Source organism: Protopterus annectens, chromosome 3.part0 (genome assembly GCF_019279795.1).
Source record: "Protopterus annectens isolate FY-2018-M chromosome 3.part0, PAN1.0, whole genome shotgun sequence".
Classification (NCBI taxonomy): domain Eukaryota; kingdom Metazoa; phylum Chordata; order Ceratodontiformes; family Protopteridae; genus Protopterus; species Protopterus annectens.
In genome coordinates, this window is record NC_056731.1 from 1,460,892,407 (window position 1) to 1,461,180,764 (window position 288,358).

The window sequence follows — 288,358 nt, forward strand, 5'->3', positions numbered from 1 at the left end:
AATCTATTTCTATCACTCCAAAGCAGCAATAATGTAAATAGCTCTCCTGTGAGCCATACAAAAGATATCTGGCCCTCTGGAGCATTTCTGACAAAAAGTGCTAATGAAAATAATTTCATTTTGCATCAGAGATTTAGTGTTATCCCTTTGGCACAACTCAACTTGAAAATTAAGAGTACAGCTCCACAAGGAAAATATTCAAAATTAAATGTAGCAATGTAGCTTTGACTCACTTATTTCCTGAAAAAGAATGGGGGTTCTGTGGTTAGGACTGGTAAACAAAACAGAAGTACTCTTAAGAGAAGTACAAGAAAATATACATTTGCCAAATGTTGTTTTTTTTTTCCAGAGACAGAGGCATATGTGCTATTTCTATGTAATGCATCAAAACATATGGTACTGTCATGGTCCTTAATGCCACCTGAACTCTTCTATATGAAAGCTTTTAGGTATTTCTAAATACCTCAAACAAAAAATTATGCATGATCATTATAAAATAAGACTGGTCATTTATTTTTGGGGGGGGGGGGTAAAAAAATTCAAAGTGAAGACTTTTTTTCAGAAAAGAAAATAATTACAAAAGATAATGTGATTATCCTGATGGAAATGTGGAAAATGTTCCTCTTAAAACTGAAAAGGTTTATATGGCAAAAAATAAAAGAAACGCAAACAAGAGAGTGAGAAATAAAGCACTGTTAATGGTTATTACATAAAGAATAAATTCAGTGTTTCATAATGATTAATAGTAAGATTAACATACTTAGTGATGGGTAATCTAATACAGATGTTGCTGCTTCAGAAAAAGGAGCCACAGTTAAGTAAAATTATGGAGACCCAAAGAAATATAAACAGTAAAACAGAACAAGGCATTGCTAAATGTACACTGTATAAAGAAGGTATTTTGTAGCATGCACATTTTTCAGGACTAGAACAATCTAAATGTTGATCTTGTAATGGTACAATGCTGCCTTCACTATTGTGGCATGGTTGATTTATCTTCATTTGGCAGCAATAATATCCTGTAACAACATTTTTTTGCTTTGTTTTGCTATCATACAGACAACGGTTGTATATGCCCCCTATGCAAAAGAATAAAAACATTAAAGGAGATACTTGCAAACTGATTAATGACAAAAATAGCAAAGTGGCCATTACTGAGTATTGTATCAATGTTAAGTGTTGGCTTTAACATCCACTCTCAGCAATGATACAAAACATCTCTGTCCACCTGTCATGTTAAAATATAAGCTCTTCCACCCATGTTTCAGCAGTCCTTGCTGCAGTTCTTCCATGTATGGTGGGATGAAGCCCAAACACTGAGCGCCAATAATCTTTGGTGCAGTTCTCATCTGAGCTGTTGGGAATGGGGTTACTAGTCTCCTTAGTGATGATTATTTTCTGATCAGTTCTGTTTTTTTGTTCTGAAATAAAGAGGTCTTTCATTATCTGTACACTCAATCTTTCTAACCTTAAAAGGTTCTGCCAGAAATTGTATCTTTTGGGAATTTATGTTGAGTTATTTCAGCACAGGTAGACTTAGAAAAAAAAAGCATTCACCTATGTCGTTAAAGTACACTGATGTGATTTAGTCATAATCAAGCAAAAGTAATCTACATTCCTTTGGTATTGAGGTAATCTGTAGATGAGGGTGACTGATGCCTATTGTCACTTGATCAGTTAAGCAGCCATTGATCTGTCCTAATGGTCTTGTGAGTATCATAGTGTATGTGTGTGTGTGTGTGTGTGGGGGTAGATCACTGTGAATAAACTATCATCATGGCTTTTGCTCAGGAACATTTTATGTCACCTGTTCAGTGCCAAAAGAGGTATAACCTGTCAGAATGTGCATATTTAACTGTGACAGAGTTTGGGCACAGAGGACTGAAACCAGTATCTGTGATGGTTTATGAACATTGTTGAGATACAGCCCATATTTTGACTTTTCAGGCATTATTTAATTGTTATAATTTCACATCATCCTGACTGCAAATACCTTTAGATTCATTTCATAATGTACATTATCTTCCTTCTTTTTACACAAACAAATAAGTTAACACATAAAATTCTAAATATATTGTCACCATATACAATTCTAGATTACATTGTAAGGGCTAATTCTTACATGCATGCTGATTGGAAAACCCAATCAGTGTGCCCATCACAAATCATACACAAATGTAAAAAACAGTCCAGTCATTCAAGCACTGCTGAGCTGAAAGACTTTGCACTAGTATCCTCCTGATAAACTTTTATAGCTCATTTTACAGAGTATACTACAAATATGTCAAAAAAACAAAACACTCTACAAACTGCAAAAAGTTGGCAAGTATACAATAACATAACCATACCTTTTAACTATCAACAAATTTGCAAAATGTCCACAATTTTATTTACATCTCTGCCATGTACCTTGTAAATATATAAAGCACTAAAGATTTCCGTTATCAGTATTGCCAGACATTAGAGACTGTTCTTCTTATTTGTGAAATAACACAGCTGGCACATAGTACAACAAACAAAAAGAGAGAGAGAGAAAGAGAGAGAGAGAGAGAGAGAGAGAGAGAGCTCTATACTTTTTCCTAAACATGTCCTATACAAGCATGTGGACAAATATGCCATATGTGAGTGCAGTACATTGCTTTTCAAAGGCAGGAAAGCACCACAGTTCCATTATAGAATCACATTATTTAAGAAAGGTAATCAATTTCTTTCTTAAATAATGTTATTGTATAATAGCAATAGATGTGGGTATCACAATTTACCAATGTTTGGCTTTGTTTGGTCACTTGGGATTTACCCTCATGATCAAACCACACCAGCTGTGGTAAATCCTATGATATCCACACCCAGCTGGGACTTATTAATAAACTATACCACCCTTCCACTAGGAGAATGCAATATGACTTGCCTTCACTTTGGAAATGAGATTGCTGTCTCCTCTCTCTCTCTCTCTCTCTCTCTATATATATATATATATATATATATATATATATATATATATATATATATATATGTATATATTATATATATTTATTTCCTAGTTTATTATTAGACTGGAGTTAAACTTCCTATCCTTCTTTTTAATGGAAATGATTGTTTGAGGTATTTGATTTAAGCTTGACTCTACTCCAGTTCAGACTCATGCAGTTTACAAATGTTTCATAAAGATAAAGGCATGTGTGTGTGTGTGTTTGTGTGTGTGTGTGTGTGTGTGTGTGTGTGTGTGTGTGTGTGTGTCTGCGTCTGTGTAGTCTGTGTGTCTATGTACAGGGACATGCACATATAGAATACGCGTGCATGTGTGCTCTTACATATCTGAAATCAAATAAGTCGAAGCTGTAGGCAAGCATCTTGACATACTTTTTGAGAAGCTCATTAGAAAATGTCAGATAGTTTCAGGCATGAGCAAGACTCCTAGATAATACCCGAAGGACTACATGGCCTTTTAGTTGGACGATTTATTGTCATTTAGTTTAAAACACATGTATGCAGTATTAGACTTATCAGGCTGATATATATATATATATATATATATATATATATATATATATATATACATGTGCGTGTGTGTGTAGATATATATATATATATATATATATATATATATATATATATATATATATATATATATATATATGTGTGTGTGTGTGTGTGTGTGTGTGATATTATTAGCATGTTTTTCATAAAATCCTAACTACTAATACTATGAAGAAAAAATAATTTTTGTGATTATAGATATTATAGCAAAATTTACTTTTATTGAAAGCAGTGAAACATCCAGAAGTTTGATATGCTGTCATCTCCTTATCTATAACGCTATTCACCTGACTTGTCCTGAAAATGTGTGTGTGTTTGTGTGTGTGTGTGTGTGTGTGTGTGTGTGTGTGTGTGTGTGTGTGTGTGTGTGTGTGTGTGTGTATGCACCTTGAAGGAATCTTTGCCTAGCTCTCTTGTTTACATAAGATGGACCCTGCATAAACATCCTGGAATTCAAACAAAACCGGTTTTATTAGGAAAATTTAATTACCGAGATATCAACTAGCCCTCCTACGCATATAGCAATAATTATTCTAAAGTTTTTCTCAGGGCGGCCACGGTGGTACAGCGGTTAGCACTGCCGCCTCACAGCAAGAGGTTCTCCAGTTCGATCCTCAGCTGGGGCGTCTTTTGTGTGAAGTCTGCATGTCCTCCCTGTGGTCGCGTGGGTTTCCTCTGGGTGCTCCGGTTTCCTCCCACATCCCAAAGACATGCTGTAGGTGGATCGGGCACTCTAAATTGGCCCTAGGTGTGAGTGTGTGCCTTCTGTGGAAGGTTGGATGTCGGGCTGGCAACTTTACACCGTAAAACACCACTGCCAATCATGAGCGGACAGGTGATCCGTTGTGGTGACCCCTAACTGTGAAAAGCCGAAAGAAGAAGAAGAAGAATAAAGATTCTAAAGTTTTTCTCAATATCATCAACAGCAAATCCTCAGAACAAATAGTTACTCTCTTACCTACAGGCCCCAAAGTCCTAGATTTGTCTTAACTAATTTCTCTGCTCTCTGTTCAGCCCCACATATATCTCTTTGCATTTCTAAAGAAGACCAGAAGGTCCCCTTCAATAAACACAACACACCAAATGACATTTGATGACCTTTATTAAAACTTCCATAACATAACTTTGATTACCAAAATGTGTTAAATACAACTGGACATAGTGTAGTTGATCCTAAACACAGCATAAACATATTTGCAATGTTAATCAGGGCAGTGTACCTGCTCATCCTGTCCCAGTAAGCAGCGTCCATACCTTTGCTGACTTACTTCTCATACTGTCCAGTAAGCAGCGTCCATACCTTTGCTGACTTACTTTACTTATAAACTTCCTTATAATATTAATCAGGACAGCATACCCACCAATCCGACCCAAAATGTGATTACTTACCCAGCTACACTCATCTAAATCCCTTAAGCTCCTCCCACCCTTATCTCATTTCCTTCCAATCAACCCTCCCAGCGTTTAACCCTTTCACCTCCCCAACCCATTAAACTCCCGTTAATATCAACCTAACACCCCCTTGAAGATGTCCCAGGACAACTTGGCTTGTTGCCAAGCATCATTTGTCCCGGTCTCCTTCAATAAACACAACACACGAATGACATTTGACGACCTTTATTAAAACTTCCATAACATAACTTTGATTACCAAAATTTGTTAAATACAACTGGACATAGTGTAGTCGATTCTAAACACAGCATAAATATCTTTGCAATGTTAATCAGGACAGCGTACCTGCTTATCCTGCCCCAGTAAGCAGCGCCCATACCTTTGCTCACTTACTTTACTTATAAACATCTTTATAATGTTAACCATGGCAGCATACTTGCTCATCCTGTCCAGTAAGCAGCGTCCATACCTTTGCTCACTTACTTTACTTATAAACATCCACATAATGTTAATCAGGACAGCGTACCTGCTCATACTGTCCAGTAAGCAGTGTCCATACCTTTGCTCACTTACTTTACTTATAAACTTCCTTATAATATTAATCAAGACAGCATACCTGCCAATCTGTCCCAGTAAGCAGCGTCCATACCTTTGCTCACTTACTTTACTTATAAACATCCTTATAATATTAATCAGGACAGTGTACCTGCTCATCTGACCCAGTAAGCAGCATCCATACCTTTGCTCACTTACTTTACTTATGAAGCTTCATAAACCATTCACTGAATTACCCTCAAACCAAATAAGCAGCATCCCTACCTCTGCTTGCTTATCTATTCAACAAAACCCCCTTGAAATGCACCACCAGGCACCAGAGGGGGGACAGAAGAGGGCAAGCCTGTCCCTCTTCTCTGAGGGCAAGCCTGTCCCTCTTCTCTGTCACCAGCCTGCCCAGGCTGTTCCCGCTCACCACCAACTTCCATCAGCTAGCCACCCTTAGGGGATAAGGCCAAACATCATTTGGTGTACAGTAATTACCAGGACATTACCAGCCCCTGGCAATTACCTAATGCTTACCAAAGCATCACCTGCCACTGGAGCAAGAATACTCAACCCCAACCACCAAATTAAAGCAATTGCACATTACCCTTCCCGAACAATTCATTTTACTTGCCCAGTGACATGCAGGACCTGAAGAACTTCAAAATGCCATTTAACAACCGCCTTGCCAACATCAGCTACCCATATGAAAAGTAAGGCACCTAAACCCCATGATGGCTTTAGCAGTCTGACCCCTCTTTACTCTATCAATACTCTTAAATGCCACCAACAATATACCAAACTGAAAATGCCCTATGCCACAGGTCAAAACCAGATTATACCAGAATGAAAATACCCTATGCCACCTGGTCAACACAAGATTAGTGACATGCCAACCCCATCCCACATGTAGAAATTAAACTACATCAACTATTAACCCTACCAAAGTAACCCACTCAAATTGGCCAAATAAACATGTTCTACATCTGCAAGAAATTACCACTGTTCCAACTGTAATGTGCCTTAATGACCATTGAATAAAATTACCTAATACCCTATAGCCTCTTCAGCACTCAAAACATCCACAAAACAAAAAACATTACCTTTCAAGTCCATTTCCATCAGGTCATTGACTGTTACTCACTCAGCACTCCATCTGTAACCTCAATGTGCCCACCCAAATGATCAGTACTTTCATTGAAACATGCATTCAGATTTAAAACATGCAGCAAAACCATTCGCACTATGACGACCATCTAATGTATGTGATCTATATGTCTTCCCATACAAATATATCCAATATTCAGTAACTAGCAACTTAGCAGCATGGAAGAAAACTCAGGAGTACCCAACGAAACCCACACAAACACAAGGAGGGCACACAAGGCCCACAAGACTGGCCGAGAATCAAACTGGAGAACCTTTAGCTGTGAAATGACACAAACTGCTGCACCACTGCATCCCATAATATTTAAATATTAAAACACTTAATTCTACCATGGATTGTACATTATCCTGTAACACAAATCAAATGAGGCCATAAAACATAATACTTATTCTAGAGTTAAACAAAAATTTGGTTGTGCTTCTTTCTTCTTCTTTCTTCTTCTTTCGAATCACTGTGCTTGCCTTTTAACCTATTCATTTCTGATTACTCACCCAATGATCCCACCGCTTATTCAACACCAAAGCATGATCATCTGTGAACTCACTGTATCTCACAACTGGAACTCAGCACACGATCGTCTACAAAGAAAAAGACAAAATTAAACCTTCAAATAGGAACAAGAAGGCTCCACCTTATACCCACCTATTCCAAACTACAGCCACAGTGTTCCAAGACCCCATCCGCAAGAAAGAAAAGACATGTAAAACATCCAAAATACATAACACATTCCAAGACATCTTCGAGGACAACCTATCCTACCAACCTGGGAAGGAATGTACCACCGACACTCCAATCTATGACAAAGTAGCCATAACTGAAGCAATGCTTCCTATGAACCTATCAAATATGCCAAGATAAAGTTAACTACCAGTGGAATATATTAAAAGTATCAGAGCCACATGCTCCAGGATCTAAACCTTGTCATCAACATGAACAAACCATGCTGGAGCGATAGGTTCCTAACCCAGAGACTCCCCAGACACTGGAATAGACTGCCCGTGTATGTCAAGCCCCTTGGCCCTCTTTAAAGGAACCTTGATGATTGGATGGGAGATAGAAAATTGACCCTGGGGATCATGTCAATGTATGAAGTGTGAAACTCAAATGTCTGTCAATATTTGAACTTCCGTCCTCAAAGATTTGCCAGTGATTTGTGAGAAACTACCATTTTGAGAATGAGATCTGACTCTGACAGTATTCTTACCTAAACACACAAATACCATGAAGTCTGAACCTCAATTGCCTGTCATTGTTACAAACTTCAGCCTGTAATGGTTTGCCCCTAAACCTGGTAACATATGCTAAACCAATATACACAATTTCTGCAGAATAAAACTAATAATTCTGCATTAATGAGCCAAGGAATGATTACCAATACAGCAGGAGCTGCTGGCCAGACAACTTTGCCTTACTGTGCTTGCAGAACACATTGACCTCATTTTGACCTCCCTTAGTTATCTCTATCACCAAGAATGCCTCTCTCCTCTGATCTCACTGAGTACAGTTCTGACCCACATGAATGACTAAGAATGTTGTGCTGTTGTGGCATATACCTCCAGAATACACAAAATCCACTAAAACCCCCACCACCAACAAAACAGCGGCCGAAACCAGAACACCAGCCTCCATCCAATGGGCCAGTCCAAAGCCAACCACCAAACTGCCACAGAGAATTCACCTACAGAACAACTAACTTGCAGCTGTTCATAAAATGCAGCAGTGACAGGACACATAGGCCCCATGCATTGAGGCCCGCAAGACCACACTACATTTCACAAAATTCTGCAAATTCCATTGTGAATACTTTTTATTTAAAGCAGATCTCACTCTAAGAGGCCTCAGCCATCCAACTTGTATCCACATCCTCCAATTCTGGCAACTGAGCACTTTACAACGCATATGCTTTCTTCGTGAGACTACCAACAATTTAGAAGAAAGACAGAAAACAGACTACATAAGTGATTCTGAAGAATTCTGTTTTCTCTTATTGGCTTAGAAATGTACTTTTTGAGGCATGCCTTTTCAGTATTATTTTGGTATCTACCCATATTTTATAAGCCTAACCTCTTGAAGAAAGGATGCCTAGTAATACAACTTAAAATTCAGTGTTTTAGAGGTGAGTTAAATTCCCTAAGATTCAAAGAAACTTGAACTAGTATAGAAATGTTACAACGTGTGGACAACACTACTGTGCATTTGCCCCTCAGCTGCACGCCTTACCTGTTTCACAACAAAATGCAAAGGCTGAACAAGCCTCCCACAGCAATTAAACAAGGTCTTGACGATAAACTTGGCCATAACCACTCAAGCTATCAACTAGCTAAACTAACTAAAAAAACAAGCTAGGTTTTGTTTTTTTTTATAAACCATTTAGGTAGCATTAAGCATTTCCCAGTAGAAGAACAACTGACTGACCCTGACCACCCAACCTGTATAAAAGACGAGAACACTGCCCAATCTGTTGTCACCCCTCCACACCAATGGACTGACCAAGGTAAGAGCAACCAGAAAATCCGCAGTAGTGGGAATCCAAAACTGAATATTCCCAAACCAGTAGTCAAACTGTAAAATAGCCAACATCACAAAATAAACAACCAAGTTTAGGAAATACCACCACTCAAACGGCATCTGGAATATGTACATATCTCTGCTTTTACTTCCCTCTTTCTTATTCTCCCTTCCTGAAATAAGCACCAGTCAATTACAATCCAAAACAAGCCTGATCCACTAAGCATAGCATATCTCGCAAGCTAAATGGATTTTGAGGCATTCCATGTACTTTGCGTAAGACTAATTCACTACCTTTATTTCCTGACTGCTGAAACTGTGGCTGAGCAACCAAGTGGAGCCATCGAAAATCAATGCAGACTCTCAAAAGAAGTCTTCAGCCTTGTCTCCCTTTAGTGTAATTCAACTTTTCTTTTTTTTTTAATATAACATTCTCTTTCTTTAATCTTTACCCAATGATTCTACCACAGTATCTACAAAACTGTCCGCAACTAGCACATGAGGTTTAAAGTTCACTGCACCACACTTTGTAAACTTCATTTGCTTCTTCATTATTACCAGACTTTCTCCCTGTGTTTCATTTTCACTTCATTATTTAAATCATATTTCATCTATAACATTTGCATTCCTCAATTAATTCCCTTCTACATATACCCATAATTTTGTTAGTTCTGCAAACCTATAATGCTGTAAATGAAGGCAAGTTGCTCATTTCTTGTAGCACAGTTGATCTTTCTTATAACAAAGCAATGCTACATACCACATTTACCAATTTTGCGTTTATTATTTATTTATTTATTTATTTAAATTTGTTTAAATTTGTTGACAGGGAGTGTCCAACTGGACGTAGGTCCATTTTCAGCGGAGGCCTGGGGAGAAAAGCTCCACAGTTAAAATAAACAGACAGTAGTTACATTGGATTACATAGCGATTAACAATTTAACATAGCAATTACTTACAACATATTTACAGATGAAGAACATAGTACATCAGTAGACAACTAGAATCTTTATCTGTGAAGTACATAACAGACATTAACAAATGTTACAATGAGAAGTTCCTGCTGTATGATAAGTACTAGGCTTATGAGCATCTGAGCTTGCTATAATCAAGGTAGTTAGTGAAGTGGAAAGAAAGGTAGTTGTTGGATGGGGTGGGTGATATTAGAGTGGGAGTTGCAAGGGCATAGCCAGCATGTTTTTAGGTGCGCTTTTAGTAAAGTTTTGAAGTGGGTGCATGATTGTACGTCGGTAATTGTGGGTGGAAGGGAGTTCCATAATTTGGCTATGTTGCAAGAGAATAGTGCTTCACCAGCAGAGTTATTGGCTTTAGTGATCTGCAAGTGATTTTTGTTGCTGGATCTTAGTGGTCTGGTGGTGCGATAGGGTTGGAGTAGATTCTGGAGGGATGGGACATTTAGTGGATGGTTTACTTTATATTACCCTATCATACGATTTAAATAGCAAACGCTATTTCATTGTACCTAAAATATCTAAACCACAAAATATCAAACATACAGAACAGCGAATTTTTTCCCAGGGAAAAAATTCACTGTTCTGAAGTACATACAAACAACACAAGCACACCAAAGTAAATAAACCACATACATACACTTAACAAAACCATAATTCAAACCCTACACTACTACCTATCCACTCACCTTAACCCAACCCTACCCCTAAAGTCCCTAACTACCACACACTCACTTTACCCGCTCCCTAACCCTAAAGTCTCTAACTACTGCACACTCACCTTACCCGCTCCTTAACCCTAAAGTCTTTAACTACCGCACACTCACCTTACCTGATGCATAACCCTAAAGTCCCTAAATATTGCAAACTCACCTTACCCGCTCCCTAACCCTAATGTCCCTAACTACCGGACACTCACCTTACCCCAATCCTTTCCCACACTTACCTTAACCCAGTCCGTAACCTTCGTTTGCATACTTACCTGACCCTGGTCTGTAATCTTCCCACCACAGTAGAGTAAATAGCGAAGCCATGGAATGGACAACTGAAATCTTACCCTAGGTAAGATTTCAAAGTTCTGTGGCTTCCCTATTTTGAGTTTTCGACAAAAACAGGTCAATATTATAGCATTCGAAGTTTAAAATCTTTGATACTATAATATACACAGCCAATTTCAGATGTATACTCTAAACGAGCCTGCTTCACACACTGTTACCGCTACACCACGCATGTGCAATGAGCGGCCCATATGCAGATTACCTCTTAACCCACAAAAACATTTTGTCAGAAGACTCGTCCATTAATTCGCTCCATAATAATGCAACAACAAGCCACAATGATGCATTCAGCCGGCAGCTACCCCTAGAACACAAGCGTTTACTTTTACCCTTTTCCCGGCATCAAGCACTATACCTTTACCATTTTTTTTTTTTTTTTTATAAATTCCAAAAACATTAGCTGTCCCAGTTCAAATGATCTGGTCAGGTATGCACCTCGCCACTTGCAAACACATGCCATAATGCATGCAATGCCTCCAGCAGACCTGGGAATCATCCCTGCAACGGTAACCACTCAGTCACTCAACATGCTTACTGAGGCAGAACAAGTGTATATCCGATAACCAAACAAAATTGTAACCAAGGAGTGGAACCCAAGCAAAATAGCCAAATCCAACAACATTCCCCAAAGAAAAGTAAAGCAAATCTTTACATCCATGAGAAGAAGGCAGAGAGCACTCCCTTGCACCAACTCATCAGAACTGAGAAATCCGTACTCTCAAGTGCCCGTTGCCATTTCCTGACCTCAGTCATCCAAGACTTGCCAATTTCTTGCCAGAAAGCCACAGCTCCACAACCATAACCTCCTAGCCTCCTGTAACAGCTGTATATTTAAAATACACTCCATGCTCCACTTTGTTTTTTGTGACTACTAGAGCCACACTGCACATGCACAGCACCATCATACTGACTCATCTGAATGCCCATAAAACGCAGCTTCCATCATAGCAATACCTCAAAAAATAGGCATGGCAGACCACCACCACCAATGGATCCCAACTCAATTGTGAGCGCCTGAAAAACGGAGCTCCACACTAAAAGAAACAGTTCAAACCCCCACCAGCAATAATGAGAGTTATACTTGGCTTGTACAACCAGGACAGAACTTAATCACCAATGTAAATCCTGGTCACTCCCTAGCAATCCGGTCACTAAAATTACATTATTATGTGATCAATGCCATTAAAGGCCTCACCAAGAAATATTCCGGACACTCCTCCCAGCAAAAGAGGAAGAGAAAAAAAAAAAACTAATTTACTACTAAGCCTCCCCGACATATCCAAGCATACTGTAAACCCTTGTGAGAATTACCCACCTCTTCTGCAGCTAACCATTCTAAGGCATACCTGGCCACACCATTACCTACAGGTCATCTCGGACGTAGAACCTGACCTTAGCAAGTTCACGCCAAAATGTGATTACTTACCCAGCTACACTCATCTAAATCCCTTAAGCACCTCCCACCCTTATCTCATTTCCTTCCAATCAACCCTCCCACCGTTTAACCCTTTCACCTCCCCAACCCATTGAACTCCCATTAATATCAACCTAACACCCCCTTGAAGATCCCAGGACAACTTGGCTTGTTGCCAAGCCTCATTTAGCCATCATCTTCTGCCTTAACACCAGCATCCTACTCCTAGTAATCCATCTACATTAGCAACCTCAGCAAAACTAAACTATTTGATTTAACTGAGCTTTTTGAAAAAAAAAACATAAATGATCTACTCACCTAAATCCTAGAATATTCAAACTACATCCCTAATCATCGAATTTTAATGACTTATCAAATGACTGTAAATGGAAAAATGCCCCCTTCCACCAAAAGCCAAACAATAAATTGAGCAAACATCCACTTAAGTAGAACAGAAACATAAACTACCAGCCTTATAAATCGTGCCTCCTTCCAGCTCATAAAACAAAAAACAAATTAGTAAGGATCTTACAAATGCTGAGAGGAACATCAAGGCTATCTATCAGCACAAGTTACCTATTAGCTAGACAACCATTAGGCCATTTCTTTGTGTTTGTACATAAAGTTTGTAATAATATCTTGACATGTTCTGAACTCATTTGACAAAGTACTAGCAATATCAATCTAGAATTAATAGGCTACAACTTGGCTAATAAATTCTGCTCTAATTTCACTCCTCCTACTATACCATGAGCCCTCTCCCCCCATAACAGTTCAGACCAAGCCTCTAGTTATCAAAATTGAAAAGCTTCAGCTACCATCTTCAGAACATAAAGTAACACCTTAGTGGGGAAGGGTAATATACCCAAATGCTAAAAGGAAGACTAAAGCCTCAGTTTGCCAATCATCTGCTTAATGTCCTCAAACAGTCATGCCACAGGAAATGTACCTGAAGAATGGAAAAACACTATATATTTCCCATCCATAATGGTGACCTCCACTGAACTAGGTAATTATAGGCTTATCAGTTTTGCTTGCCTTATCTATAAAGGCATGTAATGAATTATTGTTGAACTAATCAATAATGATATACAAGGTTTGGAGACTCTTGACCCTTTGCTGTTCAGATTAGTTTCAGTAGATTGTGCTTTCTTAGTCTCATAAGTTACTTAAAAACATCACTAAAGCCTGTAATGAAAGACTACCTGTCCACATGGCTATATGGGCACAGGCAAAGCATTTGATACTTTTCACTGCTGTGAGATCATACACAAATGGGCTGTCCTTAAATCAGCATATCGCCAATACTGTCAGAAAATCTACATTTCTCACCTTACCTGCTGTGAATTCTCATCCAGATCAGAATCACTGCCAACTGCCCTTAACTCTATCCCCATTCACCCAATCATAGACTACAATGCTCATAGAATTATATAGCTACAAGGAATTCTCCCAATTAGAAAGACTGCGTCATTTATAACTAAAAGAATCCAGTGTTAAAGAACAATTCTTAATCAGACAGATTAAAAACCTGTCCATATTTCTTTTGCCTATAGACTCCTGGAAGCTAATCTGTAACTTACCTTACCTGCTATGCCAAACCATGCTCTGTACAATCTTCCTTTTCTCAAAAAGCAGAACTCATCAGTTAACACCCATTCCAAAGATCTATTTCTGTGACAGAATATCAGGAAGTCCTGATTATGGGATAAATTCAGCACTTAGTACATATTGTACCTATTAGACAGTGTAAACCCCTAGCATTACTGAAACTTCAATAAAATTAATGGGTGGGATCCCATAAATTCATCCCAAAAGCTCACTGGCAAAAATCTTCTATAATGCCAAACTAAACATGATAATATATCAATCCTTACCATTCCTTCTTTGGTTCTGTTCCATCCCTTTTTTCCAATCATATCTATTTCCATTCACTTTAGTATAACCTAAACAGAAAATATTGCCTACATCTCCAACATTAACTGTACTTCCTGCCATCATCTTCAGCTCATATCCAATAGTTATTTTTTCTCTAGCATTGTTGACTAAGCTTACGATTGCCATTCTTCTTAGAATACACCCATGAACCTATGAAACTCTGCTCACCTCTACTCTACAAAAGCATTGGTCCTCAGTTATAACGTGTCATTCAACTGAATGTTTTCAGTTATGTAGTTTAAGGTCTGTAGTTTGGAGTTTGCAACTGTATATTTGCTTATACTGAGAAATGTTATCTGTAGTCCTGTTATTTTCTGTCACGTGTTTTAAAGTATTCGTACTATTCATTATAGGCATTGATATACTGCATATATTTCTACTAATTCTGAAGTTTTAGTTATTTTTTTCCCTTGGACAGAATCTAACATAGGTACATAGGGATCAATATTTTATCCTGACCAAGAATTCAAGTAAATGAAATAAATACATATATACATACACAACAATGTCTACCTTTTTAGTTCTCCCATGCCTGCATAGGGTTGATGAATTAATATATGTTAAAAATTTTTTTTTTTTTTGCTTGGAGAATAGCAGGTAAAAGCTAATCTCTTTGTAGACATATGCTCAGCAAAACATTGCTTCTTCTGACAGAGGTGGTAATACCCATTTTATTCTATACATTTCAAATTTATGACCAATTGAAGTTTACGTGTTTAAGAAATAGCAGCATGGGAGGTGTGTACTTTATTAACTCTGCCAGACATAAATTTGACTTTTTGACTTATAATCACCTTTTGGTTACAAAGGATGAACTGGTATGGCATTTTTGTTATTGCCTCACCAGTACATATTTACCTCTAAGTATAACTGCTTTCTTTTACAAACTACTGAAAATATAATGTATTCATTTCTTTCTGACAAAAACAATTTTCTGTTTTCCAGTACCAAGGTGGGATTTCTCAAAACAATATAGTTTTTGAGAAGATCATTTTCTGCCTATATGTGCTGTAAGTTGATATGGTTACCTGTGTCTGCTCTTATGACTTAAAGAGGCCCACTTTCAATTTAACACGCCAAGCACTTTTCTCCTATTATGTCAGTTACTATATGAAACATAATCTGTACCTGATTTGCTGTGTCACTGTGTAATTAGTCTGAGACTAATGGACAAAAGTGTAGCATGTAGAAGTAATCCAAACTCATTAATTATTCCTGACATCAGTGTATTTTAGGATATCTTGTAGAGTTTTAGAAAGACAGAGGAATGGGCTTGATAAAGTTTGCTGTAAAGTTTGATCTGGAGGAGTATGAGACAACTTATTGTTGACTTTGGTGGTCAGTAGAAGGACAGGATGTATCAGGTATGCCTGAACCTTTGGTAACTTTACGCATCATTTATTAGAGGTTTTGCTAATGAGTCTCAAGCAGGTGTAAGATAACACTAATTGAAGAGAGATGCTGATTTCATTAGGAAAATGTATGGTGCAAAATCTCAAACTTATTTAATTTTCATTTTATGCTTACTGATAATATTATGATACTAGGAAAATAGTTCTTGGATATTTTTAGCCGTGGAATGGATTTTGATTTTCATCAATAAGTGTTATAGCACTGTCTGGTCATTTTATTTGTTTATGTACTGAGATTTCATTTGCCTTATTGAAGATTTGTAATCTGTGAAATGACTCTTGCTAGGTGAGTAGTGTCTGCAGCTGAATTATATGTATACATCTGCACTGTAAATCCTTCTTTCTGGTAGTATATAGAGTAATAGGTCCCTATTTAAATGCTGACACTCGAAATGCAGAGTGCCAACAATTTGAAAAAGAAGAACAAAAACACAGGAGCAGAGTGAATCTCGAATATTGCTCTTCTCCTTTAAACTTATTTTTGCTAGGGGCAAACTACCTTGCTCCCTCCCATGTTGGGGACAAATCCCCCACAGCCTCTTATATATACCAACTCTAAGATTGCCATACCTCTGAGAAATGGGAATATTCCAAGAAATGGCATCTCAGACTTGATATATACAAGCATAATCTTTCTTCCATCTAGTCTCTATATTTCGGTCTCAATCTAGTGGGTCCCAACATTTCAAATGGTTGCCGAGTAATACTCTATTTTAGTTTTCATTATCGTAGTCTGCTTCAGATTCAAACCACCAGAAGCATTGGTGTGAGTAATATTTTGACAGGTTAACAAGCAATGGTTGCTGATATCACTTCACTTACTCTGTTACTATGTCTGGGCTTTTTGATAATATTGTTTAGCATCTTATTTACATATAGGTTGGAGAAGGGGGAACATGCTTTAACACAGGTATGTTGATGTCCATTAATGCTGCTGCTTTCTAAGATAGATGTCTCTTGGATATTTAAATGTTATCATTGTTCTATGACATTTATTTGTTAAGCATCCTTGAATATAATATTCCAGATAAAGCAAGCAATTGTGAACCAATCTGTAATCAGACAGATGATATAGTAATAGTTGGTTTCTTATATGTTCATTGGTTCAAAGGTAAGTACTAAGCTAGCTGCCCTTGCAGGCCATTTTAAGCCTAGACAGTTTCCCTGTTTGTGCTCAAAATAATCTATCCCACTTGGTTACAGATTGACCTTACAACGCCTATGGTCATTTATTATATATTACCCCTAATGTGAATTACCAGGATCATACCATAGATAATTTGAGGGAACCCATGCATGTGATAACGCATTTAGGAGCTGCCTCTACCCATTAGTAGCACAGGTGGCAGTCCTGTGGTAAATTTTCTGTTTCCCATCCACAGATCTAGGTTGTGTTTGAACATGGACAGGGATGAACGATGTTTCATGTGAATGGAGAGTCTCTACCACAGTAGTGGTATCTTCTGCGAGATATACCTGTCCTTCCAAACTGTTCTGCTGATGTTGCAATAAGACAGAGTATTTCTGATGCCATTGGACTTGCTGATGTGCAGTAAATCCATCAGTAAATGGTCAGAGGATGCTTTGTATGCTGGACATGTGTCATATCTTAGCAGTCTACCAGGTATAGTGACAGAGACTTGCAATGATCCATGCAGGACATGTTGTTAAGGCCTTATATCCTTTTAGTAAGGTGTCTCTATGGTTGTTCTAGTTGTTGCATGTGTCTGAACAGATACATGCCAAAGGGGGCATTATATTTAATGACTGGCCTAAGGAGGGCTAAGTAAATGGGAATGATGACTTCCTTAGATCTAGACACAATCCCTTTGTTTATAAGCCGTGCAATATAGAAGTATGTTCTTACAACAACAGACATGTCTTATAAGACTGCATTTTCAAAATGCATGCTCAGTGGTTGCTTTTATTATTTAGTAACTAACAAAGAGCTTGCTACTGAAATATTTCTTCTTTTTCTTTCATTTTCTTGAGTTACCTAAGATCTAGGGAGGATTGTATGCCCCACTGATTTGTCTGAAGAGGTATTGTAAATTATTGTTTTTATTACTCAAATAATTTTTTTATTTTGATTTAAAACATAATAATGATTGTTTGCAATTAATATTCAACTATATACAATATTTACATTTAGCCTGACAAATAGATTAAGATAACAACAGATCTTTGTAAAAACAATGATGTTGATACATTATATTTAAATTATTAAGAAGAGTCTAATTCCAATTGTAAGGTGTCAATCAATGTCAAAACTTTTCTCCGTGGGTGAGTGACAAATGGCTTAGGATGGATTCTCAGTTCTTTAGTTTTGATCTCCATTAAATTAAACTTCTTCAGTAGACATAAAAATTCCTTCATGGTGGGCTCTGTGTTAGATTTCCATCTTCTGGTTATACATTTTCAAGCTATTGCTAGTATAGTCCATATTAAATACAAACCCAATTTCTTCAAGTGAGGATTATTGATTACATTCAGTAAAATTAGAGATTTTGTCAAAATAAATTTATCTCTATAAACAGCTTGTAAAAAATATTAATCTCATTCCAATATGTTCTAACACTAACACAGTCAAAGAAAACATGGGACCAGTCTGTGTTTGCTGATTCTTGGCATCTCCAGCATGCATTATTACTTGAGGGGTTTATCTTTGAAATTTTCTCAAGTGCTAAGAAGGATCTATGTAGATATTTCCATTGAAATATTTTCCAATATTGTGAATGAGATGTTAATTTAACTGAGAGTAAGATATTTGTCTTATCTTCTATTGATAGGGGAGTCTGTATACCTTTAGTTAAATATTGTCAATATGATACTTTAGGAGCTGTCCTATAAGCAATTAGTACATTATATAAGTATGATAACTCATTTTTTTTCTATTAGTGTTGTTACAGATAATTTCAAACAACCAAGATATAAATTTAGGGGGTACTTTTAAATGATGAATTGTTTAGAATATGTTAAAACACTCTTCAACATTAGCCAATCATTAGGTGTGTATTGTACATTATTGTGAAGCTTCATTGAGGCAAGTTGTTAGTAATGAGAGGAGACAATTTTTAGCAGGACAGTGGAGATGGCACAAGTTACAATTCAGGATTTAGGGTCAAGTGTGCTAATATACCTAATAATTATCATATGGTGACAACAAAATTAAAGAACTCATGGTCACTATTTGGAGTTCAAAAGGTTCCTCCTTTATAACTTTTAGATTAATTGTATGATGGGCTTTCTGCTACATGGAAAAATTAAGTTCATGACATCAGATTTTACACAGGTCTTATATTCAGAAATTAAGTAATCAGAATTGTATGGTATGCTAATAATCAAGTGTCATTTAATGTTTGTTTGGCTGGGGCATTTCTACTGTACTTGGGAGACTTAATGGAAATTATATGGGTCACTGTTCCACTAAGACCTTCCAGTTTCTCAATATACACAGCCTATATCTGGGATTAGTGTTCAGATGCTATTTTATAGGAAATCATTGTCTTTATGATTAGAATTAACTAACCGCATGTTTGATATGTCATTCATATTTAAATTTATATTGTTTATAGTTTCAGCTGGTTACAGGGGAAGACAGTCTCTGTGATATAATATAGTTCATTCATATGCCATTGTATAGTTTATCTCCATTTAAATATGTGTGAGGTATAGATAATGTTTCCATAAATGCATGCAATCTATTGTTAAAGTAGTTATCAACTTTTACATAAGTTAGCTATGCAAGACTGTTTGATGTAATTAATATTAATAACTAACTTAATACCTACGAAACCTTATCAGCACTTTCACAGTCATTATTTATGACACAAAATAATGGAAGGGTTTATAGCTTGGCTAACTGTTGCTTAGATTTGGGTGGATCTAACATGTTCACTTCAGCTGTAAGTCAAATGTAACAGATCACTCTGTTGAGTACCCCAGCTTGGGGGACATCTCAAGAACATTAGTTGTGGATGAGGAAGGGAAAGCTACTAAATTAACATATTCTACAGTTCTTCGATTTCTGTTATGGTGTGTGTGTGTGTTTGTGTGTGTGTGTGTGTGTGTGTGTGTGTGTGTGTGTGTGTGTGTGTGTGTGTGTGTGTGTGTGTGTGTGCACTCAAGAAAGAGAGTGTGCATGTATATGTGTGTGTGAGAGAGAGAAAGAGAGTGTGTATGTGTGTGTGTGTGTGCAAATGAGTGTGTGTTTCTGTATATATGAGTCTGTGTGTGCGTGTTTGTGTGTGTGTGTGTGTGTGTGTGTGTGTGTGTGTGTGTGTGTGTGTGTGTGTGTGTGTGTTTGAATATGTGTGTGTTTGTGTATATATGAGTTTGTGTGTGTGTGTGTGTGTGTGTGTGTGTGTGTGCGTGTGTGTGTGTATAACAACTTAACAGAAAGGTGGAAGATTTTCCAGAAACATAAAAGGATATGCAATGCAATGGTACTTTTACAGAAACAAAGTTTACCAGTAAAAACTCACATATTCTACAGTCTAAGCATTGCTATCATATAGTGCCAGATTATAAGCCAGGAGTCGGCATAAGAGAAGAAGCTATTTTAATGATTAAAAGGTTTGGAACAATCAATGGAGATATATAGTGGTAAAGGATGAGAGAACTAATTTGGGTTGTGAAGATCATTGGATGGACTCAGAAAGTTATAATCTATATGGTTCTAAGTGTGACAAGCCTGACTTTTTTAGATAGTTGGATACCTTAGGGGGTAATAGGGATTTGAGTTCAATATTACATTTGACTATTCTCTAGACAAGTCTATGACTGCACACAATTATTTCAGTTATGCATTTGACTATGCTGTAGATTGACTGTATATAAAGAAGAATTATATGTAAGAAGACTGGACAGTCTGAAAACCACTGTGAAGATAGTTGGTTAGACTTACAGAGATATAGGCATCTAGCTGTCTTATACAATTACTTTTTCTTAGATCAGTTGTAAGGCAGGCTTGCAGGATAAGCTATAATCCTTCAGAAACATCATTTCTTAAAATTGGAAAACTATCTGGTAATGAAGGTCAGATACTTATCAGACCATTCTCTAGTCTATGTACATATTTAGTTTGTGAGGGAATGAGTGGCCTTAATAAAGGGTGGAGGTAGACCTAATATGCAAATAGAAAGGTGAAACCAAGCCAGGACATTTGGGAGGGCTGATTAAAATGCTTATCCAGGAATTACCCTGCAAAACAGGAAGTGAAGATTTGCTGGTGAACATGGGGGGAAACCAACACTTAGAGCTCTTAGAGCAAATCTGTTTAATGACGGACAAAAAGAAAGCCAAACATAAAATTAAGAAAAGTTAGAGACAACTTGAATTAGCTGTATTACAAGGATACACGGAATGCCATATCTGTAACCTTGAACATAACATGGGTATATAATGAATAGTGAAGGAGTCAGCTATCATGCATAAGTCAGAATAATTAATAAGTTACTCAGTAGACATGAAGGGTAATGCAGAGGAGACTTTTGGTGAGCTTCACCCATCTTTGAGAGTTTCTGCTGACTGAACATGAAACAATATTTCTAGATGCTGATATCGTCTCACTGAAAGTTCAAATGACTTCAAAAGTATAACACGTTGAAAGCTGGAAGGGACGAATTTATTTCCCTATTGATTTTTTGTAAATGGATTGGTGCAACTTTCACCCCTACTCTGGCTGAGGTATACAGTTGTACTCCTCAAAGCAAAGATGGTGACAAATATGAATCTGATTTCTCTCAAAGGTTAGGTTATTCAAATAAGGCCAGGCAGCTTCATTAAGGGCAGACAAAATTGTCAGAACAGATAATAACTAGTGGCATTCATTAGAGGGGCTTTCTCTGAGGAGTCCGTATACTGAAACAGTCATTTCTTGCATGAAAAAGGTAACTTTCTTCTGTGAAATTCTTCTTTTCTTTGCAAATAGACAGTGGACAGTTGGAGAAGGGATTTTATCTTTTTTGAAAGCCATATATATAGCTCTATCTCACTTGCTTTACCCTTTAATGGGGTAATATAGGTAGAAGTAGGCATATTTTGAGGTACTTGACTAGATTGTCATCTGTGTCCTCCTGTACTTTTTATTATTCTAAATGAGAAGCTTGCATTTAAAATGTACCAAGATCTGGACACTAAAGAGAATCAAACATGCTCCTTCAGGCTTAATTTCTAGCTGCTGAAAATATTGGCGGGATGTATTTGCTGAAGTTTTGAAAAATTTTAGAGTATGGGAGTATTTCAAAGCATCTTTGTAAACGCAACAAAATGGTCTTGGTTCTGCCTGGTCTAACAGCCAGTAAAGGACTGCGCACATAAATAAGAGATGTGGCTTTCCACAAATTCTAAGGCCTCAGGTACGGCATGTTTGACTAGAACCACCTACAGTCTTCTAAAAGACATTTCACATAGGAAAGGCTGCAGTATCATCAAATGGCCCCAGACTGATCAGATTAGGTGGCTTGATGAGCCAGCTGAGCATATAACACTTGCATCAGGTTCACATTACAGACCAATAATACAGAGGAATTGAAAAAGAACTCAGAACATGTATGTCAAGTGGATCAATAGGGCTAGGTAATAAATGAAGGAGTCTTTGAAAAGGAGATACTGCCTAAATATGACAGACAACAGAATTTAGGCAAGGTTGCCGATGATTTATAAATCTTGGGAACATAAGGAGTGTCGCTTTCTAAATTCATAGGACTGGAAAAGATTTTGACAGATGGTGAGTGGTATTAAGAAATGGCTCCTTATCAGGGTCCAGTCTATAAAACTTTGCATAGTTGATACCTCACTCTACCTCACCTCTAGGCACACTGTAAGAGTGATACCAGTAGGAGAAGTTATGTCTCAGAGGGAGCTAAATTGCAACACTTATTTTGAGCCTGTTTAAAAGTTTGAACTAACTAGTATGGACAGTTGTGAAAGATTTTTTTTTTAGCTGGAAGTCCTCTCTATAAGGCATTAGAGATGAAAAGCTCTAATGGTCCACAGTGGAGCTGAAAGTCAAGGTTATACTTCATTTGCACCGCAATGGAAGTCTAGAGTGGGGGACGATCCCAATTATGAGATCTACAACGCCTAAGCTGTTTAGGTTCATAGGTTCATAGGTTCATAGGTTCATACTAGGCTATCTGCCCTAGGGCATTTATAAGCCTAGCCAGAGTGTGTATGGCTTTCGCCACCCATTTTAAATTAATTTTGCTATGCCCTTTTTCGAGGTTAGTATACTGCGCTTCTGTCTAACAGTGACACAGAAGTGATACCCGGGGTAAACCTACGATCTCCCATCCACTCATCAAGATTCCTCTTGAAGAGAGTCAATGAGGGACTCTGCCTAACCTGGACTGGGATTTTATTCCAGAGTAAAGGGAGCCTCTGGGTTATGAATCTGTCCCTCCAGCATGTCCTATTTATTTCAGTGCTGAGGTTTAAGTCCCTCGAGCGCGTAGCTTGATGGGATTTGGATTTTCTGAGGTGCAACATGTCCATTAATTCAGGGTTGGACATGGCTTTATAAGTCAGGCACAGATCGCCTCTGAGCAGGCGGTATGCCACTGAGTAGAGCTGGAGTTTCTTTAACTGGGCAGCATACGGCATCTGTTTGAGCCCCTTGATCCTCTTGGTGAGGTACTTTTGGGGTCTTTCCAGTTGCTGCAGGTGTCTGGTAAGGTACATCCCAAAAGGGGCATTGTACTCAATTATGGGCCTGATGAGGGATGAGTAAAGAGGCACGATGACCTCCCCTGATCTAGATGTGAATCCCTTCATGATTAGGTGGGCTATATAAAATGTTTTTCTAACCACTTTGGCCACGTGGTTGTCAAATGAGAGATTGCTATCAACTTGGGTCCCCAGGTCCCTAATTACTTCTTCTGTACTTAATGGATTACCACCTATGTGGTAATTTGTGGGCACTTTGTTTTTGCCAAAGGGGATGACTATACACTTTTTGCGTTTAGCTTGAGGCCATGGCTCTGGCACCAGTTGTCTGTTTCTATGAGGCCCTTTTGGAGGATGCTTGTGTCAGCTGGAGAGTCTATTATGGTGCCCAGTTTGCAGTCATCTGCGAACTTGGTCAGCCACAGTCCTTCCATGTTGGCCTGTACCTCCGAGAAATATATACCGAACAAGAAAGGTCCCAAGACTGAGGCTTGTGGGACGCCACTTTTAACTGGTTTGGAGTCTGACAGGGCTCCAGCTATTCTAACCATGTGGGTTCTGTCCTTGAGCCAGTTTGCAACCCATCTAGTGACATAGGGGTTTATATTTAAGCTGGTGAGCTTATCTATAATGCCCGAGTGGGGTATTGTATCGAAGGCTTTTGCGAGGTCCAGGTAGGCTGTGTGGACCACCTTCCCCTTGTCAATGGCCTTGGTGACTGTTTCAAAGAAATTGACCAGGTTTAAGAGGCAGGATCTGCCCTTAACAAAGCCAAACTGGGTAGGATCCAGTGTCTGTAGGTCCCCAATATCTTTATTTATAAGGTCCATGATGATCCTTTCCATAGCTTTGCAGACCAAGCTAGTGAGACTTATGGGGCGATAGTTTCCAGGATCCGTTGAGGCACCACCTTTGTGGAGAGGGACCACTGTTGCTGTACGCCACTCTTTGGGTACATATCCTGTAGTAAGGCTGAGATTGAACAGTAGTTTTAGGTTTGGGTTTAGCTCTTCTTGGAGTTCATGTAGGATGCAGCCCGGGACACCGTCTGGTCCCATTGATGCTGTGTTTCTTGCTTTGGAGAGGGCAGCTCTTACCTGAGCATCTGAGATGTCAGGGGCAGCACTCTGCTGGGATAGATATTAGCCCTTTTGGTGGGGAGGGGGGGGACTTTGCGCTGAACCTGTCAGCTAGGATGTTGGCAATGTCTGTGGGTTCGGTGTATTTTTTGTCATTTTGGACTAAATCTGAGCATATCTGGGAATTCCCACCCAGGTTCCTAACATAACTAAAGAAAGCCTTGTGATTATCCTTAGTGTCCTGTGCAATTTTTCTCTCGAAGCTGGCCTTAGACGATTTTATGAGTGCCCGTAGTTTTTGCTAATACTGATCAGAGATGCCTTCCCTTTTTGGGATTTTGCTCTGTCATGTAGTAGCTTCCTCCTTCTATTGTATAGTTTGTTTATGGCTGGGGTCCACCAGACAGGATGTCTGCCTTTGGAGGACTGGGTCTTGGTTTTATTTGGGATTGCATGATCCATGCATTCCTGAAGGTGTTCATAGAATGCGTTTATAAAGGATTTTGTGGTCTGGGCATTATCCAGAGGCCGGGGCTTTGAAGGATTCCACCTCGGTTTTGAGGAGTGTGAAATTTGCTTTAGAGAAGTTTTTCACTGTGGTTTTCTGGGCATGGGGTGGGGTCGGGATGTGAATATCCAGTGAGATTAGTTTATGGTCTGATCTTACCAGTGAGGGATACACTTCTGGTCTGGAGCATAGAGTCCCCATGTTGGTGATGATCAGGTCCAGTATGTTTTCCCCTCTTGTGGGAGTGGTAACAAGTTGTTCCATAGCATTTGAGTTTATAAATTCTAGGAACCTTTGGGCTAGGGTGTTGGAGCTAGAGTAATGCTCCCAGTCTATGGTTGGGTAGTTGAAGTCACCCAATATAATGGTGTTTGGAGAGACCTTCATATTTTCCAGTGTTCTCAGGAAGGCCGAGTGGGGTTCCTGGGTTTGGGAGGGTGGTCTGTAGCAGGCTATAAACTGGAAGGCAGTTTTACCCACTGTTAGTTGCACATGGATAGTCTCTGATGCTTCGTGCTGTGCCACCAACCTGGAGGTGTAGGTATCTTTGGCGAATATTGATACTCCCACTCCTTTTGTGGTTCGGTCCAAGTTTTGGGGCGAAAAGCATGGTATGAGGTATAACCTGGTAGTGCTGGGGTGCTCTCGAGAGCCTTGAACCAGGTTTCTGTTACTGCACAGATATCGATGTTCTCCATGCTAAGGAGAGTTTCGAGTGCGTGCATCTTGAGGTTTAGACTTCTGGCGTTGAGTAGCATTACTCTTAGTTTCTTATCCCTTGTGATACCTATGGAGGTGGGTTTGTCTTTTGAGCCTTGCCTAAAAAGGCTCTATGGGGTAGCAAGAGCCTTTGCCAATATCCGAAAGCCCAGGGGTGACAGGTGCAAGCCGTCCCTAGCGAAGCATTGTGGCTTGTCGAGCATGTCATCCCAGGCTGACAGGCATTGGATCCCCTTTGAATGACACCAATACTTAAGCCAATTGTTGAAATTGATAATCTTGTCTTCATACTGTGGCATCATTCTTGGTGAGGGTAAGATGCTACTCTATGTCTCTTTTCATGTAGTCCGGGGAGGTACGTCTCAGGTCATTCACACCAGCATGGACAATGACTGAGTCATATTTGTACTTGCCTTGGAGTGACCTGAGTGCTTGTGTTATGTGGCGGATCCTAGCACCCGATTGGCAGCTCACCGTGACCTTCTCCTTGTTCAGCCTGGTGAGCGGGACGTCAGTGTGCCTGATGATAGAGTCACCTATTACAAGTGTATCAGGTATGCTGTTTAGCCTTAAGGGCTGTGACTGTTCGGCACACTGGCTTTGTGAGCTATGTGTTGCATGTGTTTTGTTTTGGGGTAGCGGTTGCTTGGGTGTCTGCTTTGGAGGTCTCTGCTGCTTAGGCAGATTTTTATTTAGAGCCTCCAAGTATGTTTTTGTGTGTTTATGTGTTTGGTTTGCTGTCGTGGTAGGTCTGTGTGAGACTGGAATTGTAGTGAGTGTGGTTTCCTTCTCCTCCTGACTGGTTACGCCAGTACTGAGTTGAGAGAGCTTAGCCTCCAGTTTGGCTATATGGTTGCATCTCTCACATGTGTTGGAATTTGTTGGGAGGAGGAGAGGGTTGTCTGTGTACATTAGGCAGTTGTAACATTGCCTCAAGATTCCCAGGTTCACCAGCTGGACTGGAGAGGAGATTGACAACTGACCTTTGGACATGCTAGAATAGTATTGGGAATTCCTTTATAATTGAAAAAAAGGGCCAATGGGGAACAAGTTACTCAAGGGGAGTTTGTGAGGGTGTAGTGCTTTTAATTTTTTTAGTGCTGACTTATATAATTGCTTTAGTGAGCAAGTGCTAGGCTTTAGTATAGGAATAGGGTGTTTATTATGAGAACTAGATCAGTTCCAAGGCTCAAACCCAAATAAGCGGCACTGCTCGATGAAGCGCTATGCACAAAAGATAATTCAATGGGACATACTTGAAAGCTGAAGCAATATGCCTAAAAAGGATTGGAAAATAATCTTAAGAGCTCTATAAATTACTAGTCTATAAACATTGAGTGCTTTTATGTATGTAGTATTCATACCTGTTTTACTTATTACATTGCAATTATTATCTTAATCTTTCCTTCTTCACTGCAAATTTTACGTGGTTGGAAAATAGAAATAAAATTATTCACAACTAGATTATGTAAAACTTTCCATAAAAAATGGAAGTACATTGTTCAGAAGATCTTTCAGTACCAGAAATTATGGAAAACTGCTAGCTGCCTCCAGATTTTAATCACCTGGAGAATGATTATCGCTTTCTGTCCTCAGTCTGTGTTCACTGAACAAACCCACAGTGATCCATATGAAGTAATGACAGATGCATTGGGTTGACCCTAAAAAAAATAATTATCATTCAGATTTTACACTCCGTATAAATGTAACTGGGCAATTAGAATAACATTCTTTTGTGGATTTCTTTTTGCTTGAGAAGAAATAGTACTAGGCGACAATTTCTAGAATACAGAGACGGGCCCAGGCTGTACTAATGAGATGAACACCTTTATTTTATTTTTATTTTGAATTTGTTAACCAAAGTACAGCACTGATCCCACTGGACTCATTTTTCATTTCTAGCTTGGGTAAAACACAACCGTTACATGGCATTATATACAGAGTGAATGATAAATGCAACTTATACATATATTTTATAAAAGTGAATATCAAAGTTGGCTTGAGGGAATAAAGGCAATAGATAAAACACATTATATACCAGTGAGTGAAAAAAAAAACATAACATATACATGCTATAATATATATATGTGTATATATATATATATATATATATATATATATATATATATATATATATATGTGTATATACACATATGGGTCCCCTTCAGTAGATCGAACGTTTACAAGTTCGAACCACATATGGCTGAGACCATATGTTTGAACTTGTAAAAGTCCAATCGGACTGAATGGAGATCTCCGTATAGTGCAGAAAGGGAAGATTTCCCATTTCTGCAATGTAGTGCGATCTTGGAGTTGGTATATTTAAGTAAGGGGGTGTGAGTGGCGAAGGCCCCCATGTGGGGGTGCAGGGGGGCATAGCTCCCCTGCTATAGATGTTTAGTTTTGTGTTTTGTTTTTTATTTGTTTTTACTATAGTGTTCGAACTTTTACGAGTTCGAACATATGGTCTCAGCCATATGTGGTTCGAACTTGTAAAAGTTAGATCTACTGAAGTAGATCCATATATATATATATATATATATATATATATATATATATATACATATATATATATATATATATATATATATATATATATATATATATATATATATATATATATATACATTATATATATATATATATATATATATATATATATATATATATATATATATATATGTATGTATGTATTTATAATCGAAATTACAGAATTATAGTTGGCATGCTGATAGTTATTAAATCTAACATGATGTTGATTGATATAGTTTTACTTAAATCATCAAGTGATCTCTCTAAATCTGGAACCTTTCTAATTTTCAGACTTAAAATATTCTTGCCGTGCTGTTAAAGTAACTGGCTTTCAGATATGATCACTGAACACTGGTTAATTCAGGATTTTTAAAGGCATCGGATACCAAGTGTTTAGTGTTACTAATTTTATGATCATTAAAATAAAACCATCTGGAAGCTATACTACATGTAACATTTAAGAATGCATAACTGGTTATTTGTGGTGATACATTTCCATATCATGCCCAAACGTCAAGTTGTCTGGTTAACTATTTATGTGACATTTGTATCACTGGATAATACTGTAAATTAAAGATTTGTCTGTTTGTTTAATATGTGTTAGCTAGTTGAGTAGGCTAGTGAAAATGATCTTTTTCATCCACAACCTGAGACAAAGATATACAATGCAAATATATAGGGCTCAATTCCAAATGACTTACTATCAGTGACCACTTACACTGAGAGCAGGTTCACAGCAGTTCTTTTGAAATCTGGCCCCCCTGTGTAGGCCTATTTATAGACAGGCCTTATACTAAAGTAGGTTACTTACCCTGAGAGCAAGTCTTTCAGAATCAGGGCAGACTTACAGTGAGAACAGCTATCTTGGAATTTGGCCCATAGTATTTACGTTTGTTTAAAATATATGACCAGATAAAGTATTTACAGGATTTACCAGGAAATGCAGTGTTTACAGAGAAACACATATTTAAGTAGGATGATAGATACTAAGGCTGTGCATAGCTGTTCACAGGTTTTGTATACTGTATATATCTATATCTATATGTATGCCTATATCTCTTTGTGGTTGATGTTCAGTTGGTCAAATGCTCTTTCAGGAAAAAAAAAGCTACATTGAGTTATCAAAAGCAGCTGATCGCACAGGATGGTCTTTTTATATGCAAGACTGTGCTACAGCAGAAGTTGGGGACTTTGCACTTTTTCCACTATAGTGCAGTCTCAGAGTTGGTATATGTAATTAGTGGGGGTAGTGTTGTCGCTCATCTTGTGTAACTAGTTAAGAAGAAGAGGATCTGCTGTTCGTTTATATACTTTATTACATATGAACACATCAGGATTCATAGCAGCAACATAAAATATAAACAAACTGACTGACTACTACACATACAAACATGCTTATACCTCTGCAGCTCACTACAAAATGACAGTCTTGTTTGCACGTGCTCAGTATTTATACACATGTGCTAGCTCACTGGAAAGCTTCTTAAAGGTACATGCACATTCTGATTTACATCCTCTCGCTTTACTGAGCTGTCTTGTAATGATAATGACATTTGAATAGGCATGCAAATTACACAGATGATAATGAATAAACAACATTTGTGTCCAAGTTGCCTTGCATCTGGAACATGGTCTGGAAATGCAACCTGATCTAGTAATGTAGCAGTACTTAGGACTGGGTTTAGCAACAAGGACAGTCATTGGTGAATAACCTGGTTTAGGATTCTCAGGGATATTCTCAGGAACAGGGATATTTGCTGGAATGTCCTCTGGAACTGAAACATTGGATAAGTCTCTCTGAGAACTAGAGTCTTTATCACAGGCAAGATGCTACAATACTGGCTCGAACACTGGTAATAAATGTTTCCAATTCCATCTAAATTCTACTTCTTGTGATTCCACAATGTACTATCTCGGTTTTGACATAAACCTTTCATGACTCGAACCTGATCAAAACATTTTGCTGTCTGCATTTTCACCATTTCCCCTTCTTGTAATGGATTGAGTGGTTTGCTGGTCTTATCATAATAGGACTTCTGGGGCAAATGCATTTTCATGAGTTGACTTTTCCCTGCTTTGTTGTTCTTAGCACATGGAACCAACAAATTGTTACTGATTGGTAGTGTGATTCTAGTTTGTCTCAACATAAGTCTCTGGGCAGGCGGACCAAGATGTTTATTGTGAGGAATGTTTCTAAGATTCAGGAGATTCAGAAAAGCATCAGTATTGCCTCATTTTGACTTCTCTAGCAACTGCTTTGCACTTTGAACTGCATGTTATGCTAAACCATTTGACTGTGGGTACTCAGTACTACTCGAAACATGAATAAAGTCCCACTCTTCAGCAAATCTCTTGAACTGCTGGCTTGTAAACTATACCATTGTCAGAAATAGCTTTGTGTGGACTACCATGGACAGAAAAATGTCTCTTCAACTTAGTAATGACAGTACTGGACATGAGATTAGGAACCTTGAACCAATTTGAATAGGAGGCTACTAATACCAAGTAATGTTGACCATTCTATTTGGAAATGTCCATAGCTACTGTCAGCCAAGGTAGTTCAGAAATCTGATTGTGCTGAAGGGGTTCTTTCTGTTGATGTGACTTAGTACTCTTACAAACAGAACAAGATGAAAGTACTCTCTCAATATCACTTGACATAGAAGGCCAAAATACTAGTCCTCTTACCCTTTGTTTGGTAGAATCAGTTCCTGGGTGGCCACGGTGCAAGATATTAATATACTCTCATTGCAAGGATTTTGGAACGATTACTTTTGGACTTTTCATGATGGTACCAATGTCAGACAAAACCTCATCTCTGTAGGGAAAATATTGTTGCACTTAAACAAATTGCTTTGATGGCCATCCTCGACTGATAAAGTGGTTGAGCTTCTGAAAACTGGATCTGAAGCTGTATGAGTGCTAAGTTCATCAAGACGTGTGGAAGAATTATTTCTTATTTGTTTCTCAATTTCATGCTGTTCAGTGTTTTTTCTGGGTGATCTGGATAAAGTATCAGCAAGATAAAGAAGTTTGCCTTTTGTGTAGACAAGACTGAAATTATACTTTTGCAATTTCAACTTCATGCCTTGCAATCTTGCAGGAGCTGTGTGTATAGGCTTTCTCAAAATAGTGACTAGAGGTTGGCGGTTAGTCTCTATATGATACGTCGGCCATAAATATAATCATGGAACTTGGAACATGCAAACACAATTGCCAAGAGTTCTTTCTCTATCTGAGCATACTGCATCATGGCTTGGGTTAGAGTTCTTAAAGCATACTGGTTTACCGTCTTGAAGAATGACTACACCAAAACCAAACTTAGAGGCATTACAAGAAAGAGTTACTGGTTTGCGAGAATCATAGTATCTTAAAGTAGCTGGATGGGCAATTCTCTGTTTCAGGACATCAACTGTTCTTTCGTGTTTTTCTAACCAGGGCCAGGTTACAACTTTGCATGTGAGTTCTCTGAGTGGTTCTGGAAGTTGGCTCAAATCTGGAATGAACTTGCCAAGATAATTATGCATGCCAAGAAAATGATGTAGAGCTTGAACATTGTTTGGAGCTGGCATCTCAAGAATTGCTGTTTGGTTGGAAGGATCTGGTGCTTTGAAGGATCTGGTGGTAAACCTGAAGTGGTAAACAAATGACCAACATAAGTAACTTCTTGTAGCCTGAATTTGCACTTCTGAGGATTCAGCTTAAGAGTCACTTCATGGGCTCTTTCTAGAACTGTTCTGAAGTTTCTATCATGTTCAGCTTCACCATTATCTCCTACGAGAATATCATCTACTATAATAGCACATTGATAGCCTGAAAAAGTTTGCTCCATTGCATAGTGAAAGACTTCACTGGCAGAATTTATCCCAAATGACAATCTCAAAAATCAGTACCTGCCAAAAGGAGTACTGAAAGTGGTTAGCAATAAAGATTTTCCATCACGCAAAGTTTGCCAAAATGAACTTTTTGCAGCTAAGACAGAAAAAACAGTGGCATTTGGCATAAGAACAGCAACTTCTTTGACTGTACGATTTGGATGATGATGAGGTCATTTTGGTGCTTTGTTCAAGTCTTGTGGATCAATACATATTCTGATATCATCTGAGCTTTTCTTATGAGCTACTACCATGGAGGATACTCATTCAGTTGGTTCATCTACTGCATAAATCACTCCTTGCTGCACCATTCTGTCTAGATCAGCTTTGACTCTACCCTGCATAGCTACTGGAACTTTCTGTGCTGCTCTGACTACTGGGCTGACTTCAGGGTCTAACTTCATGGAGTACACAACTGGGAGTTTGCCTAGTTTGTTTTCAAAAAGATCAACATAGGTAGAAAAAAGTCTGGGAAAAATTAGAACAAACGTCTTTTAAGCTTACATGGCAGACCTTCTCATTAAATAAAAGCAGTATCATTTTCAAACAGTCTCTGAGGCCTAATAATGACTGTACTTACCATTTGACTACATACATTGCAAGTCATAGCTGTTCCCAGCAGAGTAACATGAAAGCACTATTGAGCCTTTGGTATGAATTTCTTTACCAACATAAGCAACAAGCTTCACACACTTCAGTAAATCAAGCTTCTCACCAGCTCTTACTCTAGCAAATGTTTCTGCTGACATAACATTGCACTTTGAACCAGCATCAACTTTGAGCTCTATGGGTCTTCTATTAATCCACACAGTACAAAATACTTCATTGTTTGCCAACAAATCTACTGCATTGACTGTTTCACCAAGCACAGATACACCATTAACATAAAAGGTAGGGTCACAGCTTTCTAATTGATCAAATTGTTTCCTGGAATGTTCTGTTTTAATAAAAGAATGGACCTCTTTTGATTTACAAAACCTTTGAAAATGATTCCACTTTTTACATCTGTGGCATTGCTGATCAAAAGCTAAGCACTTTCCTCTTTTAGACTCATGATTTCCACCACAGTTACAACAGCTGGCTAGGTGAGCTACATGCTTTGAGTTTGCTGACTCACCCTTGTGCTTCACTGAGCATGTCTGCTTTACAGAGCTACAGAGTACACCTTGGAATTTGCTTGAAAGGTTCTGGGTTTCTCTGACTTAACCATACCCTTAGGCTTATGTCTGTTAACCATGTGCTGCATACTATCAACATTAGCTTTGTTGCAGCTCCTTCCAAAGCTATTCTCATTTGTAAACATATTTGTGTGCTTTTCTGTGAACTAGTATATTTGACAATTCTCTATGGCCTTATTCAAAGTTAAATCACTGTTTGAAACAAAATCTTTCTCACTGCATCATCTTTAATGCCACACAGAAGCCTTTCTTTTAAGAAATCATCCCTTAATTCATTAAATCTGCACATTTTAGCCTTATTTCTCAAGTCAGTTATATATGCTGCAAAAGTTTCATAAGGCTTTTAATCTCTTGTGCAAAATAAGTGCTTTTCCATTGTAATATTCATTTGAGGGTTACATATTTCTCTAAACTTATGTTTTAAGCACTCTGAGCCTACCCTTGTTTTAGCATGTACCACTATATTGTGGTTTTCCCCTCCCCTGCATACACAGCAGGTGCATACACAAATGAATATTCTCTTTCAATAGTTTCTGAACCAGTTAAATTAAGCAGACTAAATGCCTTTGCATATGCATTTTGGTCAGAAAATGCAGCCTGCATGAAAATATCATACTCTTGCTCAAACACTCTCCAGTTTTCTGCATTGTTATCAAATACAAGTGGAGCGGGTCTGCGGAATACTTCTGCCATGCCAACAAACTATTCTTAAGCACAATGCAAAATATGGACCCTGTAATTATGTAGAACATGCACACACACACCAGGTGCTTGTAACAACATTCAAATCTACAATAAACTGTTTGAAAGATTGTACATTGCGAAATATTCTTTGAAATGGCTGTATTTTGTGAAATAACTGCACTGTAATACTAGACAAACTTGTGAATACTTTGTACACTTTGGATATTTTGAATATTTTATTTATTTATATATTTTACATTTGTTGACCGGGAAAGTCCGACTGGATACATGTCCATTTTCAGTGGAGGCCTGGGGAGAAAAGCTCCAAAGGAAATTACACAAACATCTTTACAAAGTACACATTAACTCAGTTTACAAAGTCTGTGGATAGATATAAGTCATACATGAAACACTTATTAAAGAACAACAAAACAAAGGGGTTCCAAAAAAAATGTATAAGTATATAATTGAAGCCTAATAATCAGTCAGGTTTGGAGCATGGACATAACAACTGAGACTTGAAATACTGTTTTCTGAATAGCTTTAATTAATACAATACAAAAGTAGTGCATAGCAAAAAAAATGGTGGTTTTCCTTGTTTTATACATTTTATGCGATTTGGATATTATTTCAAACACTTTAGTAAGTATTTCAAATATCTTTTTATCAATATGTCACAGTTTTGGACATTTCTTTTAACTAAAAAGTAAATTTGAACATACCGAGTGCTTCATTTTATATTTGTTGAGTAAGAAGTCATTTAAGAGAGAATTAGCACCTGGAATTTGTTTCTGAACTGTTTTATGAGTCGTTTCAGCAGTAGGGATAATCCACTCCTATATATTCCTCCAACTTTAAATGTGTGCCTCATGGTCTTGATTCTGGATCCCACTTCTGACACCATGTTGCTCATCTTGTGTAGTTAGTTAAGATGAAGAGGCTTGGGTGTTCATTTATATACTTTATTATATACAAACACATCAGGATTCATAGCAGCAACATAAAATATAAACAAACTGACTATTACACATACATACATACATGCTTATACCTCTGCAGCTCACTACAAAACGGCAGTCTTGCTTGCATGTGCTCAGTATATATACATACTTGCTAGCTCACTGGAAAGCTTCTTAAAGGTGCATACACACTCTGATCTACAGGTGTGAGGATCACAACTTCCCACACGGGTGGTACAGGGGGCTTGCCCACCTGTAAAAAAATGTTTAATATAGTTTTGGCTATTTTTTTTTGGTAGGTTTCAATGTTTTCTACTTTTGATGAAAGAACATATGCCATTATCTATCTATCTACACATGTATATATATATATATATATATATATATATATATATATATATATATATATATATATATATATATATATATATATATATATATATATATATATATATATATATATATATATATATATATATATATATATATATATATATATATATATATATATATATATATATATATATATATACACATATATATATATATATATATATATATATATATACACACACACACACACACACACACACACACACACACACACACACACACACACACACACACACACACACACACATACAGTGGACATAAAAATTGTGCACACCCCTGTTGAAATTCCAGGTTTTTGTCATATTAAAAAATGAGACCACAATAAATAATTTCAAAACTTTTCCCACCTTTAATGTGACCTATAACCTGTACAATTCAATTGAAAAACAAACAAATCTGTTACGGGAAAAAATATAAAAAATAAAAAATGTACAATAAGCTGTTTGTATAAGTGTGCACATCCTTAAACTAATACTTTGTTGAAACACCTTTTGATTTAATTACAACATTTAGTCTTCTTGGGTAGGAGTCTATCAGCATGGTACATCTTAACTTGGCAATATTTGTCCCCTCTTCCTTGCAAAAGCACTCCAAATCTGTCAGATTGTGATAGTATTTGTTGTGCACAGCCCTCATCAGGTTACCCCACAGAATTTCTAATGGATTTAGGTCTGGGCTCTGGCTGGGCTATTCCAAAACTTAAAATTTCCTTTGGTGAAGCCATTCTTTTGTGATTTAGATGCATGCTTAGGGTCATTGTGGCTTTAGTCAAGGTGGATGGAATTATGAACATTTCCAAATACCAGTCACTTTTGGCCCAATACCTTCAGGTATGCACACAACTGGTCCCCCCCATTCTCTCTTTTTGTAGTACTCCTAGGGCAATTACTTAAAACTACTTTCTCTTGGAAAAAGTTTACCTATGTACCTGCAGCCCATACATCTTTTGTTTTTCCTGCAGAAGTGGTGGTCCTTTTCACCACTCTGTACTAGATTAGTAGTATAACATTTGTAGTTATTAGGTAAATACAGCACCACACTGACCTGCAATTTACTTAGCTTGGTTTTCCTGTTTTCTTTTTAGCAGCTGGCTTAGTCCAGTTTTTCTGACTCTCAAACTTGCATTGCTTTGTGTCTATCCCTTCCCCCACCTTGAACCTGCACCCTCCCCACCCACTTCTGCTTAATTACAGAGGTATCAAAAAGCCTGATGTAGAAAGACACCATCATACTCCTAAAGTTTTTGTACATTTAAGTGCATCCAGGTGTTTCCCTCCTTGCTGAAAAGTTAAAAGATAACCTCCTGCTAACCTGAAGATGCCTCTGAAGCTGACTCCTTGCCTGGCTTCATAAAGCTTGCACTCCTAAAGTTTTTCTATTTGTATGTTGCAAAATACCTTTTTACTACCTTTCTGTAGTGCTTATAACTGCTTGTTAACCCTCCAGTGTGAGATTTAGTAGCCTACCACAGACCCAAAGCCACTTCCTCCCTCCACCCTTTTGTCCCCTCATCCTATATCTTAAACCTTTGGAATAGCTTCTTGCCTACCTCCCCAAAGCCACTTCTGCCCTCCACTCTTTTCTCCCCTCATCCTATATTTTATCCCTTTGGAATAGCTTCTTGCCTACCTCCCCCAGCTGCTATTACTCCCCTGACCTCTAGATGGCAGTCTTTACTTCCACTATATTCTACTATTAAAACTAACTATCCCTCAGATCCTACACCCATTCTTTGTCATTTCAGTACAATTCTAATCCCCCTCTCTGCACATGAGAACCTCACTCTCACTTTACTAAATCATCTACACATATCTGATAAGCTTATATACTCTGCTCCTCAGTTTTCACTTTAGTTACTTCTGTATTACACCAAACACGAAAGACAGCTGATTGTCTTTTGGCTGAACTTACCTTACTGCTCTTGCCTGCTCCGTTCGCCCTGCGGGCTCACTCTGCTCCCCTACCCTGCCCCCAATTCTCACCCACCCCCAGGGCACCTATCCTTATACTGCTAGAAGCCACACCCCCACCCCACATCAACCAATAGCTAGACATATTGTGTTACATACTCAACCATCTGTTACTAATTTACTCACACCTTCCACTATCTATACTTTCCTCATTAAACAAACCCACCTAATATTTGCCCTTCTATAACCCCTAATTTTCTCATTACTTACATTCCCACATTCTCATTATGTCAACCCCTGGCTTACTAAAACTTTCTACTTTTCTCCTCTTGCCCATTATTCTTTCCACTCTACTTCTATCTCATAGCCTCACAGACTATGAATTACTTAGCTCCTTTCAATTTCAAAACTCCTTTAAACAAACTTCCCCTTTCTATCTATCAGCCTCATAAACCCACAGTAACAGTACATCCTCATCAGCCTACCTTCTCCCACAGTTTCACAGGTTAAACCATATTAAGTATTTCCAAACCAGAAAAATAGACCCTATTTTATGTAAACTAGCAAAACTTCCACACAATCCTCAGTGCCTACTACTACACGGCGGCATTCAGCCAAACCCAGGGCCTGCTAATACCTTCCCTGACTCCCATTATTCCTTCACCTCTATTTTCCATACCCCCTCTTCTTCTTGAACTCTCTTATCATTGCCCACCTCAATATTCTTAGTTTAAATAACAACATTACCCAACTTCATGCCCTACTAGACTTACATTCCTTTGACATCCTATGTCTCACAGAAACCTGGCTCAAACCAGTTACTAAAGACAATGATATCATCCCTCCAGGTTATAACATCCTTAGAATTGACTGTCCTAACAAAAAGGGTGTGGGGGGGGTAGCGATATTGTTTAAATCTGAACTACAGGTAACCTTACTAAACACTCAACCTCCCTCACCTAGCAATGCTGACATCTTAATATCTAAGCTCCAAATTAATGCTAATAAATCTATATACATAATTTGCTCTTACATCCCCCCAGGCAACAACATAAGTACTCTTGAAAATATCCTTAACTGGCTTTCCACATCATTCCCACAAGAAACCATTCTCCTTGGAGACTTTAATATTGACTAGTACTGTTGTACATCTCACATTAATCTCTATGGCTTCTATCAAACTATCACTGATCCTACCAGAACCCATAAACCTAGCAACAAACAAACTACCTTAGACTGGATACTAGTCAACAATAACCCCCAATCTTACAAAACAGGTATACATCCTGATATTAGTGACCACTCTCTTACCTTTATAAATAGAAAACAGATCACCATTCCCACTCAACTAAACTTTAGAACCACACGGGACAAAAAGAACCTGAACCTAGGTAACTTTCACACAGAGTTAAAAGCCTGCAACTGGTCACCCCTAAAATATCTACCTCTCAATGAAGCAGTCTCTTTTTTTAAAAATACATTCCTAAAATTCCTTGAGCACCATGTCCTCTCTCGTACTATTAAAATTAGGAACAAACATGCTTCCTGGCTCTCAAATGAGACAAGGCAAAAAATAAGACTGAGAAATAAAATCTGGAATACATGGAGAAGTACCAAAGACCCTGTTGATCATTTAAAATTTAGACAGCTCAGGAATGCCACTAAAAATCAATATTCCTCGATAAAAAATGATTACCTTAAATTCTAACAAACCCAGTATCTAAACCCACAAAAATTCTGGTGAGGATTAAATAAATTAATCCATCCTGGACAAGCCAAAACACCTACCCCCTCTAACTTGACTCATAATTCTCCCAACCAAATTGCTGATATTTTTAACAATTTATTTTCAGAAACTGTTCGGTCTTTAGCAAATACCTTACCACCTGTTACCACCACTGACTCATCCATGCCAGCCACTGACTCATACTTGCCAACCACCCTACCCCAAGTATTACAACTGCAGCCTGTCCCAACATCTCTCATATACTCCCTATTTCTTAAGCTTAAACCATGCACTCCATCAGCTGACCTCGTCCCAGCTGAATACCTTCAAATGGCAGCTGGAGTGCTTGTCTACCCTGTTTCCATCTTAATTAAAAGAACCATTTCAGAAAGTTCCATCCCATCCCTCTGGAAAGTCTCATATATTATCCCACTGCATAAGGGTGGGAACTCAAATGAACTCTCAAACTTCCGCCCCATAGCCCTACTTTCCCCCTTAGCAAAAATTATGGAGAGATGTATTCACCATCAGCTACTTGATCATCTCCTCCAAAACCACCTGCTAGTTGACTGCCAGCATAGTTTTAGGCCTTTCCATAGTGCTACAACTGCTCTACTATCCTTTTCTGACTGCATTAATAAAAATCGTAACAACAGCTTACTGTCCTCAGCCCTCTTTATTGACCTCTCAAAAGCATTTGATATGGTTAATCATCAATTACTGTTAAACTCACTCAAATCACTTTCACTAGATACCCAGACAGTTAATTGGTTCAAGTCCTATCTAGGAAATAGACAACAAGCATTCCTCTGGGAAAATAAACTATCTACTCTTCTCCATATAACTCTTGGAGTCCCACAAGGGTCTATTCTGGGACCCCTCCTCTTCACTATTTTCATAAATGATCTGAAAATCTCCCTTCCACAAACCACCTGCATACAATATGCCGATGACTCGACATTAATATGTTCAGCCTCCTCGCCTGCTGGACTTCATTCGAGTACCCAAGCAGTATTTACCTTAATTGAAAACTGGTTCCATCAACGCTGTCTCCTCCTTAACCCCAAAAAAACTAAATTGGTACTATTCTCTCCAACTCAGACATCTCCTTCTATCAACTACACAATTACATCTAATAATGGCACTGTAATAACTCCAGACACAACCACCAAACTTTTAAGTGTAACAATTGATCATAATCTAAACTTTGACACACACATCAACCTAACCATTAAATCAGTTAATAAAAACTTGGTTTCCTCTACAGACTTAAACCCTATCTCACACCTTTAGCTAGGACTGCTATTGCCCAAACTCACTTAATCTCCACCCTTCTCTATGCATCCACAATCTATACCAACTTATCCAGAAATAATCTTCATAAGTTGGAAACAGCCTATAATAACATAGCTAGATTTGCCACTGGTGCCCCTTTTCGAATCCACCACTGCCAAAATCTTAAATTGCTAGGATGGCTGGAATTGCAAAGCCAGATTCTTTTCCAGCAACTTACTACTATACACAAGATCTTACACCATCCCACAGATACACCCATACTCTCTACCCTTATTTGCCCATATAAAAGTCTAACAACCCTTCGATCAGCTAATAAGGTACTAGTAGCTACCCTGAAGTCCAACAACAAATCTGGAGATAGCTTGTTCTCAAACTCTATTGGTAACTGTTGGAACACTCTTCCAAATGAACTAACAGCTCTTTCTTCTACCCCACTTTTCAAGAAGCAATTAAGAATCTTCTTTAAAGCCCAATGGCTTTGCCCATGCACAAATCCTGACTGACACTTTCTCCTCTAGCAGTACCATTCTTTACTATCTATCTTTATCATGCTATTTCAGGTGCTCTGATATTCTCTCTTAATTCCTACTGTAGTAGCTCACCTCCTAAGGTTTGGTAAACATTATAAGCAATGCTACCCTCAAAAAAAAAAAATGTTTTATTAATCCTTTTACTCAAAATTTTTAACTTATTTAGTCGGGTATGTTGGTATGTTACTGTAACAGTACTATATAAATGTTCCTGTATTTTAAATGTTTTACCTGTCTGACATTATCTTTATCGTATATGGTCAAGTTTTCTGTCTTGTAAATTGTCTTAATGTGGAGCTTTTCTCCCCAGGCCTCCGCTGAAAATGGATATACATCCCGTCGGACTGTCTTGGTCAACAAATGTAAAATAAATAAATAAATAAATTGTCATGTTGAAAGGTGAAATTCTTCTTCATCTTCAGCTTTCTAGCAGACGTCTGAAGGTTTTGGGCCAAAAGTGACTGGTATTTGGAAATGTTCATAATTCCATCCACCTTGACTAAAGTATTTGGAAATGTTCATAATTCCATCCTCCTTGACTAAAGCCACAGTTCCAGCTGAAGAAAAGCATCCCCAAAGCATGATACTACCACCACCATGCTTCACTGTGGGGATGGTGTTCTTTTGGTGATGTGAAGTGTGTTTTTTGTGCCAAATGTACCTTTTGGAATTGTGGCCAGAAAGTTCAACCTTGGTCTTAACACACCATAACACATTTTCCCACATGCGTTTTGGAGACCTGGTGCATTGATATGCAAATTTTAGCTAGGCCTGGATGTTTTTCTGTGTAAGAAATGGCTTCCATCTTGAAACCCTACCCCATAGTCCAGACATATGGAGAATATGGGAGATTGTTGTTACATATAATACACAGCCAGTACTTGCCAGAAACTTCTGCAGTTCCTTCAGTGTTGCTGTAGGTCTCTTGGCAGCCTCCCTGACCAGTTTTCATATAGTCTTTTCATCAATTATGGAGGAATGGCTAGTTCTTTGCAACGTCAGTGTTGTCCCATATTTTCTCCACTTTTTGATGACTGTCTTCACTGTGTTTCACGGTATATCCAGTGCTGTGGAAATTTATTGTACCCTTCTCCTGACTGATACCTTCAACAATGAGATCCCTTTGATGCTTTGTAAGCTCTCTGTGAACCATGGCTTTTGCAGTAGCAGGAAACTGAGTAAACATCAGGAAAATCCGAATAGGACAACTGAACTTTATTTGGGGTTTAATTGATGGCAGATGTATATCCAAGAAGACTGAATGCTGTAATTAAATCAAAAGGAGCTTAAACAAAGTATTAGTTTAAGGGTGTGCACACTTATGCAACCATCTTATTGTATGTTTTTATTTTTTATATTTTTTCCCTAACAGATTTGTTTGTTTTTCAATTGAATTGTACAGGTTATTGGTCACATTAAAGGTGGGAAAAGTTTTGAAATGATTTATTGTGGTCTCATTTTTTTATATCACAAAAAACCTGGCATTTTAACATGGTTGTGTACACTTTTTATATCCACTGTACATATTATATATATTATATACATATATGTTGTAAAATAATTCTGTTTGCACAAAACTCATATAGTATAAAGCCATTCTATTGTGGAAAGAAATGCACTGTTAAAACTGTATCATTAACTTGTATGACACATACTGAACAAAGTTAATGCTATCATCACTACATGAAGTATTTAGATTTTAAAGATTTGAATATGTGAAATTTTGGGAATTCTTAAAGGTACCTAATTATGCCTATTACTTAAACTACCTTGTGAAAGACCTTTCAGTCATTCTGAGAGGGAAGGATATATGCGAAAGGAAATATTACACAACGCATAAGAAGTACTGCTAACACTCATCAGAAGCATGAGTGTAAGATAAAAGTTTAGAACACAAAAGTTCATAAAATGTGGTGAGAGAGGGGAGAGCTGCCCTTAAACTGGAATGGAGGGTATTAGTTGAGACAAAAAAGTTGCAGTATGTTGATGTTTCTGGAAATTTGTAAGGATGTTAAAAGCAGAATTTACACAACTTTGAAGCCTATGACAATGGAGTATCTGGTGTTAGATGAGAGAATTTTGGCTATATAATATAAAAGTCTGAGCTACTGATGAATTTTAAAGAGGGTAGTGCCAATATGTAGGATAAAACTTAGAGAGGGTTCCAGTACTAGTGAAATATCTGAAGAAGTCTTCTGAAGTGTTAGGAATATCAAGTTGATCAAAGAAAGATAAACAGGAGTTACTGCAGAGCCTTTGAGGGATCCAAAAAATAGTTTTAGTTTTACAATAATTTATTGTCAGACTATATTTGAAGAGCCAGGAGAAAATGATAGGGGTTAATGTCTTTGTTACAGGATTCTGTGAGGAGGAGACAATTAGCTTACTCTATCATAGCTAAGCAGCAAGGATCAGCCGAAGAAAATTACCCCATAATGTACCTCAGTGGTAAATGCGGTTAATAAAAAGTGAATGTTGTTATACTTAAACTAAAATGGTCAATTATGGAGGTAATTGGTGAACCATATTCTAAAGCTAGTGGCAAAGCCAATATGGGTCCCAAGCCATTCACCTAAAAGCCTTTCAAAATCTTACCAAACTATCAGCCTTCCTCATATTAAGTCATAGACTATTCCATTGTAAAGCAGTGGAATCTGGAATAGTTTGTCTGGAATAGTGATAGACTATTTCAGATTCCACTGCTTTATAATGGAAGAAAGTCTTTCTTAGAATGGCCTTGGTACTGTTAAAACAACTAAGATGCTTTGAATTAATTCCACACCCAGTGTGCAGGCTATGTTTTCACTGTTATGTCATATGCAGCTAAGAATAAGATCACTCCAAAATAGTCTTTCACCTCTAGAAAATAAAGATAGCTGTTTAAGCCTGGTCCTATACCTAAAATGATTTAGTTTTAGTATTTGCCTTGAAAATGTTTTCTGCATTCTTTCAATCTTATTTTTCTTAATCCTTTTTTAAGTCTTTGTCTACACACACACACACACACACACACACACACACACACACACACACACACACACACACACACACACACACACATATGGAAGCACCAAAACATTGATGTCACTAATATTACATGAACATCAATAGGCTACTACACATGCCCTGAAAAACAACTTCAGTGCATGCAAAATTTATAATAAAAAAACAACATAAGACATTGGTGCAGATTCAATAAAGCCTACATGGTTCGCTAAAACTGTGTGCACTTCGTGGTGTGATGCGTACACAATAGCTCACCAATTTGTATTCGGTACGTGGTACAAAGCCACGCAAACATGGTCAACATTGTGGCATGCTAGCTACAGCATAAGTAGCTGAATTGTATGCTAATCAACCAATCCAAGATGGAGGAGCTATTCAACAAGCTACAAAGCAACTATGTAGACTCAATGCTGGTTTTCCCTGTAAATTCCAAAAACCTGTTGGAATACAGCCACAGAAACTAGGCTACACAGAATGTTATGGGCTCCTGTTGCTCTTATTCATGTATATGAGCAGCAAGCCTAAGTCTATGCTGCTGCTAATGGACCATGGCCAAGAAAGAGCAGGGTGTTTAGACCCCTTTTAAATTTTCGAAATCTGCATGAGGTGGAAACTATAGAGAACTGCAGGATGGATAACGACACACTACAGGAACTCTGCAACCTGTGCTGCCCTGAACTGACAACAAGGGCAAACTGAGGGGAACCAATTCCAGTGGAGACCAACATATTTGTAAAACTTAGATTTTTAGCCACAGGAACCTTCCAGAAACCAACAGGGGACATGTTGGGGTTGTCATAGGCATCAGCATCCATGATCCTCCAGCAATTCCTGAATGCTATGCCAAAACATGCCAGTGAGTACATATATTTTCCCAGTACACCTGAGAACAGAACCAGAATTCTGCAGGAATTCTACCCTGTAACACACTACCCTGATGTCCTAGGTGCCATGTAGAAATCAAAACACCACCAGGGGAACAGGGAAGACCATACATTAATAGAAAGGGCTACCATTCCATTAATTGTCTGATCATATGTAATGCTAATTGAATCATCCTGAATGTGTGTAATGGCAAACCAGACAATTTCCATGACTCACATATTTGGCATAACTGTCAACTGTATGAGATGTTTACTAAGGGGGATATCTCACAGGGTCATTTACTGGGAGATGCAGGTTATGCACTGAAACCATGGTTGATGACACCCATCAGAAATGAACACACACAAAATGAAAATGCTATAATGAGGCAGATGCTCAAACAAGAAATATCATATAGCATGTGTTTGGGCTGATGAAGTCATGGCTCCAGTGCCTAGATACATCTGGGGGAGCCTTGCAGTAGAATCCCTGTACATGTGCTAAAATATTCATCATCGATGCCATGCTTCACATCATTTTCCTGAGAAAACGGCTTTCAGGGTGAACCACAAGAGGAATGGCCACACATCCCACCCCAACTGGCAAGGTCACCACAGCCACACACAGGTGAGGAGTCAGAGGGGGGAACCATCAACTGCTGTGGATGTAGGCAGATATAGGCATGCACAATACTTCCTTGCACTGTCCAAGAGGCAAAGGATAGCACACTTACCCACCACCTAAGGGGCTAAAACCTTCATCCTATACACATACATATAGTAACATTGATATCCGGCAATGCTCACAGCCTTTACCTACCCATGTAATGGCTGTGTACTCCTAGCATCAGACAGAGACGGCCTCAAACTAAAACTCTTGCGGCTGACAGATTTCCAAGGAAAGTGTTGAATCTGGAGTAGAAAAATAAATGTCTCAGAATACAAAGGAATGGCATATCCTTGAATACTGTGACTTGGTAATGTAACTAAGTATAAGGTGGGTGATTTTTACAGCAATTACGTCAAGATGTGACATCGCTGACTTATGTGAATACATGTATCCTCTGTCAACTAATAGGCCCCATGTATCAATGATTCACACATTTATATGTCTAAAATGTATGTTTTCACTAAATGTCCACAGCTTGGCCTCATACTTTTGTACTGGCAAATCATTAAAGAGTGAACTTAGAAAATAATGACACACATTTCAGTTTCAGACTTCATGTGCCTCAGTAAAACAAAATAGTAATGCAAAACCTGCTACTGTATCAATTGTCTAAGTTTGTAAGACCACCGTTTTTAAAAACTCTCCCCATTGTTGGGTTTTTGTCACACTTTTATTTATGGCTTGGTCCAGCTTTGTTGATTTAAGAGTTTGGGAGTGATGTACACATTAGAAAAACCTGCAAGAAAGCAGTACAATTTGCAAAACAGCATCATAAACACAGATATACAGCCATGTCAACTAGCATTAGATCATGTTGCTGACCTATGTTCATATGAATGCTGTCCCCATCCCAGCAGATGTTCCATCAGAGACACTGCCCTCTCCAATATGTCATTCATCCAATCCACTGAATTAGCAACAAGGTGAAAGCAGTCATGCATGTCAGCCTGTGCCACATCTACAACCCTAAGCATTTCCTCCGAGGCCCTATTGGAACATGCCTGCACCTCTATGATGGCTCTAAACATATATGGAGTGGCACAGAAAGATACACCAGGATCAGATGGAGGATGGACAGCAGGCTTCCTCTGAGCACCCCCACCAACCATCCTGCATGACACCTCACCCATACTTATCTACAGACAGAGTCAATAGGGACTGAAGCTGCAGTAACCACACTACCCTGATCAAGTGTCTCACCTTTCACCTGTCCAATATCAGAGGGATAATTAGAATGGGTTTGCATTGGCCTACTGGCTATGTCTGATGGATTACAGGAGATGGTGGAATGTCAGCCTCAGTGTCAGATTTAACCTTTGTATCCCCGGAATATATCTGTGTTTGGCCACCATTGTCATCAGAGTCTGCCGATACTCTGACATTAGGTGGTAAGCATCCTACACTTCCACTGCTAGGACCGCCTGTGATAATAAGCAACAAACAAAGGAAAGAAACACTACAATAATTTAATCTAGGCAAACATTCTAACACTGGTGCCACTATCACAGATGGCACAGCAGTATACACACAATCCTGGCACCAACCTCACACATAAGGATACATGCATATTTCAGTCAAATGCTCATCAGTACTGAAATAAAAATGTTTGGTTTATCATGTGCAGATGACTCCACACTTGCCAGGGAGGATGGTCCTGGAAGAAGATAAGCAAAATGTAAGGAAACCATCACCGCAATAACAATAACACAGGGGGAATTTTTTTTTGCCTTTATATATCCATTAACAATACATTAACAATACATTTAAATGCAACTTAAGTGACATGTTCATTCCAAGCCCATGTGTAATGAACCAGAATGTGTTGTTAACTGTATCAATCTATAAATACTTCCACCCCCAAAAAAGTTATTAAACTGACTTAAGTATCACTTTCAACATTTTACTGTACATGAAATCTTTAAAAATTGACATATGTAAGCCTATATGGAAGCTCCTCCTGGGACATACTTGGCCTCCTTGAAACTGCAGCACCAACGTCAATCACATGCTTTTGTGCACTTTTCACTGAGCTCTCTGGATCCCTGACAGTGGATAGGAGCTTTTCATTTGGTGTCAGAGATGGTTCTGTAGCAAGCCCCCACATAGCCAGCTGTTTAAGGACCATTGCAGCTGCAGTCCTTAGGTCAATGAAATCATGTCAGTGGCTCTATGATGCGCCTGATCATATGTCCTAATATACCCCCCAACATCCACAAGCACAAAATACCAACCGATAAAAAAACAAAAATGCTGTTCCAGGTATCAATAAAGGCTGTCCTCCATGCACTTGTACTGCTCAAAGACCACCAGTACAGTTCCACTTCAAATAGTTCTGCAAAACAAATTTCACCAAAAAAAATATGAATTTATTTGACTTGTATGAACATATATAAAATTAGACAGATTAAGCGCTTTCATCTCCTATCAGGAGACTTCATACCACCCAACATATTGATGCTGTTCACTATCTGGCTCCAAATTTGCATTCTTCCTCACATATCTCCACATCCTCTCTCAAGCAGAAAGGCACCATATTAATGAAAGTCTTGTATAATCACACAGCTCTCTGAGTCACAGTACGGAGGTTTGCAGGGGTTGGGATGCTTGGGTGCCAAAGTCCTAGGTGACATAAAATACTAAAGAAGAATAATACACATAAATATCAAATAAATAAAAGTCCTGCTTAAATGTAACACATATCATTAGTTTTCCAATATTTCCCCCTGGAGAAACAAAAAAACTTTAGTTATTCAAATATAAAAAGGGTTATGTGGTTGTAACATATCACAGTTGCACACAAACCAAGGTTTGCTCCAAAACAATGACTAACAATAGAAAAGTAAACCTCTGTAAAACATTTTTGGATTAAGACAATACAAAAATGGGACTTGGCTCACCCACCCCCAAAACAACAGGCAAATGACATTTTGTACTAAACAATGAATAACACATCAGTCAATTTTTATAAGTGATTCCAAACAAACTGTCCCAAAAACATGTGTACACATTTACCATAGGACAGTCATTTTTTATGCAATTTCCAGTCACCTCTGCCTATGCCTAGCACTACCCAAACAGTGTCTATGGGCCATCGTAGAAGGGTAATGCCCCTGTGTCATTGATAATATAGGACATTTACATTTCACTGAAATAACAGAAGAGTGTAAAGAGAAACAGTTGCAAAAGAAACACTTGTGATGAAAGTTAATAAGGCTGTGAATCTTAGAAAGGAAAATGCCCTGACAAAAATGCCTGTGTCATCAGTAAACTTCTAAGAAGAGGATACAGATGAAAGTCGCATTTGCTAATATATATATATATATATATATATATATATATATATATATATATATATATATATATATATATATATCTACATAGATTTACTATCATTTCCAAAAAGTGACATCCATTGAATGCTGACATTGCTGGACCAGAATGCTGAAAATCAAAACATCATTCTACCCCCTTGTCGAACCATGTTAATAGCAATGGTTTGACATTTGCGGTTTTGGAAATGTGAACATTGGAGTACATGCACCATTTGATCTGTGATGTTGTGGTTCACTGAATTTATGTTCAAGGTCTAGACCTTGGAAAACTGCCTTTGGATGTTACCATCTACAATGTAAGTCACTAAGTGGAAATGATAGTAAAAATATAAAAAAAAAAATATATATATATATATATATATATATATATATATATTCCCTAGTACACTGGGTGGCCACGGTGGTGCAGCAGTTAGCATTGTCACCTCACAGCAAGAGGTTCTCTGGTTCGATCCTTGGCTATGGTGCCTTCTGTGCAGAGACTGCATGTCCTCCCTGTGGTCGTGTGGGTTTCCTCCAGATGTTCCAGTTTCATCCCACATCCCAAAGACATTCTGCAGGAGGATTGGACACTCTAAATTGGCCATAGACATGAGTGCGTGCATGTGAGTGTCTTCTGTGAAAGGTTGGGTGCTGGGCTGGCAACTTGGCACTGTAAAACTCCACTGCCAATCATGAGTGGACAGGTGATCTGCTGTGGCGACCCCTAACCAGGAAAAGCCGAAAGAAGAAGATATTTCCTAGTTATATGTGAGCAAATCCAGTATATAATTGAAAATTTCAATCACGCCTTATCAAGATCAGTGGTCTCCTGTGCAGATAAATCAAAAGTAATAGCAAACTTCTTCTGTGTTATCTACATACACAACTCTCCTCACCTTCAGGTTCCCTATATATACAGTACCTTTTTATGGTATAAATTCAGGCCTGTGAGTACTGTGAAGATACAAATGAGGTGTGACCTCATTAGAATTGATGAATCCCAATTCTTGGCTCTGTGTAGCAAGTGTAAACATAGTGCAGGCACTCCCTCAGTGTTTGCTGTTAATGGAATGGAACTGTGAAAGATTAGTGGTAGGGAGAAGGAAAACATGACAGCAATTCAAACTCTCTTACCTCCAATGGGTGTGTTAACCAGATTGCTCTTACAAAGTATACAATTAATTGTATTAAGGTTATAAATGTAAGTAAGCAGCGTACATCTGTCAATTTCTGTTCAATAATATCCAAACTTCCCTGCCTTTGTTGAAAACTGCATATTATTGCCATTTAATATTCTCATAGAATTTAAGGACAATGATATAAAATGTCTTGCAGACTGCGTGTCTCAGATTACTAGTCAGATAAGAGAAGAATGAACACCATACAAAGATAAGACAGAGCTGCATTACTGCAAACAATAATAATAAATAGTTGTGTGATCACTCATTGTACGACATCTGAAATTAACATGTGTACACACAAATGAGAGTGTACAATTTATTTATTTAATATTTGTTAACCAGGAAAGTCCAACCTGGAATGAGCCAATTTTCAGTGGAGGCCCAGGGAGAAACGCTCCAGACGCATATCTTTGTAACTTGGGAGGTAACCGGAGCACCTGGGGAAAACCCACACAAACACAGGGAGGACATGCATACTCCACACAGAAGGCACTCCAGCTGAGACTCAAACTGGAGAACCTCTTGCTGTGAGGCGACAATGCTACCGCTACACCACTGCACCATCCAAAGTGCCATATATCTTGTTAATATTGTGGATTATTTGAGACTTGCTTATATGCACAGTGATTTTCATACCTGAAGCAAAGCCGTTTCTCTGGCAAAAAGAGATATGACCCCTAAATCCTGACTTTTGTAAAATCTTTCATGTGTATTAACATTTTTTTTGTAATGTTGTTTATTTTATATATATATATATATATATATATATATATATATATATATATATATATATATACATATACATAAATATATATTTTTAAAATACTATTTCCACTGCTTAGCCCAAATACAGGAAATGGATAAATACAATAAGTGTCAATACATACGTAAACTACACCTGTGAATCGTATGTGTGCAGCACATCTCCTAAACAGGGTGATCCATGCAGTATATACTATCTGCAGATAGTATATACTATCTGCAGATAGTATATACTATCTGCAGATCATGGTTCAAGTCCCACATTTGTCTTTTAAAGACAGACACAAGCACTCTACAAATAATGCTTCCTGTGGAGAACACAATACACATAATAGCTCATGCACCAGTGTCTCACCTGTCATGTCCTTAAGGCAAACCACAAAACCAAACATATTAGTCATAGGTGATTCCATCATGAGACTCACACATATGTCCCGCTCACCAGGATGGGTAAAGAAAAGGTCACGGTCATCTGTCTATCAGGTGCCAGGATACACCATATCACCCATGAACTCAAGTCTCTCAACAACAGGTACTGTTATGACTCCATCACAATCCATGTTGGTGTGAATGACTTGAGACATACCACTCTGGACTATATGTAGAGAGACATAGCTGAGCTCTTGGACTATGTGTCTCAGGCAGGTATGTCCCTAGCATTAAGCAGCATTTTACCTTCACCTAGGATGATGCCACAATGCAAACAGAAAATGACTGACTTCAATATTTGGCTTAGTTTCTGGTGCCATTCTAAGGGGAGCCAGTATCTGTCAGCCTTGGATGTCATAATTGACAGATCTTGATGCTTTGCCAGAGATGGTCTTCATCTGTCACTCCTGGGATTTTGGCTACTGGCTAAAGCTCTTGCCACCCCCATTGTGCCTTTTTAGGCAGTGTCTCAAGGACAAGATTCCCAGTGTAAAATCTCCATCTGAAAACAACCTCAAGGTTATTCTGCTAAATGCTAGGAGTTTAACATGAAACTGCACTCACTGGAAGCGGTCCTCACCTTGGAAGACACAGACATTTGTGCAGTCATGAGTCACGGAGACCTAGTTCAAGGCTGTGGAGAGTACCCCAGCAATACTGGGTTACACCTCCTTCCACATATTCAGACCAAAAATTGAAGGCATGAAAACTAAAGAAGGTGGCATATCAATATTCATTAAAGATAAATGCATCTCCAGATTGGTTAAACAGCATGATTCACTGGAGATACTTCAGGTGAAATTAAGTGTTGGCAGGAGACGTATTCAAATCATTGCCAGCTACAGGAACCCCTCCATGAATCAGGATACCCACTCTGCCTATTTGGATCTACTTGAGTCTAGCAAGATACATCCAAACACCATGGCTTTGGGTGACTTTAACTACCCATCAATTGACTGGGTTCAGACTACCTTGCCCAAAATTTCCTTGACTTAGTTAACTCCAATGTTCTGGACCAGCTGGCTGACATCTCCACAAGGGGTGCCAACATCTGGTGCTTACCAACATGGAGGATCACTGAAGCACTCCCACTTTGAGGTCTTGCGTAGTGAGATCTGACCACAAATCAGTCTTATTTGAATTAAGTATTACACCTGACCCCCCCCCAGCAACAACTAAACTAAAAAAACTTCTCCAAAGCAGATTATAATCTCTTACCGGATGGTATGAATAATTTCACTGCACCTCTCCCTCATGGAACTGCAGCTATGCCAAGTTCTACACCAATGCTTTATACAAACACCTGTATAACTGCATTGACTTGGCCACACCTGATAGGACAAAAACAAGCTCATCAAGGAAGAGCAAACCTGCCTGCTGGACAACTGCCATTAACAGGCTTTACAGCAATAAGAGGAAGAAATTTCTATCTAAGAGTAAGAGGGAGTAAGCCCTAAACAGGAAACCCTCCTCAGCTTGAACAAATGAATAAGACTTCTTGCAAAGTCCTCCATGTGAAGAAATGTGAAAGCTGCCAGCCTAGCCAGATAGAATTTTGTAGATAATTCTGTCATTTGTAAATATTGGTGTAAGCCACATGCTTGTTCTCTTTGTTAAATGTTGAACTTCAAAAATGTAACCACATTGCCCTCTGCTGGAGGAAACCTGCTAAGTAAAGCATTGTATAATTCTTTGATCTCAAACTCGGAGCTGAGATGTCTGGATGAAGGAATTCTTGCTATTGTTTTGAGACCAAAGTTAATTGCTAGAATTTGCATGTATACTATCTTTTATTGCTGTAGCTTCATGACCAGGTGCAAAATCAAAAGGGCTGTTACACTCTGGTTTTCTGTTAGCTTGGGAACCAGAGAGAAATTATGTAATTTGAAATGAGTCAGTAGTTCTGTGTTATCAATTTAAGGACAGAAAGACTCAGACCATTTGTATTTGTCTTGAGAACATCCAAATCACCAGCACTCTGCCTGTGCTCTATATGTAAGTTTATTTTAGAACTGTGTTTTCTCTTAGATATAGCTAGGAAATAGGAAGGTTAGACTAAGTGTTTTTCTGTATTGATGCCAGAACTATTCTACTGTATTATATTAAGCATTTTCCTGTGCCCTCCGAACTTTTAACTAGCACTGTGTAGTAAGAAGTATTGTCTTGTGTTCTTATCATTTATTATTACATATTTTTGAACCTTTCAACTGTGGTTGTTTTATGTAGAGATAATTTAAGTTCAAGAGTACACTGCATGTATATAGTGATACTGTCCAAGCCACCCCAAATAAGCCTTGCTGTTCAGCCACACTTACCAGTTGGATAATAATATTGCACAGTAATATTTGGACACCCTTTGATAAGGGGCTTATTGATAGTTGATATTAATGGTTGTTGGTGGTGATTACTACTTTATAGCCTGGACAAAATGGGCATAGCTGGAGAACCTGTGCCAGCCTTCTCCAGGAGTGTCTGTTTGTTTGTATATAACTCATATCCCAAAGTGTGTGTGTGTGTGTGTGTGTGTGTGTGTGTGTGTGTGTGTGTGTGTGTGTGTGTGTGTGTGTGTGTGTGTGTGTGTGTGTGTGTGTGTGTGTGTGTGTCAGCTACTTGGGCAGGGACACGAAGCACTGGTTGGACAGAGAGGGTGCTGGAGGTTTTAGCTTGACCACTAGGCTGGGATCTGGACCCTATAGCTGTACCAGTGGGGAGTCTTATTGGGGATCTGGAGAGAAAGGGAGAAACCAGCCCCAGAATGACTGTCATCTCTATGCGCTCTTAAGGGAAATTGTACTTTAATGTGTGTGTATTTGTTATCCTCCCCTATTTGGACACCCCTCACTGGTGTTAGTGGTGAGGACTGAGGCTCCTTGACACTCCAAAACAAACTATGAATCCAAATTAGCTTCCTCAACTAAGGACAACCATAAGGCATTCTCTAGTTACATCCGTAACTTAAAAGGAAAAGGAACCTAAAAGGAAAGGCCCAGATTTGTGCCAAAATGGTAATTAATGATACCACATATACTGAATCTATGATCATAGCTAACCCGTTGGCTGACAGGTTCTGTGAAAACTTCACTCCCCTGTCCCCACCAAATGTACCTCATGACATCCATAACACCTGTCCTCTACCTTGAACCTCTAAAGAGCAGGTCATTAACACCCTCTTTAAGGCCAAAAACACAGCATCTATGGGACCTGATAACATCCCAGGTTGCATCTTACATGGACTCCAACAAGAATTAGCAACACCATTGAGTACTCTTTTCAATCATAGTCTAAGTATCGGTTTCATCCCAGCTGAATGGAAAATGGCCACTGTTATTCCCTTGTACAAAAGTGGTGCTTCCACTGATGCCAGGTACTATAGACCTATTAGCCTGACTACCCTTATCTGCAAGACCATGGAGTGAATCATCATGGACCTTATCAACAAGATATAGATAACCTCCAAAAACTTGACTCTACTCAGTTTGGATTTGTCAAAGGAAAATCATGCCTGTTAAACCTGGTGGACTTCTTCAAGACAGTCACTAAGGCCCTGGATGAGGGGAAAGTCTGTGCACACAGCCTACCTAGACTTAGCAAAGGCATTTGACACTATCCCCAACCCAGGCATCATTGACAAACTCAACCCTTATATCATTAGACGGGTCTCTAACTGGCACAATAATAGAACCCATATATTCAAAATAGGGGAATTCACCTCCAAGAGCAGATCTGTAACCAGTGTTGCCCCACAAGGAAGTCCTGGGACCTCTACTGTCTGGAATCTATTTCTCCAATGTACAAGCAAAAAATAAAGGTCTGTGGCTGACAAAGTTTGCTGATGACTGCAAACTGGGAGTGGTCATAGAATCTCCAAATTATGTCAACATCCTACAAGAGGGTCTTACACAAACAAATAATTGGAACCAAAGTCATGGCCTTAAACTCAATGCAAAAAAATGTATTAGCATCCCTTTCATTAAGGGCAATGTTCCAGCTAACTACCACATCAATAGGAACTCCTTAAGTATGGACTCAGTGGTGAGAGACCTGGGCACACAGGTTGACTGCAACCTAACCTTTGACTACCATGGCTCCACAGTGGTAAGAAGGGCATTTCTGTATTGCTCATCTTGTAGGTAAAGGCACTGCATCAAGAAAGAAGGACATTATAACCTCCGCGTACTCTTCCTACATCAGGCCAATAACTGAGTACAACTGCCCTTTTGGTATGTACAGTTCCAAGCACCTGCAAGAGTTGGAGAGAACACAAAGGTTCCTCACAAGGAAAATTCAAGGTCTTCAGCATCTGTTCTATGTGTATTATCAGTAAATATTGTCACTTTATTCGGCTTCATACAGACTATGCAGAGGTGATGTCTGCCTTGCATACAAGGCAATCTCTGACCCTGCTTTATTGGAAATGCTTCATCTCAATAAGTCAAACGGTACATGGGTTACTCACTCTAAAGTCCTTAACCTGGTATGTGACATAAATAGAATCTGCTAGAGGGACAGATTTGTCTCCCAGAGGTTACTGCATCTTTGGAACAGACTCACACTTCATGTCAAACACAGCACCTCAATGGCCCTCTTCAAACACAATCTGGACGATTGGATGGGTAACCATAAATTCACTCCAGGGTTCCACCTGTGTCTGTCTTGGACAGATGCTGATTGTGGAAATAGGAGTAGAACTTGGCTAGGCTTGTAAGGGCCCTAGGGCCATTAGGCTATTAACTTCCTATGATCCTATGTTCCTATGAAACTTAATATACACTCTTCACAAAGATAAAACAATGTGAGCTATGCTTGTCACGTATCTTCTCACAAACTTGCCTTAATGGCTCACACACGAAGCAGACAGGATGCAGGCATTCTCAATTTCAAAAAGGATACATTGCTACATCTTTTGCCTTTCATAGAGCAAACCTACTAAGCGGTGTTTCACAGCAGTTAGCATCCTTCCCCAACACCTGCAGGTCTAGAACACATGCAGACAAGAAGCAGACAGTAGACAATTTCAGAATTAATACATTATATCCTGTATGGTTTGGTGCTAAGAAGCACTCCATAGCATTTAACACACATAACAGTGAATATGAAAATATACAACTGTTTCTTAACTGTTCCTGTGGCAGCAGGTGTAAGTGTAGGGCTACAGTACAGGTAAGCCTGGATTCTAACCTAGCAGACTATCAATGTTTGTTAATGCTTGTCCATTCAATTTTAAAAAAACAAATAAAAAATCCAAACATAATTATAAATAGCAATATGTATGTATAGCAGTGGAGCTCATATGAATTATCAGCTACAAAATATAAGTATTTTTTGATTATTTTAACAGATTACTGTTTTTATAATTTAATATATATAAAGCACTTTGTCTATTCAGAATCTTCAGAAATCTTTTTCTGTTTAAAAACTGTCATAGCTTGTTGTCTTAGGCTATTGTATAAACTGAAACATTTACTCTGTGTAATTATCTCTTGGCTAGTGGGGGCTGGTTCTTTTGTGTTCTTGTAAAAAAAAGTTGTTCTGGTCTTTGGTGCAGGCTGGAGAAGTTGTTTGACCGCAACTGAGCTACAAAATATAAGTATTTTTTGATTATTTTAACAGATTACTGTTTTATAATTTAATATATATAAAGCACTTTGTCTATTCAGAATCTTCAGAAATCTTTTTCTGTTTAAAACTGTCATAGCTTGTTGTCTTAGGCTATTGTATAAACTGAAACATTTACTCTGTGTAATTATCTCTTGGCTAGTGGGGGCTGGTTCTTTTGTGTTCTTGTAAAAAGTTATTGTTCTGGTCTTTGGTGCAGGCTGGAGAAGTTGTTTGACCGCAACTGAGCTACAAAATATAAGTATTTTTGATTATTTTAACAGATTACTGTTTTATAATTTAATATATATAAAGCACTTTGTCTATTCAGAATCTTCAGAAATCTTTTTCTGTTTAAAAACTGTCATAGCTTGTTGTCTTAGGCTATTGTATAAACTGAAACATTTACTCTGTGTAATTATCTCTTGGCTAGTGGGGGCTGGTTCTTTTGTGTTCTTGTAAAAAAAAGTTGTTCTGGTCTTTGGTGCAGGCTGGAGAAGTTGTTTGACCGCAACTGAGCTACAAAATATAAGTATTTTTTGATTATTTTAACAGATTACTGTTTTTATAATTTAATATATATAAAGCACTTTGTCTATTCAGAATCTTCAGAAATCTTTTTCTGTTTAAAAACTGTCATAGCTTGTTGTCTTAGGCTATTGTATAAACTGAAACATTTACTCTGTGTAATTATCTCTTGGCTAGTGGGGGCTGGTTCTTTTGTGTTCTTGTAAAAAAGTTGTTGTTCTGGTCTTTGGTGCAGGCTGGAGAAGTTGTTTGAACTGAGCTACAAAATATAAGTATTTTTGATTATTTTAACAGATTACTGTTTTTATAATTTAATATATATAAAGCACTTTGTCTATTCAGAATCTTTCAGAAATCTTTTTCTGTTTAAAACTGTCATAGCTTGTTGTCTTAGGCTATTTTGTCCCACCCTCCCTCCCTGTTGGTGTCTTGCTCTTATACTTGGTGGCTTTGCAGTTGCCGCCCCTACTGTGACACACCTCCCAGTCTAGTGTCATTAGCTCATTCTTCTTAATACAGAGAGAACATTTGATAAGGCCTTCTGTTCCTCCTTTTATCTCTTCAAAAAGTAAAACAAAACTTTTTTTCTTCTTCGCCTGAACCTTCTTGTGTTCTGACTGTCCTTCTCAAACATATTGGAAATATACAGTATATTTCAGAGCATTTGTTATAACTGTATTTGCTATAACCGATTTAAGTATTTTTCTGGCTTTTTGAATATTTACTGCTTAGCGACTGCATCTTAGCCTGTTTATACAGCTCTGCATTCTATTTAAACTGTTTTTGTGTTGATTAACTGTTTTGCACTCTTAAAAAGTTATTTGTTGCTTAATTTTACCTGTAGGCTAACACACTCAAGTGTGCTAGCCACTTAAAAGCATTTATAGCATTTACTGTCTGTTTTTTTTTCTGTTTTTTTTTCCTTGTCTCTGTAAAAAAAAAAAAAAAAATCTCTTGTTTTCCCACCTTACTGAACTAGAGTAGTCCAGTTTCAGAGTTGCTGATCCCTGGGCTTTGTTTTTAGTTCCTGTTACTGATCCATTGCCTTATTAGGAAGGAGGGAAGTTTCTTTGCTTACCAGTGGGAGTGGGAAGCACTGAGCAGCCTTTCTGTCCGATTTGGTGAAGTTTCAGCCAGAAACTAGTAGTCCATTGGTCGTTTTGGGCCAATTCCTAGCTCCCTTCAGCCCCCTGCTATAAAACACGCTAAACTGTACTGCTGATCTAACCAGCATATCCTATAACTGAAAAGTTCATCTCTACTTGATTCCCAAGTAGACTATTCTCTATCTGTAAAGCCTAGCACTTACTCCTACAGTACTTGCACCTTGATAAAGCACTCTTATTATAGATAGTACCCCACCAGCCCAAAACCCACTTCCCCGGAGTCCTTTGAAAGTTCTTTATCTACTACTTCTAGTATGTCGAGGGATCAGTTGCTAGTGTCCTCTCCAGCTCAACTGGTGAACCTGGGAATATTGAGGCAATGTTACAATTGCCTCATGTACACAGACAATCCTCTCCTTCTCCCACAAAACACAAATACATGCGAGAGATGCAACTATACGGCCAAACTGGAGGCTGAGCTCTCTCAACATAGGACTGGCAAGACCAGACAGGAGGAGAAGGCAACCACACACAATACATACCCAGTCACACATGGTACCATCACAACTTCAAATCATACACATACTCACACAAAGACATACTCAGAGGCTCTGGTCAAAATTTACCAAAACAGCAGAGGCCACCAAAGCAGACACCCAAACAACTACCACCTCACGACCCAACACATGCAACACATAGACCACACAGTCAGAGTGTCAAACAGTCACAGCCCTTAAGGCCAAACAAAATGCCAGACACACTTGTCATTGGTGATTCCATAGTCAGACACACTGACGTCCGCTCACCAGACTGAGTAAGGAGAAGGTCACAGTAAGCTGCCTGTCGGGCGCTAGAACCCGCCACATAACGCAAGCACTCAGGTCTCTCAACAGCAGGTACAAGTACGACTCAGTCATTGTCCACGCTGGTGTCAACGACCTGAGACGTACCTCCTTGGACTACATGAAAAGGGACATCGAGGAGCTCTCTGATTATGTAGCCCAGGCAGGTATGACCCTGACCTTGAGCAGTATCCTACCTTCACCTAGAATGATGCCACAATACAGTGATAAGATGATCAGCTTTAATAATTGGCTTAAATTCTGGTGTCATTCAAAGGGGATCAATGTCTGTCTGCCTGGGATGACATGCTGGACAAGCCACGCTGCCGCAAGGGACGGCTTGCACCTGTCACCCTGGGCTTCCGGATATTGGCAAAGGCTCTTGCCACCCCATAGTGCCTTTTTAGGCAAGGCTCAAATTCTAAACCTACCACCCTAGAACACCAAAAGGAAAAAACTAAGGGTAATGCTGCTCAATGCCAGAAGTCTCAATCTCAAGATGCACGCACTCGAGGCCCTTCTCAATATGGAGAACATCGATGTCTGTGCTGCGACAGAAACCTGGTTCAAGGCTCCTGAGAGCACCCCAGCACTAACAGGTTTCACCTCATATCATACGTTCCGGCCCAAAATCCGGACAACACCAAGAAAGGAGGGTGTCCATATTCATAAAGGACACCCACACCTCAAGGTTGGTGGCAACGCACGATGCATCTGAGACCATCCAGGTGCAATTAACCATAGGCAAGACTGCTCTGCAATTTGTAGCATGTTACAGGCCACCCTCTTAAACTCAGGAACCTCACATGGCCTTCCTGAAAACATTGGAGGGATAAATGTATCTCCAAACACCATCATACTAGGTGACTTCAACTACCCTAATATAGACTGGGAACACTACTCAAGCCCGAACACTCTAACCCAAAGATTCCTGGAGTTCATAAACTCAAATGCCATGGAACAACTAGTCACCATCCCCACAAGAGGTGAAAACATACTTGATCTCATCATCACGAACATGGGATCAAAATGTTCAACACCGAAGTATACCCTCACTGGTGAGATCAGATCATAAACTAATCTCGCTGGAGGTCCTCATCCCCCCACCTGAAACAAAAAGACCACAGTGAAAAACTTCTCAAAAGCCGATTTCACACTTCTAAAAACTAGTGTGGTCTCCTTTAAGGCCCCTGAGCCAGTGGTAAACATTACTCAAACCGCTGAATCACTTACAAATGCCTTCTACCAGCACCTACAGGACTGCATGGATCAGGCAATCCCAAACAAAACTAAGACTCTCTGTACCAAAGGCAAGCGTCCAGTCTGGTGGACCCCAGCCATAAACAAGCTCTACAACAAAAGGAGGAAGCTACTACAAGATAGAGCAAAATCCTTGAAAGGTAAGACACCTTTGATCATTATAAGTAAAAACTAAGAGCTCTCATAAAATCATCCAAGGCAAATTTTGAGAGAAAAATCGCCAAGGACTCTAAAGACAATCATAAGGCCTTCTTTAGCTATGTTAGAAACCTAGGAGGTAACTCCCAGATATGCTCAGAATTAGTTCAAAATGATGTGAAAATTACTGAACCTACACACATTGCTAACATACTGGCTGACAGGTTCAGTGCAAACTTCTCCCCCCCAAAAGGAGAGATATCTATTCCAGAGGATTGTAGCCCCCAAACATCTCCAACGCCCAGGTGAGAACTGCCCTCACTAAGGCAAAAACACAGCATCCATGGGACCGGATGGTGTCCCCGGCTGTGTGCTTCATGAACTCAACGAGGAATTAAACCCACAGTTAGGACAGCTGTTTAATCTTAGCCTCACCTCAGGATACGCACCCAAGGAGTGGCGACGGTGACTGTGGTCCCACTTCATAAGGGCGGTGCCTCCACAGACCCTGGAAATTACCGCCCCATTAGCTTGACAAGCCTTATCTGCAAAGCCATGGAGAGGATCATAATGGAACTCATAAATAAAGACATAGGGAACTTGCAGACTTTGGATCCAACCCAGTTTGGCTTTGTCAAAGGCAGATCCTGCCTCTTAAACTTGGTTGACTTTTTCGAGACAGTCACCAAGGCCATTGATGAGGGAAAGGCAGTCCATACAGCCTACCTCGACCTGGCAAAGGCCTTCGACACAATACCCCACTCAGGTATCATCGAAAAACTCATCAGCTTGAATGTAAACCCATACATCACAAGATGGGTTGCAAACTGGCTAGCGACAGAACCCACAGGGTCAGAGTTGCTGGAGCCATGTCAGACTCAAAGCCTGTCACAAGTGGTGTCCCACAGGGCTCAGTCCTGGGTCCACTCTTGTTCGGCATCTACTTTTCTGAAGTACAAGCAAACACAGGAGGGTTATGGCTGACAAAGTTTGCAGATGACTGCAAACTGGGCGCCATAGTCGAAAACACATCTGACACAGATATCCTCCAGAAGGGCCTCACAGAAATGGATAACTGGTGCCAGAGCCATGGCCTGAAGTTAAACGCCAAAAATGCATAGTCATACCCTTCGGGAAAAACAAGGTTACCCTAGCTACCATATAGGTGACAATCCACTGAGCACAGAAAAAGTCATCAGGGATCTGGGGACCCAAGTTGACAGTAGTCTTCGTTTGACACTCATGTTGCTAAAGTAGTTAGGAAAACCTTCTATATCGCCCACCTGATCATGAAGGGATTCACATCTAGATCAAGGGAGGTCATCGTCCCCTGTACTCATCACTCATTAGACCTATGATTGATTACAATGCCTCGCTCGGAATGTATCTGACCAGACACCTGATGCAGCTTGAAAGGCCCCAAAAGTTCCTCACCAAAAGGATAAAGGGTCTCAAAAATATGTCTTATGCTGCCCGACTGAAAGAACTCCAGCTTTATTCAGTCTCATACCGCTTGCTCAGAGGTGACCTGTGCCTGACATATAAGGCCATGTCAAACCCAGATTTGATGAATATGCTTCACCTCAAAAAATCTAGATCCCTCAGAACCACAAGGGCGGAGACTTAAACCTTGACACGGTTATAAATAGAACGTGCTGGAGGGACAGATTCATCACCCAGAGACTCCCTATGCTGTGGAACAAAATCCCGGTACATGTGAGGCAGAGCACCTCGCTGGCCTTGTTCAAGAGGAATCTTGACCAATGGATGGGAGATCGCAGATATACCCCAGGGATTACTTCAGTGTCACTGCTTGACAGAGGCACAGAAAAATGATAGGCATAGTTTTTATTCAAACTAAAGGGGTGGCGAAAGCCACATAACTATGGGCTAGGCTTATAAATACCCTTGGGCAGATAGCCTAGTATGAACCTATGAACCTATGAACCTATATGTGTGACAGATGGTATGCTTCTGTAATTAAAGTTGTCTTCTCTAGCCTTGGATGGCCTTCAGACCTCAATGATACTCATACACACATGAATGTATATCAGGACCTTGTCAGGTCACATATATCTGGTTATCTCCTCACTTTTTTAAGTGTGTGTGTGTGTGTGTGTGTGTGTGTGTGTGTGTGTGTATATATATATATATATATATATATATATGTATATATATATATATAGATATATATATATATATATATATATATATATGTATATATATATATATATACATATATATATATATATATATATATATATATATATATATATATATATATATATATATATATATATATATATATATATATATATATATATATATAGTTTCATAGGTTCATAGGTCCATCCATACACAATTAATGATCGTGTTTAACAAAAGTTTCTGTGGCAAGGATGAAAAATCACCTTTGTCGAGAAATATGTTTTGTTTCTAATGCATAGGTTTGAATCCCACATTGTACAAGTTAATTTTATCAGTGTGTAAAGCCAGACCAAAATGTGTCAGGTCATATATTTTATACCCCCAATACATGTCTGCAAAGTTAAATCAAGTAACAGGTACAGCAGCATCCGAACCAAAAACTAACACCAGTTGCCACATTACCCTTCTTAGTTCATAAACTGCTTTCCTGTCTGTTTGGCACTGTTTTTCTGCTTAATGTCTTGCAAACTCAGTTGCCATGGTTGTTCAGGTTTGCATGCTAGTAGTTAATGCAATAACATGCATTGCGGGAAAATCATTCTTAACTATTGCTGTTTTCCGTGGTCAGACATATCTTGTGGTAGAAGTGAAGGTGCCCAGTTTTTGGCATAGAGGTTGGGTAATGAGGAGTCCAGAGTCTTCATTGGACTCCTTGTAAAGAGCCACAGCTGAAGGCTCTTGCAGGGGGACTATACTGGCTACCAGTACAAATCTGAGGTATGCAATAGTCAGGCCAAGGCTGTCTCCAGTGCATCTAGCATTTCACACAGTGGAGAACAGTGTAGGCATCACTCTAAAAAATATAATGGACTCCACTCAAGACTGTGCCCCTAGATAATCCTGCAGAACATTTTAACAGTACTTTCTTTAACATACTTAATAGCATGGCTCCTCCCAGAACAATCCAACCAAAGACTAATTATACTCCTTGGCTGACTAAAGAAACAAAAAGCCTCCTAAAACTAAGAGATAAGACATTGGTCTTATGGCAAAATAACAAAATCCAACCCAACCATTTAGCAAATCAACAAATTTGGAATAAAACCAAACACCACATCAAACTAGATAAGCAAAATTATTACACTAATATACAGCAAAAACATGAAAGAAATCCACAAACATTTTGGACCACAATCAAACATATTCTACACCCTGGACACACCACAGCTCCCACTCCCAATATAACAAACAGTTCATAGACCATAGCTGAACACTTCAACAAATACTTTACTGAAAGTATTTTATCTCTAACCAAAAACAATCAACAATATCAAGAGTTCTTACCCAGGCCATCCAATAATAACAATAATAGCACTTTCTCATTCCAACTCATCTCCACCAAAACCATTGAAAAACATACAAAAAAACTAAAATCTACCACTATAGCTGCTGATAACCTGACAACTGAATTTCTAAAAATAGCAACCAAAGGAATGGCTGGCTAACTCACAACTCATACTTAATCCCAACAAAACCAAACTTGTGATTGTTCAACCCACCAGAACCACAGAACCTCCCCTCCCATATTCTACATCACTGCTTCAGACAATACAATAATAACCCCAGAATCACAGACACAAGTACTAGGAGTTCTAATCGATAATAAACTGAGATTTGATTTACATATATCACAAACAGTTAAGAAAGTACATAAAAGATGGGAATTGTTTGTGTCTTTCGGCTTTTCCCGGTTAGGGGTCACCACAGCGGAACTCCGGTCGGCTAATGATTGGCAGTAGAGTTTTACGTGCTGGCTTGCCAGACCTAACGCATAACCTTCCACAAAGGAACACCCGTTCACGCATGTCACCACACAGAAGATGCTCTAACTGAGGACTGAACGGGCAACGATTAACTGTGAGGTGACAATGCTACCGCAGCACCACCACCACAGTACATAAAAAATGGGAATGCTAATATGCTATACAGAAATAAAAATTTCTAACAGCAAGTTCTAGACTAGCCGTAGCCAGAACACATCTCCTATTAACTCTTTTCTCTGCCTCTTCCATTCTTATTAACCTAAGAAAGAAAGACCTAGACAAACTAGAAACATATTATAAAAAAACAAAATTTGCCATAGGCTCTACGTAGGACACACCACTGCCTTCCCCTAAAAAAACTATCCTGACTAGAACTCCCACATCTCTTGACTTATAACCAGTCAGCCATGGCTCACAAACTACTCAATCACCCAAATAAAATCCCATTGCTCCTAAATTCAGTTCAACCTTATTCCAAGAAATGTATGCTTCGATCAACAAATTAATCATTATTACAAATTATCAAATCTACCAACACTGCAAAGGAATCTCTCTATTCAAGCCATGTTGCAAAAATCTGGAATACACTTCCTCACTCTATTAGAGGCACTAGCAACATAACTCAGATTAAAAAACAGCTCAAACATTATTTATCAGACTCCTGGCTATGCTCATATAATACTCAAGGTTAATATTGAATAGCAATGATCTCATTCCCATTACTCAAAATAACTATCATACATATATGCCACTATATTACTTGTTCATCCTTCTTACCACCCTTACACATATCTAGTGCCTATCTCTCCCTTATCTCAATTTCACATCAAAGCTCCTCTCTTCCTCTACTTTTCTCATTCAGGCACCCTTTCTCATCCTCCATTCTACCTATCTTACCTCTACTTTATCTCATCTTCACCTTCTCTGCTTCAACTTAGCTAAACATAAAATGAGTGTAATGTAATTCCTGCTTCATATTGTAAATAGCATTTATAATTAATAGTTAACATTCTACTGTAATGTATATCATGTGTAACAAGTTCCTCTGAACAAGTCCTTATGTAACACTGAATAACTATACTGTTACAATACCGTATAAAACTCAGCCAATTCCACCCAATTCTTGACATACATTAGTTTTTGAAATAACATTTGTCATGGTTTTCACCACTGTATAAAACTTTCACAGTGTGTATGTTGTTATGAGTTGTTAATATGCTGGGGCTTTTCACTCCAGGCCTATGCTGAAAATGGGCCCTGCCCAGTTGGACTTTCCTGGTCAACAAATATAGAATAAACATACATACAAACAAACAAACAAACAAGCAAACAAACAAACAAACAAATAAATAAATAAAATAATGATCTCAAAAGGCACAAGCAGGATACTTTCAACCAGTGGCTGGATGAATTTAAGACTGCTGACATCCCACAGTTGTGTAAGTATACAAATACAGGGAATTAAAACTAGACAGGCAGCTGCATATATGCAAGACAGGTATGCTTAATGTTCTTCTCTTGTTCTTTTCTTGCACAGCCAACCAAGAGAGTATGGCGAACAGGTACACTCATGCTGCGTGTTTAGAGAGGCTGAGGAAGTAAGGGGTATGTATGCAGCATAACATAATTATTATTTTAGTTAAAGTACTACTGTTATATATAGTAGTAGCAAATTAAGCAAGCATATCCTAACTGTAAAAACAAGCATGCATGCTTCATTCTGTAGCACAAGCCAACTAGGAGTCAAGTCTAATAGTGTAGTCAGACATTGTGGGTTCAAATACTACAAGTAACAAATATTAGTAAAATTCTTTAAAAATAATACATAATTTAATTTCAACTGAAGTGGTATAAATGCCCTGCTGTTAAATTAATCTGTATAATTTGATCAAGCATATGTACTTGGATTACTTTGAGCAATCATAACTTATAGTTTGTAGTTGATCATAAGTATACTCAAATATAAAAGTAGAGATAATTACTTTATTATTGTGATAATGCATTGATATCACCCTTATCTCACTTTTTTATTATTCTATGTGTCATCAAAATGACACCATGTCATCCATCTCTGACAAATCATGAAATTCTTTACAGCAAAGGGAGGTTGGCCAACCCCCGTGGCTCAGCCTGCCCCACCTCCACCGTCTCTTGCAACAGTGCCCAGTGCATCTGGGACCCAACCTGACAGTACTACCTCCAATGCCCCTGCACTACCTGAGCCCTCCACATCAGGTAGCATTACCACGGCAGCTGGTGGTGTGGCACCCTCTAGGAGTACTGGCAGATGTGTGGATTTTATCACCTGCCAGGAGTTGCCAGGCTTGGTGCGTAGGGTTATGCACAGCACCACTGGTGCACATGTATGCCGGATGGAAAGAATGCTCTCTTTTATAGTCTGTAGGAGTAGACATCAAGCACTTCAACAGGCAGCAGAGGAAGGGGGCAGAGATGACAATGTTGCAGGTGAATATTAGCTAGATTCTCACTCTCCCCATGTTTGATGGGCATGGGCATCCATTGTTTCCTCCCTATCCCCAATCATGGTGTCACCCAACCTGTCATGTCCTTCATTATACTTGTGTCTTGACTTGTTTCTCATGTTTGTTTTCATCTGCTTCCTCGCTTACCTTCTATACCTAATCTAGAAATACCTAAGTCCCTTACCCAACATTTCTCTCTTAATGTAGTTAAAAAAAATGGACAACTGTTGCACAAAAAAATATTGTCCCATGCATAGCTCTCCACTTCACACACATGCCTTCTTGACACACTTGGTTTGGTTCAATTGGCTATACAACATGATTGCATTGTTGTCATCCCTCTTTGTTGATGTGGCACTCCAAATTCAACTATTATTCTGTACATATTTTCACTTTACACTATGTTGAAGAAGTGGATAGCTGTTGTACTTTCCTACCTCCCTCCTACACATTACTATATTGCTTCAACTTTGTTCTTCCCCCTGCTTGCCCCTCATTTCATCACTTTTCTGTCTACCCCATTTTAACACCTTTAATCTGGTGAAAAAATAAAATCACATACCATGCACATAAGTGAAAAAACTCCAAAAAGCCCTTTACATTTTGCCATCTGTGTTTGCTCAGACTTTGGCATCCCACACCAATGCTGAGTGATGGTGAACAGCTCTGTAATGGTGTGGTTACTTCCACACAATACTGCTTAAACATGCTGCACCAAGATAACAGGCAGAGAAAGAAGAATAAAGAAGTATTTCATTCCATTATAAATGGATATTTAAAACTATTAGATACAACCTGGATTTGAACCCTGTATCATCTGGGCTTAAAAAAATCTCTTACTGCATTTACACCTGCTTTCATCCTTTATCAGAACTTCATCAGAATATATGATATTCTGATGAAGTTCCAATAAGGGAAGAAAGCACTTACTATACATATATATATATATATATATATATATATATATATATATGTATTTTTTTTTTTTGGTTATAAGTGGCTTACCAAATAAAACAGTTGCTGCTCATGACCTTCTGCCTTGGATTTGTTTTGATTTTGGAGTCTTTGGGATTTTGTGTTTTACCCGTTTACATTTACACCTGCTGTCATAGAGTCAGCTAAGCAGCAGGTATGATTTTTACAATCAGTACTATCCACACTGCTGACTGCCATGCCTCTCTACTTAACGTGATTGCCCTGAGGCAAGAAAACCAACAGAACTCGCATAATTTTATCAGTGAAGCAGAGCCTTGCTTTTGTTCGTCACTTATCTGTGTGCAAATGGGGAAAGCAGTATAAATGCATATCTTGCATGCCTACTTTGCCATTGATTGCTGAACCCAGCTGCACGGCAGTGCAATATGGAATGTGCACATTAGCATGTATTACTTATGTTAACTGTCCATTTAGTCTTCATCCCATGAAAGTACATGTAAAAATACAAACAAAGGGAACACACTTTTTAAGGAAAGAATACATAGTTACACTGTAGTCATCTGTTACCTCCACCCATGCACTTGAAACTTGTTCTCTCAGTACTTGTTCTGAAACATATCAATTACACCACAGAAATAAATAAAACATATTTTCTTAATATACCATATCCATCTTTATACTAGCAATACACATTTAGATTTTCCAATACTTGTAATGTGGACAGCTGTTTGCATATGATTTGCAAAGCTGTCTTTTAAGGTATACCTGCACACTGGAAACACAACTGCAAATGTTACAATTCGCACACTCATCAATCTGGGAACATCCAAATTCTTAATATCTTGACAGTTGTACATGGCTAACCATTCATTTCATTCAAGCCACCCAACATCTTTTCTCCAATATCCAGTGCTGATGTCATCCACTATAAATTATCCTGCAGCATTGTAAAAGTCTGACTTGTGCCATGGCACTTGCGTTAAGTGCTGAGTTCTCTAGTCAGTGCACTTTGTTAGGAAGGAGTTCTGATTTTGCTACAGTCAACTGGCGTGTGTGTGTGTGTGTGTGTGTGTGTGTGTGTGTGTGTGTGTGTGTGTGTGTGTGTGTGTGTGTATGTGTGTCTACTCAGAAGAACATAACTGTGTATCCTACAGTCATCAGTACAATCCCAAGGAGTACCAATATTTTGCAGTTTCACATGCCTATGCATCCATTTCATTCATGCCCCTCCCCCCAACATTTTCTCTCAAACATCCAACGCTGATGTTATCCACTATAAACTGTCCTGTAGCATTGCAAAAAGGCAGACTTGTGCTGCTGTGCTTGCAATAAGTACTGAGTTTTCTAGTTGGTGAACTTAGGTAGGGGTTCTAATCTCACTGTAGTCAACTGGCATATCTGTCTCTCCAGTCAGAAAAGCATAACCGTGTGTTCTTCTGTTAACAGTACAATCCCATGGAGTACTGACGTTTTGAAAGCTGTATATGCCTACACTTCCATTAATGCAGGCCTCATGATATTTACTCTTAAATATCCAATGGAGATTTCATCCACTATGAACTGTCCAGCAACATTGTAAAAGTCAGACTTGTGCCATGGTGCTTGCTTTAATTACTGTGCTTTGTAAATAGCTGTGTGTGTGTTCACTTGGTTGACATTCGAGAGAGCATTTTACACCAGCATGTCAGACAATGTTATTACCATCTTTTTCTCACCAGGCACTGCTGATGTTATCAGCTATAATTTTTTGTTGGAGACTATAAAAGTCAGACTTGCTCTGTAGTGCTTGCATTAAATCCTAAGTTTTCTAGTTAGTGCACTTAAGTAGGGGTGCTGTTTCACTGTGGTTAACTGGTGTGTGTTTGTGTGTGTGTGTGTGTGTGTGTGTGTGTGTGTGTGTGTGTGTGTGTGTGTGTGTGTGTGTGTTCAATTGATTGACATTCTAGATAGCATTTTACACCAGCATGTCAAACACTGCTTTTACCATTTTCTTCTCACCAGTCACTGCTGACATCAGCTATAAAGTGTTGTTAGACACTGTAAAAGCCAGGCTTGTGCTGTGGCACTTGAGTTAAGTACTATGCTTTGTAAATAGTTAGGTTGGGGCTCTATTCTCATTATAGTCACATGAGTGTGCAGATAACCACTCATTATGTTGCCAAGTTTAGAAAGATATGTAAGTCTACAGCTATGTCAAACCCTACTCCAAACATTTCATTGCAGCATACAATGATGATGTCATCCTCTGTAACATGCACTCTGATGGTATTCAAGACAACACTGTGCTGTGCTAGTAACATTAACTACTGTGCTTACAAACTACTTTACCTACACATATAGGGTTTCTAGTCTGACAGCAACTATCCCTTTTGAGATAATGTTACACAGGAATGTGACTCCACATCCATGTCCTACACCCCTCTCAACATGTTATCCTCAGCATACAATGAATGATGCTAGCATACTCCATAGAATACAACATGTTTACATTTCAGTCAGACATATGTGGTGTTGCTACTGTGACATTGCACTGCATTCATATTCTATACCTACACAGGTGTAATGTTCAAATCAGGCCCATTCTACTGCCATGTGTGTGCAGTTGGTTGTACATTATGGCCACTGTATGATCTTTGGACTCATTCTTCATTGCACTACCACTTGGAAAATCTTTCGTGTAGCCCCATGCATCCACCATCCTCCTTTTTCCACTGGCCACATGAAAACCTTCCTGCAGAGGAGTGGGGGATGCCTTCATGCCAAATATGCATGCACAATATCATGAAGCAGAATCATTCCATGAGCCTCTGCAGTCCATCTCAAGACCACTGCATGGGTGATTGATAATTCTGACATGGTGTGGTGCACATGTCCCATATGGACAGTAGCAGGAAGTAATACAATCAAACAAGTATGTACATATGCACAATAGGCTTACTATTTTCCATAATATAGATATAGGGATTTTTTTACAGGGTATAATAACAGCTAGGATTTCATGGGATGTTGGCCACAAACAACCGATCTTTAATGTATCTTGATATGACATCAAGTCACTCAAACACAACTTGCCCGTGGAACACATATAGGCATATGTTGTGCAAGTGATGCATGTACATGACATTGGTACCGTTTTATGACTGAGTGCATAGCAACAGGGTGTAAATGTGATGAATAACCAAAGCTGTATGGAGGTCTTGTCACAAATCATTTATTCCAATACATATGACATGTTAAGTGGAATACACAACTAAGCACAGGTCCATGTGTGGATGTCAGCAGACATAGCCACCCAGAGGACCTAGACAATCTGCTTGCTGACAGTTTGTCTCACATATCATCACCATGTCACCACTGGCCATCAATCAAATTTATACATGCAAACATTACTCAGTTTTTATTCTCAGGAAGGCAGCACATCTGTGTGCTCTCTACAGCTAATAAAACAGAAGCAACACGCCATGTCAACATCACAGCTTGCCTATAGCATGACTTAAAACCTGACCAACTAGACATAGTTGGATACGTATGTCAACATAGTATCCAGACAGCCAATGTTTCTATAGAAGGATGTACAGCAACATGCATCCTTCTGACTCAGGGGAGATCATCACCTGATGCATGGAGCTATAGACATATCCTGAGTCTCCTCATCTGTGAGGTAAGCTGAGGAGTCATCAAGGACCTTCTCTAAAAGGACACATAATATCCCGACTGTGTACTGAACCCACATTTGATTTGTTCAGGCTACTTCATGTTTGTTACATCTGTTCACTGTCTTCAAGAAGGTTACCAAGGGCATGCATGATGACAACTCTATCATCCTGTGTAATGTGACCTGGCCAAGGCATGTGACACAAATCAACAGTCAGGTATTACAGAGAAACTGTCACAAGTGGCCATAAACACTTACATCACCAAGTGGGTAGACAACTGGAATACATACGTGACAGATAAATATGTTGCAGTGTGTGAAGTCACCTCTATCTAGAGTCCAGTGACCAGGTCCATACCTCACAGTTCTGTGATAGGCCCTTTTCAGTCCATTATTTAACCTGTCAGACATCAACACTGACTTATGCATCCTTTCTTGAATCAGGTTTGTGAAGGACTGCAAACTGTGGACAGTTATTAAATCCAAGTGTGATATTTGTATAATCCATACAGTATCAGCACACACAAAGGATTGATACCACAGCCATGTGGACACAGTAGATGAAGGAAACACATTGTGGAGATTAGTTCCATAATGAATGCAAATACACAAGATAATTATAATATGGACAACACACCTCTATGAGTAGACCAAGTGCTATGCACAAATGTCAATTAGCCAGGATTGCTTGTTATTTCTAATATATGTGTAACAGTGTCCCTCCAAACACCTCCAACAAATGTTACATTTTGAGCTGTGCTTGATTCACCACAGAGATTGCTGATGAATCATAATAGTTCTATAAGTGTGTTCTTGCAGAACCATCTATGATCACTCACAATCACACATATTATGTTGAAGACATGGGATTACTGATGGTATTATTCTGATATTGTTTCTGATTGTGCATGCTTCTATCTACTGTTGTCTATGGGTCTGTTACTATGTGTTCCTCTTGGTTGAGACCTATGCTGACATTACAGTCATATACAGGCAACTCATGTTGCACAGCTTCACAATATGCCCACAATCCCTATTGTATATACCATCCCTGATATATGCCTTGTCCATTGTTCATGTCAGGCTGCTTATATCACAAAGTATTCACTTCATCATAGTTCACCTTGTGTGACAGTCACATAATATACAATTACTGTGCAATCTGTACTGTATTTTGTCAATATGTGATTACTGCTCATGGTACAACTTTCTTCATTGACATGATCTCATCTGCTGTACATTATCATGTTTCACCTGTCCTCTTCCCCTAAGTTCATTTATAATGCAGTCTATGTATCATTACTGATCATTTATACAACTTTTATTCAGTATGCCTGACACAGGTTTCCACACTACTCTGCACTGTATACACATTCATGTAATGTGTTTGAACTATACATATTGCATTTTTAATAAACATGGTAGTCACTGTGGCTTTCCATGCAATCCCACAGACCTAGTTTTCCCTAGGCAAATAGGTTTACTTAACTGCTGCTGTCTGTGTTGCTATACAAAGTTTCCTGGCAGACAACAATGTTGCTGCTACAAAACTCCTCTTGTTTGCATTTAAACATGGTGCATGGCATGCATATGTAATTAGTGTTGCTACTCACCACACAAATACGCACACTTCATGTAGGTTTTGCTCTAAGCCTGCTCGGAGATTATTGAATCCACAATAACTCAGTATGTCCACCAAGGTTTCAGGCATAAAAATCTTAGACACAAAGTAAAAACAGAACTCTGGTTTATTGTAACAGCAGGATAAGTGCTTTCACAATAGTGGTTCTCCAGATCCTAACATAAAAACAAGCTAGCACTTGAGTTATTTAAAAAACATTTAACCAATCAGAAATGTTCCCATTAGTGATACAATTGCCTTGCCTTTAAGGCAGGCTTCAAAGCTATTGTATAGTTAAAACCTGGCACTCTGTGTGCCTGAAAAATGGCTATCCATTTCATCTCCCTACATTCAGTTTTATTAAACAAATCACCTTTTGATTAAAAAACTTAAAGAGGGGGTCCTTCACCACGTGGGAGATATTAGGAATAGAAATATCTCAAATGCTCTTTATAAACTTGTTAAGGATAATGATGGGCATTCTTTTCATTTCACAATAGTGGAAACTGCTAGTATTGCCCTTAGAGGCTTTAACCATATACAGTCTTTTATCATAAGTAATTTCATATATGTTTCACTACATTCCAAATTAAGTAGCTGCCAACGTCTTAGGAGTTCAGGGTAGGTAGAGCCATAGGAAGGTATCGTGAATACCCTAAGCCCTCTAGGTGCAACATGCAATTCAATTGAGGCTTCTAAATGAAAGCGCTGCCACTGCAGATGCTTGTATTTGTAAAGAGCATTCACTAATGACCGATAGTCTTTGTTAAAAGCTTCAAGTGTATTGAAATCATTTGTTACATTATTTGTATATAAGTTAACAGTTCCATGAAGGAGAGGATTAATTTGTTGGTGCAAGATAGTATTAAATTGCTGTGTATAAGAATTGTTCACTGTAGCTTGAGAATTAGTATCACAGGAAGTTGTGGCAGTCACAGGCATTCCAATACTGCCTTCAGCCATGCTTCAACAACAAGGTATATATATTCTTTCTACATTGTATACTCGTTTTTCACCTTGTTGTTAAATTACTAATAGAGTTTTTCAGACCTGAAGAGGTGGAGATCGCTAAACAAATAGAGAGAGTGCAAGACACTATCTACAATAACTACTCAATTGATATAATTGGTGTTAAGATGGATAAACTATTTGAAGATATAATGGCTTATGATAAAAGACTGTCTATGGTTAAAGCCAGAAAGATTCAACTTGATAAACTGGATTTTGAGAACGGGCAAGTCTTTTCTTGGTCTAGGGACAGACCAATGAACAGCACAAATACGTCACGCTCAACAGGAAGTGGGTGGGCTTCTGAGACTACTCACAGAGTGTTCTCTCAAAGAGAGAACACGCAACAACAGGTTTATGCTCTGTCTGCGACTACTGGCTTGAAGCCACCTAACAGTGAAATGGTAAATAATGATAATGTTTCTAATAACTTAGACATTACAAATGATTTACATAGGACTTTTACTCTTCAAAATGAACCTTCTGTTAAGCCTAAAGTAGCTACAATGCAAGACAGCAGCACGCTAACGGTTGGCAGAGATCCACCAGCCGTTCAGACAACTGAAACACTTTTTTTATCAAAGAACCCGCTACCTATATGGGGCAGGTCCAGGAGCCGATACACAAATCCAAGGATTCGGCGGCTACAGAGCAAGGAAGACCAAACTCGGACAGGCAAAAGGCTGAAACAGGTTTAGTCATTAACATTTCATCTGTTTCATTAACTAATGCACAGTTATCGGTATTGAACAAAGGACTAACATTTGTTCCAGCCCAAAAAGCAGAATTAACTGACGTTTTACAGGATTTGAAGCTGTTTGGTAGGACTCTTACTCTTAGAACTATTTTTAATAAAGATAATGGCCATGTAAATGTTTTTAAGAAACCAAGCACTTTTGTACCTCCACCTAATGCCACTGTAGAGCTTTTTATTGATGTTTATGAACGACGACTGAGACAGCAATTTTCAGAGAAACAGCTTGACTGTTTCCATAACTTAACCTTTGCTGAGAAACAAGCCCTTATTGAGTTAAAAAAAACATGAGAAGTATTGATATAAGACCAGCTGATAAAGGTGGAGGTATTGTGGTGATAGACAAACACACATATATTAGGCATTATGGATTTGTTACAGGACACACATACCTATACCTCTTTAACTACATGAATACTTAAAGATGTTATTGACAAAGCTCATTTTTTAATATTTGATCTCCTTATAACTGGTTTGATTTCTGAATCTTTGTTTAACTATTTTAAAGTTGAGAATCCTACTGTCCCTATACTATATGGTCTCACAAAAATACATAAGAGTTTACAACAACCTCCAATGAGACCTATAGTATCTAGTAGAGGCTGGTTAACTGAACCTTTATCAATTTTTGTAGAAAAGAATTTGCACATTGTATTGAACAAATGTGATCCTATCTTGAGAGATACAAAGGATTTTCTTTCACAATTCAGTAACTATTTTAATGTTATTTCAGGTCCTTGTTTTTTGGTACTTTAGATATAGCTTCATTATTTACTGTTATCCCCAATAATTGGGGTATTGATAACATTAGACAGATACTGACCCTGCATGGTTTTACTATTAACAAGATTAATCTTCTATGTGCCTTACTAGAGATTATATTAGAAAATAATGTTTTCATCTTTAATGACAAACTATATTTACAGAAGGTAGGCATAGCAATGGGCACAACATGTGCCAACAGCTATGCCAACCTAACTTTAGTAAAATGGGAGACTGACTATGTTCTTTCTAATGCTAAATATAGTAGTCACATTAGTTGGTACACTTGTTTCGTAGACAATATTTTTCTTCTCTGGCGTGGTACTGAGGACCTCCTCATTGAATTTTTGGACTATTTGAATAGTATTAACAATTTTCTTCAGCTTACCTTCAAATATTCAACTACAGGTATTGATTTTTTAGATGTGCAGATTAGTAAAGATATGTTACATTCAGTTTTGACTAGCGTCTATAGGAAGAGTGTCAAACGTAATTTTATTCTACATAATAGTAGCATGCATCCAAATCATGTTAAGTCTAGTGTACTTCGAGGGCAAACTTTTCGCACTATGCGGTTACACAATGATACTAAGTTAGTTTCAGCTTTATCTTTATTAAAAGAAGAATTTATGAGTATGGGTTACAAGAATAAGGTTATTGATAAACAGATATCTGAAGCATGGAAAGAAAGGAACAAGAGATGTAAACCCTATTATGGTAATAATACATCCACCTCTATTTTATTAGAGCCTGATAACATCTCTGATTCTAACGTAATAGCTATAAATAATAACAAGAAGATTCATATGCCTCTGACTTTTGCTAGTAATATTGATTTTGTATGTCAAACTATCACTACTAACTGGGACATTTTATTAACTATACCTGAACTCCATGGGTTTATTGGTGAGAAACCAGATTTTACTTTTAGAAATAATAGAACCTTTAAGCAACAACTTTGTTATAGACCCTTGAATTCTTCAAACTTTGTTTCATCTGACAGAAAAGGCACTTATGCCTGTAGAAAATGCATGGCTTGTGCTCACCTACATATAGGTGGTCACTTTCTCCATCCAAGTCTTAATTTTAAAATTGATACTGACTTTTATGCAGATTGTTCTACCAAACATTTGGTATATTTTTGTTATTGTATTTTATGTTTTTCTTTTTATATAAGTAAAACCAAAAGGGCATTTAAAGAGAGAATTTTAGAGCACTTGAGGGATATTAGAAATGTTAAAGAGATGAATGCATTGGCTATGCATGTCAAAAATGAAGGTTCTGCACATAAGTTTGGGTTCCAAGCCTTAGAACTTATACGACCCACTGTTAGGGGTGGTGACCTTATAAATAAAACTGAATCGAAGGAATAGAAATGGATATTACAATTTCAGGCTGATAGACCCCCCGGGTTAAATAGCAAGGTTTCTATGAAACCTCTTCTGAAAGCTAACCCGCTTAAACATTGACCTTTACTCTTGTATATACGTTACATGTATATAAGAACAGAAGATGGGCTTAGTATATCTAGCCAATACCACATTTTTGATATGTATTTTTATATATATATATATATATATATGTATATTTATTTTTTATGTATATATTTATATATTTATGCAGAATTGTGCTTACATGCATAATATGGATTTTATATATTTTTTATATACTATACTACTTATTATATATATTTTTTTTATAATTATTCACATATAGGTTTGCATAGAATGTATCTACAACACTGGTTCTTTTTTTATATATACATATGTATATGCTCTGCATTTTACATATCTATTACATAAGTTTTCCCTCCCTTTTTCAGTTGTTTTGATTGGTTGTTCTGTGTTTTAAATATTTGTCAGTTTACTTGTGATTTTAATATGGTCTGATGAAGCGGATTTGAACTGCGAAAGTGCTTACCTGTTCAACAGAATAAAGGATTTCTCAGTTTTCCTAAGGATTATTTACTATTCCTGTGAGCCTTGCTTGAAACCTTAGTTTTTGTGACTATATGTATATTTTACTACTGTCCCTGGAATTGCATTACCTGCATTTTTTGCCTTCCATTTTATGGGCATGCCATTGTACACCTTGATACTATATAAATAAATGATGTGTATAGTCATTCAGTCATTTTGAGAAGTGATTTATTTTGGTAGATGTCCATACTTAGACATATTAAGTAGGTTTCACTTGGAGAAATGATTCCTTTTGGTGTTCGTGCCTAGTTGTTTTTTATTATTGAAGGATCATTGGGATTAAAGTTTCTCCATTTTTCACTTCCTCTTGACCCATTTTCATCATGATTTTCATCCTTTGATGTAAGATAAATACAAAGAGATCAGGAAGCACTTTTAGGCCACCATGGAGGGTTATGGCTACCTGAGTTATAACTGCCATCCCATTACTGTGTGACAAACCTGTTCTTCCATTGTCTGTTTCAAAAATCAAGCACATTCATTAACATAGGAGTCCTGATGTCTGCAGTTGCCTTTCATAAGAAATAACTCACATTTCCTTGGATTTCTCTCCCTTCCTGTCATAAGCATTCAGGGCCATTGTTATTCAGTCTGCTGGATATACGTCTTTTGTGGTGGCTGGTGAAATAATGAGGTGTCAACAATTAACTTAAGAAGTAGTTGTGTTATGCTGCCTTTTATTTACATTGACATCAAATATCTTAACACATAATGTCTTACATTGTTTTTTGCATTTTAATGTGAATGCAGGGAGCTCAACAGCTATCAGTAATTTTTTCATCACCACAGAACACTTTCCATTGTACTGTGTCACCGCCTTTGCATATGCATGTGTTCACTCGTTGCATCTTTGCCAGTAGACTACTTTTGTGGTGCTTTTTGAATACAGGAGTCCAGGAGAGCATGCTCAATGTAGTCTTATGACATTTGTATACTGCAATCAGTCATCATTAGTTTTATCTGTCTATCTGTTTATATAGTTAGCATGTATTCTGTTTTTTATATATATATATATATATATATATATATATATATATATATATATATATATATATATAGGTAATATTTGTATACACTGTATATATATATATATATATATATATATATATATATATATATATATATATATATATATAGATATACATTGTGCATGTATATTTATATATATATATATATATATATATATATATATATATATATATATATATATATACTTTATGGACCTGGCTGTCCAACACCCTCTGTCAATGCATCACACTGGTAAATAAGTTGTTCTGATGCTTATTGACTAGCTAGTCATCTTCAATGTGTTGAAAGTCCTCAACTCCCAAGTATTCACTGTTTTTTCAGGTATTAGCCTTTATAATCTGAATCTTTGTCTAACATTAACTTTCAGGTATAGGCGAAGGAAATTCCTGTATGGAAGCAGTGCCTGCTTTCCCATGTATACTGAATAGATGTTTGTCAGTTTACACTATTAGACAGTGCACCATGACAATTTATGCAGCTGTGCAGATGCTGTCTGTCATTTACCAATGTTTGTGTGTGATACTTTGTAACAGTTGTACTATAACTTCATCAGACGCTATGGACTTAATAATGGGGTCATTGTGTCATAGAAATCAGTGTTACAGTTTGCATAGGATTGCCTGCTTGATCTGAAGGTGAATGCATGGTCTCAAAAGTGTCATCTCACTTGTAAGTTTTCTTGAGTTAAACCAGGACCTAACAGTAAATGTATGCTTAGCCTGTTTTAGTGCATGACAGCTTTCTAAGTCTTTTGTAATGGTAACAGTGCTATACTGGTGCATTGTTTCAGAGACCAAATGTGAAGTTTAAGAAAGGATGGCCTCCCAGCCGAAGTCACGTACCATTGTGCCATACAGCTTTAAGCTGATATATACCGATGGGCAGCGTCCACCCAAATGAGCACGCAGATGCAGTAGTAACAGTGAAGAGGATGGCACATGTATGCCAGAAGATGAAGACATGAAATGATGCAAATGCTAGCTCTGCATACCAATGAGCACTGCACATGAATGTTACTGGTGTGCATCAATGACCTGTGCAAAAGCCAAAATCAGTAAAATTCAGCCACCACCACAGTGTATTACTGCACATGCACTCTTTGAAATTACTTCCCTTACACCGCATCTGTTACACATCCCTCTGTGTGCTATGTACATGTTCATTTTCAATGTACACAGTGGTCAAGCACGTCAACATTAACGCTTTGTTGATATTTGACATGCAGTCTAAGGTGTTACAACCCCCCCCCCAAACGAAGAGTCAAGATGGAATTTTTTGAGATAAATTTGTTTATTAACATTTGCTCACTGCAGTGGTACTCTTATGCAATGCACCAATTCCCGCCACAGCATGAAAGGAAAGCCTGTGATAAGACCCAAAGAAAACATTGGCAGCTAGAAAAAATTGTTAAGAGATACATGCATTTTCAGATACGTGAAGATGCTACAACATGTAGCTGTCAGAACTGGTCATCGATGTCACAACATTGATAGCAAACTTGAATAATGTTTTGCAGATCTTGAAGGATCACATGTGGCCATACCAAATGACAGGGCTTAAGGTATATGGATAGCAGTGGCGGCTGGTGACTTCAAATTAAAGGGGGGCTGCAGGAGACAGCTGAATGGGTGGGGCCAATGGGAAAGGGTGTGACCAACTAGAAAGAGGTGGAGCTATGCTGAAAACCACAACAAATGGAACTTTAATTAAATACACTGCCCTGGGTGCCAAACCATCATTACAAGAGTCCAATCAAGACAAAATGAAGTGTAGAAGAAAAAAATATTTCAATGCATTGGCTAAATGACAACTTACTTAATATCTAGATGGAAACACAAAGGTTGTGAGACATAAAAAAATAAATTCCTTTTTAAATACATTACTGGAATGCCAGTCAAAATCAAGTATAAAATAAAGCAAGCAGCACTCAGCTCAAACCACTTCTCCTTGCACTGTAGTTCTAATTATAATTTATATTCAGCTTTATAAAATTACCAAGTAACATCCTGAAAGTAGCAATCTCTGTGATACCCCCACTTATAAAAATGTTTCTTATCCAAAAAAGACCTGCTGCCTGACAACAGCAACTATCGACTTGTTTCATGGGGAACACATGATCAAAGTAAAAAATGAACAGCGAACAAGAAACAAGCTCAAGATAAATTGCTTAAAGGATTACTGCACAAGTTATGAACCACACATGATAGATTGGCATTCTGTTTAGTTTACGGGTAAAGCCTGCAAAGATAACTGCAAGTCTCCAACAAATGTAATGAGCTTCTGAAAATACTGTAATCCTGTCCTTTATTTCAAATACTGTCATATGCAATTCAATACCTAAGGCTTATACGTTATCTAGTTATGTAAATATTATCTGCATGGCAACAATGAAAAGGCTTTTAATGTTGGTAATTCTTTAACAGTATGTTTATGAAAGCTTACTTGCATCTTACAATCTCCGACAAGCTTACCTGATGGTCAATAAAGCATTGCTACTTTAATACAGAACAATAAGGCACTGCAACAGCATGCATTTTCTTAATAATAATAAGCATAAATCAACAGTATAAAAATATGACTGAAAACCAGAACATTCTGCAAAATCAAGGACAGATGAAAAGCCACGGACTTACTTGTGGTCTACCTTGGATGGGGGAATACTCTGCACACTTACACTGCATAACTGCTCCTTGCCTTGCTTGGACACATCCAGAGCCACTACAATGGGGAGTGGGGTGCAACAAGTAGACCACATTTTGAAATGTCTCTGGCTGATGGTGATGGCTCTGACACTCATACCTCTCAACCTCAGAGCAATAAATCTGGACAAAGCCATACATAGAAGTGGGACACAGGCCCAAAAATAAAGACAATGTTTAAATATTGTTCTTATAAACTTAGAAAGATAATAGAATAGTAGTAGGTCTTGCATTAGTATGCATTTTTGAAGGTATGAAATCTGAAACTCAAATGTCTGCCATTATTTTCTAACTTCAGTCTTTAATGATTTGCTACTAATTTGCCAGAAAACCACAATTGTATGAAAAACAGACCAAAAATGTTATGCAAAAATATAAAATTGCCATACAATACAGCTGGGAACCTGTCAAGGGACACCTTTTTAAAATTGATACTGTTAACTTGGGCAGCTGACAAAATAAGATATTCTACATGCATTTCTGAAATAAAAGTAATCTATAACTCTGATAACTCTGATCATTATCAGTTATTTATAATTGTAAACCCTCCACATTTTCTTCCAAAATTTCCATTTTGCAGAGGGATTATTAGGGGGAGAGCAGCATTTTGAGCCAAAATTGGGAACAGTTGAGAGGTTTGGATATTCCTAATTCTATAAAGTGATTTATTTGCACGTACTTATCAACCTCGTAATGCAGGAAATCTGGACAAGGCCAAATATATTGGGGGAACATGCAAACAGTACTAAAAATTGCTCTTGTATAAACTTAAGACAGTTGAAAGAATAACAGGTTTTGCTTTAGCATACATTTTTCTAAAGGTTATGATGTCTAAAACTCAATGTCTGTCATTATTTAGTGACTTCATTCCTAAATGATTTGGCAGAAAACCACTAATTTTATGAGGAGCAATCCAAAAATAAGAAGCAAAAATCTATTCATTCTGCAAAATTCTGGACAGTTGAGAGGTATAGTTCAGCCAGGGCTGTTTGAGTTTGCAGCCCTTCCCCCCCCTCACAAAATCATGGTCAAATGGAGCGTTCCCCCCTGCAGCCATTCCAGTGTCCCATTCCTTGGTTATTTTGCCCCATTTGCCATAAACACTGTAATGTGCATACTGCTTTACGTCTGCGATGATATGGATTTCATTTGAAAGTTTTATTTTATATTTTACAGCATAAACCCTAATAGATATCTGCTAAACAAAGCAATGCAGTCTCACAATGAAAATAGACTTAGCATTAAAACTTCTCTGCCCTTGAAACTCACATTCATTGAAACAGCATTGAAACCCACATTCAAAGAAAATACATTTTGCCAGTGGCAGATAAAGATTAATTTTGGGCTGTTTTCAAATCATAGGCCCCTTGATCATGAAACATACACATGCTCTTTGATACATCTTCCTGACTGTATTAAATTATATTCCTTGTATAATACAGTACAGTTGAACTGCCCAATTCAGAACATTTCCATCATAAAAGTCTACTCAAACTTCAACAGTCCACCACTATCAGTAAATATGCACAATCTCTGAAGAAGTAAAAGCCATCTAAATAATTCCACATTAAAGAAATCTGTTAACTAATGAAGAGGTTACTGCTAACAAGCAACTTTATATGTCATTTTTTCATCTACAAATAAAGTGCCTGTTGCCCTTGAGGAATAAATTGCTTATGTTGCATTAAAAAAATTATAATGCTAGTAATATCGCAATAGGGAATGGATGGCAAACTGATAACAGATTCATAGTTACTAGGTATCTTCGCCAAAGAGGACTGCAGTATCCACCCCCTTTACAACAGAGTACAGTATCAGCAATGGATCTACCGACTGTGGAAATAGAACCCACAGCCTTCTGCATCAAAAGCAAGTACACTACCTGTTGTGCTATTTACAATGTAAGCAGAGTTGGCATAAGCAGCACTAAACTTTTGTTCCCCTGCAGCTCTCAGGTCCTTATAAAATCTACTCGACACTCAGCTGTATCTCTGAACTTTGCAGCACAAGAAATCTAGACAAAGCCAAAATTTATTTGAGTGGGGGACAAAAGCCCAAAAAACAGGGACACATTTTAAACATTGCTTGTATAATGCTGGAAAGTTGCTAGAATAAAATGCTGTGTTATCACCATACATTTCACTGCCAAGTATTGAACCCAGGTCCCTGTGCAAAACAGCCAAAGCAACATACCACTATGCCAAATCATCTATTTTATGAAAGAAAGGAAGACTGAAGCTTAAATGGCTACCATTTAGCGAATTCAGTTCTCACCATAGCTGTCAACATCTTAGCACAAAACACCTGAACAAAGCCAATAATGGGGGAATACAGCCCCCAAACATATTCAGTGAGTTCAGTTGTCACCATAGCTCTCAACCTTGGTACAAAAAACCTGGATGAAGCCAATAATGGGGGAATACAGTCCAAAAAATAGGGACAAATATCCACTGAGGACACCAGAGCAAACCCATACAAACACAGGGAGAACATGCAGACTCCGCACAGAAGGCACCCCACCCACGAATCAACACCAGACAGCCCATAGCAGTCAGGCAACACTGCTACCACTGCACCACTGCACTACTGTCTGTTTTAAGTAACAAAAATACAGAAACCACAGATTTTATGAGGAACAGAACAAATATGGGGCAAAAATTTGCAAATGTTTTAGAAATGGTGGTGGGTAGGGAATTCAGGCTCTTGTCACTCGGGCCCAAGGTACAGGATTCAAGCCTTATTCTCTACCCACAACCATGAAGCAACTGGGGCATTACACACACACACACACACACACACACACACACACACACACACACACACACACAGCCTGTCTCCAGAACAGCCATGCATGCAATCCTGTACTCTGCAACACAATAAATGCAATCAGTCCTCCATATGGTGATCCTGTACTCTGCAGCTGTTTTCCCCGATTGGTCCACTGATCAGTCTTCCATACTGGCCCATGCCTCCTGCTATTGGTCCAGCCTGTGGGTGATGCAGTCCAGTGACCTTCTGGTTTGTGCAGTTGTCACCACACAGATCTCTGGGTTGGAAGGGTGGAGTTAACTCCCTTCCCTATCCAGACTGCCTAACTGAGCAGTCTAGAGCTCAGGAATGCCTGAGCCTGCATGCTTAGAGTTCTGGTCTGCCTAACACAGCAGCCAGGAACTAAGCATGCATGCACGGAGTCCAAGATATTTTTTTTATTTTTATATGTTCTACGGTGGACAGTGGGGGGACTGGAGACTTTATTTTATGCACAGGTGGGGGACCCATTTTACAGGTGGGAGGGCACAAGCCACCCCTGATGGATAGCAACCCTGAATGATGTATGATCATTGGTGGAAGCTGTTTATTTGCAATATTTCTTTTCTCAGATTTCAATACATATCATGAATGTATAATGACAAGCCATATGCTGTAGTATGTACATCAATGAGCAGTGATTTCATTATGCTCTTGGCTAAGGTTGTGTTTTTTAGTGCATGCTGTAATATTTGGTGCTGTTGAGGGATGGCAATCGTTAGTCATTTGAAGGTGTAATAACAGATGGTAGTTTTCGATGATAGTTGGTGTACATCATTTGTTTGCCACTGTGAGGTACAATTCTTAATGGAACACTGAGCGCATTGCCATTTTTTTTGGAGTGAATGTATGGCAGATCAGCTAGTAATGTGCCTGCATGACACCATCTTGTAGTTTTCTTCACAGGTATCTACAGCAGTCTTCAGTGAAAGATGCCCCACTGTCTGGCATATGGATGTGGCACACACAGTGGCCATCTGCCTGAAAATGTTTTTATAAATAGCTTTCCATGTAATGTGGAGCAATGCACTGTGTGGGCAACGCAATGCAGAACAAATGTGGGTAGCATACCCAAGTTCGTGGCTGAAGCAGTACATTGTAAGAAGCCACGTTATTATCTTTGCTCCCTACACTTTGAGGAGAGCACATTTGAAGTGAACTTCATGAAATAGCTGCTTCCCAATGATTTGAGGAAATGGAAAATTTGTTGTCTTAAGAAAAATGCTGTACCAATTATTTTTAGTTTTTCCAAGGTGAAGGCATGTGTATCATCATGTGGATGGTTTGAACAGCAGGAATGACAGGAGGTAAGCCAGAAGGAAGATAGTAAATTATGAAATCAGGAGTACATGGCACTGCATGCAGTGGTGGTCATCCTAATGTATCAAAAATTGAGCTGTAGATTGTCTTGTTAAGTCTGCATTATCTAATATTATAGTACAGGCATAATTTCATGTTTGTGCACTTGATAACCACACCCTGTTGGCAGAAGTATTCCTAATGTATTTGTACACTTTTTTGGTGTGATTCCTAAGTGTGTCAATGATTTGATGTACATGTCATGAGGCTGAATCATAATACAGTTAAGGCATGAGTAAGGCACTTTAGTCAAAATGTTAAAAAGGGGTGTTTGCATATCTAATAATATACATATCTTCATTAACAGGAACTGGATGAGTTGCTGAGTTCACCACATGGATCAGCAGAACAGGTAACACAGCCAATGGACATTACTGAAATCCAGACCACTGATCTTCTATCTGGCCTTGATGTAAGTAATTTGATTTGAAACCGGTTGTGCATTTTACAAATGTGTCTAGGTATATGGGCATATAATGTAGGTCCCCATCAGTTTAATTAAGCCATACCTTACCACAAAGTACCATATGAATATGTGACTGTTGATGTTATGGGCTGTCAGAGATATGTATGGAATCAATGTAATGGTTCTTTTTAAGTATTGATAGCAATTTGGCATGTTGTTCTTCTGGTGTTGTAGTTATACACCCTAGTAGTGTTAAATGGTATGGATGTAACATTGTTCAGTGTCAGCATTGTGTAGCTGGTACTCATGCTGGTGTGAAAAAATGTATGAATATTACATGTTAATCCACATGCATTCTATTATAAATTTATGGGAATATAGGAAGTGAAAGGTAGATGGTAATGCAGATGTGGGTTGGACAATGAAAGCCCATGGATCTATGGTGTTGAATATCCTCAATGCAAAAAGGGGAATTAAGTCTGCAGTAATACAATTTTATTTTGGTTTGTTTCCAGATGTACAATACAAGTATTATTATTATAGATGGCTTGACTGAAGCTCAGCTTACACACAGTAGTTAAAGTTGGGAATGTTTATTTAGCAATGCCTTGTTTCATGACACAGACATCATTTTTATACTCTTTTGTGTTTTCCTACAGAAGCAGAATGACAGATATGCGTGGTGCTGAAAGAACCAGTGACAGGCAATGATAAAGTCATCATAATGGACTTCAGTGTAAGAATTTATGTGTTTGAAGTATTACAGCATAGTAGTCTGTGACAGATTAATTTGCTGTTCAGATGTGTGATAATTAATTTACATTGTTTATCTTTTTTTCTAGGAACAGGCAGCTGTATTGTTGGAAGAGGCAGTGATTGCCAGCATGGATTATACAGATGGAGTGGAATGTAGAGATAATGCAGCACAACATAACTACACACTTGGGATGAGCAGTATATCAATTCCCTTTGCATCTATACATGGAAGAAACACCATTAGTAAAACTAGGGAAATAACAGAATCTGACAGCACAGTTTCAAGTGTCCGAAAGAGAGGCCACAAGAGATGATGGAGTCTGGGTAGTCAAACTAAGGAGTCACATACTATGAGAAGTGTGGCAACACAGACTTCCAGTGTAAGACCTTCTGTACATGACACCGAATGTATGGCCTCAACAAGGATGGATGCTAGCATATAACTCCCATAAATTGGTGTGTCACCAGCACAAGTTCTGAAGGCCCACACTTATGTAAAGAGGGGTAACCCAGACATTGAAATGAGAAGTAGTGACATCACAGCAATGGAGCAAGCAGTGCAGGTGGATCTGTTAAATGAGAATGAACAGATGACAGATGTGGACCTTTTCAATGATGACTTATTGGAATTAGAGATGCTTTCATCTATGGTGTGCTGTAGTATCCTAGTGAAAAGTAAAGAAACCATCAGCTGTAGTCTGACAAGTTGTCCACAGACAATGTATGAAGATATAAACGACCACCATAAAGATAACCCTGACTGGTGTGAGCTTTCTACCACCATGTCAGTATCAGATCTTGATGACTATGGAGTATAAAAATGTGGAGCAGCAGATGGTGTTACAATGGAAATTTGTTGTGCTTGAAGACTGCCTGGATTAACTGCTGAGAAGAATGATATGGCCTCACTGTAAAGCACCAGCATGTGATGACTACAAGAAAATATATGTTGGATCCATGTTTGCAACCAAAGTAATGTGTCTGAATGGACATGAAATTGTAAGATGGCAAAGCCATTAAAACAGTCAATAAAAAACTTGGTTCACTGTACAAGAATAAACCCTTCCTAACCCCTCTAGCCAAGACTGTTATTGCACGTATTCACCTCCTCTCCTTTATGCCTCCCCTTTATTTACAAAAACAAGCTATCAAGCTGCTACCACGACATTGCTAGATTTGCAGTTGGAGCAGTGTATAGAACACACTACTCTCTGAACTTAAATCAGCTGGAATTGCTTGAACTACCCAGCCTACTACAATATAACCAAATAATAATTGGATATAAGATTCTATACCAACCTGAAAATACACCAATACTTAAAAAACGATTTACCCCTATAGCAACCTCAAGACCTACGCTCATATAACAGACCGTTAGTTCAAACAGTTAAATCCAGCAACGCAGCTGGTGACTTTTTGTTCACTAACACTGTTGGCAAAATGTGGAACTCTCTAACTTCTGAGCTTACTAAGACCCCCTCTCTAACCCAATTCAAAAAGGGCCTTAAACATACTATAAAACACATTGGTTATGTCCCTGCCTTAACCCTGACTAACTCAGATCTTAACCCTGACGAGCTCAGATCTTATAATCATGCTATTACTTCACATAGACTGCATAATACTGATTGTCTATGAACTCTTTATGTTGCAACAGTTGGAAATCATGATCTATTTCTAAGCATTGTCTTGTATTCATGAAAAGTAATTTGTAAACTGTGTGTCTGAGATGCAATTGTAAACTGTGTTATTTTCATGTATGTTTTATATGTTTTTTTAAGTAAGTTCTTGGAGCTTTTCTCCCCAGGCCTCCGCTGAAAATGGACATATATCCAGTCAGACCATCCTGGTCAACAAATGTAAAATAAATAAACTAGTCCTGGATAGAATGCCTGTGGGAAATATTTTGAATACAGCAGGTGTACTATTTAGTGGAAGTACATATGGACATATAGCGAGGTTTTGTGTATATGTGGGTCTGGAATTCATTAGCCAGACAATATTTTATGACCTACAGTGGGAGTACTTATTTCCAGTGATTCAGTAAAGGTGGAGTACACATCAGCAAGAACTGCTACAAGACGTTCAAGTGAAAACAGTGAGATTATCAGGTGATGGTCGATGTGGCAGCCCGGGCTATTCAGCAAAGTACTGCTGTTACAGTTTGATGGATATGGATTTGGGATATCTCCTGGATTTTTTGGTAGAGTAACTTGGTGATGGAACTTCTTCAGTAGCTTTGGTAAAGAAGGCATTCCTAAACTGTATGAGGATCCTGTATAGACTCAATATCAACATAAGAGTAGTAGCAATGGACAGACATCGAGGTACTGGAAATGCAATGAGGACAGAGTTCCCTGAAATTCCCATCAGTTTGATCTGTGGCATGTTTCAAAAAGTATTACCAAGAAGATTGTATCAGTTGCCAAAAAAAGGACATGGAGCAGTTAATGCCATGGTGCCAGAGTATTTCAAACCACTTGTGGTGGTGTTCTGAAACATGTGATGGAGATGCTTGAAAAGTTGAAGTCTCTTATCCATCACATAACAGACAGACACACCTGGGAGTCAGAGAGAAATTCCTTGCCTGTGAGCATGAGATTCCATTGCCAGACTGAGAAGCAACACAGTGGTTGGAGGTGGGTGATGCACAGCACACTGCACTGGTGAAGATTGTGAGCAACACAACACTAGTGAATAATCTCAAGCACTTAACACAGTTCTGCTACACAGGCAGCTTGGAAATATTTCATGCTCTGCTCTGCAAGTATCGCCTCAAATTTGAGCATTTTTTTAAATAGTGGAATGAAAGTACATACAATACTAGCCATTTTAGATCATAATGCCAATGTGAATCATCAGCAAGCAGTAGTACATTACCCGAAGAGTAACTGCGCACAAACGGGAGACCAGATAAAGCAGAATTAATTGCCAGGCATATATCACGATTTGGTAAGTTACAGACTTTTTGATTACTACTGCTGCATGTAGTCAACATGATAGAAAAGTTGTGAGTGAGAGTAGTGCTGCACCAGACATACAAGTTTGATCTGCAGTGATGTGAATTATGGTGTAGCCTGTGCACATTTAAAATAACTTAAATTGCTCTTGCCTACAATCAACTGCAGAGTAATTTTAGTAGTACATTCACTGATGACAGCTGTGAAGACTACTAAGTTAAATTAGGACATACAGCACTTTTACTTAATGTCTATACAAGACAGGAGGATGAAATCAGAGAAAAGTAACAAATGGGAGTTGGTAGTGCATGCTAGCATTGCTTAGAAATGGCAATAGGAATTGCAAAAAGTCTGAAAATAATGGCGTGTGCATAGAGACTAGAGGTGAAAGTGGAATCTACATTTACGGTATAGCTGCTAAAGAAATTAATGATCAGCTGGATAGTCCTGAAAAGGAGAAGGAGGTGTTTGACACTGAGGTAGCTGTTTCATTTCTGGTCTTGGTTTTTGGGTGTAATTAAAGTGTTGAGGATGATTATGTAACATAAAGGTATGGTAAGGTTATAGAGTGTCAGCATCACTGTTGTTGATGGGCATGAATGGACACAGAAGTTGAGGAGCATCAAGTTCCACAACCAATCTTTATGCTTGTACAGGATGTACAAAACAGGATGAAAATGAGTAACCATATTGGGAAGTTATAATGTATATCAGAGGACGCTGTATATATCACACATCCAGTGGTAATAGACAAAGGTGATCGGTGCAATGTTTGTAACCCATGAAAATGTTGTGAAAAGTAGAGAGTATGGGAGCTTCTTTGACATGTGAAAAGTAGTGTTTAGCTTGAAATGTTGCTCTAGATTACATGCAAGGTGTTAGTAAACTGAAGGTGGTCCATGTATGATTGACAGGCACCTGATATTGTTTTATATCAGTTTCATTTGTTTGGGCCTCTTCAACTGTAAGCATTTTAAAAACCTTTACACTTCAATCCCAGAATTGTCATTGTCTGCAGTGTCAGATAGTCAACAGATTTCCAGACAGTCTGCATACATTGCACAACGTTTGATAGGTAATGACTATTTTGATAATATTTCAAGTTTGCATGGTAGAGCAGGGTGATATTTAGTGTCTATGTTATTGTTTGTTTTTTTATGATGTAGTAACTATTGTTTGTTTTTTTATGATGTATTAACTATTGCTTAACTCTGTTGTGCAAAAAAGAATATGGATGGATGTCAGTAGAAAGGATAGTAACATGGCTTACTGTATCAATGTTATGTAAATGTTTGGAAGATAGACTAATAATTGTTTTAATGTTAGTAATGGAATGATTTTAATGCAATTCAAAGAACAATGAAGTTTACTGCTTAGGGCTGTTTGTAAGTGTAGATGTGAGAAAAGATTACATGCCTTTAGCATGATAACTTCTTGATTAGTGGGAGACTGTGACAGCTCCTAAGGATGATCATTGATTAGGGCCAAACAGTTTAGGTCCCTTGTGTGTACTATCCATTTAATATGTATGGAGCCAGTGTAAATGCTAGTAAACTCACGAGATTAGGAACATCAGTTTTCATCTCATAACTGCTTGCAAATGGATAAATGAAAAAGAGGTGGAACAGATGAGTTAAGGGACATTATGACCATTGGAGAAGTCAGCAACACATTTCAGATTAGCTTTGTAGTCAAGGAACAACCTAAAAGTACACTCATGAAATGAACTAAAATAAAACAAATTTCCACAGTATGGTAAGTGCATAAATGTGTGTAAGCCCATTGGAGTCCAAAAGGGGAAAAACTGACAAATGTGGAATTAGTTGACACTGCTATTCTGTTGAGGGGCACCATATTTATGCATATATTTTTTGTATGCATGACAAAAGACTCATTGGTATGTCAATTACTCAGCTATGATTAGGCTTTTATCATTGTTTTGTTATAAGTAAGCTGTAATTTTGCTTGTTGAGCATCAGTGTATCTGCATGACTGGACATGCATGCATGCATATCAGAGAACTAGTAAGCACAGTTGAAATGACCACTCCATGCCTCATTGCAAGCAGGATAGTTGTGTGCATGGGGTTGACTTTCTGTACTAGGATAGAAGTTGATGATCAGAGGATGTCATTTGGCTGGAACCACAGCAGACATTGCAGCAATGTTCTTTAGTAACTGTGGGCAACGCAGCAGGACTAAGCAGTACATGGTTTGTGTATAACTATGTATCACTTGCAGACTTTGTAATAGAAATCTGCTTTGCAGATGCAGCATGAGGGAGAGCAAGGTGGGAAATGGGAAGCTGCTCCACCATTGGTAGTGTAGTTTATTTCCAGTCATGGGTATGGACATATTCACTTAATAGAACTTGCTTTGCTAACAGTACAGTTAAAGCACTGTATTCCAGACAAATAGTAATTTCTTCCTGTTTATCCAAAATGGAAAAACTGTGTGTGTGTGTGTGTGTGTGTGTGTGTGTGTGTGTGTGTGTGTGTGTGTGTGTGTGTGTGTGTGTATCAGCATGCATAAATGTATGCCTGTATGATGTCTATGGTGTAACGGAGAATGATGGATCAAAGAAGTACTGACACGCTTTGCTGCACTGCTGTTGGGGTAATTGTGTCAGTGCAGCAGCATTGCAACCATTAATAATGGAGTGTGTATGGGTTCACATTGGCATTAGAATAGAAACCCCATTGACATCAGAGCAGTGTTTTGTGCAGAGGTGAATAAAGAAGGACACTTCAGTAGTCCACTGCTTGTGGGTATGTACATTCCATTATGTATACAGGGTGTCCATGATGTAACAGAGAAAAAGTGGTGAAAATGGTGCATGTGTGTGTGTGTGTGTGTGTGTGTGTGTGTGTGTGTGTGTGTGTGTGTGTGTGTGTGTGTGTGTGTGTGTCTGCCAGCATGTATGTTAATGCATTTGTGTGTGAGTACACATGCACGTGTGAGTGAGTGATAGCATTTCTGCAAGCATGTTGGGTTTTTGGTGTAAAAGATGGATCAAAGGTGGGCTTGATCCTTATCGCTCTGGAGAGAGGTGTGTGTGTGTGTGTGTGTGTGTGTGTGTGTGTGTGTGTGTGTGTGTGTGTGTGTGTGTGTGTGTGTCTGTGTGACTGCAGGAATTTGAGTGCATGTGTGTGTGTGTGTGTGTGTGTGTGTGTGTGTCTGTGTGTGTGTGTGTGTGTGTGTGTGTGTGAGTGAGTGCATGTGTGGAATCATGCAAAGTGTATGGTGTGACAGAGAATCGTGGATCAAAACTGGAGTGTAAGCTTATTGCTCTGCAGAATCTCTCACCAGGATGTCTGCGAAAAAAAAAAATAACAATGAATACTTTTTTGGTTTAAAGCAGCTTTGGGAGGTGCAGAAAATCATGACTAGATAAAAAAAATATATGTTTTTTTCATCATTTACCCATAGCAGTCCTTTAAGAATGTCTAAGCCACCAACTGCATGTCTCTGGAAGGTGAGAGGAAACCTGAGCATCCAGAGAACATCCATGTGAATGCAGGGAGGACATGTATACACCACCCAGAAGGCACCACATCTAAGAACTGAACCAGGAAACCTCATGTAAACTGACAATGTGTAATTAATTTAGCCAAAAAACAGCCCTAATTCTAGCTCTTTACGATAAACGTTACCATTAATCTAGACCTAATGCTAACCTTAAGTGTAATCCCAGCACATACTTTCAGCTGCACCCTCTAAAACCACTACCTAACCAAAAGGCATTCAACCAAAACACCTTTCTTTTGGTATGAAATTTGATCAAACTTAATTCAGCAAAATGGTCTTTGTGAAATGTCTTTTGATAACACTGCCCTTGATAAGTGGTCTTATTCCCACAGAAATGTAGACATGAGAATATCTAAATGCTTATATTTGTTTTGGAATTGTATTTACAAAGCAAGGATTTTAAACAGTGCATCTGCACGTATTTGACATTTTGTACTGAATGAATAAGCAAGCTTTTTTTTTTTAATCCTAATAAACTCAGTTGCATTTTGTCCTGCTTTTAACAGGCCATTGTACTTCTGAAATGCCACTCTGACTCATTCAGTCCCTCTATCTGAATTGTTCACAGCATGACAATCAATGTTCCAGACCCCAGTGATTAATTTAATGCTCACACTCTGCCTTTCCATTTTCCTATCAGCAGGCAAGACTCTGCTTCTCATCATGACAAGCATTCTATACATCTACTGCCCCTGGCCAAAATTTGTAGGATACTAATGTGAATGTAAAAAAAAATAATAAATAAACAACAAAATCATTATCTTGTCTTAGTATTCTTGATATATAATCTGAAAATGTCATCTATTTTGTAGCATTCTGTTATGTTACATTATCTGCTTTAGTCACTTTCTTTTTACTGATTTTATTTCATGTTTCTCTATCACAAATTAAAAGGCAAGTACAATTAATTTGTTTGTTTTTCATCTCTTTGAAAGAGATTTTTATAAAGCAATTCATTTACAAAATATTAGGTGGTTGGTTATCATCCTGCACTGCTAGAACAAGCTGCCTAAAAGTTTAACATAGAGGATTATGGGTAGTTTACCCATCATAACTGGCTTATTATGTATTCGAGACATGGATGCCAAGAAATTCATCTCAACAGTGAAGCTCAAGAGGTAAATTGTGGGATCCATGCTGAGAACACATAATAAAGGGTTATGATTGGAGACATGATCAAAGTTCTTTGTAGTGTATGGAGCTATATATGCTCTGTGTACTGCTAGTTGCAGGAAAAAAATGTCTAAGTGTTTTGCCAGATTTCAAAGTCATAAAGCCCTTGGTAATCACTGTCATAAAGACAGTGTATGCGATTCTGTCATATTAAAAAAGTAAAAGTCATATATCTGACAGACAGCAGGTAGAAAAAAATCGGTTGGCACTGGCAGGTTTTACTGCCTACTGCAATACCTAGGGCAGGATTCAATAAACCCTACATGATTTCATAAAACTGCATGTATATCACGGTGCAATGTGCATATGATAGCATGTCACTTTGTATTCAGTAAGTAGCTCTTCATAATGTGCAGAGCTGCTCAAATACAGTAAACATCTTGGCATGCTAATTACTGCATGAGCAGCTGAACTGCATGCTAATCAACAAATTCATAATGGTGGAGCTATTCAACAAGCTATTAAGCAATCGTGTACCCTTAATGTAGCCTTCTGCCTCATATTACAAAACCTATTGGAATACAGCCATAGAAGTTACATTGGAGGGAAAGAATGTTAGGGGCTGCTGCTGCTCTTCTGCATGCGCATGTGCAACAGGCTCAAGTCTATGCTACTGAAGATGATGATGATGATGATGATGGTAGATCTTGGGCAAGGAGGAGAAGGGTATTTAGACCCTGTTTAATTTTTCATGGTCTGCATGAGGTAGAAATAGTAGAGTTGTACAGGGTGGATAGAGACAGCAAGGGCAAAACAAGGGGAGACCAATATCTGTGGAGACCAAGGTATATGTAGCACATACAATATTAGCTACAGGAACCTTTCAATGACCCACAGAGGGCATGCTGGGGGTGACTCAAGTATCAACATCAAGGATCCTAAACCAATTTTTGATGCTATGTTACAGCATGCCAGTGACTATATCACACACACACACGCACACACACACACACACACACACACACACACACACACACACACACACACACACACACACACACACACACACACACACACACACACACACAAACACACACATTCGAAGACAGATCTGAAGTCCTCGTTACCATAGACTGCACACATATTGATATCAAACCACCACCCAGGGAACAGCGAAGGGTCTACATCAACAGAAAGGGGTTCTACTCCATTAACTCTCAGGTTGTGTGTAATGCTAGGGGAATCATCCCGAATGTGTACACTGGCAACCCTAGCAGTTACCACAGCTCCCATATCTGGCACACCTTACAGCTCTACCAGAAGTTTTCCAGGGGTGATATCCCACAAGACCATTTACTGGGGGATGCAAGGTATGCACTCAAACCATGGCTGATGACACCCATCAGAAATGCAAATGCACCCACAGGGAAAAGCTATAATGAGGCATATGCTCAAATAAGATATATAATATTGTGTGTGTTTGGGCTGTTAAAGTCATGGTTTTGATTCCTAGATAAATATGAGCAGCCTCTGCAATACAATCTTACACCCAAGATCTGACACCTATGAACCTAATTTCAGTACTTGTGCTAAAATGATCATAGTCTGCACTATTCTACACAATATCATCCTGCAGAAGCAGCTGCAGAAGAACACCAAGGGCTAGGAGCAAATGTTACACCACCACTGAAGTCAGAGGGGAAACCCCAGCTGCTGTGACTGAAGTTAGATATGGGTGTGCACAATATGCCCTGGCCAAGAAGTAACAGTGCACAAACTGACCACCTAAGAGGTACACTTTTTATCCTATGCACATGCATACAGTGCATTTGATGCCAGGCTAGGCTCACAACTTTTACTTTCTCATGTAATTGCTATGTACAGCTATCATTAAACAGAGTCAGGCCCATATGAAAACAGTTAAACTGTAGGACTATCAAGGTAAGTGCTGAAACTGTAATAGAAAAATAAATTTGTAAGAACATGAATAAATGGCAGTTACGTCTGTAACTGGTAGTTGTAAATGAAGCTAAGTAGAATTTGTGTAAGTTGTCCAGCAAGGCCATCAATATCTCATATGACTGACATCTGTAATACATACTTAAGCAGTTTACCAAATACATTGGCCCATGCAACTGAAATACCCACTATGGAAAAAAAAGCATTCCAAAAAATATACTCATCCCAACACTCTCACAAGTGGAACAATAAGCATGACTGAAAACAGTCTCCTCCCCTTTGAGTTCCTTAGGTACACGGTTATCTTTCAGTGTAGATTCAGCCCTCAGAGCACTCTGAAGATGCAAATGAGATGTGAACTCCTTAGAACTGCTGAATGCCAACATTTTGACTTTGTGGAGCAGATGTAAGCATAGTGTAGTCTCTACACAACTATTAGGTGCTAATGGCTTGCAATTGTGAATTGCCATTCTGATTGAAGCAAACCACAGTAATGCACAGGCACCCTTCACTGAAGTGGGTGTGTCAGTGAGGATACACTTATAAAGTGTGGAACTAAATGCGGTGAGCTTTTAAACAAAACCAAACACCCAACATGTATATTTCATTGGCATAACATCACAGATTCCTGCTTTACTGAAAACTGTTGTTGATTGTCATGTATTTGTATCACACCTTGTGAGAAATATAAGAGAATATGCTCCACAGATTGCAAGTGTGATAGTAAAGCAGAGATAAGTGGACGATTTCCAGAATACAAAGAGAAGGCAGATCTGAGGTTATGCAAACATATTCATAAATAATGTGTGGTCACTCATTCTACTGAGTATGCCATGTATACATTTACTATCAACTGAGAATGTCCAACTGTATGAACTGTTTATTACTGGGTATGAAATGTTAACTGGTTGCATGCAAATTATTTAGTTGCTATTGCAAAGAGTTGTTTTTTATAGAGAGAGACAACACACTACAACTGTGTTGTGTATGTGCAGCACTCTGATGGTTCAAATCCATAGTTGTGTAATTGTTTAACCTTTGTCTCCCTTTGTTTTTATCCATTTATTTTTCTTTTTTTGAAGTGCATGGCATATGGCATAGTGAAATCATGGTTAGCTGCTTAAAACTGAAAATTTAATATCAATCACCTTATAAAGGGCAAACACGCTTAGTGGCATTGTTTGGAGTTCAGCAACATGGAAAGTAATGACTACAGAAATTCCACCTGTTAGATGACTTTCTCTGTGGCATAAGGTGAAAATGTGGAGAGCTTAAAAAGAGAACATAAGTAAAGTGTGTGTGTAGTCCCACAGTAGCTATTTTTACCGAGGAAGGATCATAATGAGAATTCACTCAAGTGATATGCGTTCACTATTGCCTTTTACGTTTGCACATTGCTTACCTGTGTGCGAACACAGTTCACTTCTTAATGAAAAAAATAAAAAATAATAATTTGGTTTACCTTACTTCATGCAAACAGGCTTAGCAGTAAAGAGCAGCTATCAACACTCTGGACAGTATTGAGGGTTGAAAAATAAAACACCTACTGTCTAGCTTTCCATGTGGTACTATGTGTATGTACATGTACATTCATGGCCAGAATACAGATGAGACAAGATTCAAATCCTGCAAAATCTGCTTTTTAGTAAGGGTGCCCCACTGTAGTTGTACAGAAAATCTTGATTATAAAGGTAATACTACATACGAATAGCTATGTAGAGCAGGTTCATTGACAGAATGGTTTCATTACTGTTTGCAGATGTATACAATTGTGTCATATGTATTATGCATGTAACTGGTTTAACATGACTATGACGATTCTGTAATAAAAATGCAGTTGCATATCTGTGATGGACACAATAGTTTACTGTGAATCATCTACACACACCCCATAACCCAAGTATATCTGTACAGCAGAATGCATTGCCAGTATATATCATAACTCCAAACAAATAAAAGTCAATCCATTTCTAATTTATTGTCAGGCATTAGTCCTGCATCACTGTTGGGAATGCATAAGCCAGGATCTTCCAATGTCACAATACAAGATTAACTGAAATATAGCACCAGTCACTCTTTAAACTTTATATCTGTAATGACCATAGTGACAAGTACTTCTTCTGTGAATAAAACTGCTGAAAAACCCACACGATGTAAGATGCATAAATATTTAATTCCCAAAACAGTTAGATCAATTAGCATTAAAACAAATGGGTCAGATAGAATAAATGTTATATCATAATAAAATGCACTCATGAGGAAAAAGGAAGTGCCATATATAGCAGCTGCTTTTAATAGTGTTAAGCACAAATAATTCTCTGCCATACTCGCCATGACAGAAAATTATGTGGTCACAAAACCATAACTAAAATAAATAAATAAATTCTATATATTTATATTCCCAGTGAACTATATTCCTAGTGTAATTATCACTTAGGGATGGGCTAGTACTCGTATAGAACCTAGTACTATTGGATCATGGTTCATCTATTTCATTAATCATTTAACAGGATGACCCCCTTCAAAAGTTTTCCTTATGTTGAGTATTATAAGCATATCATCAAGTCTATCACATACATCAATAATCATCCTACATTTTATCTGGATTTGGAAATATATGCATTGGATGTAGGCTATCATGGGAGGATCTCCTCCTCCAACAGGGTTTCCTGTAGAGTGTTGTTGATAGTCTACATAGGTTGTCCTTTTTGATAGTAATATCTAAGAAATTTACATGATGATAAGAAAAATCATAACTAAACTTAAAAAACGGGGTAACACTATTCATATAATCAATAAAAGAAATAAGACCTTCTATACTATGGATGGTACAAAGTAGTTTTTTTTCTGCAGGCAAACCTAGTGTTGTTGTGCAAGGTGTTAGTAGAAGTCAGTTATGGTGTTCTTAAACATTAATTTCAAAGATAGTTTCCTACAAAATATAAAGTTAGCCTAAAGTGTCAGAAATATTACTATGTTGAGGGTGAGAGGGTATACACTTATTTCTTATTTAGAACATTCATGGCATTATATGAAAAAGTCCTGTTAAAAAGTAAAAAAATAAACAATTTAAATCGGCATTTTTTTTTTTTTGTGGTACATCTCAAGTCATTTGATAGAAGAAGATTCAGATCTTTCTTCTTCTCTGTTCCTTTAAAGCCAAAGTATGTTTTTAACTTCTGCCATTGAAGTAAATCTTGTTGACTATCCCCATAAGTCGCATGCACAACAAAACGCCATCATGCCGCTGGGATCACTTGTAAAGTGTTGACATGCTTGCAAATGCCGCCTCTGCCATACAAGTCTATAATTAGGATCATCTCCATCCTCGTCCCCATTGCCAAAAAACTCCATGCATATTATCACTGTTAGTAGATGGATTTATACTACTTCTTCTGTGGCAATGAGGAGTAATCACCTATGTGGAAATATGTGCATTTACTTTTCACATTTGTTTGAATCCATTGCACAGATTTCTTTTAACAGTGTGTAAGTCCCTACAAAACATATGGCAAGTCATCACATTTATTCCTCCAAAGTCGTGGCTTAAAAGCCAAGTCATCTATCATTTCAGTGGTTGCCAGTGGACAACATATGACCAGCATTGCAGCAAACATACCATACATAAATGCCAAGTCTGAGATTAATATTGTTGCTTAATAAAATCCCTTCATCTTTGTTTAGCAAGGATTCTTTTCACTTACTATAGTGCAAATGGTTGTACATTTCTGTGCACTTGACATAAAACACAATATCACAAATTGGTGGGAAAACATTACAACATGCTGTTGTAGAACATTTGCAGACATGGTAGGAGATGGGAAGGATGGTTCCAAATTCAGGGCACAGAGGTGGCATGTGGAGGAGTCAAAAATAATTGTCATACTCCTCATAAAGTGCTGTAGTTGTAGGCTGCTGCAGGGGGACTATACCAGGTCTCAGTATAAGGATGATGCTTGGAACAGCCTAGCCAAGACTGTCTGTAATACAACTGGTATATCATGCACTGAGGAGCAGTGTAGATACTGCTACAGTGACCTAAAGAGGCACAAGCAGGCATAACTTGACCAGTGGCTGGATGAGTTTTGAATTGATGAAACCACCCCCCACACAGTTATGTAAGTATAAAGATCAAACAACTTTAAATGTTATGGAATGTTATGCTTTCATGCCTCTTCTTTCAACAGAGGGAAACTTGGCAAAAAAGGATGCACATGCTGAGAGTTTGGAGTGACTCAGAGAGTTGGGCAACCACTGCGGCACAACCTGCCAACCCTCCACCAGCCACCGTACCAACTCCAAGAACCTCTGTGATGCAATCTGGCAGTACTGCCTCCACAGCCCCTGCTACACCCAGATTATCCACATCAGGTAGCATTGCCCCAGCTGCTGGTACATTGGTACCCCCTAGGAGTATTGGTAAAGGTGGTGAATACTTCATCCACCAGGACCAGCCAGGGATGGTGCATAATGAAATAGGAATTGGCCTCGGTGCCCACATCAGCCAACTGATCAAATAAGAACACTGCTGAACTGCCAAAGGTAACCGAGTAAAACAAGAAAAGTATAAGAAACAGTCTTCAGTACACCTCCACGTCCTTATTTTCACTCTTCTGAAAAAGCTTTATCTATCGCTACATCAAGGTTTGGACTTAATATCTACTTATACAGAAAAGAGACATGGAAGAACCATTACTTGCATCGTAACAGTATGCATCCAAACCACATATTTAAGAATATCATGGAGAATCAGGTAATTCGGCTCTCTAGACTCTGTACTGATGATGCCCATTCCAATCAAGAGTGTCTTCAGCTCGAGGAAAACCTACAAGATAGAGGCTATAAAGTGCAAGATCTAAGAACTAAATATGACCATAGTGCAATAAGGGATGGGAAAGGTAGGCCATTTTATAAAAGAAAAGAACCCTTTAGCAATAATGTCAACACCAAAAAAGAGAAGAACAATAATTTGAACTGTGCACTTACATACAGCACAGATAACAAAGAGATCTGTGATATAATTCAGAGGTTCTGGCCGATACCTACAGAAGATGACAAAATAAAGCACATAGTAGGTGAGCATCTGAGATTCACCTTTAAAAACAAGAAAAATATCAAAAGACTGCTATGTAATAATGATGGATTCAGCTCCAAGAAGATCTTGGAAAGGAAAGGGACATTTAAATGTATAAGATGCAAATCTTGCGTGCTGATTGATAGTAGCAATACTTTTACACATCCTAAATCAAAGAAAAACTATGTATTTAAAGTGTATGCAGACTGTAATAGTCGACAGTCTATCTTGCAACATGCTGCCACTGTGAAGCTTTTTACATTGGCAAGACTGATCAAAGCTTGAAAGATAGAATACTTCGTCACCTTAGGGACATTCGTAATTTAGACCTCAAGAATGCACTTGCTATGCATATCTCTACACAACCTACACATAGATTTACTTTTAAAGTGGTTCAGTGAGTACCCTATGCTATCAGGGAAGGAGACATCATTAACCATACTAAGATATGCAAAACTAGCTGGATTGTGAATTTGAGGGCTGATCGGCCACCTGGGCTGAACAGCATAGTACCACTTAAGCCGATCCATAAGAATAGGAGAGTTTCTACTGGTGCAAGCTAGGAGGCTGGTCGCTAGGAAACCAGCCCTTGGTTAATTTTCTAATCTGATAATGGATAGGTGTGTCGCCTATTCTAGCCCTTACTGGTTAGCTTCTGTTTTTACTCTAGGAGGAGAACCAGAAGAAATCATGATCAGAAGAAGGCCTGTTGTCGAAAGCACTTATCTGTTGGTATAGCTCTCCATGCTAAAGTTTGACTATGGCTGTTTTAATCATTATCTTTACTAAAAGTTTGTTTTTAGAAATCTTTTAAACAGTTTTTCAGAAGAGTGCAACTAAGGCCGTGGAGGTGTACCGAAAATAGTTTCATATACTTTTCTTGTTTCACTGGTTACCTTTGGCAGTTCAGCAGTGTTCTTAATTGACTTGTGCTTTGCTTCCTGCTTGAAATGCACATGGCAGATAACAGTTGGTCCATTGCCTTAGGAAGTACTCAGAAAGAAGGAATGAGGAACAAGACTTTTTCAGAATTCTTAGGTGAACCTCTGAATCCACTTTTAAAAGTGAACTTGGCAAGTACTGAAGTAGAACCTGTTGTTCATACTATTAATGAAGAAAGCTTCAACAAAGTTTGTAAAGATGAAGAAAATGCAGCATACCACCTTAAGAGGCTGCAATGGGAATTTTTCCATCTAGAAGCTAGCCTGTACCATCAGGTTATCCCAAGAGGAATGAAAGTCAAGTGCTTACCGAGCTACGGAAACAGTTTTCCAGATTTGCTTGCCAAATGGCAAGCTATTAATCTGGAAACTAGTTTCAAGTATATGCATTTACTAATAGAATACTTCAAGCCTGAAGAGGCTAAGGCAGCTGAAATAATCAAGCAAAAGCAAATGGAGTTAGAAAAGATGGAATTGAATGAAGTAAGCCTACAAAAATTAAAAACTCTACAATTTAACTTGAGTGTATATGACAACAAACTTAAAGAACAAAAACCCAGAAAACTGGCCCGTGACTTTCAGGATTTTAAAACAGGCCATATTTTTGAATGGCCCAAGGAAGATCTAGGTGTGAGTGGATGGAATAAACCAGCTTACAAACGTAAAACTAGTTTTAATAGTGAAAGCAGGAACCACACCATGTCTCAAGTAAGCCACGAGCAGTGGGCTGATATTAGTAATTCAACAAATAGTAACAGTGAGTCTGAGCGACAAAGGAATGAATTCACTACCATAACTGCAGAAAGAACGGAGATGCTTCCTATCACTACCACTCAGACCTCGTCAGCTAATGACTATGAACTGGCTGCAAGTTCATCTATAGGGACAAGACCAAAAAATGGGGTGATCCATGTATCATTTAAATTCCAGCTCCCGGTTTTTATGAACCAGCATGTTTACAGAAATCTGAGATCTCAGAGCCAGGAGAGAAAGAGGACGAAATTAAACTTCTAAAGAACAATGAAGCAGGGTTGAACCATCAGCCTTTGGTTGTGAATTTGTCCCATAGAGTCTTAAGTCAAGAGCAATTGCAGCTATTAAGCATAGGCTTGACCTTCATCCCATCTCTGCATTCTGATCTTAATGAATTTGCAATGGACATAAAACAATTCGGGAGAAATATCACACCAAAGTCAATATTTTGAAAAACAAAGATGATACACGTGAACATTTTAAATGACCAAGTACATTTGTACCTGTTAATTCCCCCACAGTGGAACCCTTCCTATGGTTATGTGAAAATGAAGTTGAAAAGATAAGAGGGAAACCCAGTAAAGGAAGACACATCTAGAATATCACTTTTCATGAAAAACAAGCACTTTTTCAACTTAAGGGGTGCGAAGATCTTGTCATCAAACCGGCTGATAAGGGAGGAGCTGTTGTGGTGAAGGATTCCCTATGGTACAAGAACAGAATGTTGAACATGCCAGAGGATGGTAATACCTATAAAAAGATCAATAAAAGGGAACTAGATGCAATGGTCATGACCTTTCAGAGTAATTTACTTGACTTGTTTATGGAAAGATGCACCTCTAAAGAATTGTTAGACTTTTTTGAAGTGACACAACCAACTATTCCAAGCATTAGTGGTCTACTTCAGGTTCATAAAGAGCCTAGTAATCCACCCCTATGGCCTATTGTAGCAGGAAGGAGTTGGTTAACTGAACCTTTGTCAATATTTGTGGAAAATGAGCTGAAAAAGGTTCTACCCAAAGCTGGTTCAGTACTAAAAGACACAGGCAGCTTTTTGACAGATCTCTAAGGAAAAAACAGGAAGCTTGACCAATACTGCGGACCTCACCTTAGTTACAATGGACATTAATAGTTTGTTTACTGTGATTTCCAATAGCTATGAGATTGAAGCAATCCATGAGTACCTACACCAAAATGATTGCAATGCTGATCTTTAGTGCTTCCTGTTGGAGCTTATTCTAAAGAACGTTTTCGTCTATGGCAGAGATTACTATTGGCAGACATGGGATGTAGCAATGGGCATACCCTGTGCTAATAGTTACTTTAACCTGATATTTGCTTTTTGGGAAGAAAATAAGGTCTTTACAGATGATAATCACAGTCTACAAGTAGGCTACATAGTCATATAACTCATCACTAGCACTCTCCCATAATAAAAACACTTCATCAACAAAACATGTATAATACTTCAGTTGTTGCTGCCATCTAAACATATTGTTGTCAAATATAACCTGATTATCTCAGTATGCCAACACAAGGTTGGCATATGAGTTCACAAAGGGGTTGCCCATGGCTAACCCCCTATTCTGGTGATATATACGATTGGCAAACATAAAGATGTTGTTGCTTAAAACACAATTCAGCAATATAATGATCCTATTAACTTGAAAAGGCGTTAAACCAGTACCATTACTTAAAATTCTTTCTATAGCCATTAACCCATAGTCTTTAGAAATAACTGTGAATAAGCTGTTTATATCCAATGTTGCAAATAAACATCTGCTGTTGTCAATCATTAAGCTGAGATAAGAGTGTAGGGACTGCAAAACATTTGCTGTATCTTTCAAAACTCTAGATATTTTATTTAGTCTACCCTTGAGTTGAGATTCTTTCCAGATGGAGGCATGTTCTGTGACCCACCCTCTACCAGAAACAATGGGGTGTAGGGGTGGGTCCTGAATATCTTTATGTATTTCAGAATAGGCTTTAAAAATTGATATTACAGGGTGTTCCACCCAGAAAAATCTCCAACATGGTAATGTTGATAAGTCGAATTTGGCATTAACAACATTACCCAACTTACACTGATGTCCAGAGATGTTCTACAAATGTTTTGCAGGGAGGCAAGTCCCCCTGCACCCCCCCCCCATGTGGGGGACTGATCTATTCCAATTCTGAGATCACACTACAGAGATGAAAGGAGCAATTTTCCCAATCACCACTGGAGTGTGATCTCCAATGCAATTGTAAACAGCATTGCTCAAAACCATGACTGCAAGCTATGTCTCGACGTTTTGGAGACGGCATAAATTCAGCTTAGGATTTGAAACTTTTGCACCTGCACTATCGACCATCTAAATGATGTAAAATTAACTTTCAAACATTTGTTAGTAAACCGAATCACACACCACATACATGGCCAGAATTGGCCCATAAAAATACTTCACTTTTTGTCCTCTGCATTTGGGCAGAGTTTGGCATTGTGCACCAATGCCGAGTGGTGGGGAATGGCTGATCATGTCCTATGGCAAAACCTGATGACTCTTTTCCATTGGCCACTCTAGTCTGGTTATCTCAGTGCAATACTGCTTAAATGTGCTGCACTAAAATAATATTTAATGAAAACAGAGTAAAGGCAATACTTTGAAACTGTTAGTCTCAGTTCTGTTCACTGCTGGATACAGCAAAGTGTAACTTCCTATGTGGACTGTTGACATAAATCACCTGAGTGAAGATTTTTTTTTTTGCCCATAGCATTGTGTTCAATTCTTTGTGCAGCTCACATAATTTCTTAGCGTGATGTTATATGTCTAAGATATATTTAATCACCCACATCTTAACATTTGCCCCAGTTATGAGTTCTTATGAATATATATTGGATTCTGGCCAAAACAAATTATCTTCATTGATATCCATCTTCACAACTATTACATATTTATCCAACCTTGTTCTGCTTGTCATAAGTCTATTGTCCATCTGCTAATCCTTCTTTACCCCTATGTTCACGCCATTCTTCAGAGCATGGCAGCTTAATAATTAGAATAGACCAAAAACATGTCCTTGAATGTCACATTACAATAAGCCTTGGTATGAGTATGTCCCTCCCTCCTTGCATGCATCACTTCACTCCCACCTCTCTTTACAGGTGTGTATCTATTAGGCTGATGACTGTACAAGTCATCTCAGGGTGTCTGCATACTGACATGATTCTGCTGAATGTGCTGATGGATAATACAAACATCTTACCTTGATTAAATAGGTGAACAGTTCTGTAATGTTCAAGGTTTCAAAATCTGCTGTAAGATTTCCCTTGTATCATGTTCAGATGATGATGGGTGAAATCTTCATCTAATAAGATGTGGAAACTGTCCTTACTGTGAAGAAGCATACTGCACACACTTTTCAGGATATCCAGCCCTATACAAATAGTTAGCTATATCTGCTGAGCATAGCTCTCAGATTCTTAACACAAATCATTTAGACATAGATAGAAATAATGGGGGGCAAAGCCTCAAAAATAGGGTCAAATTTTAAATATTGCTCTTAGAACATTGCTAGAAAAAAAGGACTTGTGCTACCGCACATTTTCTGAAAGATATGAAGTATGAATCTCAAATGACTGGCATTATTTCGTGAATTCATTCCTCACTGAATTGCCACCAAAATCCAGAAACTCACAACTTTTATGAGGAACAGAACAAAATTATGAGGCAAAAATCTGGGCATTCTGTGAAAATCTGTACAGTTGAAAGGTATACTGCTGAGTCATAATAAATATTTTAGAATATGTAACACCTCTTGCCATTTGTAGAAAGCTGTACACACAATTAACTTGTGATTTGCAGTGAAGACTGCTAAACAGCTATTAGTTGTACAACTGTATTTGAGGTAGCCATAACTGATACAATTTGGGGAAGACACACACTTCAGTGTAGTCACTGAACGCCACATTTGCAATCCTGATCACATTTACATAGCTAATAATATCCAGACACCATTTGCAAAAAAAAAAAAAAGAACCATCTGCATTTGAACTCTGACTCATTTATACTCTGAGCAGGAGCTCACTACTTTTGCACACTGTACCACAGACAAAGCTAGGCAGCAACTGTACTTTTCACACTCACTACTGTCTAGAGTGCTGATGTCCATGCCTTGTCACTGAGTACGTTTGAACAAAGGAAGGCAAACCAAATTAAATTTTACACTTTTTTCCTTAAGCAGAGAACAGTGCTTGCTCAGTGCATAACATTGTATAAGCAGGGAAGGCACACCAACAGTTATGTATGTACTAAAACTGTAGCCCCAACATTTCAGATATGGAGTACAGTATGTACATCATAGTATCTGCCAACAATTTTTTCAATAAAATATCTTGCAAGCCTGATGTTGACAAATATGACCCCAATCGGGTCAGTTCCTGTATGGCCCTATTTGCACACAGTTTGGCAATAAACACCAGTGGACATTGCTGCTTCACAAGTTCAAGCTTAATTCCTGCAATTTGAATCATGCATGTGCTAATACTTTTCCATTGTCAGTGCAAGCCAGCTTCTTGGCAATGCGCTTTGTGGACAGGTGCTAAGCATTTCTAACTCTTGTCACTGGGCTGTAATCCTCCAATACATGGTAATGCATTCATAAACACAAGAGATGTGCATTGATATGTCTGCTTCACTGAACACATAATTTATGATATTTATGTGTGCCCTACAGCAATGCACTTACAAATTATATATCAGGACTTAGGCCATTGTCAAATACATTCCAGGATTAGAGACCATAAATACTTTCCAGCATTACAGAGCATATCTGCATTGTTACATTTGCTGTGGGTTTATAGTGACACTAGACATTGGTCATCCATGATCATATCACGCTGATATTGTCAATATCTTATATTAACTCATTCCCTCTGGTACAGCTCTTTTGAGTGTGTGCCTTTAACTCCTAGTGGGCATGGCTTAAGCCTTTAAAAAATGAAGTTATTACCTTACAGTTCTAGAAAATACTCATTGAGAGAGGTGAAATATCAATATAGTTGTGTTTGCCATCACATATGCTTCAAGACAAAATATCCTGGTAACTTGTAAGTAACATGGTTTTAGAATTATTAATGCAAATAAGAACAATCAATAGTTGATGCCTAGAGGAGCAGTAGAAGTTAACTGCAGAAGACGCCTGAAGGAGCACTCGGCTGTAATGAGTTAATGTGGACAAACTTTCATCTGAATATGAAGATACATAACTCAATCATTGCACTACTGCTGTTTTCAAAGTGTGTGTGTGTGTGTGTGTGTGTGTGTGTGTGTGTGTGTGTGTGTGTGTGTGTGTGTGTGTGTGTGTGTATCTACACAACATCCTGATTAACAGGTACATGTCTGTCTGCAATATGCATTCATGTAGCTTATTTCACCTAGGTTCCCAGGGTGTAATTTTATGTAGTTTTACAAATTGTGATCACACAATCTTATCAGAAATCCTGCCTTTCCAAATATCATAACAAGACATGTAACCTGCTTCACTCTGATGATGTCACCCTCTATAATGTGCAGTCTGACTTTGTAAAAAAACAAACATCTATGGTATTGTGAGTATTAAGTACTATGTTCTCTAGCTTATGTAAACAGGTAGGGGTTTTAACGTCACAGCAGTCAACATGTGTGTGTGTGTGTGTGTGTGTGTGTGTGTGCGTGTGTGTGCGTGTGTGTGTGTGTGTATGTGCGTGTGTGTGTGTGTTCTGAATGTATGTGTGTAGTTAGAACAGAGTGAGTCCAGGTCCTGCTTCCCTCACTCAAGTAGCATTCAGAAGATACTGTTGCATGACTCCACAGCAATTTCATACAGCTCTTCCATCATCCTCTTCTCAGTATACACTGATGATATCACACTCTGACAGTGTTAAAGACAGACTTGTGCAGTGGTGCTAGCATTTAGTACTGTGCTCAACAGCTTGTGTAACTAGATAAGTTTGGGGTTCTAATCTCTCAACAGTCAACCTGATTGTCTATGTTCCTTCAGCTATCAGACTGGAGATAATTCCATAGCAGGATGTGAGTCCACAACTGTGTCAGACACACCTACCAACATCTTCTCTGCATCTACTGATAATGTCATCCTCTATAAAGTGCACTGTGACAATAATGCTAAAGACAGACTTGTGTGGTGGTGCTAACATTAAGGACTATGCTCTACAGCTTGTAGAACTTAATAGTTAGGGGTTAAAATTTCACAGCAGTATCACTCTGAAGATGATTTTATACCAGGATGTCAGACACTCATGCCAATGTCTTCTTCTCTGTATAAACTGCTAATGTCATCCTGTATAAAGTGCACTCTGACAATATTAATGATAGACTTGTGTGGTGGTGCTAGCATTCGGTACTGTGTTTTGCACCCTGTATAAGTAAACAGGCAGTGGTTCTAATCTCATAGCAGTCAACTTGTGTGTGTGTGTGTGTGTGTGTGTGTGTGTGTGTGTGTGTGTGTGTGTGTGTGTGTGTGTGTGTGTGTGTGTGTGTGTGTGTGTGTGTGTGTGTGTGTGTGTGTGTGTGTGTGTTAATTGAACTATTACTCTGGAGACAGTTTTTCACCAGAATTTGAGTCCACATCTATGCCTTGCCAACATCTTCTTCTCTGCATACACTAAAGATGTTATCCTCTATAAAGTGCACTCTGACAGTGATAAAGACAGGCCTGTGTGGTGGTGCTAGTATTAAATGTCGTGTTCTGTAGCTGGTGTAACTAGATAGCTTGGGGGTTCTAATTTCTCAGCAGTTGCCTTGAGTGCATATGATCATTCAACTATCAGTCTGGAGATCATTCCATACCAGGATGTTAGTCCACAGCTATGTGAGATACACCTGTCAACATCTTCTCTGCTTCCACTAATGATGTCATCCTCTATAAAGTGCACTATTACAGTAACAAAAACAGACTTGTGTGGTGGTGCTAGCATTAAGCACTGTGCTCTGCGGCTTGTGTAATTAGACAGGTAGGGGGTTCTAATTTCTCAGCAGTCAACTGGTGTGCTTGTTCATTCAACTCTTAGTTTTAAGGCAATTTTATAACATGATGAGAGTCCACAGCTATGTCTGACATGAATGGGAACATCTACTATGACTCAGTTACTACTCAGTTTAAAATACTCCTGAAAAAACATTTTCAGAATAGTTGGCTATGCTCTTGCCATTCACCAGGCTAACCCTTATAAAGGTAACTTCTCTGTACCCCAACTACTCTCAGACAGTCTATTTCATGAATATGAAATTCTACCACTTTTTAGGTCTTTTGAGTAGATGTCTTTTGATACTCTATACCTCAATGTTTGGCTTTTGTATTAACTGTTAATTTAATGTATTCCATTATGTATGTATCTTCTCCTTGTGTGTATGCAATGAAAGCTCTCATAATATGAAACAGATGTTTCATGTAATTGCTTGTTATTCTATGTATGTGTTGTTTGGAGCTTATCTCCCTGGGTATCCACTGAAAATGGACTTGTGTCCAGTCGGACTTTCCAGGTAAACAAGTGTAAAATAAAAGAAAAATAAAATCTCCTTTGCATTTACTGATGATGTCATTCTGTATAAAATGTACTGTGATAGTGTTAAAGAGAGACTTGTGTGGTGACACTACTCCTATGTTGCATGGAATACATTTTTTACAACTCCAATAGTATGGTGTTTGAATATGATCTCAGGCAACTGGTGTGTGCATGGTTAGTGGAATATTATGGTCATTGTGTAATGTCTGAATCTCTTTACATTTGACTACCACTCAAAAGAACCTTTTACATAGACCCTAAATCTCACATTCCCTTTTCCCCCTGTCCACATAACATCTGTTCTGTGGAACAATGAGGTTGTTATCATCTCAAATATGCACACACATAATGAAACAGAGACCCTCCATGACCATCTGCAATCCATCTCCAGACTACTGGATGTGTGATTGTTAATTCTGTCATGGGTATGTGCACATGTCACATATGGACAGAGCCAGTCTATTACATTAAACACTTACCCACATAGCCATATACCCCTATTATCTTCCATCACATGGTTATAGCAATCTGTATTTAAATGGTCTCATAATGGCTAGGATTTTATGTGCTCTTGGATGGTAGCCTATCAATGACCTATGACCCTCTGAACACTGCACGTGAAAATGGTGTTATCATCTACAAGTTCTGTGTTGAGTTGTGGATGTACTGTAGCCCTACAACAGTCTTTTCCAGTCTGTAAATTGAGCTACCTTCTTGATGGCCACTGCTGACATTTGGTTACATATTTCTCCAATAACAGCTGTAGAAATATGTCTCCTTAGGACTGTTGACATGAAATGATGCTACGTATATTGTTGCCTTACAAAGGCTTGTGTTCTTATAGTGGAGTATATCAAAATTCTTCACAGTTGGGGTGGAGCCTAGATGGCCAACTGAGAGCAGTGAATTTTGAGAGCTCCATAAACTAGTATAAGGAAAATTTTAATATTTTCAAGTTTAAAACTTCAGAAATCTATATATAAACTACATAAATATCAATTTTGGTGGAGATATACAAAAATTTTCCTGTCAAGTAACTTGGAGATATATTGAGTCACTGAATATGAACAACTCAAGGAATTCTCATCCAGATGCTGCTTTAAAAAACTGCAATTGATGACATCTACCTTACAGGAACTATTTTTGAAGATGGATGGCTTTAAAAATGACTTAGAAAACCTCAAATTAAATTCTCAAAAACAGACTGATACTCTTAAGGAGCTATTACAGCAACACCATACAAAAATAACAACTATAGAGACTTCTCTAAATGACTTGGAAGGGAGACTCAAAGAGGAAGAATTCCAAAAAGAATTTCTGCTTAAACAGAATACATGGCTGCTTAACAAAATAGATGACTTAGAAAACAAGGAAAGGAGAAACAACATAAGGATCTTTGGTCTGCCTGAAAACACTGTAGGAAAAGACATTATTTCATTCTTAACAACTTGGATTCTTGAATTTTTAGACTTGAAAGAGGGACTTTTGTTTGGAATTGAAAGGCTGCATAGAGGACTGAGGAAACCTGCTTCCAACTCAACAAATACTCCACCTAGATCCATAGTTATACAATTTCTTCCATTTCTGGACAAGGAACTAATATTAAAATCTGCTTGGAGAAAATCACCCTTAAAATACAATCAAAGCCTGATAAAGTTTGACAATGATTATTCTTCTAGAATACTAGAACAAAGGAAAAAAGTCTGGCCAATAATAAAACTGTTGAAACAAAACAACATTAAAGCACAGCTGGTCTTTTCAGCCAAGATAAAAATACTTTTTGCCAATGAGATGACAACCTTTAATGACTTAGAAGAAGCTATTATATTCATCAAAAACAACAACATAGTGTATATCCCAGAAGAAATGGTATGGATGGCCCCTACTCTTAAAAGAATAAAAAAAACAAATCCTTGGACTGATGCTAGAAAAAAGAAACAACAATCTGATTCCAAGATAGCTGTCCCAATAAATAAATAAATAAATAAATAAATAAATAAATAAATAAATAACTCTAACAACTACATCCCTCAAAGTATCAACTGATATGGTACACCACTTGTCATCTGTTTTTATTTAAAAAAGGAGGGTTTCTTAAACAACTGAGAAACAGTAATGATTGATTCAGAATGTTCAGAGTCCACTAATTCTTCACAAACAAAGGTAGGTCAAGATGGGTTACTATTTACATTATATATAAGCCAAACAAAGCAACATATAATACAAACAGTTTCTAGTTCCCTACTTGAACTCAGTGAATACTTATCTTGTTCATTTTTCATTAATTTTATTGATAATAATTTAAGTAATAATTAACTAATTCAACAAGGTACCATTCATCAGAGTTCAGAATCAAACGTAACAAATTAACATCATATATAATAGTAGTAACAGTAGAGTGTTTTAAAAAGAAAAATGCTGTCATAGAGACTAATGCCTTCTTCAAAGTATGATTTAGAAATGTCATGTATATCCTGGTTAAATAATAATAGCAAGCTCTTAGTACAAATATCATCATTATTCTGTTTAAATATAGTTAATATAATTTATGGCAGGTATCACAGCTACAAGTGCTATTTGATTAATCCTGATATGGTGTGCGTGGATGCAGCTGTGTCTGGCAGCTAGTACAAATGTCATTATTATTCTGCCTAAACATAGTTAATATCAATTATGGCAGGTATCATAGCTTTGAGAGCTGTTTGATTAAGCCTGACATGGTGTGTGTGGATGCAGCTGTGTCTGGCAGCTGTTGTATGTTGCCATTTTTATCTCTGAGAAGCTGTGGGTTGCAGCTTGTGATTGAGGTTTACTAACGCTTGTGTATTAGGAAGAGACATTTGGTGTTTTAGCCTGGATCCAGGGGAAGTGGGTGGATAAAACTGTGCTTTCGGATATTTTGGCAGAGAATAGTTTGATTATGCATCTGCTGAGTGAGAGGTGTGAAGGCTGGATGAGTATGTTATCTCTTGTTGTGGTGGCATGTTGGGAGGTTTTTTTTTATCTGTTTGCTCTCCATTCTTTTCCTGGCTGCTGTCTCACTGAAAGTGAGGGAATTTAAGCTTGAAGTTGCAGTGAAGTGAAGCTTTGCTTCAGGTGCATCGTGAGCCTCTGGTATGCAGGTCCCAGGTTGATATGGTAACAGAGACAGAGTGATGATAATGCTTAACGGCTCTGAGGATCCTCAGAGATGATTCTCCGCAATTAAGTTTTTGGTTTAAAAAAAAAAATATATATATATATATATATATATATATATATATATATATATATATAAAATAAAGGGGCTGTTTTAAACCACATGTACATATATTAATGGTCTCCCAACACTTCATTTAGCTCATTGAGTTGATTCTTAATAAAAAAAAATAATAATAAAATAAGCACAATTTTATATTTAAATGTATTCTGGTCCAAACACATTAAGGATTTACATAAGAGTGGACATCTGAGTTATTGTGAAAGACTAAGAGCACTTGGTCTTGTGCAGTACCCTTTGCAGTGGTCTGGGAGGTGAGCTTGCTTGGACGTGTTGGGCATATGGGGACAGCTGTGTTTGGAGTTACCGGGAAGTGTTAGAGAGTCATCAGATTTCCTTCATGGAAATATCTGTGGGAATGGAAAGTGTGTTGAGTGGTTCACTGGCAGAGTGGCCACTGCATGGAACAGGCTGGTAAAATGGAACAGGACAAATATTGGTTTGGATATTTTAAGAACAGCCTGGATACACACCACATGAACTATTGAATGGTATTCTGGAAAAACTGGATGAACATTGTTGCCCTTGCTTGAAGTTCTGATATGTGTATATGTAAGGATGGAAATATACTTATAGCAAATAAGAAACTAGAAGGGTCTCATAATTTAAAGTCTATGGACTGCATAAACATGCTTGGAAGGAGCTAATAATAAGAATAAGCATTACAACTTGTGGTCTCTGAAATAATTAAGCAACAGCAAAAAAAAAGAAAAATAAACACACACAATAGTTATGTAATGTATGATTTTAGTAAATCTAGACATAAAATGTATAATAAGATGAAGAAGTCTGTTGAATTTAGATATTAAAGACAGGATTTAATAATGTGGGCTTGTGTATAATAACACTGTCATATATGTCATACACTATATTGAACATCAATGGGAAGCATGAGATTTTCTTATATAAGTAAATATGCATAACAAGTCATAGGTTTATAGGTTCATAGGTAGGTACTAGGCTATCTGCCTGAGGGCATTTATAAGCCTAGCCAGAGTGTGTCGGCTTTTGCCACCCCATTGATTAATTAACTTAGCCTCTGTCAAGCAGAGTCAATGAAGTGATCCCAGGGGTGTATTTTGTGTTACCCATCCACTCGTCAAGGTTTCTCTTGAAGAGTGTTACTGAGGGGCTCTGCCTAATGTAGATATGAATTTTGTTCCAAAGCATGGGGAGTCTCTGTGACAGGAATATATCCCTCCAGCATGTTCTATTTATTGCTGTGGTAAGGTTTAGCTCACTAGAGTGCATGGCTCGCAGTGACTTGGATTTCTTTAGGTGGAGCATGTCCATCATTTCTGAGTTGGACATGCCTTTGTAAGTCAGGCAAAGATCACCTCTTAGTAAGTGATATGCCACTGAGTACAGCTGGAGTTTTTTCAGTCGGTCTGCATAGGACATATGTTTGAGGCCAGTAATCCTCTTGGTGAGGTACTTTTGTGGTCTTTCCAGCTGTTGAAAGTGTCTTGTGAGGTACATCCCAAATGGGGTATTGTACTCTATGATGAGTCTGATGAGTGATGGGTCATGTGATTGCTTTAACTTGAATTATAGTTTTTACAACCCATCTTGACCATATTTAGTACTTAAGCATTTACCAAGGTAACTAATGTTTTATACATGACATCAAACTGAAAAAGTTGCTCAAGAAAAACGATAGAAGCCTGAACTTGAAATGTCACAGACTGTAACAATCATATTCTGAACAAATAATATTAAATTGACAATAGACACTCAGTTTAATTACGTGGACTTGTGTATAATAACACTAGTATTTTTACTTGTCATAAATGACATACGTTATATTGAACATCAAGCAACAGCATGATGATTTTCTCATATAAGTAAATGTGCATAACAAGTCATATAGTTGCTTTAACATGAACTGTGGTTTTGTTACCCATCTTGACCATACATAATACTTAAGGTGTTACCAAGGTTACAAATATTTTATACATGACATCAAACTGACAAAGTTGTTCAAGGGAAACAATAGAAGCCTGAACTAGGAATGTCACGGAATGTAACAATCACATTCTGAACAAATAGTATTAAATTGACAATAATCATTCAGTTTAACCTTTGCTGATTATACAAAATATAATGTTGCTATTTAAATCTAAAAACTTTCAGTATATGCCATAAAATGGCAATTTATGAATATGGAAAGGGAACTTGTAATCATTAATCACAATAAGTGTAGGAAATGGGGGAAGTGGGATGCACTGATAATTAAAATCCACTAACTTTCATCAATGTTCATATAAAACAAACTTGATGCTTTAAGTAAGTTAGCAACAAACAAAATGATTACTTAAATGCTGGCAAACAATGAAACATAACTTCTGATATATCCAGTAAAATACATTGTATTATAAACATTAGGTATAAATATTACCATCTATTTATATTAAGTAATACATTTTGAAAGACTTTATCAATTTTATCTGATGCATATCTGTCTTCTTTTGTTTTATTTTATATTTTTTATATGAATATATATATACATATATATATATATATATATATATATATATATATATATATATGTATGGATTCACGTTAGAAGCTCGAATTCCCAAAATCTCGAACTCCATATAGTCGAGACCAAAAGATCGAGTTTTGGAAACTCGAACTACTAAAATGAAACCCAAAAAAAAAAAAGTCAAACATCACTTTTGCAGGGGGGCTTCGCCACTCCTAGTGGGGGCTGTGCCCCCACACCCCTACTTAAATATACCAACTCCAAGATCGCGCTAAAGTGGGGAAAAGGGAAATCTCCCATATTGCGTTGTATGCGGAAGCGCAAAACGGGAGATTTCCTACTTCCTGTCAACACCGCAAAAAAGATAAAAACATTACGTACACAGAGCGTACAAGAAAGCCTTGCCTCTGTGTGCACGTAATGTTTTAAGGTAAGTAAAGTGTTATTTTTTAAAACTTTACATATTCGATTTACTGAAATGTCGATCATATGGTCTCGACCATATGACATTCGAGATTTCAGTAATTCGATTATGTAAAGTGCTTCCATATGTATATATACATATTTATTCATTCATGGTTCATGTGTTTGCTAATGTTGTTTTATATATATAAATTCTTTATTGTTTTTATCGTTTTTTTGCTTGGCATGGAATGCATTTTATCTTTAGTCAGCATGTGCTTTACTGCCGAATGTGTTAATTAATTGATACTTTCTGCTGTAACTGGATTGGTTAGTATTATTTCAAATTTGTTTAAATCAAGCTGAATGTTTGTTTTTTTGAGATCTGATGAAGCATGTTCTACATGTGAAAGCGCTTATCCGTTGACTACACAATAAATCTAACTAAATTTTTGAGCCTGGTATTCCTGCCTTATGTTTTTACTTTGGATTCTCTACAATGTCTTGGTTTGGACCTTTGGGTAGCAGGATACTTTTCTGCATTTTTGCTCCTGTTTGTTTCTTGGTATACCTGCAACCACATGGCAGAAAAGCTATCTTCTGAAATGGACTCGTTTTGGGCAGAACTGATTTGGATATTCATTGGGATAATCTTACTAAACAGCAGACTAACCTCCTCTTGAGTCTCGCCTTAGATAGCCCGTCTACGTCTTTTCCATCGAACACCACAGGGAATGTGAGTGAATTTACGGAGCTTCTTAAGGCTCTAGAGAATGATTTATATAAACTACAATGCTTGATTTGGCAGTGTCGGCACATTGAGGCTTGCATTCATTACCACATAGTCCCCCATGGCATGCGAGTGTTGTGCATGCCTACTTATAGGGATACTTATCCCAATTTACTTAAGAGGTGGCAAAGCCTAAATATTGATGTTGGTTTTCAATATATGACTCTTTTGATTGAATACTTTGCCCCTATTGAGAAAAAGCTGACCGATAAGGTGGAGGCTCTGAATAGAGATCTATCTACTCGTTTTCAGGGGGAAGTTTTCTACAATATGTTGTCAACTTTATATGTTAATGTCACTTCCTATGGTAATAGACTGCAACATACTAAACAACAGAAAATCCTACGTGATTTCCAGGATTTTTCAGCTGGGAATGTTTTTGTATGGCCCAGATCTGCTGTTAAATATAGCGGCAATGATAGCAGATCTGTACATTCCACCTATTCAGCTAGTGGTGCTTCGGCTGTTGTAACAGCTCCTGTTAGCAGCTCTACAGTGCCAGGGGCTCCTGGTGATGAGGATGGCTTTACTGATGGCATTATGGCTGCTACAACTTCAACTTCTGTTACCTCTGTTGACTCTATGGGATTGTCAACCCTTTTAACTTCTGGACAAACACCACCACTCAACCAATTGGGCCTTCATGCTGCTATGATTGTGGATATGGGATCAAAACCCAAAACTATGGCTCTGCTCAATTTGGATAATTTTTTACCTCTACGCACAAAAATCCAGGCAAGGTCACCGACGAGAAGGCCCAGCTGGGGACGATGAAAGAGAAAGTTTTCTGGAGACGACAACAGTGTGGATCAACGGATCAGAAAATAAATGAACTAGTTTTTAATTTGTCTAATTATATTCTTACTTCAGCAGAATGCACCCTGTTGAATAAGGGCCTTTCCTATATTCCCTCAGCAGCTGCTAACCTAACAGATCTACTTTTAGATCTTAGACTTTTTGGTTGGAATATAGCTTTAAAATTAATGCATTCTAATGAAGGTTTTTTCAATACTGAAAATGGCTCTAGGTTAAAAAGGAAGAGTGTTTTTTGTCCTATCATTCCAGCACATGTCGACTGTTTTCTTAAACTATGTGAATATGATTTTTATGAATTATTATCCTGTGGGGATCGACATAAAAACACTTATTTTAATATGTCTAATGATGAACATAGAGTGCTTCTTTTCTTGCGAGCAAATGATGCTTTAACTATTAGACCCGCTGATAAGGGTGGGGGTATTGTCCTTTTAGACTCTTCTAGTTATATTAGGGCTATGTCTACCATGCTGCAATCCTCATACTTATCAAATGATTGATACCCCGTTTTTGGATAAGATCATCAGAGGAATCTGGGATAATCTATATGATCTTTTAATGTGCAGGCAGATTGATTTTGAGCTCTATTCCTATTTATGTGTTGAACATCCTTTTGTTCCTTTAATAAATGGCTTGCCTAAGAAATATAAGTCTTTGATATCTCTGCCAATGAGACCTATTGTATCTGGGGGTGGTTGGGTGACTGAGACCATGTCGGTCTATGTCGAACACAAGTTGGGTCCATTAGTTAAAAGGATTCCTACTATACTAAAATATACCCTTCAACTTTTGGATGATATTGAGACCTATAATTGTGGTCCTATATGTACAAAATGTATTTTGGTTACATTAGATGTTAATAACCTATTTACCTCTATCCCTAATGATTTTGGTCTTGAAGCCATTAGAGAGGTCCTTATTGGTTGTGACTATATGTCTAATGAAGAGACCATGCTTATTACTACACTTCTGGACATGGTGTTGACTAATAATATTTTTATTTTTAATGGGCAATTGTATTTACAGCATTGGGGTGTTGCAATGGGCACCCCCTGTGCAAATTCTTCTGCTAACCTTGCCATGTACCATTGGGAGAAGTCTTTTCTGTTTGACCATCCTGGGTTTTTGAATATTTCCCTTTGTCAACGTTTTGTCGATGATATTCTGTTTTTATGGAAAGGTGATGAAGCAGGTTTAAATGATTTTGTTGCTTATTTAAATTCTACAACTCATTTTTTGGAGTTTAGTATGACCTCTTCATGTGTTTTTGTGGACTTTCTTGATATTACCATTCATCAAGATTCTGCTGGATTATTGAGTACCAGATTCTATTGCAAACCCTGTTGGATGAATGCTTTATTGCATTTTAATAGTATGCATCCTAGGATAATCTTTTCCAACATAGTTGAAAGTCAATATCATAGACTGAAGAGAATTTGTAGGGATCCAGATGACCTGATACTACAGTTGGATGAGTTAGGTTATTTCTGGAGAGAGGCTATAAGAAGTCTATTTTGGTAAATGTAAGAGAAGAAGTAATGGGTATGAGTGTCTCCTCAACAAGAAACATGACTTTTTATGGTGGTAACAATAAGCTTCACTTTGTTACCACCTACACAGGGGATATCGGCCGTGTAGTAGAAGTAGTGAAGTATAACTGGCATGCTCTCTTGTTGGATGCAGCCACTGCCATAATGGTGGGGAGATCTCCGCGTTTCACTTATAGAAACAGTAACAACTTGAAACGCATTTTATGCAAGGATGTGGTGGGGTGTCCCAATAGTAATTTTGATTTAAATAGGAGTTTGAGCCCTGGGACCTTTCTATGTAAGCATTGCAGGATATGTAGTGTTATAACCATCATACAGAATTTTGATCATCCTGTTTTAAACTATAGGTTTGTCCCCAGATTTACTGCCACCTGCAATAGTGTCAATTTAGTATACCTTGCATCCTGTAATTGTTGTACTTGTTTTTATGTAGGCAAGACTACATGAAGGCTGAAAGACAGGATCTATAATAATTTGTATGATATTAGAGATCTAAATCAACAAAATGCACGAGCCAAACATGTAGCTAATTTTAATACCCATACGTTCAACTTTAGAGCTCTACAATTAGTGCCTATTAATACGAGAGGGGGGGGTAACATGAATAATCAATTAGAGTTGGTAGAAGTAAAGTGGATTTTTAGATTGCGTGCTCATGTTTTTCCAGGGCTTAATAATCATGTAAGCCTTAAACCGGTCCTGGAAGCGCACCCATTAAAATAAAATAAAATAAAATAGAATAACATGGGATGAAGTAGAGTAGAATGGTATCAAATAACATCACAGAATAGATCATGATTAGATCATAATACATATTATAACTGGTATGAAAAAATTTTTTGTATGTTGTTTTTATTCTATTTTACTTTATGTGTTCTTTTATCTGATGCATATTTGTCTTGTTTTGTTTTATTTTATATTTTTTATATGAATATATTATATATATATATATATATATATATATATATATATATATTTATTTATTTATTCATTCATTCATGGTTCATGTGTTTGTTAATGTTGTTTTATATATATAAATTCTTTATTGTTTTTATCGTTTTTTGTTTGGCATGGAATGCACTTTATCTTTAGTCAGCATGTGCTTTACTGCAGAATGGGTAAATTAATGAATTGATTCTCTCTGCTGTAACTGGATTGGTTAGTATTATTTCAAATTTGTTTAAATCAAGCTGAATGTTTGTTTTTTTGAGATCCGATGAAGCATGTTCTGCATGTGAAAGTGTTTATCCGTTGAATACACAATAAATCTAACTGAATGTCTGAGCCTGGTGGCCCTGCCTTGTGTTTTTACTTTTGACTTCATCAGCAAGGGTGAATATGTTAAATAACTGTGTGCTATCAATGTTCACATAAAACAAACTTGAGGCTTTAAGTAAGTTAGCAACAAACAAAGTGATTACTTAAATGCTGGCAAACAATGAAATATAACTTCTGATATATACAGTAACATGTACTGCATTATAAACATTAGGTATAAATATTACCATCTATTTATATTAAGTAATAAGTTTTGAAAGACTTCATCAATAAGGGTGGATATGTTAAATAACTGTGTGCTATAATCTTTTACTGAGGTTTTATGTATGATGCATCCTACTTTACTATGATTGAACTGCTTGTCATCTATCTTTCATGCAAATATTAATTGCTTATACAATAAGTAGACATTTATATTGTATTAGAATTCTGACTATTCTACAATGGTACTATATTTGTTCAAAATAATATAAATATTGCTTATTCCTATTACAAATATTCTCCATATGATAATTCAATTTACGGAGCTCAGATGTTCTGCATTGTCAAGGTATGACTGATAATCTGATACATCAGATTAGGAATGATTTTCATTCCATAGCTAGTGCAGATCTTAGTTTTGTTAACATTTATTAATTTAAATTTGTTATTTCACATAAACATTTTTAGTATGCCTGACCAAAACATTACTTTATGGGTAAACACTCAAAGTATAAAAGTGATAATTTCCTTTAAAAGCTCAAACATTTACTTTATAGTTATCAGAGGCAAATGTTTAATAGTCGCAATAAAACAAAAAATGCATAGTCTAAATGTTAGAGAAAAATACTTCAAAAAGACCAAAAGCATAAGGTTCAGTTCAGGTATCTTTATTCTTGTGCAAGGAGACAAAAAATGCAGTTACAGAGTTTGTCTGACTAAATCAGGAAGTGTCACAGTTATTATACCTTTCTTTCAAGACATTGCCCACTACGACTGACGTAGCAGATCACCAGTTCACAATTCTGTTACTTTACAGATGTTTCTCACATTTCTAGCTGACTCTTCAAAGTTTAAAAAAGATTTTTTCAGCAAACAGGATGGCCTTGACGACCACCGGTCAATTATAACTTTCTTGCTATGTGATGTTACAAGTCTAGGTACTATGGCTAATTTAAGCACAATGCAAGTACAGATTTCTGAAGCAGTTTATTGTTTATAGTATCTAACTATCTTGCAGCTTGTGCACTTTTTCATCAACACGAACAGAGCTTATTGTCCATAATGAATGGATCTACAGAAATTATTATTATTCTCCTTTTAATTTCCTGACCTAGCAGAAAATCACCTGTTTTCCAGTACATTTCCAAGGCATAAACATGTATTTTGCTGTGCTAGCAAACTAGGTCAGAGTGCATCTTGCAGTGTCAGAAAGCACAATTTCAGAAAAGCATATTTTCAGTTTCAAATAGAACTAATGCTGCATATAGAATAAAAACGTGTTAATCTTCCCTTATTAAAATAAGCATTGCACACAGATGTTAATACATATTTTTCTAACATTTCCCCCCTGTTAATACTTTTTATTCTATTTCAAAAGCATAAACAGTTTGTTTCTTCTCCTAACCTCTTCCTTTGAGGATTTGCAGCTAAGAGAGTCATTCAGTTTAAACTTATGAAAGTGTTTCCTTTTTCAACAGTTCTTCAATTTCAGTACTTTGATACAAAGTCTCAGAAACTGACATGTCTATAAAATCTTTGATTAATTTTTTCATGCAGGGAATTCCACAGCAAATGCTTGCTCCTAACAAAAGTAATCCCACACAAATGGCAATCAGGATGTTCATTAGGATGGAACCCCACCCCCCAAACAAATTCTGGAAAAAGTCCGTCAGTGGGTTTGGGCCTGGCCTGGTCATGTCTGACACTTGCTGAATCACTTCCAAATGATCGTTAATTTCATGCTTATTGTCGGGAATAAACGAACAACACTCATCTTTGATTAAAGTGCACGTACCACCTCTCGCCACTAGGGTGAAGTCAAGAGCCATGCGGTTTTGAAGCACCACAGTTCTCATTGCATTCACTTCATCAGTCATTAATTCAAAAGCAGAAAAAGTTGCATTGCTCATGACCTCGAGAAGTTTGGATAGCTTTCTCAGCTCCCGAATTGATTTAACTGCACCATATGCAGGGGCTATGCCAGCCCAGGATATGATAGTGTCACTCAAGTCCATGTGTGCTAGTTTACTTTTGTCTTTCACAGAGTTATGGTTCCTCCAACCTGCTACTATCTGTCCCACTGGATTCTCAGGTTTCTTGATTGGATTTTCAGGTTTCTTTGCGACATCTCTGATGTTTCAAATTCTCCCATGAGGCAAAGCTGTAGTGTGTTGTATGGCCGGGATCAGGTAACCCAAAAAATAACTGCCGGACCAATTCTCAGGCAACCATTTGTATGCCTTTTTCCCCACATATAAAATAACAGTTTTCTACCTTAGTATTGATATACACCTTCCCTGCATGAAACATTTTCTTATCTATAATAGACAGTTGCTTTCAAAGAACAGGATTATGTTGTATATTACTGATAGTTTTATGCAAGGACTCAAAGTATGAGTCATAATCTGCATCACAAATTGTTTCTGTATTTTTAGCATTTTTAGGTTTAATATAACATTTATAAGAAACTGTTACATTACATCTACTCTAACCTACTTGAATCGTGTCATTCTTAAAAAAGCATACAATTCCTGTTTGTGTAACAGGTAGAAATAATGCAATTTTGTCTCTAGATTTCACAGGTGTAGTCTCAAAAATCAGGTTTTCCCAGGTCTCATTGACCCCTAGGGGGACAGCAGCCATCAATAACCCCCCATATGCTGTTGGTATAGCTGTGCAAATCCAACAATTTGAAATATTAAAAGTCTCAGCATACACATATTTGATTGCTTGGTAAGTGTTAAAGTTCGGATGCCAGTCTATGAGTGTTGAATCACGTTTGTTCAGTCTAGCTGGTGTGGCTAAAGAAAAGAAAGGCCACAGCAAAAGCCACAGTAAAAAGAACATTGTCACTAATGCAGTTATTAAGATGATTATGCAACACTGCTGAATATACTGCTGAAATCGTTCAGTATTTCTATTGTCTCTAGGTCTTGTCGTCATTTTACTGCTGCTGTGTTAGCAAGAGTTTTATCAAGTTCAAAGTTTTTGACTAGTTTACAGTGTGTCAAATGAATCCAAGATGAACGTTCCACAATCTTGACTGCTGTGGGCGTGCTCAGCAGTACTTGATACGGACCTTCCCACTTTGGTGTCGTCCAATTCTTCTTTTTGATTGTCTTCACCCAGACCCAAGTGCCTGGGGCTACTGCTACTTTGAATGGGTTAGTTTGGTCTTTATCTGAAACAGAATTATACTGTAAAAGATGTTTGTTATTTAGCATATTCCTCATGTATTCTGAAAGTGTCCAATCAGCTTCCTGGTCTGCAGGCATGAGAGGTTTCCACTGAGGTATATAATAAGCTCTTCTGAAAATCTTTTTGAAAGGTGTCAATCCTTTTGCATTTGGAACAGTTCTCATGCTCAACAGTGCCAGGGGCAAACAGTACACCCAATTCTTTTGTGTTTCTACTATAAGTTTCTTAAGCTTATTCTTTAAAACTCCATTGTGCCTCTCTACTAACCCTGCAGATTGAGGGTGATATGCACAGTGATGTTTTAAAGAAATCGCAAAATACTGACTTAACTGTTGTATAATTTGGTTAACGAAATGTGTACCATTGTCACTGTAGATCCTTTCCAGTATGCCAAATCTAGGAATAATCTCTTTAACTAGGGTCTTTGCAACAGTGGCTGCATCTGGTTTACTAGTCAGAAAGGCCTCCACCCATTTGGAGAACATATCCACAATGACAAGGCAGTACTTTTTGTTTTCACATTTGCTCAATTCAATGAAATCCATACAGATAGTATGAAATGGATACGGTGGTGTAGGGAAACTCCCTTGCTTGGGCTTTAATGCCCCTTGTGCATGATGTTTATTACAAGTGTGACATGACAGGCAAAATTTTTTAGTGTAGTTTGTAAACCCGTACGTAACAAACACCCGATTCATTAACTGTACCATCCCCCCCTGTTGAGACATGGCTCTGCCCATGGCTCAACAAAGCTGCATATCTAAATAAATTAGACGGTAATATCGGTTTTCCCTCTTTGGAGATGTACAGCCCTTCCTTGAGAATTGCTCCTCGTCTTTTCCATTTTTGTTTTTCAGCCTGTGTAGTAAGTGTCTGCATTGTTTTCAACATTTCTAAGTCTAAAATCTCAGAAGGTTGTAATTCCTCGTTCAAAAGAAATGGTTCTGAGGCTGCTTGCTTTGCAGCTGTGTCAGCTCTCGCATTGCCTTTTGAAATCCTATCTTGTTGTTTTGTATGAGCTATGCATTTACAAATAGCTACTTTCTGAGGCAACTGAATAGAATCTAACAAATCTAAAATAAACTGTGCATGGTTAATCGGTTTGCCAGTAGATGTCACCATTCCTCGATTCTTCCACTGTTGTGCAAAAACATGTACAGTAGAAAAAGCATACTGGCTGTCTGTAAAAATGTTTACGCTTTTGCCCTTTGCTAAGGTACATGCCCGTGTCAAGGCAATCAACTCTGCTGCTTGTGCAGATAAGTTATGTGGTAGAGGTTTCACTTCTACAATCTCAGCATAAGAAACTACTGCATAACCTGTTAGGTTCTGTCCCATAGGACTCCTTTTGCATGAGCCATCCACGTAATATGTCACCTCGGCATCATCCAAGGGAACATCCGTGAGGCCTTTTCTAGGCAGTGTCTTTTGCTCAATTACCTGCAGGCAGTTATGGGGTGTGCCATCCACAGGAGTTGGGAGCAAGATAGACGGATTCAAAGTAGTACATCGTTCAATTGTCATGTGAGGTTGGCTCAGCAATATAGTCATACAAGAAAGATGCCTAGCAGGGGAAAGATGTGCTACTTTTTCTTGCAGTAAAATGATTGCAACTGCATGAGGTACTCTCAATGTGAAAGGGTGGAATAACACTACTGAGGCTGAAGCCTGCACTGCCATTGCAGCTGCAACTACTGCTTGTACACAGTGGGGTAGAGACCGCGCCACTGGGTCCAGTTGTGATGAATAATAAGCAATGGGGCGTTATTTGTCCCCATGCTCTTGAGTCAATACTGATGTCATATAACCTTGCTTGCAATCTACAGTTTGGAAAAAACGTTTGTGATAATTTGGTAATCCTAAAACTAATGATGATGCTATCAATTGTTTCAGCTTGCAGAAAGTTAATTCTGCTTCTGGTGTCCACTGTATTAAATCTTGTGCTGCCATAGGCTTCTTAAAAATCAGGTCAGTTAAAGGTGCAGATTCCAAAGCATAGTTTGGGATCCAGCTCCGACAAAAATTAGTCATACCCAGGAAGGACATCATTTCCTTCTTGGTTGTGGGTTTTGGTGCTTGTAAGATCGCTACTTTTCTGTCCTCATCTAATGTTCTGCCATCTTTGGATATTACATATCCAAGGTATTTCACTTGTTTTCTCCAAAGCTGCAATTTATTTTTGCTTACTTTGTGTCCTTCAACTGCTAGGAATTTTAATAATGCTATAGTATCTTCATTACAATCTTGCTGGGTAGGGGCAGCCAGCAGGATGTCATCAACATAAAGTAAAATTTGACTACCTTTCGGTGGGATAAATCCCGCTGAATTACTTGCCATCTCTTGTGAGAATATTGTTGGACTTTCACTATATCCCCGTGGTAGTCGCATATATGTATACTGCTTCTCCTGAAATGTAAATGAAAACCAATACTGGCTGTCAGGGTGTATCGGTATCGAAAAGAACGCATTGCTGATATCTACCACAGAAAAATACTTCTGTTGAGGTTTTAAATCATTCAACAAGGTATGTGGATCTGGCACCGTAGGTGCTCTTGGTATTACTGCGTCATTTACAGCTTGTAAATCTTGGACCATACGCCATTCTCCGTTTGCTTTTCTAACTGGGAATAAGGGTGTGTTACATGGCGAATCGGGAGATTCCACCAGTATTCCCTTCTTAAGCAAAGCTGCTATGATAGGTTTAATACCTGTCTCTGCATCTTTTCTCAAGGGTTACTGTCTCTTTTGTGGTCTAAATGCTGACTTTGACATGATAGTAACTGGTCCTGCTGTGCGAATAAGTCCTACGGCTGATTTTCCTGTTGACCAGAGAGTTTCTGGTATGTCTAACAAAGCTTTTTCTTCCACTTCTAATAAGAGGGCTTCTCAGCTGTCTTTGCTGGACTGCAAGTGTACAGCTAGATGTGTTTGTGTTATCCAGTTCAGTTTCTGTCTTTGTATTCCCTGTTCTGACAGTTCTGATTCTGTCTGTTTTTCCCATTTTGTAACTTTTTCTCCTAGGTCTATCCATTTTAAATCTTCCTCCTTAGTTAAACTAACATGCGGTATTAGATTTGATTTGTAAAGTGAAAAGAACTCCTAGGGTAATGAACAGCTAACTATACTGTTCCCTTTCATGTCCCAGTACAAATTACACAGTACTAATCTGTTTGCATGATTTTTAAACAATTCTTGTTCATATTCTTTGTCAGGTCCTGGTGTATTACAATAATACAGAATACAGTGCAACAGGTGTTGTATGTCAATGCAAAGGGAGTTGAACTTACTGATAGCTACGTTCATTAACTCTTCAGTTACTGCTCCAGGGCCAGTCGTAACTAAGTTCTGGCTGTACCAGTAAAATGTCTCACCTTCCGTTTGCACTGCGAAGGTATTAGTTTGTCGCTGTGCTTCCATACCCTGCATGGTTGGAACTACTGCTATGCCTAATAGTTGCATAAGATCTCTGCCCAAAAGGTTTACTGGGCATTTTGCAGAAACAACAATTTTGCTTTCTGGGTTAATCCTGAAACAGGATCTGTTATTGTAATGTTATGGGAGAGAGGCTTCCAATACAGCTGTCCATTAGCTGCTTTTACTAGTATAAAGTCATATGATTCTGAATTTTCTGGTAGTTTGGAGGGGTGTACCAGGGTTCGTGATGCCCTTGAATCGCACAAAAATTTGACTTCCCTCCCTTCTACCGGGAGTGTCACTTCTGGTTTTGTGTCAGCCAAATAGAGCTCTAAGCTCAGTAAGGCTAGGTCTAATATTTTGTTTTCTTCACTATCGGTAGCTTCCTGCACTTCATGTATTATCACATTCTCTGTTCCTTCTATCACATTGTCATTTGTCTTTTCTCTATTATTCCTATTTAGTGATTCTTGACTTTCATATAGTCAGTCCTCACCCTCATCGTTTTTGTCTTCCACTTCTGCCTTCTTATTTTTCCTGCAATCCCTTGTCATGTGTCCTTTTTTCCCGCATTTGAAGCACTCACCTCTTTTCTTTCTCCCTTCAAAGTCCTCTGATCGCTGATCAGATTGTTTGTTTCCCTGGGCATTCTTTTTGTCCTTTTGTCCGGACTGTACTAAATAAACTTCTCCATCTTCCACAGCAAATACTTGGGCTCTCTTTTTCTTTTTATTGTTAAAATGCCTTTCGGCATGTCTAGCATATTCAAGCAGTGATTGTAATCTGCTTGTATGATGGTCTACCATGTGTTTAGTAATGAAACTACTTATGGGTGCAATGCTGCCTTTCAAAAATGCATTCTTTAACTGCTGCTCATATGGGGAATCTTGTGTCTGATCTTCAGGCACTTGCATTCCAAAGTGATTGTTAAAACATTCCAATAATCTGGAAAAATATCTATCAACAGTTTCACTTTCTTGTTGGATGCATTGATTAATGCAAGTCCAGTCTGCCCTAGGCTTCCATTTCTCAGAAATTCGGTCTGTCAGACCTTTCACTCTGTTGTCTAGTTCTGCGCTGCTATGTGAGAGGGGCCTAAGTGCAGTGTCACGGGGATTCCAGTTGCCACTGATCATGTGCCAATCTGGACCTACTATTTGTCTGACCACGTTTTCTACTTCTTCTCCGTTTAAGTGATAACTTAATCTCATGCCCTGTAAGTCTTCTAAGAACTTTCTAAAATTAACTTTTGGATGGGGAATTCCCTCTGTGGCTTTCTGGATGTCTTCCAGTGTCCACGGTCTGTATACTAAGAGAGTTGGGTTCTGCCCTTCTTGTCCTGCCTGAGGATTTGGTACTTCTATGAGTGGGCATATCTCTTCTTCACTCATAGCCCGTGAATTTCCATTCATTTGATATAATTCAATATCCCCATTTAAATTACGTGTTCGAGACCTAATCTCGATATGATCTCTAACAAACGGTAGTGGTTTTATAGGAACAACTGGATATCGTGGAGGTGGGTCAGTTTGTTCTTTTGCTTCATATTCCCGTAAGGGAGCTGGTAAGGGAACCGAAACCGGAGTGGGCGGAGGGGCCGATGCTATAATCAAGTTATTATCCACTTTGTCTAGAAACATTGCTTTTGAATTTTTATTCTTTTGTTCTCTTCGGTTTGCTTCCTCAATCCACCTGTGTGCCTGAGGAACTCCTAATTTACGCTGTTTTTTAACCCGACCTTTAGAATCGGTTTTTAACTGTCTAATAAGTTTGATAAGCGAGGATCTTTCTAGTTTCCCATCAAATTCATATTTATTAACCCATTTAGTATAATATTTAACGTTGTCAGTGTGCTGTGATTGCATATATTTTGCGTCTTCGGTTAACGGTGGGCTTTGGGGTCTTTTCGTTTTTGTGCACGTATTACCCATTTTGTTCTAACCTTTTAAATGTTATGTAACCCTTTTATTTTTAATGTGGTACCACCAAGTGTTTACAGTCTCTTTAGACTACCTACCTACTTATTCTGTTTCCCTGATCTATGACAAGATAGCAATATTTCTGTCCCTGAATTTTAAAAATTCTCACAGAACAAATACAATCAAGTCCCTGATCTAAAACAGAAAAAAGTAGATTCATCTTACCTGAACCTCAGTGATTGGTCACTCACTGTTCAAATGGAACCTGCCTTCAGTCGTAGATCAGAAAAGTGGCTGGCCTCTTTTGCACGACAATTCAGTCGGAGGTCTTTCAATGAAGAAGATCCGATGTGGTATCTTCCCTGCGCAGTTTCATGCCACCTGGCCCATCTGATCCCAGGCTAAATGAGGGCTTCTCGCTCCAAAGGACCAAAAAAAATGTTAGAGAAAAATACTTCAAAAAGACCAAAAGCATAAGGTTCAGTTCAGGTATCTTTATTCTTGCGCAAGGAGACAAAAAATGCAGTTACAGAGTTTGTCTGACTAAATCAGGAAGTGTCACAGTTATTATACCTTTCTTTCAAGACATTGCCCACTACGACTGACATAGCAGATCACCAGTTCACAATTCTGTTACTTTACAGATGTTTCTCACATTTCTAGCTGACTCTTCAAAGTTTAAAAAAGATTTTTTCAGCAAACAGGATGGCCTTGACAGCCACCGGTCAATTATAACTTTCTTGCTATGTGATGTTACAAGTCTAGGTACTATGGCTAATTTAAGCACAATGCAAGTACAGATTTCTGAAGCAGTTTATTGTTTATAGTATCTAACTATCTTGCAGCTTGTGCACTTTTTCATCAACACGAACAGAGCTTATTGTCCATAATGAATGGATCTACAGAAATTATTATTATTCTCCTTTTAATTTCCTGACCTAGCAGAAAATCACCTGTTTTCCAGTACATTTCCAAGGCATAAACATGTATTTTGCTGTGCTAGCAAACTAGGTCAGAGTGCATCTTGCAGTGTCAGAAAGCACAATTTCAGAAAAGCATATTTTCAGTTTCAAATAGAACTAATGCTGCATATAGAATAAAAACGTGTTAATCTTCCCTTATTAAAATAAGCATTGCACACATATGTTAATACATATTTTTCTAACACTAAATAACCTAAAATGGATTTAACTTTATTATCTTTAAATACCAATGGCTTAAAAAATCCTAGCAAGAGATCAAATCTACTGAAATATTTAAAACTGAACAAAGCACAAATTGTCTTCCATCAAGAAACTCTTTTCTAAACAAATGGCAATTACAAATGGAATCCTAAGGAATATATGATATTGGCGCAATCCACTTATAAGACAAAGACAAAAGGGGTAACAATTTTATGGAAAACAAATGTGATTTACCCAGAAGTCATTTATAAGCATGAAGATAAAGAAGGCCTTATGGCATTAGTAATAGTTAAATATAATAACAGAATATGGACCCTAGCCAGTCTATACTGTTTTCCAGGCATTGGAACAGGAACTGTTAATAAATACTTGGATTTTATTTCCAATAATTATAAAGGGAACTTAATATTAGGAGGAGATTTTAACTGTATATTTGATATTTCTGAAACTATAAATAAAAGACCACTGTGTACATCTGCTGTATCAAAAGCTTTAAAGAAGTGGGTAGAATCATTTTATCTTGTAGATACTTTCAAATTTAAAGAAGATAAATCTTTGTTGTTTTCCCATCAAGATCACAGATTTGGTAACCAAACTAGAATCGATAAAATATTTGCTGCCCATGACTTACACTCTAAAATCATTAATTTCTCAATCACTCCCTGCCCCTTTTCAGACCATAATTCATTAATACTAAAACTCCAAAATGGGTACAAACTATTAATATTTAATTCCAGGATTCCAGCATATATAACTAAAATTGAAGAGTTCAAACCCTGGTTATTATCTGAATTACAGTTCTTCTTAGATATTAATTACACCACAGAGATAAATAAAATAATGGTATGGGACTCATTAAAAACTTACATATATGGTAAAACCCTAACTTGGTATAACAAAAAATATATCAGAGAATGGGATTCTGAATTATTATATCTACAATCCAAACTTTTGTCAGTAAAAGCTAAAAAAATTCAAAATCATTTGGAGATGAAAAAGAAAGTAGATGTATTAAACAATAAATACAATGAAATTCTAAGACATAAAACTAGTTTAGCTTTAGAAAAACTAAAAATTAATACCTTGGCTACTTCTGCCAAATATCTACATAATTTATCCACAAGAATCAAAATACAATCAAAAGCTAATAACATTAAAAGTATCTTTCATGAAAAAAGGGAAAAATGTCTCAGATATAGGTGACATTCTTGATGTATACATAAATCACTATATGGAACATTTCCAAAAAGAAAATATACATATTGATCAATTAAATACAGATGAAAAATGTTCTAATATAAAAAAATAATACCAGAAAAATTAAAACTAGATCTGCAAGCACCCATATCCTACAAAGAAATTACAGATACAATAAAAGAGGGTAAAAATAATAAAGCTCCAGTTATAGATGGCATAATTATGGAAATATATAAACTTTTTCCTTCAAAGATACTATCCCTCTTCCATAAAACTCTATTAGAAATCCAGTCACAAGCTTTAATACCACCGTTTTTGAGATATTTCTTAGTCACACCAATCCTAAAGGAAAACAAATCCCGAAACCTCTGTACTTCATACTGACCTATATCATTTTTAAATAATGACTATAAGATATTTATGACACTATTAACTAACAGAATGAAAATACCACTATCCAAAACAATAAATAATAATCAAACTGGATTTATATATCATAGACACACACATGACCATATTAAAAGGATAATTTCTCTCATAGATTATGTTAATAAAGAAAATAAACACTCATAATTGACTTAGATATAGAGAAAGCATTTGATTCCCTAAATTGGGACTATTTATTTAAAATCCTAATGCTATTTGAATTTCCTGCATCCTTTGCTCATGTCCTAAAGAATATATATATACAAATAATTTAGCGTGTGTCAAGTTAGGTCATTTTACCTCTGAATCTATACATATAACAAAAGGCACTAAACAAGGATGTCCCATGTCCCCGACTCTATTTGCTCTGGCTTTTGAAATATTGGCAGATTCAATTCATAACAATATAAAAATCAAAGGAATAGATGTTTATGAACACTACAATTCTAAAGTAATGCTATTTGCTGATGACATATTACTTACATTATCTAATGCAAAAGAGACATTAGAAGAATTATATATGTTAACTGACACATTTTACATGACATCAGGATTCCATTTCAATAAATCAAAATCAAAATTTGTATTTTTAAATAAAAAAAAGAACTGTATATAAGGAGGATCACATCACAGGGAAACAAGAATCTACCTTAAAATATCTAGGAATTGAGTTATGCAAGGATAATAATGAATTAGTCTAAAAAAACTACACTAATATCATCAATATAACTAAAATCTCTGCGGAAAAATGGAACAAAATAATATTAATACTTGAAGATAGACTACAGTTAATAAAAATGGTTTTACTGCCCAAGATCCTATATATAGCCTTGGCAATACAACGGTTACCAGAAAGGAATATACTTAAAGAAATAAATTCATGCCTAATAAAATTTTTATGGTTTCCCAAAAGAAACAGAATACATCAGACCATGAAAACAGGGAGGATTAAACATTCTTGATATAGAAACATATATAAAAGCATCAATATCTAAAATTATCTCAGAATGGATAAGTCCAAATTACTCTGCAAATTGGAAAGAATTACTAACTGTAATATCAATAAATGATTTTGATTTACAAAAAAAATTTCAAATAGATAAAAACAATTTGCCATGGCACATATTATGTATTAGTATGCAATATAACATAACTAAATCCACTAAAACTCATATGATTAATTATTATAATAACTCATTTAGAAAAATTATTAATGCAAATACAGATTTAAAAATCTGGTTTGATCTTTTAACACCATTTATAGTCACAAAAAAGCTTTCCACATAAAATATATAGAGAAATTATTAATTCTTGGAAATAGAAAGGATTTGTTTGTTGGCTCCAATGTATCAAAGAACTCAACGTTTTATATATGCAAGTAATAAAAACAACATACAAAATTCCACAGCAGGACTGACTAACTTTATAGAGTATACTGTCATATTTGCAAGATTTTAGAATAAATTAACAATTCTTCATTTAAAGAAATACCTAAATTTACGAAATACATATATGAAATCATATATAATGTCTGACATGGGAAACAGTATTTCAAAATTTTACTAAATATTGATAAACTATAAAACAACACCCAAAAACCTCCTATTGGAAATATATAACAAAAGGACACTCAATACAGTTAACTGAAGATATTAAAACAAATATCTTGTTATCGATAAAATATAGAGCCTTTACACAATACTGGAAAGTTTTTAATTGGAAATGCTTGCAAAGAACATTCTTAACCCCAGACAGAATCAGTAAAATTAGTTCTTCCATAAAAGGAATATGTTGGAGATGTGAGCAAGTGCACAACTCAGATTGGAATCACATTGTCTTTGATTGTGTTAAAATTAAGCCATTTTGGAATGGTATTAATAAATTTCTTCTTGGTCTATGGCTTTTCCCAGTTAGGGGTCGCCACAGCGGAACTCCGGTCCACTAATGATTGGCAGTGGATTTTTATAGTGCCAAGTTGCCAGCCTGACACCCAACCTTCAAAGAAGGCACACCCATTCATGCACCTACCTGCATGTCTTTCAAACATCACTCGACTGCGGGGAGGACATGCAGACTCCACACAGAAGGTGCTCCAGCCGAGAATCACACGGGAGAACCTTTTGCTGGTAGATGACAATGCTAACCGCTGCTCCACCGTGGCCTGGTATTAATAACTTTCTACAAGCTTTATTTAATGAATCATTTTATTTAATTAAAGCTCTTGTATTATTAAATGTGAACGGAGGTCCTCATTTGAATAAGTCAAACATGTATCTAGTATGGACTATACTTGTCATTTCAAGGAAGTGTATAACAAGAAGATGGAATACAAACACAATACCAACTATGGAAGACTTCTACAGCCTACTGAATACCACAGCATTATTGGAAATTAAAATTAAAGAACTAAGAATTTATCCAAAACCATTTATCAACAACCCTTGGGGAAAAGTCTTATCATTGATTGACACTATACATTAATTGATCAGACACTCTGATAATGGATTGGACATACTTATAAAGTAACTGTAACATTAAGATCTGCCATAGTGGCAGGCTAATGTAAATAGTGTACATAGTTATTTAAGATGTTATGTATAAATACTATGGAATTAATTCAAATGTATTTGAAAAATAAAAAAAAAATTTGAGAAAAAAAAATTCTTCACAGTTGTCAAGCAGCCATCACAGTGACAGCTGTAGTATGGCACAGGTGTGCACATACTGTAGATACCTAGCATCTGGAAATGTTATCTTATATACAGCAATATTACATCTTGTTAATTACTGGGTGCATCCACATGTTGTAATGCTGTCATATAGACAAACATATGCCATGTTGGGATTCACTTGCAACCTTGGGGAATTCATTGTATGCATTATTGCACTGCTGTTCAAAAAGCTTATACATTTGTTCCCCAGCAGCATTGTGTGACTGTCAGTATTGGTGTCATCAACTGTCCTACATGAGCCACATCCACTTCAGTTGTCATGTGACCATGCATAGTGTCAAAGTTCTCACCCGCACATTTTAAGTGTGATACATAAAGGCATATAATGTGCAGCTGATGTAATGACATGAAATAGTTAAAGATGTATGACTGTGTTAGGAGTTCCACTGTGTCACATGTGACTCAGACCAAAAGGTTTATTTGGTGGTGATGTACAGCCTGATCTCCATTTGTAGCATAGGTACGGGTGTAGTTTAACTGTACTGCATTATGGACAATGGACATATCACATCAGTATTACCACTTGATAGTTTGCATGAACACATATGGATGCATGTCAGGAATTCATGGCAGTATCACATTACTGGCAAAGTCAGGGGAAGAGTAATCATGTGGCACTTATGCTGAGTGTTGAAATGTAGTTATACAGGATTCTCCATGTAGTGTTTGGTATTTATACAATATTACAGTGACAGCTTCCTCACTCATCAACACTAGACTTTGCACTGCTGCACTTTCTGTGCACATGGGCATAGTTAATGCATTATCATCAGTCTCACATAGTGATCTACTATTCATTATAATAGATCAGTTCTTAATTCACACATTAATTGCAGATGCTTCAGACAATACCCATTGTTATTACATGTGGCAAATGCATACAGTTTACAGCTGTGTGTAGGGAATCCACTAATAATACAGTGAACTCTCAGTTAACCAGAACTCAAACAACCAGAACTCTCAAGAAACCAGAAAAAATAAAGCGAAGAAATACAGTAAAATTTTCATGTGTTGCACTTTCTGCACCCCTCCCCCCACAGAAACATACCTTATGTTTTTAGAGTTTTAAAAAGGAAGGCAGGAATACATTCCCTCTCTCTCCAACCTAAGAACAAGTCAAACCAAACATATAGCATAGGGTACAGTATTAGTCAGGCCTATTTTTAATAGTAAATCTCAAGCAACCAGAAACTACAATTATCTGGCATCTACCAATCCCCATGTGTACCTGTTAACTGAGCATTTGCTGTTGTGTGTTGTTTAAATACCTGCATCAGCCAGGGATGCTCTAGTCAGTTGTATCATATTTGTCACAGTGAGCTTTTCACCCATCTTGTCAGCCATACAAAAATATTCTTTGAGATGCATTCCCATTAGGATTTGATAGTGCAGGCTTTCCTTCAAAGTGTTCTACTAGATGCTTGTGTGCTACTTCTTTCTGTGTTGCACCCAGTAAATACACTGCTCAGTAACAACATTGATGACATGGGTGTGGATTGAAGCTTATCTGTCATGCAAACCTCTCAACTGCCCAGGAGTTCCTCTGACTTCAACTCCAGGTTAAACACTGTCCTTTTCACTCCTCCAAAAAGTGGTCATTTTTTGGGAAGGGGTGGAGAATTCTTCTATAGCATACTGGCAAACTATACAGTTGTAAATCTCTATTTCTGCAGAACAGGTATAAGTTACAATTACATATTCTGTCAATCATCATCATCATCATATCATCCCCTTTTTCCCATTTACATGGGGTCGGGGTATCGTATTAACTGTCACCAACTCTCTTGATTCAGTGCCACTCTCCTGCCTTCTTCAACACTCATGCCTGACTGTCGCAGATCTTCTTTCACACAATCCATCCACCTCTTTGCTGGATGCCCTCGCTTCCTCTTACCTTCTTCCTGTCTGTCCCAAATCTCCCTCACCAGATTGTCTTCTGCTTTTCTACACATGTGCCCATACCATTGTAATCTGTTTTCTTTGATCTTTTCTGCAATTGGAGCTACTTTGGCTTCTGCTCTTATGTCCTCATTTCTTCGCCTGTCCCGCAGTGTGCATTCTACCACCTTTCTCAGGCACATCATTTCCATCACCTCTAGCTTCCTCAACTGTTCTGCCTTTACTGCCCAGGTTTCTGTACCATACAGTAGTACTGGTCACACCACTGTCTTGTACACCTTACTTTTCAGCTTCTTTGGCATTCTTCTGTCATATACTATACCTGATACTCTATGCCAGTTGGCTGCAGCCCCTCTGATTCTAGCTTTAACCTCTTCATTCAGACTACCCTTCTCCTCAACCACCCCTCCCAGATACTTGAAGCTGTTTACCTGTTCCACTATCTTCCCATCTATCTCTATTCTCAGCTTCTTCTGATTTCCCCAATCTGCTGCCATTACCACTGTCTTATCTGTGCTTAGTTTCATCCCATGTGCCTTCAGATTTGCATTCCATTCCCCTATCCTTTGCTGAAGTTCTAGATCAGAGTCTGCCTGTACTGCCACATTGTCTGCATACAGCAGCTTTGTTGCTCTGACCCCTCCAACCTGTTTGCTGATGTAGTCCATTACCAGTATGAACAGCAGTGGGCTCAGAGCTGAACCCTGGTGTACACCCACTCCCACTGGAAACCCCTCAGTGAGGCCAAACACTGTTCATACTTGAGTCACTGGGTCCTTGTACATAGCCTGTACTAATTCTACCAATGTTTCTGGGACTTCAAACCACCGCAGTACTGCCCAGATCAGTTTTCTTGGGACCTTGTCTTATGCTTTCTCCAAGTCTAGAAAAGCCCAGTTTGACTCTCTCCTCTTCTCTAGTTTCTTCTCAAGTATCTGTCTCAATGCAAACATCGGGTCAATTGTGCTGCATCCTGATCTGAATCTGAACTGTTCATCTCCCATCTTACATTCTACTATTCTGCGTATCCATTTATCAATCACCCTCTCCAGAACTTTCATGCAATGTGGTAGGAGTTTGATGCCAGGCATTAATGGTTGTAATCTTTTAAACATGTCCCTGATTGTGCCTGTTTCTGTCTACATTTGTGCAGGTGTCTGCTGCTGTGTGTCCATGACTGATTGAGAGGTATGGTGATATGTCAGTCATATTCAAACAAGTCATTTTGCAGATCTTTAGACTGTGTACATATCCCGTACTGGATATACTGTCCTTGCTAAATGTCCTGTCCAGTAAGCATGTCAGTGGTGTTTATATCACAACTGTTAATCTCCACTGACATGTAACCTTCTGTGATTGTCACATATATACTATAATGTGTGATGATAATATACTCCCACAGAGGGGATAGATGGCAGTACATAGTGTGTAATCTACATATGTGCTTATTATAATGTTACTTACATATCTTGAAAGTGTACATACATTGACATCTCCTTTCTTGGGGACTTTGCAATATTTATCATGACCTCTTCCTCTTTCTCATTCCTATCATTCATATCTGTACCCATTTTCATCAGCATACTTTCCCTGCTTAGTGTATATTTCACTGTATTTGCCCTTGCTGTCCCCCCTTATCTCATTCTACAAGTAATTGTTGTAGTATACATTGCATGTAGTACACTTTTCTTTACTATGCTAATACTGCTATTATTGGTAGTCATTGTGGTTGTCCAGAAATCTCACCAAGTAGGTTTGCTTATAATCAAACTTGAGTGCTTCCTATTTCTGTGCCTGTGCTGCTCTGCATGGCTTCCCTTCGGCAGCATTGTTGCTGGCCACAAAAACTGTGCTTGTATAAGTGCAATCACAATGAACAGCATGAATATGTGATTAGCGCTGCTGTTCATCTCACTGACATGTAAACTCTGTGTAGACTTTGCACGAAGCCTGTACTGAGTTTATTGAAATCCTGGGCTCATCTTAACAACTGAAGCAGGAGGTGCTTAACATTTGTTAAGAACAGGTCTCATGGTATAGAAGTGCTTAACTGATTTGTCTTTTTCCAGATATTGGACTGTAATCACAATGCTGCATTCACTATAAAATGCTTCAGGGTAAAGGACTAGTTTGTTTCCTCAGGGAAAGCAGCCCTTCTTAGTTTCACTTAATATTGTGTTATGGTATTGTGATTTTAATTATTATTCCATTACTTCTCTCCTGAGTTAGTAACGGACTGCATTTTATGTCCCAAGTCACATCATAGAGCAATACTGAGTTCAGTTTTGAATTTCATGTTCTAAAGTAGAGCTATCTCTTAGGTGAGACCATTCAAAATGCTGGGATTGTCCTTTTTTGTGAGTTTTTTTATTATTATTATTTTTTTAATTATTTTTAGTATACACTGAAAACTGGGACTTATCCCAAAAGACTGAGGCAGCACAGCAATGCTCTTCTGGTGCAATGTCCCCACTGTTTGTTCACAAAAGACAGCATTGCACTGCAAAACAAGCAGGACTAATATTGCAGTGGTAGCTGGCACTGCATGGGGAATAATGTACATTCACTTTCCACAATAGTGTTGGGACTGCCAGACAGGGACAATGGAATTTTTTAACATTCAGTGATAAGGAAATACATTAACTATGCATTCTACTTCACAGAATTGGGCTGATCATAGCCACAGCAGAATACAAGTGTATCTGATCAACACATTGTATGCAAACACTGCTTACTGGAAACAATGAATCTGTGAAAGATAATTGAAATAGAGCTGCTGTCTACAACCTGATTAAGATGATAGACAAAAAGTATAAGAAATGGAAGAGCGGTCAAACTACAACTTTGAAAACTGAAAATAAATATATGGGACAAACAAATTAAGCATAGTGTGAGACAAGGTCAAGAAAAATTTAAAGAAAATGTATATAAAGATATTGAGCATAATAGCTAACCTTTTTATAGATACACAAAAAGTGGAAGGTGTAAAGACATACAAACTGATAAAATGTGTGTAGATTCTAAAATGTATTCTCAGACAAAATAAATTACAATTACATTTACAAAATATTATGCAAAACAGTTTGGCTCCACAAAGTGGGTGATAAGTTGTCCTAGTGCTATCCAGGTAACCTCAGATACTGAAATCAAATGAGATTATACTGAAAAAGAACTGCACAAACTGGATCCAAACAAAGCACAGGGAGGAGACGGAATTAGTAATAATGACTTGAGAACACTTCAACAAAAACTTACAGTACCATTATATCTATTATTTAATAGGTGATATAAACATGGGGAGATTCCTCAAGACTGGAGATGTGCTTATTAAACCTGTCTTTAAGGGAAAGGGGAGTAGGACAAACCCAGAGTCATTCAGATGCGTAAGTCTACTTTATGTTGTGGAAAAATAATGGAGAAGGTAATATTGGGTAAGTTATTGTCAGAATTGGATAAGTTGGCATGCTTATGTTGAAAATACATCTATTACCACCTGTAGCATGATGTTCTGTGAGAATATAATAACTATGAATGAAAAATTGTGCTGTGATGTAATTTATATGGATTTAACTTAAGCATTTGACAGGGTCATGCACAAAATACTGAACAATAAATTAGAACAACTAGGTATTGATGTACTCTTGATAAGATGGATAGCTGCATGGCTTACAGCATGACAAGTAACATACAGTAACTGGACAGGTGAAATTCTTGGTTACAGCCATGGTGTCCAACTGGGCTCTGTCCTAGGCCCTTACTTCTTTAGATTGTATCTTTCAGATTAACTTTTTCATCTGAGGTGTCCTAAATTCTATATTGAGATGACCTGAAATTGGGTAAACCGATTCAATGTGTTACAGATAAGGCATTTCTGCAAAAGAACTTGACTAAACTGACCATTTGGACACAGGAGAATAATATGCTGATAAATGCATCAAAAACTAAGCATATGAGATAAGGGAGACATAAACTGAAAGGTGAATATTTAATATAGCACACAGTGATTGAAAGTGTAGATTCATTTAAGGACATGGGTATATGGGTAAATCCAGGTCTGAGTTTTTCTAATCACAGCAATCAGTTGGTTAATGATAGTTATAGAACTATAGGTTGAATAAAATGATTTAAAAAGTCTAGGAAATCAGAAATGTTGAAGTCACTGTTTGTCAGTTATATTAAACCCAAACTTGAGTATGGAATAGCAATATGGAAACCTTCTAAGAAAGCAAGTATGAATAAACTGGAAAGAGTACAGTGGGAATATGCCAAGAGCATCCATGGATGTGAAAATTCAAGTTGCTATGAAATACTAAAATATCTGAACTTGTACAGTGTCTCTTATAGATATCTAAGAGGAGATCTTATTCAGGTATATAAGGCATTTAAAGATAACTACCTCTGGGAATGTTTGGGATTATCAAAAAGTAGCAGAGAATCATCAGACAACCTATGTAGAAGATTCTATAAGAATGAGAAGTGCACTGATTGCTTCTCTGAGAAACCAGCTGATACATGGAACAGACTACCAAATTACATTAAAGCAAGTACTAATTTAGATACATTTAAGAACAGCTAGGACACTTATTATAGGAACAAGTGTTTTGATATATTGGTGGGTTAGAAGGGAATCAATGCGCGAGCTTGAAATATTTGCATGTATGAATGTATTTAGGTACATATGTAATGGACTACACAATCAGGCAAAGCAGACAATAGTCAGCTGGGGACTTCTAGTACTGCAGTGATAGTACAACCATCTTAGATATCAACATTGACTCTGCATTAGTGAGCATGCCCTCATTCTCATGTAACAGGTTGGTCACTATGTCATCAAGAATATGGGTGGAAGGGATGTGCTTTGGATGGCAAACTCACTGGAGGGATCTGTACTGATGTGAAAAACACTAATGCATTAGTGGTCATAAAATGCGGATATTTAGGTGCATATATACAGTATATGTATATATATATATATATATATATATATATATATATATATATATGTGTGTGTGTGTGTGTGTGTGTGTGTGTGTATATATATATATATATATATATATATATATATATATATATATATATATATATATTTATATAGATCACTATCACTTCGCCGACAGTTCAAATCTCTGAAAACGATATGGCCGAGACCATATTGCCGAAGATTCGAATTGCTGAAAAAGTGATAAAAACACAGAACAACTTACCTGTACATTTTTTCAGGATGGCACCCCCACACCCCTACAATTTAAATATACCAACTCCTCGATCCCACTACAGTGAGGAAAATGGCAAATCCCAGGTTCCACACTGTATGGCGATCCCAATACACAATTGTCAGCAATTCAAATCTTTGGTGAAATGGTCGCAGTCATATCGTCTTTGGAGATATGAACTTTTGACAATGTGATAGGGAGCCATATATATATATATATATATATATATATATATATATATATATATATAGATATATATAGATATATATATAGATATATATATAGATATATAGATATGCACACATATATATAAATGAGAAAGTCAGACAGACAAGGAGAGAGAGCACAGATTAAATACTTTCATGATCACAGAGTTAGGAATGAAGTGTACTAATGTGAAATTGAATTTGAATAACTGTCATGACATAGTCCATTTCTGCTCAGATCTGACAGTCTATATATATATCTCACAATGAACTAGCATTATGCAAAGCTTTCTGTACCTGATGACCATTATTGAACAACTTAGTATGACATTGTTATTCTACCTTGACTCATCCCCGAAAAAATAATCTTTAACTACAACTCATGGAGTGGCATGTTATGGTGAGGTGTTAGTATCCACAAATAACATTATAGGTGTCAATTACCATATTATCCATTTGTGTCTCATTGGGAGTGCAGTACACATCTCATTCATGTTTTACTAGTTTATACATGCACCCAAAGGTTGTTACAGCAATTGAAATATTAGTTTTTGAACTGAAAGTAGCACTGTACCTGCCCATGAGGGCTTTCCTGATTTCCATATAGGGAACGAGGAATCGAAGAAGTAATCTTTTAGAAGTACCTATGTTTTCTAAACTTCTTCAGGCTTATGGTGGTGTCTTACCTGAATATAATTTGGAATCAGACCTAATAACTTAGGGTCAGAGTGAATTAGTGAGATCAGATGGCCTCAATTATTTTTCTGATCTGAACTGCGAAATACTCTCTCTTCCCAGGATGATGTTGTCACTGGGTGGCGGAGTGAGGGGGATGCTCCCAGTTCAGTACCTCATGACACAGAGATATTGAATGGAAGAGAAGCTTGCTGCAATCAGGCAAGATAAACAGACTCTGTAACAAACAATTCCTATGTATGTATGTCAGACATAGTATAGCAGAGCACCTACCTGTAATACCAGGTCTGATATACAGATGGCACTGCTTGAACATGAGGCCATAAAGCACAATGGATCTATATTAGAAGAACGAATGTTTAGGTGATCGAACACCTAAACATTGATCTTCTAATATCGAAAGCAAAAAATGGCAAACGGATGATTTAACGCAGGGAAAGATTTCCCTTGGCTGTTCGCCGGAGTTTGCTATTTCCCTACTGTTGAGCGATCTCGGAGTTTGTATATTTAGTTGGGGGGGTGTTGGGGGCCACAGCCCCCAACATCGGGGGGAGTGTGGGGGAGGCAAGCCGCCCACTTAATTTAGATATAAAGTAATGTTTTTTGTGTTGTGGCTGAGGGACGTGTTTCCCTGGGACATACCGCATTGTGCGGTTCGATATTAGAAGATCGATGTTTAGGTGTTCGATCACCTAAACAGTCCATCTTCTAATACAGACCCAGCACAACAGCTCTGTCAGTAGAGTGGTCTAGTGAATCCATCTTTATGAAAAGAGGGTCATTTGCCCACCAGGAAATTAACTATAATTTCCTAGAATAGTGCTTTCAGATGTTCCAAAGGAGTTAGAATGATGGCTCACACTACACAGTTCTGCCCATGTACATGGTCTCAGGCTCTCATGTCTGACTCCCAGCACCTGCAGTACAGCTCTGCCTGTAGGTTGAACTAGGCACTACAGGCAGTCTGTCTTCATACCAGATGCTGCTTGCAACATCCTGTCCCACAAAGAAACAGAGTTTCTGCTTCACCAACACCATTCCATTGATTTCATTAGGTTTTTCTATTTGGTCAGCCCTGTATAATGATGAATCTTGCCAATGTACAGTGCTGACATGTTTCAGGCAACACACCCATATCCTGTATTACAACTGCACATAGGGCTGCAGCAGTCCCCATTAGTTTACTGTGAATTGTGGCAGCTGGAGCCCTACCTTTTGGATTTAGTCATGTAGTAAGAGTTGGTGCAGTTTAGAGTGTGTTATTCTATGCCTAAGACCATTTGGGTTTCAGCCCTTAGAAAGCCTAAACTGGATGTGCTCACTGATATCTCCCTGAAATTCCTCACATTGTTTATAAATACTCACACACAAACACACACACACACACACACACACACACACACACACACACACACACACACACACACACACACACACACACACACACACACACACACACACACACATGGGACAGCTATATCTCTAAATTCCATAGTAATCTTCGGGTATACATAGGAAAGTCACACTTACTGCAGAGCTCTACAGGTTGCTTCCACACCTCAGTAAATCTCCTTCAAAGCTACTCTACATCCCAGTGATGCAGGTCATCATATCGGTGGCAAACCTACATTCCAGTGCACTAGATCCCTGGCCATCTTTGGTGCTTCCTTGTGATCTGGTTTCATATGTCAATCCTGGTGAACTTCCTGGGTCTGGCTCTCATTCGCTGCTCCAGTCTGGCAGACATAGTCAACATCTGGGTCATCTCCTCATAAGTCTAGTTGGGTGCATGGACATGTCTCAACCTCCACTCATTTTGCAGTTAACAATGGTCTAATCTGTAAATGTTTCAAAATCAATATTTGAAAGTGGAGCTGATCATAGGCTCATAGGATCATAGGAGGTTACTAGGCTATTGGCCCTGAGACCCTTATAAGTTTGGCCCATTCAGGGATGTATTTTCTATTTCCCATCCAGTTATCCAGATAGTTTATTCCATAGATGGGGAAGTCTCTGGGACACAAATCTGTCCCGCCAGCAAGTCCTATTGATGTCACAGACCAGGTTGAGGCCATGTGTGTGGGTTACGATATGCAGCAGTCCCATCAAGATGGGAGCCTATCTGTGAATAATGGGCCTTATAAGGGAAGAATAGAGCATGGTGGTCAAAAGTCAGGCTGTTATCAATTAGAACATTGATATTAATGTGATAATTTGGAACATCTCTCTCCCGGGATAATAATGCATTTTGTATTCAGCTTGAGGCCATATTTCTGCACCAGTCATTTGTTTGGGTGAGACCCTCTTGAAGGATGTCCATGTCAAGGGGAATTGATTAGGTGGGTTCTATCAGTGAGCCAGTTTTCTATCCATCTAATAACATACGGATTGATAGCTAGTTGAGAGACTCTATCAATTATGCCCAAATGGGGAATAGTGTCAAAGGCTTTGGCCAAGTCAAGGTAGGCAGTGTGTACTGACTTCCCCTCATCCATGGCTTTGGTGACTGTCTCCAAAAAGTCAACCAAATTTAACAGACATGACCTGCCCTTGATGAAGCCAAACTGTGTGGGATCGAGTATTTGGAGGTTGCCAATGTGCTTGTTTATGAGGTCCATGATAACTATAATTTCCTGGATCAGTGGACACTCCATCTTTGTGTAAAGGGATGGCAGTGGCTGTCCTCCACTCAACTGGGACAAAACTAGTACTCAGACTTTGGTTGAATAGGGTGCATAGTGGTGCTGCTAGTTCCTGCCTGGGTTCATGTAGGATGCAGCCTGGGATGTTATCAGGTCCCATGGAGGCTGTATTTTTTGCCTTTGAGAGAGCAGTGATAATCTGATCCCTAGATATAAGGGGAAGGGGACAGGTACTGGGAATGTCCTGATTTACTGATATGGGGACAGAAGAGTGAAATATTCCCTGTCAGCCAGCAAGTTTGCTATATCTACAGCATTTGTATATGTGGTGTCCTTGACCATCAGTTCTGAACAGATCGGACATATGTGAAGAAGGCCTTGTGAATGTCTCTAGTAGATGTGGCCAATTTGGACTCGAAGTTTGCTTGTCATGTTATCAGATCCTTAGCAGATAATGTGCAAGTGTCACACAATGGTATTGTTTATTGATTCCTATTGGGTGTTTGAGCAGTTCACCTGGGTGTTGCAGTGTGTGAAGCCAGTTTACATGGAGATGTGCAAATGGGATTGCAAAAACTTGAATTTTAATTAACCTCATTAATTATGTATGGTGCAAATGGTACTTAGAGGTGGGTGCACATGATTTGGAGTGAGAGGTACATTGGCAATTTGTAGCATTTCTGCCAAGGAGATTATTACAACTTTTCAAGTCAGTTATTTCCAAACATACCTGTTTAAACCAATTTTTAACCAAAATGTTATCTTTAACAGAAGTTGCTATAAGTTACTGGAGTGATGTTTGACATTTTAAATAATTGATTTCAGTCTCATGTGCAGCTATATAGACAGATTTACATTGCAAATTTTAACAGTATATAAAGGCAGATTTATGGATCATCTGCATTGCACAGGAATGCATACTATTTATGTTGACATACGTTGTTCACAGAATCAAATGCATAAATGGGCTCATGCAGGAATATTATCATGTGTGTATCACTGTCTTTCAGATGGTCAACTATCATAGTGGTGACATTTCCCCCAGGAAAATTACATCATAATCAATGTTCTCCAGTAACATGGATGGAGACTCCTAGGCCATTCTGGTGATACAAAGATACAACACACCAAAACGCAGGAATATACAAAACCACAACAGCCACAAGTCCAAAAGAATCACGATTTAATAAAACTTAGCATCTTGGCAAAGAAGCCTTCCAAGAGTAAAATACATTACTTACAACAAAGCTTAAATAGCTACAAATACCATAATTTAACAATTAAAAAAAACATTAAAACAATTATTGAGTTACTACCACTAAATCACATACCTCCAATTATAAGTTTGTCTTTTTGCAAATCTTCAGGATTAGAATTATGCAGGGATAAGAAATGCCCACCCAAAGGACTATTCAATTATTTTATTTTTCACACCTTTAAATTTCTTGATGTTTAATATAATATAAATTGCATCAGTATTACATGTATATATACCATTAGACACAAACCTAACATTATTAATAAATGGAAAGACTGTTGTTTGCAAATTGAATTTATATTCAAAGTTAGATCCCTTTACTACCAAAGAAAAAAAACTGTTTGCAAATTGAACATTTATTATCAAGGTTTAGATCCTTTACTTACCAAATTATTCCTACTAATGCCGACATCTGGTGGAATAAAATGGTTAAGCACCACCATGTCGGCCAGGTTTCAAGCTCTTTTACACACATTCACATGGCTAGACAAAACTTGCCTTAACTCTTTGTCACTTAATAACATAGGCCAAAACTGTGGAACTTTACTGACCACCTCATCAGTTATTACATTAAATGTGGTAACAAAATAAATTTCCTTTTTATCCTGCATATTTCGTAATTCATTAATGCCGATTCTATTTCTCTTCTTATGAAACAACTCCAAATTCTTATTTCATTTTCTACAAATAATATTCCAGTTCCAAATCTTTTATTCATAATTTTAAATTTTGCCTCACTTACTACATCCATATCATATCCTCTCTCAATAAACAATTTTTCTGTTTCCAAAATGTCCTTATCAAAAATATTATCATTACTACATATTTATCAATTCTTAGAAATTCATTGTATGGCAATACTGAAATCAAATGATGTGGGTGACAACTATTCCCAAAAAGAAATACATTTCTTTGATCTAATTTTCTGTGTATTTGAGTATTCAATCCATTAAGATGGATATCCAAAAAATTAATTTCAATTCAATTCAAAATTCATCACCATTCTGGTGATACAGTTTGGAGACTTAAAATCTGGACCAATCTCACCAACATGATAAATGCAGTTGGAGGCCACAACCAATCCTGTGATGCCTGTAGATGCTGCTGCTCGGACATGATCCTTCATCCAGCCAACAGAGTGAGACGTTATGAGAGACTGAGGAATGCCACAGTTGATGGACTGCCATTAACCCCTGATGACATCACTGTATTTCTGGCCTCACTGCATGCAGCAAGAGGGGAATGAAACATCCCATCCCATTAACCATACTTTTAATAAACATTGGAACCTTTTGATGGCCAATGAGGAGCTTAGCAAATGGTTACTAGATAGGAGTTACTTTTCTTTTCGTCATGGCAAAACAATAGGGTCCCATTTTTCTCATTATAAACATCAGCCCAGAAATAGGGAATCCATTCGCCAACTCAGTATTGTAGGGGAGAAGTTAGTAGGTTGCTATCCATGTGGACATTGTTCATTTTGCCAGCATATACCCAAAACCAACCAGTTTTCTAGCCAAAATACTGGTCATGTGCATGACATCAATTTTTACGCTAATTGTGAAACAGATTGGGTCATCTATTTAGCTAGCGGTCACTTTCGTTCATTTTACATAGGACAGACATCTAGACCCTTTCGTTTGAGAATATCAGAATATCTAAGTGATGCTCGTAATAAACGCATTACCAATGCATTGTATAGACACTGTCAAACACACCACTCTGCCAAATTTACTTTTATCATTATTGACACAATATTAGATAATAAAGGATGTAAAAGGGGATGGCATTCTCTGCTTAATTATAAAGAAAAAAAAGTGGATAGTTAAATTAGGGGCACTTTTTACACCTGGGCTTAATGACAAATTTTAAAATATGAGGGAAATTACATCACAGGATAAGTTCTTTGAACTGATATTTAAGGAATTGTGTTGGAAGTTTGTGCATCACTGATGAAGGCTGTGTACCGAAACCGACCTGAAACATTTAGATGGCACAATAAAGAATATTTACATTGGGTTCTACAAGCGTGTGCTGGCTCTTTTTTACTCCTACAGCATCCCCATCTGTCTTTGGAATGTTCCAGATGCAAGTACACCTAGGCTGAGACACATTTTGGTTTCAAGGAGGATGGAGTTTCCTTGCAGGGTCTGCGCAGACATGTGTGGGAACACATGTTGCAGACAGCTTGCACCAGTTGTCTCTCTAGGTGGTGCCTGTCAATTATTTGCTGGTCTGGCAACTAGTTTATTTGCAGCTCTGCTCTGGCTCTGGCTGACTGCCTTCTGTGGTGCACAGCCACAGCCTCATTTATGGCTTGTATCACTGCAGTGTGTTGCAGTTCATTAGCAGAGGGTTACATGTTTATATATATTTTTTTATCTTTTGCTATGGATTTTGCTGAAATCTGCAGTATTAGCTTTAATTCTTTGGGGTCCGTAAAGCATAGGCTAAGGATTTCAGAAATGCACTCGCTGTGGCAGTTTGTCTCATTTGAGTTGCATTGTGAGCATATGATGCATTTTGTAATTAGAGTGGCACATGTAGAATCCGTAATTATCCTGTGCTGAATATCTAAGTATTTGGACTGCCTTCAGTGTTTCTACTGAATTTGCATATGCAGCATGTGCACTGAAGTCTTCCTTTGTCGTGCTGCCCAGTCTGCAAATCTGCAAATACCTTCCACGAACTTTATGGATTCTAGCCCAGTATGCAATTCTTTCATATACAAAATACACAAATACCTCTGTATCATTTATAAATTGTTTCTAGGTGTTGACACACTGAGTTTTTATTTAGTCTTTAAACTTCTCTACAGCTACGTTGCCCTCTGACAACTCAGTTAAGTGATACATCCATAGCTATGGTGTCTGGTCCTGCTATCTTTTTCATGCTCCAATTACTGTTACCACATTGAGCTACTTAATATACATTAGTAATGCTTTAGTTCCTGTTCATTCTACTGTAAATATGAATGTTTTACAACTAACTGATTTTATTCTATAAATACATTTTTCACTGTCTGCCTGTACGTTCTTACTTAAATTATTGCTCATTTTTGTATTACACACATGGATGCATTTGATTAGCCTTATGTTCTTCTTTATACATATATTGATATTAGGCTCTGAATATAACTAAATATTTAATAATGTTTTCATCAATATTCTTTTGCCGTAAAGCTGCTGAAATTATTTTTGTCAAGCACATATTCATAACTGCTCTGATGTATGCATGTATGCATATCTGCATATGTTTTTGCTATATTAATTTGTTGCCTCTGTATAAATGTACTTTAGACAACATACCCATTTTTCTGTTCATTTGGCAACATTTTTTCTTCCCAAAATCTCATCTGTAAATAGTTTTTGCCCAACCATTAACTTATAAAGTGCAATATTTTCTAATAATGTCCTGTAGTGTTTATTAATTTGTTTACCACACATTCATTGGGATAAAATACTGAAAATGCTATGTTTATTCAGTATTATACAATAACAAGTGACATTCTTAACTTCTGTTTGGTGCAGAAGGCATTTCTCCATAGCTTTATCCTTCAGAAATAGTTTTCAGTATCTGTTTGGGGTCTTTCCCTTTGGAACATGAAGTCTTTCTCATTGTGACTTCAGGCTATGTGTTTCTCTGAACAGATATGCCAAATATGAGAACAAGGGATAACCAGAGGTATCACCATCCAGACAGCCATGGAGATAGTGTGTGCATCTGCTGATATCACAGCAATGGGAATGCTTATATTACGAACCTAAACCCAGCCCTCCTAGTTGTCATTTCACTCTGGGTTGTTCTGTGACCTTCAACTGATTGTTCATGCTTCCCCTATATGCTAAGATGGCTACTATCATTATCTTGAGATCACCAAGTTCATATCTCAATCCTGGTCATATTTTTGCCATGTGAGGCTTCATTTGCATGGTGATGGTCAGTCAATCAAACCCCACTGCTCCCTTCTGCCAGGATAGGAGTGGCAACACAAACCATTCAGTACTGTTCTTCTTAACTGCCTATTCTAGGACCCAAACAACTAGTCAAACACAGGTCATGTGGGTCATAGCTAATTTTTTATCCTCTGTAAAAAAAGAATTTGTCTCCTTAAGAAACTCACCAGGAAGTAATGTATTTTACCCCAACCATCAACACCACTGCTGGGACAAGGGAATAAGAGTTGTACAAAAGAGGGGCTAAACATCTACCTCAAAATACCCTTGATTAAAAGTCTTTGCTAATCAGTAAGTCTTCAGAGCATTACAAACAAGCTATAATCATGTATCAGTGGTATAAAATAGCACATTTATACAAAAAGAAAATAAATGAATTTTGTATTAAATATGGAAGCTGTTGTAAATTTGCTAATGAAGTGAAAATATGTTCCATAGATGAGAAGCACAAATCAGATTCTTTCCTCCTTTACGTCTTTCCATTTTTCAGGACTCACTTAGTTCTTTAATTGCTGTTCTCCATAAGACAAAACAGATTGTCATTTCTCAAAAACTGTAAAGCTCATTCCTGGTAAGCAGCTGATATAGCAATATTGTGAATAGCAGAAGCTCCATCAACTCTGCTCAGGCATGAAAGGTAAATATGGTGAGAGAAAACTGTTTCTGTAGTCATTCTTTACTGCCATATCCTGACTGAAGAGCAAATATGATGAAAAGTAGAAAAAGGCATGCAAAATGTTATTACAAGAATGTTCTATCTATGCAAGGAAAATATGGCATACTCAGCACTAAGTCTGTCCTTTTCTCTGTTTGCCATTGCCTTGTAGAACAATAGAAAAGACAATGCAAAATGTGTTCTAGTTGGAAGATAAATAATATGATACTGTCTTTCTAAACTCATTTGGATTCATATCATCTTAAAAATCATAACCTGAGTCACACATCCGGGAATAATGGAAATGGATATTTCAGCTAAGTATGAGCACAATGCAAGCAAAATTTCTATAAACAAAAAGAAGATAGCTTTCTGTATCATTCTACTTTGCTAAGAAATAGTAAAAATTAATTTTCTCTCAGTTGCAGTTTTCTCTACAGTATATTCAGTACAGTAAATATATACAGAAAAAAATTTCATCTGAAATGACGTATGACACTGCGTACAGCAAATGAGCAATATTAATCATCTGCACTATTTTATGAACTAAAAGTTTATGATAAATAAACAAACACAAGAAAGAAAGAAAAAAAAGAAAAACTAGGATCAGGAAATATTCCCTTTTTTCACTGTATTGCAATCTCAGAGTTGGTATATATAAGTTAGAGGGGGTGTAAGTGGTGCAGCCCCCTATATGAGGGGTGCAGGGGGGCTTGCCCCCCTGCAAACCCACTGATACTTATTCAGTGTAGGCTGTATTTAAACAGAGCAGTGTTCCTTTAAGTGAAGACCAGATTTGTAGTAGGTTGAAAAGTTTGATGTCCCAGGTTTTATTTTATGATTTCAAGCAAACATGTTTTCGCTATTATCGTCTTGATGTTATGTAATTCAAGTATGTGGGTCTTTGATGTTATGAAGTAGACTCCTTAGGAATGCAGGTAACAGCTCACAACTCAGTGGTCACCTTTGATCTGCCTGACAGGTCTAAATCCTGGCCTGTTCCTTCAACATCCTTCTCATTGCCCGATGCTGAGTAAAGTACACCAGCTCTCTAGTCTAAAAGGCAAAAGTAAGCACAATCAAATATGCTGTGCTTTTCCTGAACACTTTGCCCTAACGAAACATTTGCACTAAATGTTTTACTTCCCATTTCATTGAGATTTTCACTGTTTCACTCTGGTAATGAATACACATGTCTGAAAGTTATAGGTCTTCTGGTGTTGGAAGACTGTGACTCATTCTTCAACTGACCTGCTTGCATTCTCCAATCTCTGTCACTTTCTGTGTGACTATTGCCTGGAAATAATCTGTTTCGACATATAATAACCAAAATCTATTCAAGTTCAAAAATGAAAGACTCTCAGAGACATCATTTTACCTTGTCAGTATAAGCAATAGTATATCCTGAATCTCTGCAATACTACACACCCAGTAAGAGTCTGATTTAGAGATCTTTCCTTCCAGAACACGCAACAGTGCTTGACTGTCAAAATTAAAAACATTCCTTTTAGCAAACTCAGGAGACCACACAAACATCCCCACCCAAATTAGCATGAGCTTCAAGAAAATAATATCCTTTACAATATCAGTTTCTAGCTAGAGCTAAGGCCAAGGGAAGAAAAAGTTTTCTTTTATGTAGCCCATCCCCATTCTGTACTAACCATGGAGCATCCTTGTAGATCTCTTTGTCTGTACTACCAGCCAATTCTGCTGATAGAATGACACTCCATTATAGTGCTTAAAAAACTCTCCCAGAAATATCTTCCTCAAAATTCTTACTCTATTGCATTTCTACTTTGCCCCTTCGAAAACTAGCCAGTGTACTGGTGAATGTCTTGCATGGCCTAACACGGGCAATATTCCTACCACTCTTGCTTTCCTCCTACCTTTTACCTCAGTAATTTTCTCTTCCAAGGAACTTTACTTTTCCCAAGGCAATCTGTATATCTGCAAAGTGACTTCCTTCTTCATTACCAAGTATGCCAGAGGTCTGGCTGAGTCTTCAAAAGTTTCACTGATAAATGCCACCCATATATCACGGCATAGATACTTGAAAGTCAGTACTCACACTGGTAATATATTCTCCCACAAATAAGATGTAAATAATTCAATTGATGTATCACCCTCCTGCTTGAATTATGTCCCCCCAATTCAAACGCAAGGTGGCATTAAACTTCACAAATGCATTACAAGATAATGCACAACCCACGGGCATGGCCTTGTCATAGACATATTTACATCTAGAAGTCCTGCCCAGACAATATTAGTCTTGGTTTTGAATGGGCAATAATATTTTATTTATTTATTTGCTTTTTGTTACTGGGAAAGTCTACTCTGTTCAAAAGTACCAATTTTCAGTGGAAGTCCAGGGAGAAAAGCTCCACAGTACAAAACATATCAGTTAATAATTACAAAGTTGAAATACAAAGAAATTACAATGGAAATTATAGATAAATTACAAAGAAATTACAAGCAATGTGTGTATGCAAGTTGTTGAGAAGACCAGAGTGGACATATGATATCAGCATTAGTAGAATTCTAAGCAATCAGCGTAAACTAAATATCTACATAACTTACTGTGTCTATGAACTCTCAGTAGAGTAGTACCATCTTACAAAAACAATGATGATGAGAAAATAGGGGGTCATACATAATCTTGGGAGGTTTGGTGCAAGTACACTTCCAGGATAAAGAAAGATGATTATGTAAGGAAGTTTTGAAAGTGGAAGGATTTTGAGTTGTTCTAATGGACAGAGGTAAAGCACTCCATTTCTTTGCTATTGTGAATCAGTAAAGAAGATGGCCAGGTGGAAGGTTAGGTTTGTGGACCTGTAAGAGTTTCTTGTCTCCTGATCTAAGGGGTTTCTTTGGGAAGTAGTACTTGAATGTTGAGCTCAGTGCAGGGCAGTCTTGGGGGTTGAAGAGTATTTTGTGAGCTGTTGTTAGTTGTAAGTAGGAGAGGTAATTTGGTAGTTCTAGCCATTTCAATGATTTGACGGCAGAGCAGTGATGGGTGAAGTATTTAGAGTGGGTTGCAAATGTGGCGATTTTATTGTAGCACATCTCTAGTTTGAGTTTAAAAGAGCTTTGGGTATTGGTAAGTAGGGGTCACCTTAGAGGGGAGAGGGTAGGAGGTATGTTGTGGATAGGGTTATTTGTGTGGATGGGCTTAGAAAGTGATTATGTCTATAAAGGGTTCCAAGTTTGAAATGTGTTTTGCTAATATTATGTTGTATATGAAGATCGAATTTCATGTGTTCATCATTAGTGACTCCAAGGAGCTTTGTATGACAAATGACTTCAATTAATGATTTATTAAGATACAAGATGGTAAACTTGGTCTTATTTATTGGGTTTTTTTCCTTAGGGGAGAAAACTATTATTTTGGATTTTTTAGGGTTCAGAGCTAAGTGATTATTGTGCATCCTAGAGCCAGTGGAGGAAGATGCCTTTTGAGTTAGCATTAGTAAGTCTGAGATAGAGCTGGCAGAGCAAACAATAGTAGAGTCATCTGCATACTGTAAGCTATATCCTTGAGATAGTGATGACTGGAAATTGCTGATAAATAAGCTAAATAGGATTGGTCCTAGTATGGATCCCTGGGGAATGCTGGTTGAGGTGTTGAGGAAGGGAGAAATGGAGTTTTGCCATCTAACAACCTGTTGCCTTTCATTTAAATAACTATAAAACCAGTTTAGAGTATGGGGGAAAGACCAATTTTAGAGAACTGGGTGATGAACAGAGGGTGAGAAACAGTGTCAAAGGCTTTGGATAGGTCAAGGAAGAGGCTGGAGACAAATTTGCCAGTGTCACGGCCTCTGTTTACAGTATCTATAAAGGAGAAAAGGGTAGTTGCGGTGCTATGGCCTAGCCTGAAGCCATGCTGTAAGGGTGAGAGTATTTGGTTGTCTAGAAGGTAGTGGAGAAATTGACTATGCATTTTTCTGCGATTTTGGAGATTGGAGAAAGAAATGGGTCAGACGTTATTGATGTCAAGTGGTATTGCCACCTTTATGGAGTGGGAGAATGAAGTCCTTTTTCCAAGCTTTGGGGGTGTAGGATGCAAGCATGGATCTATTTAGAAGTATGCTTGTGTGGTATGAGATACTGTCAGTGCCATTTTTAGGTATTCTGAGGGTAAATAAAACACAAAAAAGCAAAATATTAATACAGAGTAAACAGTATGGTGCACAGGTGAACACAAACCAAAGTTTATTAAGCACTTTCGTAGGTAATCAACCACAAGACTTCATCAGAATAACAAGAATGTTTCAAAACACGTATTTAAATACATTAACATCCACTTCCCTTAAACATCACTTATAAAATGATTGGTTAATTAATTGAGTTAATAGATTAAGACCATTGCACTACTTAACTATTAAAGGCAACAGCAACCCTAAAAATACTAAAAATATGAAACGCATGTATCATAATTACTACTGCATCATTAAAAATAAAATAAAAATATAAACACAGATAACCAAAAAATAAGATAAACGTGTTATGACATAAATAAAAAATCAAAATTCTTTTAAATAAATTATTCACATAATATATTCTCAACCACATCACACTCACATATGGAAGTCAGCCTTCAGTTTCAGGAGGCTAGAGATAGAGACCATTTTGTTCAGCCCTGGTGGATGTGTGGCATTACATCTAAGTTGCCATATTAATTCCCTATACTCAAGGAATAAATCTATAGGGCCTCCTCTCCCCCTATTGCTAACCTGTTCAATAGCACTAAATTTAAACTGAAGGTTGGGGAACTCAATTATATGTTTAGATAATGCATTATATGTGCTACTTCTCCTTATATCATATAAGTGTTGGTATATTAATTTGTTTATACTATTGATGGTTTTACCTATATAAACCATCGGCACTGTTGACAAATAGCCACATATACCAGACATTTACTGCCACAATTTAATCTCTCTTTCAAGGTCACCTTCCCCTAACCCTGAATATAGAAGATTTCTCCAAGATATAAGGGCATTGCATACAGTGCCCACACTTTCTCATCCATCCTTTTGTCTCCTTTTGTACATTCATTTCTCATAGATTTTTGAAAGAAAAATCTTTTTTATATACAACCAATGGTTTGTTCCCAAGTTTATTGAGACATTCTTGCTCACTACCAAACAAAACCCAATTGTTATTAATGATTTATTTATTCCTGCCAAAAAGGGGGTTGTAGGACGATACCATTGCAATAACAAAAGTTTAGTTACCACCACATTATGTTCTGTCCCCTCGGTTGCCAACCTTTTTTCTTCATAAGCCATCCCCAATAGTGGGAAAAAATGTGCATTCAATGTCTTTTTGACTACTTCCTCCAGAATGCGTTCAATAAACTGTGTAGGGTAACCTCACCTATTCAGCATATCTTGTAATGTATTTACCTCATTCAAAAACATGTTATACTCACTAACCATTCTAGCCAACCTAATCCCCTGTCCATTAACAAGAGATCTCTTTTGATGGATAGGATGACCACTGTCAAAATGTAACAGGGCGTTAGAGTAGGTTAGCTTTCTATAAAGTCTTGAAATAAAAGTGTGTTTATCCCTATCCTTATAGATAGAGATATCTAGAAAATGAACCGTACCATCATTTGTTTCCATGGTGAATTTTAAAAATGTGGTACTAGAGTTCAAAAATGCAAAAAACTCCTGCAATGCATCATAAGATCCTTCAAAGGAAATAAGTATGTCATCAAGGTAACACCCATAAAATTTACATTGTCTATCAATTCAGAATTAAACACTATAGACATTTCCCATTGGGCTAACACCACATTAGCAAACAGGGGGGCATAAGCCGCCTCCATGGCAACACCAGTTTTTTGCTTAAACAACTGACCCTCAAAAATAATGAAGTTGTTTTTTAGAATGAGATCCATTATGGTTTTGTACATTAATATCCTAGGATGTCCTAGGTTGGTATTTCTACAGAGGAAGTCACAAAAATCATATTACCTTCGTCATGGGGGGGGGTTACTGTGAATAGATCTTTGACATCGATGGTAACCAGAATTAGATGGGCAGAACACAAACTAGCATATATTTTTCTAAGACAGTCCCAGGAATCTTTTAAAATATGTGAACAATTTTTTAGAACATCTTTGAGGTTTGTGTTAATGAATTTAGACAGGGTAAATGTCTTGGATGCCTTTGCATTCACAATGGGGCTAAGGAGGGGGATGGGTGATGGACTTGTGGATTTTAGGTATTCCAAAGATCGTGGGGGTACGAGGATTCTCTTGCTGCAAAAAATATTGCTCAGTAATGGTAATTTGGTTATCTAAAACAAGGTCATTAAGTATGATGTCAATATTTCTGTAAGCAATACTGAGCTGGTTAACTGATACTTCTTCATATATGTTGCTATACACATGCAGTAACATCTTCTCGATATAAGCCCTTTGATCCATGACCACTAGTCCCCCCCCCTTATCAGGTTTCATAATTCTAATACTTTTATCCCTGGTAATGTTGTTTAATAAATATTCATCAACGCTTGTTAAGTTAGATGTATATGTATTTCTATAGGATGAATAGGTCTGTCTTGTCTGATTAGCACATAGACTCTCAAATACTTGCAAGATAGGGTACAAAGGTGGATTGAAAATACTAACTTTTTTGCATAACAGTATTTGTTCAGCTTGTACCTCAGTGTCAAAATATTATCTAAGATTTAACTTCTGAACAAATAGCTTTAATTCAATAAATGAATTCTCAATCCTAGGTTTTCTAACAGGGACAAAATTCAATCCTTTCTGGAACAATTCTGCCCATTGTGTAGTAATCTCAACTGTACTAAAATTATATATTTTAAAGTCACCATAATTGCTGGTCATAATGGTACATGCATTATTAAGGTCATCATTTACCACCTCGCCACTGCTCCTCTCCCCCTCCCCTGATGGGGTCTCTCCCTGTGGGGGTAGGAGTCTGAGTAGTTCACATTGTCTATTCTCTGTCCATTGTTCTGTCTCTCCCCACTCTGTTGCCTTTGATTCTGTAGATGTTCTGACCTCCTCAAGGGTGTCTCTAAAGGGGCCCCCTGCCCACTGCTAATTTCAGCCGTAATATCATCCAGTTCACATTCTTTGATTTCCTGGTTATCCTCACCATCATTCATTTGTACAGCAACTTTTTTGTTTTTAATTTCTAGTATTGCTTTATTGACATTAACAAAAACAGCTCTGTACTCATTAAGTTTAGAGTTAAAACACAAGTCACTACTAATACGTTCATTAAGCGTGTCAACTTTAACTTTTAAACTGTCTATTTTCTTTTCATTGTCTCTTACCAGTGCCTCAAGAAGTTTGCACCCATGTTGATTAAACATAGTAATAAGTTCCTTGTGTATGTTAGAACCGCTAACTAACCCAGTGGGAAATTTCCAGGTCAGCAAACCCTTAGGTATCTGTTCCCTGCATAGACACTCTCTCAAATAGCAATTTTTGGTTTGCAGTTTACAAAGTTTCAAAACCTTCTTTTCGAAGGTTTTTAGCTGCTCATCTAAAGATACGTTGTCAACTCTATTGTTAGAGTTGAAAAAATCATCTCTTGCCCCTTCCTGTATCCATTCTGAAGATGAAAAGGATGAATGAATGTTGCCATGCTGGCCAGGGTTCCTGCTGTCATTGTTGTTACCTCCTCTTCCTGTATTCCACCCAATGGATGGTCTCATTTGCATCGATACTGATGAACCCGGGCTCCTCTGCCCGGGAGGAATAGTCGATGCTTGAGAATCAGCTGAATCAGTGTTAAGTCCGGTATTAGTCCCAAACGTAGTCGGAATGGGGTATAAAGTCTTACCAAACCCCAAAAGTTGTTTAGTCAACCCCTCAATTAGTGTTGACAAGTTCCCAATGGATGTAACCAGATTATGGATGGAATCATTGGTGTTAGCATCCACCCTTACCTACTGTTCCATTTTAAACTAATAAAACACGAAAAAAACAAAACTATTAATACAGAATGAACAGTACGGCGCACAGGTGAACACAAACCAAAGTTTATTAAATGCTTTCATAGGCAATCAACCACAAGATTTCATCAGAATAACAAGAGCGTTTCAAAAACATGTATTTAAATACATTAACAAACACTTCCCTTAAACATCACTTATAAAATGATTGGTCAATTAATTGAGTTAATTGATCAAGACCATTGCACTACTTAACTGTTAAAGGCAACAACAACCCTAAAAATACTAAAAATATGAAACACATGTATCATAATTACTACTAATAATAATTACTACTGCATCATTAAAAATAAAATAAAAAATTAAATACAAATAACCAAAAAAATAAGATAAACATGTTATGATATAAATAAAAATCAAAATTCTTTGAAATAAATTATTTCCATAATATATTCTCAACTACATCACACTCACATATGGAAGTCATATATTTTATTTTATTTTTAATGATGCAGTAGTAATTATGATACACGAGTTTCATATTTTTTAGTATTTTTAGGGTTGTTGTTGCCTTTAACAGTTAAGTAGTGCAATGATCTTAATCAATTAACTAAATTAGTTGACCAATCATTTTATAAGTGATGTTTAAAGGCAGTGGTTGTTAATGTATTTAAATGCGTGTTTTTGAAAGATTCTTGTTATTCTGATGAAGTCTTGTGGTTGATTAACGACGAAAGCGCTTAATAAACTTTGGTTTGTGTTCACCTGTGCGCCATACTGTTCACTCTGTATTAATATTCTGAGGGTAAATTATCGTAAATTATCAGGGCCAGTTGATCAGGGTTTTAGTTTTAGTAGTAGTCATTTTATGGTTGAGGTTGTGCTGGGTTTGAGGGTAAAAGTAGCAGAGGAGTGGGGATTGGGTTCTTGGGGAGTTGAGTGTTAATGGGGAAGTGGAGTGAGTGGTTGAAGTAATTGTGGATGTGTGGCAAGTGGAGTAGTTGCTTGAGAGAATTTTGCTGTGATGTCAGCTATGGAGTTAATAAAGTATTGAAGAGGGATGCTATTTCTTCAGGACATTTGTCAGGGTGAGGGCAGGGGTTGTTTTTTCTGCCTGGTTTGAGTAATGAGGTAACAGAACTCTAGATTTTTTTTTTGTCTCTGTTGACTAGTTTTTTTACACAGTTGTGAATTTTAGTAGGTCTGAGATGTTTCTGTGTGCCTGCAATAGCTTCCCTATTTTGTCTCTGACATGCATTTGAAATTGAGCGGGCTTGGATAGCCAAGGGGCATGGCTATTTTTCACCCTCTGTACACATAATGGCGATAGGCTATTTAGAGTATTCATGAAAGTGGTATTAAAGCAATCAACAACTTCATCAAGTAGGATAGATTTTAGTAAATGCCAATCTGTTGATTTTAGAATGCTTTTGAAGGTAACAGGGTTGAATGAAGTCAAATTTCTTGGTTGTTTATATTAATGCTAACTTTGACTGGAGGGGGAAGCCCAGTTAATGAAGACAGGGAGATGATCCCTGAGGGTATTTGGGAGTGTTCTGGTTCAGGATATTTTGTTGGGGTTTGTGACCAGAATCCAGTCTAAGACTCTTCCATTATCATTTCCTTTGTTAGGTCTGGTGGGGGATTTTATGAGCTGGGTGAAGTTGAAGAGATTAATATTAGACGATGTGTGATTGGATTTGAGTTCTAGCCAACGGATATTTACGTCACCTAGTATGATAGTCTCATTTTTAATGTTGGTGGAAATCCATGCTAGGTTGTCTTCCAGTACTGGAATGTTATTTCCAGGGGGTATATAGGGGGTTACTATACAAAGTTTTTTTGCTGTTGTTCATACTTAAGAATGGTATAAGAATTTCTACATTACAGAACTGTGATATGGGGTTAGTAAATGGAACAAGACTGTGGGATCTGGAAAATAGAAGGGCAACACAGTCTCTTTTTTATGGATCCTGTTTAACCTTATTGTTTGAAAGCCTGGGGGGAGAAATTCAGTATCTTTAATATGGGTTTTAGCCAAGTCTTGGTGGTTGCAGTGATGTTTGGTTGTTGGTAGGCAGCCCATGCATGGAAGTCAGAGATTGCATTACTGGATATTTCAGAGATTTTGGTGTACTATGTATAGTGACTTGTGGCAGTTAACGTTCAGCATATGTGTCCACTTTTACTGGTCATGTGCCTTCCACTGTTTGTATTCCTGCTCTTGATAGTGTTGTACAGGGATGCAAAATGCATCCTGGATACCTCCAAATTTCTGCTATCATTAACAGAACCACCTTCTTGGTAGGATAAATTGTGAATTAGATGGTATTCAGTTTGCCAGTGCCACCTTACCCCCAGTCAACTTGTGTTTCCTTCAGTCTTCCCCTGTGAGCTGACAGCCCACCTTGCAAAAAATTAAACACAAATTTGTATCGAAACTTATGTATCCTCCGTTTTGAGTACATCACTTAACAACTGCTCCAGCACCTTCAGCTGACTGGCATATTGACTTCAAGATCACTGCATTCCCCATAACACTGGACTACCCCTTCCACTTTAAATAAGTCCAAGCCTACCACACATCTCCTTACATCCCCACCAGCTCCTTCATATTCAGACAATCTCCTTAAATCTTCACCTCCTCCTTCATATTCAGCCAAATGAAGGATGAAATCCACAACCCCTTCTTCCTTGAAACACCTGAATACTCAATGAATCACAGCATAAAGTAAATACACAGCCACAAAAATGTAAGCAATCAGTTTGGACCATGTGCAACCAAATGTTCTACTCCCCCCCCCAACTGTTGGTTCCTTTCCTTCCACAGCTAGCTGGGCTAAATCAACCATAACCTCCCCAACCAGGTTCTAGGAAGTATAGTCTGCCTCCTATGAGATTTATCAATAGCCAGCAACTTCCTGAAGTACTGATTGTACAGTTTTAAACTTGTCCACCACTCACCCTCCATCCATCTCACATAATGAGAATTATAGAAGAATGGGAATCACCTAGTCTCTTTTCCTAATATTTCTTCAACTGCGTACATTACACAAGGCACCCAATTGGTCTTTATCCTCAGCTATAACCTAATGTTCTTGCACATGCAAATGCTAGTAGTGTCATCACGTCTTTAGCCTCAGGCCAATGCACTTCTACAATCTTTTGCACCTCATCCTGATGAAGCAAATCAAGTATTTCATCATATTACTTTTTCAAGATTTTCTTTCTAACTGCTTACAAGAAAGGTACAGCTATGTCTTCCCTTGACAAACACTGTGTTGCATACTCACTTCATACTTGTCTTTTACATGTTTGGCATCTCACTGAACTTAGTTTGCTTTACTTTCCATGTTTTGGCTCTCTAGTGGCAGTGTATCAAACTGAAATCCAGAAGCTAAACCTACTACTCTCACTAACTCTTCTTCTACTTGAAGTACCAAAGTCCTCCAGTCATTGTATAACCTGCCACGGTCTTGCACTCTTGAAACTAATCTGTCTCTTAACCAGACTACACACATAGGAAGTATAGATTCAGGGAAGCCCTCAATATATTCATCCAAACACTTTGCATTATCCTCAACAGCTGTGACATTGCCTAATGGGGACACAGTTGGTTGACTGGCCAGTTCTGACTCTCTGTTAGACTGACTCAAATAATTTTCCTTCTCTATCATTTTGCCTAGTTGATCTGGTTTCACATCTCTGCTCCTAACTGACTGTATCCTCCAGTCACGTTCATCTTTCAGTATTCCCTTCACCTTCTGCTAGCATCACTCCGGCATTCTGTTGAATCTCTGCCAGATGGTCAGAGTTCAATGTCATAAGGCCTTCCAGTTTTCTTGGTATTATATTATCTTTGACATGGTTATTTTGAGTAATACATCAAGCCAGTTTAACATAACCTGTGTCACCTTGAAATGGTAACATTATTATATTTACCATTGTTTTATTGTTTTTATATTGAATACTAGTTTTAAGTATAATCTACATACAGACCCAATCTTCAAATCCACTAAAGGACAGAACTGAGTACACAACTTTATCAGTAAATGATTAAATATCATTCACCATCAAAACCTAGTCTGGATCAAAACTAAGCCCTAAATATATCTTATCATGGCACCTGTTATGCTGGAAAACATTCCACCTATATCTAATGTAAACTTGCTGCCTGGTATTCTGACTTTCTCAACCTGAAACAGAGAATTAGAACCTAAGCAAAATCCTACAAACCACAAGTCTTAATATGTGACCCATGTGAAATATATTCTGTTATGAAGATTCTGTTTCTCTGTCTGTTATTCTGTTTTTTATTCTACTAATTTACATTGGCACATGAAAATAAGTTTTTAAATAATTAATTAGATGATTGTATTAACCATATCAAACTGCATGTGACTGCACCACCACAATCATTATTTTTCACACACACACACACACACACACACACACACACACACACACACACACACACACACACACACACACACACACACATGCACGCACAAAAACATGTATGCACGCACGCACACACACAGACACACACACATATTTGGATCAGGGGGTGTGGGGGGTGAAGCCCCCTACTTGAATTGGGATTTAAAGGTTTTTTTTCCATGCGGTCAAGGGAAATGTTTTCCTGGGATAACTCGGCCGTTCGACATTTTTAGGTTTTGATATTACAAGTTCGATCATTCGTTATTCGAGTAACTAAAGTTTTGATCTTGTAATATAGACTCATATATATATATATATATACATATATATATATATATATATATATACACACACATACATATATATCTTCTTTAATTTTTAACACCTCTAAGACAAAGACATCTCATGAATGTATATAAATAAGTGAGTAAAGTGATTAGCTCTGAAAGGTTCTGCTAAGTTTACTATTTCCTGTGAGAAAGAGGACTGTCTATCTTTGACTAACAATTCTCCTTTCCGTTTCCTGCCTAGGTTCCAACCCTCCAGTGCTTGATGCATGCCTGTGCTCTCCCTACTTTGTTAAACTGGCACATTCCTGCAAAGTCCATATTTATATTTTGTTTTTATTTACATGGTTGTTAACCACTGAAATGAATTGGTCCTCATTCCACTTCCAGCAATGACCCTTACCTCTTTGGCAGGGGTAAATGCAGTGCATATCTGTTTAATGATCTACACACACAGACACACACACACACACACAGACACACACACACACACACACACACACATATATATATATATATATGTATGCATTGTATATAAATATATATATATACATATATATATATATATATATATATATATATATATATATATATATATATATATATATACATATACATATATATATATAGAGTGAGAGACAGAGTATCCCATAAGTCAGCATGTTTTTGGGATGCAGTAGGCAACTGGTATGTGTTAAAAAGACCTATGTAGCAAGGGGGAGAACAACTCTACACAGACAATGACCAGAGAACCACTATACTGATTCTAACATTTACCTAATAAGAGGGAGACTGCGGCAATGTAGTTTGTTCCAAAACTCCTTTTACCTTATTTATAGTCAACAGAGTCTATAACTGCAAGCAATGACTGCAAAGCAAAAAAAATGCAAGACAGTAAGCCAGTCCTTGACTTTTCATACATGTGGTTGAGTAAAAAGTAGATAAGGGTGCAACATGTCAGTCACAACTGAATGAACTGCAGCTCAGGGATAATAATTTCTTATGAAAAATCCTTTCTGTTGCTTCTTCTAAAACAGACACAGCAATGATTTATAGTTCTTAGTTTATGTATTTATCAGTGGCTGTGTTACCAGGGAGTTTCTTGAGTTGTTTTGCAGTGAAGTTATACCATAGTAGGACTATGAAAACTGTTATCACAAGTGGAGTCAGCATCCAAGAAAATGTTGGATTGCACTGACGTTTTGCAGTGGAGCTCAGGTAGACACACCTGAAGAGTAATAATGAGGTATTCCCTCTTTGAAGCTTACATTTACTATTTAGCATGCAACATGCCAATCCAGATGCAGTTATTCACTGCTGGATTCTGTTGGTTTGTTTTTTAGTGGTAACTGTATGTTATGGTAGACAAGTCATGTCTGGTGCACACACACACACAAACACACACACACACACACACACACACACACACACACACACACACACACACACACACACACACACACACACACAGATCGTGCTTGGAAAACCTGGACTAAAACTAAACAACTACCTTTTCTTCAAAACTACAGACAACTGAGGAACCTTGCAAAAAAAACATACAACTAATGACAAAAAGTTATACTATAGCTCTGCTCAGCTTAACAACAAATCCAATCCTTGAAAATTTTGATCAACTCTCAACAAAATCCTCTATCCTGGAAAGCCCTCTAATCCCTCCCCATACCCTAAATCTTCCTCTCAAGAAACAGCTACCCTCCTGAATAAATACTTTATCTCTTCCATCCAAAATCTGGTAACCTCTAAGCCAAACTCTACTTCGACACCCACCCCTCCAAGTCCCACTAACACAACTTTGTTTTCTTTTGAGCCAGTTCCCATTACATACATCAAATCTCTACTACTCAAGCTAAAACCTTGCTCTCCTTCCACTGACAATCTTTCTCCTACATTCCTCAGACTTGCTGCTGACTCAATTGCCTATCCTATATCCATACTAATTAATCAATCTATTCTGGAATCAACTGTACCCACCCTTTGGAGACCTTTCTTCAGTATCCCTCTTCATAAAGGTGGAAACTTCACTGATCCCTCAAACTACTGACCCATTGCCATTCTGTCCCTTGTCTCCAAGATATTAAAACAATTTATTCACTCACAGCTTCTCAATCACCTCCTTACACACAACTTACTTACCCCTACCCAACATGGATTTTGTCCTCACCACAGAACCACCACAGCCCTCCTCTCCTTCACTCATATCATTGCAGAAGCCCTAGACAACAATAAACTAATTTCCTGTCTCTTCCTAGATCTCTCCAAAGCCTTTGATACTGCCTCTCATCCTCTACTACTATCCAAACTCGCAAATCTCCACCTATCCCACTCCACACTTGCCTGGTTTAATAGTTACCTATCTGGCAGGGAACAATCTGTCAAATGGCTCTCATCCTCCTCACCTTTCCTTCCCATCTCCATTTGTGTTCCCCAAGGCTCCATCTTGGGACCCCTTTTGTTTAACATCTTCACCAATGATCTTTACACCTCATGCAAAGAATCCTCCCTTATTCAGTATGCCGACGACTCCACACTTATATTAATCTCAAATAACATTCCTGAACTACACTCCCTGACCCAACAGGCCCTACTATCCACTGAACAATGGCTGTCTCACAACCTATTGATCCTAAATCCCAAAAAGACCAAACTCCTACTTTTCCTTCCCCGTTCTCTTTCTCATCACAAAACCTCCTTCTTTATTACATCTTCTAACAATACAACTATCCAACCTGACACCCACACAAAACTCCTAGGGGTCATTATCGATGACAAACTAAAGTTCAACCTACACATACTTCAATGTATAAAAAAAACAAACCAGAAACTAGGTCTGCTATATCGGAACATAAAATTCCTAACCCCTGAATCTAGACTTACCCTGGACCAGGCATTCCTCCTCCCCTCCCTCTTATACGCTGCCCCAGTTCTTACCAATATCCAGGCCTCCACTCTAAACAAACTTCAACAGACTTACCATAAAATCACCAGATTCATAACTAACTCCCCATACAACTCACACCACTGCATTTCTTTAAACTCACTTCAATGGCTTGAACTTCCCCAATTTCTGCTATCTTATCAATTTCATATGCTACACTCTATTCTTTATAAACCCTCCTTCTGTCCATCTCTATCTTCCTTAGTCACTATCTACATCCCATCGTGGACCCTCCGTACTTCTAACCAACAATTACTCGATATCTACCACCCAAAAAGGTCAGTAGGCAAACTACTCTACAAGCAATCCCTTGCCCATGCTTGTAACAAACTTCCCCTTGACTTACGTTCAGTCTCCCACACCTCACACTTTAAAAATGAACTAAAAGCTTATTTTCTCAATTACAGAACCTGCCCTTGCCATGACCCTACATAGACTTTCTTCCCTTTATGTACCCTCAAAAGGACCATATTTAGTACCTCATTACACCTCTCTCTCCAATGTGTCTACTATGCATTTGCATAATTTTATACAAACAAAAAATATTATTGTTGACCTATTGAACTATATCAATGTAAAATTGTTACTTAGCTTCTTTTTAATGCAACTTTAACTTTATGCATGTAACCCAACATATGTGAATCTTTTTGCTATAACTGCTATTATATCAATATTGTTTAAATTTGTACTACTGGAGCTTTTCTCCTCTGGTCTCCACTGAAAATGGGCCACAAGCCCAGTTGGACAAACCCGGTTAACAAATGTCAATAAATAAATAAAATAAATAATAGAGTCATTCACACACAGGCAGTATGTCATTTCTGATCACAATTTTTTTTATTAATAGAGCAATAAATACAATAAATTTCAAACCTATAATCGTAAGTTTATTTTTTGATAATAACCATTTACACTATATACATATTATGCATACCCAATAAATAAGTATGATAATCCAGTTTGAGAATTTAAGTAACCTATATGTGCAGGGTAAAAGGAGCTGAAATAAAAGCAATGTTATATATTTAAATAATAATAATGTCACATATCCAGTAATTTGTGAACTTTTAACCAAGGATTGGAAAAAAATGAAGATCATGATCTTTGTTATTTTTTTTAATTCAAATTCATTGTTAAATACTGATCTTAACATGGATGTAAATTCTTCAAACTATATGGTGACCTTAGATTTCCATATTCTAGTATCTGCCTTCTTTGCAACAGCTAGTGTATTCCAAAAAAGGTATTAATGAGCTTTTCTTTGTATCAGAGGGTTTAAAACAATCAAGTACTTTGAGATTGAACATGTGTCTGCCCACATCACCTGTAAAAATTATGAACTTTTTACCAATAAGCTGATATAGCAGAACAATCAAATAAGATATGAATCCAATCTGCTTTACAAATTTCTCTACATATCCAACAACAAAATGACTAAGATTTACAAATTTACGCTAAAATATATAGTCATTAAATGGTCTATGCTAATGTCTCCAAGCATTACCAACTGAATTTAACATCTGCCATTTATCTTCATATGAAATAATGTTAACCCTATATTTTAATACATGTTTCCATAAGTTATGTTTATGTTTTCTTTATTTTTAACAGAATATTGTACAAATCAGCAAACAGAAACAAATGATCATATTAGAAATATTGTTATTATTTCATTGCATAAGTCTATGAAAGTTATGTAATGCACAAGATCTTATATCCTGAATCTGGATCCAATTAGTTGGATCTAAACAAAACTTTCACTAAATTTCCACACCAAATTTTAAGTTTCCCTTGTTAAAACAATTGTACCATCCAAAAAATATCTTCTCATTTCAGTTCCTTAATTCTACCTTATTAAAATTAAATAACAAACTCTTAGAAATTTGAAATGAGATCAGTAAATTAAACCAATCTCTATCTTTCATATCAGCTAACATAAGTTGTCTTGATTTTTTAAGAATTACATTGACATTTGTTGAGGAAGTTGGTGAGTAGATGTTATATTTCATATAATTACAGAAGGCAAACAATAGAAAGCTTTCTTTCTCAATGTCTGTGTATGAGGACATTTTAATTTCCCTAGTTCAAAAAGTAATCTACATAAATTCTTCCAGTTAGACTAACAACTTCTATCAAACCAGTATACCAAAACTTTAAGATAAGCTGCTTTAACATGTTTCCAAATCCAGAAATGTTATTCCTCCCCTATCCCAGTCTCTTATATGATGTTTAACTGTGATTTTAGTATTTTGGAAGCCCATAAAAACAGTAACAAATCATTAAATTTGTTTAATTTCAAGCTGGTAAGAGAGATTACATTAGTATGAATAATGTCATTTATTTTAGGCAATACGACAATTTTAATAAGCTGACGTCTTTCTTTGAAAGTATCAGCCCGATTATTCCAAATCTGAATTACTTTATTTATTTGTTAATACTTTGTCATAATTAATATATATGATTATTTCCTAGGATTTCCCTAATAATACTCCTAGATATTCCATGTCTGTTAACTCTTTGCCTAATGATTCTTCCATGATATTAATTGAAGATGAATCGTTAATTAATAAAACATTGTTTTATTATTGTTAAAGTGAAGTCCTGAAATTTTCCCCAATTCTTCGGTGATATCTAACATTTTTAGAATGTTACTATATAATTTAGAAACTGTTAATAACATGTCATCCCCAACCAACATTGTTTTGGATTGGTATTCCATAATCATTGAGAACCAATATATGTGTTCACTACATTTTATCTCTATAGCTCATATTTCAGTCCCTAAACAAATAAAATAGGTGAAAGAGGGCAACCTTATCTGAGCCCATTCAAAATGCCAAATGACTCAGAAAGATAGGGACCTATTTTAACATATGCTCTATTACCTAAGTAGATATTTTCACTAAAGTTTTAAAATCCTGAATAATGCCAAAATAATCAAATGACTTGAAAAGAAAATTCCAATTCATCGTATTAACAGCTTTTTCTATGTCTAGACTTATTTAGGTTAAGTCATCTTTTCTTTTCTTTCGTTTTTATTTATTTATTTATTTTTTGCTATGTCTATGATAGTTATTAACATTTTAATTTTATCTTTGCTTGTCTTTTAGGTATAAAGTCTTTCTGGTCTTCATTAATTGACTTTGATGTACAATTTTTAATCTATATGCTAAAATTAATATAAAGACTTTAAAGTCCACATAGCTTAATTGGTCTATAGGCATAACAGTGTGATATATTGTTATTATTTTGAGGTCATGGGGATATCAAAGAATATTTCCATGAAGGTGGAGTAATAAAGTTGTTTTGAATTTTAATTGAATTATTAAAAAATAAATGTATTACTTTTTTCTGAGAATAACTTATATAGTACAGGAATTATACCATCTATACCTGAATCTTTATTAATTTTTAATAATTTACTTTTTTGTGAGATTTCAACTAAAGGAATTATCATGATGTTATTTTCTATATCAGAAATTTTGGGAATGTTTAAGTTATCCAAGGAAGTCATTTTAAGTGAATTATCTAATAATAAACTGTTACTTGAAAGATTTAGGTTTTTACAATAAGATTTAAATTCTTGAAAGATATCTTCAAAATCATTCAAAGATTTATTATTTTTAATGCATAAAATATTTGAGATATGAGATTTCCGTAAGTCTTAAGTGAATTTTAAATCTCCTTAAAATGATATGCATACCTCTTGGATTCATAGCATAAATTAAGCTTTTAAGTTTCTCAAATGCTTTTGAAGTTTTATATGTAAGAACTATTTGATATTTTTCATTAAGGTTTTCTATTTTCTTTAATAAAGATTTGTTACTTTTTTGGATTTTTTTAATTTATTTTTTTTAATTTTGTCTTACAACTTCTTGATATCTTTATCCAATTGTTTCTTTTTTATTATACCAATACATAATGCTGCCATTAAAATATACTTTGAGGAAATCTCATGCCATTAGTATATTTGCTCCTTTTTCAAAATTAGAGTCTAAAAACAGATTAATCTCATTTATAAACTATTATTTAAAATCCTCTGATCTTGTTATATAGGCAGAAATCCTAGTAGTTTATACAAGTTTTTTTTACTTTTAAATTTATATAGAGAGCATTATGATCAGAAATAATACAACGCATCATTATAATTTAGAAGTTTTTGAACAGATTTATTGAGATATAAAAAATTTGTCAGTTCTAGACTGTGTACCAAACGTGTGAGAGTAATAAAATAATTCTAATGAATTAAAATCCCTCTGACAAAAGGCATCTGTCATGTTTAAATTCTCTAACCATTTTTCATTAATTTAGCAGTGGCTGAAATTCTAGGATCTCTTGTATCTATTGATTTTTCCATTAATGCAAATTAAATCTACTCCCATAATTAAATGTCCATTCATGTTATCTAGAATGTTATTTAAATGAGGGCTAGCTTTTTTACTTCCCATTCCGTTGAACTAATATAAGTATACCATTGTCCAGATTCTTTCATTATATTCTATTATAATCAATATAAAGAAACCCTCTTGGTCTTTTTAAAATAAAATTTTAGGCATTAATGCATTTTTTTTCTCCAAAGTGTCATTGGGCCAGATTCTGTAAAGATTGCAAAATATGGTTCATTACGTGGCTATCAGAGTGAAGCATGATGATAGCATTTAATATGTTAATGTATGACAAGAAGCTGAGAATAGCTTAGTGTACAATAAAGCATCCCAGACACAGCTGCACACTATAGAAATGCACAAGTAATCTGCAATTAATAAAAACATGGTTGCTCAATCACATTGTATACTATCAAATTCACAGAAAGATGAATTTAAGAATGATGATGGTTGCATAGAAATATAGCAAAATAGGTTAAGGACAACTATGGAATATAACTGGCTCCATTATGATAAAAAAAGCATTAACAACTCTAACTATGCCAATGTCAGCCCTATAGCATTCATAACATATATTTGCAGGAACAGACACAGAAATGTCACAGATAACTATGAATATTTCTGTATGTCATCTACTAACATATAACAGATGCTTCAAAGATGATGAAATACCAATGTTGACTTGCAGGGTGTGCAGAATAAGAACTGCTGCAATCTTATGGGTATCTGGTCAAGTGTCAGTCAGCCTAGCCTATAACTGTGTTTCTACAAAAAACACACAAGGTGCATGAGGTAAGTGAAATATCAGTGTTAGCCACCAGAGTGTGCTAAATATGAACTTCTGCAATTAAAGTGGTATGTATAGGTTCATAGGTTCATAGGTTCATACTAGGCTATCTGCCCTAGGGCATTTATAAGCCTAGCCAGAGTGTGCTTGGCTTTCACCACCCATTTTAAATTAATTTTGCTATGCCCTTTTTCGAGGTTAGTATACTGTGCCACTGTCTAACAGTGACACAGAAGTGATACCCGGGGTAAACCTACGATCCCCCATCCACTCATCAAGATTCCTCTTAAAGAGAGTCAATGAGGGACTCTGCCTAACCTGGACTGGGATTTTATTACAGAGTGAAGGGAGCCTCAGGGTTATGAATCTGTCCCTCCAGCATGTCCTATTTATTTCAGTGCTGAGGTTCAAGTCTCTTAAGCGCATAGCTCGATGGGATTTGGATTTTCTGAGGTACAGCATTTCCATTAATTCCGAGTTGGACATGGCTTTATACGTCAGGCACAGATCGCCTCTGAGCAGGCGGTATGCCACTGAGTAGAGCTGGAGTTTCATTAACTGTGCACCATATGGCATCTGTTTGAGCCCTTTGATCCTCTTGGTGAGGTACTTTTGGGGTCTTTCCAGTTGCTGCAGGTGTCTGGTAAGGTACATCCCAAAAGGGGCATTGTACTCAATTATGGGCCTGATGAGGGATGAGTAAAGAGGCACGATGACCTCCCCTGATCTAGATGTGAATCCCTCCATGATTAGGTGGGCTATATAAAATGTTTTTCTAACCACTTTGGCCACGTGGTTGTCAAATGAGAGATTGCTATCAACTTGGGTCCCCAGGTCCCTAATTACTTCTTCCATACTTAATGGATTACCACCTATGTGGTAATTTGTGGGCACTTTGTTTTTGCCAAAGGGGATGACTATACACTTTTTGGCATTTAGCTTGAGGCCATGGCTGTGGAACCAGTTGTCTGTTTCTATGAGGCCCTTTTGGAGGATGCTTGTGTCAGCTGGAGAGTCGATTATAGCGCCCAGTTTGCAGTCATCTGCGAACTTGGTCAGCCACAGTCCTTCCGTGTTGGCCTGTACCTCCGAGAAATATATACCGAACAGGAGAGGTCCCAGGACTGAGCCTTGTGGGATGCCACTTGTAACTGGTTTGGAGTCTGACATGGCTCCAGCAATTCTAACCATGTGGGTTCTGTCCTTGAGCCAGTTTGCAACCCATCTAGTGACATAGGGGTTTATATTTAAGCTGGTGAGCTTATCTATAATGCCCGAGTGGGGTATTGTATCGAAGGCTTTTACGAGGTCCAGGTAGGCTGTGTGGACCACCTTCCCCTCGTCAATGGCCTTGGTGACTGTTTCAAAGAAATTGACCAGATTTAAGAGGCAGGATCTGCCCTTAACAAAGCCGAACTGGGTAGGATCCAGTGTCTGTATGTCCCCAATATCTTTTTTTATGAAGTCCATGATGATCCTTTCCATAGCTTTGCAGATCAAGCTAGTCAGGCTTATGGGGCGATAGTTTCCAGGATCCGTTGAGGCACCACCTTTGTGGATAGGGACCACTGTTGCTGTATACCACTTTTTGTGTACATATCCTGTGGTAAGGCTGAGATTGAACAGTAGTTTTATGTTTGGGTTTAGCTCTTCTTGGAGTTCATGTAGGACGCAGCCCGGGACACCGTCTGGTCCCATTGATGCTGTGTTTTTTGCTTTGGAGAGGGCGGATCTTACCTGAGCATCTGAGATGTCAGGGGGGCAGCACTCTGCTGGGATAGATATTTGCACTTTTGGTAGGGAGGGGTGGGAGAGGTTTGCGCTGAACCTGTCAGCTAGGATGCTGGCAATGTCTGTGGGTTCGGTGTATTTTTTGTCATTTTGGACTAATTCTGAGCATATCTGGGAATTCCCACCCAGGTTCCTAACATAACTAAAGAAAGCCTTGTGATTATCCTTAGTGTCCTGTGCAATTTCTCTCTCGAAGCTGGCCTTAGACGATTTTATGAGTGCCCATAGTTTTTTGCTACCACTGATCAGAGATGCCTTCCCTTTTTGGGATTTTGCTCTATCATGTAGTAGCTTCCTCCTTCTATTGTATAGTTTGTTTATGGCTGGGGTCCACCAGACAGGACGTCTGCCTTTGGAGGATTGGGTCTTGGTTTTATTTGGGATTGCATGATCCATGCATTCCTGATGGTGTTCATAGAATGCATTTATAAAGGATTCTGCTGTCTGGGCTGTATTTTCCACAGGCCCGGGGGCTTTGAAGGATTCCACCTCGGTTTTGAGGAGTGTGAAATTTGCTTTAGAGAAGTTTTTTACTGTGGTTTTCTGGGCAGGGAGTGGGGTCGGGATGTGAATATCCAGTGAGATTAGTTTATGGTCTGATCTTACCAGTGAGGGATACACTTCTGGTCTGGTGCATTGAGTCCCCATGTTGGTGATGATCAGGTCCAGTATGTTTTCCCCTCTTGTGGGAGTGGTAACAAGTTGCTCCATAGCATTTGAGTTTATAAATTCTAGGAACCTTTGAGCTAGGATGTTGGAGCTAGAGTAATGCTCCCAGTCTATGTTTGGGTAGTTGAGGTCGCCCAATATAATGGTGTTTGAAGAGACCTTCATATTTTCCAGTGTTCTCAGGAAGGCTGAGTGGGGTTCCTGGGTTTGGGAGGGTGGTCTGTAGCAGGCTATAAACTGGAAGGCAGTTTTACCCACTGTTAGTTGCACATGGATAGTCTCTGATGCTTCGTGCTCTGCCACCAACCTGGAGGTGTGGGTATATTTGACGAATATTGATACTCCCCCTCCTTTTCTGGTTCGGTCCAAGTTTTGTGGCCGAAAAGCATGGTATGAGGTATAACCTGGTAGTGCTGGGGTGCTCTCGGGAGCCTTGAACCAGGTTTCTGTTACTGCACAGATATTGATGTTCTCCATGCTAAGGAGAGTTTCGAGTGCATGCATCCTGAGGTTTATACTTCTGGAGTTGAGTAGCATTACTCTTAGTTTCTTATCCCTTGTGATACCTATGGAGGTGGGTTTGTCTTTTGAGCCTTGCCTAAAAAAGGCACTATGGGGGTAGCAAGAGCCTTTGCCAATATCTGAAAGCCCAGGGGTGACAGGTGCAAGCCGTCCCTAGCGAAGCATCGTGGCCTGTCGAGCATGTCATCCCAGGCTGACAGGCATTGGATCCCCTTTGAATGACACCAATACTTAAGCCAATTGTTGAAATTGATCATCTTGTCTTCATATTGTGGCATCATTCTTGGTGAGGGTAAGATGCTACACAAGGTCAGGGTCATACCAGCCTGGGCCACATGCTCAGAGAGCTCCTCTATGTCTCTTTTCATGTAGTCCAGGGAGGTAAGTCTCAGGTCATTCACACCAGCATGGACAATGACTGAGTCATATTTGTACTTGCCTTGGAGTGACCTGAGTGCTTGTTATGTGGCGGATCCTAGCGCCCGACAGGCATCTCACCGTGACCTTCTCCTTGTTCAGTCTTGTGAGTGGGACGTCAGTGTGCCTGACGATAGAGTCACCTATTACAAGTGTATCAGGTGTGTTGTTTAGCCTTAAGGGCTGTGACTGTTCAGCACACTGGCTTTGTGAGCTATGTGTTGCACGTGTTTTGTTTTGGGGTAGCGGTTGCTTGGGTGTCTGCTTTGGAGGTCTCTGCTGCTTAGGCAGATTTTTATTTAGAGCCTCCGAGTATGTTTTTGTGTGTTTATGTGTTTGGTTTGCTGTCGTGGTAGGTCTATGTGAGACTGGAATTGTAGCGAGTGTGGTTTCCTTCTCCTCCTGACAGGTTTTGCCAGTACTGAGTTGAGAGAGCTTAGCCTCCAGTTTGGCTATATGGTTGCATCTCTCACATGTGTTGGAATTTGTTGGGAGGAGGAGAGGGTTGTCTGTGTACATGAGGCAGTTGTAACATTGCCTCAAGATTCCCAGATTCACCAGCTTGACCGGAGAGGAGATTGACAACTGACCTTTGGACATGCTAGAATAGTATTGGGAATTCTTTTATAATTGAAAAAAGGGCCAATGGGGAACAAGGTATTCAAGGGAGTTTGTGAAGGTGTAGTGCTTTTAATTTTTTAGTGCTGACTTATATAATTGCTTTAGTGAGCAAGTGCCAGGTAACTTAAATGCAATGTGTTACAGGTAACTTAAATGCAAAAATGACAAACAGTAACTTTCTTTCAAGTGAAACAAGGAAATAAGTACAGTAAGCAATGCAGATGTCACTAGGAATCCATAGAAGCACTGAAAAGCCGTGTTTTAGGTGGAATTAGCATTTCAGGGAAATAACAAGCAAACAAGCATACAAACAAAGCTAGATTCAGCAGGCCTGGATCTAGTCTATGCTACAGCAAACAAGGTGTACCAATTTAGTAAGAAACAGTTCAAATATGCAGGCACTATAAGCCTCTAACCAGAAATTCCCAGCTCAGAAGGGCAGAGTCCAGCCTCTCCTCCCACAAGAGTGCAGACCACGAACCTTCTTAATGTAAAATAACTGGCCTGAAGCCCAAGTGCTTAAACCAGAACTAATACACTTTTAGAATAACAGACACTGAGCCCTCAGTCAGCAGTTCCCAACATAGAAGGATGTAAGCTACCTGTCCTGCCACCACAGTGCAGGCCAGTGTCAGTCAACCTAGTCTATAATTGTGTTTCTACAAAAACACCCAAGGTGTCTCAGCCAGATGCAATACCAATGTTAAACTGAACCGCCTTGCACACGGTCTGCAAACAGTGATACAACAAGACACCGATACACTCTATGCAGTGATGAACCTGCATTCCAGTGTGGTAGATCCCCGTTTTTTTCAATTCTCCCTCAGGATCCAGTTCTACACATTGATCATAGCAAAGTTCCTGTGTCTGGCTCTCATCCTTTGCTCCATTCTAGAGTACAAGGTTAACATCTGGGTCGTCTCCTAGTCAGTCCATTTGGGAGCACAGACACATCTCAGCCTCAGTGAAATAGCCATCATGATCCTCAAGTAGAAGACATTTGAAAAACAAAAACACAGAAATGCTTACTAAGGTACCATTCAGTTCACAAGTTAGCAATGGACTGATCATTACATGTATCAAAATCAATGTTTGAAAGTGGTGCTAATGTCATGTTATAAGATCATTGGAAGATAATGGGTATGTGCCACACTCGGTACCATTTATCAATACATATTGGGTGTCTATGTAGTACACCTGGAAGTTCTATGCATACATGCGATTGACGGGGATGTGCATGACTGAGATTCCAAAAACTTGAATTTTAATTAACCTCATTAATTATGTACGGAGCAAATGTTATTTTAACTTGAGTGCACACAAGGTACACTGTGATTCTGTGATTTGGAGTGAGAGGTACATTGGCAATTAGTAGAATTTCTGCTGTGGTTATTAGTACATCTGTTAAAGTTACTCATTTCAAAAGGTACATGTTTAAATTCACATTTACTCAAAATGGTAATTTTAACAGAGGTTGTAATAACTTATTTGAATGATGTTGTCGTGATCTTTATGCATACATGTATTGACCTTCTAAATAGTTTATTTCAGTTCCATATGCAGTTGCACAGACAGACTTCTACTGCAGATGTTAACAGTATATTAAGAAGGATTTATGGATCATCTGCAATTCTTACTGGTTATCCCGTGTGCTCTGTGGTGTAACTACAGAAAGGCATGGATTCTGACACTATCCACACTTAGTATGTGAGGTTGATATTATGGATATTTCTCGTTTCATGTCTCCTAAAACAATATTATAAGCATGCTGTCGCTGTTACAGATATGTTTTTCAATGATGATTCTTTACAAAGATATTATCAGAACTGTCTCAATATAATATGTAACTGTATTGTCATGACTTGGCTATGGATCATGAGTTTACCCATGTGCTCTATAAGTTCTTTAGATTGTTATTTGTTGTAGTATTTGAATGTGATGTGGAAGCAGGGTAATGTAGTATAATGTTGTTGGCTTTGGACCTCCATAAAGTATAGCTGTATTTTCGATGGTTCTAATCCCACATATTACATGTTTGTTATGTTGATCTTTCCAATGCAATGTATGAAGGCATTGTTATTACTTGTAATAAGTCACATTAGTATTCATCACAGACAGTTGTATATGGACATTTTCAATGCACTGATATGCATAATGTTTTTGTTGATATATGCTGTTCACAGAATGGAATGCATAAATGGACTCAAACATGAATTTTATCATGTGCGTATCATTGTCTTTCAGCTGGCCAGCCACTTAGGAATGACAACTTCTCCCCCCAGGAAATTTACATCATAATTGATGGTCTCCACCAACATGGAAGGAGACTCCTAGGACATTCCAGTGATACTCTTTGGAGAAATGAAATCTGGATGGACCTCAACAACATGATCAATGCAGTTGGAGGCCACAACCAATCTTAGATGATGCTGCTCAGATATGATTCTTCATGCAACCAACAGAGTGACATGTTATGACAGATCGAGGAATGCCATCAATGGTGAATCATCACTGACCCTCCCGATGACATCATATTTGTGGTCTCACTGCATACAGCAAGAGGGGATAAATGCATCCCTGGTCATGGAATTGAGACAGTGTTCCAGGACGGACATGTGTGCATTTATTTTCATTACAAGGATGTGCATTGTGACAATTACTGCATATTGCTGTAGCATGCATATTCATCTATTGCTATGTTTGATTTGCCACAGCAGAGCTGAGTGATGAACATACATTAACACAGGGTCAGGATGATGAACTTAAGTATAATTACATGCATTGGTACATATGAGTTACATATAGAGCAGTTCAAGCAACATTTGTAATGTTGTTTGCATTATTATTCACAAGTCTCTATACTGTTGCTGTTAATACTACCTTGTTAGGACATCCACCTATTTTCATGACACTGCTGTTTAATAGTATATTCTTGTTTCACTACCATTTGATACTACACATATATCCAGTGGAGGTGCAAGCCATGCATTTTCAAGAGAAAACTGACCAGGTATGTTACAGTGACACTGTCATAGCTTTCTACAATGTGCAACACATGTGATACCTGACATTGTTGACAATATTTGTCAATATATGTCCATCTGATGCACATTTGCAACATCCATTATGTGACTATTTGCAGCCCATGTTACTGTGTTGTATATGTGATGTTGCCAGTGTTCTTTTTACTAAACGCACGACTGTGCTGTGTTTCTCTTTACTTTCTCACTGCAGGTTACAGAGTACAACCCACCACCTCTACACAGCAGGAGTCCATCAGTGGTACATGCTATTACATATGTTTCATATCTCTCCTTGTTGTTACTCCTGTAGTTGACATCCATTAATACTGTATCTTTCTTACCATTCCTATGAAAAGCAGCAAACGAACAACAAATCTTTGGTATACCACCACGGCCAGAAGACAAGGCACTTAAAATGATACTTTAATAAAACACAAAAGCATATAAAGTAAAAAACTTTAAAATATAAACACAGAAACTTCAAAAGAAATGAGAGCCTGTCCACCTGATAAGCACTTTCAGTATAGCCTTCATCAAATCGTAACTTCCTGCAGCTCTCTTTTCTGAATTAAACAAAGGTTAGCCAATGAATATTCATTTTCTGGTGGACGAAGCAGTTTAAATACATCTGTATTAAATGTTGCAGAGATACAAATGAATGTCACTACTCAATTTACTTTTGTTAATAACCCTGAATCCACTGCTAGTACTTCTGGGAATAGACCTAAGGATAGAGCAGTACATGCTCCACTTACATGTCAACTCCCAGTTTTTATCAAACAGTATCTACACAGGAATCCAAGGTCTCACAGTCAAGAAAGGAAAAGGAAGACATTAACCTTCTCAACTATTGTAATGAGACATTGATTGTGAATTTGTTACAAGAACCATACAGTGACAAACATATCCATTTGTTAAACAGAGTCTTAGTTTTATTCCATCATCACACTCTGACTTGAATGAATTTGTGACAGATATTAAATTATTTGGAAGGAATGTAACCCTCAAATCAATCTTTGGCAGTGACAGTAGAACTAAGCATGAATTGTGCAAGTGACCTAGCACATTTGTGCTTGTTAACCACCCCAGAGTAGAACTTTTTCTATGTCTGTGTGAAAATGAGGTTGGGAAGATTGGGGAGGAAGCAGGCAACAGCGGCCATTTTTGCAATATTACGCAAAAGGAAAGAGAAGCAGTTTAAGTTGAAAGCCAGAGAAGATCTTGTTATGAAACTGGCAGACAAAAGAGGGGCCATTGTTGTGATGGACTTCCTTTGGTATAGAAATAGGATGCTAGACATGCTGCAAGATGAGCAAACATATAAGACTTTAACAAAGTAATTTTTGTGTTTAAATTACCTGTTTAACTGTTGTAGGTTACACACTCAAGTGTGAAAGCCATTTATGTGCATTTAAAGTGTTTTTTTTTCTTTATTGTATCTGCTTTATTTTCCGAAAAAAACAAACAAAAAAAATACTTGTTGTCCCGCCTTTCTAAGCTAGTATAGTCCAGTTTTCAGGTTAGTGCTAAATTCAGGGCTGTGCTACAAGTTTCTGTGTTTGCCCATACCTTACTTGAATATAAGGAAGTTTCTCTGTTCACTGTGAGAGAAGGAGCTTTGAGCAGCCTATCTGTCCCTGGAGGAGAGGTTTCAGCCCAGAAATTAATAGTTTATTGGCCATTTTTGGGCAAATTTCTATCTCTTTCATTTCCCTGCTATAAAACTGGCATTTGCGAGTTTTTTGTGCTAGTATACAGCTCAGCAAGCTCCTGCATTTTCTTGCTGCCTTTAGCTAATTCCTCCTAAAACACCAATTTTCTAGAGTTTCTGTGATTTAAAAAGCTTTTTTTCAGCTACATATTGTACTTATTTTACTGCCTGAACTTTAACAAAGTCGTTTTTGTGTTTAAATTACCTGTTTAACTGTTGTAGGCTACACACTCGTGTGATAGCCATTTCTGTGCATTTAAAGTGTTTTTGTGATTGTATCTGCTTTATTTTCTGAAAAAAAACAACACCCTCCCAAAAAAAAAACTTGTTTTCCCTCCTTTCTAAGCTAGTATTTTCCAGTTTTCAGGTTAGTGCTGAATTCAGGACTGTGTTACAACTTTCTGTGTTTGCCCATACCTTACTTGGATAGAAGGAAGTTTCTCTGTTCACTGTGAGAGAGGGAGCTTTGAGCAGCCTATCTGTCCCTGGAGGAGTGGTTTCAGGCCAGAAATTAGTAGTTAATTGGCCATTTTGGGCTAATTTTTATCTCTTTCATTTCCCTGCTATAAAACCTGCATTTCCTCGGTTTTGCTTGCTGGGCAGCGCCGGTTAGCTAGGGTATAACTATTCACGACTCCGCAAAGTTTTTCCCTTAGATCTAGACAAACATTCATCTTAAGCACTCAAACCATTTACTTCTCATCCTGGCACTTGCTCAAAACTCATGACAGACACTGATAAACCTTAGCAATAGACCCCCCTATATTGTAGAGAAGGACAAGGCTCTCTATTCAACCTTACCAGCCAATCAGTAAAACAGTTCACTGTACCTATCCAGGCATGTCTAAAGGGCAGTTTCAGGTGTACTATCCAGTCCAACTGGCGAATCTGGGCATTTTGAGGCAATGTTACAATTGCCTCATGTACACAGACAACCCTCTCCTCCTTCCACCAAACACTAATACATGCGAGAGATGCAATTATACAGCCAAACTGGAGGCAAAGCTCTCTCAACCCAAGACTGGACCAGACAGGCAAGAGGAGAAGGGAATTACTTGCATCACACCACCAGTCTCACATAGACATATGTAACCAGTACTGGCAAAAACACACATAAATACACAAAAACATACTCGGAAGCTCTAAATAAAAATCTGCAAAAGCAACAGAGACCACCAAAGCAAACATCCAAGCAACCTCCACCCCCCAACACAAACCATGAAACACATACTTCACAAAACCAGTGTGCCACACAATCACAGCCTTTAAGGCAAAATAACATACCCAACACACTAGTAATAGGTGACTCTATAGTCAGGCACACTGACGTCCCACTCACTAGGCTGAATAAGGAGAAGGTTACTGTTAGCTGTCTGTCAGGTGCCAGGATCTGCCACATAACACAAGCACTCAGGTCACTCCAGAACAAGTACAAATATGACTCTGTCATTGTCCATGTTGGTGTGAATGACCTGAGCCGTACCTCCCTGGACTACATGAAAAGAGACATGGAGGAGCTCTCTGATCATGTAGTCCAGGCTGGTATGACCCTGACCCTGAGTAGCATCCTGCCCTCACCAAGAATGATACCACGGTATAGAGAAAAAATGATCAATTTCAACAACTAGCTAAGTTTCTGGTGTCATTCAAAGGGGATTCAGTGTCTGTCAGCCTGGAATAACATGCTTGACAAGGCACTCTGCTTCACTATAGATGGCTTGTACCTGTCACCCTTAGGCTTTCGAATACTGGCCAAGGCTCTTGCCACCCCCATAGTGCCCTTTTTAGGCAAGGCTCGAAAGACAAACCCACCGCTGTAAATAGCACAAGTAACAAAAAACTGAGGGTAATGCTACTCAATGCCAGAAGTCTAAACTTCAAAATGCATGCCCTTGAGGCACTCCTCAGTATGGATAAAATCGATATATGTGCAGTAACAGAAACCTGGTTTAAGGATCTAGAGAGTACCCCAGCATTACCAGGCTACAACTCATACCATACATTTCAGCCACAAAACCCAGACCGAAATACAAAAGGCGGGGGAGAATACATATTCATCAAGGATATCCATACCTCCAGGTTAGTGGTACAGCATGATGCTTCAGAGATCATTCACGTGCAACTAACAGTGGTCAAAACTGCTATTCAAATTATAGCTTGCTAAAGATCACCCACCATGTCCCAGGACCCCCACTCCGCATTCCTGTAAATACTGGGAAACATAAAGGTCCTACCAAACACCCTAATATTGGGTGATTTCAATTACCCAAACATTAACTGGGAGAACTACTCAAGTACAAACTCACTTGCTCAACATTTCCTAGAATTTATAAACTCAAATGCCCTGGATCAACTGGTCAACACCCCCACCAGAGGTGACAACATATTGGACCTGGTCATCACCAACATGGGTGACACACTGGAGGTCATCCCCTCGCTGGTTAGATCTGACCATAAACTAATCACTCTGGATATCCACATTCCGCCACCACCCCTGATCAAAGAAACCACCATGAAAAACTTTTCAAAAGCAAACTTCACATTACATAAGACCAAGGTGGGAAGTTTCAAAGCCCCCATGCTAAAGGATAACGCCGTCCAAGCTACAAAATCCCTTACTATTGCACTCTACGGGCACCTACAAGAATGTATGGATTGTGCTATCCCAAATAAAACCAAGACTCACTCCTCCAAGAAAAGAAACCAGTCTGGTGGATCCCTGCCATAAACAAGCTATACAATAGAAGGAGGAATCTAATACAGAAAATAGTAAAATCCTAAGAAGGGAAGACATCCCTGATCAGTATCATCAAAAAAATACTTTCCTTCATAAAATCATCCAAAGCTAGCTTCAAAAGAAAAATTGCCATGAACTCCAAAGATAACCAGAAGGCATTCTTTAGCTATTTCAAGAATCTAAGTGGCAATTCTCAGATCTGCTTGGAATTAGTGCATAATGGCACAAAATACACTGAACCGACTGATATAGCCAGCATCCTGGCAGACAGGTTCAGTGCAAACTTCACCCCCTTCTCATCCACAAAAAGGCCCATAACTATATCAGAAGAATGTAGTTCCCCTGAAATCACAGACACTCAGGTTAAAACAGCCCTCTCCATAGCCAAAAACACAGCATCAATGGTACCGGACGGTGTCCCAGGCTGCATCCCACACGAGCTAAAAGATTAACTAACCCCTCACCTAAACACACTGTTTAAACTCAGCCTCTCCACAGGCTATGTGTCCACAGAGTGGCACACAGCAATGGTTATTCTGCTCCACAAAGGTGGAGCCACAATGGACCCCAGGAACTATTGCCCTATATGCTTGACTAGCTTGGTCTGCAAAGCTATGGAGCGCATCATCATGGATCTCATTAACAGAGACATTGGGAACCTCCAAACACTGGACCCTACCCAGTTCAGCTTTGTTAAGGGCAGATCATGCCTCCTAAACCTGGTGGACTTCTTTGAAACAGTTACCAAGGCTATAGATGAGGGAAAGGTGGAGCCACACAGCCTACCTAGACCTCACAAAGACTTTCGACACCATTCACCACTCAGGTATTATAGACAAGCTCACCAGCCTGAACATAAACCCCTATATCATGAGATGGTTTGCCAACTGGCTCATGGACAGAACCCACATGGTAAGAGTTGCGGGAGCTAGGTCTGACTCTAAACTGGTTACAAGTTGCGCTCCCCAGGGATCAGTCCTAGGACCCCTCCTGTTCGGCATATACTTCTCAGAGGGAGAGGCAAGCACAGGAGGACTATGGTTGACCAAGTTCAGAGACGACTGCAAACTAGGGGCTATAATTAACTCTCTGGCTGACACAGACATCCTCCAAAAGGGTCTCACTGAGACAGATACCTGGTGTCAAAACCATGGCCTCAAGCTAAATGCCAAAAAGTGCATAGTTATCCCCTTTGGAAAAAACAAAGAACCCACAAACTACCACATAGGTGCTAGCCCCCTAAATACGGAAGATGTAATAAGGGATCTGGGAACCCAAGTAGACAGTAACCTCTCCTTTGATAATCACATTGCCAAAGTGGTTAGAAAATCCTTTTATGTGACCCACCTAATCACAAAAGGGTTTGCATCCAGATCAAAAGAGGTCATTGGGCCCCTCTACACATCACTCATCAGACCCATCACAGAGTACAATGCCCCATTTGGAATGTACCTTACAAGACACCTGCAACAACTGGAAAGACCACAGAAGTACCTCACCAAGAGGATCACTGACCTCAAGCAGATGCCCTATGCAGCTTGACTGAAGAAACTCCAACTGTACTTGGTTGCATACTGCCTACTCAGAGGTGATCTCTGCCTGACATACAAGGCCATGTCCAACCCAGAATTGATGGACATCCTTCACCTAAAGAAAACCATATTCCCTCGAGCCACACGCTCCAGGGATCGAAACCTCACCACAACAATAAATAGGACGTGCTGGATGGATAGATTCCTGTCCCAGAGACTTCCCATGCTCTGGAACTAGATTCCAATCTACATTAGGCAGAGCTCCTCACTAACCCTCTTCAAGAGAAACCTTGACGAGTGGATGGGAAACAGAAAGTTTACCCCAGGGATCACTTCAATGGCTCTGCTGAACAGAGGCACAGGGAACTAATCTAAGGGGCAGCGAAAGTCCACACATTCTGGCTAGGCTTATAAATGCCTTTGGGCAGATAGCCTAGTACGTACCTATGAACCTATAAATAAAAATGAGTTGGAGAAAATGATTACGAACTTTCAAAACACCTTATTTGATATGCTCATGGAAAGATGCTTGCCAAAGGAACTTTTTGACTTTTTTGAAGTAATCAACCCCACTATCCTCAGTATTAGTGGCTTACCTAAGATCCACAGGGGTATGATAACCCACCACTATGACCCATCATAGCAGGAAGAGGGTGGGTAACTGATCCCCTCTCTATCTATGTGGAAAATTAACTTAAAAAGATTCTACCCAAAGCCACTTCGGTATTGAAAGACACAGGTAGTTTCCTGAATGATTTATATACCAAAATGGAAAATGTGGAAAGTGTCACAGATTTTTTTCTTCTCACCATTGACATCAACAGTCTCTTTATCGTGATTCCTAACAACTATGGCATTGAAGCCATCCTTGAGTTTCTACACCAAGCTGGATCCAATGCAGATCTAATATGCTCCCTGCTGGAATCAATTCTAGAGAATAATGTCTTTGCAGATGATCAGGATTACTACTGGCAAACATGGGGGTAGCCATGGGCACCCCCTGTGCAAATAGTTATTGGAACATAGTGCTTGCCCATTGGGAGCAAACCAAAGTCCTTTGTGATTTGAATCCATGGCATGTGCACTTATTCTATTATGGCCGTTTTGTGGATGACATTTTTATCCTTTGGAAAGGTGATGAAAAACAACTGATATCCTTTACTGAATATTTGAACTTGAGTACCAACTTTCTAGAATTTAAAGTCAATTATTCAATACAGGAGGTTGATTTTCTAGATGTTAACCTGGCATTACATCAAGGTGAAGGGTTGAGCACAAACTTACACAGAAAGAGTACATGGAAGAACCAGTTTTTGCGCCGTAATAGTATGCACCCTGGCCATATATTTAAAAACATTATGGAGAATCAGACATTATGTATCTCTAGGCTTTGCACAAATGATGTTGAGTTCAACAGAGAATGAAATAGGCTGCATGAAAATCTACAAAATAGAGGATACAAAGACAGGGACCTTAAGATTAGGTCTGACATTGGAGAATTAATAGGCAGAAGAGGATGTCCTTACTTTTCTAAAAAGAAACCTTCAATCAATCCAGAAGATGAAAAGGGGCATAAGAAGAGAGAGACTATGTTCAACTGTGCACTTACATTATAGTACAGAGTGCAAGAAAATATGTGATGTGACTAGAAGATTTTGTCCAGTACTTACTGAAGATAATAAAATAAGGAACATCATTGGTGACAACCTGAGATTTGCATTTAAAAACAAGAAAAACATAAAAAGATTGCTATATGGCAAAGATGGGTTTAGCCACAAGAAAATATCTAATAGAGAAGGCACCTACAAATGCACCAGATGTAAAGCTTGTATGTCTATTGACAGTAGCAACATCTTCATTCATCCTATCTCTGGCAAGCGATACAGTTTTAAAGTGTATGTTAATTGTAACAGCCAGCACTTAGTTTATCTTGCTTCCTGCTGTTACTGTAATATATTTTATATTGGAAAAATGGATCGGCGGTTGTAAGATCAGGTCCTACGTCACCTAAGAGTTATTAAAAATAAAGACCCCAAGGATGTTCTTGCAAATCATATTTCTGTGATTTCCACACATATGTTTGTTTTTAAAGCTGTTGAATGTGTTCCCCCAAATAATAGAGGAGGAGATATAACTAATCACACTGGAATCTGCAAGATAGGTTGGATAGTTAACCTAAGGGATGTTCGCCAATCTGGCCTGAATATTTTGGTTTCATTCAAGCCTATTTTTAAAAATAGGAAGTTGACTACTGGTTAAAATGTGGAGGCTGGTTACACCACTGAAGTTGGTGATTGGTGTTTCTTGGAGTGGTTGGCTGGAAGGCGTCGACCAGAAAATGAATATTCATTGGCTAACCTTTGTTTAATTCAGTTACGATCTGATGAAGGCTATATGCCGAAAGCGCTTACCGGATGGATAAGCTCTAGTTTGTTTTGAAGTTTTTGTGTTTATATTTTAAAGTTCTTTTACTTTATATAGTTTTGTGTTTTATTAAAGTATCATTTTAAGTGCCTTGTCTTCTGCAAGATAGGTTGGATAGTTAACCTAAGGGCTGTTCGCCATTCTGGCCTGAATATTATGGTTTCACTCAAGCCTATTCTTAAAAATAGGAAGTTGACTACTGGTTAAAATGTGGAGGCTGGTACGCCACTGAAGTTGGTGACTGGTGTTTCTCAGAGTGGTTGGCTGGAAGGCGTCAACCAGAAAATGAATATTCATTGGCTAACCTTTGTTTAATTTAGTTACGATCTGATGAAGGCTATATGCCGAAAGTGCTTACCGGGTGGATAAGTTCTAGTTTGTTTTGAAGTTTTTGTGTTTATATTTTAATGCTTTTTCCTTTATATAGTTTTGTGTTTTATTAAAGTATCATTTTAAGTGCCTTGTCTTCTGGCTGTGGTGGTATACTGAAGGTTTGTTGTTCGTTTACTGCTTTTTTCATTCGGATACCTTTGGCAGTTTCCAAGTACTTTTTTGTCTTGTTCTTACCATTCCTAGGTCAGTCTACATCAATATCCTCAAGTGCATGAGTGGTCTGTGTATCGAACAAATTCTGTATGTTTTAACTGTGTTCACCTGCTTAATTGTGTAAATTATGTGATCAGTAATGCTATTTTTTGTTCCCTACATTAACTGAAGTTCACCTCAGTGTAGCACCACCATCTTCCCATGAGTGTTTGCCAGGTGTATGTTTTTTTTTTATGCATCACATATGTCATGTACATTGGCCATGTAAACAGATTACATGCTTAGTTTATGTACATTCTATGAAACATACATATAGTAGACAGCAAGTGAAGTCATCAGTATTTGTAACTCAGTGCTGTGAGGTACATATGCCATATATGTCTTTGAGAACCATCATGTGATGTAGGCACACTGTCCTGATTTGTGTATTTGTAGCATGTAGCATATGAACTATCTGTATCATCCAGCAGCCTGTCCAGTGATCATGATGTTGTTTGTAATGTGTCTCAGCATGGTAGTATGGCCCCTGGAACAGAGAAGCTTGAGTTGTTTGGATAATCCTGAGGTTGACAGTGATGCTGTAGCAGATGTAGCCTCACATGTGAAGGTCCACTTGTCTAGCCATTCAGTGGATACTGTCAAGTGGAAGTTGAACATGGTGAGCCCATTGATCATCACACCACAGTTGAGAGCACTGCTGCTGGCAGTTTCTGATTGACTGTTGACTGTTCTCAGGAGATTGCAACCTGTGAGAAGCAGACAGCCTGTCTACATAACCAATATTGGCCATTGAGTGTCACTGTCTGTGAGCCAACCTACACAGAGTTCAGCTGCTTTGTCACCTGCTGTAGTTCCACCAATCATAAGGCCTTCAACTAGTAGTCATGCTTCTTCATCTCAAAATGGTGTTGTACCCCAACCATATTCATTGTGTGGGAACCAGGGCAAGATGTGTATGCACGTGTTCGGTGCATGTTTGACCATGGTGTGAGACATCAGTGAGGTTCCCCAGACTGCATTAGTATGTCCAAAAGTGTAGTAGACATAGCTGGCTCATATAATTGCAATAGCACTGTACTGTGATATGCGTTTTCTGAAATTAAAGTTTCTGAACTATGTCCTGCATGATTTCTCTTTTTTATGTTATCATATGGTACAGACATGTATGTATAGCACTGATGTGTCTCTTATTGTTTATCATGCAGTGATACAACAAACTGAATGTGCATGCATGTATATGTCAGTTGTGCCCTGAGTTGATGATCTGTGCTTTTGCACATTTGCATATGTTTATATTGAAATGTGTTATACTTGCGCTATGTGTGATGCTCAGTATGTACATCTAGTGGATACTTGCCATTAGATGCAATCTGTGTAGCTGTGGTGGGACAACACCAGAACATCAATGTTCAGTCTGTGTGCTCATGTCCATGTGGCCTGTCATGACTCAAATATTTGGCAGAGACTGCTGTGTTACCTGGGCCTGCACTTGTGGTCACATCCTGTTTTGCCTACATCTGTGACTTCTGTCACCTACATCCTCCTGCTCTTCCTCTGATACCTGTGGGATGTCCTCTTCAGACATTTTGGGTTCTTGGGGTAGTTCACTCACACCTGCAGCTGGAAGACTACCATGTGCTCTGGTTAGCATGTTGCACAGAATGACACACACCATTATCATTTGTGCTGCCTTATTAGGTGTATATTGCAGTGCACCCCTGGATGTGTCCAGACATCTGAACCTAGCTTTCAATACACCAGACACATGCTCTGTGGTATTTCTGATTGTTTTGTGTGCTCTGCTGTAGGCCACCTGGACAGGGTTTGATGGTTCTTAGTACAGGGTCATTAGCCAAGATTTAAGTGGATAACTGCACTCACCTGTTGTGGGGAATGGAAACTCTTTTGGTAAGAGTGGATATTGTTGAGAGGGATATCCTTAAGCTGCATCCTAGCTGTGTTCCTGTACTTACCCAGCAGCAGTCCCTTAAGTATTTCACCTTGCTGGAATGCAGCCCTGAGTTCACTTTCCCGCCAAATGGCAGTATCATGGACACTTGCAGTGTATGTTGTCATGATGTTGATGCTACCATCTGATACACACAACTTGGCAGGTGATGGATGGCCATCCCTTTCTTTTTATATATGGGTCTGCTTCTGATTGTACTGGTGTAATTATAGGAATGTATGTGTGATCTATTGCACCAAGTACATGTGGGAAGTTTGTAATGTTATAGCACTGGTGCATTACAGTTCTCCTTTTCATGCAGGTGAATGGAAAGTATAGGTTCATCCACCTTGCTGCACATTGCTTACAGTAATTTTGCCAGGATACTGCTGGCATCTGTCTGTGACAATTCCCTGCATCACCTTTGTGTCTCTCTAGAATGTCCCAGATGGAAGTACATGCAGGCTGAGACACACCTTGGTTTTAGTTTTAAGGGGGGGGGGGATTTCCTCACAGGATCTGTACAGACATGTGTAGGGCACACATGTTGCAGACAGCCTGTACCAGTTGTCTGTCTAGCTGGTATCTGTCTATTATTTGATGGTCTGACAACTGGTTTAGTTGCAGCCTTGCTCTGACTTTAGATGACAGCCTTCTAGGATACACAGCCTCAGCCTGATTAAGGGCTTGCAACACTACAGCCTGTTGCAGTATATCAACAGCAGGTTACATTTTTATATGATTTTTTTTTTCTGTTTTGCTATGTATTTTGCCGTACTCCATGGTATTTAGTCAAACTCCTTGGTGTCCAGAAAGTATGTGCTGAGGATTTTAGAAGTGGAGTCAGACTGGCTGTTTGTTGCATTTCAGCTGTATTTTGTACACCCAATGTGTTTTGGAATCAAATCGGCATGCATGGAATCCCTAATTATCTTTAGCTGAATACTTAAGTACTCGGTGTACCTTCAATGGAATCAAGTCTGCAGCAGGTGCACTGAAGCCTTTGTTCGGCAAGCTTTGCTGACTGCAAATAGCTTCCCAAACATTACACATTCCAGCCCATTGCTCTACTTCTTTTAGATTTATGAATAGACTGAGACAGACTCTCATAGTCTGAGAATTAAAATTTAGCTCTTTCTTCAGTTCTAATATGTTTTTCTTGTCGGAATATTACTTGTGCTTTGTTAATTGGGAGATGTTTAAGTAAATTTTCTTTTTTAGATTAACTATTTAGACCATCATGACTACTTAATAATTCTGTTTCTTTAGAATATTTTTATAAAATCTACAAAATTTCTCATTGAATGAATCAATATCTCCTGAATTCTGCACTGTTTTCCATGTCTTAAATAAGTATACTATTTGAAAAGAGTCAGCCACCCTGAATAACATTACCTTAAAGGTATGCATATTAAATAATTTTTGTAAAGTAAAGAATATGAACCCAAAAAAACTACAAGATATTGGTACACACTGTCAATGGAATCTATTATGATTCCTAGCTCAATTACAAGATTTCCAATCTACCTAATATCTACTAACCTTACCTAGTCCAATGATTAAATTTACGGGTAATTATAAAACATCCTTATTTGAATGACTCTGCAGCCAAGTAAAATATTAGATAATTACTTTAAAAAATTTTCAACCATATATTTTTATTCTATCTCATTTAACTGTCTAGATAGCTATAATCATTTTAATCTCATGTAAGTAATAGAGATCTCCTAAGTCGATACTTATTCTATAAAATTATATTTACACTTTTATACATCAGTACACATTATTTCTCTTTTTATGATTACATGAGAAAGTACAATACAATAATGATAGTAGTAGTAAGAGTGTTGTTCTTTCATTTCCATCATTTCCCTTATTTTATATATATATATATATATCTCTATATAGGTCTACTTCAGTAGACAGCCCACTCACTTACCCGACATCCAGCTGCCAAAGACGACAAGACCGCCACTTTCAGAAGATTGACATCCGGAAGACAGATGTTTCACGCGAGTAAGTAACAGCTTGGCCATTCTGTTGAACTTTGCCCCATATCCCCACAGTAGTGCATTCTTAGAGTTGGTATATTTAGTTAGGGGGGGTTGTGGGTAGGTTTAGTTTTACTTACTTTACTTAATTTTATCGGGGTGGCCAAGTGGTTACTTACCTCGTGTGAAACGTCGGTCTTCCAGATGTCAGTTTTCTGAAGGTGTCAGTCTTGTCGTCTCGAGCAACTGGGTGTTGGGTAAGTGAGCAGTCGGTCTACTGAAGTAGACTCATATATATATATATATATATATATATATATATATATATATATATATATATATATATATATATATATATATATATATATATATATATATATATATCTATCTATATATATATATATATATATATATATATATATACACACACACACACACACACACACACACACACACACACATATATATATTTATACACACACACACACACACACATATGTATATATATATATATATATATATATATATATATATATATATATATATATATATATAGAGAGACCTATGGATTCACTATACAGTCTTGAAGTACTGAAATGTTTAATTTCAGTAATTTGAGACTGAATAGTCGAAAACCCACATACACGAAAACCCACAATCACGAATACCACAACCACAACCATTCACACACACACACAAACCAGGACATAATCACACACACATACACCTACCTAACTAAACAAACATAACAACACACAGAAACACACTTAACCTACCTATAAGCAGGGGGGCACACCCCCCTTACTTATATATTCTAACTCCGAGGTCGCACTAAACACACAAACACACAAAAAACACCACCACACACAGTCACACACACTAAAATCCCTACCCAATATCCTCAAACACACAACACTTACCTGAAACCCCAGATAAATCCACAAACCGCACCACACATAACAAACACGACACCATAATAGCGGCAGATTTGACATTTGCGGATTTGACACTTCCACATTCGACATAGTGTAGTTTCGAGTAACTGCACTTTCCACTATTCGGTCTCGACATACTGAAATTCGAGATTTCAGTACGTCGAGATTGTCTAGTGTATATATATATATATATATATATATATATATATATATATATATATATGGGTCTAGGACACATGCTCGACTAGCATATGTCCGAATCACAAAACATCGAGCACACATACACGAAAGAGCTTAACATCGAAAAGAGCTTCCGTGTATGTGTAGTTCAAAAAATAAAATCTACGTTTCTGCAGGGGGGCTTCGCCCCCTGCACCCCTACCCCCCTAGTTCATTATTCTCACTTTGAGATCGCTCCACAGTGGGGAAAAGGGAATTTTTCCTTACCTGCACTGGAGTCTGATCTACGAAACAGGCATACATACACGGAAGTGCTTGTCGATGTTAAGTGCTTTCGTGCATGTGTGTTCGATGTTTTGTGATTCGGATATATATATATATATATATATATATATATATATATATATATATATATATATATATATATATATATATATGTATATATATATATATATATATACATACACACACAAACACACACACACCACACATACATGAACCTTATTAATATATTCTACTAACAATTAATATTAGATGCAATTTGTCTTAATAATCAGAGGAGATTCGCTATAAAAAAACTTTCCTTGAAACTATGAATTTTGGAGCCAAAGAGATATATAATTTATGCTAATTTTCATTTATAAGTTAACTAAATGTTTTCTTTCACTTATTTCTAATTTATAGGCAACTGTATAACCATTGAATAATTATCATTTCCCACACATTTTGTATAACTAATAATTTTGAAAATATTATTTGTTTCCTCTTTCTTTCCTCCTCCCTCTCCCCCTTTCTCTGATCATCTATATGCAACTCTCGCAATGTCAGCCTAGACAAAAAGTCATTGTGTATAATTTTATAAATATTCAATCATAGATGGTTACTTAAAATGAAGAATATATGTGTTGAAAAGGAAGTGAAGTATTGATGTTTTCTTAATGATCTTAGTGCAGTTATATTTAAAATAATCTTACTAATATTCATAAACATGGCTTTAAAAAAATCCATCTTAATATGTCATGTTCTATATGTATAAATTGAAAGAAAACAGTTGAGGCAAGAGATGTGAAGCACCCAACTCCAGTCTCTCCCCTTCTACTGGATTCCAAAGCACCATCTAATAAATTATTAACTACTTGTAGAGTGTCTTGATGTCTTTGCTACTGTGGTAACAACAGAGGATATCATGTATTTAAATAAAAAAGAAGGAGGGCGGAGTCATATCTCCCATTGCACCCTTGATCCAAAATCTTTCTCTATCAACAAACCACAAACAAAAAAAACTTGCTTCCAAAAATAATACACAGCAAATCAAGTCAGATTGTTCATTTTCTAAATTCCTCTCTCCCACATTTAACCATCAGGGAGTAAAAAAAGATCATCCCTCTGTTAATTCACTCCACAGCAGTATCATCCTATGTGCAAGAAGGAACATTACTTCAGTTTCTCTTCACCACTGCCCAAATATAATTAAATCAAATGTAACTGTAATAGTTTCACATACCTCTTTACCTCAGAAGTGTGTGACCCAAAACACCAATCAAAGTGAGAAAACAATATGAAACTTCAGACTTAATAAACCTGCACTGAGCTCATGTACTGTGTACCCAATCCTTCCCTCAAAAGAACCACATTGTCACTGTCACACATGACAAACCTCCCAAATAGCAACCTCAACATCATAATCGCATCCACTCCTTTTTCACTCATGGTAAAATATTACTACTACTCTACATCATCTAAAAATACAAATTTGCCCCTATCAAATAAAGAAAAGAAAATTGAAGTTTAAATGGAGTATTAAGGGGAAAAAGATTTGTTTATATGAGTCATGTGAATACATTGCTAATTAATTAATTATTTGTTATATAAGGCAAGAATTTACCTTGCAGATTAATGTTACTATTAACTTACTGGTTAGGTTATTACTGTCCATGTTATTATTACTTTTCAGAGATATCTAGTCTTAACATGACATTACATATATTAAAAAAGAATTATGAGAAGTTTAGTTTTATATTTTCTTCCTTTCTTTAGCTGAAGTATCATGAGGAAGAACAGTTTTTTTTCTTATAGGAATTTACACTTCCATTATGTTTTTCTGATTGCCTCTTCATTTCAGATGTAGAAAAGTTAATTTATTTTTCTAAGGGAGAGTGCATATTCAATTGAAGATTGTGCAGAAGTTGTGACAACAGTTTGACTAAAATATTACTTCTTGTATCAAATTCAAGAACACCAACCTTTCCTTCTGTGTTTATGAAGTAAGCTGACTAATTTTAAATTAATTTTCTTATCTCTTCTCTGTATTTTTAAGCTATTAAATGCAGTGCATATGTGCTACACTGCCACCATCTTGGCTCAGCCCCTGCAAGAATGTCATTTGCATGTCTGGAACCCTGGCTAAAGGGCTATCTGTGACATGGGTCTTTTACTGCAGTTTGGTTATACTTGGCATCATAGGAGCCACAGCTTAGACACACACACACACACACACACACACACACACACACACACACACACACACACACACACACACACACACACACACACACACACACACACACACACACACACACTTTTCAGTCATGACGTGGGCCACAAAGACAAGGGTAAATAGAACTTAAATACTGAAAAGTCTAATGAATTTAGTAATACACTTTTTGAGGGGAGTTAGTGGATGCCAGAGTACCTGAAGAAAGCACATGCAGAATAAATACATTGCACATAGGTTCATAGGTTTGTAGGTGTATAATAGGCTAACAATAACTGAAGCCTTTATAAGTGTAGTCAAGCATTGCTATTGTATCTCACATCTTTGTAAGCCTAAGAGCTTGTTTTACGGGGTATATGTAAGTTAGGGTAAGATTTACAAGCTGCCTCTGTCAATTAGCGACATAAGTGCTAGACCCAGGGTGTATTTCTGATTTCCCATCTTCTGGTACAGGTTTCTCTTGTATAGGGTTAGGGAAAATCTTTGCTTCATATGGATGGGAAGCCTGTTCCAGACAATGGAAATTCTTTGAGACACACATCTTATCCATCCAACATGTCTTACTTATGTCAGAAGCAAAGTTTAAAGCCATAGATTGAGTAATTCTGATGCTATTCATTTCACATATATGCAAAAGGACCATCAGGATGGGATCCAAGAATGACTTGCACACCAGACATAGACTGCCTCTCAACAGTCTTCAGGAAACAGAGTATAGCGACAGAGGTTTGAGGTGATCTGAATAGGCCATGCTTGCTATGCCCTGTATTCTCTCTGTGAGGAATCTCTGGTGAAGTTTCAGTTGTTGCATGTGCCTCAGTAGGTATGTACCATAGGAGACATTGTACTCAGTGATGGGCCTGATGACAGCCGAATATATGGAATGATTACGTTCTTGGACCTAAATGCCAAGTCTTTGCTTATTAGCTGAGCAACATAGAATGACCTCCTTACTTCCTTAGACGCATGTTGCTTGACAGTCAGTTCTATCCACATATTTATCCAAATCCCTGAATACTGGTTCTAATCTTAAGGATGTGTTATTGATGAGGTAATTTTCTAGGGTGACTGACTTCCCAAAGGGTACTAATATGCATTTAATGGCACTGAGTTTTAAGATGTGGCTTTGGCACTAGTCATTTGTGTGTTTTAGTCCTTCCTGTAGGATGTTAGTGTCTTGATAGGATGCTATAACCAGTGTGGTGCTAGTTACTTATAAATATATTACTAGTTACTTTTCATTGAAAGTAATATATTACTATTACTTATTACTTTTCTAAAAAAGTAATATATTACTACTGCTAGTTACTAGCTAAAGTAACACGTTACTTTTACATAAGTATAGTTTATTCATTATAATACTGAGATTTACTCATACAAGTAAGCACATGCATATAAGTGTATTTATTAAAGTTGTATACACAATGTTATAATGATGATGAATAGCATTAAACAGTTGAAAAACTCCAGCAGGCTAGTCTTTATAGCTGGGCAGCACAGTGGTGCAATGATTAGTGTTATCGCCTCACAGTAAGAGGTTCTTTGATTCAATTCTCAGCTGGGGTGCCTTCTATGCAGAGTCTGCATGTCCTCCCTGTGTTTGCATAGGTTTCATCTCACATTGTCAAGACATGCTGTAGGTGGACTGGACATTCTAAATTAGCTATAGATGTAAGTGTGTGCATGTGTGTGCCTTCTGAGGTAGGTTGGGTGCTGGGCTGACAACTCAATACCACAAAACTCTACTGCCACTTATTCTGTGCACTGATGATCTGCTGTGGTAACCACTAACTGGATCAGCCAAAAGGAGAAGAAGATGACTAGTTTTACATCTAGAGAGTTACAAATAATAATTAAACCCAACCATATACAACCATCAGTACAAAACCTATAAAAACCTATCAGATTTTTGTCTATTTTCAGCAACTAAAAAGTGATACCCGGAAAGAATTTCAAATAGAACATAACAAAAAATTGTCAAGACAAAAATTAATTGATCATAGATCTACTTGATGAGTCCTGCTTGGTGCAGTTGGCTAGGGCGTTGAGTGTTAAACCAGTGAGTGGTGAGTTTGATTTCAATTTGACGGCAGTATGGCAAACTAATGCCATTTATTACACTACAAGGTAAGGATATGATCTCTAACAGGCTAGAACTGTCCCAGTGTTAGGGGGTGTTTTAGTGGGTGAGAATCACACAGTACCAGGGCAGGGCTAGAGTCAGGTCATCTTTAGCTTTCACCCCCTTGCAGTGCTAAAAAATGAATTAAATTATGGTCCAGACTAATTCTAATGATCTATTATAAATCATACCTCTCAACCGGGAGACATCAAAAATCTGGACAAAGGCCCATGAAAAGTAGGTAAAACTGGCCAAAAATCGGAATACTAATCAACATAAAATGTGCATGCATAATAATGTAACCCCGCCCACTCTAAAGGAATTGTGGGATACAATCATTCAGATAATTGTGAAAATGTTCCCCAATTTAAGATTAACTCTGAAATATATATTCACACAGAAACATCAGTTTAAAGTCCCTTTACAGCATTAACAAAAAATCTTAAAGGAAGTAGTAGGCAATAGGCATGTAAAACACTTTGTAATCTACTTTCTGCCCTACCACACTGCAAGCATACACACACTGATGTCACATTAACTGCATCCTTACAGCAATTCATTAAAATAACATACATCAGTAACTAACATATATAAAATAATTGTGCAATCTATTAATATTAATATGAAACTAAAGTCTGTCATAACAATCATTGGTATAACCAGCCACTTTTGTCAATATGTGGGTATCACGTCAATCTGATTAATGGATAAAATAACTCTGAATTGGAAACATTCTGCTCTTGTAGTTATGTAAATACCAATGTGCATAAGTAGTTTTTGTAAACAAATCTGGTAGCTACTGATTCTGGGTACTCATACCTCTAACTGTCGCCAAAAAAGCAGAACACTAGTGAACTGAAAATCCTCCAAATTCTTTATGAGTATACATAATATGGCATATGTATTTATATGTACATGTGTGTGTCTGTGTGCGTGTGTGTGTCCTCATATAGATTGGCACTGTACCCATGATTTACTTGTCTACCTTTCACCCACTGTTTTCTATGAGGGGCTCATGCTCCCTCACAAGACTCAATTGCTTAAATTAAATATCAGAGAATGACTGAATAAAACAGTAAAGCAATGTTTCTGGAATGTATAAAATAACTAAATTGTAAAGCAGTAGTGTTGTACTCAATACATATGTAGAAGCTATAGCAGTATTGTTCTTTAAGAGTACAGCAATGCGTGCTTAAAATACCACATTAAAATATTGTAAAAAGTTTCAGAGTGGGATGTGATGCACTGTTAAATGTCTTGTTTTATTAAATAGTGCAAATAATACCACATATATGTAGTGAAACAGCTATGATCAACACTGAAACATGTGATAGCAACCATTTGGTTGAGAAGATATGTATTACAGCATCAAGAGTGTGGTATCTTGTAAAATTAAAGTTATTCTGTGGCATGGTTATCTCAGACTTAATATAATTAAGTAGTATGGGTGTGTAGGAGGCCCTTGCTGTTTGCAGCATCCCTCTTTGATAACTGGATTACTTAGTGTTTAATGCAACTTCAAAATAATACAAAATAACAGTTTTTTTTAAATTAAAACATAATAAAGTGGTACTTTCTAAATTCTGCGGTACTGTACTTCTCAGCCTCTTAGCTCAAGACATCTGGTCAAAGACTAGCATAATGGGAGGACAAAGCCCCAAAAATAGGGACAGAATTTAAAATATTGCTCTTATAAACTTAGAAAGTTGATAGAATAACATGATTTGTGTTAATATGCATTTTATGAGGGATATGAAGTCTGAAACTCATATATGTTATTATTTAATTACTTAATTCCTCCATGATTTACCAAAAAAACACAAATTTTATGAGAAAGAGACCAAAACTACGAGGTTGAATCTTGACAGTTGAGAGGTATGTTACATACACACACAGACACACACACACACACACACACACACACACACACACACACACACACACACACACACCTTCTCTCTTCTCTTACACACACACACACACACACACACACACACACACACACACACACACACACACACACACACACACACACACACACACACACACACACTATCTCTCTCATGCAGAAAAATGAACCACCAGTGTAACTAACACACATACTCATACACTCATACACTCACTCTAGTTTAAATTCTGCAGTAAGTGCAGCCTGATTTTACACCCATCATCCATAGCATGCATTAGTAGTCACACTAGAGTTGAAGTTGCTGCTTTTTAATCCTAAAGTAGAAATTAAATGCTGAATTTTGTGGTGGGCACTTTTACTTTTTATTAATGTTGTGACTTAAGATACCTAGTATTAATATACTCGAATTATGGCACATACGCTTGTAGAGGACAGTTAAAATATTTTCCCATTCTACTCATGGACTTACTAACTTGCAGCTGCTCTATTACGACTGGGAGAGAATACTTGTCTCTGTTAGTTTGTAAAACCTGTACAAGCTGCACTTATGTTATTTTAATGTAACACCATGCTTGTGCAGAATTCTATGGTTATGTCAGTCAAGTACAGCTCTAATTATTATCATTATTAGTTGGTTGCAGTATATTACTCTTTCTCAAAAATGTTTTCTCTCTTGCAATCCTTCAGAAAATGCACACTAATGCAAAATGTGTCATTCTAAAACCATTCTAAGTTTATAAGCACCCTATTGAAAATGTTTTCCTGATTTTAGACCATTGCCCCCCTCCATACATTATGTTTAGCTAATGACTATGTTTAAAAATTTTTCTGCTGAGATGCTGAGCGGTATACGAGTTCTGTGGGCTACCGTCTCTTAAACTGCATTTCTTTAAATTGGGGAAACATTTGAAACAGAAACTCACTAATATGACATCTACCTTAGAAACAGCAGGATAATATGTGATAATAACTACCAATTAGTCCTGATTTTGCTTTGTTTTTTGCCCTGGCAAATGCTTGATTTTCTGTTAAATCATTGAAGATTTCAACAACTTGGTATATTTTATTGTTCAAAATGCATACTAACTCTGTAAATGAATTAGAATAATAGATGTGCAAATCTGAATTCTTATACCTCTCCTCTCACATTATCCACATGTGGGTCATGAAATCAATGACATCGGCAATTGATCCTGTAGTCAGTAAGGAGTAGAAAATGGTCCTCTTTAAAGTAGAACAGGCCGCCACGGGGTGTTTTTTTCCTAATTGAAGCCTTTTAAAAGTGAGATGGATCTAGCTCTCTTGTCTGCATGCTGAATTCAGGATTTAATGGGGGAGAATCAGGAATTTGTGGCACTCTATTATTTTGAGCCCAAAACTGGGAAATGTAGAGGAATTTGGTACAGCTGAAAGATATTTTATGAATGCTATGTGCTATGAGCTATGCCAACATTATGTTGTTATTTTTTTATCCAAATTGCCCCTTCAAAGTCTTTATTACCTCCTAACATCTGATTACTATCCATACTATCAGGTCCCCCAAAAGTTTTCTATCACTCTTTAGGGGGAGATATCACCCATGTTGAGAACCACTGATTTAAGCAAAAGTAACTGAAAAGTTATACATTTAAGTTACTAGTTACTAAAAAAGTAATATATCACTATTAGTTTATTACTATTTTGAAAAAGTAACTAGTTATATTACTAGTTACTAGAAATTGTAATATATTACAGTAATATATTACATACTGTAATATATTACTCCCATCACTGCATATAACTGCTCCTAATTTACAATCATCTACAAATTTGGTCAGCCAGATGCCCTTGACAGTGGCTAAATGTCCAGGAAGTAGGTACCAAAAAGAATCAGACTCAGCATAGACCACTGGTTGTCTGCATTAGTGGTTGGCCTCTTTATGAATGTGGTCTCCCTTATCCTAACTTCATGGGTTGTATTTGAGAGACAGCTAATTATCCATTGTGTAGCACAGGGGTTTATGTCTGTATCCATGATTTTGTTTACAATGCCCGACTGGCGTATTGTGTTGAATGCTTTAGACAGGTCAAGGTAGGCAGTATGCAACATTTTGCCATCATTCATTGCCTTGGTGACTTTCTTAAAGATGCCCACCATGCTAAGTATGCATTATCTGCACTTTAAGACGCCAAACTAGGTTGGATCCAGTGTTTGAAAGTTTACTATGTCCTTGATAATCCTTGCCATGATAATTCTTTCCATTGCTTTGCAAATGAGTCTAGTCAGACTTGTGGGCCTGTGGAGCCTAGGGTCCATTGATTGCCTGCTCTTCTGCAAAGGGATGACTACTGCAGTTCTCCATTCATGTGGCACAAAGCTTGTCTGGAGGTCACAGTTAAACAGTCACTCTAGTAGTCCCAATAGGTACAATTTCAGACTATTTAGAAGGCATCCTGGGATATTATCAGGCCCCATTGATGCAATGTTTTTAGCTTAAGATTCTTCACCTAAGACTTGATCACTTGTAATAGTTGGGGAGATGTTTGATGGTATTTCCTGGGGGGGGCAGCTGGGGAAGAGGAATTGAATTTGTTGACCACTAGATTTGCTATATTTTTGGCTCTGTGTAGGTGGCTCAATTTACAGTCTGTTCTGCATAAGGTTTTGGACATAGTTAAAGAATGTCTTATGATTGTGCTTTGCCTGGAGGTTATATTTGTCTCAAATGTGGCTTTTGTAAACTTAATTCACCCTCTTAGTTATTTATTTAGATTGATGAGACTGTTTTTATCATGCTGGGTGTAGCACTTCCCAATCTTTGCCAAGACTTTTTTTTCCTTTTGTTGTAAAACCTGTTGATGTTTTTTATTCCACCAAGGTGGTTTATTTTCTAAGTTAGTTCTAGGCTTATTTGTGGCAGACACAGATGCTTCTATGCATTTATTGACATGATTGTACAGGGCTTCTGTGAACAATTATGCATAGGAAGCTGTGTTTTCACGGTTTGGTGGGGCTCAAAATTTTGAAAAGTTATCACTTTATATTAGGAAGTTTCCCTAAGCAGAGTTCCTAAATTTTACAGGGCTAGCTGAGGTCACAGCATTGATTTTTGTTATGAAATAGACAGTTTTATGGTTTGACTTTACAAGAGAGAACACTACACTAAGAGGGGTGCAGTGTTCTCCCATGTTTGTGAGTACCAGGTCGAGTATGCTTGTACCCTTAGAGGGCATATGGGCTATTTGGTTCAAAGTGTTTGTGTTTACAATGTTCAGCAAACTCTGGGCCTGTAGGTTTGTGGTCTTGTATGTATCTCAGTTTATAGTGTAGTAGTTGAAGTCGCCCATGAATATGGTATTGGGTTAAAGATGAGGGACTCCATTAAGTCAGCATATGAATTATGGGTCCCTTGGGTCATAGCGGGTGACCTATATCTTGAAGGATTTGATGTGGGACTTTGCCTATTGAAATCTGGACATAAAGAAGTTCAGACATATATCGATCTATGTGTTGGGTCAGAACTATGTGTGATGGGTGTTGTTATTTTGAGTGTTTTTGTGTGTGAGAGACTCGTTGTCAGTTGCATTATGTAATTATATCTCACACATACAGTACCCATTTCTCTAAGGAGTAATTGGTTTTCAGTAAACGTGATACAATTCCTGCATTATCTCAGGATGCCCACATCTGCCAAGCTGGCGATGGAGAAATTGAGAAAGTGCCCAAACCTGCTGCATAATCCAATGGCTGAGTCAGAATTGAGCCCTGGACCTCAAAACTGAGGCAGATATATTACTATTTTATTACTAGATTGTTCAACATCAGTATTCTGAACTTTGTAATGATGTTTGCCTGTAACAGTATGGGATATCCATGTGCAGTATACACAGCCATTTCGCAGCACATGTAGCACTGCAGTCTGTCAAGTATGTGTCCATCCATCATGTATCTGTGATGCTGTTCTTGCAAAATGATTGTGCTGTGTTACAAAGAAACACACTACCTGCACTATTTAATTGTTTCTTGCTGTCACTGGGAAGCCAGTAGCATGCATTGGGGTAGGTAATACCATCATCTCCATGATTATAAAGGGTGCTGTGTTCATCTTAGTCACCTTTTCACTCATGGGCTCAATGTTCTGGTTTAAGTCCCATTTTTATGTTTCCTTAGTGTGTCTTCAAAGACCTTTAACTCAGATTTCATCCCATATGTATACAACGGAACAATACTACCACTTATTCATGTAGCAGCACAGTGGTTCATCTTATCCCTACAGATTAGGTTGGCCCTATTCCACTTTATGCATTGCATGAATCACATGAACAACTTTACCCTAGCTTTTTCTGCAGAATGATACTCCACATAGCAGACTAGTGGCTGTATTCGATAAGGATTCTGCACCCTATGATGAGCATTTACTTCATGCCAAGTCCAAAATTATGGCTAAAGGACATTGCCACAGCCTTATGCTTAATTCTGAAAGATGAAATTTGGCTTGATTCTGCCAAAAAGAAAAATAAAAGTACATCATTTACTGCTGCACATTAGTGAAGGACACTGAAGATCAGTATTTATGTATACCTTTAAGAAGCATTCCATGGGCTTGCACATATGTATAAATACTGAGCATGTGCGAGTCAGACTGCCATTTTGTAGAGAGCTGTTGAGATGTAAGCATGTATGTCTGTGTAGTCTGTCAAGTTAATCACTTTATTTATATTTTGCACTGTTTATATCCATCTTGATGTGTTTATATGTAATAAAGCATATAAATGAACTACCCCACCTGTTTGTCTTTCATGGGAAACAAGACAAGTGACAGGCACCAATATACAAAGCTGAAGTAACAGATTAGCCCATTGAACTTAAATGGCACAGTCGGCAAAGCAACTACTCCTCCTGTATGAGGAAATACTTTCTGTAGGTGCTACCTGGTGGGAAGTCAGGGTATCTGCAGTAGCAGGATGCACATTCAGGTGAAGCTATACTACACAGTCTGGGAAACATATGACTGAGAACTATGTACATACATGGTTGGGTGGTATGAGGCCCTTGTACTCTATTGTGGATGGCTAGCAAAGCCTTCTAAGTTGACAACACACTGAATTCTCTGGTGAGGTATTGACCTTTCATGCCTGTTCCCTGCCATGAATAGGGAAGGCAAGCAAAATGAGCAATCTGATTGTAATTCCTCCGTTCTGATATCTACCCTACAGATACGGATTCTCTGCAGGATGACTTCATGGCCTTCAGCTTTTCCTAAATAGCCGATCTGGTACTGCAAGCAGGCTACCTTCCTGCAATACCAGATCTGCACTCTAGGTAGAGATGTAGAGCAGAATACTTTTCAGTCTGACTCAGTATGCCTGAATCCTCGCATTCATTCGCTTCTAGCCACATGTAATGAATCTCATTAGCATGCATGCATATCATGAAGTTTCAGTAACTGTAGCATAGGTGGACTCCCACACATTCAGTACCTGGTGGTGCAAGGCACTGAATTTGGTGAACCCGATCCCATGGATGATGTCATCATAAGGGCAGTGAGCAGATATTTCACTTTGGAAAAATGATTGTAAGATGGTGGACAACTTCTGCTCATGCACTGTGGTGCTTTGAGAATATTACTCTAGATCTTCGAATCCTGTCTTGTTTTTAGAATTAAACAGTCCAAGTACGCAATTAAGTATTCTAATGTCACCTAGACAGTAGAAATCATATTGCTGTTTCACACTATGGCATATAGTTTCAGATTATTTAATCATTTTACAATATGATATTTTTATTTGGACATAGACTGATGAAATATCAAACCTATAGTTAAAATGCAGCGTCCACATTTTACTTGAATGCATTTGAAACAAGCAAAAATAAAAGCTATTTTAACGATTTCTGAAAAATACATTTTCATTATAGAAGTAAAAACCAAAAGTATTATCTGTGTCATGTGTTTTGATCATGTGAGTATTGTGAAGGTTTTAAATATGATTTGTAGGCTGTCATGCACCTGTTGGCTAACAAAACTATATTATTAGTTTCCTAAGAATGTTGAGGCAGTGATGACCTCATTGAAGAGATTCTTAGCACACAATAAACTAAAAAGAGAACATCTTTATAAAATATGATTGTTCCATTTCTCAAAAATATTGAAAAGTATCATCCATCAAAGAATACAACATAATTAAAATTCCTGTCACTACAAGTTTTGTTTGGTGAATATCTTCTTATCTTGTAATGCTGTTGCATGTTGCCAGTGTATTACTGCTCCACTCTTTTACCGAAAAAGGGACAAGGTGTGTCTTGGAATGTTTCCAGATGAACATTTATTTAGAATTTTAATTTTTCTGTGTGTTTAAAAGATTAACTTGTCAGAATATTGTTGACAAATGCAATGTAGCATGAAATAAGCAAAAGAAAATCTCATTCCCTTACACGGTCAGTAATATCTTCAGAAAAAGAATATGACGGAAAATTACTGCCTAACATCAAACAATTAATAATATCAGCATGTTGCATATCTTTTACTGCAACGAGTGGTGGAACAAAATACATGCCTGACGTAAATGTCCCCTTTTTTAGCTTTTTACATCAGAACCGTACATCATTGTATTAATTTGTTTTCACGGATGAAAAACAGATTGTCAAAATATGAAGTAAGACATACATAACTCAAAAGATGTTTCTTTTAGCTTTATTCAACATTATTCCACTAGAATAAGATTTCTTATTAGTTCCAATGATTTTACAGAAACTTTCTAACCAAAATATTTTCTAAATACGACCATATTAGTGCAGGTATGTCATAAATGTTCTCACCTAAATACTTTCAAAATGATATCAGAATAGTGCAGGCATGCCATTACTTCTTAACCTCTCAGGGCGATAAATCAGGGCAGATTCAAAAATAACGGTGAGAAAGGCTCAAAATAAGGACAGATTTTAATTATTGCTTTCATAAACTTAAAAAGTTACTTGAATAACAGGTTTTGCAGTACCATGCATTTTTTGAATAATGAAGGACGAACCTCAGATGTCTGTCATTATGAAGTGACTTCAAGTCCTCAATGATTTGTCAGAAAACCACAACATTTATGAGAAACAGGCCAAAAATATGAGGCAAAAATCTAGAAATCTGGACAGTTGATCATGACATAGAGGAAAATAATTTTAACACTAAGGCTAAGCTACAATATATGATATGATTGCCTTAGCTTCATTATGTGTGTTAACCCTAGAAACAAACAGTTAACAAAAATTACTAAATTTCATCCACGGTGGTGGTGCTGTGGTAGCGTTGTCGCCTCACAGTAAGACGCTGTCCGGTTCGATTCTCAGCTAGACCGTCTTCTGCATGGAGACATGCATGAATGGGCATACCTTCATTGAAGGTTGTGCTTCAGGCCTGGCAAGCTGGTACGTAAAAATCAACTGCCAATCATTAGCGGACCGGGGTTCTGCTGTGGCGACCCCTAACCGGGAAAAGCCGAAAGACACACACAAACTAAATTTCATCTGCAGTGACTCATTTAGAATGGACATAAATGGGCCCAATTAAGTAAGTAAAAGTCAGCCTCATTGTCAATCACATTTGTCAAGAGATGTAACTATGGCAGCTCTTGCTCTCAACAATACCCCTATTTGCTCCTCCAGACTGAAACTGATGAGTTATTTTGAGTGGGGGAGGAGTCTTCAGGTACACTAGCAATGAGCAATTATGTATGCATAAAATTTTAATAATAGTTCTTTGGATTGTTGTGTTATATATCCTTGCTACATTTCCCTGATGCAAAAAACAAAGATCTACAGGATAGGCAAAGTCTACTAGGTGTCAACATATGAGCTCTTTGTTTAATAGCGGAAATTACCTTTTCTGAACTGTACCAAACACTTATACAGGTTTTTACTTCAAAACAACAGAATGAGGTGAAGAATGAAAAGAACCAAAAACACCAAACAATTCTAACAAGCTAGCATAAAAGGACTCTCAGACATAGATTTTAACTTAGCATGTTCATTCTTTTAATAATGCCAGAACTTCTTCAGACTTAAATTCAAATACACAAAACAGGATTTATAAAACATACCAATGAAAAAAACATGACCTTCACGAACCAATAAAATGGTTCTCATTCTAATTCATCTTAAAGTCACAATGCATTAAAAACATGCAATGCATACAAACCATTTTAATAGTTAGAAAATTTTGCTTCACATCAGAAAAAATCAGTAAAACATAAAAAATTCAAATATAAACAAAAGAAAAGACAAGCAAATAAACAATTCAGAATAACATAAAAATATGTAACTATGTTGTATGAACTTCTAAAAATGCCGGTAAACAGTTAAAGTCTTTGAGCTACTAGGAAACATTTTATGTTTATAGACTCATTAAAACCTGGAAATTCATCTGCTTGTAATCTAATTTGCCACCAAGATTCATGGCATTCAAGCAAAATATTGTAATTGCCAACAAAATCTTTGAGGCTGACAGGATCCAATACAAAAAAAATTGTAATTTCTTGAAGTCTGAACAGGTTAAGAAATGTTTTGCTAGGGAAATTGCTTATATCTTTATTTTTAATGGCTAGAGAATGTTCGCAAATTCTTCTTGGCAATTTCCTAATGGCCTTTCCAATTTGAAAACCTGGGCAGGAATCGCAAGATGCCATATAAACAACACAATATGAATTACAATTATATCTATCATTGGCACAAAGATTTAAATTCAAAGGCTTAATGAAGACATTGTAGGGATTGCTAATAAAATGTCTTTGTTTGCATCTACCACATTTGTATGTACCCAATGTATTACATGTTTCAGAACATGTGGACTGGTGATGTTCTAGCAAAGATTTGACATTGTAAATTCTTTTGTATGTAAAGAAGAGGGCTGTCACCAAGAATATTGGCTAGTTCCCATTCCCTAAAACAATCTACCAGTTGTCCCTATGTTCTCAAATGATAAAAAGCTGACTAAATGATTGGCAACACTAATCGGTCCCTGTTCCACAGTCTGCACACTAACCGCTTGCTCCTGGGTTATTTACCTTATTTATCCCACTCTTGCAACAACTTCCTTTCAACATGCAACATGAAATTATAGGCCACATTCCAAATAAAAATCCCTCTGTGTAGATTATTATACCATGCTAAACAGTTACCACATGTCTGAATTCAATACCATGGAGTATAACAAACCTCAATCAGCATATGATAATGGAGAATGGCAGAACCCTACAGCTGATTCCAAAAAGGGAACTAGGCTTGAAATGCTGAAGCACTTCAGACCTATGCATTGGTAAAGGTTACAGTTTTATGTCTCCCTATTGAAACATGAGCACTAGTAATGTGGAGTGCTGGCAAAATGAACAAAAAAATTACCAAAACTGCAGGAGAAGAATGAATCTCAAACATCATTCTTCCCCTGTAAAGTTTTTTTTGCAGGGGTCAACCCCCTCATACCCCAAAACATATATACCAAATCCAAGATTACCAGGATTAGCAAGGAAATGTCCCAAGAAATGCCCATGTTGAACTTGGTATATACAAGTTAATTTTTTTGGCCCTTTAGTCTTTGAACTTTGATACTCACATGTGCAGGTGCCTACATTTCAAATGGTTACCCAGTTTTACAACCCAAAAGCAATAAAGTAGCCCATTCATTTCAATGGACTGTTTTGATGAAGCAGGTCCACCTGCAAGAGGAACTTTATATTGCAGGCAGTATATGGTGGGAAGCCATGTGGAAGTAATAAAAATAAATCAGGCATAAAATAACAACAACAAAAGACAAATAAATAAGACTCACATCACTGTGAAAGTAGTAGCAATGTAGTGCAGATGAGGTTTATAGATCCAAAAGTGCAAACCTTCTGTTTTAAAAGAGGAAGCCCAAAAGCAAAGGTTTCACAAGTTCATAAGTTCGTAAGTATATACTAGGCTAATGATCACCAGGGCCTTTATCCACCTAGCTAAGAAACCCAACACATAATTTTATTTTCATATAATTTCACTGGTATTGCAACAGCTTTGGTGCAAAAAGTGGACTATGGATAGGAATAATTCCATAATTTTTACCATGTTTAGGTATGTACCCTAACCATGTCATTGTTATATGAAAAGACAAGTACATCCCAAATGAACAAGAATCTTTGCTCCTTCAAGTCCACCTTATTTTTGGAGTTAACCACATGCAGCTGATTTTTCCTTTACCACTGTTTAACCAACCTGCCTTAGATGTCACTGTTTAACCTCTTAAATGTCCTCACCTACAGTTGCTACACATCAGTAAACCTCATTTCTTTCCATTTGTCTCTTGAGTTTACAACAGTAACCTGCATACTGTGTCCATTTCAGTGTTCTGTTTGTTTTCTGTCAGGAAATGTGTACATTCCCAATCTTCTGAGGCATTCCTATTCCTGCATGTTTCCTGATCCTATTTCCATGTTGGTTAACAATTTCATATGTTTTACTTGCAATTTTTTCTTACCTTTTTTTTCAAATAGTGGAGTAAAATAGCCTTGCATATCTGTTGTATTTTTTTGTCCTCCAGAGCTCTCTAATGAGAATGTGTGCACAAGGAGACCATGTGTACTCTTTAGAAACACTTTTATCTGAGTACTGTGTTTGTGCTCACATACATTGTATTCTACAGTATAGCTGGACTTTATGGTTACTCAGTGATGCCACTAGAATAAATCTACCCAGCCATCTCTGTAGAGTTCATCCATCTCCTAGAATGACCTTATGAACAGCTATCACAATCACCAGAGTTTATTAGACAAACAGGGAATGGAACCAGACTGCACCATTCTTCCTTATCATACGCAGATAGTATACATACATATGAACAATTTGGTGCTACCACTCTACCTACCGCATGTCTTTGGAATATGTGAAGAAACTACAGTAGTATAAGAACACCCATGTACATGCAGGAAGGACAGGCTCCCTAATAAAATGTTGACACTTGAAATGCCAAGTGCTGATATGCAATAAATAAATAAATACGTACATACATACATACATACTCGCATAAAAATAAAAAAAGAAAAAGAAAACCAAAAATCAAAAATGCAGGAGAAGAGTGAAGTTTGTGTATTGTTCTTCTCCTTTCTTTTTTGCAGGAGGTCAAGCTCCCCTACATCCCCTGAAGTGGGTGGCTTGCCTCCACATCCCATGACCTTATACATACTAATGCTGAGGTTGCCATATCTTGGGAAAAAAGGAATATTCCAAGAAATAGCCATCTGCATTTCAAAACTCACTCTAGCAGGTCTTGACATTTGGAATAGTTAAAGGATGGAATGGGTTAAGGATACCTAAGCCAAGAACAGAACCATATAACCTCTCACTGCAAGGGAGCAATGCTACTTCCTGTACCACTATGATATATCCCCTTTTATTTCCAAATGTATAGCTGATTTTTTACACTGGGAAGATGAGATTTCTAAATCCATTGACTGAATTCGACAAAAATCCTTTCAATGCAAAAAAAAAAAAATGATTGTATATGTCAAAGACTTCATTGTCATAAAGACAGACTCTAGGGTGCTTTTCTAATCCACATTGAATGTCTTATCTGTAACAATGATTCAAGTATCTCTAAAGCTTCAGACTTAAAACTTTGAAAGATTGACTCTTATGAAACATTTATTTCACTTTTTCTACTCTGTGGACTCTGCCTGCTATTGTCCATTACTGCTGAACTTGGGCACACTTCTTCATGACTGCGAGTGCACAGAGTTCCTCTGACCCCCATTCTGTCACTGTGTCTTCTGCAAATCACATCCGCATTTGCCCCTTAAAAAAAAAAAAAAAAAAAAAAAAAGCTAAAACATTCTTTCCAGATATCAAACCTGGAATTTATTTACAATAACCCCTTGCTGTAGTTCAAAGATAAATTGAATGTACCCCTTTTCTTTCGGATGTTTATCATAGCATCATTTCAGTAAATGCTGTTTCTTTCTTACAGTGACACCCGGGTATGGTTTGATTAGATTAGGCTTTCTCCTGACATAGCTGTTAATAAATAATGTGCAGAACAGTAAGGTGATATGAAAAACAAAATCTTATTTCCTTTATCCAACAGTCTAGTTGACAGTTTTGTCCATGTCTCAAAATACTTTTCTTGTAAGCTATTTACCACAGGATGCTGTGGTAAACTAAGGGAAAGGATTATTTTATTTCACTTACAGAAATGACAAAAAACATTAAGAACCAATTACCATTTATCTCTATTTGCATCTGCTAACTTATAAACAGCCAATAACATTCTCAGTCTGCTTATGGGAGCTTTCAACAATATTTTCAGTCAAACAAAATAATTTTGATTATTTCAGATATCAGTCTAACAGAATTATAAACACATTATTTGTAAAAGGGCCTGCAAAACAAATGTGCAAACTTTTCTATAGTCTCATTAAAATTCATACAGATGCAGTGATACTTATTTGCATGCATATTGCTCTGTCTAAATGGTGAACATTCATTGCAAATATACTTAAGTTTCTTATTCTAATTTCATTCCACATATGAATGTATATGCTAGGGTCTTCATTTTCACAATAACAGCTCAAGTACTGTTTTTTAAGCTATCCCAGAATAATGTCTTTAATGCAGATGGCAAACTTTTTGTATGGAAATCTTGAATCTTCTCTTATCAAATACATTTTAAAGTCTAATCCACATCACATGGCAAAATATCTCTCAAAAATGTTAATAGTTTGGGCAGTTCATTTTTAGTCATATTCATGCTTATCTTTTCAACTTTAAGGGAATGTCTTGGAAATGATGTTGTTACATTATTTATCTATTATGCCACATCTTCTGTTAGCCTATCCTTTATCTCTGATAATTTAATTCCTAAAGAACATCAGTATTTCATTGAGTGATTTCCACAAGATATCAAGCATTTTTTGTGGAAGTATAGTTAGCTTTTATTTGGAGACAACCTTTTTGTGGCGTGTTACTTAAATTCCATGCATAAAAATATAGGCATTAATAAATGAAGAGAGGATGTTGAATTGCTTCTTACCAAACTTGACAATTCTGTATACAGTTACTGATTACCTTTAAAAAAAGTATGTCTTTCAGCCTTTGTATTAAAATACATAAATGTTTACAAGCTTTTCAATAAATAATAAGATTTCAGAGTCAAGATCAGCATAGGATCATCTATTTCCGTATAGTAATAAATTGTCCATGATTTTGCTGTTACATTTCCATACAGGAGATTATCTGTATGAACCTAACCTCTGTTTTTGTTTTAACTATATAGATATGGACATGATGAATGTTACATTTTTCTTCATTCCAGCAATCTATTCATTTCTGTGATGGCCACCTTTATAATTATGTGATTAACTGTTTTTGTACTTGTACATGCTACTAGCAATCTTTATTTTATTCTACATTAAAAATGCTTATGTTATCATATCTGTCACTTAATTTGCATTTTCAACAATAAAAAGATTCTTGGCAAAATATACCATTATGATCAGAATGAAACCTTCATTTATGCAGTCTCATTCATTTAAGAATCACACCTCTTTTTTATGAGACAGCATGTTTCCCATTTTGTTGAATGTGTTTTGGCATGTTGAAATTAATTGGCAATGTTGGGATAGCTGCAAAAGCCAAAGGACTGATATTTCCAAAGCAATGTGAAGAGCAACAATTGGTTTCTAATTTCATGTCTGTAGTATTTCTTTCATTGGACTTAAAAATAATTTTATGTAACAACTATAGTCAGTCACCTGGATGAGACTTTGGGCTATTTTGAGCCAGATAATGATCAGGACTTTGTAAGGGACAGGATGGGATGACCTCACCTACTAAGACTTATTCTTAATATGAAGAAGTTGCTACAAATATAGAGATTTTAAGCAATTGCCTTTTTAGTTGCCTTCCAAAAAAGTAGATTGGAAATTCCTATGGGCAGCTTTGGAACAACTGATGGTATGTAACAGTTGTACAAGGAAAACCACATTTCTATATAAAAATCTTGCAGCAGTGTGTGTGTGTGCATCAATAATATTGGCTGACTAAGTTTGAAGATAAATTCAAGCAAGGAGGAGTCATTGAATCCCCAAATGACTTAGCCATCTTTCAGAAAGGTTTGACTCAAATAAATAACTGGTGCCAAAACCATGAAATGAAGCTAAATGCCAAAAGATGCATTACTGTATCCTTTGGGAAGTCATCTGCCCAGGGAACTACCACATTGACAAATACACCCATAGGTGCTGCCCTAGTTGTTCAGGATTTATGTGGACAGTGAAGTAACTTTTGAATAATATGTGCCTATTGTTGTAAGAAAGTCCTTCTATATTACACAGCTTATAAACAAAGGGATTGCATCTAGAACTAGGGATGTCATTGCCCCCTTTTACTCAGTCCTCATTAGGCCAGTCACTGAATATTATGTCCCCTTTGCCATGTATCTGTCCAGACACATGCAACAACTGGAATGCACAAAGCGATACATTACTAAAAGGACACAAGGCCTAAACAGAATATCCTACATGGACTGAATCAAAGCCCTGTCACTATGTTCAGTATTCTACAGTGTCTGCTAAGAGATGGCTTGAGTCTGGCATAGAAGGTATCCTCTGATCCAGTACTGATGGATTTACTGCACATCAGCAAGTCAAATGTTATCAGAAATACTCAGTCTAGAGATACAAACCTCTTCTGCAACATCAACAGAATGGTTTGGAGGGAGAGGTATATCTTGTAGAGGATACCACTGCTGTAGAACTGACTCTGGATCCACATAAAACAAAGTTTAACCTTGTCCATATTCAAGTGCAACTTAGCTCTATAGATGGGAAACAGAGAATTTACCTGAGGACTGCCCTCTGTACTATCAATGGACAGAGGTAGCTCCTAAATCCTTTATCCCATGCATGGGTTCCCTCAAATTATCTACTGTAATCTGTAACCAAATGGGATAGATTATTTTCAGCACAAAAAGGGAAATTGGCTAGGCTTAAAATGACCCCCTGAGGCTTTACCTATAAACCTATAATATTGATAATGTTGCAAGACAGAGTTGCCCACTGTCACCTTCATTAATTATTTTACTTGCCTTTGCTATTAACAAGTTTCTTACAAATCAGCTTATAAATTATTGCATTCCAGTAGTTCTTCTTCTTCTCTTCTTTCGGCTGTTCCTGTTAGGGGTCGCCACAGCAGATCATCTGTTTTCATTTCTTCCTGTCCTCTGCATCTTGCTCTGTCACACCAACCACCTGCATGTCCTCTCTCACCACATCCATAAACCTTATCTTAGGCCTCCCTCTTTTTCTCTTACCTGGCAGTGCCATCCTTAGCATCCTTTCCTCAATACACCCAGCATCCCTCCTCAGCACATGTCCAAACCAACGCAATCTCACCTCTCTTGATTTGTCTCCAAACCATCCAATCTGAGCTGACCTTCTAATATACTGATTCCTAATCCTGTCCATCCTCATCACACCCAGTGCAAATCTTAACATCTTTAACTCTACAACGTCCAGCTCTGCCTCTTGCCTTTTTGTCAATGCCACTGTCTCTAACCCATATAACATAGCTGGTCTCACTACCCTCTGTTATACCTTCCCTATCACTCTTACTGCTACCCGTCTGTCACAAATCACTCCTGACACTCTTCTCCTCCCATTCCACCCTGCCTGTACTTTGTTCTTCACCTCCCTACCATGCTCACCATTACTCTGAACTGTTGATCACAAGTACTTAAACTCATCCACCTTTGCCAACTCTACTCCCTGCATCCTCACCATTCCTCTATCCTCCATCTCATTTACACACATATATTCTGTCTTAGTCCTGCTGACCTTCATTCGTCTCCTCTCGAGAGCATATCTCCACCTCTCCAGGCTCTCCTCAACCTGGTTCCTACTCTCATTACAGATCACAATGTCATCTGCAAACATCATAATCCACAGAGCCTCCTGTCTGATCTCATCTGTCAACCTGTCCATCACCACTGCAAATAAGAAAAGGCTCTGAGCTGATCCTTGATGTAATCCCACCATCACCTTAAATGCATCCATCACTCCCACTGCAGACCTCATCACTGTCACACTACCCTCATATATATCCTGTACCACTCTTACATACTTCTCTGCCACTCCCGACTTCCTCATACAATACCACAACTCCTCTCTAGACACCCTGTCATATGCTTCCTCTAAGTCCACAAAGACAGAATGCATCTCCTTCTGACCTTCTCTATATTTCTCCATCAACACTCTCAGAGAAAACATCGAATCTGTAGTGCTCTTTCCTGGCATGAAACCATACTGCAGATCATTAATCATCACCCCCTTCTTAACCTAGCTTCCACTACTCTTTCCCATAACTTCATACTGTGACTGATCAATTTTATCCCTCCGTAGTTACTACAGTTCTGCACATCACCCTTATTCTTAAAGATAGGTACCAAAACACTTTTTTCTCTACACCTCAGGCATCCTCCACTCCTCACTGAATTCCAGTAGTTAGTTCCTAGGAACTTAGTATGTCTAAATCACCCTATAAGCTATACAGGGTGAACAGAAGAGGCACTAATGCAGTCTGCACAACTATCAAGTTTGGGGGGGGGGGGTGAAATGAACAAAACCAATATATTTCCACTGTATAGTGTCATTTATTATGAGCCGCTCAAAGTACATAACCTATCATTTGAGTTTGTTAGTAAATGATTGTGCATATTTAAGTATAAAACCATGAATATCACCAAAGTTATTGAAACTGACTTTTAAGAAAATTAAGGGGTGAATCACTGGTTGAGAGAATTTATTACCATTTCTAACCATGCTGTAGGCAATTTAAATTGTTGCTGTACCTTAGGTTCTATTTCTGATATGCAGTTACAACAGGCAATATTTAATACTTAAGAAATTAAACGATTTAATAGAACAGTATTTGTGAGAAGGAAGCAGACCCCTAATAAGCAAAGCATAGCTGTGTATGACTGCTGTCAGAGGAGGTAAGGATATGTCTAGATTTTATCAAATTTGTACAGCAGTGGTGGGAAGGCACTATTTGTGTGCTACAGTGCAAAATGTACTGTTTGGTTTTGTCTGGAAAAGGCTATCATGTTGCAAAATAAACACGAGGAAATGGCTACCTTCTCATTAAATGTATGAAAACTTAGAGTTGTAAAAGATTGTCTGAGTTACAATCAGACTTAAAGGCAATCCATTATGGCACCTTTTATGTCTTCACATGACTATGGGCCAAGAGAAGTGTCAACATTTGGGCTTGATCTATTTGTAGTTTAGGTTTGTTAGATAATGTAATTTATTATGTCTCAATTGTCTGGAAAACTAATTAAGGGCAGTTGAAATATTTTGCAGGACTGCATGTTTTGTGACAAGACGGGGACATTAAATTCAGTTAACTTATGTGTTGCAGAAAAGTTCAACTCAGTAAACAACATATGGATTGCAGAGCTGACAGAGTTAAGGCTTAGGCACGTTAAGGATGGTTCTCCCATTGGTATTTAACACTAGACATTTCCCAGTGTCAATGAATCAAGGAAAAGACAAACTAAATTATTACACAATGTATGGCAAAATACCATTAAGAAGAAATTTCAGAAAATATTTGGTGTAAGCTTTTACAAAGTATAAACAAGAAATGTCTATCAAAATAAAGTAAGTTTATTTATATGAAAATGTTATATGTTTGGCAAGCCTCACCAGTAAACTGTAAATCAAGATGTTGCGTGTTCAGTGGTTATTTTTGGTGATGTGGAATGGAACAAATGGACCAGCCATACAATCCAATACTGTCACAAAGTACACAGTCATTTCCAATAAATAAAATTAGGTGGTCCACACATCTGATGCTCTCCCAGGTGATACCACATCATTCACAATGAACCCCATTGCTGGAGTGAAGAGCTGCAGCTAAAATGGACCATTTCCCTGACAGTGGAAAATGCAGTTTATAAAAGTATTGCAATGCAAAAAGGACATCATTATCAACAAATTTGCATGTTTTGTAAGGGCCTAGATAAAAATAGCACTTTTCTTCAGTAAGCACCTAGGGTTACCCAAGCATCATGCTGGCATAGTTACCCTCCCTCATTCAGTCTCCACAAACATACAGAAATTCAAACACACACACACATACACACACACACACACACACACACACACACACACACACACACACACACACACACACACACACACACACACACACACACACACACACACACACACACACACACACACACACACACACACACATACTTGTTACCTGTCCTTGAGTTAACAGAATATCCCTAATGTATCTTCATATTTTTGTCCATACTCTCATAAAATACAGATCTTTACAGTCACTCACTAATGCCAGACATTAGAATTTCATTCTTATTAATGTTTGTAAAGTACATTGTGATGCTAATCTTGTTGACCTATTAACATTTTAAGTAAGTCCATGTAATAGTTTAAACATGGAGCCTTCCTGATGTTGCCTTTTCTATGTCACTCGTAACTTGCAGACCATTTCTTTCAGTGACTAATGCCAGAGATTACATTCCATACTTTTTACTATGTAATGAAACAGTGTAGCACAAATTCTCTTAGGTTCATAGGTTCATAGGTAAGTACTAGGCTATCTGCCCAAGCGCATTTATAAGTCTTTTTTTTCCTTTTTTTCCCTTTTGCTGTTTACATGGTACAGCCGTGCACCAGCCATACGTGCAGGTATTTTGTTGTTGGTTCATTTATAAGCTTAGCCAGAATGTGTTGGCTTTCGCCACCCCCTTAGATTAGTTCCCTGTGCCACTCTCCAGCAGAGCCACTGCAGTGATCTCAGGGGTGTATTTTCTGTTTCCCATCCACCCGTCAAGGTTTCTCTTGAAGAGTGTTAGTGAGGAGCTCTGCCTGCATGTATATTGGAATCCTGTTCCAAAGCATGGGGAGTCTCTGGGATAGGAATCTCTCCATCCAGCATGTCCTATTTATCGTTGTGGTGAGGTTTATATCTCTAGAGTGTGTGGCTCTCCAGGATTTGTTTTTTTTAGGTGGAGCATGTCCATCAGTTCTGGGTTGGACATGGCCTTATATGTCAGGCAGAGATCACCTCTGAGTAAGCGGTATGCAACCGAGTACAGCTGGAGTTTCTTGAGTCGGGCTGCATAGGGCATCTGTTTGAGGCCAGTAATCTTCTTAGTGAGGTACTTTTGTGGCCTTTCCAGCTGTTGCAGGTGTCATGTAAGGTACATCCCAAATGGGGCGTTGTACTCTATGATAAGTCTAATGAGTGTTGAGTAGAGAGGCACAATAACCTCTTTTGTTCTAGATGCAAACCCTTTTGTGATTAGTTAGGCCACATAGAAGGATTTTTTAACCACCTTGGCAATATGATTATCAAAGGAGAGATTACTATCTACTTGAGTCCCCAGAACCCTTATTACATTTTCTGTATTTAGGGGACTACCACCTATGTGGTAGTTCGCGGGTATTTTGTTTTTTCCAAAGGGGATGACTATGCACTTTTTGACATTTAGCTTGAGGCCATGATTTTGACACCAGATATCCGTCTCAGTGAGACCCATCTGGAGGGTGTCTGCATCAGCCGGAGAATCAGTTATGGCCCCTAGTTTGCAGTCATCTGTGAACTTGGTCAGCCAAAGTCCTCCTATGCTTGCCTGTACCTCTGAGAAGTATATACCGAACAGGAGAGGTCCTAGGACTGAGCCCTGGGAGATGCCACTTGTAACCGGTTTAGAGTCGGACATAGAGCCTGCAACTCTCACCATGTGGGTTCTGTCCATGAGCCAGTTGGCAACCCATCTCATGACATAGGGGTTTATGTTCAAGCTGGTGAGCTTGACTATAATACTAGAATGGGGAATGTTGTCAAAAGCCTTTGCGAGGTCCGGATAGGCTGTGTGGACCTCCTTTCCCTCGTCTAATGCCTTGATAACCATCTCAAAGAAATCCACCAGGTTTAGGAGGCATGATCTGCCCTTAACAAAGCCAAACTGGGTAGGGTCCAAGGTTTGGAGGTTCCCAATGTCTCTGTTAATGAGTTCCATGATGATGCGTTCCATAGCCTTGCAGACCAGGCTAGTCAGGCTTATAGGGCGATAGTTCCTGGGGTATGTTGTGGCTCCACCTTTGTGAAGTGGGATAACTGTTGCTGTGCACCACTCTGTGGGTACATAGCCTGTAGAGAGGCTGAGTTGAACAGTGTGTTAGTTCATTTTGGAGCTCTTGTAAGACACAGCCTGGGACACCATCCGGTCCCATTGATGCTGTGTTTTTGGCTATGGATAGGGCTGTTTTAACCTGTGTGTCGGTGATTGATGGGGCCCTACATTCTTCTGATATGGTTATGGGCCCTTTAGGGGGTGAGAGGGGGGTGAAGTTTGCACTAAACCTGTCTGCCAGAATGTTTGCAATATCAGTCGGTTCAGTGTATTTTGTGCCATTCTGCACTAACTCAGAGCAGATCTGAGAGTTTCCACTTAGGTTCTTGACATACCTAAAGAACGCTTTGTGGCTATCTTTGGAGTCATTGGCAATTTTTCTTTTGAAACTAGCCTTGGATGATTTAATGAGGGATCATAGTTTCTTGCTGATACTGATCAGGGATGTCTTTCCTTCTTGGGATTTTACTCTTTTCTGTACTAGTTTCCTCCTTCTGTTGTATAGCTTGTTTATGGCAGGGGTCCACCAGACTGGTTTCCTTTTCTTGGAGGAGTGAGTCTTGGTTTTACTTGGGATAGCACAATCCATGCATTCCTGCAGATGCTCATAGAGTGCCTTTGTAAAGGTTTCAGCAGCTTGGACAGCATTGTCCTTTAGCATGGGGGCTGTGAACCTTTCCACCTCATTCTTAAGTAACGTGAAGTTTGCTTTTGAAAAGTTTTTCATGGTGGTTTCCTTGATTGGGGATGGGACAGAATGTGGATATCTAGAGTGATTAGTCTATGGTCTGATCTAACCAGCGAGGGGTTGACCTCCGATGTGGAACACTGGTCGCTCATGTTAGTGATGACCATGTCCAATATGTTTTTCCCTCTGGTGGGGGTGCTGACCAGTTGATCCAGGGCATTTGAGTTTATAAATTCTAGGAAGCATTGGGCAAGGGAGGTAGTACTTGAGTAGTTCTCCCAGTTTATGTTTGGGTAATTGAAATCACCCAGTATTAAGGTGTTTGGTAGGACCTTCATATTTCCCAGAGTCTCCAGAAATGGGGAATGGGGGTCCTGGGCCATGGTGGGTGATCTATAGCAAGCTACAATTCAGATTGCAGTTTTGCCCATTGTTAGTTGCACATGGATAATTTCTGATGCATTGTGCTGTGCCACTAACCTGGAGGTGTGGGTATCCTTGATGAATATTGATACACCCCCACCTTTTGTGCTTCGGTCCTGGTTCTGTGGCCGAAAGGTATGGTATGAGTTATAGCCTAGTAGTGCTGGGGTGCTCTCAGGAGCCTTAAACCAGGTTTCTGTTACTGCACAGATGTCGATGTTCTCCATACTGAGGAGTGCCTCGAGTGCGTGCATTTTGATGTTTAGACTTCTGGCGTTGAGTAGCATTATCCTCAGTTTTTGGTTACTTGTGCTATTTATGGTGGTGGGTTTGTCTTTTGAGCCTTGCCTAAAAAAGGCACTATGGGGGCAGAATGAGCCTTGGCCAGTATTCGAAAGCCTAAGGCTGACACGTGCAAGCCATCTCTTGCGAAGCAACGTGGCTTGTCGAGCATGTCATCCCAGGTGGGCATATACTGGATCCCCTTTGAATGACACCAGAAACTTAGCCAATTGTTGAAATTGATCATTTTTTCTTTATACTGTGGCATCATTCTTGGTGAGGGTAGGATGCTACTCAGGGTCAGGGTCATACCGGCCTGGGCTACATGATCAGAGAGCTCTTCCATGTTTCTTTTCATGTAGTCCAGGGAGGTACGTCTCAGGTCATTCACACCAACATGGACAATGACAGAGTTGTATTTGTACTTGTTCTGGAGTGACCTGATTGCTTGTGTTATGTGGCAGATCCTGGCACCTGACAGGAAGCTAACTGTAACCTTCTCCTTGTCCAGTTTAGTTAGTGGGACATCAGTGTGCCTGACTATAGAGTTGCCTATTACTAGTGTGTTGAGTATGTTATTTTGCGTTAAGGGCTGTGATTGCGTGGCAGACTTATTATGTGAAGTATGTGTTTCATGGTTGGTGATGGGGTGTAAAGGTTGCTTGGATGTCTGCTTTGTAGGTCTCTGTTGCTTTTGCAGATTTTTATTTAGAGCCTCAGAGTATGTTTTCATGTATTCATGTGTGTTATTTGCCGGTGTTGGTTTATTAGATCTATGTGAGACTGGTGGTGTGTTGCAAGTATTACCCTTCTCCTCTTGACTGTCAGTTCCAGTCTAGGGTTGAGAGAGCTTTGCCTCTAGTTTGGCTGCATAATTGCATCTCTCACATATATATTAGTGTTTGGTGGTAGGAGGAGAGGGTTGTCTGTGTACATGAGGCAGTTGTAACATTGCCTCAAAATGCCCAGATTCACCAGTTGGACTGGAGAGTACACCAGAAACTGCCCTTTGGAAATGCCTGAATAGGTAGAGTAAGCTGTTTTTCTGATTGACTGGTGGGGACGAATAGAGAGCCTTGTCCTTCTGGACAGTATAGGAGGTCTAGTGCTAGGGTTAATTAGTGCTTGCTATGAGTTTTAAGCAAGTGCTTGACTGTGAAATGAATGGTTTGAGTGCTAAAATTGAAGGTTTGTCTAGTTCCAAGGGAAAAATTGAAGAGTAGACTTCGTGGAGCCGAGAATAGTTTAACTCTAGCTAAATGGTGCTGCCCGGTGCACAAAACTGCACAAATGCACTTTTTATAGCAGGGAAGTGAAAAAAGATAGAAATTAGCCCAAAATGAAAAGAAACCACATGATCTGTAAAAAATCCATGCTTTTGCTGAGGGAGGCACATGTCTGATGGTAAGCTCTGCTGGAAGGAGTTGATCAGAAGATATTTTTTCACTCTAGTGTGCATGGTGCAGCGGCAGTGTCGCCGCCTCACAGCAAGAGGTTCTCTGGTTCAGTTCTCGGTTGGAGTACCTTCTGTGCGGAGTCTGCATACCCTTCCTACATTCGTGTTGGTTTCTTCTAGTTGCTATGGTTTCCTCCCATGTTCAAAGGCTTGTGTCTGGAGTCTTTCTCAATGGGCATCTGCTGAAAATTGGCTATGCTCCAAGTTGGACTTTCCCGGTTAATGTAAAATAAATAAATAAAAGCAATCCCACAAAGCAAATGCACAAGCATTATTCTTTAGTTCACAACAACACAATAATCCCTTTTCATAGAAACTGTAATTGAATCAAGTAGAATGGAAGGTAAAACCTTACAATGGAATAGATAAACAGACAAATCCAATCTTTAATAAATACTTTAATAAAACAGTTGCAAAAACATAAAAAATGCATGGAATAATCACTTTCATCCCAAGCAGGGGACTTCTTCAGAATAATGTCATTTCACTACATCTGTATTTATACCATCATTCCAATCTATTAAAACAATTAATTAAACAATTATAAGGCCATTGATTAAAATGCTAATTATTTAAAGGAACAATTATTTAAAAGGCAGTGATTTAAAGAGACTTACACACTCCATAAACCTTCCAATAGATTAAGTCCTACTGGAAGCTCTCTTAGGTAGTAAACCCATTATACCTCAAAATTTTATAATATTAATATTCCAACCTTCCATTTTACTTTGGAACCCTGCCTGATGACCTAAGCAACCACCTTCTCACCTATATAATAAAGCACAAAGCCTTTAACCCCCAACAACCCTTACTCAGAATGGTATGAAACAAAAAAAACTTGAACCCTGCCAAATTCCAACAAGAACTAAACTCTTGTAAATGGTCTATTCTAAAACACCTCCCCTTAGAGGAAGCAGTTGTATACTTTAATAACAAATTCCTTGAGATCCTTCATTCATATGCACCTGTTCGCTCAATAAGAACAAAGGCAAAAACTGCGCCATGTCTTTCTAAAGAGTCCAAACTCAAAATTACCCTTAGAAACAAAGCATGGGCTTTATGGTATACTAATAAGGACCCCCAAGATCACACTAAATATAGGCAATCTAGGAACAGGACTAAAAATCCATTTTACAAGACAAAAAAAAAACAATACTACTGTAATTTACAGGTAATAAATCAAAATAACCCTCAGACGTTTTGGGCAAGTTTAAATAAACTACTCCATCCTGGACAAATGTCAACCCCTATCCCTGCTGCTACCATTGATAAACCCCCCGAGGATGTCACAAACAGTTTTAACTGATTCTTTACTGAGACAATACAAGCCCTAGCTAGCCAACTACCTCCTAGCTCCCTCGGTCCAAAGGTACCATCCCTAGAAACCAACTCTCTTCCAGCTTCCAACCAGTCGCCACTTCACTTATCCATACCTTGATCAAAAAATTAAAACCCACAACACTTTCTGCTGATCAACTCCCCATGAGTACCTACAAAAAGCGGCTGATGCTATTCCTTACCCCCATCTCAATACTAATCAATCAAACCATAGGAGAAGCTAAAATTCCCACCATCTGGAAAATATACTATGTAATCCCACTTCATAAAGGAGGCAGCTCTACTGAATTATCCAATTATAGGCCAATAGCTATACTATCTCCACTTGCAAAAATTATGGAAAAATGTATTCATAGAGAGCTGATGCACCACCTAATCCAGAATCACCTTATGGCAGATACCCAGCATGGCTTCCGGCCTCACCATAGCACTACTTCAGCCCTCCTAGTCTTCACCAATACCATAAACCATACTCACAACAATAATTATATATCCTTAGCCCTCTTCCTGGATCTTTCCAATGCATTTGACATGGTTGATCACCAATTTTTAATCCACACCCTGAAACATTCTGTCTAGATACTAAAGCCCTTCAATGGTTTCAATCCAATCTGAATGGCAGACAGCAGGCTGTTGTTTGGCAAAACAAACTCTCTAACCTCCTACCTAACACCCTTGGTGTACCACAAGGTTCTATACTAGGGCTCCTGCTGTTCTCCATCATCATTAATGACCTTCATACTGTCATCCCAAAAGTCAGCTGTATCCAATATGCTGACAACTCCACCCTGATCTGCTCAGCCACATCTCCAACAGAGCTATGGTTAGCTACCCAGTTCACCTTTAACACAATAGAAAACTGGCTTTCTGACTGTCATCTGATCCTAAATCCCAAAATAAACTAAAATGCTGTTTTTCTCACCAACACATAGGTCTACTGCATTCACCTTTACCATAAAAGCAAATGATGGCACAATAATCTCCCCTGACCCCTCTACAAAACTACTAGGTATCATCAGAGATAATAATCTAAAATTCGACCTACATGTTAACCAGTCCATCAAAACCATCAATAAAAAAAAAATAAGATCACTTGACAGAATAAAAGCCTTCCTAACCCCTCCTGCTAGAACTGCCATAACTCGCTCTCACCTTCTTTCAACTCTTATGTACACACCCCCTCTACTCTCTAATTTAAACAAGTCTGTCCTTAACAAACTCTCAATCTGCTACAACCCCATTGCCAGATTTGCCCTGGATTGCTTTTTAGGACACATCATTGTATCAATCTAAACCAGCTTGGGTGGCTAGAGCTACCCAGCCTAATCCAGTATAACCAACAGATTATGGTTTATAAAATCCTCTATAATCTGGACAATACTCCTGCACTTAAAAATATTATCACCCCCTATAACAATCCTAGACCACTTTGATCCTCTAACAGACTACTAATTCGGATTAGCAAAATTAATAACACAGCTGGTGACTCTTTGCCAACTCTGTAGGTAGATCATGGAACACTCTCCAAGCTGATATTACTTTACTTTCCAACCTGTGTCAATTTAAGACAAGACTCAAACAACATTTGACACTCAGCTGGCTATGTCATTGTATCAAGCCTGGCAAACTCTCCTCTAGACTGAGTAAAAACTGTTAATTCAGTTTACTTGTGTTACTTAATCCTAATTTACACTCGGGATTACCTCTAACCTGTGGAATTTGTATATCTTGTTTACGTATGTAATCACTGTAAATATTGTATTTGCAATATGTAATGTTATATCTGTAATCTTAACTGCTTAACTTGGAGCTTTTCTTCCCGGGCCTCCACTGAAAATGGACATGCATCTAGTCAGACTATCCCGGTCAACAAATGTAAAATAAATAAATAAAATAAAAAATAAAATTAATAAGGTTAACTAAATCAATGGAATGCAGCCTAAAACCATTATTTCTCCATAAATTTTGGAAACTTGTCATACATTTTAACTTCTGATAAAAAATAAATGACTTGATTTCCTAAAGAAACTGTGTAGAACCTAAGATGTGTATTAAACTTTTTAGTCCTTAAAGATCAGAATTTTTTGACTCTTACCTTAAGTGCTGGTTGCAAAACTATACTGTTACAAAACTATCATTGTCTGTTTATCTGCTCCATTCTAAGGTGTTGGTCTACAATAGAGGAGTGGTGGTTCCCTACTGTAAAGATTTATGGTAAAATGGAAAGTACGTTCTCACAAAATTTGCCCAAGCTACCCAAGCACTAAAAGGCACTTACATCACATACAAAATATAGATTCTTTCAAGTCACACATAAGTTTTACAAAAGTACCACATTTTTCAAACAAAAAAGTACTCCAGGTATAAATAATTATCTCCAGTATTAAAAATGTCATGTTTGACATTGTTTCTGACAAATAGTAAACACTGAACATTACTAATGTTCTTAAAGAGACCTGGTGCCAATTTCAGTCAAAAATATTTGATTTAAAGGGGACTTATCAGTCAGAAATGGAAGATAAGCACTGACTGTCCATCCTGTGAAGCCCAGAGGTGGTTTCTTGAGGGCATCAAGAAAGTACTGAAGAAACGGATACCCATGGAGCTGTTTTCTCCCTTTGGACCTCTTGCTACAGTAGTGTTGGTACATGTGTGATGGAGAGACTTTTTAAGACTGGTAGGGTGTTATATCCAGAGCAGGATATGGCACAAATATCTTAAACTAGTATAACAGTGATACTGATGAGCATACATCTATATTTTGTAACAAAATATTCTACCTCCATGGTTGTTGACTGCGGCAAAATCTGGATGTTACAGGATACATGCATATATGCAAGAGGTTGTTGTCACTGCTGGTAGTCACAGTATTGCATGTCATTGCCCTTTGCTGCTCTGAGTAACCAATCCATACGTAACATACCATGCCCTCCATGACACAGTAATAGTGGACTGCCACCATCAGGGTAGAGAGGCACAGTCAGAGGTTGACTGAGATGTGTTGCCTCATATGCAAACTGCTTGGATGCATATAGAGCCTAGCTCTGTAGACAACAAGATATGTGTGGCTATGAGAATACTAACTACAGGGACTTTTCAGTGATCAAGGGAAGGGACAAAGTGGGTGTATACCAGGCAGCTACCTCAAGGGTTTCTCCCCCAGTTCTTTGATTGCCATGCTGGGAACATATGTGGTGTCCACGTAACGTACCATGGAGGAGAGAGACAAAACCATGTGACCATTTTATTTCACAACCCATTTCCATAAAGAACTGGGGGCCATAGATTGCACCAACATCACAATCAAGTCCTTACCTATGGGGCAGGGGCAATGGTAAATCAACCATAAGGAATACACACTATCAACTTCCAGATGATCTGTAAATCAATGGTATAATATATTATTTCATTTATTTGCTTTTCTTTTTCAGGGTTGTTCAACTGGGTTTAGCCAAAAATTCATTTTCAGCAGACGCCCGGGGAGAGAAAAATGGCAACATATTGCAAACAGTTTTAAGCAGGGATTCAGTAATTGTAGGAAAATGTATTAAGCAGTACACATTAACAATTATACGTACATTTGCAAATTAGATTTCATTCTTGCAAAATAAAGGTGACTGTTGCAGTATAAAACATAATTATGCATTTGGTAATTGTTGAACATTGAGCATTTGAAGAGGAGGTATTAGTGGGTTTATGAAATAGATGATCTTGTGATTAGTGCTTAGAAATTCAAAGAAATGGAAGTGAGGAAATAAATTCATTAAGGCAGAAAATGTTAATATTATACTTAAAAGGCAGGGTCTTTAGCAGATTCAGACATAATTATATTTGGCTTGGAGATGCTACTAAAACAATTCAGGTTTAGTGAAAACTGGTTATGGGCATATGATTCTGAGTGAAGAGAAATGATAAGATGACATGTCAAGTTGAATATTAAGCTGACATTTATCCTGGAGATATATAGGAGTAGATCCATTGATTTGATTTATGAAGTTTTATTTGTGTTTTAAATGAGTTTACATTTCTGAATGGATTTCAGTAGTGGTGAAATGTGGTCCAGTAGATTAGCTAGGGTTCCTTTCACGTAATCGAACTTCCAGAAGGTTGAACACCAGAAGTTCGAACTTGGAAGTTCAAAAGTTGAAAATGTCAAAGCCGCGGAAGTCTGAATTTTTTCCCAGGGAAAGGATTTGGTTGGCCATTTCTGCAGCTTCGACATTTTCTCCACTGTGGTGCGAAAGTTATTTAACAGGTTAAGGTAAGTGTGCGATAGTGACGGACATTGGGGTTAGGGTGCAGATAAGATAAGTGTGCGATAGTGACCGACTTTAGGGTTAGGGTACAGGTAAGGTAAGTGTGCAATAGTGACGGACTTTAGGGTTAGGGTGCGGGTAAGGTAAGTGTGTGATAGTGACGGACCTTAGCGTTAGAGTTTGGGTTAAGGTTAGTGCATAGATAGTTGTGTATGTAAGGTTTAATGTAGGTTTATAAGGTTTTTGGTGTGCTTGTGTTGTGTTTGTGTTTTTCGGAACAGCAAATTTTTTCCTTGGGAAAAAATTTGCTGTTCTGATGTTTTGATGTTATCACATTTTGATCTTCCAAGTTCGAACTTATGGTGTTCGAAATTTTGGAAGTTCGATTATGTGATATAGACCAATTTAGCTACACTATCTGAATACAGAGAGACATCTGCAGTATAAGATTATTTGGTTATTCATTATTCATTATTGTTAGTAGCCATTTTTCTCTGGAATGTAAAATTGTATTGGAGAGTAGTGAAGTATTATGTTGTTAAGAGCTGGGCAACTTTCTGGCCTATAGAGAAGTCTATATTTTTTCACCAGCTGAGAAAGAGCTTAGTGATATGGTAGTTGTAACCAGTTTCATTCTCTGAGTGCTAGGGAGTATTATGTTCTAGTGTTATAGTTTACTGAACACTTTTATTAGAGCATTGTTCAGGTTTGGATAGCTGTGAAATCGAAGGTTAATGAAGACTTGGCTACAAAGAGGAGAAATGGCAGTAAGAAAGCAGTGGTCGTACATCTTCTGGCTTTGTCACTGAGGTAGGTTTTTATTCTGTACAATGTGCCTAGTTTTTGATGATTTTGTTTAGCCATGTGTGATGCATATTGGCCAATTTTCAGCTGGTCATCTGTGATGCATCTGTATAAGGCTTGCATTTGTGTGTGTTCCCTTTTTTGTTTCATATTACTGAAAGAGTGCATCACAATACTGCAGTAGTGGTGCTGCGGTAGCGTTGTCACCTCATAGCAAGACGTTGTCCAGTTCGATTCTCAGCTAGAGAGTCTTCTGTGTGGAGGCATACGTGAATGGGGCGTGCCTTCATTGAAGGTTGTGCATCAGGGCTGGTAACCAGGTACATAATAATCCACTACCAATCATTAGCGGACCGGAGTTCCGCTGTGGCGAGCCCTAACCAGGAAAAGCCGCAAAATTACTGAAAGAGTGCATCACACATTTTTGCATTACCAAAATTAATTTACTTAACTTTTATTGATAAACTTGGTAGGTACACTTTTGGATGCAAAGCTTTTGGATAACAATCCTTCTTCAGTGCTCACTGAAGAAGTTTTGTTATATGAAAGCTTTGCATTAAAATTTATTTGGGTGTTCTTGGAGTTAGATTCGTGGTTTTGTGATTCTGGGTCTTCTAATCTCCTGTTTACTGCTGCATCAACCATTTGTTTGTGTATTGTCAGGTACACCTTTGGACCAAGGCAACTGCTTTTACAAACTTACATACCTGGCATTGTAAGTTCCTAAAGGACCAAAGTAATAGGCTCTTTTCTCATTTCTTTCCTTCTTTCTTTCTTTTCTCTTTAACTTGAAGGAAACACTAGCACAAAGTCCTGGGGGTGGTATAAGATTTTAGGGAATACAACTGGCTTCAAGAAAGAGAAGAGCTTCTTGTTGGTGTGTTTATATAAGGCTTGCATGTGTTAGTGTTCCCGTTCATGTTTTAAATTACTAAAAGAGCAATTGTTTTTGCATTACCAAAACTATTTTATTCAGCTTTTAGAGACAAACTTGGTATTGTATTGTATTTTGGACTGAAGTTACTTTCTTAAAATGTACACCCTTTTTATTGTAGGTCTCAAAATGTCTGAGGTAATAGGCTCTTTTGTCATTTCCTTTCTTTATTCATTAACTTGAATGGCACTCTAGCTCAAAGTCCTGGGTGTATGTAATCTAACAGGTAATATAACTGGTTTCTGGAAAGCGAGGATCTTCTTGCTGGTGTGTTTAGAAGATTCATACTTACAAGGGTTTTCAAGAGCAAAGTGTTCACGAAAAGAAAAATGCAAAGACGCATTTTGTGCATCTTTATATATGTTATTGTGTTGGTGTAGTAGTGTGTTAAGGTACTGCGGTGCAAAACAATGAGTAACAAATTGTGAAATTTGTACTGGTACTTCCTTATTATAGCGGCCCCAGTGATAGCATCTGTGGTTGCCACAGCAACCATCAACAAAGGTCCATAAGCAGTTTTTTTATTTAAATAGCATTTGTATTTTTATCTGCATGAAGAGAATTTATTTAAGTTTTCCTTGGGAATACATGACCTCTTAAACCAAAGCAAAGCTTCTGAAGTTAAGGCCATGATACAGTGACAGTATTGCACCTGCAAGCTACTGCTTAGCATACTTTTCAACCTGTAACAGCAAGAAATACAGACAAAGCTAAAAAGAATGGGGGGGGGGGGCACAAGATAATGGACAATTTTTAAATATTGCCATTTAAAACTTAGAAAGTTGATATAATAATACATTGGTGTGGTTGCCACAGATGCTATCACTGGGGCCACTATACGTCCACAGCATTGCACCTGCAAATGAGTGGTTAGCATGTAGTCAGTTATGTTATGGAGTCAGTAAACATATATGCTTTAGAAGACTTAATATTTCCAAATTATCTTCAAATATGTAATTATTGTAAATGTTATTGCATAGAGGATACCACTCAAACAGATTTTTGCCTATTTTGTAACTCTTTTAGAGGTTCATAGGTTCATAGGTGTTTGCTAGGCTGATACCCTTGATAAGTGTAAGCATGGGCCTGGGAGATGAACCATTTACAGGCTACCTGTTTGTATCAGAGACATAGGTTTGTATCAGAGACATAGGTGCCAAACCAGGGTTGAATTTCTGGTTTCCCATCCAGTTGTCCAAGTTGTACTTGAATTGGGTTAGAGAGGAACTCTGCTTCACATGGATGGAGAGCCTGTCCCATAGATGGGGTAGTCTCTGGGATACATACCCATCTCTCCAGCAGGTTCAATTTATATCGCAGGCAAGGTTTAAGTCTTTAGAATGGGTAATTATGGTACTGTTTGTTTTGTGGATATGGAGGAGGTCCATTAGAGTGGGGTCTGACAATGCCCTGTATGCCAGGCATAAATCTCCCCAAAAAAGCCTGTAGGAGACAGAATACAAGAGTAGGGCCTTGAGGCAGTCTGCATAGGACATATTACTTATGCCCTGTATATTTTTAGTGAGGGACCTCTGTGGATGTTCCAGTGGTTGGATATGCCTGGTTAGGTACATACCAAAGGGGACATTGTACTCAAAGATAGGTCTTATGAATGCCAAATACAGTGGAGCAATGACTTCCTTGGACTTAGATGACATACCTTTGTTTACAAGTTGCACAACATAGAATGATTTCCTCACCACTGTAGACACGTGTGTCAAAGTCCCTGACTACTGGGTCAATTATGGGGTATGCTGTCCATACGATAGTTACCAGGGATAGATGACTTCCCAAAGGATACTATTATGCATTTCTTGGCATTTAGTTTTAGTCCATGATTCTGACATCAGTTGTTTGTCTGTCTCAGCCCCTCCTGGAGAACATTTGTGCCAGTGTGAGATTCAATGACAGTTCCTAATTTGCAATCATCTGCAAATTTAGTCAGCCAGAGACCACTGACATTGGCCTTGATGTCTGAGAAGTAAATGTCAAAAAGGAGCATTCCAAGGAGTGATCCCTGAGGGACTCCACTTCTGACTGGCCTCTTTGTAGAGTTGGACTCCACAATTCTAACTTCCTGGGTCCTGTCTGTGTGCCAGCTGGCTATCCACTGGGTGACATACGGGTTTGTACCTAACCTGCTGAGTTTTTCAACAATGCCCAAGTGGGGTATTGTGTCAAATGCCTTGCCCAGGTCAAGGTAGGCAGTGTGAATGATTTTGCCCTCATCCATTGCTTTGGTGACCTTCTCAAAGAAGTCCACCATGTTGAGTAGGCATAATCTGCCCTTTACAAAACCAAGCTGGGTTGGGTCCAGTGTCTGGAGATTTACTATATCTCTATTCATCATCTCCATAATAATTCTTTCCATGCCTTTACATATAAGACTAGTGAGACTTATGGGTCTGTAGTTTCCAGGGTCTGTAGTTGGCCCACCTTTGTGCAGAGGGATGACTGTTGCCTTTCTCCATTCATGAGGCATGAAGCCTGTCTGGGCACTACAGTTAAACAGCAATTCCAGAGGCCCTGATAGGTTATGTTTCATGCTATTTAGAAAGTATCCTGGGATATTGTCTGGGCCCATTGATGCAGTGTTCTTGGTCTTAGAGAAAGCATTAAGGACCTGTTCCCAAGTGATAGTACGGGGAGTTATATTTGATGATATTTCCTGAGGAAAGGTTGTGGGGGAGACAGGACATAAGCTGGAGCTGAATTTATCAGCCAGGAAGTTTGCTATATCTTCTGGCTCAGTATAGGTGTCTCCATTTACAATAAGCTCTGCACACAATTGTGTATTGCCTTTGAGGTTGAGGACATAGTTAAAGAATGCTTTGTGGTTGTCCTTGGCCTGGGAGACCAAACTTATGTAATATTTGGTTTTGATAGACTTTATTTGTCCTCTGAGTTGTTTGTTTAGTTTAATTAGAGTGCTTTTATCCTACTGGTACTGCACCTGCTAATTTTTGCATGCTGTGATGTGAAATATAGTGAACAGAAAAGTAAGAAAAACTATTGATGACTGTGCCTATCAATATAAAAAAAGCTATTGCAACTATACATGAAATTTTAATTGAATATGCAGAAGAATAGTTGACTACATATTTTAATAAAATTAAAAAATTGTAGACAGCAAGAGAAATAGGAGTGAACTAGGGAAAAGTAAATGTCTAAATGATGCAAGTCATACCAACTTTTTTACAAGTAGTAGCTCCAATAAGAGAATATATCAATTAAGTTAAAAAAAAACAGCTATGGAACATTTCTTTTACCTTCACAAAAATATACCTGATTACGCCAATCATTAAAAGTATGAAAAGAAAGAGAAATAGCAGATGCTCAGGCATCATAAATAAAACACTATTTAACCCAGCAATTTTAAATCCTGAAGAAAGCACAACTATTAGTGTAATTGAAGAAGTGGATAGTCTACATGATGAACAATTTCTGTCTGAATGTAGAGCATTGTGGAATGAAGTTTCACAGCATACAATGAACATTAATCATATATTTCCAGAGGAAACTAAATTAAAAAGGACATGTAAGCACAGCATTTGGGAAAAAAGAAAAAAAGAAAAATTCTGATGAAAGTGAAGCTAATATTATTAATAGTGGGAGTAGTAGCAACTGTATTATTACTACAACAGATGAAGATAATAACAAAGACAGTGTCCTTGAAATGCACTCCACTTCATGTTAAAACTATAGTTTCACTAACAGGCGTCCATAAGTTAAATTGATTACTAATAAACAAGTGCTATAAAAAGACTGACTTCTAATGAAAATAGGAATATGAGAATACAAGTTTTAATTTGGAATGAGAAAGGTAATATGGAAAAGGCAGAAGTAAGTAAAACTAGGGATATAAAAAAGGAAATGTAAGCATTAAGCAAAACATGTACTGTGGTCAATGAAAGAAAATATAAAAGAATGAGAAAAGCAAATGTGGTGGTTAACAATAATAAAAGCAGAAAAAATTATAATGCTTAAAATAACAAGGAAGATGAAATTCATAATGTTAATGAAATGGATATCAGGATAATTTTCTCTTTTTGGGTGATTCAAACTTAAGACAATAGGTAAAATGCTAAGCAAAGAGTCCATCATGGTATCTTGTTTGCCTGGAGTCAGACTGGAAGAAATACCAGCTATACATGCCAGACTAATAAGAGATAAAAATTATCATACAAATATTTTATTCATGGTGGCAGGGTAATGATTTATATAATCTGCCCTTACAGCACACAAATGATGCTTTTAAGATATTAACTAAGTGCAGAAAAAAGGTTGAATTAACATTTTTGAAATTCCCCCATCCCCTGTGTTTACAGATTATGCCTTAACTAAGGCTTAGCTTTTTAACACATGGTTAAAAAAGCAAGGACTCATGAAGAATTTTAAGACATACACATTCTGGGAAGAGTATATTTTAACAATGAGATGTATTCCAGTGACGTACTTCACTTAAGTAACACAGGAAATCAACATGTAATGAAACTGCTCCTTATGATATTGCAGTTATGTCTGTCCCAATTTTTATTTTAAGTCTTATTGCAATGCCATGAATTGGAAGCCTGAGATGCTGTTCATTATCTTAAGCTGACTGCTTAATGTAGGATGGTATGTCTATCATAACTACAGTCTACCTGTCCAAGAGGAGGAAAAGGCTTGAAGAGTCCATCAGGGAATTACATCTATTTTTCAAAAAATAGAACACTGGAGGCCATCCTTTCAAGGGCCTGGAAATGGCTCACACTATACCAACCTATGCATGTGCATAGGTCCAGTCATTCCCACATAACTCTAAAAGCCTGCAGTACAGTTCTACCTATAAATGGAACTTGGTACAGCAAACAGTCTGTCCTACCACTAGGTATTCATTGCAGTACCTAATCCCAAACACAGATGGAGCATCTACCTTTCAGAGAAGTTCATTCAGTTTAATGAACATTTTTAATTCCAGCACTTATCCAGTTGATGTATGTATAACATATACAATTATACTTTTCTGTATGTTATCAGTATAGTGATTTGCATACTGCAGTTTTCCGCTCTATAAGAGACCATCTCATGCTAGAAAACAGCATATTACATTGATTATATCTATGCTATTATACTGTATGGCAAGCATTACACACCTCAGAAGGAATTTTGTCTTGTTCCATTTCTCCTTTATTAGTTTTTATCTGAAAATAAAATACATTTAATTAGTTAGTAAATTATTGACTGAGTGATTGATTGATTATGCTGCAGTCTGCGTCACTTTGAGTACTGAACTCTGCTGGAGACTGCAGTAGACATGTTTATCCACTACAAGCTGTTTGCCCCCAGTTACATCATCAACACACTGGATCACATGACTCAGAATCAGAAAGTACCTGTCAGCTAATTAGCATACAGGAAATACAGACACACATTTATTAACCTTAATAAATCAAGTTTCAGTGATGAAAATAAAGTACAGACTGCATATTTTAGAATCAGAAAGCCCATTTTACATGATGAAAGCGTAATTACTGCAAAAAAGTAACATTAAGAAAAATGCCTTTGCACTTGCTCTTTAACATTAAACAACTCTAACTGTAACTTTTGTAAAACTTCATAGTCTATAAAATCTATGTCAATCCTTTTTCTTATTTACTCATTTGAATGGTAGTAAAACTTATAATATTTGCCACTTCTAATAAATGTGTCACTAATGCTTCAACAAACTAGCACCTATTATGGATACATTTAGAAAAGCACTTTCATACACTGGATTTCTGTAAGGCACAAAATGTTCATTTAGCATACTATTATTATTTGCTATTTGTTCACTGGGTAAGTGGGCTGGTCTATTGACCCTTTCCAGCCATGAAGTGAGCTCAAAGACCAGAAAATGTATTGCAGTCTTTCAATCAGCAGTACTATGTACAAAATAAGTACAGTGATAAATTCAAAACATAATTGTAAGATTGAATGCAGATAGATAAAAGATCAAGTCAGGGTACATTGAGAAAAAATAAGTATACAAAATACAAGCTAAGGTATGCATAAAACACAGTGCAATCATACAGATAATACCTAAGCTGCCATATTCATGTGAAGTATTTGCATATAAGATGCTAAGAGGCTGATAAAAGTTATTAAATGTATTATATTATTCAAGATATGGGATGCTAAGTTACTTAAGTATTGTCATGGTAACAGCTGCGGGTAGATTCAGCAAAGAAATGCTCTTTACGTACATCTTTGAAGCTTTCAATAGTTTCTAGATTTTTGTTTTTAGCTTCAGTTATACTGCATCAAATGCTAGAGTTTGCTCGTCAGCACATATGAAATATAAAAACTAGGCTCAACATTTCTGCACATAGCATAAAATAGGGAGTTTACATAAACCTTATAGTCTTCCTTACCCAACATTTCTACAGTTTTGTGGCTTGTAACCCTTTGCTTCCATACTGGCCATGCTACAAATGTGTGAAGTCAAATGTCTCTGACAAACTGAATTTTATCATTTTTAATATTTTCTTTCTCTTTACATTTTTTTAATTGCAGTCTAACCTGAATTACTAACATGTCACAATGGTAGTATAATCATTGACTGGGCTTTGAATGCCACTATTGCATTTTGTCACCAGTCTGAACTTTTGCCAGGTATCCAGTTTTGTTGGTGGCATTTATTCTGAATTTGTTATTTCAAAGAAGCCATTCTGATACTCTTGTCTTGCTTCATGCTTACCTTAAGAGACCCAGCACTGAAGAAATCAAAATTATTGTGTACCAGTTTGTTACATTTATATTTCAAGCCAGTTGCAAACACAAGTACTTAACACTGAAACATGCATGCCTTGACAGGATCACAGTCAGCTCAACAGTCCCTAGTGCATTATAAAAGAATCTCGTTAGGTTTGCCCAGATGCCCTCAGTCTAGCACCAACTGCACAGATTATTACTATGTTTCAGATTCACCACAGAATGCCAATGTGGCAATAAACAAGGTGGATCCATGACACCAGAAAGGTCTTGTGCTGCAGCTGCGAATAAATATGTGCCTGTGACTACTGACACTGTCAGTGAACAAGGGAGAATGACTGTATTGGTGTTTTAATGTCCTCTTTACAAGGCATTCAGAATGAAGCTGCGGTGGAAATTGACATCAGAACAAATGCACCCAATTCTGTTTCTCTAACACTATCCAGCACAAACAAGGTACTAAAATCAGATTATCATCAGTGTATTGCAAAGACAGGCTGAAGTGCTGAAACAAAGAATTCCATGACCAAAGTTTTGAAGGGGCGGGGCAGTTTTATCCCATGTTTCAGTGACTTATGGGTAAAAGGAATAATACTGCATGGCTCACAAAATAGTGTACATAAAGGAGATATTCAGTGCCATTCAGTGTTTCAGACTTAAAAATTCCTTATTTTGGAATTTCAGAATCAAAATAAGTGTACATTGCCCATACAACTTACATCTTAACATGTAAAGGATTTTCCTAGCAAGACCTGAACATTGAAAATATGTTATGCTGGTTCAACAAGTTTTACAAGGAAGATCAGAGCTACTAAGCGAGGCTGAAGGCCTTCTTCCTGTATCCAGTGTCCTACAGACTCCTTTGGGGACATCTGTGCCTTGGTTTTTGGGCCATTAGGGATCTGACAGTCTAAGACCTCTTATTTCTCCAGAAATCAGTCTAGTGAACACTAGAACCAGAAATCTGAACTTGCTACAACAAATAATAAAAATCAAGGTGGAGAGTCAGATTTATCACACAAATACTACCACTTCTCAGGAGCAAGCTTTCTCTCCAGATCAACTAACATGACCCATTATCTTCATTTAAGAAGGAATTAAACAATTTGGTATTCACTAATTCACCCTTACTTGGCTGGATGGAGTACTGCTCTTTGAAAAAGGAGTTAAGGACTAAGGGTGGGTACTGCAAGGCATACATGGCCACTAGGTCCAGCTGCAGTGTAATTTCTATAATTCTATGACATGGAATGTTCTAGCAGGGAGCAGTGTGCATGGCTTTGGTCACTCTCCACTGTTTGTTTCAAGAGAGGTTCTGCTATTAAGTAACTAAGTAGTTTGCCCTTGTTAGCAAAAGGCAGATAAAAAACGTTTTTTTTTTTTTGGAAAGTGCAAGCTGAATTGCACAAATACTGTTGCTGGCTGGAAAAAAAACATCTTTATTTTTATCCATCTTTGTGGCCATCTCCATTTTCTAGGACTTCCCATTTTCAGAGCATCACAAGCATGTGCATTCATTTTCCAAGTCTGAGTTTGCTGCTGAGCCATTATATTTAACACTCAGTAGTACTAATGCTACAGAGAGATTAGAGGCATGTGATAACCCTCACAATGATCTTTCTTTATTAGCCTTAACTACCTACCTTTTGTTGCCTCATTGTGTAGCATAGTGTTGTCACTACTGCACTACACTATATGGCAATGAAGTGAAACACAAAGGTGTGTCATGTATACCCTACATTGGTTTTGCTGATTATATATTAACACAGATGTCCCATATCAGTACATTATTAAAGAACCAAATCACATGCTACATTTTGTGGAGCACTACTGGTCATTCTGCCTGTGCAGTGTTAACAGCGAACTGTTTGTTTATACCAGATTCAAACACTGTGGTTCAGAAAGCATAGAGTGTACTTACATGGCATAAAGCATTCCTGAACCACAGTTCCTTACTCAGAGAAGATAAATTCTCTGCATCAGAAGACTTATTCTGAATGTAGGTCCCTTTGCGAATTCTCTTTCAGATACTGAGAAGTCACTGTTAGAAACTACTTACTTGCTTTACATGTGCTAATATTACTAAACTAAGTAGCTTGATTATACTTTTAAGGATATTGTTATGGGACACACCAAGAGTGGAAGAAAGGCTTTTGCTAAGACTGAATATCTTCCTATGATGAAAAAAGTTCTAAAGTGGACTACAGAGCTGATGCGCCAATACTCATTCCATGTTCTGCAGTCTCAGAAGAATAGCTGAATAATTCAAACTATTACTGTTTCATTTTTCAGAGGTTAAATAAAATGCTTCATAAATCAATGTATTACTGAATAATTACTGTGCTCTGCTCATTGTAATTCACTGCAATGCATTTTGAACCAGACTTTCTTTATGCTCACTGCACACAACTTCTGCAATAATTTATTAGTATGCAAGGGATTCTCTAAATGATTAGGTCAAATACATCTGTGTGAAAAATAAAACTTGTTATTAAATGGAGAAGAGACCTTGAAAAATGCATTACATATTAAAATTTATTACAGAGGCTTTCTTCACTTTCCGTGGATTATTGCCATTATCAGTATAAAACGATGAAACCACATTTACCGTTTATCTTAGCTGCAGAGTAAGACAGATTTTCTGATTATAATTTAACAAATCATACCAATAATTAAAGAACAGTTCACTGAACGTTTAATTTTATTACAACAGGTTTATTATATGAAACCATTTCTGTACTCTGCATCTGCAAGACACCGAAGCAAGTTATTATAACTGCTGTCACATTTAGTCTTGAAATGACCTCCGGGTCGATAGCCTTGTAAGCTCCTATTTTCCTATGTAAGATGTATGTAAAAAAAAATCTGTATTTTTATTTTGTATTAAAATCAGAATGGATTTATAGTACTTGCTGTAAATCAGATGGTGTCCACTTTCGGAAGTTATACAAACTTCAAGTAAATGAGTAACCTCGAGGATAAATAGAAAAAAGAAAGAAGTAAGTTCACTGCTGGGGTGTATTGAGATATATACTGATTTTGTGTACGGTAATTAAAGTAAAAGCTATTATTTTTTCACTTTACCAGAGAAATACTTGGCAAATAAAACCATGTGTGTGCTTTTCAAAAATCTGATAAATCAGAGAAAGAATACTGACTGCAGTTCATGAGCACAGTGCTTAGCACAACAAAGATTTAGATATTAAAATATAAATAAAACTAGAAGCTGAACATAGCGCATTGTATAAGCTGAGGAGATATTATAAGGACTTTGAGAAACAGTACAGTGTTGCCATTTAAGCATAGTGTAACACAATTTCCTGTCCTCTGCCTATTTAACATATGATTCATTTCCGTAAGGCTGTCCTTCCTACTTTACTAGGGAAAATGCTTGCATAGTCTACATCATTCACAACGATCTGCATATCCTCCAATAGAGTTATGATCTGATTAAAATTTAGCATTATGTCATAGGAACTCATTTGGCATTTATGCTTATCCTGCCTGTACAAAAAACATCACAGATACCTGTACAAAATATCACAAAATGGGCAATGTTATGCCGATGTTTAAATAATAAATAAATAAATGAAAAACAATAATCGAAAGCAAGTTTAATCACATGATTTCACTATAGGTATGAAGGGAATAACATTGTTTTCTGAGATCCATGCACCGTTAAAATACACTGAATACATGAAAATATGATTCAGCGCCTGTCTCCATGGCATGGATAAATGAAGCTTTGACTACAAGCCAGATCAACTGGGATGAGTCAGCAGCTCAAACACTTGAGAATCCAGGCAAGGAATGGTGGCTGATGATGGCTCACCTATCCTGGGGGACGGAGGTTGGCCAACCAGCTGTAATTCTGACAACTACTGGAGTATGAGGTATACAAGATGCAACATTATTGGATGAAAACGTGCCTGGCTCTGCCAAGCTGTTTTTGCATGACAGCTTTCTTTCATGGGTTGAGGATAGAAATGCATGTTTCCACATGAGAAGAAGAAGGAGTAGAAAGCTCTCATATGAACTGCAGTAGTAGGGGCTAGGGCAGAAAATGGAAAACAAGCTTAATGACTGCCTGAATGATGAACACACAATGAACAGCTGTCACTCATTTGATGTGGAATAAATGAGCAGCAATAACATGTTAGATGGTCAGCATGCATGGCAGATGGGGAAAACACAGAAAGATATATACTGTAGTCAGCATAATGGTATGACACAATTAAGGGACCCCACAACTGATAGCAATTATTCAGTAAAGCTATATGGCATGCATGTATGCTCACACAAAATGGCAAAGTATCCCTATCTAATACATTATTTTTGAGTGCAAGTACTGCTTACTTCTCATCAAAAAAGTCTCACTACAGGTTGCCAAGTATCACGAGACATGCCATATATAATAAAACAATGAAGTTACAAAAATGACATGTAACCGATGAATTATGCTCCTTACATGGCACAACCTGCCCAAAGCGCCGTGTTATTACCTGCTACATTGCATCTCTCATTCTAAAACAAAACAAATAAAAAACACTTTACAGTCCCAAAAGTACAGCCCAAGACAAAGATTCACTTTGGAATCTACCCCCAAAATTGCCTCAGATGACCAAATCTGGAATAAATCTGCATCTCAATGCTCAACTTTATTCAAGGCATCCCTACTAGGGTATGATACCAGACAGAATAATTACTGTCAGCAGCAGTGTATCCATACCTATGTGCATTGTATCACTACCTATTACAGTGGTATAATGAGGTGAAAAATTACAAGGTTTGGCATAATGGTTAATTTGTTTACCTCACAGACACAAGGTACAAGGTTTGATCCTAACCTCAGGTTCATAGGTTCATAGGTTCATAGGTTGGCTTGGCTTAAAATGGCCCTTCAGGGCAGATAACCTTGTATTCAACTAAGAACATATGAAATGTAATATGTTACAAGGTACTATATATATATATATATATATATATATATATATATATATATATATATATATATAGAGAGAGAGGAGCTATGTTAAAACAGTTGATAAAGTAAAACCTGGCAGTGTCAGTGGCATGACAGGTAGTGCATCACATTTGGTGTAAGAAGCATGTGGGTTCTATTGATCAATTGCTTATACTGCAGTATAGCACATAATGTGTGCTGTACTTTGAATAAGGTCTTAAACTAAGGTCTCAGCTGATTTCCTTTGGATGCGGTGTTAAACCAAGGTCTTATCTGCTAGTGTTGGTGGTAGCTGAGGTGAGTGAAAAAGATCCAACAATATCTATCAAAAACAGTAGGATTCCTTTATTAAAATTGACATGCTTATTTACACCTATACAAACATATATACAATATATATAATTTCCTTTTACATTTTCCAAAATAATCAAATAAACAGAATGATCACTTTTTTCTTTATGATCCCCACTCCAACTTCCACAAACAAGACTTTCTTTTTAATCCTCTTCCTCTTTCAGCTTTTCCTGGTTAGGGGTCGCCACAGCAGATCAGCTGTCTGCTCATTTTTGGCAGTGGAGTTTTAAGGTGTCGAGTTGCCAACCTGACGCCCAACCTTCCACGGAAGGCACACACTCACACCTAGGGCCAATTTAGAGTGTCCAATCCACCTACAGCATGTCTTTGGGATGTGGGAGGAAACCGAAAGAAAACCCACGTGACTACAGGGAGGACATGCAGACTCCGCACAGAAGGGCACCCCAGCTAAGGATCAAACCAGAGAGCCTCTTGTTGTGAAGTGGCAATGCTAACCACTGCACCACTGTGGCCACCCAAAGCCTTCTTTTTAATAGGATAGCCAAATCCCACTTTTCATTAAACATAACTTTCTTCAACCCTTGATTCCATGTTATCCATATAATGCAAAACATTTTTCTATCAATTCTCTTAACATGATTTTTATTTATTTATTTATTTATTTATCATTTGTTGACCTGGAAAGTCCGACTAGGTTCCACAGAGCCTGTTTTCAGCGGAGGCCTGGGGATATCCAAATGCAATCATATCTATACTACTTATTTCTCTGCGCCCCTCTACATAATTTGAATCTAAAATAATTTTCCATAACATTTTCACTCTTTGACATCCCCAAAAATATGTTTACTACTTCTGAATTCCCCACAATACAAACAAATTCTATCTTTCTTGCTTTTTAATTTGTGCATCATCAGTCTCCATAAAACATTTTGGCATCTAACAATTTTTACATCTTACTATTCTTGCTTGTGTAGCACTCCTTTTTCCTTTTTGTAACCCTTTTCTTGGATATATTTGAAAATACATTTCCATAATAATATTATACCAGACTGTTCACCACCTTTCCATTTTTTACACTTGTTTTTCACAACATAATTTTATTCTGACAATTCTCTAATTTATTTTATTTTTATTTATTTATTTATGTATTACATTTGTTAACTGGGTAGTGTCCAACTGCGCTGGGAGCTTGTTTTAGTGGAGGCCCGGGGAGAAAAGCTCCAAGACAGTAACAGTAAATATACTCAAATTTAAAATACAGTTGTACATACAGAGTAAAATTCTGGCTGTAACAGTAAACATATTAGAAGATAAAATATAAAGTTCTTACAGAACATCAGCATAACATAACACTGTAAAATTATGGCACTGTGAAAGTTTAACTGGAACTTCAAAGTAGTTGACAAGAATGTACTTATATGAGCAGAATAACTTAGTCTGAAGGTGGGATAGTAGACGCAGTAGGAAATAAGGGGTGAAGGAGTAGATTGCCCTGGAGTATGGCAGGAGCAGAGCCATTGACTAGAAGTTGTTTAAATTTGTGCTAGTGTGGATTTTTTGCTATGGGCTGAGGAAGATGATTCCAGAGTTTGGCAACTTTGAATGAGTAGAGGGAGTCACCATGATAGTTATGTGAGAGTGTTATATTTAGGATTAATTTGCCAGATGATTTGAGGGACCTGAGATGAAAACTAGGCTGGACTAGGTTAGAGAGAGCAGGGCGGTTGTTAGATTGATGAATTATTTTGTGGGCAATGGTGAGTTGATTAAGAGATAGAAGATTAGGGAGTTCTAGCCAGCTTAGTTGGGAGAGAGGAGTGCAGTGGTGATCCCTGTATGGATGATTAGTGGCAAACTTAACAATTTTGTTGTAACAGGATTCTAGGTTATTGAGGTCAGACTTACGAAGGTTTGTAAATATATGAGAGCTGTAGAGGAAAGTAGAAAGGAGATGTGATCTAGCAGTGGCCAACCTGGCTCTTTCAGTAGGAAAGGTTTAGCCCTGTAAAGGGTACCGAGTTTGCTATGAACTTTTTTAATTGTCAAAGAAATATGCTTATCAAATTTTAGCTCTTCATCTATTGTGATGCCTAATAGTTTGGCCTGGTTTGTGGGGTCTATCTTGGTGCTGTTTGAGGAGAAAATAGAGAGAGGGTGTTGGTGTGGTCTGAATCTCTTGTTTCTGAATACTATTATCTCAGTTTTGTCTTGGTTTAGTATGGGGTGGTGATTATCGAGGGGTTTTTCTATGTCTTGAAATGAAGTTTGCATTTTGATTTGAAGATCTTGCGATGAGGAGGCTGAACAGATGAGTGTATTGTCATCAGCGTACTGGATGATGGAGGCTAGATCAGTTGCAGAGCTGAGGCTGTTGGTAAATATGCTAAAGCGGAGAGGGCCTAGAATAGAACCTTGGGGGACACCGACAGAGATGGGGAGTAGGAGGAAAGATTATTCTCACATTTGGTGGCTTTTTGTCAATTGGACAGATAGCTATGGAACCAGGACAGGGAAGATGTATTGAGTCTATAGGAGGAGAGCGTGTTGAGTAGCAGTTGGTGCGAGATGGTGTCAAAGGCTTTTGACATGTCAGGAAAGACATGTAATTTTTTATTACAATAACCATTCCTTCCTTTTAAATTAAAAATGTAACCATTCTATTTTATACTTTAAATTTAGTATCTGCATTAAAGCAGAATCATTATTGTCCTTTAAACATTCCGTTACTTTATACAAATTCAAAGATGCACTATAAACTATCGGATTTATTACCCCTAAATCTCCTTTTCCTTTATTTGCATATACAATCCCACTTCTTAATTGATTTAACCTAGATCCCAAAATAAAAGAAGAAAATAATATTATACACCTCTTTTTCTAAGATCAATGGTAAACTAAAAGCCCTCTAAATATAAAAATCAAGTTATCAGAATAGAGTTAACTAAATATATCTTTTTATGAAATAACAATCTAAAATATTTCCAAAAAAGACAGGTAGTTTTCATTTCCTCTATTTTTTCTTTCCATACTGTATCTATAATATATTGCTTTCCAAACCGTATTCCAATAATGTTAATCATTCTCATATTAAATGTAATCCCTCCAATCAACTCCTCATATCCTAACCCTTGACTTTTTTCTTTATTGAAAAACCTTATAAATGTTTTATCACACTGTACATAACTATTTTATCCCTAGCAATAATAATAGTATCATCTGCATAGGTCAGCATAATCAGCAACGTTACCCCCTCTTTTGAAATATAACTGATCAATTCCATCTCTGTTCATATGTACTAATATCACATTCATCAGTAATACAAATAATATGCCACTCAATGGACAGTTTTGTCTAATCCCTTTCTCAATATGTATATCTTGGCTAAGCTATCCCTTTACTAATGTGTTCACTATATTATAGCTATAAGCTGTAATAAAAACTGTTTTTATCTTTTCACATATTTTATAAACTTCAAATATTTTCCATAACATTGAATGAAGAATTGAATCAAATGCTCTATTTAAATCTCCTATCATTAGTTTTGCATTTACATTCCTGTATAATATATCCTCTACTACTTTTCTGATTATCAATAATAAATCTTGAATATTTTTTCTTTTTATACCATATATATGTCCTTTTCCAACTTTACTTACTTTTTCTTTGATCCTTTTTGTAAAATACTCTTATAAACACATTTTTGATCCATTGCCATGTCATTATACATCATATGTTTTATTCTATTCAGTCCTGCAGTCAATTTTAAATTCACTACCTTCAAAACTTGATCCAGTTCTTCTATTTTAATTTTTCTTTCTAAATCTTTATTGTTTGAGAATGAGCATACTTTCCAGTTCTTACTCATTTTTATCTTTTGTCCTTCAAATAAATTCTTGCTATATTTTCTTATAATGTCCATATTTTTTCTTGCATAGTATATATATATTACCTCACGGATCATTTAAGTCTCTCATAACACTGTTATTTATTTTAATTAATTTACTTAGATATGGTGCAATTTCTTCTTTTTTCCTTGCAAAAATATATTTGCTTATATAATAATAATACTATTTTCTACTTTTTTCTTAATAATTTCATATAACTCTTGCTCTTTCATAAAAAAAAAAAATAAATTGTTCCTCTCCATACAGTCAATAACCTTATTACATAACCTCTTATAATATATCTTATCCATATTTATCTTTTCGATTTCCCATATCACATAACATCTTTTATACGTCTGTTTAAAACATAGCCACCATTCTGACCAATCCTTATAAAACTCTTTCATTCCTACATGGTCTTTCCATAATTTCATCTTATCACCTTTACCTCCATTATCCCATTTCACTTCATTTATCATTTTCAACTCTTACCTATGTTTGCATATTCAGATTTTCCCTTTATCTTGATCCAAATCAGTCAATGATCTGAGAAACCAGTCGTCAAAACACCTTCTTCCTCACTTAATAAACTTTCTGATACCAAAAAATATTCTATTTCCATTCTCTTTTCTCCTCTTCCATAAGTTTACGCATTTTGATTCCAAATTTTCAACTGCAATATTTTGTAGTATCCCATACTAACTTAACATCATATGCTTTCTTTTTGTGCTGTCTCAAATTACAATTGAAATCCACTGCAACAATAATCTCCACATTAATTGCTACATATTGAATAATGATTTATAACATTTATTTGCTCTGTTTTTTTGAACATATGCATATATAGCAACACTTTCAATAATCTAATTCATCTACTTTATATCAACAACTGTGATTTTATCTGTTGAAACAAAAGTAATATCTAGCTATTTAATTATATTTCTATATAAGAAAAGAATGCCTAAAAACATTCCCTTCCCAAAATTCCAAATCTCCTTATTTTCTCCGGTGGAAGTGATGGATGCATTTAAGGTGGAGGTGGGATTACATCAAGGATCAGCTCTGAGCCCTTTCTCATTTGAAATGGTGCTGGACAGGTTGGCAGATGAGATCAGACAGGAGTCCCCATAGACTATGATGTTTGCAGATGACATTGTGATCTGTAGTGAGAGTAGGGAACAGGTGGAGGAGACCCTGGAGAGATGGAGATATGATCTAGAGAGAAGAGGAATGAAGGTCAGCAGGGCTAAGACAGAATATATGTGTGTGAATGAGAGGGAGGCTAGAGGAATGGTGAGAATGCAAGGAGTAGAGGTGGCGAAGGTGGATGAGTTTAAATACTTGGGATCAGTAATGGTGAGTGTGGAAGAGAGGTGAATAATAATAACAAGACAGAAAATAAGTTTTTTTAATTAGAAAGGAAGAGAAAAGGAAAAAGAATTAATCACCAACAATGTTAATTTAAAGGAGATACCCTGGAAAAGGGGTAAGCACAATACCAACTATTGTATGAAGAGATAACTACCTAAAAATATAGTAGGAAGCCTTATCGCCTGTGAGAGAATAAGAGGGAGGATATAGATTAAAAAAAATAACAGCTAAGGAGAAACTTTTGTAAAGAAGAAGAAAGATCATACAAACTAAACATGTATTGGTCTAGGACAGAGCTCTGTGTGACACCCTGACTGTAACACAGAGTTTTCTTTACGTGTGTGTGTGGGGGGGGTCATACAGGCTTTAAACATATTAGATCCAACCTTTTCTTTCCCTGTTTTAAAAAAGAATTTAAATCCTACCTACTAAACTTGAAATTATGATCTTGCATTGACCACACGTAGTCTTAGTCTGTCCTACTGTATAACCTGTTTGCATCTCCGAACTTTCTTTCTTTGTTAGTAACTTATGCTTAAACTAACCTCCTAAACCCTCATCTCTACTACTATAGCACTACTATAGCCTCCTCCTTTCTCTTTCCCCCTCCCATTCTCCACAGTATTTATATTTTCCCCCACTTCCTTTCAATGTCTGTACATTTTCCTTCTTTTGAACAACGGTTATCTTTTTGTTTTTACTCTTATATGTAATACATTTTGACAGCTGCTATCAGTGCAATCCTTAATGTTCATTATTTTTGCTTTTATTTTTTTCTTTATAATAACTTCATATTTGCATTGTTATTTTTAATAGTTTTTGTCCTGTATGTTTATTTTTGCTTATCTTTGCTGGGGCTCTTTCCCCTTGGGTCTCCACTGAAAATTGGTTGCTTACTATCAATGCAATGCAAATAGTTAATAACCTGTTCTTGTTTACAATTTTTTTGCATGGTGATTGTTATTTAATATTTGTATATTGTCACTTTAATTTTGCTTATGTTTGCTGGGGCTTTTCCCCTCAGGTTTCCACTGAAAATGGGGTTGTTTGCAAACTCAGTTGGACTAATCCAATTAACAAATGTGAAATTAAATAAATAAATAAATAAACCAGCTACAGTGATTCATTTTTTCATGAATAGACTACCTCTTAGAAGCTCCTAAGAGAGTTGGCTGCTCTGTCAAATTTATACTTAGCTTCTAGTGTCAAATATAAATTTGTCATAAAGCTGATTGTTTTTGATGCATCAGGTTTGGCAGAAGGAGATCACCTTTTTCTAGAAAATGTATAATCCTTCAATAATTGTTTTCTGTGAGTAGATGGTATGCATAGATCTAAATTATCTCCTCCTATGTGGAATAAATTAAATCTACTACCAAATAGGCAAGATACTCCTGTGGGTTATGTTCTGAATGTCTTGATCTGATGCTAAGCTATGCTGAAAGAAACTACCTGCTATTTCCTGATGCATGTTTATGCTGTTTTAGTACAAAAAAGTTAAGTTATTTTATAAAGTAACAAATCAATGCCTTCTCCTTCAAACATAAAATAGGAAAGACCTCATGGCTTAACATGAGAATGTTTTACAGTTTAACCATCCTGTGACAAAAGATAGTGAAACAAGATGAAAAAACTATGGGGATAACTATGTGCTGTGTATGTTTCTTAGAATCATAGAATCATAGCATGTACAAGGTAACTAGGCCATGTGGCCATTTACAACTTGTCAGTACCCACATTTAGACCTTACTTCCTTTTCCAAGGAGCAATAGAACAGTAATACCAGGGGAAAAAAGTATGAATACCCATCCAACTTTCTAATTCCTTAATTTGGAGAGGAAGCTTGTTCCAGAGAAGGGGTAGTCACTGTGTGATGAATCTGTCTCTCATCCATGATTTAATTATTTTATTTACTTTATTTTATTTTACATTTGTTGACTGGGATAGTCTGACTGGATTCATGTCCATTTTCAGTGGAGGCCCGGGGAGAAAAGCTCCAAGTTAAGCAGATACAATAAAACAATGAGAGCATATTACAAATATAGTATTGTCAAAAGAATTCATAAGCAAACATGAATAAACAAGTTACACAGGTTATAGTTACTCCCTGGTGCAAGTCAGGGGTAAATTTAATAATAGATTATACACTCTCTTGATGAGAATTAGCCAGGCTTGTTACAGTGACAAAGCCAGTTTAGGGCCAGATGTTGCTTAAGTCAAGTTTTGAATTGGCCTAGGGATGAGAGCAAAGTAATATCGGCTGGAAGTGAGTTCCAGGCTCTTCCTACAGAGTTTGCAAAGAGGGAATCACTGGCTGCATTGTTAGTTTTGATTGTCTGAATGAGTAGTCTGTTAGAGGAACAAAGCAGTAGCTGGTTGTTATAGGGAGTGATAAGATTTTTCATTGCCGGAGTATTATCTGAATTATAAAGGATTTTATTAGCTATAATCAGTAGGTTATATTGAATTAGACTGGGTAGTTCAAGCCACCCAAGCTGGCTAAGATTGATGCAGTGGTGGGTCCTAAAAGGCAGGCCAGTGGCAAACCTGGCAATGTGATTATAGCAGGTTGAGAGTTTGTTAAGTACAGTCTTGTTTAGGTTAGAGAGTAGGAGGGATGCATATAGAAGTGTAGAAAGTAGGTGAGAGTGAGCTATGGCAATTTTGGCTGGAGGAGTTAGGAAGGCATTTTTTCTGTAAAGTAACCCTAGTTTTTTATGGATGGTTTTGACAAATTGGCTTACATTTAGGTTGAATTTTAGGTTATTATCAATAATGACACCTAATAGTTTTGTAGAGGGGTCAGGGGAGATTATAGTGCCATTGTTTGCATTTATGTTAAAGGGAAAAGCAGCTGACCTTAGTGTAGGTGAGAATAACAGCATTTTAGTTTTTTTGGGATTTAGTATCAAACGACATTCAGAGAGCCACTTTTCTGTAGTATTGATGGTGGACTGGGTAACAGACCATAAATCTGTAGGAGATGTGGCTGAGAAAATCAGGGTGGTGTCGTCAGCATATTGGATACAGCTGACATTTGGGATGGCAGTATATAGGTCGTTAATGAAGATGGAAAACAGCAGGGGCCCTAGTATGGAGGCTTGTGGTACTCCAAGGGTGTTAGGTAGTAGGATAGAGAGCTTGTTCTGCCAAAGAACAGCCTACTGTCTCCCATTGGGGTAGGGTTTAAACCACTAAAGGGCTATAGAATACAGACAGAAAGTTTGCAGAGTGTGTATTAAAAGCTGGTGATCAACCATATCGAATGCCTTGGAAAGATCCAAGAAGAGGGCTGAGGATATGAGATTATTGTTACGGTTATTGTTTATGGTATTTGTAAAAGCTAGTAGGGCTGAAGTAGTGCTGTGGTGTGGATGGAAGCCACGTTGGGTATCTGCCATGAGGTGATTCTGGATTAGGTGGTGTATGAGTTGTTTGTGTATACATTTTTCCATAATCTTTGCAAGTGGAGAGAGTATAGCTATTAGTCTGTAATTGAAAAAGTCAGTGAAGGAGCCTCCTTTATGTAGTGAGATTATGTAGGATGTTTTCTGAATGGTGGATATATTAGCTTCTGCTATGGTATGATTAATTAGTATTGATACTGGGTAGGCAATAGCATCAGCTGATTTTTGAAGGTACTCAGTGAGGAGTTGATCAGCTGAGAGAGTGGTGGGTTTTATTTTTTTGATCAAGGTACGGATAAGTGACGTGGACACTGGTTGGAAGCTGAACGAGAGTAGGTTCATAGGGATACTTTCAGGGCCAGGGGAGCTAGGGGGTAATTGGCTAGCTAGTGCTTGGATTGTCTCAGTAAAAAAAAACAGCTAAAACTGTCTGAAACAACCTCGGAAGGTTTATCAGTTGTAGCATAAGGAATAGGGGTAGAAGTTTTTCCAGGGTGAAGTAGATTATTCAGACCTGCCCAGAACTTCTGAGGATTGTTCTGGTTTGCTGTCTGTAGATTACAATAATATTGTTTTTTATCTTGTAAAATGGATTTTTTAGTTTCATTCCTAGCTTGCCTGGATTTGACTTGATCTTTGGGGTCTTTAGTAGAGCGCCATAGAGCCCAACATTTGTTTCTACTGGCAATTTTTAGTCTAGACTCTTTAGAAAGCCATGGTGCAGTTTTTGCTTTTGTTTTCTTTGAACGTTCAGGTGCATTTAAATCAAGAATTTCAAGAAATTTGTTATTGAGATATGCAACTGCCTCCTCTAAGGGGAGGTGTTTTAAAATAGACCAGTTACATGATTTCAGTTCCTGTTGGAATTTGGCCGGATCAAATTCTTTTTTGTTTCTGACCTTTCTGAGTAAAGGTTGTTGGGGATTAATGGCTTTTTGCTTAACTATATAAGTGGGAAGGTGGTCAATTAGGTCATCGGGGAGGGGTCCAGCAGTGTACAGTTGGGGGTTACTATTTACAAGTACCCAGTGGAGTATGCTTTCTTTTTTGTTGGGTTTACCTAGCCTGGTAGGGGTTGTTATGATTTGTGTGAATGCATGCAGGTTAATATGGGTAGATGGAGATTCTGAAGAACAGGTGCCCCAGTCTACGTTAAAATCACCGAGTATTTTTATTTATTTTATTTTTTATTTTACATTTTTTCTTAGCGATATATTTCCATTTTCATTTATTTTTTCCGGGGAGAAAAGCTCCACATAGTTGACAAATACAAAAATAAATAAAAAATAAATATAATATAATACAAAAGAATATTACAATACTACATTATAGGGATATAAATACATAGCCATATAAGAACAAAAAAAAAAAAAAAAAAAAAAAAAACAAAAAGAAAACAAGAACAAAAAAAAAAAAAAAAAAAAAAAAAAAAAAAAAAAAAATTCCATTAGTTAATATGCTATCATCATTTTTTTAGATTTTAAGAGACTACTAAAAAAAAGGAGGAGAAGGAAGGACAGCCTTTAAAGTGAAGGTGGTGTCCTAGTAAAAGTAGTAGGGTTTCTTGGGGGTAATTACATGATAGCCAGTGTAGGGTATCTTCAAGTGTGGCTATAGTGTTATCCGGGGGAATGTACATGCAGATGATGTTGATGCATTTACTTTTGTTAAGTTGCAATCTAGTGGCAAGAATTTTGGTGTTATTAATCTGGGGTGGCTGAATAACATCTACGGTCACATTCCACTCAGACTTGTAGAGTATAGCTACCCCACCCCCCTTCCTGGAGACACAGTCCAGGCTGTGTATATTACACCCAGGTGGTAACACTTCATTGTCAGTAGTGTTAAGTTTTAACTGTGTTTCAGATAGACAGAGAATCTTAGGGGAGTGGATAGCCAGGAGTGCATGCAGTTCATGTACCTTGTTATTGATGCTTCTAATATTGAGATAACAGACTAGGAGAGAGTTAGTTGGTCTAGTGATTATTTATTTATTTATTTATTTATTCCAGTTTGATTACCGGGGAAGTCCACTGGGTCAGCATGGTCCATTTTCAGTGGAGGCCCGGGGAGAAAAGTTCAGAGAATGCATTAAATCAGATTACGTACAGGATTTACAAGAAACACAAGCAAGGTTTTACAATGAATTAAACAGTTTACAAATATGATTACAAGGAATACAAGACAGTACAGATTATAATTCTTATGGAACTGATTAGAATTAAGCTTTTTACATTAGCATAGGTAAGCAGTAATTCTTTGTAACTCTTTGAAACTGAGTGTTAAGGTTGTATAGATATTTACATGTATTGAGAAGTTATAGAAATTGAGATATAGTGGAGGTGCTCGTATTAGAGAAGAAAGGAGTACTCTATATTTACAATATTTACAAGTTTTGTTGAGCAAGTATAGCTGTAGGAGTAGAAGAATTAAGTAGAGGGATAAAGCTGCAGGAGATTGCAGGGCAATTTGATAGAGCTGTAAGAATATGTCTGTAGGAGGAATATAGGGCTTATGTGTCAGTATGGGGAGACTCTTATGCTTGAAGTGATCAAAGATTAAGTAAGGAGGAGGCAGGGGCATTTCTGTTTGGTAGACAGGTGTTTATAAAGCAGGACCTTGAAATTTATATTATTAGATTGTAGTTTTATAGCGTAGGTTACAAGTAGAGGGGGTGTATGTACCAGAAGTGGATGGGCCAGGGGATATTAGGCTAGGTATATACTTGGTGATAAGCTTCAGGAGTTTGTCTATAAGTTTGTAGTATTGTCTAGATCTAGGGCTAATGTGCCAGGGGTTGGTATACTGAAAGAGTTAACAAGATGTAGAGTTGGACCCATTATTATTAGTATGGTTGAAGGTGGGATGGTTTACAGCTGGGGGTGATAGTATGTCCTTTTGGGTACTGATAACCAGTTTGAAACTGGTTTTCATACAAGATGAGCAAATAAGTGGCCAGCAGAATGGATAGTAAAGGGGAGTATAGCATAATGAGAGGAGGAGGAGTGTAATAGTTTGGATCTGTTGTTTGCATGGCACAACAGCAGAAGATCTGATGATAAATTTGGAGGTAATAGAGTGGGTAGAGAAAGTATGTTAGGTGAAAGCTGATAGGATGTTATAACAGGGGTGTGGTTGACCAAGTATAAATTTACTGGTACTGGGAGTGGGTGGGAATAGGAGCAGGGAGATGAGCGGAACGAGCCCGAGCAGAGCGAGGGCAAGCGGAGCAGGGCTAACACTGACTACAAATATTTTCTAAGGCTTCCTGGAGCCGTATGGTATGCATCTAGTGTCTACTTAATGGCTTTGATTTTTAAACTGTATTTTTAAACTGTAATTTTTTAAACAATGTTTTACTTTGATTTTTATACTGTATTTTATACTCTTGCAGGGTATTTACTAGCTATATGTTGTGAGTTTAGAGTGCAGTTTTCAGGGCTTTAGATGGGAGACCAGAGTGATAATATAAAATGAAGGGTTTGATTTTTAGTTAAGAAAATAATGTTATAGAATGCTAGGGGAAGACTAGCTTGTTTAAAACAGAGGGGATGACAAATTACTGTGGGGAACAAACTAAGGTGCTTTAGACCCAGGTCAGCAGTAAACAGTTTTTACATTACAGTTTAAGGTATTAACCTTATCAAATTGTAGGTCGGACTTCAGGTAGTTTGGAAGAGGGTACAGTTTCTGCAGGGTAGCACTATTCAGGTAGGAGTTTCATTTAGTTAGGTATTTTGGGGGGGGGTCTGCCTAAAAATAAGAATGCATTTGGAGTAAGAAACCTTTCTAGCACATACACTAGCCACCAAGCAATCAAGCATTTAATCATGCACTTCAAAAAGAGAGAATACGATATACAGTATCTCTGTGAAGCTACGAACACATTATTTGCTGCGTTTTTTGTATGGGTCTGTTACTAGTAGTTACAGAACAATGCCAGACTTTGATTTTCCTTAGCACATAATATATCTATCTATTCACAATACACTATGATGCTGTTTAACAAATTATTCTGGGCTGTGTGTATTATATAGTCTACTGTTCCACATTCAACAATAATATTCTTTAGAAACAAGTTTCCAAGCCTTTACACAAATCCATATCCTGGTCTGCTACTGTACTAGTAAAATAAGGTACAAAATGACGGCTGACTGCTTAATAATGCTTTTAAAATGGTACTGTGATTGTAAATACACAGAACTGCAGTAAAAGGCTAGAAAACAGCTTTCTATTACCTACAAGAGGCACAGATGTTAATTAAGCAGTAAAAGGCTAGAAAACAGCTATCTTTTGCCCACAAAAGGCATAGATGTTAATTAAGCAATACAGAGTTATTCATTCACAATTACATTTGCTGTATATACTGTAGGTTAAGCTTTATGGAAAGCACATGGAGAGATCAATAGCCATGCCTTTGTTTCTTATAAAATAAGGGCTAACATTGCCTAAGATAATCCAACATTGTCCGTTCACACTATATTCTATAAGTAACTTTCCATAACTTAGTTCAGTTACATAGAGTATTTTAAATGCACTTTTCAGTTAAAACAACATACCAGATTAGAGGAACAAGGTGCCGACTGGGTCTGGAAGCACCGGGCATTTGAAAATAGTGGTTTCAGTAGATGTATTTGAAACTTCACTTACATAGTGAAATAGGGAGGAGTTAAAGGGCTAACAGTGACTACACATGTTTTCTAAGGCTTCCTGGAGCCGTATGGTATGTATCTAGTGTTTACTTAATGGCTTTGATTTTTAATCTGTATTTTTAAACTGTAATTTTTTAAACAATGTTTTACTTTGATTTTTATACTGTGTTTTATACTCTTGCAGGGTATTTACTAGCTGTAGGTTGTGCATTTAGAGTGCAGTTTTCAGGGCTTTAGGTGGGAGACCAGAATGATAATACAAAATTAAGGGTTTGATTTTTAAATAAGAAAATAATGTTATAGAATGCTAGGGGCAGACTAGCTTGTTTAAAACAGAGGGGAGGCCAAACTATTGTGGGGAACAAATGAAGGTGCTTTAGACACAGGTCAGCAGTAAACAGTTTTTACATTACAGGTTAAGTTACTAACCTTATCAAATTGTAGGTTGGACTTTGGGAAGTTTGGAAGAGGGTACAGTTTCTGCAAAGTAGCGCTCTTCAGGTAGGAGTTTCTTTTAGTTAGATATTCTGAGGGGGTCTGCCTTATCAAATTGCAGGTCAGACTTCAGGTAGTTTGGAAGAGGGTACAGTTTCTGCAGGCTAGCACTCTTCAGGTAGGAGTTTATTTTAGTTAGGTATTTTGAGGAGGTCTGCCTTATCAAATTGTTGGTCAGACTTCAGGTAGTTTGGAAGAGGGTACAGTTTCTGCAGGGTAGCGCTCTTCAGGTAAGAGTTTCTTTTAGTTAGGTATTTTGAGGGGGTCTGTCTTATCAAATTGTAGGCTGGACTTCAGGTAGTTTGGAAGAGGGTACAGTTTCTGCAGGGTAGCGCTCTTCAGGTAGGATTTTTTTAAGTTAGATATTTTGAGGGGGTCTGCCTTATCAAATTGTAGGTCAGACTTCATGTAGTTTGGCAGAGGGTACTGTTTCTGCAGGGTAGTGCTCTTCAGATAGGAGTTTCTTTAAGTTAGGTATTTTGAGGGGGTCTGCCATATCACATTTTAGGTCGGACTTCAGGTAGTTTGGACAAGGGTACAGTTTCTGCTGGGTAGTGCTCTTCACTGGTAGGAGTTTCTTTTAGTTAGGTATTTTGAGGGGGCCTGCCTTATCAAGTTGTAGGTTTGACTTGATGTAGTTTGGAAGAGGCTAGAGTTTCTGCAGCATGGCGCTCTTCAGGTAGGAATTTCTTTTAGTTATGTATTTTGAGGGGGTCTTATCAAATTGTAGGTCAGACTTAAGGTAATTTAGAAGAGGGTACAGTTTCTGCAGGGTAGCGCTCTTCATGTAGAAGTTTCTATTAGTTAGGTATTTTGAGGGTGTCTGCCTTATTGTTTTGTAGGTCAGACTTCAGGTAGTTTGGAAGAGTGTACAGTTTCTGCAGGGTAGCTCTCTTCAGGTAGGAGATACTTTTAGTTAGTATTTTGAGGGAGTCTGCCTTATTAAATTGTAGGTTGGAGTTTAGGTAGTTTGGAAGAGGGTAACATTTCTACAAGTAGCACTCTGCAGGTAGGAGTTGCTTTAAGTTAGGTATTTTGAGGAAGTCTGCCTTATCAAATTGTAGGTCAGACATCAGGTAGTTTGAAAGAGGGTACAGTTTCTGCAGGGTAGCGCTCTTCAAGTAGGAGTTTCTTTTAGTTAGGTATTTTGAGGGGATCTGCCTTATCAAATTGTTGGTCGGACTTCAGGTAGTTTGACAGAGGGTACAGTTTAAGCAGGGTAGCACTCTTCAGTTACGAGCTTCTTTTAGTTAACTATTTTGAGGTTGTCTGCATTATCAATTTGTAGGTCGGACTTCAGGTAGTTTGGAAGAGGATACAGTTTCTGCAGGGTAGCACTCTTCAGGTAGGAGTTTCTTTTTGTTAGGTATTTTGAGGGGGTCTGCCTTATCAAATTGTAGGTTGGACTTGACATAGTTTGGTAGAGGGTAGAGTTTCTGCAGAGTAGCACTCTTCAGGCAGGAGTTTCTTTTAGTTATGTATTTTGAGGGGGTCTTATCAAATTGTAGGTCATACTTCAGATCATTTGGAAGAGGGTACAGTTTCTACAGGGTAGCGCTCTTCAGGTACAAGTTTCTTTTAGTTGGGTATTTTGAGTATGTCTGCCTTATCATTTTGTAGGTCGGACTTCAGGTAGTTTGGAACAGGGTACAGTTACTGCAGGGTAGCGCTCTTCAGGTAGGAGTTTCTTTTAGTTAGGTATTTTGAGGGGGTCTGCCTTATCAAATTGTAGGTTGGACTTCAAGTAGTTTGGAAGAGGGTACAGGTTCTGCAGGTTAGCGCTTTTTAGGTAGTATCTTCTTTTAGTTAGATATTTTGATGGGGGTCTGCCATATCAATTTTTAGTTCAGACTTCAGTTAGTTTGGAAGCGGGTACAGTTTCTGCAGGGTAGTGCTCTTCAGGTAGGAGATTATGTTTGTTAGATATTATTTTGAGGGGGTCTGCCTTATCAAATTGTAGGTCAGAGTTCAGGTAGTTTAGAAGATGGTACAGTTTCTGCAAGTAGCGCTCTGCAGGTAGGAGTTTCTTTTAGTTAGGTATTTTGAGGGGGTCTGCCTTATCAAATTATAGGTTGGACATCAGGTAGTTTGGAAGAGGGTACTGGTTTTGCAGGGTAGTGCTCTTCACGTAGGAGTTTCTTTTAGTTAGATATTTTGAGAGGGTCTGCCTTATCAAATTGTAGGTTGGATTTCAGGTAGTTTGGAAGAGGGTACGGTTTCTGCTGGATAGCACTCTTTAGGTAGGAGTTTCTTTTAGTTTTAGTTTTATTTATTTTTATTTTTATTAGTTAGATATTTTGAGGGGGTCTGCCATTTCAAATTGTAGGTCGGACTCAGGTAGTTTGGAAGAGGGTACAGTTTCTGCAGGATAGCACTTTTCAGGTAGGAGTTTCTTTTCATTAGGTATTTTGAGGGGGGGTCTACCTTATCAAACTGTATATCGGACTTTAAGTAGTTTGGAAGATGTTACAGTTTAGGCTGGGTAGTCTCTTCACTGGTAGGAGTTTCTTCTAGTTAGGTATTTTGAGGGGGTCTACCTTATCAAATTGTAGGTCGGACTTCAGGTAGTTTGGAAGAGGGTATAGTTTCTGCAGGGTAGCACTCTTCAGGTAGGAGTTTCTTTTAGTTATGTATTTTGAGGGGGTCTGGCTTATCAAATTGTAGGTTGGACTTCAGGTAGTTTGGAAGAGGGTACAGTTTCTGCAGGGTAGTGCTCTTCAAGTAGGAGTTTATTTTAGTTAGGCATTTTGAGGGGATTTGCCTTATCAAATTGTAGGTCAGAATTCAGGTAGTTTGGAAGAGGGTACAGTTTTTGCAGGGTAGCGCTCTTCAGGTAGGAGTTTCTTTTTGTTAGGTATTTTGCGGTGTCTACCTTATCAAATTGTAGGTCGGATTTTAGGTAATTTGGAAGAGGGTACACTTTCTGTAGGGTAGTGCTCTTCAGCTAGGAGTTTCTTTTAGTTAGATATTTTGAGGGGGTCTGCCAGATTAGAGGAACAAGGCTGCTGAGTGGGACTGGAACCATCGGGCATAATTAATTGCTGAAATATGTTCAGATAGTTGGATCTAGTGTTCACAAGGATGTCTGCTTTGAAATCAAAATCAATATCAACTCGGTAACCCTTGTAAACCCAGCAACAGTTATGAACTATTCTAAGGCAAATTACCTTTTTTAAGAGATAGTTTTTCAAAATCCACTGCCCTTCCTTATCCAGGAAAGACAGCAACCTACACAGAATTGTTCACTGAAACACTGTACATACATGTCAGTGGCTGCATAGAGGTTGCTATACCTACCAGAAGTAAGCTCAAAACTAACTTCAACAACAAACCACTCTGATGGCATCCCAGATTAAAAAGTTTATTTAACAAAAAGAAAAAAAAAATCATGGATAAAATTAGAAAGTGTAACTCCCATAAAGATAAGAACTCTCTCATCAAAATAAACAGGCAGTTAAGAGGGATAATTAAGTCCAGTAAATCCTATTTTGATGTCAAGATAGCCTCCCAGTTAAAAGATATCCACATGGCCTTCTCCAACTCTGCCCGAAACCTCAAAGGCAGCACACAGAAGTGTACTGAACTGATGATTAATGGTGCCACACTCAGGTGTCAGGCAATATATTCAATCTGCTTGCTGACAAATTCAGTTCCAACACCCTCCCCCCACTAACCTCCACTAAGCCCCAGTCACCTTCAAAGAAATACCTTCAAACATAATCCCTTCAACTGCTAATAGAGACCATGCCCTGGCTGCTCTCACTAAAACCCAGAAAACAGCCTTAATGGGCTGTGATAGTATCACAGGATGCTTCCTGAATAGTCTAAAACAAGACCTGTCAGGGCCACTGGAGTTACTATTTGACTCTCATCTTAAAATAAGCTTTGTGCCTTGAGAATGGAGAGCTGCAACATTCATGCCTCTTCATAAGGGTGGACCATGATCATATCCTAGAAACTACACATCCATTAGTCTGACTAGTCTTATATGCAAAGCCATGGAAAGAATTATCATGGAAACAATCAACAAAAACCTAGTAGACCTTCAGACACTGGATCCATCCCAGTCTGGCTTTGCCAATGGAAGGTCATATCTACTGAACCCAGTGGACTCCTCTGAGAAGGTCATCAAGGTAGGGCATACTCACTATTTCCCAAGGGACTCAATAAAGAGTTTACTTGGAAATATTGTATGTAAAATTTCTTTAAGAGAGGGTAATTTTATGAATAGTGTTTTCATTGATTAATTGTCTAATGAGAATGAGATGTGTATAAAAAGGGTGTGCTGATGAAAAAATGGTGTAGTCTATAAAGGCTTTTTTATAAGCTGAGGTGCTAGAGAATATTCATTTTTGATTTTAATAAAAGTTTTGTACTGGTGTGTCCTGAGCAACTTTTTTCACTGGTTGTGCTACTGTGATAATAGCCTTTGGTATCCTGTTGTGCTGGATAATACATTTGATACAACACCCCACTCTGGCATTGTTAACAAACTTAAGGAATTAGGCATAAACCCCTATATTACATGCTGGATATCCAGCTGGCTCACAGATAAGAACCAGGAAGTTCAGAATGACCACCTTCTCAAAGAGGCCATTCCCCAGTGGAGTTCCTTAGGGCTCTATGCTGGGCCCACTCTTATCTGGTATCTACTTCTCAGAAATCAAGGTGAATCTCAAAAGTCTCTGACTGACCAGGTTTGCAGATGACTGCAAACTGGGAGCAGTCCTATAATCCGTCCTAAAGAGTAACGACTTACAAATGACTATTGCCAAAGTCATGACTTAAACCTCAATGCAAATAAATGCATTATAGTACTTTTTGGGAAGTTGTCCACACTAGGAAACTACATAATCAATAAAACACACCTAAGTGTTGACCCACTAGTCAGGAACCTGGGAGTACATGCAGATGGTAACTTCAAGTTTGACCAACATGTATCCAAGGTAGTAAGGAAATAATTCTGTGCTGCTCAACTTAAAACTAAGTGCATGGCATCTAAGTCCAGGGAAGTCATTGTGCCACTATACTCGTCCCTCATCAGTTCCATCACTGAGTATAATGCTCCCTTCTTTATGTACCTGACCAGACATATGTAGCAACTGGAATGTCCGCAAAGGTTTATTATAAAAAGAATACAGGGCATAAACAGATTGTCCTATGTGGATCACCTTAAAACCCTATCGCTATACTCAGTCTCCTACAAAGTTTTGAGAGTTGATCTATGCCTGGCATGTAACGCCTCCCTGAACCCCATTCTGGTGAACCTTTTGCACATCTGCAAAACAAACAGCATCAGAACTACTAGATCTAAAAACCCAAATTTTGTCTCCAATATAAATAGGACATGTTGGAGAGACAGATATGTATCTCAGAGAATTCCTTTTCTCTGGAACAGGCCCTCCATCCATGTGAAACAAAGTCCCCTCCCTAACCCTTTTTAAACATAACTTGGACCATTGGCTGGGATTCAAAAATTCACAAGAAAACACAATACATAGAGACCAATACCTCTGTGGGCTGTTTTTTTTTTTTGATGTTTGGATTTCGCATTCTGAGAATTCAAAAATTCACCCCTGGTCTGACACACACATCTCTGATGGACAGAGACAGTTGGTAAATCATGTCATAACCAACAATGACCCCTATATAAATGTCTAAAACATATAACTTTCAGGCTACATTTGGGTTGCCTGGCTAGTCTTATAAAGGCCCTAGTGTTTGTTAGCCTGGTATACAGCTATGAACCTATGAACCTATGAAGAGGACTGCTTGATTTGTGGAGAAATATGAGATATTGTACTGGCAGATTCCTAGTGGCCCTAAAGGAAAGAAAGAGATCAGCCCAGGGAGTCTGTAGGACACTGACAACAGGGACAAGGTCTTCAGCCTCTCTTGGTAGTTCATGTACTTTAGTCCAATTATCTTTTTTGTCAGTAGTCTTTGGGGTCTCTGCAATGGCCTGATATGTTTAATAAGGTACATTCCAAAAGGGACATTGTATTCTATGACTGGCAAGATTACTGCAGAATACAGAAGGGTTAGGACTTCTTTAGACTATGAAGAAAAGTCCTCTTCGATCAGCTGTGCCAGATTTAATAATTACCTGACTACTGTTGAAAAATGATGGTCAAAGAAGAGGAAATTAACTATCCATGTTCCCATGTCTCAAACAACATCTTCATTTTGGAGCGGAGTGTTTTGTATACTGTAAGCTGCATGGAGCATTTGTTTGCCAAATGCGACAATATTGCATTTTTAGTATTTATTTTTAGCCCACTGTCAGTGCACTAGCTATTAGGATGAGTAAGTTCTGTTTGTAGCTTGTGCAAATCAGAAGTGGAATTCAAGTATAACACCCAATTTACAATCAACTGCAAATCTGGTTAACTGGAGTTCATTTTTTTTTTTTTTAAAGATCAGAGAAGTATATGCTAAATATCAAAGGTCCTAGCACTGGTTACCTTCATGATCTCTGAGACCAAGCTTGGCAAACTCAAACTGTGGGTTCTGTCCCATGGCCACCTAGATATCCATCTAATTACATAGGTGTTAATTTGGAGCACAGTTAGTCTTTTGTTAATGTTGACATGTGGTACAGAATCAAATGATTTAGTAAGGTCAAGGTATGCTGTATGGACAGCATGACCACTGTCCAGTGCTGGTGTTACCCTCTTAAATAAACTTACCAGATCCATTAAATCAGATTTATCCTTAAAAAATCCAAACTGCTGAGAAACAAGTCTTATTTATTTTTATATTGTAGTTTATCAAGTCTGGCATGACCCTTCCCATCGACTTTGTAGATGAGGCTCGTCAGCTAAAGAGTCTGTAATTTTCAGGGTCTAAGGTGGGGCCACTCTTGTAAAGAGGCATTACAACTGGTATGAGCCAAACCTTGGGAAAAAGCCAATGGATATGCTCAGGATGAATAACTGTAGGAGCAGATCCACCAGTGCATGTTTAATTCTGTTCATCAGGCTGGTGTGGTTAACAAGTATTCTTTTATAATTACAGGTGATTTCAGGCCCTTAGGTATAAGTGAGTTTTATACAGATGTTTCTGCGGTGAAGTTAGCACTGCATTTGTTAGCCAGTATTTTTACAATATCTACTCGATCAAAGTAAGTAGTGCCATTTTTGATTAACTCAGAACAATGCTTGGTGATATTTCATAACTTTCTAACATATGTTAAGAAAGATTTTGTAATTATTCTTAGCCTCTGATGTTAGCCTAAATTCATGTGAATATTTAGTTTTTTTTATGTTGTTTTTCAGTAGCTTGGATAACCTTTTGATATTAAGCTTGATTTGTGGGTGTTTTCTTTTGCTATATATTCTAATAATGTTTTTTCTTTTATCATGTTGCTTATTTATGCATGTGGACCATATGGCTGTTTTTCTCTTTCCTTTCATTTTTTTGTTAATTTTGGTAGGGACTGACAGGTTTATGCCGTTTTCTAGGTGATTGTAGAATTCACTTGCATAACTACTAGCTTTGTCTTTATTTATTTATTTTTTGGGGGGATACAGTTGTATATGCATTTAGAGGGTTCATCATAGAATTATAGAAAGTTTGCATGTTTGGAGTCTTTGAATCTTACGATATTTGCCTCAGCTGGTTTATGGCTTTTGAAAGAGAAGGCTGACAATTAGTGGTCAGACTTGACTGGGATACGGTACATGGTATACTTGTGGGATAGTACATATTGCTGTCATATTTGTAAGGACTAGGTCAAGGACTTTTTAATCGGTTGTGTTTTTTTTTTTTTTTAACTATTTGATCCAGGGAATTCTATTTATGAAATGGTGGAATTTTTTGGGAGCAGTCCACATTTGATATATATATCTCCTAGTTTATCCATGGGTAGTTAAAGTCTTATGAAAGGCCTGCCTACCTTAACTGAATTTATCACACCTTATGAAGCTGCAGTAGTGTCCTGTCCCGCCAATCTCTGAAACTTTGCAATAATTGCTTAATGTTATTTTAAACTTTATGCTATACATGTCCAAATGTTATAATGCTGAATCATTGCTCCATTTTGTTGGTTAGCATTTACTTTACTTAATTATCCAATATTTAACGCAATATAAAATGTCTCAAAGCTGTTACTCAGGGAAACAGTCAATGCCACAGAGTTTACAGTTTTGGTGTTTACACATTATATAGATTTCCCTTTGGCAACACCTACTATTCTTTACTACATAGTTTTGTGATGTAGTTTAAGGTGATCCATCTGAGTGACTACAGAGTAAAGAATTGTACCATTGTTCATGTGTATAAGTTATTGATGTCTAACAACTACTGACCTTTAGATATTCAGATATTTAGCCTGTGACTCCTGCAGGCTTTAAATGATTTGTCATGATTCTTTTCATGAGAAGAAATGTAGCTTATTTGTTTTATCTTTCATTTTTGTTTCATCCCTGATGTGATAGATGGACACACAGGGTCTAGTTTTCTTTTACTTGGGTATAATCCACTTAGTTTAAATAAGCCTAGATTGTCTTTCTGGAAACAAAACTTTTTTTTTTTTGGCATGTATTAGGGATTATTACCATTAAGTGTTTCCTTAGCTAAGTGCAGCTGATTAGAAGAATTAATCATTAGTGCCTTCAGTAAACATCTGTCACTTAGATACTTCAAATTAAAACAATGTTCATAATCCTATTTAGCCAAATGTTTTAAATCAGTCTCTCATTTTCTATTATATATTACTAATACAGTCTGTTTTAGATTATGGCATATATTGCAAGGTATAATATGCAGGTAGGATTTTACTATTTATCACACCCACTAACTCTGTCTCTCTCTCTCTTTCAGATCTGTAGACTATTACCAGTCCTGAACTCTGCAGCTCTCCTACCTTATCCTGCAAATGCAAATAAATCCCATCTATATTTATAACTGTAAAGTGCGTTTCACCACTCTCATGTAAATGAAATCTACGTATTACTGTGTATGTAAATGCAACCTGTTTATTATTATATAACATTCTTACAGAAATCAAATTGTTTTAGCCTCTGTCCTGATTGCGTTACCCATTGGATCATTCTAAAAATATTTCTACTGTAAAGAAACTGATTCTGTTTTCTCTGTAAATTATTTGCCATTTTTGCAGTGTTTGTAACTTTAATGGAGCTTTTCTCCCATGGTCTCTGCTGAAAATGGGCTGAGTGCCAAGTCGGACCATCACTGTAAACAAAAGGCAGTAAATAAAACTTAGTGCAAAGTGGAGCTGCAGATACGATTTGAGTGATATTAACTGTTCTTACAGACAAAAAGAACAGCATTGTATTTACTTCAGTGGCTAGGAGTTTTTATTTTTGGGGTGGGGTCATTGTGGTTCTGTTTTTTCAATGTTTCCCACTAGACACTTTAGGCAGGAACAGCTCTTTCTAACATTCTGTCATTTTTTTCTGTCAAAATATGTCATTTCATGTTATTTGATGATTCATTGCATTAGTTCTGTTATTAAATGTTGACCACTTCCCATGTAGCAGGAGTGGGGTAGATATCATCTATTATTTCCTTTTCTTCTAAAAGTGTAAAGCTACTTATGATATATAAAGAAGGTGTGTAAACTAATTCTACAATTATGAAACTTGTATGGCATGCAGGGCTTATCTTAAATAATAAAAAAAAAAAATTAATTTATTTCACAATATGAAGATGAATATATGAGTTATACAAGAAACACATGCAAAATTTCTAATTTTATACACACACACACACACACACACACACACACACACACACACACACACACATATATATATGTGTGTGTGTGTATATGTGTGTGTGTGTGTGTGTGTGTGTGTGTGTGTGTGTGTGTGTGTATTTAAAATAATCTAAAAGACATAATATTAACAGACAAATTATTATCAGTAAAACTCAAATATATTGACAGCAAAACAGTGACAAAACGGAAGAGGGAGTACGCTCAGGAACATGCAGCTCTGTGTGAGAGCTCAGCTCCCTAACAAGCAATTATTATGATTACTTCTTATTAATTTACTTAACTCAAGACAGTAAAATAATGATGGGGAAACTGAGGATTGTGCCTCTACACAAAAAAGTTGTTGAAGTCAAGGAGATAGTTTGAAAGTGACACGTGTTAAGGAGTAACCTGTCCAGCAAGGGGCCTGGAATTGCTACCTTTTATTTTTTTTTTAATTTATTTAATTAATTAATTTATTTAACATTTGTTAACCGGTTCCACAGATCCTGTTTTCAGCGGAGGCCCGGGGAGAAATGCTCCAGAAGCATGTCTTTAGAATGCTACCTGTTTGAGTTATTGTCCCACCAAACACAGCAAGCTGGCTTGAATGATTATAGACCAATCAGGGATATTGGAGAAGATGAAGGCTACTCATGTCTCTATTGATGCCCTCTTGAACATTATGACAGTAGCAGCAATGGACATACAGCATATTAAAACTAACTATGACTGATAGTCACAGAACTAGTCAAAAAACTCAGTTGTATGCCATTCATATTGCCTTAATGCAGCAACAGCAGTAGCAGAACATCAGTGAACAGCAATTATAGCCATGCACTCCAAAGATATGCAGGAGCTGCAGGTACATTCAGAGCAACTGATGCAAAAAGTAGAATAGAAAATTATGCTCGAAGAAACAATGTAAGACTTTTGGCCTCCTATTGACGAGTGAAGGAATGGATGCCATAGGTTGTATCCTCAAAGAGAGAGTGGGGGGTCAGGTACCACTGAGCTAGCATGCCACTGGATAACTGCACTGAGACCTCTTCAAGGGCATCCTCATCATCTGATCTTCAAATGCTTGGACTATAGGGAAAAAGGGGCACTACTCAAAAAGACTCGGGAACCGTGGGCCCTAATCTCAGAGTAGATAGCTATCAAGTACACTTGGCTCCAGACTACAGTGCATCACTGTATGATAAGAGGAAGGTCATGGCAGAGTATCTGAGGAGATGCAATGAGCTAGATTATATTGTCCAACAGATTCCCAGTGCTGCTTGTTTTAAAGAATGATAATGCAGTTATCACTTTTACCACTACCATCAAGGAGTTAGAGCTTTTTCCTAAGGAGAGAGGTCTTTCAAGCCTAGCTCCTATGTTGATACAGTTAAGCAGCAGAAACTGGCACTCCCCTTCAGAAGAAAAGAAACAGAACTTTTTCCTAGCCAACATCAAATTAGCCAGCTAGCAAAAGGACAAGGAAGGCTATGCAATGAAGGGGCTCACCTGGTAGATGCCAAAGCATGGGTTCAAATCCAGTTTCTGGAATTCAACTTTCTTTGAAAAAGAGGTACGTTCTGCTTGCTCATCTGGGAGATGACAGTGGAGTGGGACATGAGAGGGCTGTGTTCTTCAAAACATCCAAACTGTCTACAGAGGGTATTTCTTTAGTGGAGAACCTATGGGTGTATATTCCTATGGGAGAATCATCTACTATAATTGGATCAGTGCTAGACCACTTTGCTAAATGACAGCTATAACTGGACTTTTTTTTCCCCTATGCAGTAACTCAGTCATTTTTAACTAGGTGAAAACAATGGGTGCCTGGAGAAATTGAACTGACACATTATATTAGCCTTAGTCATACCAGTGTATGGGATATGTCACCAAGGGGTAGAGATGCATATTTAGTAAAAATGCTTCATGTGCCAAGAGTGCCTTTTGACATGCTCATCAATAAATGACTGAGATCTGGATGAGTGTTGTTAAGCACTTCTTGTAAGCCCACACAAAAAGTCTCTATAGTATTACAAGCGTCACTTTCCACTATGTTGTTTATTGATCAGAAATACTTTGTATGATTTATGTGAATGCCATAATATTACAGTGGCGGCTGGTGACTTCAAATCAAAGGGGGGCTGCAGGAGACAGCTGAATGGGTGGGGTCAATGGGAAGGGGTGTGGCCAACTAGAAAGGGGAGGGGCTATGCTCAAAACCACAAAAACTAAACAAATACACTGCCCTGGGCGCCAAACCGTCATTATGAGAGTCCAATCAAGACAAAATGAAATGTAGAAGAATAAAAATATTTCAATGCATTGGCTGCATGACAGCTTACATAATATCTAGATGGTAACAAAAAGGTTGTGAGGCATGAAAAAATAAATTACTTTTTAAATACATTAATGGAATGCCAGTCAAAATCAAGTATAAGAAAAACAAGCAGCACTCAACTCAAACCATTTCTTGCACTGCAGTTCTAATTATAATTTATATTCAGCTTTATTAAAGTACCAAGTAACATGCTGAAAGTAGAAATCTCTGATGCCCCTACTTGTAACAATGTTTCTTACCCAAAAAAAGACCTGCTGCCTGACAACTATCTACTTGTTTCATGGGGAAAACATGATCAAAGTGAAAAATGAAAAACAAACAAGAAATAAGCTCAAGATACATTGCTTAAAAGGATTACTGTACAGGTTATGGACCACACGATTGGCATTCTGTTTAGTTTACGAGTAAAGCCTGCAGAGATGACTGAAGTCTCCAAGTGTAATGAGTTTCTTAAAATAATGTAATCCTGTCATTTATTACAAACACTGTCATATGCATTTCAATACCCAAGGCTTATACATTATCTAATTATGTATTCTCTACATGGCAACAACAGAAAGGCTTTCAATGTTGGCAATTCTTTAACAGTATGCTTATTAAAGCTTACTTGCATCTTACGATCTCAGCCAAGCTTACCTGATGGTCATTACAGTATTGGCACTTTGAGTAATAAACATAAATCAACAGTACATAAAATATGACAGAAACCAGACCATTCTGCAAAAATCAAGGACAGATGAAAATCCACTCTAGTACTTGTGTCTACCTTGGATGGGGGGGGAATACTCTGCACATTTACACTGCATAACTACTCCTTGCCTTGCTTCGACACATCCAGAGTCACTACATGGGGGAGTGGGGTGCAACAAATATGTCACAATTTGAAATGTCTCTGGCTGACTGTGATGGCCCTGACACATTTGTCATACCTCTCAATCTCAGAGCAAGAAATCTGGACAAAGCCATACATAGAAGTGGGACAAAGGCCCAAAAATAAGGACAATTTTTAAAACTTCTCTACCCTTGAAACTCACATTCATTGAAACAGCATTGAAACCCACATTCAAAGAAAATGCATTTTGCCAGTGGCAGATAAAGATTAATTCTGGGCTGTTTTCAAATCATAGACCCCTTGCATATGAAACATTCATGTGCTCTTTGATACACCTTCCTACTGCTTTGAACATTTTCCAGTAAACAATGAAACAAAACGCATGCACCAATAATGACAAAACTTCCCAATTCAGAACATTTCCATCATAAAAGTCTACTCAAACTTCTACAGTCCACCATTATCAATAAATATGCACAATTCTACAGTCCACCATTATCAGTAAATATGCACAATTCTACAGTCCACCATTATCAGTAAATATGCACAATCTCTGAAGTAAAAAGTCATTAAATAATTCCACATTAAATAAATCTGTAACTAATGAAGAGGTTGCTGCTAGCAAACACCTTTATATTTCATGGTTTCATCGAAAAGTAAAGCGTCTGATGCCCCTGAGGAATAAATTGCCTATATTACATTAAAAATGATAAGCTAGTAATATTGCAATAGGAAATGGATGGCAAACTGATAACAGGCTCATAGTTAGTACCTTAACTTTCAGTACAGCAGCATTCACCCCATGTGGGAGTAGAACCAACAACCTTCTGCATCAAAAGCAAGTACACAACCTGTTGTGCTATTAACAATATAAGTTGACTTAGCATAAGCAGCACTAAACTTCTCTTCCCCTGCAGCTCTCAGCTCCTTTTAAAATCTACTCAATACTCAACTGCATCTCAACGTTCGCAGCACAAGAAATCTGGAAAAAGCCAAATTTACTGAGGGGGTCAAAAGGCCAAAAAACAGGGACACATTAAACATTGCTTGTATAATCTTGCAAAGTTGCTAGAATAAAATGCTGTGTTACCACCATACATTTTATTGCCAAGGTCCCTGTGCAAAACAGTCAGAACAACATACCACTACATTTCTTATCCAAAAAGAACCTGCTGCAAGAAACAAGCTCAAGATAAATTGCTTAAAAGATTACTGCACAGGTATTAGGAGTCGGACACCTACCTCAGTTTAAGAAGTGTTAAAAAAAGAGTGACTGTGTCCGTTTCCATCATGAACTGAAGTTAGGAAGGATTGGAGCTCTTTCTTTTCTCTGTCTGACTGACTCTTCTCTCTGTTTGCTTTTTCTACAGAAAAGGTCTTCATATACCACATTCCCCACTTCTGAAGTTACATTCTGCCCTTTGATGTATTACACTATCATGCTAGCACTTCATCTAAAGCACAATCCCCCAAGCACAACAAATCACTAATTCTCTATACTGCAAGGCTAAAAAAATCTGCAAAAAAGGCCACTTAGATGTACTACATACACTAAGGATTACATCATTTGTGCTGCCATCCCCTTAATTTGGCATAATGTAAAACACTAAACTATAACCCCTAATCGTAACATTAATCCCTATACCAAAAATAAGCACAAGACACTAAGTCTTCATTTCATGCAGGTGGAGACAAATTTCTCTACCGATGCATGCAAGAGATTAGGTTTAGAAAAGATATGCAAGCTTCCCTCTCCTTTAAATCCAAATCAAGAAAATAAGAATTACAATGCACACAGGGTAACACCTGATGACCATGTTGCACTAGCAACTCTACTGAAAGCTGCACTGTAGAGAAATACGCAGCTTGATTTAAACTGCAACTAAGGTTGGACTTTCTTCAACCAGGACAAGTTTAAGCATGGACTCTCCCCATTAACCAGAAAAGGTTTATGGACACGTAAATAAAATTAGTTCTACAGCTGCCAACTGATTATAACAATGCTGCCATTAGATAAAGCCCGAGTTTCCATTTCATAACAAAATTAATGACCTTTATACTAAGATTTAGTACCCCCCATTCCAGTCTAAACAACTCTAGGCATTCCTACCTTCTGTTATAGGAAGCATGGTCTCAAGGTTACAGATAAATGTTAACATCAGCATGCAAACAATTACTTCTGCACCTTCACTCTGTTCTTCTTCTAACATTTTTCTTCTTCTTCTTTCTTCAGTTCTTTCTTCTTCTGTTCTTCAGCACAGGCTGCACAGCTGACAAAATATTTAGGCCACCCAAAAAAAAAAAATCAAAATCCAATGGCAAATTTATTAATAAATAAGTATTGGTCCTTCCCGTGTGACTGACTCAGTCACAAATCCACAACTGACTTACTGTTTGATTCTTGCTCTTTTCCCAGCACATAAAGCCCGGGAAGAGAGCGACAACCAATCAGCAGCATTTAGCCCAGCAAGCACGTCATGTACGTGCCTGCGAACGTCGCAGTCCGAGCCCCGTCCAATTCTATGTGGTTTGGAACCGCATAGACTGCTGTGCATCACAATGATGCCTTAATTAGCCCACTGGGCTGCAATAAAAACAAAAAAAAAATCTTTATTTAAAACCGGGCGTTAAAGTGCACATACTTGCAGCGAGTCATGGACTCGGAGACAAAAACAAAGTAATTTTAAAATAATACTGTGCTACTGTAGTCTGTCACACAAAAAGGTACTTTTTCTTTTTTTTAGCTGAGGGGGCTGCAGTCCGGCAGTCTGATGCCATGAGCCGCCCCCTGTAATATTACAAGCATTGCTTTCCACTATGTTGTTTTTGATCAGAAATAGTTTGTATGATTTATGAGAATGCCAGAGGCTAGGTTTTGCATGTTTTTTTTTATTTGCTGATTGTTTGAGTGCTACCACAGCTGGCATTATGTTATAAGCAGTAATGGGTTGAATTGTTTTATGATGGGGTAATGCATTGCTTGTCGGGGGATGGGGTCAAGGTCTGGTATGCAACAGTTAACCTCTTAATTTGTGAGAGCTTGACGTCCTCACAGTACCTGCTTATTAGTAACTACTTAAATTTTTGGATACAAGCTAATTACTAGGTCTTCTGTGAAATCTACAATAAGTATAGTGCTAGGACCGATAAATATAAGAGAGCTTGCCTTAACTATCATGGAAAGGAGTTAAGGGATAAGCTGGTTGAGCAAAAAATTCCTAAGATGAGTAGTTCACAATCTCCTTTCACCTGCTTAACTTGGAATGTTAAGGGGAGGGGGCTTTACAGCAATTAAGGCTGCTGCCTTCCTTGAGCATATCAATGGCCTCAAACTAAATTGGTTTTCCACCAAGAAACAAGGTTTCTTAGCTATGCCTCATCATCTAGGAGAGGGGTAGCTACTTTAGTTCATGAATCCTTAGCCTGGAAAGAAGTGGGAAAGATGCATGACAACCAGGGGAGATGGATCATAGAAAACTTTAAAAGTAAGGGAGGTCTTATTGCACTTGCCAACTATATGGCCCTAATAAGGACATCTCTGTCACTCTGACAGAGTTTCACATGTACTGGAGCTGTTGTCTTGAGACTTACAGGTAACATTGGTGGGGATATATTTTAATGCAGTTCTCAATCCAAAGTAGGAAAGACTTAGTTTTCCTCTCTTTCTCTCCCCATGGGAGGGGCAGAACACTGCAGATGACTAGAGAGCACAACAACTTTGTTGCTCATCTTAATTTGATTGATCTCTGGAGGTTATATCATCCATAGGAAAAGCAATATCTTTTATAGGAACAGCTGGCAATGATGCAAGCAGGTTGTATATGTAGTTCATTAACAAGAGGATGCCCACGATAGTTACGAGACTAGATATAGTAGGGGCTCCACTCTCTGATCACACCATTGTATGACATTATGTTTATACAGGAGACAGGGAGGTAGGAATAAAGCAGTGCAGAGCTGACTATTTCCTACACAGGCATGCAGACTTCTCCAGGATGGAACAATGGTATGATTCCCTTAACACCTTAGACTGGGAAGCCAGATGAGGTTTTTCAAAATGGACTGTATGGAAACTTTTACCAGGTTCAGAAAAGAGTTAAACAGGAAATGTCAGGCTAGCCTTAGGGAATTAAGTATGGCTATTGAACAGCTAAAGGAACGTATCTAGAAAGGATGTTAGGAAAAGTGGAACTACGGGAGAGTTAAAATAAAGCAAAAAAGTAGTGTAGGAGGTTGGATTATCAGGAAGTAGCTGATAAATTGAAAGGATGAAACTTTTTTATTGGGTGAAGGACATTACTTTCCAGAAGCTCTTGACACATAAATGTTCTTAGAGATCACTGGATCAGTGGATTAACACCAGTTGGAGTCAAATTGTGGAAGTTATTGTGGACTCCACAGGAATAGGTGCCCTCTTAGCATAAGTGTACAGGCAGGTAGTATAAGAATAAAGCTGCAAACCAGAGCAGGGCATTCATGAGTTTCTGACCCAATTCATCCTCTCCTTCTTGGTGGATCAGTCTAAGGAGCAACTCAGGAAGCTTTTACAAGCTGCAGAGATCTTGCAGGCAATAAAGAAGGGTTACACTGTGGATTTTTTCAAACAGTATAGGAGAATGTTTGTGAATCCCGTTAGCATTTTACAATGCAAACATTAATCATGGGAGGTTCTCATGTGAAGCCTTTATGGCCAACATCATGATGCTCCCAAAACCCAGTAGAGATGCCGTGGAGCTGAACAACTATAGACCCATCTCCATATTACAGGTAGAGCTCAAATTATACACCAAGTACTCGATAATATATTTAGTAAGGTTATTAATAACCTGCTGAACCCAAATCATGTAGTTTTGTCAAGGGCAGGCAGGGTCAGACTTAGTTTTCCTGTCTTTCTCTCTAACTATATATATATATATATACATATATAAATGTGTGTATGTATGTATATATATATATATATATATATATATATATATATATATATATACATATATATATATAAATGTATGTGTGTGTCTATATACAAACGTGTGTGTTTGTATATATATATATATATATATATATATATATATATATATATATATATATATATATATATATATATTGAAATGAATATATGGGTACAGTATTTAAGTCAGCCAGAAGCTATAGCACTACGTTTTTAACTGAAAAAGGATTTTCCTTTTAAGGTGAGACAAGCAAAGAGAAACACTGAATTGAGATTTATTATTGCTGATCATACTGTTCTACTTTTCATTTAACCTACTGAGATGGCCTCATATTTTGATAAACCAAATTTCTATAAGGAGTTCTTTCAAGTCTTATCTACCTTTAATAATAATGAGTGGTGTTCATAGTCATTAGACGAATGCATTACGGCTATGTGACATTAGCAAATGAGTGAAGCAAGGTCACAATTCAAAGGGGTCACTTTAATAAGAGATGGCCATGAATAAGCAAAGCAAATGAAATCATAATGAAATGCAAATGAGAAATTATGTAAAATGTTATATGGTAATGAATCCTTCAAATGTTTGCACTTTTTCACGCTGTCTACAGATTTTTTTATAAAAAATGGGGTCACACTTTTTCTATTTACCTTGCACTCTATGATGATGCTGTCAGTTACCATTAGTCTTGTTAGTTCCTGGTATGAGCTACTTGTCTTGGTTGAGACAAAAACAGTTGTGTCCCAGTGGAGCTCACTGACCAAGAAGTCAGAGATATAGGCAGAGGATAATTCACAATATTTTTTAATTGCATAATATTTATACACTACATCTTAAATAACTATGTACACTATTTACATTAGCCTGACACTATAACGGATCTTAATATATACAGTTACTTTATAAGTATGTCCAATCCATTATCAGAGTGTCTGATCAAATATTGTATAGTGTCAATCAATGATAAGACGTTTTCCCAAGGGTTGTTGATAAATGGCTTTGGATAAATTCTTAGTTCATTAATTTTAATTTCCAATAATGCTGTAGTCTTCAGTAGGCTGTAGAATTTTTCCAAAGTTGGTATTGTGCTTGTATTCCATCTTCTTGTTATACACTTCCTTGAAATTGCAAGCATAGTCCATACTAGATACATGTTTGTCCTATTCAAATGAGGACCTTTGTTCACATTTAATAATACAAGAGATTTAGTTAAATAAAATGATTCATTAAATAAATCTTGTAGAAAGTTATTAATACCATTCCAAAATGGCTTAATTTTAACACAATCAAAGAAAAGGTGGTTCTAGTCTGAGTTGTGTACTTGCTCACATCTCCAACATATTCCTTTTATGGAAGAACTAATTTTATTGATTCTGTCTGGGGTTAAGAATGCTATGTGCAAGCATTTCCAATTAAAAACTTTCCAGTATTGTGTAAAGGATGTATATTTTATTGATAAGATATTTGTTTTAATATCTTTAGTTAACTGTATTGAGTGTCATTTTGTTATATATTTCCAATATGAGGTTTTGGGTGTTGATTTATAGTTTATCAATATTTTTTAACATTTTGAAATACTGTTTCCCATGTCAAAGTCATTATATATGATTTCATATATGTATTTTGTAAATTTAGACATTTTTTAAATGAAGAAGTGTTAATTATTCTACTTAAATCTTGTGAATATGACAGAATACTCGATAAAGTTAGCCACTCCTGTTGTGGAATTTTGTATGTTGTTTGTATTACTTGCATATCTAAACTTTTAGTTCTTTGATACATTGGAGCCAACAAACAAATCCTTTCTGTTTCCAGGAATTAATAATTTCTCTATATATTTTATATGGAAAGTCCTCTATAACTATAAATGGTGTTAAAACATCAAACCAGATTTTTAAATCTATATTTGCATTAATAATTTTCCTAAATGAGTCAATGCAATAATTAATCGTACAAGTTTTAGTGGGTTTAGTTATGTTATATTGCATACTAATACATATGTGCCATGTCAAATTGTTTTTATCTATTTGACATTTTTTTTGTAAATCAAATTCATTTATTGGTATTACAGTTAGTAATTTTTTGCCAATTTGCAGAGTAATTTGAACTTATCCAATCTGAGATTGTTTTTGATATTGATGCTTTTATATATGTTTCTATATCAGGAAAGTTTAATCCTTCCTGTTTACTTGGTCTGATATGATGTATTAAAGACATTCTGTTTCTTTTGGGAAACCACAAACATTTTATTAGGCATGAATTTATTTCTTTAAATATTTTCCTTTCTGGTAAAAGTCGTATCGCCAAGGCTATATATAGGATCGTGGGCAGTAAAACCATTTTTATTAACTGTAGTCTATCTTCAAATGTTAATATTATTTTGTTCCATTTTTCCACAGAGATTTTAATTGTATAGATGATATTATTGTAGTTTTTGAGACTAATTTATTTATTATTTTATTTTACATTTGTTGACCGGGATAGTCCGACTGGATACATGTCCATTTTCAGTGGAGGCCCGGAGAGAAAAGCTCCAACACAGTCACAGAGACAAATAGTTACATATTAGTGTATAAGATAGAAAAGAGTAAGAAGAATAAAAAGCAATTTACATACTACATACTACACTTGCTACCTTGTTCTAACAGACACAGCTTACGACAGTTCAAAATACAGATCTTAAAAAAGATGCTAGTGAATTTATTAAGACAGTTTATAGATTATACTTTGGCTAATGTACAGTAAATATGCTTTTTGATTACATATTCCCACTCTAGGTTGTCCTTTTGGGTTTAGATTTACTTGAGAAGTAGTATGGCCTTGGTTTAATGAAGAGGAGCTAGTCTGGATTTGAGCATGGACATAGCCAATGCGACTTAAAATGGAGTTTTAGACTCTTTTTGAATTGAACAAGGTAAGTAATAAGCATGAGGTTGTTGGGGAGGGAATTCCATAGCTTTCCAGTGGTATTGGCGAACAGAGCATCGCCACCCATATTGTTGGATTTGGGTGTTTGGACAAGGAGTCTGTTTGATGAGCGAAGGCAGCTTAGATTAGTGTAAGGAATTATTATATTTTTCAATGCAGGGGTGTTATCAGGTTGTTTAAGAATTTTAAAAGCTTCAATGAGTTGGTTCATCTTGAGAAGATTAAGGAGTTTTATCCAGTCAAGTTTTTTCAAGTTAAAGCAGTGGTGTGTTCTATAGGGCAATCCGGTTACAAATCTGGCAATATGATTATAGCAACCTGAAAGTTTGTTCAGGTCAGATTTGTTAAGGTTAGAAAGTACAGGTGAGGCATATAGAAGGGTAGAGAAAAGGTGTGAGCGGGCAGTGGCCACTTTGGCAATAGGGGTTAGGAAGTTCTTTATCCTGTATAAGGACCCAAGTTTCTTGTTTACGGACTTAATGGTTTGGTTGATATGCATATCAAATCTAAGTTTGTTGTCAATGATAACTCCTAGTAGCTTTGTGTAGGAATCTGGTGAGATGATGGTACCATTATTGGATTGTATAGTAAGATGTGTGGGAGGGGATGTATTTGTTGGGTAAAAGATAAGTAGTTTGGTTTTGTTTGGGTTTAAGATCAGATGATGATCTGAGAGCCAGTTGTCGACTGTAGTAAAACAGAGCTGGGTGGCAGCTTGTAGCTTAGGTAAAGAGTCATCGGAACATATTACAGTTGAGTCATCTGCATACTGAATACAGGTGGCTTCGGGGATGACTGAATGGAGGTCATTTATAAAGACTGAGAAAAGAAGAGGTCCTAATATGGAGCCTTGAGGAACTCCTATGGTATTTGGTAGCAGGTGAGAGAGCTTATTTTGCCACAAAACTGCTTGTTGTCTACCCGAAAGGTAGGCATGAAACCATTTAAGGGCTGTATTGTCTAGGTACAGGATTTTCAGAGTGTGGAGAAGTAACTGGTGGTTCATCATGTCAAAGGCTTTCGACAGGTCCAGAAAGAGAGCAGAGGATATTTTTTTGTTATTCCAATTTTGGCTGATTTTATCGGTAAAACAGAGGAGGGCGGTGGTCGTGCTATGATGAGGTCTGAATCCATGCTGAGAGTTGGTCATTAGTTTGTTCTGGGTGAGATAGTGCATAAGTTGTTTGTGGGCACACCTTTTCATAATTTTGGCAAGTGGTGACAGTATGGCTATTGGCCTATAGTTCGATAGTTCTGTGGATGAGCTACCTTTATGGAGTGGAATGACATAGGATATTTTCCATATTGAGGTGATTGTGGCCTCGGTTATGGTTCTATTTATTAGAATTGAGATAGGATAGGCTATGGCATCTGCAGCTATTTGCAGATATCCAGCTGGGAGTAGGTCTGCAGAAAGGGTAGTTGGTTTTAGTTTCTTCAGTAGGGATCTGATGTAGGATGTAGAGATAGGCTAAAGGTTAAAGGAGGGTAGTGACTTGGGTACAGGATTTTTTGGTGTAGAGGAGCGGGGAGGTAGTTGGTTGGCTAAGGATTGAATAGTCTCGGTAAAGAAAGTATTGAAGGTATTTGCTACTTCTTCTGGGCTTTTACCACTTAGTGTCCCTGGGGTAGGAGTGGAGGATTTGCCTGGATGTAGAAGGTTGTTTAAACCTGCCCAGAACTTCTGGGGGCTGTTTTGGTGTTTATGTTGCAGATGGCAGAAGTAGTTTATTTTGTCAAGGGTGATGGCTTTTTTAGTCTCATTTCTCAGTTGTTGGAATTTAATGCAATCTAGGGGTAACTTGGTAGTGCACCATTTGTCCCATGCCTTATCTCTAAGTGTTATTTTGGATTTGGACTCTGTTGTTAACCAGGGTGGTATACATATCTTAGTTCTGATTGACCGTTTAGGGGCTTGAGAGTCAAGTATATTAAGAAATGTGTCAGAAAAGGGAGTCACTCCCTCATCTAGGGGAAGGGACTTTAGCTTTGACCAGTTACAGGATTTAAGTTCCATTAGAAATTTTGTTGGGTCAAAGTTTTTTTTGTTTCTGACGTGCCTGTACATGGGCATTCTAGCACTGATGATTTTGTCTTTCAGTAAGAATGTGACCAGGTGATCACTAAGATCATTGCGGAGAGTCCCAGTTATATACATATGGGGTTGACTATTGGTGAGTATCCAATCAAGAATACTCTCTTTTTGGTTAGAATTTCCTGCTCTGGTGGTGGAGGATATTCTATGGGAGAATCCGTGGAGGTTTATAAGGATAGGATTGGAGTGTGAAGAACATTGGTTCCAGTCGATGTTAACATCGCCTAGAACAATAGTTCCTTGAGGGTAGTTGTTAGCTATCCAGTTAAGAATGTTTCCTGACTGTTGTGGTGATGTGGTTATCGACGGTGAGACCACTGTCCACCTGTGTCCCTAAGTCTCTTATCACACTTTTGGTGTTTAGTGTACTGCCACCTATATGGTAATTCACAGATACATGTTTTTTTCCCAAAGGGGATAACTATACATTTCTTGGCATTGAGCTTGGGCCCATAGCTCTGGCACTAAGCATCTGTTTCTATAAGGCCCTTTTGTAGAGTATCCACATAATTTGGGGATTCAATAATGGCTCCCAGTTTGCAGTCGTCTGCGAACTTTGTTAGCCAGAGTCCATTAGTGTTGGCCTGTACTTCAGAGAAGTAGATGCCAAACAAGAGCGGTTCCAGGACTGAACCCTGAGGTACTCCACTTGTCACTTGTCTGGAGCTGGATTTGGAGTCGGCTACTTTTACAGTGTGGGTTCTATCAGTAAGCCAGTTAGCAACCATTGGGTGACGTAGGGATTAATGCCCAGCTTAGTAAGTTTATCTATGATTCCAGATTGGGGGATGGTGTCAAAGGCCTTGGCAAGGTCTAGATAGGCTGTGTGGACCAACTTACCCTTGTCCATGGCTCTGGAGACTGATTCGAAGAAGTAAATCAGGTTCAGGAGACAATATTGGCCCTTCACGAATGCAAACTAGGTGGGGTCCAGTGTTTGAAGGTTGCCAATGTCTATGTTTATAAATTCTGTGATAATACGCTCCATGGCCTTGCAGATTAGGCTTGTCAGACTGATTCCATGGTAGTTTCTGGGATCCAAGGTGGATCCCCCCTTGTGGAGTGGGATAACTGTAGCGCTACACCACTCAGTGGGCACGAAACCTGAGGTGAGGCTATGATTAAACAAGACACTTAGGTGAGGTGCCAGTTGATATTGTAGTTCATGTAGTACACAACCCGGGATGTCATCTGGTCCCATGGATGCTGTATTCTTAGCTTTGGAGAGTGCGTTTTTTACCTGTGTGGCCATTATTACCGGAATTTGGCAATCGTCCATTATTGAGATGGGCCATTTAGTGGGTGAGAGGGGGGTGAATTTGGCACTGAATTGATCTGCCAGGATATTGGCAATATCCTTGGGATCATTATATTTAATGCCATTATGTTTTAGCTCAGGGCAGATCTGAGCATTGCCATTTAGATTCTTGACGTAGTTATAGAATGTCTTGAGGTTGTCTTTGGAATCTTTGGCAATTTTATTTTCATAACTAGCTTTGGAGGATTTTATGAGTGATCTCAGTTTCTTACTGAGGCTGGTAAGGGTTTTTTTTGCATCCTGGGATGTTCCTCTTTTCTGCAACAGTTTCTTCCTTTTGTTGTAAAGTTTGTTTATGGCAGGAGACCATCAGATTGGCTTCCTTTTTTTGGATGAGAGCATATTGGTTCTATTTGGGATGGCACGATTCATGCATGAGTGGATGTGCTCGTACAGTGCCTTAGTGTAGGATTCAGCAGTTGAACTTTCAGTTCCCATCTGCATGAGTGTCATGAAGTTTGTCACTTCTGACTTGAGTAGCATGAAGTTGGATTTGGAGAAATTTTTTATGGAGGTTTCCTTACTGGGGGGTGGGGATGTGATGTGGATGTTAAGGGTGATTAGCTTATGGTCAGACCTGACTAACAAGTGGGTGACCATAGGTGTGGAGCATCCTTTCCCATGTTGGTAATGACCAGGTCTAGTATACTGGAGCTCCTGGTGGGACTATGAATTAGTTGATCCAGGGCGTTGGAATTTATGAATTCCAAGAACCATTGGGCAAAGGTGTTGGTAGATGAGTAGTCTTCCCAGTTAATGGTAGGGTAGTTAAAATCACCCTGTATTAGGGTGTTTGGTTCTATCTTAATATTTTCCAGTATGCTTAGAAAGGTGCAGTGAGAATCTTGGAGTATGGTGGGGGATCTGTAGCAAGCTACAATTTGGACTGCAGACTTACCTAGTGTTAGTTTCTCCTGGAGAATTTCAGATGCATTGTGTTGGGCAACTAGCCTGGTGGTGTGAATATCCTTGGTGAATATTGACACTCCTCCACCTTTAGTGTTTCGGTCCTGGTTTGGTGGCCAAAAAGTGTGGTAAGAGTTGTAGCCTGGTATTGCAGGGGTGCTCTCTGGAGCCTTGAACCAGATCTCAGTTACTGCACAGATATCGATGTTCTCCATTTTTAGGAGTGCCTCAAGAGAGTGCATTTTGAGGTTTAGACTTCTAGTATTGAGTAGCATTACCTTTAGATTTTGCATGCTTGTACCTGTTATGGTGATGGTTTTGTCCTTTGAACTTTGCCTAAAAAAGGCACTATAGGGGTGGCAAGAGCCTTAGCCAGTAACCTGAATCCCAGAGGTGACAGGTGCAGACCATCTCTGGCAAAGCATCGTGGTCTGTCAATCATGTTGTCCTAGGCAGACAGTTACTGGATCCCCTTTGAATGACACCAGAAGCTTAGCAAATTGTTGACGTCAATCATTTTGTCCTTATTTTGTGGTATCATTCTGGGCGAAGGCAGGATGCTACTCCTTTGGAATGGGGCCCCGCCTAGAGGTTAGCAAATTGTTTTTTAAGTCAATGAATATTGCAGTAATCTTATAGAACAGTGAGCAACAACTTGAGCGCACTTTAACGGTGCAATTTAGCTGTATATCACCACATAAATATGCCTATATAATCTTTAAGCCAATTCTAAGAAATACAGTCCCTTGCAGTTTAAGAAAAGTATAATCACAGGATGATTTACTCAGTTGCTAATGTGTATTTATACATACGTTAACAAATGCATACACTTTTCACAGGGTCTTTTGCACTTTACTGGTTATTAGCGTGCGCGTCCTTGTAACACGCTTTCGCCCAGAGAATACGTTTTGCAGGAGTCTAATAAGCTACTTATTCAGTGAAAAGTAAACACAGGCACTAGCGTCTTACCAACAGTATAATCTCCTCCAGCAGTCGCTGAGAGATATGTACAAAAATAGATGAGTAAACTAACCAGAATTACATACCCTGTATTTGGGAGTAGCCGACTAGGTTCAGGAACACATTCATTATTATCCTTGTATAACTCAATTCCTAGATATATTAAGGTAGATTATTTTTCCCTATGATGTGATCCCCCTTAGTTTGCAGTTCTTTTTTTATTTAAAAATATAAATTTTGATTTTGATTTATTGAAATGGAGTCCTGAAGTCATGTGAAATTTGTCAATTAATATATCGAATTCTTCTAATGTCGCTTTTCTGTTAGATAATGTTAGTAATATGTCATCAGCAAATAGCATTACTTTAGAATTATATTGTTAATAAACATCTATTCCTTTGATTTTTATATTGTTACGAATTGAATCTGCCAATATTTCAAAAGCCAAATAGAATTGGTGACATGGGACAACCTTGTTTATTGCCTTTTGTTTTATGTATAGATTCAGAGGTAAAAGGACCTAACTTGACATACGCTAAATTATTTGTATATATATTCCTTCGGAGATGAACAAAGGATGCAGGAAATTCAAATAGCTTTAGGATTTTGAATAAATAGTCTCAATTTAGGGAATCAAAGGCTTTCTCTATATCTAAGCCATTTATGAGTGTTTCTTTATTTTCTTTATTAACATAGTCTATAAGAGAAATTATCCTTTTAATATTGTCATGTGTGTGTCTATGATATATAAATCCAGTCTGATCATTATTTATTGTTTTGGACAGTGGTATTTTCATTCTGTTAGTTAATATTGTCATAAATCTCTTATAATCATTATTTAATAATGATATAGGTCTATATGAGGTACAGAGGTTTGGGGATTTGTTTTCCTTTAGGATTGGTGTGATTAAGGAATATCTCCAAGAGGGTGGTATTAAAGCTTGCGACTGAATTTCTAATAGAGTTTTATGGAAGAGGGATAGTATCTCTAAAGGCAAACATTTATATATTTCCATAATTATGCCATCTATACCTAGAGCATTATTATTTTACCCTCTTTTATTGTATCTGTAATTTATTTGTAGGATATGGGTACTTGCAGATCAAGTTTTAATTTTTCTGGTACTTTTTTTTTATATTCGAACATTTTTCATCTAGATTTAATTGATCAATATGTATATTTTCTTTTTGGAAATGTTCTATATAGTGATTTCTGTAGTCATCAAGAATGTCACCTATAGCCAAGACATTTTCCCCTTTCTTTTCATGGAAGATACTTTTAATGTTATTAGCTTTTGATTGTATTTTGATTCTTGTAGATAAATTATGTAGATATTTGGGAGAAGTGGCCAAGGTATTAATTTTTAGTTTTTTCTAAAGCTAAACTAGTTTTATGTGTTAGAATTTCATTGTATTTATTGTTTAATACTTCTGCTTTCTTTTTCATCTCCAAATAATTTTGATTTTTTCAGCTTTTACTGACAAAAGTTTGGATTGTAGATCTAATAATTCAGAATCCCAATCTCTGATTTTTTTTTTATACCAAGTTAGGGTTTTACCATATATTTAAGCTTTTAATGAGTCCCATATTATTATTTTATTTATGTCTGTGGTGTAATTAATATCTAAGAAGAACTGTAATTAAGATAATAATCAGGGTTTGAACTCTTTAATTTTAGTTATATATGCTGGAATTCTGGAGTTAAAGATTAATGGTTTGTACCCATTTTTAAGTTTTAGTATCAATGAATTGTGGTCTGAAAAGGGGCAGTGAGTGATTGAGAAATTAATGATTTTAGAGTGTAAGTCATGGGCAGCAAATGTTTTATCTATTCTAGTTTGGGTACCAAATATGTGATCTTGATGGTAAAACAACAAAGATTTATCTGCTTTAAATTTGAGAGTATCTATAAGATGAAATGATTCTACCCACTTGTTTAAAGCTTTTTATACAGCAGATGTATGCAGCAGCCTTTTATTTGTATTTTCAGAAATATCAAATATACAGTTAAAATGTCCTCCTAATATTAAGTTGCCTATATAATTATTGGAAATGAAATCCAAGTGTTTTTAACAGTTCCTGTTCCAATGCCTGGGAACTAGTATAGATTGGCTAGGCTCCATATTCTGTCATTATATTTAACTATTATTAATGCCATAATTTATCTTCATACTTGTAAATTATTTCTGGGTTAATCACATTTGTTTTCCATAAAATTGTTACCCCTTTTGTCTTTGTCTTATAAGTGGATTGCACCAATATCATATATTCCTTAGGATTCCATTTGTAATTGTCATTTGTTTTGAAATGTGTTCCTTGAAGGAAGATAATTTGTGCTTTGTTCAGTTTTAAATTTCAGTAGATTTGGTCTCTTGCTAGGATTGTTTAAGCCATTGGTATTTAAAGATAATAAAGTTAAATCCATCTTAGGTTATTTAGACTATGTATTTTTTGTTTTATTGTGACTATTAAACATTTTCTTCTGATAACTATAAAGTATATGTTTGAGCTTTTAAATGAAATTATCAGTTTTATACTTTGAGTGTTTACCAATAAAGTAATGTTTTGGTCAGGCATACTAAAAATGCTTTTGTGAACTAACAAATTTAAATTAATAAATGTTAACAAAACTAACATCTGCACTAGCTATGGAATAAAAATCCTTCCTAATCTGATGGATAAACCTAAGTCCATCAGATTATCACTCATACCTTGACAATCCAGAACATCTGAGCTCCATAGACAGAATTCTAATATACTATAAATGTCTACTTATTGTATAAGCAATTAATATTTACATGAAAGATAGATGACAAGCAATTCAGTCATAGTAAAGTAGGATGTATAGGTTCATAGGTTCATAGGTTGGTACTAGGCTATCAGCCCTAGGGCCTATACAAGCCTAGCCATAATAATTCCCTGGCTATTTCTTCCCACACTATTTACTTCCCAGGACCTCTGTCTAGCAGGGCAACTGACATGATCCCTGGGGTAAATTTCCTTTCTCCCATCCAATCATCAAGGTTCCTTTTGAAGAGGGCCAAAGAGGCACTCTGCTTGACATGTAATGGCAATCTATTCCAGAGTCTGGGGGAGTCTCTGGGTCAGGAACCTATCTCTCCTGCATGTTTTGTTTATTGTGATGACAAGGCTTAGATCCCTGGATCGTGTGGCTCTGAGGGATTGGGATTTCTTTAAGTGTAGCATGTCCAGCAGCTCTGGGTTTGACATGGCCTTGTATGTGAAGCAGAGCTCGCCTCTGAGTAGATGATATGCGACAGAGTATAGCTGGAGTTTTTTAAGGCGGTCAGCATAGGGAATCTGCTTTAGGCCTGTGATTCTTTTAGTGAGGTATTTCTGCGGCCTTTCCAGTTGTTGCAGATATCTTGAGAGGTACATACCAAACGGGGCGTTGTATTCTATAATGGGTCTAATGAGGGATGAGTACAGTGGGACAATGACCTCCTTTTTTCTGGATGAAAAGCCCTTAGTGATGAGGTGTGCCACATAGAAGGATTTCCTGACTGTTGTGGTGATGTGGTTATCGAAGGTGAGACCACTGTCCACCTGTGTCCCTAAGTCTCTTATCACACTTTTGGTGTTTAATGTACTGCCACCTATATGGTAATTCACAGATACATGTTTTTTTCCCAAAGGGGATAACTATACATTTCTTGGCATTGAGCTTGGGCCCATAGCTCTGGCACTAAGCATCTGTTTCTGTAAGGCCCTTTTGTAGAGTATCCACATAATTTGGGGATTCAATAATGGCTCCCAGTTTGCAGTCATCTGCGAACTTTGTTAGCCAGAGTCCATTAGTGTTGGCCTGTACTTCAGAGATGTAGATGCCAAACAAGAGCGGTCCCAGGACTGAACCCTGAGGTACTCCACTTGTCACTTGTCTGGAGCTGGATTTGGAGTCGGCTACTTTTACAGTGTGGGTTCTATCAGTAAGCCAGTTAGCAACCATTGGGTGACGTAGGGATTAATGCCCAGCTTAGTAAGTTTATCTATGATTCCAGAGTGGGGGGTGGTGTCAAAGGCCTTGGCAAGGTCTAGATAGGCTGTGTGGACCACCTTACCCTTGTCCATGGCTCTGGAGACTGATTCGAAGAAGTCAATCAGGTTCAGGAGACAAGATCGGCCCTTCACGAACGCAAACTGGGTGGGGTCCAGTGTTTGAAGGTTGCCAATGTCTTTGTTTATAAGTTCTGTGATAATACGCTCCATGGCCTTGCAGATTAGGCTTGTCAGACTGATGGGATGGTAGTTTCCGGAATCCAAGGTGGATCCCCCCTTTTGGAGTGGGATAACTGTAGCGCTACACCACTCAGTGGGCACGAAACCTGAGGTGAGGCTATGATTAAACATGACACTTAGGTGAGGTGCCAGTTGATATTGTAGTTCATGTAGTACACAACCCGGGATGTCATCTGGTCACATGGATACTGTATTCTTAGCATTGGAGAGTGCGTTTTTTACCTGTGTGGCCGTTATTACCGGAATTTGGCAATCGTCCATTATTGAGATGGGCCATTTAGTGGGTGAGAGGGGGGTGAATTTGGCACTGAATCGATCTGCCAGGATATTGGCAATATCCTTGGGATCATTATATTTAATGCCATTATGTTTTAGCTCAGGGCAGATCTGAGCATTGCCATTTAGATTCTTGATGTAGTTATAGAATGCCTTGAGGTTGTCTTTGGAATCTTTGGCAATTTTATTTTTGTAACTAGCTTTGGAGGATTTTATGAGGGATCTCAGTTTCTTACTGAGGCTGGTAAGGGTTTTTTTTTGCATCCTGGGATGTTCCTCTTTTCTGCAACAGTTTCTTCCTTTTGTTGTAAAGTTTGTTTATGGCAGGGGACCATCAGATTGGCTTCCTTTTTTTGGATGAGAGCATATTGGTTCTATTTGGGATGGCACGATTCATGCATGAGTGGATGTGCTCATACAGTGCCTTAGTGTAGGATTCAGCAGTTGAACTTTCAGTTCCCATCTGCATGGGTGTCATGAAGTTTGTCACTTCTGACTTGAGTAGCATGAAGTTGGATTTGGAGAAGTTTTTTATGGAGGTTTCCTTACTGGGGGGTGGGGGTGGGATGTGGATGTTAAGGGTGATTAGCTTATGGTCAGACCTGACTAACAAGTGGGTGACCATAGGTGTGGAGCATCCATTTCCCATGTTGGTAATGACCAGGTCTAGGATAATGGAGCTCCTGGTGGGACTATGAATTAGTTGATCCAGGGCATTGGAATTTATGAATTCCAAGAACCGTTGGGCAAAGGTGTTGGTAGATGAGTAGTCTTCCCAGTTAATGGCAGGGTAGTTAAAATCACCCTGTATTAGGGTGTTTGGTTCTATCTTAATATTTTCCAGTATGCTTAGAAAGGTGTAGTGAGAATCTTGGGGTATGGTGGGGGATCTGTAGCAAGCTACAATTTGGACTGCAGTCTTACCTAGTGTTAGTTTCTCCTGGAGAATTTCAGACGCATTGTGTTGGGCAACTAGCCTGGTGGTGTGAATATCCTTGGTGAATATTGACACTCCTCCACCTTTAGTGTTTCAGTCCTGGTTTGGTGGCCAAAAAGTGTGGTAAGAGTTGTAGCCTGGTATTGCA